Source organism: Leucopleurus acutus (assembly GCF_964270905.1).
Source record: "Leucopleurus acutus genome assembly, chromosome: 8".
NCBI lineage: Eukaryota > Metazoa > Chordata > Mammalia > Artiodactyla > Delphinidae > Leucopleurus > Leucopleurus acutus.
The window spans coordinates 32,191,368-32,479,725 of NC_139151.1; the positions used below are offsets into that span (position 1 = coordinate 32,191,368).

General features: G+C 37.3%; 3 protein-coding genes across 5 annotated transcripts; 1 reads left to right on the forward strand and 2 right to left on the reverse strand.

Moving 5' to 3' along the window:
* Positions 1-9,160: 9,160 nt before the first annotated feature.
* On the reverse strand, positions 9,161-37,059 carry CFAP300 (cilia and flagella associated protein 300; the record flags this gene model as incomplete). Of its 3 annotated transcripts, XM_082843910.1 has the most annotated exons (7): positions 9,161-9,289; positions 10,188-10,254; positions 15,990-16,162; positions 19,646-19,812; positions 25,087-25,162; positions 36,659-36,740; positions 36,950-37,059. In XM_082843910.1, the coding sequence occupies 7 exons, from the start codon at positions 37,057-37,059 to the stop codon at positions 9,161-9,163; spliced, it is 804 nt and encodes a 267-aa protein (XP_082700036.1). The 3 variants fall into 3 exon arrangements, with proteins under 3 accessions (XP_082700036.1, XP_082700037.1, XP_082700038.1); XM_082843911.1 differs by lacking the exon at positions 10,188-10,254 and having other exon boundaries at positions 15,995-16,162; XM_082843912.1 differs by lacking the exons at positions 9,161-9,289; positions 10,188-10,254; positions 19,646-19,812 and having other exon boundaries at positions 16,131-16,162.
* A 134-nt stretch (positions 37,060-37,193) lies between these two features.
* On the reverse strand, positions 37,194-216,356 carry CEP126 (centrosomal protein 126; the record flags this gene model as incomplete). The annotated part of the gene is made up of 12 exons (XM_082844103.1): positions 37,194-37,337; positions 56,756-56,873; positions 103,563-103,602; positions 116,369-116,578; positions 118,391-118,466; positions 121,345-121,457; positions 138,303-140,463; positions 144,079-144,274; positions 165,748-165,859; positions 172,957-173,102; positions 209,739-209,858; positions 216,229-216,356. 12 exons carry the CDS (start codon positions 216,354-216,356, stop codon positions 37,194-37,196), a joined length of 3,564 nt encoding a protein of 1,187 aa, XP_082700229.1.
* Positions 216,357-220,076: 3,720 nt separating this feature from the next.
* On the forward strand, positions 220,077-235,810 carry ANGPTL5 (angiopoietin like 5; the record flags this gene model as incomplete). The annotated part of the gene is made up of 8 exons (XM_082844416.1): positions 220,077-220,172; positions 222,377-222,521; positions 224,381-224,484; positions 225,374-225,467; positions 227,625-227,725; positions 229,361-229,481; positions 231,564-231,749; positions 235,491-235,810. The coding sequence occupies 8 exons, from the start codon at positions 220,077-220,079 to the stop codon at positions 235,808-235,810; spliced, it is 1,167 nt and encodes a 388-aa protein (XP_082700542.1).
* Positions 235,811-288,358: the final 52,548 nt, after the last annotated feature.

Genomic DNA, 288,358 nt, shown 5'->3' on the forward strand with positions numbered 1-288,358 from the left:
CTGTTTTGTGTTAGAGGACATGTCAGGCCTATTACAGAAGGACCACTCCTTTCAAAATATATATTATATATATATTTTTCATATTTCAGCACTATAGATGCATTTTGGTTAATAGGCTCCTTTTTTTTTAATGTAAAGTCATATATACTGTAGTAAAAAAATCATTTAAAATCAGATTTCTTTTTCTTCTAAAATCTCGCTAAAATTATCCATATGGGAGAAATTAAAGTTTGGTCTGAGATCTGGCTGTGAAGAATTTTGCAGTATGAAGCCCTTCAGACTTCGGGCAGAACTAAGTGGGGTGTGTAATGGAGGCCCCAAAGCACCTCTCCAGTGCTTTATGCAATACAGGTTATCAAATTCAGGCTTGTACTTTCCACATCTATGCTTGAACGTAAAGGTTACTAGTCTCCTCATTTACTATACTTTTCTGAATTATATTAAAAATGGAAAGGTGTCTTCTAAAAATACTAAATATATTCTCTATCAATTGTTCTCAAGGTGTGGTCCCCAAATCAGCAGCATCAGCATCACTGAAAACTTGTTAGAAATGTAAATGCTTAGACCATAACCCAGACCTACTGAATCAGAAACTCTGGAGGTAAACGGCAATCTGGGTTTTAACAAGCCTGCGCTAGGTGATTAACATTTGAGAACCACTACTCTATATGATATTCCACATTCTGTTTTTATTTTATAAATATTAAATATGTTTTGTAAACATTATGCTTCACCATTTATAGATAAGTATCCCTTTAATTTCATCATTTATTCTAGAAATATCTATATCTAGTATATAATATGTATTTGAGAATTGAAAAAATCTATTTATTTGGTAACATATTCATGGTGTAAAGGATCTCAAAAAGTGATGTCTTGATTCTTACCTGAAAGTTAACCACTAATCCTATTTTAAAAGCTCTGTTAAGCAGTGATTCCAACTTGTTTATAGTTTTAACATCTTGTGACTATTACTTTGACATATGCATACCTTCAACGATGTGGCACAAAATTGTTTTAAAACAATTTAAAATCTAAATGTCTTTTGAGAATTTGATATACCAAACTCTGAAAGTGCCTCTTCATTTATAACTTATTTCCTCTTTAACTTAATTTTCTAGTGTTCTATCTAATGGAAAATATCTGGATACCATCTCTAATAATTCTTCATATACCTGAATACATTTATTAAGTCTCCTGACAGTCTTTTTTTTCTAAACTATCCCAGTTACTTAACCTTTACTCAATGTCTTGTTTCTCAACACTTTTATTCTTCTCTTGTAGTCCTCTGACTCTTCTCCAAGTACCCCATGTTCTTCTTCAGTTAAGATACTATATACGCTACATAGTGTCCCAAACATCATTTATACACATTTGATTTAAATTTGTGAAGGTTATTATTTACATACTTTCTATGTGTAAAAGGGTATAATTTATTCTTTAGAAATATAGTTTTAGGGAGTCAAAATTTGAACCCTTATAACATGCACATGAATTTTTTATGCTGAATTAGAATGAGAGCATTTTAGAACTAAAAGGCAAAGGAGATCACTTAGCCCAACTTCCTTCTTTTACACAAGAACTTATGGTCTTGAAAAGTTATTCTGCACTGTCCAAAATGGTAGCCACTAGCTGCATATTAAATAGAAAATTCAGTTCCTTTGGTCACACTAGCCATGTTTTAAGTGCTCAGTAGCTACACATGTGGTTAGCAGCTCCAGTATCAGACAGAACAGATATAGAACATTCCCCTAACCTCAGAAAGTTCTACTGGCTAGCACTGGGTAAATGACTTGCCCAAAGCCATACAGCTTCTGTGTGACAGAGCCAGAGCTTCTAGTTCCTGGTCCCGAGATATCCCACCATACTACTACCTTTTTAAAAGGACAAAATATAATAGATTACTTATCCTATCTACAATGCTTATTAAGTTTTATAAAAAGCATTGTGGGAGGCATGGATCCTGACCCCAAGAAGGTTTGAAGGAAATTACTTTAGGTGGGCTTACTGCCTATATAGAAAACGGCAGGTGGTTTAGTTACATCTCCCTTCTGGCCTCCGGCTATTTAATGTCTACAGTTCACTCTTGAACAATGCTGGGGGAGGCGCAGTCCAAAAATCCACATATAACTTCACACTTGTCCCTTGATTTTGCATCTGAGGATTCAACTTATCTCAGATCATACGGTACCATGGTGTGTATTTAGTGAAAGATATCTGGGTGTGAGTGGACCCAAGCAGCTGAAACCTGTGTTGTTCAAGGGTCCACTGTATATGTATGCAAATGTGCATTCACTGAATGTTTACTGAAGTATCTTCAGTCCCTTTGATTTTCCCAGAGACATTGGACACTTCTCAGCTCACACCTTAGTTCCTGCAGCCCATTGCTGGCTGATCTCCTAGGCTCCATTTGTTCTTTCCTGCTTCAATCAATTTTCTATGATTCGAAACCCATTTCCCTCAAGTGCCATTTTCACCCTTGATCTCCTACTTAAAACTCTAGTAGAGGGCTTCCCTGGTGGCGCAGGGGTTGAGAGTCTGCCTGACGATGCAGAGGACATGGGTTCGTGCCCCGGTCCGGGAGGATCCCACATGCCGCGGAGCGGCTGGGCCCGTGAGCCATGGCCGCTGAGCCTGCACGTCCGGAGCCTGTGCTCCGCAACGGGAGAGGCCACGACAGTGAGAGCCCCGCGTACTGCAAAACAAAAAACAAAACAACAACAACAAAAAACTGTAGTAGATTCCTAGTGTGTATCATACACTAACAACTGTGATACAGTCAATGACTTACATTTGCATACACAAAAACTTCCCCACACATTATCCCATTTAATTTATTCCCATCTTTCTAGAATTCAAGCCCTTTTGTTTCAAAAGATTGTTTCTTGTTAAGTATTTTAAGTAGATTTTTTTCTAAAAGTTCTAAAACCAGGAACTTGAGAGTCAACCTTGACTTTTCCAATTCCCATTCCCCATCCCCCAGTTCAATCCATCTGCAAGTAATGTTGGTTCTGGGTCCAGAATAACATCTGGAATATATCCACTTCCCTCCATATATTAGTTTGCTAGGGCTGCCATAACAAAATATTCCAGACTGTATGGCTTAAACAACAGAAATTTATCTTCCCACAGTTCTGGAGGCTAGAAGTCTAACATCAAGGTGTCACCAGGGTTGGTTTCCTCTGAGGTTTCTCTCCTTGGCTTGTAGATGGCTGTCTTCTGGAGTCTTCACATGGTCTTCATTTGGTGTCCGTATCCTAATCTTCTCTTCCTGTAAGGATACTAGTCATATTGAATTAGGGCCCATCAATATGACCTCATTTTACCTTAACTACATCTTTAAAGGCCTTATCTCCAAATACAGTCATATTCTGAGGTACTGAGGGTTAGGACATCAACATATAAGCTTTGGGGAAGACACAGTTCAGACCATAACACTCCATATTCACCAAAACCATCCTTGCCCACACTGCTTCATTTCTCATCAGACAGTGGCGGTAGTTTCCCCAACTCTTATCAAATCCATTTACCATTCAATAGCCATGGTGATCTTTTGATCTTTTGAAACTATACATCACTCCCTTGCTTCAAAACTTATAGTAGTTTCCCATTGCACTACCGTTAAATTCCACACTCATTTTATTGGCTTATAAGATATGCATGATCTATTTTCCCAATTTCAACTCATGTCACTCTTTCTTGCCTGCTATGCTCTGTTCACAATGACTTCTGTCAATTCCTAGAACACACTAAACTCATTTCCATTCCAGGGCCTTCACATATGCTGTATTTTTCCTGAGAACATTCTCAGACTAACTACTCTTGATATATTCCCTAGAAAAACCATAATTTATAATTACTTTATGTATTTTATCATATTTTTTGTCACTAGATTGTATGTTTTTTGGAAGCAGCGATTTTGTGTTTTGTTTACACTGTGTCCACAGGCTTAGCATTGTGCCTGGTACACGGTGGACATTAGGTGAATAATCTACTTTTCTAAGCATATCTGCTGCTCTATTCAGGGAAGTTTGTAACCCCACATGTATTGATACTTTCTACCTCTATACCACAGACTGAAACATTTTCTCTGCCTAGAATTCTTTCCTCCCCTAAGCCAATCCATAATTGTCCTTTCTTTTTTTTAATTTTTATTGGGATATAGTTGATTTGCAATGTTGTGTTAGTTTCTGCCATACAGCAAAGTGAATCAGTTATACATATACATATATCCACGCTGTTTTTAGATTCTTTTCCCATATAGGTCATTACAGAGTATTGAGTAGAGTTCCCTGTGCCATACAGTAGGCCCTTATTATCTATTTTATATATAGTACTATGTATGTGTCAATCCCAATCTCCCAATTTATCCACCCTCCCAAACTCTTTCCCCCTTGGCAACCATAAGTTTGTTTTCTACATCTCTGATGCTTGTAAATAAGTTCATTTGTACCATTTTTTTAGACTCCACATATAAGCAATATCATATATTTGTCTTTCTCAGTCTGACATACTTCGTTCAGTATGACAATCTCTAGGTCCATCCATGTTGCTGCAAATGGCATTATTTCATTCTTTTTTATGGCTGAGTAAGATTCCATTGTATATATGTACATCTTCTTTATCCATTCACCTGTCAATGGATATTTAGGTTGCTTCCATGTCCTGGCTATTGTAAATAGTGCTGCAATGAACATTGGGGTGCATGTACCTTTCTGAATTATGGTTTTCTCTGGATATATGCCCAGGAGTGGGATTGCTGGATGTCCTTTCTTTTAAAATGTACCTCAATTCCCTTCTCAGGGAGGCCTTTCATTATGGATCATCCTTGGCTCTGATCTCTCTAGGTTCCCTCAGAACTTCAGTGGTTAAGTTTTATATTTTATATGTATGAAGTAAGCAGTTATTTTATATGTAGGAAGTAAGTAGCTTTAAGGAAAATAAGCGTTTTATTCTACATGTTAAAGAGATGAAAGGTGACACCTGATCAAAAATTTTGTTGAATAAAAGTTAATTTATATTGTCATAGGTGGTTTCTATTTTACTTTCTCTCACACACCCTTCTAGTAACAAAAATTTACAGATTCTTAGTGTTTGTTAAAGCCTAGTGACATTTTTTTTTCTTTTTACAGGCACAAAAAAAGAAGATAAACAGGAATGATAAGTTTCAACCTTATTGAAACCCAGTTCAGCCTGCCTATCCCAATGAACTTTAACATGTGTGCCAAGTCAGGAGATTGAAGACTTACATTAGAGGATATCAGGTATACCAGCTGCTAGAGTTTGCCAGTTGGACACTGCTAAATGTGTCTCTAAATGCGGCTTTTTAGTGCTAATTAATGCAGCTTTTACTGTAAGACACAACATACTTCCCTGTCTTTTATTCTTCCCTTTGTTCTTTTGTTTTCATCTATTCTTTCTTTCTCTCTCTTTTTTTTAAACTAGAGAAGTAGAGAGCAGAGCAGTTGTTCCCAACTGTGGAGTTGCCCACTAGAATTAATATATATGTTTGAGGAAATATGCAAAATAATGCTCTACCTCATAAAAAAGTCAGAACAATTAAAATAACAAATATCATTTCATACCCGTCAGACTGAAAAAAATTAAAAATTATAAGTGTTTCATTCTCCAACAAAACTTCAAGTTTCTTAAGAGTAATTGGGTACTTCTTTCTATCTTTCACTGCACCTAATAAGTGTTATGGGCTCTAGAATGTAAACTCCCCAATAAAGACATTTTTGTCTTTTATGTTCATCACTGTATCTGCAGTACCTAGAAAGTGCCCACCCAGCACATTCATAGTAGGTAATTAATAAATATTTGCGGAAAAATGAAGGATATTAGTTCTTAGCAATACTTGCTGATTAATTGGATGACTGAGAAGCCTTCAGTCAGTTTTCAGAAACTTCAGACCTAGGTTTTCAAAGCTGTAAGGATCAAAGTTGGTTGAGCATGGGCTGGGATAGGGATGAAAGGAAGAACGAGGGATTTCCCCTCTCTGACCACAGCTTCCTACCACAGTTCCCACTTCCCAGTTCTTAGTACCTCAAATGGCCAACACTTCATAATTTACCCAGTAGTTAACCATTTGGGGGGCCATATTTGATTTTTTCCTAATGAGCACTCCATTGTCACATACTTCATGATGCCCAGAAAGGTTTCCATTGTTATTAACTCAGATTACTCAATTTTGTGCTTTGACAATTACTCTAATCTTCTATTTAATCTCTGGACCTTGGTCTTTCTTCACTCCAATTTATCACTGCCAGTCTAATCTTTCCAGAATATCACTTTTATGATGCTACTACCCTGCTCAAAAGTTTTTGACTCCTATACATCATCTACTTAAAGATTTAAATATCTTAGCTTTGTACCTACAGCCCTCGGTAACCAGGACCCCATTCATCTGTCTTCCCTGTGTTATTACCCAGAACACTTGGACAGAACTCTTCAGTTCCAACTAGTCAGGTGTACTTATGTCTTCCCCAAGCCACCTTGTGTTTCTATGCCTCTGTATTTATTTTCTTGCTCATGGGTCCTAAAAGTTCCAAGTTCTCTGGTCTCCAGCCTAAGTCCCTTTTTTGGATGTCCAAATTATAATTCAGTGAGCCTTCTCTCCTTAAGTAACTATCAGAATTTCTGAAGAATGCTCTCAAATCCCATAAAACCATTCTGTTGTCACTTGTCACCATGGTTGATTTTTCACCCCAGAAAAATCCTCACCCTCAGTTGATCACAGCTTGCTCTTTCAAAGTTGGATTCACAGGCTGCTGCTGCTCTCCAGAGACAATTTTGTCCCAGGCATGTTCCCAGGCTGCATATCTTATCCCACACAGTACAGCTAAATTCAGATTACAGTATAATAGTTTGCAAAATTTTACACCAGGCTTAGGGATAGCTAGAGAAACTACTGCACTACTGATACTCTTGGACCTTAGTCGCCCACCCTTCCCCACTCCCTCTCTTTTTCTCCACACCTGCAGTCACACTTCAAGGGCTAGCTTTTTTCCAGCAAGTGGGCTCATTCAGTCAGGGAACAGATACTGAGTGTCAATTAAGTGCCAGGAAGTGTGCTAGGCACTGGGGATGAACCAAATACACACAGTTCCTGTTTTCCAGACAGACATAAAATAAATTACTACAAATAGTTGAGAAAATAATTCTAAGTATGCAAAATGCTGCCAAAGAAATACCTGGAGTACAATTTTAGGTCCTCTACATTCTCTGTGGCCCAGGGAGAGGGGGGAAAAACAGTGTTCCCATCTCTTACAGATATCTAACCACATTAATAATGGTATAATCTGTAGAAAAGCAATTTTGACCTTTAGGAAGACAGCATTTTACATTATTATGCAGACAGTTTAGCTCCTACGTTTTTTTTTTTTGTTTTTAATATTTCCTCCACAGAGAATGAAAAGAGCCAAAATGAATGAACACTTAAACTGTGTGCTTGACACCATTCTAAGCCCAATATACATATTAATTTATATAATTTTCACAATAACCTATGAAGGAGTCCTATTATTTTCCCCATTTCACAGATGAGGCAACTAAGGCACAGAAAGATTATAACTAGCTCAAAGTCACACAGAAAGTAATGGCAGAATTAAAAATCCAGGCAATCTGACTGCAACCCAAAGTCTTTGTTACTTGCCATTATACCTCTCAATACAGAGAATTGCATAATCTTTCTTCAAAGGTGCATTCCCATCTTTTGCCTCTGAACATTCATCCCAGGGCCAGGCTCAGAGCACTCTGCCACATCATGCTTCTCCATTCGGCTGGACTGCTTTCCTTCTTAGTTGTCGAAGAAACCCCACTAGTTCTTCTATAGAAGCCAGATGAAACCCTTCCTAGGCCTAGTTCACAGTGATCACTTCCATCTCTGAATTCATGTTACAATCACTGTCTATAAAAACTCGTACAGATTACGTTGTCTACTAGGTTTATAGGGAATGTATGTTTCCCCAAAGTAAATCACACAGTGCCTTGTACAGAACTGGTACTCAGAAAGAATTATTGATTAAGAGAGGGTCCCCAGCTTGTAGAGGTCTGTGTGGTAGGCGGCCAAACTGGTAGCAAATGAACATTTTAGTTTTTGATTTTATGTTTTTTATATGATTTAACAAAAAATCTATGTTATGACCATGTCTGGAAAATATTCATTCAATAAACAATTAATGTGCCAAAGCATTGTGCTAAGTATTAGAAGTAAAACAAACTCTCTTTCCTGAGCTGTATACCTAAATTTCCAGCCGCCTTCCAGATACAATCACAGGTTCAAATTCAAGATCATCATCCTTACCCCTGCAACTCAGAAACACATATTACAAACTTGCCCCTTCCTCAAGGTTTCAACATTTCTTTTAGGGTCTCCATCATCATTTTGGGCATACATGTCAATCACTTTTTCCATTAAAAAAATATAAGTTATATATTCATTTTACTAGGGTAACAAGGAGACAGTACTAAGGCACCCCGTACTTTACTCTTTTGCCAACTTAATAATACCATCAGGACAACCCTCTTTGCTTACATGTAGTTCTTGTATTAGCTGTGGAGGCAGCTCAGTTTTAATTTATTACGTGATAAAAGAGTTTACAATTATGTTCAGAACATTATTTTTTTATTGAGGATTTTAAGTGGGACAAATGAATTAAAGGAATTGTTATGTTTTCCACAGCTCCAGAGATGTAAACCTTTATGCAGTGAAGAAACGTAACTAAATGAAACTCAAATTTTAAAAGCTAATGATTCATATTAATGATCAGTGGTTAGAGATGTTTAGCTTTCTGTCACAATTTCAATCCAGAATTAATTTGGTTCTAAAATAAAATAAATGGAAAATTGAGGACTCACTCGAATCTTAACGCAACAAATATGAACTAGATTTTTAGTTCTTTGTAATTTTCTGTAAAAATTCCATAACTGTATTGGTGTAGATTATGCTGGGGATGAAATTTGGTTCCTGTGTTAGTATTCCAGATAAATTTAAAGAAAGGCATCTTGGTATTTGTTTTCTTTTGCTCTAAGCAGCTTCTTTACATTTTACTTGAATTAACTTGCAAAGTAAATGTTTATCCATAAATCAGTATTAAAATTAAAAACTGGTAAACAGGTAATAAAAAATTATCTAAATATAGATAATCTGAAAAAAACATTAAGACATTTCCCCCACGCCATAACAGTGGTATAAAACATGAACATGACGCATGATAGGATCCACAATAAAGTAAGAAAATGTTTGTTCGTGACTCTTTGTTGAAGGGTAGCACATACCAACAGAATCCTGAAAAAGATAAACCCAAATTATTTAGTATACAACTACATTTAAATAATAATCAACATATTTAGCTATTATATATTTTGTGGTAAAATGTCATGAAACATATATCAAATCTTTGACAATAAATTGGCAGTTAACTACTATTTTAAAATATTTGTGGGCAGCACAGTCTACTTACTATGCTAACAATACATATGTACTATGCAAACATGCATAATTCTTGACCTTAAGGAATTTATAGTCCAAAGTAAATTCTATCTTTGAAAAAAGTCCTAATGCAAAAATTTATTTTGCATTTTTCCTCTATCTTTGCTTTTTTCAGAACATGGTCTATACATACTATGCGGGCTGGGACTATGTTTCTTTTGTTTATCACTAGGCTCTAGTCCCGCACAGTAGCTGATACACAGTAGGTATTCAAAAGATAATTGTTAAATGATTGAATACAGATACTTAGGAACTGCTTCATATGTATTAACAATCTTTTGTGTGATACTAAAATTCAAGTATCAGATTCTGTGATATAAAGACATTTATGTCATTCTTACTTATTTGCCCCCAAATTATCATTTGACAGGCTAAAGAACTGTGTTCTACCTCATCTGAGCCACAGATTTAGCTCTAAAATAAGAAAGAACTATTATTAGACATGGATAACAGAAAAGAAGCCGGGGAAAAATGTTCATACTTTCTCCAAATAAAAGCATACCTTATCAACTTATAATTTTAACAGAAAACTATTTAGTTTATGTTAACTATGTTCTGTATATACAGGTATATGTTCTGTTAGCTATTCCTCTCTGAGGCATAACATCATCCTAGTTGCTATCTCCAGTTATTACAATCCTCTTAATAACAAATAATTAGATTGGTTGGTTGCACATTTCCCCTCAACACTTACATATGCTGTAACTTTAAAGACAGAAGAGGTAATTTGTATTTTCTTGGTTTGAGGATTCTTTCGAACACTAAAATAGGGAGGAAAAGGGAACATTTTAAAATATAACAAGCACTGGCATAATACATTTAAGATGTTGATCCCTTTTAGTATTCAGGTGTTCTTATCCATATATAACATGGAAGTACAGAATATCCAATTAAGTAGTTTGAAAAGAATGGCATCTGTGGTTTCACCAAAGGATAGGGCAACGTTAACTGAATTGAAATTGCAAAAAATTGAATTTTACAGTTAGAGGGTTTGAGGTCAGTTTGAGACTCAGATGATGAAAAGACTCCTAGGCCAGAGACAATTACTGGAAAAACGAGAATTGGTTAAAGTCAGACTGAAGTGTAAACAGCCGTAAGGGGTAGATAAAAACATACTAAACTTGAAGAATTATACAGGCTGAACATAAATGACAGTTCTGCTACTGATTTGTTATTTCACTTTAGGCAAGATTAACCTTTCTGAACCTCAACTTTCTCATATGCAGACTGGGTAGGATATGGTTCCCTTTAGGATTATATGAGAATTAGGTGGAGTAGTGTATATGAAAACTATTTATTAAATTATTTATTACTAAATTATATTCTATTAAAATCACTTTCTCTCATAGCTCTCTTTCAGTTACTCTCCCTACAAAAGATAATCTGTAGCAATATATAGTGAGGAAGCAAACTGAGGATTGAGGAAATAAGCTACAGATATATATTTATACATTAATTCATATATAAATATATGCACATATTTATAATGCTTTACAATTTGCAAAATACCTTTATATACTTTACCTCATGTAAAGATCACACAACTCAGTGAGGTAGGCATTATTTTGCCAATTTTACAGACAACAGAAATAGAGCAATTAAATGATACATTTCAGACATTCCAACTAAAAGTGGTATGTCTGGGAATAGAATTTAGGTGATATAGAGTCCAGTTTTCTTTCCCTACACCTCACCTGTTTATCTTATACCTACTCTAAATTCATATACATCAAAGGTATTGTCCATGTGTTACATGTGAAGGTTAAATTTAAAGGAAGATATCCCTCTTCTTCACTTTATCAGGTAAAAGTACTTCTTTCCCTTCACTACATATGTAAAGAAATGGGGAGAAAGAGAGAGGAGGAGGAAGAAGGGGGACTCTGTGGGAGGGTGTGCATGCATGTGTGTTTGAGCTTGTGCAACTGTTAGAGATGACCAGATGCAAGCCATTTCAGGGTTTAGGGTTCAAGATTCTTAGGCAGTTTTCATCTTTAAAACATTTCATTCAAATTTAAACCCAGGAATCATGCAATTAAATTGATTTCCATATATTTCTATAACACAAGTTGAGGTCATTTTCTTTTATTTCTCTAATGTGTAAGATACACTGCTGGAAAGTTGGAGACTACATTTAAAATTTCATGCTTATCTGAGAGAAGACTATCACCACTACATATAAAACGTTTGCATACACCTGTATGACCACCCAGATCAAAATACAGAACATATCTATGGTTATATCTAATTTTAAATACTGATCTGGAGGTGGTTATATGGGTGTAAACATATATAAAAATTCACTGAACTTATGTACACTACGATTTGTTCAGTTTACTGTATGTAAATTACTCCTCAGTTTAAAAAATAAGAGCCCCTGTAAAAGTTTGTGCTTATCAAATAAACTTAGAGGAAATTTAGTATTTGATACTTCACATAGTAATCACTTAACACATACAAACACATACCATAGGTGTATTATTTTTAAAAAGAAACTACATTTGTACATTATTAGGAGTTGGTTCCTAATGGAAATAAATCATATTATTCCATTTTATTACTGCTGATCCTGTATTACTGTTACTTTAAAATATCTCTAAGACAATTCGTCTAGTTTTTTATAGGTCAAGCAAAGTATATTATCACCTGTCCTATATCTCATAAGAAAAAAAGAAAAGGAAATGTGAAGTCATATTCATTTGTGCCCTAGGGTGTTCTGCTAATAATTGCATTATATCAGATTTTTGGCAGTCACTAATTCACTCTTCAGGTAACCATAGTTTTTAAGGATGCTAGAACATAATTTCCATGTAGTGCTTTTAAAAAGTATGATTGTATTAATGGTTTAGAAATAGTGTAATGATTGGTTTCTTATCAATATCATTTGTGCTAATTTCTGAGCATCAGTCCCATATTGACTCTAAACGTTATGGTGTACAGACCATTCTAACTAACTCTGCTCATTTTAAGACACAAGGGCCCCACCGTTTAATTAGCATCTGAAGGGCATAATCTAAGACTCTCAGTTCAAATCATAAAATCTGGGGCAGATATGTATTTTGGAGAACGTCTCCTAAAACTTTGGCAAGAGCATGTGTTTAATGTCTAAAGTAGGAAAGACACAGGCACCATTAGTAACTATAGAATTATTTTTGAGATGCAATGAAACAATTGATCATTTGCTCTCCAAGAAAATGGTTTTGAAGTATTGCCTATGTGATTTAAAGGGACCATAATCCTTGAAAATAAGGCATTTTCCAAAACCTTTAAAAGATGTCTTTTATAGGACTTGTAATAATGGATGAGGGAGAAAATATCTTAAGAATGTTTTTACCTTTTTGTTTGAGTCAGAGACCCCTAAAATCAGGCTCTGTAATGTGCCCTCAATATCTACAAATATAAGGTATGGACTTCTTTGCTAGAATGAATCAGGGACAATGTTTATCTGCAAGTGCAGGTTAGATAATGTAAGGTAGCTACTGCATGTTTAATTAGAAAGATAGCAAACGTTTTTCTAAAGCATGTAAAAACACCTAAAACTCAAGTAAAGGAACAGGAAAAAACATCCGTCTTGGTTAAGTTAGCTTGTACAAATGACTTGATTAGATACATGGCTCAGAATTCTGAGAAATTACTGATGATACTTCAAGTTCCACTTGTGCTTCCTCTACTTATACACCCCTTGATAAATGCTATGTTGAACCAACCTGTATCTTTACCTTAACCAACTGACACAGCATCTGACCCAAATCAGCACGACTAATATTAGAAAAGCCCCATGTAGTGCATATGATAAGCAAACCAACATAGCTCCTAAGGGATTTTGAGGTCATTTAACGCATTCAGTTGCTTTGTGTTGGCACCTAAGCCATCTCAAGCAAATATTTATTCTAATAATTTTCTACTGAAGTTGCTTTGGGAAGACAATTTCACATCCTCTCCTCATTCAGCAAGGAAATTCATAAGCATGCTTAACTTGGATCATCGAGAGAAATATTTAATGGGTCTCAGAGAAAAGTAATGCTGTAACTGGGCTGGTCTCCTTCCCAGTCTCCCCTAGAATGACAGACTTGTGATGCATCGTCCCTGAATTGGGAAAAGACTGCCCCTCTCTTTGCTGGCCCTTGTGGACTTGACTCCATCAAGACGTCCCTGATTGCTCACACCCACACTGACAATTTTTTCTTTTGAACTTCCAGGGTTTTTATTACAGTATAAAGAGCTGTAAATATTTGCCTATAATAACTGAACATTTGATTATATAAAAAAATGTTTACTTATAAAATATTTTAAACAATTACTTTACTATTATTTACTATGTTAACTTGTAATTTCCTTAAGGTCAGAGACTGCCTGATGCCTCCTCTTGCACTCTTTAGAGCTTGGTCGAGTTCAGTGCCCAATGTTAACACTTGCTGGTTGCCTGATTAAGTGATTCCATGGACACAATTCTTATCCTTTCTGTAAGATGTCATGAATTTTGGATTATAATTTTATGAGTGGTCATACTCTTTGAGTCATACTCTTTCTTAGCACCCAAAAAGTATAGAAGAGTATCACAAGTGAGAATTCAGGGAAGGGAATGTTGGAAAAAATAGCAGTTTCTTCAATGTTTAGGTTCTAAAGTTATTTCTATTTCAAATATCTCTAATAGAATCTCTTCCTCTACAGCACATGGTAGTGAGGAATTCCACAGGTTCATGTGGTTGATGAGGTACAACACACTGTGGTGGCTGTGGTGCGTGTGTTTGTGTGTGTGTGTGGGGTGTGTGTGTGTGTGTGGGGGGGGGGTGTGTGTGTGTGTTTAGGGTACACCGAGGAGTATCTAGCAGGAGTGCTAGAAGCAGTCTTATAAGTTTTCATGAGCTGCAAATGATAAGAACAGAATATGTTTGATGTAGGTATGTGCATGTTATTTCTGAAATTCTGTTTCTATAATTTCTCTTCCAACAATCTTTATGTATTGACACAATAACTTTTTCATAAATATCAGAGACAGATTATAGAAATACTTTTCTGTTTTTAAAACTATATCAAAAATAAACTCAGTAGAATAACTGAATCATGCAGTTTGTTGTATAGCTGTATGACACATGTAATGGATATGAGAATTGAGGTGTTGAGGATAAGTAAAGTAACAATCAAGAGTTTGATGAGAGGGGCTTCCCTGGTGGTGCAGTGGTTGAGGGTCCGCCTGCCGATGCAGGGGACATGGGTTCATGCCCCGGTCTGGGAGGATCCCACATGCCGCAGAGCGGCTGGGCCCGTGAGCCATGGCCACTGAGCCTGCGCGTCCGGAGCCTGTGCTCCGCAACGGGAGAGGTCACAACAGTGACAGGCCCCCGTACCGCAAAAAAAAAAAAAAAAAAAAAAGTGTTTGATGAGAATCTAATTCTGTTGTTTTCCTATTAAAGTAAAATTGTGGGGCTTCCCTGATGGCACAGCGGTTAAGAATCCGCCTGCCAATGCAGGGAACACAGGTTCAAGCCCTGGTCCAGGAAGATCCCACATGCCACGGAGCAACTAAGCCCATGAGCCACAACTACTGAGCCTGCTCTCTAGAGCCTGCATGCCGCAACTACTGAAGCCTGCGCACCTAGAGCCCGTGCTCCGCAACAAGAGAAGCCACCGCAATGAGAAGCCCGTGCACTGCAACAAAGAGTAGACCCCAGTTGCCGCAACTAGAGAAAGCCTGCACGCAGCAACGAAGACTCAACGCAGCCAAGAATAAAATAAATAAATAAATATTTTTAAAAAAGTAAAATTGTGTAATTAAACTCTGGGAACCTTTGCTTTTACTTGTTCCTATCCCCTTTGCCTATAAAGATGATCCAATATCTTCATCATTGAAAAACCCAACTAAAGAATGTTCACTCCAGTTAAAATAAAAGCATAAATAAAAGATTTGTAAAGTCTTTATCCTCACTTGGTCTTCAAAAAGAAAAAAAAAATAGCCCTAGTGGAATACCTAAAACAAATTTAGGATTAATTTTGAAAAGATAAAGATTAACACTTAGGTGAAAATTCTTCTACCTCTTTAGAACAAAGGTAATAATTTTTTTACTATTATATTCATCAGTATTAGTCAAGCAAATTCAAACACCCTGGGGGAGCTCATGTCCCCTTGAGATTTCAAAGAAGGCCTAGGGATAAAAGGGAGACCTGGAAGAAGGCAGTTGCTAGTAAGGGATGGAGTGGGTGACAGGTCTGGATGAGAAAACAAGGACAAGAGGCAGCTGAGAGGACTGAGGACTAAAATAGGGTCAGGGAAATCTAGAAATTTTGTAGCCTGGAAGAGAATAAGGAGGCTCTGACGAGGGGGTCAGGGTGGTGCTATTTTTACTCACTTTGGTTGTTAATAGATCCACAAATAAATAAATCCACAAATAAATTACAAATAGATCCACAAAAAAATGCTTGCTGGGTAATCCTACCAGAGTTAAATAAATAATTTGCTCTATTAACCAGAGATTTACATATTGTAATCAAGCAACATTACCTCACTAGATCCTTATAGATAAGCTTTGTTGTCTCCAGATATGGATTAAGCACATCTTCATATTGACAAAGGGCTCCACCAAGGCAAAGATGTTTGAAAAGACAAAACAGGAACTCTTCTCTATCTGGTTGGCTGAATACTTCATATTTTTCTGAGTCTTCCACTAGCAAAACCTATGTAAGATGATAAAATTCATCTCAATGTAACATAATTTGAGGTTCTAATTTTTATGTTTTCAAAAGTTCCAGTTTATATGTTTAAAAGTAATTTTAGACCTATTTTCAGAACCAATCCTGAAGCAATGGAGAAAATGATCTGCGAGACCTGTGCTTATTGTCCCTCCATTCTTTCATTTTATCAGGTACAGACAGTGAAAGGAATAAATCTAAACGTAAGCCTTCTCTTCTGCTTTCTTTGTTCTAGTTTATATCTTTAGTAATTGTTTCAGTGCTACTGAAATTTTAGAGTTGAGTCACTGTGAATCTCATTTGGAAACAATGGGCGTATAAATAAATGGAGAAACTTCTCCATCCCATAAGGTCCATAGTCTTTGCTTCCATCAAGAGGTTAAACACAAATGGTCATTTTCTAAGCCCTTTCATAGTGTTTGGATTACTATTTTCCTTATGCCCACAGTTACACCATTTTGAACTATTCCGGTAGCTGGAGCCTCATAATCACTTCTTCTGTTCTCCTCTAATAATATCACCTTACACATCACCAAGCTACATGGATGCTTGCTCTCTTGACACCTTGCTACCTCTTTCAGAAAATAGTTTGACTAGGTCTGATGTGGGGGATTTTCTTACACCATTGGGCATTACAGACAATTGCTTAATTTGTTGACTGTAGTGGACATGAACAGGTGATGAATGTATACTACAAAATATATTCCTTTTATTGAATTGCTTATAGCCCATTTACTTGAAAAAAGAATGTGAAATAGCTAATAATAAAATATGGATACAGTAAGATAAAAATAATAAAAGACAAGAGAATGTAACCAAGATATAAAGTGGGAAGAGAAAATAAAAACACATAAGGAACTCTACATGGAGAAAAGCTTTAAAAATTGTGCATGACATTTAACATTACCATATACTTAACACAAACATAAATACACATAAGAAACTCTAGATGGAAAAAAGCTATAAAAATTGTGCATAACACTTAATGCTATCACATAGGTAAAGGAAGGATATATGAGTCATATAACAATCACTGTCTAGCAGTAAGAAGTACACTGTTTATTAGGAAAATTGATTAAACTTAACATTTTATTTACCTCAATCTCAAATGAAAATCATTACAAGGTCATTATATAAGAGGCATTAAAAAGCAATAAACTTTATGGTGTTGTCTATATGTAGTTTACTTATAATGACTTGATGAAAGCTGAAGTTATATGTAGTAAAAGGTAAGAGGAAGTGGTCCACAGTTTATTGCTCTCTGTGTGCCACATATAAGACCTGTAACATCTCCTCTCCCTCCCTCCCTCTCTCTCTATAAGGAAATAATGTGATATTAAAACCCAAGTTTGCAGCCACCTAAAGATTTGGCTTAATACAAGGGTGACAAAAGCCCTTAGGGATGAATAGTTTACACATTCCTTACACAAGGACTCATATATTGAATTGATTAGGCTGTGCAATTAAAAAATTATAATTAAAAACATTTTTGGAGTGAATGTTAAAACAATAACATTTTATGTCTGATTTCCCTCTCTATTCACATACAGATCTGTTTAGTTGTGTAGCCCTCAGAGAGGAGATAGGCAATGGTTAATGAGTCCAACTTCTGAGCGGTGGTCAGGAAGGAGGCTATTATCAGAACTTAATTACACAGTGTGCCAACAGAATCTGTGTTGCTACACAATGGGAGGGCCCTTTCTAGTTCAGCCTAAAGCTAAAAGTTATTTATATTTTTTTCAGCCGGAAAGCAACCAAGTTAAAGCCCGCTCTGTTGCCACAGAGCGGCAAAGAACACAAAAGCAAAACATACAGGCAATCAGCAAAAAACACCGAGCCCCGGCCCTTCCTGAATAGAGGTGCTACTCATGGCAATAAATAAGCGGGAGGCAGTTTTGCAGGGTATTCTGGTGAAGAGCAAACCCTCCTTTTATTTTTATGTTTTGGCCGCGCCGCATCCTAGTTCCCCAACCAGGAATCGAAGTTGTGCCCCCTGCATTGGAAGCACGGAGTCTCAATCATTGGACAGCCAGGGAAGTCCCACAAATCCTTCTTTTAAAATGTCATTGCTGGGCTTCCCTGGTGGCGCAGTGGTTGAGAGTCTGTCTGCCGCTGTAGGGGACACGGGTTCGTGCCCCGGTCCAGGAAGATCCCACATTCCGCGGAGCGGCTGGGCCCGTGAGCCATGGCCGCTGAGCCTGCGCGTCCGGAGCCTGTGCTCCGCAATGGGAGAGGCCACAACAGTGAGAGGCCCCCGTAACGCAAAAAACAAACAAACAAACAAACCTCATTGCTGAGGCTCTCTCTGTAGAAGTGATGGTGTAGGAGTGAGTCCTTTTAGGTACTGTCCTAGTGAAGATCAATGTATGGACTGGCTGGATGCTCCCTCGTCCCCTACAGACAAAATTCCTGTGTCCAGAACGATATATCAGTAGCCTCCCTGTTTCATTTCTATCTGCATTTGTAATACATTAGACTTGTACATCTTCCTTCTCTCTTAATGTATAATAATAATAATAATAATAGTAATTAGTAGTAGTTCATATTATTGAAATCTTACTAAGTGCTGAGTATTCTGTAAAGCACTTTAAATGCATTATGTCACATAATTCTTACATTATTCCTATTTCATATATGAAGAAACTGAAGCTTAGAGAGGTTAAGTATGACAGTTATTAAAGTGACAGAGCCTAGATTTGAACCTACATCTATTTGATAGCCCTAATTTTTGACCGCTTTGTAAATACTCTTTCTCATCAATTAAAATAATAATAATGATGATATTTCATTTTAACAGCATTTCATAAAATGCTTTCTCAACAATTTTAGGAAGAAGGTAGAATGGGCATTTTAATTTCCATATTGTACAGATAAGATCTTGAGGCTCAAGATATTGAATGACTTGCCTAAGGTTATTATTATCTTGTAAATAATAAATCAGGAATTAGGAAAATAATCCATGTCTTCTGATGCCAAGTTCAGTATGCCTCTCATTAAAACAAAAGTTAACTTAGTTAATCAAATGCCTTTTTGATCTCAGCAATGAGATTAAAAGATTATTTCCCTCCAGGGATGTTTTTAAATATTCATTTGATATGTTAAGAGAAAATATTGAAGAAAAATAGTCATCAATTAAATCGGCCAGAGTTTCTTGACCTCAGCACTACATTCTGGGCCAGATAACTTTGTTGTAGGGACTGTCCTGTGCATGGCATGATGCTTAGCAGCATCGCTGGCCTCTACCCATTAGATGTCAGTAGAAGCCCACTGAGAACTAATGAAATACACACATAATCAAGTTGATAAGAAAAGTGCCATCCAAGAAGAAACCTACCCGGGTCATGATTATTACTGATCATTATTCATTGATAAGAGGTAATTTATGGGTTTCAGGCAGGCAAAAGTTTTTGACATTAAGCATTTCCTGAAATGAAATTCTATTGTGAAAATTAAAAATTCTGTACTTACTTTTCGTAATTCATCAGAAATAAGGAAGGGATCACAAAAAGAATCTAAACATTTAACAATATGTCCATTCTCTCGTACAATATCTTCATCATATAACGGATTAAAAAATGACATTGAAAGCTGTGTGCAAGGAACGTTTATAGCTTCAATTTTTTTCACTTCAGTTCCTGAATAAAGAGATATAAAAATTAATTTAGTACTCTCAATTATTGCCAAAACAAATATTACTCTGCAGAGATTCTAAGAAGTAATCAAATACAACATATGTTTTGATATATTTAAAAGACACATTAGTTTAGGGATTTTATTAAATTCTTATTTTGCAGGTTGTTTATTTTTATTAATTATTAAAAGTTTATAACAAAATTTTACCATTTCAGGCCTAGATGAAGGATATGTAGATTAGAAAATACTTGAAAATGAAATATTTATTGTGTAGTAGGAGGTTCTTAGATCAGTTTTAATGTATATATCAGAATTGCCTATAAAACATAGAAATTGCTTCATATGATTTTGGATTTGTATTATGCTTAATAATTCATATTACAAAAATTTTAATCAACATAAGTAAGGATGTTTCTAAAGTCACTGAGGGTATTTTGAAAATGTTTCTCTCCATTTAAAAATTTCTCCCTTGTGATCTCACTTATAGTGTTTATTACAAAAAAAAGGTTTTCCAAATCAAGGTAAATTTCAAACCAGGCCCTAATCAAGTTATTACAAGTGTTAGAGAAATTTGAAATCATGGTGTTCTGTCTATTTTTCTCTTGTAGCTCTAGTTCTTCCCATTTCCACACCAACATCCCCCCCCCCCCATTTATTTCCTGAATGTGTCTTTCAGGAATGGATTTTCTGTTACTAGAGGTTCTATTAAATTGCAAAAAGACATAAAGATTAAGGTGAATACTTTTATTATTGCCTCAGTGAGTCACTCAATCGGTTTCTCTCCTTTATGCACCTAGATACGCACACGCACTCACTCAGATATAAAGGGGTGGAGTTCTCCTTGTTCAAAGTTCTAGGACGATTGCAGACTTAGATATGGTGTGTCCTCTCCCCAATATATTTGCTGGATCTCTGACCTGAGAAGCAATTTGAGCTTGAGAAGAGTAATGTTGGTGATTATTTGCACTTCCTCCCTCTGGCTGTCCACCCAGAGTCTTGCTAGGACCTGTTGCTCTCATTCTGATCCTGAGCTGGGCTAGTGTGGAGGCAAGAAGAATGCCTGGAGCCAAGAACTGTGCATGCCTCAGTTATTGCAAAAGATATGCTGCTAAGAAAAGCTCCTTTTGTTCTAGAAGCAAAATCCTTTGGAAGATTAAAGTAAAAAGAAGACCCTAGAAAATGACAGAGTAGGTCTGAGTAATATTGGAAGACCAAAGAACAAGAGCCGTATAAAGCCAGACAATTTTCAAAGATGGGTTGGTGGCCATAGGATGAGGGACTGACATTGGGCAACATGCCATTTTAATAAATCTACCCTAGGTCTGATTTGGGGAGTGGCAGGAGGGTGTGGATGGTGAGAGAAGGTAATTGAATTTAAACCACTTAATCTGAAACATAGAAACAGAACTTGCTGTGGACTGAATTGTGTCCCTCCAAAATTCATATGTTAAAGCCCTAAACCCCAAAGTGATGGTATTTTGAGATGGAGTCTTTGGGGAAGTAATTAGGGTTAGATGAGGTCATGGGTGGGTTTAGGAGGACCTCAACATATGAATTTTGAAGGGACACAATCCAGTCCACAGCCTTCTGCTCCTGGACCCCTAAATTCATGTCCTTCTCACATGAAAAATACATTGATTCTATCCCAACAGCCCCAAAAGTCTTAACTCATTCCAGCATCAACCCTAAAGTCCAAAGTCTCATCTAAATATCATCTAAATCAGATATGGGTGAGAGTTGAGGTACAATTCATCCTGAGGCAAAATTCCTCTCCAGCTAAGAACCTGCAAAACAAGACAAGTTACATGCTTCCAAAATACAGTGGTGAGATAGGCATAGGATAGACGTTTACATTCCAAAAGGGAGAAATAGGAAAGAAGATAGGCGTGATGGTCCCAAGCAAGCCTAGAACTTGGCAAGGCAAATTCCATTAGACTTTACGCCTCAAGAATAATCCTCTTTGGTTCAATGTTCTGCTTTCCATACCTACTGGGGCGGTTCTTCCTCCAAGGAAGTGTGTTGTTGAAACTGAGGGGGTGACCCTGATGATCTCTAAATTGCCTTCTCAGTCCTTCTCTTTTCTTGAAGAATAGCATATGCTTACAGTTGAGTGGCTCCATGGTCTGGCCCTGTAGGATCTAAAAAGTCTGATAGCCTTCATTTTGTCTCATTTTTTTCTGTCCCCTTTAGTTCAAGCTGGCAGTGTCTTTGCTCGTACAATCCCATCTCTATATCTGGCTTCTGCTGAAATGGCTGATTAAGCCAATAAGTTGCACCCATGATCTCTTTATCAAATGGTTGCTCAAGGACACACTTAGTGTTCTCTTCAGAACAAGCTTTCTCATTTTCTGCAATATGGATATGCTGAAAATTTTCCAAATCTTCAAGTTCTGGTTCCGTTCCGCTTAACAATTCCTTCTTCAATTCATCTCTCTCCTTCCATATTTTACTATAACCATTCAGGAGGAAACAAGCCACTCCATCAATACTTTGCTTAGAAATCTCCTCAGCAAATATTAATTTTACCACTTACAAGTTCTATTTTCCACAAAAGCACTAGAACACAGTTCAGCCAAGTTCTCTGCCATTTTATAACAAGGACTGCTTTCCTTCCAGTTTCGAATGCCATGTTCCTCATTTCCATCTGAGACCTCACCAGAATCAACCTTAACATCCATATTCTAGCATGCACCTCAAGACTCTTACAGACTATAACCATTACGCAATTTCAATGCTACTTCCACATTTTTAGGTATTTTTACAGAAGCACTCCACTTGGTACCAAAATCTGTATTAGTCTGCTTGGGCTGCTATCACAAAATACTGTAGACTGGGTAGTTTAAACAACAGACATTTATTTTTCCACAGTTCTATAGGGTGGGAAGTCTAGAATCAAGATGTCAGCTGATTTAGTTCCTGGTGAGGACTCTCTTCCTGGCTTGCAAATGGCTGCCTTCTAGCTGTGTCCACATGTGACAGACTCTTATAAGAACACTAATCCCATCATGAGGGCCTCTCAAGACCTTATCTAAACCTGAAATCTCCCAAAGACCTCATCTCCAAATACTGTCACATCAGGAGTTAAGGCTTCAATATAAGAATTTGGGAGGGGACACAATCCAGTGCATAGCACACACTCTCTGTTATGTAGAAATTTGGTTAAATTATGTCTCCAGCATTTATAAGTTTTACAATGCATCACTAAGATCACACAGAAAGTTAAGAATGTATTGTTTTTTCCCCCTCAATACTAGCATTACAATACACTGGATAGCTCCTTTTTATTTAGTGTCCAAGTCGGTGCTTTTCTGGAAACCCCGTTAATGTGGAAGTGACAGAGGCAAGATGAGTTCTAGAGCCTGGATTTGAATCTCAACTCCACCTGGCCAGCTATGTAAAACTGCACAAGTTACTTAGCTCGTGCCTCTGACCCCTCATTTTTGAAATAGGAACATACAATAATACCTCTCTCAGAGTTGTTTTGAGAATTAAAGGAGGTAAATGTGCATAATGCCCTTAGCTGAGCACATAGGAAGCACCCATTACATGTCAGCCAAAGAAGGGCAAAGTATGTCTAAAAGAAGGGGGCCGTGGCAGCTGGCTGAGAGGATATATCAGCACCAACAATTGGCAACGTAGGCAGTGTAGCCAGTAGTGAAGGAGATTCCATCATCATTCTCTTTAAACCTGGTTCACTTGCTTGAAAAATGTCTTTTCTCTCATTAAACAAAAGCTATTTCTTATGCTTATAAAGGCCCCTAGAGTAAAATTAGAGAGAAGATGACCGATATATGAGAAAAAGAAGAAGAAAAGCAAATAGGAGGAGATTAAAAACAAGTTAATGGAAGAGTACAAGCAATCCACTAGAAACTTCTGTTTCTGAAATGGAGTGCTACCTCTTCTTCTATTTTTCAGAGTACTTCTAATTGGTTCTGTCAAGTACATGTGGAATTTTAGAACGTTTCTTTTTGCAGTGCCTTTTACAAAAATTAGAAAAAAGTCAGTGCTGTTTTGTGAAGTATGTACCAAAATGGGGGAAGGCAGAATGCCTATTTCAATGAACGTTCTTTTGTAAATGAGTTTACTGAAGTTATTGTAAACATGGTTTGTAAACACTATGATACATGACTCTGATTATTTCCTTTTGAAGATTTGGAAATGGTAAATATATTTGCTTAGGTACTCAGTTTAACTTTGTAAGTAGTCTGAAGATCACACTGTACTAACATTTTGTTCTATAAATTTTGCAGTGGTCTTTAGCCAAAATCAATAAAATTTGACCTACTAAGTCCAACATCATGAACTGTTTGTAAACTTGTGCTTGACTAATACTTCATGAAAAGTTATTTTTGTGTAAGGCCACTAGAGTTCCATGAAAATACGTTGTAAGAATTTACCAAAACAACCCCATCTAATTTAAAATCAACTTACATTTTCTTGAGCACATATTCACATTACCAACCAGATTCTTCTTCTAATTGGAATGATAACTTATTCTGTTAAGAGGGCTCAACCTAAATTTTCAAATACAGTGTTCATGTTTCTGTTTTCAAAATAGTCTTCTGTTAACTCTAATTTATTCCTTGACCTGAGAGTTATTTAAGAGATTTGAGTGTTATTAAGTGTTTAAATGTTTGGGTAATTTTCTTTAAAGATTTCTAGCTGTGTTTCAACGTACTATGAAAATATTATCTATATGAAGTTCTCCTTTTGAGAATTTAAGACTCTCTCCTCCATGATTTAATATATTATTTTTAAAGACTGTTCCATGGTGGCTGCCAGAAATTCATTCCCCTGACCCAGCTGAGATTTTGCCCACGTATCTGCACATCCGTGGAATCTTACCTGACCTTTTCCCACTGGGTAGAATTGACCAATCCCCTCCTTTTGCTCCCATTGCTATGTTAGCACCTTTGATACACTATTGCACATATTTTAAAATATATCAGTGAGTTCCTTGAGTACACGTTTTCTCTTACTCACCTTTATGTTCCCTGCATCTGTCAGAGTCCATGAAAGGTGCACAATAAATACTTTCCAAACAAATGTAAAGAGTGAAAAGTTGCTCTTAAGTGTTAAGCCAGGATAGCAGCAGTGCACTACCAGGAGAATGATGCAGGGCAGGCCTGGCACAGTTGATAATATTTGACTTTGATGTTGTCAAGCAAATGAGTCATTATTCACAATTTTTATTTTAATAATGAAAATTCCTGAGGTAAGATTTTGTTATAATAGTAAAATAGTAATCTGAAGAGATGAAAATAAATTTTGTTTACCTAATGTAATCCACTGTCCAGAAGAATCTGAAAGTAACTTCAAATTGGGAATAACATTTGGATCTTTAAAAAAAGCCTAAAATACAAATTTGAGGGGAACAAGTTAGATATATTATTATAAACAGTAATAAGAATTAACTTCTTAAATAACTATAGTAAAATCTCATTTAATTTAAATTGGGGAAGGATAATTTTAAATTGCTAAAATGTCTTAAGCAATAAATGTTTCATAAAGAAATGAAGTTCTGTTACCTTCAAGTTGGAACAGTATGAACAATACTGTTATGTCCAAGTAGATACCTTTGGGACTAATTTAATAAATAGAAAGTAATGATTTACAGTGAAAAGTAAGGTTATATAATGTTTGAAAATTTTGTTTTCTTTCAACCTTGTTCTCCCAATTAGCTGATGTACGTAATCACTGCTTCCACTCTCCCCAACTAAATCTAAATCTAATTGTCAATTTAATTCTATCCAAGGGGCACATAGAAAAGTGATAAATTTCACTTCTTTTTAAAAATTTTTTAATATTTTTACACAGCAGGTTCTTATAAGTCATCCATTTTATACACATCAGTGTATACATGTCAGTCCAATTCTCCCAATTCATCACACCACCACCCCAAACCCCCACTGCTTTCCCCGCTTGATGTCCATACGTTTGTTCTCTACATCTGTGTCTCTATTTCTGCCCTGCAAACCAGTTCATCTGTACCATTTTCTAAGGTCCACATATATGTGTTAATATATGATATTTGTTTTTCTCTTTCTGACTTACTTCACTCTGTATGACGGTCTCTAGATGCATCCACATCTCTACAAATGACCCAATTTCGTTCCTTTTCATGGCTGAGTAATATTCCATTGTATATATATACCACATCTTCTTTATCCATTCGTCTGTCAATAGGCATTTAGGTTGCTTCCATGACCTGACTATTGTAAATAGTGCTGCAATGAACATTGGGGAGCATGTGTCTTTTTGAATTATGGTTTTCTCTGGGTATATGCCCAGTAGTGGGATTGCTGGGTCATATGGTAATTCTATTTTTAGATTTTTAAGGAACCTTCATACTGTTCTCCATAGTGGCTGTATCAATTTACATTCCCACCAACAGTGCAAGAGGGTTCCCTTTTCTCCACACCTTCTCCAGCATTTGTTGTTTGTAGATTTTCTGATGATGCCCATTCTAACTGGTGTGAGGTGAGACCTCATTGTAGTTTTGATTTGCATTTCTCTAATAATTAATGATGTTGAGCAGCTTTTCATGTGCTTCTTGGTCATCTGTATATCTTCTTTGGAGAAATGTCTATTTAGGTCTTCTGCCCATTTTTGGATTGGGTTGTTTGTTTTTTTAATATTGAGTTGCATGAGCTGTTTCTATATTTTGGAGATTAATCCTTTGTCTGTTGATTCGTTTGCAAATATTTTCTCCCATTCTGAGGGTTGTTTTTTCGTCTTGTTTATGGTTTCCTTTACTGTGCAAAAGCTTTTAAGTTTCATTAGGTCACATTTGTTTATTTTTGTTTTTATTTCCATTACTATAGGAGGTGGATCAAAAAAGATCTTGCTGTGATTTATGTCAAAGTGTGTTCTCCCTATGTTTTCCTCTAAGAGTTTTATAGTGTCCAGTCTTACATCTAGGTCTGTAATGCATTTTGAGTTTATTTTTGTGTACGGTGTTAGGGAGTATTCTAATTTCATTCTTTTACATGTAGCTGTCCAGTTTTCCCAGCACCACTTAAGTAAGTAATCACTGCTTCCACTCTCCCCAACTAAATCTAAATCTAAACGTAATTGTCAATTTAATTCTATCCAAGGGGCACATAGAAAAGTGATAAATTTCACTTCTTAAAAAATGAAAACTTTCTGTATGGCAAAAGAAATAAAAGTAGCCAAGAATTTTATTTCCAGGCACCAGCAGTTGACTCTGGCTGAAAAGATCTGAAGAGAAACTTACTAAAAGTATCTTAGGCAGTCTACTGCCTAATTATCAGGAGATGTAGAGAATCAGGTTAAGTGGGTTAAGTGCTGGGCCCTCAGAATAACACAAAAACATATGTAGAACTGCCCTGATGAGGAAACAGTCATCCTTGCTATAGTCCCATCAAGCACTAAAAAGAGCTACCATGATCCTTTCCTCACCAAGGCTACTGCTGTTCCAGGACTGCCCTAACTGAAAGCTGGATGCCTTTGCCACCACCTTTGCCATAAAAATTCAGGATTCTGTGTGTACCTCTTTCCTTAAGTTGCTCACTTTTCAAAAACTGGTTTTGCACTGATAAATCTGGTTGGTAGCCCTAGATCCCAGGTTTGTGCTCTGAGTGCAAAAGAGGCAAGTATTACACAGTGAAGGAAACCATCAACAAAATGAAAAGGCAACCTACTGAACAGGCAAAATATTTGCAAATCATATATCTGATAAGGGGTTAATATCCAAAGTACATAAGGAACTCATACAGCTCAATAACAACAACAAAACTCCTAAAAATCTGTTTAAAAAATGGGCAGAGAATCTGAATAGACATTTTTCCAAAGAAGACAAACAGATGGTGAACAGGCACATGAAAAGATGCTCAACATTAATCATCAGGGAAATGCAAATCAAAACCACAATGAGGTATCACTTCATACCTGTTAGAATAGCTATCAACAAAAAGACAAGAAATAACAAGTGTTAGCAAGGATGTGAAGAAAAGGGAACCCTCATGCACTGTTGGTGGGAATGTGAATTTGTGCAGCTACTATGGAAAACAGTATGGAGGTTCCTCAAAAAATAAAAAAATAGAACTACCATATTATCCAGCAACTCCACTTCTGAGTATTTATCCAAAGAATACAAAACTCTAATTCAAAAAGCTATAGGGACTTCCCTGGCGGTCTAGTGGTTAAGACTTCACCTTCCAATGCAGGGGGTGTGGGTTCGATCCCTGGTCGGGGAACTAAGATACCACATGCCTCAGGGCCAAAAAACCAAAACATAAAACAGAAGCAATATGGTAACAAATTCAATAAAGACTTTAAAAATGGTCCACATCAAAAAAGCTATATGCATCCCTATTTCATTGCAGCATTATTCACAATAGCCAAGATATGGAAACAACCTAAATGACCTAAATGTCCATAGGTGAATGAATGGATAAAGAAGTTGTGGTGTACACACACACACACACACACACACACACACACACACACACACACACACACTGGAATACTACTTAGTCATAAAAAAGAATGAAAACTTGCCATTTGCAACAACATAGATGGACCTTGAGGGTATTATGTTAAATGAAATGTCAGACAGAGAAAGACAAATACTCCATCGTTTCACTTATATGTAGAATCTAAAAAAACAGAACAAACCAAACCAAACAAATAGATACAGAAAGCACACTGGTTGTTGCCAGAGAGAAGGGCTGGGAGGTGAATGAACCTGGTGAAGGGGTTGAAGAGGTACAAACTTCCAGTTACAAAATAAGTAAGTTATAGGTATGTAATGGACAGCATGGTGACTATAATTAATAATACTGTACTGCATATATATATATATATATATATTTTTTTTTTTTTTGGTGGTACGCGGGCCTCTCACTGTTGTGGCCTCTCCCATTGTGGAGCACAGGCTCCAGACGTGCAGGCTCAGCGGCCATGGCTCACGGGCCCAGCCACTCTGCGGCATGTGGGATCTTCTCGGACTGGGGCACGAACCCGTGTCCCCTGCATCGGCAGGCAGACTCTCAACCACTGCACCACCAGGGAAGCCCTGTACTGCATATTTGAAAATTGCTAAGAGAATAAAATTTAAAAGTTCTCATCACAAGAAATTTTGTAACTCTGTATGGTGACAGATGATAACTAGACTTACTGTGGTGATCATTTCGCAGTACATACTAATATCAAATCATTATGTTGTATACCTGAAACTAATATAATATCATGTCAATTATATCTAAAAACAGGCAAGTGTTTTGGATTCCACTTCGGACTTCCTAAAAAATGAAAGGTGGAAATCACTCCAAATCACATGTATGTTAAAGAAGTGTTGGGCAGTCAGAAAACATAATGATGTCCATGATGAGTAGTAAAGAAAAATAAAACAATAGACTGGGAGGACATATTTGCAACAAATATGATTTAAAAGGTTGGGGAGGGGACTTCCCTGGTGGTGCAATGGTTAAGAATCCACCTGCCAATGCAGGGGACACGGGTTCAAACCCTGGTCCAGGAAGATCCCACATGCAGTGAAGCAACTCAGCCCGTGCGCCACAACTACTGAGCCTGCACTTTAGAGCCCGCAAGCCACAACTACTGAGCCCACGTGCCACAACTACTGAAGCCTGCGTGCCTAGAGCCCGTGCTTTGCAACAAGAGAAACCACTGCAATGAGAAGCCAGCGTGCCACAACAAAGAGTAGCTCCTGCTTGCCACAACTAGAGAAAGCCCGTGCAGCAATGAAGACCCAACGCAGCCAAAAATAAATTAAAAAAAAAAAAAAAAGGTGGGGGAGGATGACATCAATGGCTTAAAAAAAGCCCAATATTTATAAGAAAAACTGACAGCCTGATTTAAACATAGCCAAAGGCTACAAAAAGTCATGTAAAAATTACAAATAGTCAATAAACTTATGAAAAGATGCTCAACTTCAAGAGCAGTGAGAGAAATGAAAATAAAAACCAGAAGATATCATTTTTACTCATTATATTGGCAAGATTTTAAAAGACTAGTAACAGACTTCCCTGGTGGTCAAGTGGTTAAGACTCCGTGCTTCCACTGCAGGGGACACGGGCTTGATCCCTGGTTGGGGAACTAAGATCCCACATGCTGCACAGTGCAGCCAAAAAGATAAAAAAAATAAAAAGAGTTTTGGTCAGAGTACCAGAAGATACGCACTCTTACATACTGCTGGTGGAAGTGTGAATTTTTACCACCTTTGGGGAAGTATTGGATACTATCTTGAACTTTAAAAACATGTATAGCTTATGAGCCAAGAAATTCCTCTTTTATGTATGTGTCATATAAAAATGAAACCACCAATAGATAAGATTTATGTGCAAGGAATTTTTTTAATAGTATTGTTTGTGGTGTCAAAACCTGGAAACTTCAGTGCCCATCAGTAGAATGACTGAATAAAATGGCTGAATAATAATAAAATAAAAGTAGTTGAACACAGTATATCTATGCTAGACGGTATGCAGTTATTGAAAAGAAAGTATTAGAATAGAATGTAAGCGCCATATCCTTTTTTTCTTATTCACTGCTATATCCCCAGGGCCTGGCATTTAGCAGTTACTCAATAAACGTTTACTGTATTGAATTTGAAGGAAAGCCGTAAGTATTTTGAGTAAAAAGAGTAGTTTAAAAGTAATATGTTTGAAAAAACAAAACAAAATAAAACCTCTATTTATATGAACATAAACAAAAGTATGGAAGTATATATACCAAACATTAACAAGTCACCTAAGAAGTGGTGGTTGTGTAGGCTTGTGGGTAAGAGAGGGGTTGAGAGGGTTGGATTTGATAAAGATTGTTGACTTTTTGTTCTTTGTTGTTTAGATTGCTGCAGTAAATATTTATCTTATTCTGACACTCCCTTTAAGCTGTCACTCTCTTTTCCTAAATAGCTTTTTGAAAGAGGAGTCTATCTTGTTTCACTTCTCTGTCTACCAGTTATTCTTCTGTATCTGGCTCTTGCTCCCATCACTCAATTGAAAGTACACTTGACATCACAATTCCAAAAATCAAATGGACGCAGTCCCTGCTCTCATAGAGTTTACAGACTAAAAGGGAAGATATTAAGTAACACGCTATGAGTGTTATGAAGAAATGCAGGGTGCTATAATGCGAGTACGTAATAGGTAGATCTACTCTACTGGTTTTGGGAAGAAAGGTTAATGCAGAAAGAACATTTAGGTTTAGATCTAAAAGGTGAGTAGGAGTCAGCTGGGCAAAAGGTATACTGGTAAATTCTTAACAAATTCTTAAATACCCCTTCCTCCCTGCCAAAAGCCCTGATTTGTAGCACTTGCTGATTTCCAGGGTGGATTTCAAGTTGCCAAAAGCTTAACAACCAGCAAAGCTTCCTGAAAATTTAGCAGTTAGGCTGTCCTGAGCTGGTTCCAGCATGACACTGGCAAGACTATTTTTCAAGATGAAGAGAATGTCAAGTCTGTAAGGGGAGAATGGAAGGGGGACTTCCCACTGAAGACAAGTAATGAGGTTCAGTGTGACCAGAGTTGATGGGCTGATGGTCTGATGAGGTTGGGGAGTTAAATAGGACCTTGTAGATCAAGTCAAAATTTTTTATCTTAATCTAATATTGATCTAGATTGATCAGTATTTTGAGCTTAAGGGCAGTTGGAAGACCCTGAAGAGATGTAAACAGAGGAAAGATGTGATTAGAGTCATATTTTTAAAAGCTCATTCCTGCTGCAGTGTGGAGATGAATTGAGGGGCTGTAAAGAGACTGATTAGGAGGGATGGTACTACTGTAATCTAGAAAGGTCTGATGTTCCCATGAGAATGCTATCATGTCAAAATGATAGCAAGTGGGGGGGAGAGAAGTGGATGGATTCAATGAATATTTAGAAGAAGGGACAAAGGGAGAAGGAGGAATCAAAGATGACTCTTAGAATTTTTGCCTGAATAATAAGGCAGAATGAATGTTGTTTAATGAGAGGCTAAAGTGGAGAGGACCAGGTATGTGGGTGAAAATTAGTACATTCAACAAATATTTGTGAATGTCTACATTATGCCAAGCAAGACAAAGTCTCTGTTCTCATGTCTCCACATTCTAATGGTGGAGGTTAAAGGTAAACAATTTACAGGTATCATATATGCCCAATTACAAAAGTCTTCCCCCAAATTATTCTTCAGAAAAAAGGGAAGTTGCCGTATAACTTTAAAAAGTCAAATAAAGAGTGTTTGTGCAATTATTTTAATTTATATAATACACATCTTGAAAAGATACACATATGCTGGAATTAACCCCAATTAATACCCGTTCTGAATGCTTTTTAGAGGTCTTCTGAAGAATCAGCAAAAGGGGGAATTTAATTCAGGTTTAGTAATTATCCCTGGGGGGTATCCACTTACAATTACATTTTAAATGTCATAATGAAAGGAAGTAGGTTAAGTGGCCTGCAGTGAATTGGCCTGGAGCCAATGGAAATAAGTCTTCATAAAGACCCCTCAAAGCAACAGTTGTTATTGAAATCACAATTATATACCTGAAGAATGAATTTTTTTAAAGAAAACAAAAACCCTGCCCTAATGTGTACAAATGGTATTTTGCGTTATAGAATTTCCAGTGAGACATTAGAAGGGATTCTCTGAATCTCAGATAGCTTTAGGAAAGCTGATATCCTTTGGAAAAATATTTGATTCACAAACTAGTTCCAGTGATAACAAAGATACTGATGTCAAATGCATGTGAAGATTTGCATAAACTCGTTTCATAAAATGTGAGAGTAGAAACATATTTCTGAACTAATATTTTATATAACACAGTTTAAATGTATATTATATGTCACAAATATGAAATATAAGTAGATGTTTGACTTTATCATCTATCTGGCAGACTGCTGATTTCTGATCCAATATCAAATCTCTCCTTCTTCCTTAAGGAATCCCAATTTTATTTGGGACAGCAATGTGCTCAGCTAAACATTTGCAGTTCCTAGCAGTCTCTGTGGTATGTGGTCCTGAGATGTAAGCAGAGTCTGGTCATGAGATATAATGTGTTGTGCGGATCTTCAGAAAACTCTGTAAATTAAGGAGGTCCCTTGTAGGACATATGGAAGATTCCTGTCATTATCCCTAGTCCATGGTGAGGATGCCAACACTATATACTAAGCCCAGAGCTTTCTCTTGAGACTCAAAGTGAGATAATATATTGAACTATCTAGGATATTTCCACTTGTATGCACCTCAAATTTAGCATGCCTGAAACTGAATTCATTTTCATTATATACTCTTTTCCACTTTCTGTGTATTTAAATTGGCCACTCTAATCAACCAAATCAAAAACTTGGTCATCCTACATGTTGCCCTTTGCCTAACTCTCAATTATCTTATCAGTCCTTGAGTACTACGTTTCTCATAAACGTCTCTCCAGGCTATCCCGGTGCCCCTGTCTTAATTCAGGGTATCACCATATACTGTCTGGAGGATAACAGTTTCCAATTTGTTCTCACTGCTTCCAGACTCAGTCCTAACAATCTACCTTCCATACTTCTACCAGGTGATCTCAGTACTTTAAATATTACTGTCTTGCTGAAAACCTTTCAGCAACTCCTCAGCAGCTAAAGTCTAAACTCCTTTGTATGGCACATAAAGTCTTATACAATATCGTCCCACCCGTCTGTCTAAAATAATCCCACTTTGTCTACCTGACAAAGTCCTACTCATCTTTCAGGCCCTAGCTCAAGTGCCCTGTCTTTTGGAAACCCTCCTTTAACCACCTCAGTCAAAAATGACCACTTTCTCTTTTGTGCCACTACAGTACCTTGTGCATGTTATGTTTTATATCACTTCTCATTCTGCAATGCAATTTTTGGTCTGTTTCCTTCTCTTTAACTGTGTATTGTTCATCTGTACAGACTTAGGAACTAAAGAAATATTTGCTGGATGAATATTTCCTTCCTTTCTTCCATCCACTTACTACCTCACAAATAAACTTTTGGAACATAATTTGTTTTTAAGTTGAAAGGGAAAATTCATAATCTGGAATCCTAGTTTAAGCAGTACCCTTTGTTCAGTTATAGTTTTTGTAGTAGAAATGAAATGCAAGTTGGAGTCAAAGGCCTGGGTTTTGCCATTTGCTGGGCAAGCTTGCACAAATTATTTAACCATTCTGAGCTTCAGTTTCCTCAGCTGTAAAACGGGGGTCAAAACACCAAATTTACCAGATTGTTGTAAAGATTAGTGATAAATGGATAAAAAGTGCTGAAAGCTAAATCTGGCACACAGGAGTCACTACTGCTTTGGGAAAACACTTTGTAAAGTAGTATACAAATGTTAATAACAATAACAGCACTTATTATGAGCCAGGCATTTTGCTAAATATTTTATATGATTCATTGAATCTTCATAATAATCCCATCAGATATTCAGCATTATTTTCATTTTCAAAAAGACAAGCACTGTGATCATTTTGCAGAAAAGTAAACAGAGGCTGAAGAAGGTTAAGTAACTTGCCCAATGTCATACAGCCAGCAAGTGGCAAGAGTTGGAATTTGAACAGAGACAGCTAACTTGAGGCCAAATGAGCGGGGGATCCAGATTTTGTAGGGCTCTAAGCATAAATGATTTTAGGAACTCTAAGAATACAAAACATCTGCTTTTGAAAAACTCCAAAAACATGTGAACATACTGCTGGAGTATCTCTGAGTTCCTTGGAAGGGGATTCTCTAAGTGAGGAGCTTTAGCTAGTGAGGGGCCCTGAAGATTCATTAGCTTCAAGGTAAATCTCCTTCTGGGCCATGCTCTTAGCCACAGTGCTTTATTTCCTCCAAATTAGTTACATGAGTAAAAATAATGATTGTATGAATACAGTTCTTTAAATTGAAATATGGGAATAATACTGTCTACCTCACAGGAAAAAATTAGGATAAATAAACATGAAGATATTAAAAATTAGTTTGAAAAAAATTGCCTGCTATTTGGAAATTTGTTGTGCTTTATGGATGAATTTTGATTTTGTTGAAGAACTTTGTGTCTATTAAAACTCAAATTAATTCTACACCCTTCTCTATGAAATTTTTCTGACACCAATGACCCTCCAATTGAGTGATCTTTTGTTTTCCTTGTGCCTAGGGCACCTTATATATCCTCCAGTATAGAAATTATTTTGTCTTGTAGAGAGTTCTTTACATTTCTAGCTTCCAAAACTGTACACATCACTTACAAGCTGGGATCAGGTCTCTTCATCTTTTTAATACCTCCCAGCAGGGATACAGTAAGTATCCAACAAATATTTATTGAGTAAATGGCTTATATTAAAAATTGTACAGCACTCTAAAATTCAGCAAATTAAAATCCTGATCATCTCCTTTTAAAAATATATTAATTTGAGAGCCAGTACTGGCATAAATGAAAAATATTAAAAACTATACAAATCTTACCATGAATATTTGAGAAATGTCACTAATGCCATCATCAGTGGCATATTATATTAACATTATAACACTAACTTAGGTAAAGGGAAATAGACATTTAACCAATTTACCCTCTGTTCAGGGTTGAAGAGTATTCCACCCTCAACCCTCTACCCAAAATTCATGTCCTTCTTGGAACCTCAGAAAGTGACCTTAGTTGGAAACAGGGTTGTTGCAGATAAAATTAGTTAAAATGAGGTTATACTGGAGTAGGGTGGGCTCTTAATTCGAAATGACTGGTGTTTTTATAAAAAGAGAAGAGACACAGTCATGGACACATGATGAGAGAGCGCTACGGGACTTTGACAGAGGTAGAGATTCAAGTTCTGCAGCTGCAAGCCAAGGAGTGCCAAGGACTGCTGGCAACCATGAGAAGCTAGGAAGAGGTAAGGAAGGATTTGTCCCTATAGATTTCAGAGAGAGCATAACCCTGCTTTTGGACTTCTAGCCTGCAAAACTGTAAGACAATACATTTCTGTTGTTTTAAGCCACCCAATTTGTGGTACTTTGCTACAGCAGCCCTGGGAAACTAATTTCCCTCACAGTAAATATTTTGGTTTCTTAACTAGGCTAATATTTTCTTCACTGCACTATCATTCTGTATGAGATGATCTGATTTTTTTATTTGTTGGCAGTCTTGCCACGGGTCTGTGAGATCCTTGAAAGCCAGGCTCCTGTCTGTCTTGTTCCTTCTAGCAACCCCACCACTTGACAGAATTCCTAGCACATGGTAGCTCTCAGGAAGTGTTTGTGAATGAGTAAATAAACTATGTCAACTATGCTACAGTCAATGCCTGAAGGGCATGAATGGCAAAAATAATATCACAAACCATAACAGTATTTTCCATTTAATTGAGGATTAAAAAACTTCAGGATTTTAAATAACGTGAATGAAATTTAACAAACACACCAGAATTTGCACCTTCAAATGAGTTTTTCCCTTTTCAAAGCAGCTACCTCTACCAGCTAAAGACTTATTCCAATAACTCTGCCACTGCTTAAGACTTTTTCTGGAATTCTTCATTGGAACTGCTAATAGAGCCTGTACTCACAGGGTAGACTTGATTTCGAGAAACAACCAGAAGTACTTTGAAGCTAACCCTAGTAAATAAAGCTGGTGATAAAGCTGGATAATATTAGGTGTACCTACTAAAAGAGAGACCCAATTTTCTAGCGAGAGATTGACTTTTCAAAATAGAAAAGTTCTATATGGCAGGATACTGAAGATGAGCTAATTTATGGTGATACGAAATATAAAAGTTCCTCTTAAAACTGATCATTTGAACCTTTTTATTATTCTCAAACTCCAAGAAAACGACGTCATTAAGTAATGGCGTCTTCACAAGAATTTATGCCGAAGTGGGAAAAAATGTAAAATCAGCAGTGGTCCAAGGGACTCTCCAACCCCCATACCAACCATAACGAAATCATCCTTCCGATAAACCTGAAACGTCTGGTCAAACCCGAACGCCTGCGCCTTGATTCTACCCAGCATGGACCTGGGGCAGAGAAGAGAAAGACAGTCGACTTGGGGTAGCATCCTCTGGGGGAGCACATTCAGCCCGTCCCACCCACGAAGTCCGCCCCTCGCCCCTGTTACTGCTGCCTCCCGGTTTCACTCAGGAAGGGGCCGCCTCGCCGCCCGACCCGCGTCTCCGCAGGCGCGAAGACCGAGGGGCTCTTCTCTTCCTGCCCCTCGGCCTCTCACCACTGGCGGAGCCGGCTGGTGGTCTCCGGCGTGCTCAGAGACTTGAAGGTTTTCTGAGGCAGGAATCTGAAGTAGTAGCCGCCCAAAGGCACCAGCTCCCCAGCCGCCATCTCTGTATTGGCTGCGCGGAGCGACGGTCGTTTCCATAGCAACGCGGGGGTGGTTTCCATAGCAACGCGGCGGCCGTCGGGTGGGCCCGACGCTTCGGGGGCGGGGGCAGAGTGGGGCGGGGCCACGGGTCTACCTAGGCCGAGGAGATTCGCCTCCCGGCCCGGCTGCAGCTAGCGGAGGAAGAATCCCCCTTGGGGTTTCGGGGCGCCGCTACCGCAGCTTCTGCCTCAATTACCGTCACTTTCGCTCCTTCACGCCATGTTAGCGGTGCTGGAAACTAGGGGTCGGGGGCGGAGAAAAATTGCCAGTACATACTTGTTGAAATTAACTCGATAATAATTACGCCGCGTGGGTTAATTTCTTAGTCTCAAACGGTGTAATCTTAGATTTATAGCTATCTAAGTTTAGTGACTCAAACATTTCTGAATAAAAAGTTATTCTGAATTACTTAGGTTAATTAATTAGGTTTAACTATCATGACTACTTGGGAAACTGTTCTTTTACCATCCGGCTTTTTTTTTTTTCTCCAAAAGTTACATCTGAAGGCTAAAGTAATTTTCCATATACACTACAGTACAACGTGCTGTTTAATAGAAACACATATTTCTTATTTCCTATTGAAAATGACCTTTCGTATCTATAGTTTTGTTGTCGTTTTGTTTTGTCTAATAGCTGTGTATCTGAGCTTCAGAAGGGGGAGAGAGGGATGTCGTTCTTTTCCACCTCCTTGCTAACTCCCTTTCCTTTTCCCCTAGTCCTCCAAAAACTGATCTTGATTATTCCATATTCAGCCAACAGCAGTAGGAGAAAGAGGGAGGGAAACGCAAACACACAGAATATTCGTTTTCGTTGTTGATTTTAGTTTTTCATCAAGCCTTGGTCTTCTAAGTAGATTTAGTCCTTTTATGTTATGGACATGGTTGGGTTTAAGCTTACCATCTTGTTTGTTGTTTTCTAATTCTGTTCTTTTTTCCTTTAATCCAAAAGTAGGCAAGAAAGGAATAATAGAGTATTTTTATTATTCCATTTTTCTCCTTTTTAGCTTTTTAGTTATACATTTTAGTATAATTTTTATTGGTTACTCAAGATAAAATATGACTCCTTGATTTATTACATAGCACCTTAACCCATCACTTACACTATGTTTCAAACAAGAACCTTACAACAGGTAAAATCTATTTATTCATTTTTCACCTTTCGGGTTTTTTTGGTCAATATTTTACTTCTACATAGGTCCAAAATACATTATTTTGTTACTGTTATTTTAAACAGCCAGTAATATTTCATATTTGCTAGTATATTTACCCTTTACATTTTTCTTATTCCTTCCAGCAGTTCTGAATTTATAATCTGGGATTATTTTCATTGAGTTTGAACATCTTCTGTTGGTATTTCCTATAATTCAGGTCTCCTGATGAGTAAGTTTCTCAGAGTTTGTTCTCTGAAAATGTCCTTTTCGTCATTTTTAAATGATATCTTACAACAGACTGTACAGAATTGTAAGTTGACAACTTTTTTTCCAGCACTTTAAAAATGTATTCTGTTGTCTTCTGGATTCCAAATTTTTGTTGAAAGGTCAAACATTAGTTTTAGTGTTGCTCTGTTCAAAGTCATATGTCTTTTTTTCCTCTTCCTGCTTAAAATTGTTTTCTTTGCCTTTGGTTTCAGTAGTTTGGCAATCCTCTTCCATCTGTCGTGTGTGTGTGTATGTATTCTTGTGTATGTGTCCTTTTGTGTGTGTCTTCTGTTTTCATCCTGTTTGGGATTTGCTGAGCTTCTTGAATTCTTTCACTGATGCCTTTTAACCAGTTTTTAAAAACTCAGCTATTATCTCTTCAAATAGTTCTTCCACTTTGTTCTCACTCTTCTCTTTTTCTTGGACTCCAATTACATGTATATTAGAACTTTTAACTATTTCCCATATTTCTCTGTTATATCTTTTTCAATTCTTTGTTTCTTCTTGTGCTTCATCTTTTCCATTCTTTATTGACCTGACTTTGAATTCACTAATCTTTTCTGCTTAACTCTTAATTTCAGATATTTTATTTTTTAGTTCTTGAATGTCCATCTTAATCTTGTTTAATATATTCTATTTAAATCTCCATTTTTTCATTCATTTAGTGTACATTTTTCTTTATTTAACAGGTTAAAGTTATTTTTAAATCTTTGAGTTCTTCAATAGGAGAATTATTTTTGGATCTGCTTCTTTTCCCTGTTTATTTCTTGATTATAAATCATGTTTCTCTGTCTTCTCACACATTTAACAACTTTTTGTTTTAGGTACAACATTGTGTGTTTGAAAAGTGTAAGAGATTCAGAAAACATTATCTTCCACTGGAAAGTATTCACTATTTGAAGGTGAATAGCCGACAAGTTTAGTACAATCAGGGATTCAATGGGTCAAGGCTGAGTTTTAGTTTTAGTAGGACTGAACCGCAGTCCATCTCTTTTCTCCTATAACTTGAGCAGGCCTGACTGAAAATCTAACAGATCTCTATCTTCTTGGGCCCCAAAGATGAGAAAATTCAGGTTTTCCTTTCAGAGGTATTGAGCTTGCTCTTTAGCTTCCCACATCCTACAGCATTGAAATCTAGCAAATGTCTTAATGGGGAGACTGAATGTGTGTTTGAGGCAGGCCCCATCCTTCCAGTAGGACTTTGTTTTCTAAGCACCATGACATTATGGAAGATCTCACTCTGTGCTTTAGAGGCCTTTGTAGAGCAACTCAGCATCCTACACGTAGCACCCAAACGCAGCAAATTTTCTTTGGAAGTGTAGCCATGTTTGACCCTTCAGACTTCCTTGCATGACCACCAAAAGTCATTCAATCTTCACTTTGCATATCAGCCAGTAAATGAGACTATTGAAAGAAAGGTCTTGTAAACATCAGCTCATCTTGGAAGGATTTTCTGAGGGAAGTATTAGAATGCAGATTCCTTGATTTCAGAGATTGAGATTGAGAGATTTCAGAGACCAGAGATTGAGATTCCACAGGTCTTGGATGGTGCCTAGGAACTTGTATTTTTAATATGCTCTTTAGATGAATTCGATGCAGGTTTTCTACACTATTCATTGAGAAAAACTTTCCCACACTTTCTTTACAATTTATCTTAAATCCCATCTCATGAAGAAATTTATTCCAATACTTCTGTCTGACTTTGTATACATTTAGTTTTTGCTAGACAATCAAATATTTGGTCATATACTATACTGTACTTTTATTTTTCTGATTTTTTGTGAACATCTTTCCAAATAGATTACATACTGTTCAACATGGGGGAATTTGCTTGACATTTTATAAAAACATTTTCCACATGACCTAAGCACATAGTATTTGTTTAGTTAATTTTTTTCTAGGTTTTTCTGGCTTTATTGTGGTATAAACAACATACAATAAACTGCACATATTTAAAGTGTACAATGTCATGAGATTTGCTATATGTGATATTTGTGGGGTTTTTTTTCTTATTAGTCATACATTTTATACACATCAGTGTATACATGTCAATCCCAATCGCCCAATTCATCATACCACCAACCCCACCCCCCACCGCTTTCCCCCCTTGGTGTCCATATGTATGTTTTCTACATCTGTGTCTCAATTTCTGCCTTGCAAACTGGTTCATCTGTACCATTTTTCTAGGTTCCACATATATGCATTAATATACGATATTTGTTTTTCTCTTTCTGACTTACTTCACTCTGTATGACAGTCTCTAGGTCCATCCACATCTCTACAAATGACCCAGTTTTGTTCCTTTTTATGGCTGAGTAATATTCCATTGTATATATGTACAACATCTTCTTTATCCATTCATCTGTCGATGGGCATTTAGGTTGCTTCCATGACCTGGCTATTGTAAATATTACTACAATGAACATTGGGTGCATGTGTCATTTTGAATTATGGTTTTCTCTGGGTATATGCCCAGTAGTGGGATGTTGGGTCATATGTTAATTCTATTTTTAGTTTTTAAAGGAACCTCTATAGTGTTCCTTTAATTAAAAAAAAAATCCCCCATTAAAAATAAAGATATAATTATACTTATTTTGGACTTAGGATGCTAATTTAAATTAGGAATTTTTTGCTTATGTTTTGCATTACTCAAAAGTAATCATTTTTATTGTGTTGTTGATGAAATTCATCCTCTTTTTTTCAACCCTATAATCAGTGATTATACTTTGACTATATAGTCTTAAGTTCAATATTTACTTGGAAATTGATAGTTTTCTAGTTGTTGTCACTTAAATATGCATGATTGGCATATGTTCTATACAACCTTTATTAATTCAGTCCTAAAAATAGTTTTTTATTTTTATCTCCCAATTATCTTTAAGTATTTCTTTTTTTAAAAAAATTGCATAAGTAACACATGTTTAACACAGGAAAGAAACAAGTAAGCAAAAAGAATAAAAATACCCATAATCTCAGAACTATGATTTTTCAACTTCTTGGAGCAAAGAAGAACATTTTCCATAGGGAGATTTTCCAGAAAAAAGATGTTTTCAGTCTAACTTTCATTGACTCACACTTTAAGGAGTCTTGGCCAGACAAGTATATGTGGAAAAAAGCCCTCCCACATTTACAAAACAGTTCTCATATTGTGTTTAATTTTATGCATGTTTATGTTGTTTTTAATCTTTATTTTTATGGTCAGTTTCAGTATTTTCACAGTACAGTATTGTTATTGATCAGGGTCCTTGGACTCTTTTATTAAAAAATTTATTTATTTATTTTTGGCTGTGTTGGGTCTTTGCTGCTGCGCGCGGACTTCCTCTAGTTGCGGCGAGCGGGAGCTACTCTTCCTTGCGGTGTGCGGGCTCCTCATTGCGGTGGCTTCTCTTGTTGCGGAGCACAGGCTCTAGGGCACATGTGGGCTTCAGTAGTTGTGGTGCGTGGGCTTAGTTGCTCCGCGGCACGTGGGATCTTCCTGGACTAGGGCTTGAACCCGTGCCCCTTGCATTGGCAGGCAGATTCTTAAACACTGCACCACCAGGGAAGTCCCCTTGGACTCTTTAATCAAAAGAAATTGGTAAGAGGCCAGATGAGGAATTCAGACAAGGCTTTACTGGGATTCGTGCTGCAGCAACGAGGGAGCAAAAACAAGTAACAGGTTCCCTTGCTCACCCCCTGAGGGGCTGCTAGCTGATCCCTTAAAAGGGGTGAGGGTGGGGGTCGATTGGTGGATTGGGCTGGAAGGGTGGCTTAGATGGTCTGCATACCCCCTTGGTGGTGCTGTGTGCAGGGATGATGTGCAGTACCGTGCTATTGCTCCCTGCACCTCAGAAGTGGCATGTGGTTTTTGGCCTCTTTGTATCTTGCTGTTCATAATTTGTCACAACAGGGCAGTTACAGTTTCTTTATATTCTATTGCTCTAGGAGATGCATGTCCACATGAAAGCACTGCAGCAAACGGTCCCAGGCCCCAGGTCCCCAGCCTGTCTCAGTACAGCTATGTTTAACAGCATGGACAGTGAAGTCAGATCAGAAATCCAACTCTAGCTCTAGTGTCTAGGTTTCCTCATCTGTAAATAGAACATAATTTTTTTTTTTTACTTTATAGGGTTATCATAAAAATTAAATTCGTTAAGTTGTGTGAAGTGCTTATCACAATGATTGACACTTAAAATTCTAATGTATGGTAGTTCTTAATATTAATGGCTATTTTCATGTGGGCTTCTAGGAACAGAATCTCAATATATAGTTTGTGTATACAGGAAATAAGGTTTGACTTGACATATTTTAATTTATGGCTCTCTCCTAGAGACTCGCTGGGTTAGAAATTATTGTTTTCTCTCCTTTAGCTTCTTCTAGTTTTTCATCACCTAATTGCTATGAATCTCAATTTTACATCCTTAAAATATGGACTTTGCCTCATTGGATTGTAAGTTGTTGCTACAAGATGAAGGTGTTAATTATTACTACTGGCTCCCATTCGCTTCATTTAACTGTAAAAGTTTACCAAGTGATACATTACCGTTGTTCTAATATTTGGTCATTAACTGTTACTATTCTTTCAGGTTTTACATTCCTTTCATTTGGCTAGTTAGCACCCTGCATGTCGCTAGGCACTGTGGGAATTCCAAAATGTATAAAATATCGATTCTGCCTTCAAAGCCCTTACAAATTATTTGGAAATTATTGAACAATACTTGTCATCTTGCTGTTTCATGTATTTAAACTCTACTTGCTTCCTCTCATCCTTCTAAAATTCAATCTAATCTTATTGACCATTTAATTGCTCTCTAGTCACTGTTTAAAGTTGCCAAACTACCAGCTTTTATCTGATAATTTACAATACACATATATTTTACCTAAAGTAAGTCTGATTAAAAACATTCAATAAAGTGAGGAGGGAGCTAATTCTAATATTGACTTATATCAGTGTGTCAAAATAGCACTTATTTTCTTTCTGTGGTTCTACTTCGTATAAATTTTCTATGATTCTAATGATTTGAAAAAGATTTACTGAACACAGTTAGAAGCCAAGAACAATATTAAGCTGATTCTAGTGGTTGTGTGTTCCTGATAGATAAGAATAGGATTTTTACTTTATGGAGGATTGAAATAGTAGCTGTGATCACAAGTAGTTGAAATTTGAAAAATGTTGTTCATCAATAAGTTATTTTGTTTAGATCAGTGGCTATTCAAAGTCAGTTCATAATAAAAATTTCATTTCATCTGTGGCCAAATGGACAAACTAAGGGTGGTGTACTTTTTCATAAAATTAAATCACTTCGTATTAAAGAACTTTATTTTTAAATTATGCTCTTTTTTGTAATTAAAATCTCCTTTCCTTAGGAAATCATCATAATTAAATAAAAATTTTATAACCCTATGTTGGGTTGGTAGAGTAGAGCCTTGCTACTCGAAGTGTGGTCGATGGACAAACAGTATTGACATCATTTGAGAGCTTGTAGAAATGCAGTATCTCTGACCCCACCCCAGACCTACTGAATCAGATTCTGCAGGTGATTCATATATACCTTAAATTAGAGACGCTGGTCTAGATGATACCCATCTACCAGCCCTACCCCCTTTTACTCTTATTTTCAAGTTATTCTATACTTCCATCTACCCAATTGCTCAATTCAGAAACCTGGGACTTATCTTTGACCCTACCTTATCTCACTCCTCCCTTATCCTCTCCCATATAAAACTCATCATTAAATCTTATAATCTTCTAAATGTATATACTACAAACTGTTTACAACTCTTCAGGTTCCAGTGTTGACACTTTAGTCCAAGCCACCACCAATCTTTTTTTTTTTTTTTTCTTTTCTTGCGGTACGCGGGCCTCTCACTGTTGTGGCCTCTCCTGTTGCGGAGCACAGGCTCCGGACGCGCAGGCCCAGCGGCCATGGCTCACGGGCCCAGCTGCTCTGCGGCATGTGGGATCCTCCCGGACCGGGTCACGAACCTGTGTCCCCTGCATCGGCAGGAGGACTCTCAACCACTGCGCCACCAGGGAAGCCCCAATCTTTTTGCTTGGAAGACTGTAAGCAAGACTTCCTACCTCATCTCCCTCTTTCACTTTTGCCCTCCTGACATCCATTTTGTACACAGCAGCCAGATTTGAGCTTTTAAAAATAATAAATCAGATTCTAAAACTATCCTGTTGAGAATCCTTTAATGGGTTTCTGTTGCACTTAGGGTAAAATCCAACTCCTGATGGTCTATATTCTTCATTTTCAGCCTCATTTCCTACCTTCATCCTGGGATCCCTACTCAGGGATCCCTAGTCTGGAAAGAGCCAAGCTCTTTTCTTGCTCAGGGCCTTGGTAAAAGTATATCCTTTGCCTGGAACACCTTCCTTCCTTTTACTTTAGCCGAACTACTTTCTATGCATCCTTCACATTTCAAATTATTAATTGCTTCCCCAGAGGGACCTTTCTGACAGCCCAGTTAATACTGGTTTTCCTGGTTATCCTCTCATAACACATACTTGTCCCTCACAACGCTTATAACAATGTAGTTATTTAAATATTTGTGTGCTTCCGTAGTTAATGTTTGTCTCCCTCACTAGCCAGTAAAATTCAAGAGGTCAGAGACTGTTCAACACGTGTTCTTGGTCACTGGCGCACAGAAGGAAATTCCAAAAAATCTGTTGAGTAAATGAATCAATGATTCTGATTTTTCTGAGCTATATCATATTATATATGAAAAAGGCAAATAATTTGAGTTGTATTTTTGTCCTAAGCATTAAATTTAGCCACAGGCAGACTTGCTGCCCGGCTATATTTATTTAATTTAAAACAATTTTGAGTACTTAAGGATTAAGAAGTCTATTTAAAGATAACATTTTATAAATTTAATTTATAGGTAGTGTAGTACTGTGGGTAAAGCATAGATTTTTTTTTTTTAAGAGTGCTCACAGCGAGGTTTTTTTTTTTTTTAGTTTGTTAATTTATTTTAATTTTTATTTATTTATTTTTTTGCGGTATGTGGGCCTCTCACTGTTGCGGCCTCTCCCGTTGCGGAGCACAGACTCCGGACGCGCAGGCTCAGCGGCCATGGCTCACGGACCCAGCCACTCCGCAGCATGTGGGATCTTCCCAGACCGGGGCACGAACCCGTGTCCCCTGCATCGGCAGGCGGACTCTCAACCACTGCGCCACCAGGGAAGCCCTGTTAATTTATTTTTATTTATTTTTGCTTTGTTGGGTCTTCGTTTCTGTGCGAGGGCTTTCTCTAGTTGTGGCAAGCGGGGGCCACTCTTCATCACGGTGCGCGGGCCTCTCACTATCGCAGCCTCTCTTGTTGCGGAGCACAGGCTCCAGACGCGCACGCTAAGTAGTTGTGGCTCACGGGCCTAGTCGCTCCACGGCATGTGGGATCCTCCCAGACCAGGGCTCAAACCCGTGTCCCCTGCATTAGCAGGCAGATTCTCAACCACTGTGCCACCAGGGAAGCCCAAGCATAGATTTTTTAGATCAAGCAATCTGCTCTTTATTCTGCCAGGTGCTAAGCCTCAGTTTCCTCGTCTGGATTGCTGCAATAATATATACGCTTAACACTGTGCCTGTATGTGCTAACAGAACGTTATCGTTAGTTGCTTATGTATTGATTTTGACTACGTTTAGCACAGCTGAAGCCTGTAGTTCATCAAGTCATATGTCTCCGGGCAGTTAAAAGGCCCTGTGGTAAAGGAAAGGGTTAAACCTGACGCCTTCTGTTTCTGTAAGACCTCTTGGAGTGGGGTGGGCTAGGGTGGAGTTAGGGCCTCAGGAAGATATAAACAAGTAGGGGGTAGAACTTGTCTCTCTGTTCTGTGACAGGGCTCCTGTCTTTGACATTAAAGCTTTTCAGGGCTGTCAAAAAAAAGCAGTTCCTCTGTCTTTCTAATGGCTGTTAGTCTTGTTTGGTTTCTATAAAAAATACTTTTTATTGCAAAATCCTGGTTTTGGTTTGCACTTGTTTAAACAAAATTTATGAAATGTTATAAAGTTAAGGTGTCTTGATTTCCTACTCAGATCAGTCCGCCATGCCTGCAGCACTGCGAGAGGGACAAGGGCCAGCGAGGGGCTGAAACTCTTGCCTGCAATGGAGAAAAACGCTAAAGAAGTCAAGCAGGAGATCCAATCTTCGGGAAATTGGCACACAGAAATAAAGCTCCAATCGGGGAGGGTGTGGCTCTTGATTATTATTTATACATTCTTTACGGGTAAATCTACAGATAAACCTACATAGATAAACCTACACTTAATCCAAGAACTCGGGATTGCTTGAAGGAAAGGACCGCTGAACTGTTTCACATTTGTTTTGTATGTGAATGGAATTCTGGTCAAAGATCCTCCTGTAAACCTATTAAACGTGACCACCCTTCACCACACAACTGTATCCTCCCACCTGAATTGCCTTTCCTCATCTTCTGAGATATCCTGGCTCGTTGTGTTGTTTCCTATTTGGAAATAGGAACATACTTGTGAGGCTCTGTTCCTGGGTGCCTCTTCGTAAGGGTAATATTTATCTAGCTTTTCAGGCAGGCAGGTGCATCCCCTCTTCCAAGGCTACAGGAGATGCTTTCATTTTGTGTGTTGCAATGTCAGGGAACTCCAGGGATGGGGGTGGGTGGGTAGGGGTCTCCCAATCAGGGCATGTCTCCCAGTCAGGGCAGGTCTCTTTGCAGACCCCAGGAGACAAATTTAAATTAATTGACAAATTTAAATCTCCCCAGGAGATTTTAAAAAAAAAAATTAAACTTTTTTACAAGAGGGATGGGCTACTGTTGATGCTTTAAGAGATTATCATGATTTGTAAAAAACGCCTCCTCAGAAAGCACAATAATTTTGTTAAACCAGTTTATCATGTTCTTTAGACACGCATTTAAACAGTTATTAATACACAGGATACGATGAGGGTCCTAGAGATGTGCCAGTGTGTACACCAGTCTTTCTTGGCCGTAAGATCATGCTGTTTTCTTGTCCACGTATTCTTATCTTTGTAGTTCACTGTGAATGTTTTAAAATGATTTGGTTTGAATAAGATGCTAAGGCGTATGGAGCTGTGCATGTGGCATTTTGACTTTTTTTCTCCTCTGTCACTTCCTTCTCCCCTTACCTTGCACATATCTGTAGATTTTCAGGTGTATCCATGTTCCAGTGTTGCAAAGGAATAAGCATACCTCCTCTCATTCAGCCAGTCAGCTGAGATGGTGGATTGTGAGGATTAATGATTTAACACATGGTATGTGCTTAGACCAGTCTCGTGCACACAGAAAGCACTCAAGTGTTAGTTATTGTTATTGTTTATTAGGTGCCCATTATTTACAAAGGGGCTTTATGTGCTTCTTAGAGAGCAGTCTTCTAAAAGCTTTCAGTATAGTAGGAGAGACAGGACATGTACATAGCAGCTAGAGTTATTGTTTTTTAAAAAATCTGACCATATCCTATGGTATAAATATTTTCAAATTCTTATCAGCCTTCTAGTAGTCTGTCTCTACCTACCAATACAGTCAGATCTTGCACCTCTCGTACCACTTTCTCCTTTGTTCTCTGAACTCTAGCTATATTGGATTATTTCATTTCTTAGAATGCAAAGTCCATGAGAGGAAGGAATTTTCTTCTGTTTTGTTTAGTGATGGAACTCCAGCACCTAAAATGATGTCTGGCACACAGGAAGATATATATATATATTTGTTGAATAAATGTCAGTGTTAGCATTTGCGACTCTCTCTTACTTGAATACAACCCACTTCTTATCCCCATCACCTTCTTTCACTAAACTACTCTCTCCTTATGCTTTTGCCCTGTGTTTAACATCACTTCTTTAGAGAGTCATTCCCTGACACCCTTGTTTGAATTGTTTTGTGCTACATGCTCTTTTACTACTGTGAACTTTAAAACTTCTAATTATTTGTTTAAAGTATGGAGAGAATCATATCTGTTTTATTCACGTTATATCCCCAGGTCCTAGTTTATTGCCTGGATCGTTGAAAGTTCTTAATTAATTGAAGTAAAAATTGGCTCTAATGGAAGGTAGACTAAGATAAATGCTATAGTGCCAGAAGAGGAATATAGATAAAGTGCTTGAAACTTAGAGGAGAAAAATATTATTAACAATGACAAGAATCAGGGAATGTTCAATGGAGGCTATAGAGCCAGGCTTAATGGATAGGTAGGATTTGGAGGTGGTTAGAAATGTCACCCTTGACAAAATAGCCTGAGCCAGTGCATGGAAATGGTGTAGACGTGTATACCGCCCAGAAACCCTTGCAGAACTGAGGCACTCATTCCCCCAACTGGTGGAATTGTGGTCTGTGGGTGGCTAATATCTGAGTCTTTCTCCAGGAAAGGCCCACAACCCAAGAGAGTTCTTCACCCAAGTTTACTTCCTCAGGGCAGCCACAATCCAACGGCTGGACAACACTGCCCCTTACCTCAATTTGGGACATCTCATTCAAGCTTCAGAGGTCCTCCTAGCTTTGTCTGGAATCTCTATTGTAACTGTTTCAGAGTTCTAACATCTCTTTCTATTTCATCCTACTTCCTTCACTCCTTTACAGGAGATCACTCCTCGATAAAACTCTTGTGCACAGATCTCTGCCTCAAAGTCTGTTTCCTGGGGATTTTGATCTATAAGAAGCAGATATTGTGAGGCTCACACAGGAGGATCAGTTGGTTTAGAGAGTGGGTTTTTTGGTTTTTTATTTTTCCTTTAAGCAATTAAATATCTTCAATAAAATTCTTGTCTGGAAGCATCATCATGTAAATCTGGTGAAAGGGGAGTTTCTGTACTTGAAGTGGGAGTGAGTGATACTGTCTTTGTCTGTTTTGACTTCCTTATTCTAAGCCAAAATGTTTCTCAGAGGGCTTTACACACCCACTGGGTCTCGTCTCTGTACAGTTCAAAAAGCAGTAAGAAAATCACAGAATCCATGAAACAGGGTAGGAAAGAAAACAGGGCCAGGCCATTGAGTGCTTTGGATGTCAGGACAGGAAATCTGAACATTATTCTGGAGGTGAGAGTAGGAGGGTATGGAGAGTTTTGACAGTATCTAATTAAGGGGCTAACATGATCAGAACTGCATTGAGGCAAATGGCTAAACATAAGGGGAAGAAAAGAAATCTCTACCTCACGTTATATAACAATTCCCAGGTGGAATAAATACATACATGTAATGAAGTCATAAAGTTCCTATAAAATATATAAATATTTACACAATCTTGGGGTTTTCCTTAAAAACATGATACCACAGGAATTACCTGGGGGCAGTCTTTTCTTTTTTTTTTTACATTTAATTTTATTTATTTTTTTATACAGCACGTTCTTATTAGTTATCTATTTTATACATATTAATGTATATATGTCAATCCCAATCTGCCAATTCATCCCACCCCCCTTACCCCCTTGGTGTCCATAACTTTGTTCTCTACAACTGTGTCTCAATTTCTGCCCTGCCAACCAGTTCATCTGTACCATTTTCTAGGTTCCACATATATGCGTTAATATACGATATTTGTTTTTCTCCTTCTGACTTACTTCACGCTGTATGACAGTCTTTAGGTCCATTCACATCTCTACAAATGACCCAATTTCATTCCTTTTTATGGCTGTGTAATATTCCATTGTATATATGTACCACATCTTCTTTATCCATTCATCTGTTGATGGGCATTTAGGTTGCTTCCATGACCTGGCTATTGTAAATAGTGCTGCAATGAACACTGGGGTGCATGTCTCTTTTTGAATTATGGTTTTCTCTGGGTATATGCCCAGTAGTGGGATTGCTGAGTCATATGATAAGTCTATTTTTAGTTTTTTAAGGAACCTCCATAATGTTCTCCATAGTGGCTGTATCAATTTACATTCCCACCAAAAGTGCAAGAGGGTTCCTTTTTCTCCACACCTTCTCCAGCATTTGTTGTTTGTAGATTTTCTGATGATGTCCATTCTAACTGGTGTGAGGTGATACCTCATTGTAGTTTTGAGTTGCATTTCTCTAATAATTAGTGATGTTGAGCAGCTTTTCATGTACTTCTTGGCCATCTGTATGTCTTCTTTGGAGAAATGTCTATTTAGGTCTTCTGCCCATTTTTGGATTGGGTTTTTTGTTTTTTTAATATTGAGCTGTGTGAGCTGTTTATATATTTTGGAGATTAATCCTTTGTCCGTTGATTCATTTGCATATATTTTCTCCTATTCTGAAGGTTGTCCTTTCGTCTTGTTTACAGTTTCCTTTGCTGTGCAAAATCTTTTAAGTTTCATTAGGTCCCAGTTGTTTATTTTTGTTTTTATTTCCATTACTCTGGGAGGTGGGTCGAAAAAGATCGTGCTGTGATTTATGTCAAAGAGTGTTCTTCCTATGTTTTCCTCTAAGAGTTTTATAATGTCTGGTCTTACATTTAGGTCTCTAATCCATTTTGAGTTTATTTTTGTGTATGGTGTTAGGAAGTGTTCTATTTCATTCTTTTACATGTAGTTGTCCAGTTGTCCCAGCAGCACTTATTGAAGACACTGTTTTTTCTCCATTGTATATCCTTGCCTCCTTTGTCAAAGATTAGTTGACCAAAGGTGCATGGGTTTATCTCTGGGCTTTCTGTCCTGTTCCATTGATCTATATTTCTGTTTTTGTGCCAATACCATATTGTCTTGATTACTGTAGCTTTGTAGTATAGTCTGAAGTCAGGGAGTCTGATTCATCCAGCCCTGTTTTTTTTTCCCCTCTCAAGGTTGCTTTGGTTATTCAGGATCTTCTGTGTCTCCATACAAATTTTAAGATTTTTTTGTTTGAGTTCTGTAAAAATACCACTGGTAATTTGATAGGAATTGCATTGAATCTGTAGATTGCTTTGGGTAGAAAAGGCATTTTCACAATATTGAGTCTTCCAGCCCAAGAACATGGTATATCTCTCCATCTCTGTGTCATTTATGATTTCTTTCATCAGTTTCTTATAGTTTTCTGAGTACAGATCTTTTACGTCCTTAGGTAGGTTTATTCCTAGGTATTTTATTCTTTTTGTTGCAATGGTGAATGGGATTGTTTCCTTAATTTCTCTTTCTAATCTTTCATTGTTGGTGTATAGGAATTCAAGAGATTTCTATGCATTAATTTTGTATCCTACAACTTTACCAAATTCATTGATTAGCTCTGGTACATTTCTGGTGGCATCTTTAGGATTTTCTATGTATAGTATCATGTCATCTGTGAACAGTGAAAGTTTCACTTCTTCTTTTCAAACTTGTATACTTTTATTTCTTTTTCTTCTCTGACTGCCATGGCTAGGACTTCCAAAACTATGTTGAATAATAGTGGCGAGAGTGGACATCCTTGCTTTCTTCCTGATCTTAGATGAAATGCTTGCAGTTTTTTCACCATTGAGAATGATGTTTGCTGTGGGTTTGTCATATATGGCCTTTATTACGTTGAGGTAGGATCCCTGTATGCTAACTTTCTGGAGAGGTTTTATCATAAGTGGGTGTTGAATTTTGTCAAAAGCTTTTTCTGCATCTATAGAGATGACCATATCGTTTTTATCCTTCAGTTTGTTAATATGGTGTATCACACTGATTGATTTGTGTATATTGAAGAATCCTTGCATCCCTGGGATAAATCCCATGTGATCATGGTGTATAATCCTTTTAATGTGTTGTTGGATTCTGTTTGCTAGTGTTTAGTTGAGGATTTTTTAATCTATATTCATCAGTGATATTGGTCTGTAATTTTTTTTTTTTGTAGTATCTTTGTCTGGTTTTGGTATCAGGGTGATGGTGTCCTCATAGAATGAGTTTGGGAGTGTTCCTTCTTCTGCAGTTTTTTGGAAGAGTTTGAGAATAGGTGTTAGCTCTTCACTAACTGTTTGATAGAATTCACCTGTGAAGCCATCTGGTCCTGGACTTTCGTTTGTTGAAAGATTTTTAATCACAGTTTCGATTTCATTACTTGTGATTGGTCTGTTCATATTTTCTATTTCTTCCTGGTTCAGTCTTGGAAGGTTATGCCTTTCAAGAATTTGTCCATTTCTTCCAGGTTGTTCATTTTATTGGCATAGAGTTGCTTGTAGTAGTCTCTTAAGATGCTTTGTATTTCTGCGGTGTCCATTGTAACTTCTTTTTAATTTCTAACTTTATTAATTTGAGGCTTCTCCCTCTTTTTCTTGATGAGTCTGGCTAAAGTTTTATGAAGCTTGTTTATCTTCTCAGAGAACCACCTTTTAGTTTTATTGATCTTTGCTATTGTTTTCTTAGTTTCTATTTCATTTATTTCTGCTCTGATCTTTATGATTTCTTTCCTTCTACTAACTTTGGGTTTTGTTTGTTCTTCTTTCTCTGGTTCCTTTAGGTGTAAGGTTAGATTGTTTATTTGAGATTTTTCTTGTTTCTTGAGGTAAGATTGTATTGTTATAAACTTCCCTCTTAGAGCTGCTTTTGCTGCCTCCCAAAGGTTTTGGATTGTTGTGTTTTCATTGTCATTTGTCTCTAGGTATATTTTGATTTCCTCTTTGATTTCTTCAGTGATCTCTTGGTTATTTAGTAACGTATTGTTTAGTGTCCATGTGTTTGTGTTTTTTACATTTTTTTCCCTGTAACTTATTGTTAATCTCATAGCGTTCAGGTTGGAAAATATGCTTGATATGATTTCAATTTTCTTAAATTTACCAAGGCTTGATTTGTGACCCAAGATGTGATCTATCCTGGAGAATGTTCCATGTGTACTTGAGAAGAAAGTGTAATCTGCTGTTTTGGATGGAATGTCCTATAGATATCAATTAATTTCATCTGGTTTAATGTGTCATTTAAAGCTTGTGTTTCCTTATTAATTTTCTGGATGGATGATCCGTCCGTTGGTGTAAGTGAGGTTTTAAAGTCCCCCACTATTATTGTGTTACTGTCAATTTCCTTTCTTATAGCTGTTAGCATTTGCCTTATGTATTGAGGTGCTCCTATGTTGGGTGCATATATATTTATAATTGTTCTATCTTCTTTTTGGATTGATCCCTTGATCATTATGTAGTGTGCTTCCTTGTCTCTGGCAACAGTCTTTATTTTAAAGTCCATTTTATCTGATATGAGTATTGCTCCTCCAGCTTTCTTTTGATTTCCATTTGCATGGAATATCTTTTTCCATCCCCTCATTTTCAGTCTGTATGTGTCCCTAGGTCTGAAGCAGGTGTCTTGTAGACAGCGTACATATGGATCTTGTTTTTGTATCCTGTCACAGAGCCTGTGACTTTTGGTTGGAGTATTTAATCCATTTACATTTAAGGTAATTATCGATATGTATGTTCCTATTACCATTTTCTTAATTGTTTTATGTTTGTTTTTGTAGGTCCTTTTCTTCTCTTGTGTTTCCCACTTAGAGAAGTTCCTTTAGCACTTGTTGTAGAGCTGGTTTGGTGGTGCTGAATTCTCTCAGCTTTTGCTTGTCTGTAAAGCTTTTGATTTCTCCATCAAATCTGAATGAGACCTTTGCCTGGTAGAGTAATCTTGGTTGTCGGTTCTTCCCTTTCATCACTGTAAGTATATCATGCCACTCCCTTCTGGCTTGTAGAGTTTCTGCTGAGAAATCAGCTGTTAACCTTATGGGAGTTCCTTTGTATGTTATTTATCATTTTTCCCTTCTTGTTTTTAATAACTTTTCTTTGTCTTTAATTTTTGTCAATTTGATTACTATGTGTCTTGCTGTGTTTCTCCTTGGGTTCATCCTGCCTCGGACTCTCTGCATTTCCTGGACTTGGGTGGCTATTTCCTTTCCCATGTTAGGGAAATTTTTGACTATAATCTCTTCAAATACTTTCTCGGGTCCTTTCTCTCTCTGTTCTCCTGCTGGGACCCCTGCAATGTGAATGTTGGTGCATTTAATGTTGTCCCAGAGGTCTCTTAGGCTGTCTTCATTTCTTTTCATTCTTTTTTCTTTATTGTGTTCCACAGCAGTGAATTCCACCATTCTGTCTTCCAGGTCACTTATCCATTCTTCTGCCTCAGTTATTATGCTGTTGATTCCTTCTAGTGTATTTTTCATTTCAGTTATTGTATTGTTCATCTCTGTTTGTTTTTTCTTTAAATCTTCTAGGTGTTTGTTCTTTAATTCTTCTAGGTCTTTGTTAAACATTTCTTGCACATTCTCCATCTTTGCCTCCATTCTTTTTCCAAGGTCTGGATCATCTTCACTATCATTCTGAATTCTTTTTCTGGATGGTTGCCTATGTCCACTTCATTTAGTTGTTTTTCTGGGGTTTTATCTTGTTCCTTCATCTGGTACACAGTCCTCTGCCTTTTCATCTTGTCTACGTTTCTGTGAATGTGGTTTTCATTCCACAGGATGCAGGATTGTAGTTTTTCTTGCTTCTGTTGTCTGCCCTCTGGTGGGTGAGGCTATCTAAGAGGCTTGTGCAAGCTTCCTGATGGGAGGGGCTGATGGTGAGTAGAGCTGGGTGTTGACTGGTGGGCAGAGCTCAGTAAAACTTTAATCCACTTGTCTGCTGATGGGTGGGGCTGAGTTCCTTCCCTGTTGGTTGTTTGTCCTGAGGCAAACCAGCACTGGAGCCTACAGGCCCTTTGGTGAGGCTATTGGCTGACTCTGTGAGGGCCCCCCCCAGCCAAGGAGTACTTCCTGGAACTTCTGCTTCCTGTGTCCTTGGCCCTGCCGTGGGCCACAGCTGCGCCCCACCTCTTTAGGAAACCCTCCAACACTAGCACGTAGGTCTGGTCCACTCTCCTACGGGGTCACTGCTCCTTCCCCCAGGTCCTGATGTGCACACTACTTTGTGTGTGCCCTTCAAGAGTGGAATCTCTGTTTCCCCCAGACCTGTCAAAGTTGTGCAATCAAATCCCGGTAGCCTTCAATGTCTGATTCTCTGGGAATTCCTCCTCCCCTTGCCAGACCCCCAGGTTGGGAAGCCTGATGTGGGGCTCAGAACCTTCACTCCAGTTGTTGGACTTCTGTGATATAATTGTTCTCTAGTTTGTGAGTCACCCACCCAGCAGCTATGGGATTTGATTTTATTGTGGAAGCTCCTCCCATCTCACTGTGGCTTCTCCTTTGTCTTTGGATGTGGGGTATCTTTTTTGGTGATTACCAGTGTCTTCCTGTCGATGACTGTTCAGCAGTTAGTTGTGATTCCGGTCCTCTCACAAGAGGGAGTGATCACACGTCCTTCTACTCTGCCATGTTGAACCAATGTGGGGGCATTCTTTTTAAGTATGATACTCAAGAAAGAAAGAAAAAGATTGACAGATTTATATGAAAAATTAGAAACATCTGTACATGTAAGAAAGAAAGCCAAATGACAATTGGAAAATATATTTTGAAATAAATAAAATAGATTATGGATTACTATCCTTAATACATAAAAGGCTCATGGGACTTCTCTGGTGGTCCAGTGGTTAAAGCTTCACTTTCCAATGCAGGGGGTGCGGGTTCGATCCCTGGTTGGAGAGCTAAGATCCCACATGCCTTGTGGCCAAAAAACCAAAGGATAAAACAGAAGCAATATCATAAAAAATTTAATAAAGACTTTAAAAAAATGGTCCACATGAAAAAATGTTTTAAAAAATACATAAAATGCTCATAAAGATCAACTTAAATATAGAAAAATTGGGTAAATTATATGAACAACTAATTCACAAAAGAAAAAATATTAAATGACCAACCAAAATTAAAAAAATTTCTAATAATCAAAGAAATAAGTATAAATTAAAACAATGATGTCCTTTTTTTTCACTTATCAACCTGGCAATGTATGGCAGATACTGTTTGTTGCTTACCCCAAAGTCACCACCCTGCCTTCTTATTTGCTAACAGAATCATAGCTATGTTTTCAAATTGGGTAGAGGTTTAACGTTTTCAATTAAGGCATTTCCAGTCCCTAGTTTAAGGGTAAATCTGAAGTCTATTTATGTTGTTGAAATAGAAGGGTAAGTCAGCTAGAAGACTTCCAGGAAAAACTCCTCCCTGGACTTTCAACATTGCTGAGCATTCCTATGAAATTTCTCCAGTATGTTCACTTTCCCACTTTCTAAGACAATTATACCACACCTTCCCCGATAGCCCCTAAATTCTACATTTGCATTCCCACATGAGCTGGTGACCTTGCCTTGTATTTGAATGAGAAAAAAAGAATCAATCAGAGAGAATCTCTTCATTTTCACACCATCAACTCTGTCAACCTAATAGAAGCAACATTGCCTTGTCCCCCATCAAACTTCAAACTCTTCACTTGGATTCTACCCCTTCAACTTCCTCAAGGACTTACCTCCTGCATTTGTTTCCTTCTCTCCTGTATTAGCTCTTTCACTCTACTTGATTCTTTTTTTTTTCTACTTGATTCTTTACTTGATCTTCCACACAAATATACACCATTATCTCCCATCCTAAAAACAACACAAAAACAAACCCATAAAAACTTCTTTGGACTCCATATGACCTTCTGGCTACCACCCCATTTCTTAGCTCCCCTTCAGAGCAAAACATCTTGAAAACTTGTCTTAGTCACTGTTTAACTTCACATTTTCTCCTCCAGCTGCTCTAGTTAATCTTGGGTCTGCACTAATCCATTAAGACTGTCTTGTCAATGTTATTAGTGACTGCCAGTGTTTCTAAATCTTACTGTTTCTTTTTTATTGTTTACTTGATCTTTTAGTAGCTGTGTATTCCTGGTGTCTCTTCCTTTCCTTATAAATACACCAGTCCTGTGAGTTAGAGTTCCACACTTATGACCTCATTTAACCTTAATTACTTCCGTAAAGGCTCTATCTCCAATTACAATCTCATTGTGGGTTAGGGCTTCAACCTATGAAATTTGGAGTGGGACACACAATTTTGTACATAAGAGTTATTTTAGTTTTAAATACCATCTACAGGCCATAAAAAAAAAAATTCCCTGACTCTGATCTCTCTCTGAAATTCCGGACTTTTATCTCCAAATGCCTCCTTAACATCTTGCATGGATATCTAAAAGCACCTACATTTAACATGGCCAAAACAGGCCCCCTCCCTCTCCTGCTTCTTCCACCACTTTCTAATGTTTTCCATCTTAGTCAATAGCCTCTCCATCTTCTTTGTAGTTCAAGCCCCAAATATAAGAATTCCTGTCTTTCCCCCATCTTCCACAGCCAATGTACCAGCAGTTTCTATCAATTCTACTTCTAAAACTTTCCAAATCTGTCCATTTCTCTTCTTGTCTCCTATTCTCAGGCCAGTACAAGTCTCCCTTTTTTCTCCCTTGGACAATAGCTTCCTAATTGATCTTTCTGATTCTACTTTTGCTTCATTATAATCCATTCTCATAGTAGCTAAATGATCTTGTAAAAAGATCTTGTCACTCTTCTGTTTTAAAATCCTCCAATGTTGTGACTCAGAAGTCTGCACGCCACAGCTAAAAGATCCCACATTCTACAACGAAGATCCCGCGTGCCACAACTAAGACCCAGCAAGTCAAATAAATAAATACTATAAATAAATAAATAAATAAAATCCTCCAATGGATCATAGACTTAAATGTAAAAGCAAAATAGACAAAAGATTTGAATGGGCACTTCACCAAAGATGTTAAATGGATGGCAAAGAAATGCTTGACATCATTAGATATTAGGGAAATGCCAACTAAAACTACAATGAGATCTTGTCACTCCTCTGCTTAAAACCCTGTAGTGAGTATTGGACCTAAAGGTAAACCAACAACAAAAACAAAATGGTAAATGGCTTAAATGGACACTCACCGAAGATGGTTAATAAATGGCAAATAAGCCCATGAAAAATGCTCAGTATCATTAGCCATTAGGGAAATGACAACAAAAACCAGAGTGAGATCTTGTCATTTCACTGCTCAAAACCAGTCCCAGCTTCCATCATTTCTCACTTGTACTATAGTCTTCCAGCTGATCGCTCTGCTTCCACTTTTGCTTCCATTATACCTTGTTTTACTTCACTTCATTTTATTGCACTTCACGGATACTGCATTTTTTACAAATTGAAGGTTTGTGGTTGCCCTGCATCAAGTAAGTCTATCGGTGCCATTTTCCAACAGCATTTGCTCACTTCATGACTCTGTGTCTCATTTTGGAAATTCTTACAATATTTCAACCTTTTAAATTATTCTTGTATTTGTTGTGGTGATCTGTTATCAGTGATCTTTGATGTTACTATTGTAATTATTTTGGAGAACCATAAACCGCACCCACATAAGACTTCGAACTTAACTGATAAATGTTGTGTGTGTTCTGACTGCTCCAGGGACCAGCCATTCCCCCATCGCTCTCCCTCTCCTTGGGCCTCCTTATTTCCTGAGACACAACAATATTGAAATTAGGCCAATTAATAACCCTACAATGACGTCCAAGAGTTCAAGTGATAGGAATTCTTACTTTAAATCAAAAGCTAGAAATGATTAAGCTTAGTGAGGAAGGCATGTCAAAAGCTGAGATAGGCTCAAAGCTAGGCCTCTAGCCAAGTTGTGAATACAAAGGAAAAGTTCCTGAAGGAAATTAAAAGTGCTACTCCAGTGAACACAGGAATGATAAGAAAGCCAAATAGCCTTATTGCTGATATGGAAAAAGTTTTAGTGGTTGGGATAAAAGATCAAGCCAAACACAACATTCCTTTAAGGCGAAGCCTAATCCACACCAAGGTCCTAACTCTCTTCAATTCTCTGAAGGCTGACAGAGGTGAAGAAGCTACAGAAGAAAAGTTTGAAGCTAGCAGAGATTGGTTCATGAGCTTTAAGGAAAGAAGCCATCTCTATAACCTAAAAGTGTGAGGTGAAGCAGCAAGTGCTGATAGAGAAGCTGCAGCAAGTTATCAAGAAGATCTAGCTAAGATAATTAATGAAGGTGGTTCCACTAAACAACAGATTTTCAATGTAGACATAACAGCCTTCTATTGGAAGAAGATGTCATCTTGGGCTTTCATAGCTAGAGAGGAGAAGGCAATGCCTGACTTCAAAAGCTTTGAAGGACAGGTTGACTCTCTTGTTAGCGTCTAGTGCAGCTGGTGACTAAAAGTTGAAGCCAATCCCCATTTACCATTCTGAAAATCCTAGGGTCCTTAAGAATTATGCTAAATCTACTCTGCCTGTGCTCTAGAAATGGAACAACAAAGCCTGGGTGTCAGAACATCTATTTACAACATGGTTTACTGGATATTTTAAGCCCACTGTTGAGAACTACAGCTCAAAAAAAAAAAAAAATTGCGGCTCATTGACAATGTACTTGGCCACCCAAGAGTTTTGATGGATTTGTGGACTTGTACAATGAGATTAATGTTGTTTTCATGCCTGCTAACACAACATCCATTCTGCAGCTCATAGATCAAGAAGTAATTTTGAATGTCAAGTCTTGTTATTTAAGAAATACATTTCATAAGGCTACAGCCACCACAGAAAGTGATTTCTCTGATGGATCTGGGCAAGGTAAACTGAAAACCTTCTGGAAAGGATTCACCATTCTAGATACCATTAAGAACATTCATGATTCATGGGAAGAGGTAAAAATAGCAATATTAACAGGAGTTTGGAAGAAGTTGAATCCAACCCTCATGGATGACTTTGAGGGACTTAGAGCACTTCAGTGGAGGAAGTAACTGCAGACATGGTGGAAATAGCAAAAGAACTAGAATTAGAGGTGGAGACAATTCAAATGTAACTGAATTGCTGCAATCTCATGATAAAACTTTAGTGGGTGAGTAGTTACTTCTTATGGATGAGCAAAGAAAGTGGTTTCTTAAGATGGAATCTACTCCTAGGGAAGAAGTTATGACGATTGTTGAAATGACAACAAAGCACTGAGAATACTACATTCACCTAGTTGCTAAAGCAGTGGCAGGGTTTGAGAGGATTGAATCCAATTTTGAAAGAAGTTTTACTGTGGGTAAAATGCTATCTAACAACATTGCATTTCACAGAGAAATTATTTGTGAAAGAATCAGTCTATGTGGCAAACTTTATTGTTGTCTAATTGTAAGAAATTGCTACAGCCACGTCAACCTTCAGCAAAACATATAGATAACTTACACAACTCAATATCAAAAAGCAAACAATCCTATTCAAAAATGGGCAATAGATCTGAATGGAGATTTTTCCAAAGAAGACATGCAGATATCTAACAGGTACATGAAAAGATGCAAATCAGGAAATCATCATCAGGAAAATGCAAATCAAAACAGCAATGAGATATCACCTTATACCTGTTAAAATGGTGAGTATAAGAAAAGATACAAAAGAAGTAGTGTTGGCAAGGATGTGGAGAAAAGGAAACACTTGTGCACTGTTGGTGGGGGTGTAAACTGTTGTAGTCACTATGGAAAACAGTATAGATGTTTCTCAAAAAATGAAAAATGAAAATGCAAGGGCATTATGCTAAGTGAAATAAGTTAGAAAGAGAAAGACAAATACTGTATGATCTCATATATGTGGAATCTTAAAAAAAAAAAAAACAAAAAAACCCCAAGCTCATAGATGCAGAGAACAGTTGACAAGAGGTGGGGGATGAAGCGGGTGGGAGAAATGGGTGAACTGTTTTTGTTTTGTTTTAGTTTAAATAAATTGAAAGAAAAAAGCCAATAAAAGAAAAAACAGCTAACCAAATTTAGGACTCCAAGGATATTTGCAAATTGTTAGTTCCTTTCTCATAGCTAGCCAATAAATCAATTAAATTTTTTAAAAAAGGACTTTGAATCATACTTTGCACCACATACAAAACTAACTCAAAATGGAGCATAGACCTAAATTTAAAATCTAAAATTGTGAAACTTCTGAAAGAAGTTGGGAGAACATCTTTGTTATCTTGGGTTAGGTAAATATTTCTTAGATTGGGGATAGAAAGTATGAATCATAAAAGAAAAAGGTTCACAATTTAGACTTCATTAAAATTAAAAACTTCTCTTCAAAAGACTTCACATAAATACTTGTATTTAAATGTTTATAGCAGTTTAAACTGGAAACAGTACAAATGTTCTTTCATTGGTAGATAAATAAATTGTGGCATGCTCAAGCAATGGAATACTACTCAGCAACAGAAAGGGATAAACCACAGGTCCATGCAACAACATGAATTAATCTCAGTGCTAAGTGAAAGGAGCCAGACACCAAAAAATTACACAGTGAATGTAGGGCAGGCTTCAGGGGTGTTTGACCTGTGTAGTCACATGGGCTCCATGCTCAGAAGGGCCCTGTGCTTGGTTTAATGCTCTGTTTTTGCTGCCTTGAAATTCTTAATAATTTTTTTAATGAGGGCCCTGCAAATTATGTAATTGTCTTCATTGCATGATTCCTTTGATATGAGATTCTAGGGAAGTTAAAATTCTGGTGACAGCAGATCAGTGGTTGTTAGGAGAGAGGGGATTGACTGCAAAGAGACAGAAGAAACCTTTAGGAGTGATGAAAAGGTTTTATATCACATTGGGTTGATGAAAAATTTAATTTGGGTTTTTCAGTAATATGTTATGGGAAAACCTGAACGAAATTTTGGCTAACCCAGTAGATTGTGGTATTGATTATACAACTGTATATATTTATGAAAAGTAGTCAAGTTGTAGATTTAAAATTGGGAAATTCTATTGTAAGTAAATTATACCTCAGAAAAGCTGATACACACACACACACACACACACACACACACACACACACACACACACATTTTGTATAAAATAATCTCCAATGGCTTCCCTTCACATTTGGAATAGAACTCCAAACCCCTCTCACTTCTGTCGGGAGATCTAGGCCTTCCTAACTGCTGTGACCTCGCCTCTCTTCCCCACTACACTCAGTCACTGGCCTTCTTGCTGTTTCTTACATGGTCTGAGCTTCTTTATGCCTTAAGCCTTTGCACTAGCTTTCCATTTGTCTGTGATTCCTTACCCTCGTTTTGCATAGCTGGCTCTTGTTATTCTCAGTGTAAGACCTCTTCACTGAGGCCTTCTCTAACCATCCAATGGAAAGTAGACTCAGACACTCAATCACATCACTCTGCTGAATTCTTTATGTAACTCCTATCAAGCCCTGCCATTCTCAGTCTCCCTTTATCATTTATTTATTTTCTCCTCCGCCAGGCTGAAATCTCCTGAGACTGAGGACTTAATCTGTCATAGTCACCACTGTATCCTTGGTGCCAAGGACAGCACCTGACACGTAGTATGTGCTCAGTAAACATTTGCTGAATGAAAGAGTTGATAAAGCATTATTTGAAAAGAGCTTCTTGTTATATTTTTAGGCAAAAAAGAGCAGATAAAAAAAGCTGTGTAATGATGAGCCCATTATTTACAAAACATATACATACATAAGAAAAAAAGGTTAGAATATACTTCAAGTCTTGGTCCAACTGCTCATCAAACCAAAATCTTCTCTGGAAGAGGTAGCCTTTGTGGTGGACACTTTCTACTAGGCATCATGGTGATCTGTAAAACTGTCCCATGAATTACACCTGCGGTTGGATTCTGCGGACCGATAGTTTTGCTCATGTGTTACATGTGTTTCTCTCTAGCTCTCTGTCTCTTTTGCCTGGAAACCCACACTCTGCAACTTCCTTTACCTCTGAATTCTGTCATACCATTATCTATGACCTCCACAAAGTCCTTCCATACAAAACCTCCTTCCTCCCAGCTTCCTGTCCCACATGGGTCTTTTTTTTTTTTTTTAACATCTTTATTGGGGTATAATTGCTTTACAATGGTGTGTTAGTTTCTGCTTTATAACAAAGTGAATCAGTCATACATAAACATATGTTCCCATATGTCTTCCCTGTTGCGTCTCCCTCCCTCCCACCCTCCCTATCCCACCCCTCCAGGCTGTCACAAAGCACCAAGCCAATATCCCTGTGCCATGTGGCTGCTTCCCACTAGCTATCTACCTTACTACGTTTGTTAGTGTGTATATGCCCATGACTCTCTCTCGCCCTGTCACAGCTCACCCTTCCCCCTCCCCATAACCTCAAGTCCGTTCTCTAGGAGGTCTGCGTCTTTATTCCTGCTTTACCCCTAGGTTCTTCATGACATTTTTTTCCCTTAAATTCCATATATATGTGTTAGCATACGGTATTTGTCTTTTTCTTTCTGACTTACTTCACTCTGTATGACAGACTCTAGGTCTATCCACCTCATTACAAATAGCTCAATTTCGTTTCTTTTTATGGCTGAGTAATATTCCATTGTATATATGTGCCACATCTTCTTTATCCATTCATCCGATGACGGGCACTTAGGTTGTTTCCATCTCCGGGCTATTGTAAATAGAGCTGCAATGAACATTTTGGTACATGACTCTTTTTGAATTTTGGTTTTCTCAGGGTATATGCCCAGTAGTGGGATTGCTGGGTCATATGGTAGTTCTATTTGTAGTTTTTTAAGGAACCTCCATACTGTTCTCCACAGTGGCTGAACCAATTCACATTCCCACCAGCAGTGCAAGAGTGTTCCCTTTTCTCCACACCCTCTCCAGCATTTATTGTTTCTAGATTTTTTGATGATGGCCATTCTGACTGGTGTGAGATGATATCTCATTGTAGTTTTGATTTGCATTTCTCTAATTATTAATGATGTTGAGCATTCTTTCATGTGTTTGTTGGCAGTCTGTATATCTTCTTTGGAGAAATGTCTATTTAGGTCTTCTGCCCATTTTTGGATTGGGTTGTTTGTTTTCTTGTTATTGAGCTGCATGAGCTGCTTGTAAATTTTGGAGATTAATCCTTTGTCGGTTGCTTCATTTGCAAATATTTTCTCCCATTCTGAGGGTTGTCTTTTGGTCCTGTTTATGGTTTCCTTTGCTGTGCAAAAGCTTTGAAGTTTCATTAGGTCCCATTTGTTTATTTTTGTTTTTATTTCCATTACTCTAGGAGGTGGGTCAGAAAGGATCTTGCTGTGATTTATGTCATAGAGTGTTCTGCCTATGTTTTCCTCTAAGAGTTTGATAGTTTCTGGCCTTACATTTAGGTCTTTAATCCATTTTGAGCTTATTTTTGTGTATGGTGTTAGGGAGTGATCTAATCTCATACTTTTACATGTACCTGTCCAGTTTTCCCAGCACCACTTATTGAAGAGGCTGTCCTTTCTCCATTGTACATTACTGCCACCCTTATCAAAGATAAGGTGTCCATATGTGCATGGGTTTATCTCTGGGCTTTCTATCCTGTTCCATTGATCTATCTTTCTGTTTTTGTGCCAGTACCATACCGTCTTGATAACTGTAGCTTTGTAGTATAGTCTGAAGTCAGGGAGCCTGATTCCTCCAGTTGCTTCTTTCGTTCTCAAGATTGCTTTGGCTATTCGGGGTCTTTTGTGTTTCCATACAAATTGTGAAATTTTTTGTTCTAGTTCTGTGAAAAATGCCAGTGGTAGTTTGATAGGGATTGCATTGAATCTATAGATTGCTTTGGGTAGTAGAGTCATTTTCACAATGTTGATTCTTCCAATCCAAGAACATGGTATATCTCTCCATCTATTTGTATCATCTTTAATTTCTTTCATCAGTGTCTTATAATTTTCTGCATACAGGTCTTTTGTCTCCTTAGGTAGGTTTATTCCTAGATATTTTATTCTTTTTGTTGCAATGGTAAATGGGAGTGTTTTCTTGATTTCACTTTCAGATTTTTCATCATTAGTATATAGGAATGCCAGAGATTTCTGTGCATTAATTTTGTATCCTGCCACTTTACCAAATTCATTGATTAGCTCTAGTAGTTTTCTGGTAGCATCTTTAGGGTTCTCTATGTATAGGATCATGTCATCTGCAAACAGTGACAGCTTTACTTCTTCTTTTCCGATTTGGATTCCTTTTATTTCCTTTTCTTCTCTGATTGCTGTGGCTAAAACTTCCAAAACTATGTTGAATAAGAGTGGTGAGAGTGGGCAACCTTGTCTTGTTCCTGATCTTAGTGGAAATGCTTTCAGTTTTTCACCATTGAGGATGATGTTTGCTGTGGGCTTGTCATATATGGCCTTTATTATGTTGAGGAAAGTTCCCTCTATGCCTACTTTCTGCAGGGTTTTTATCATAAATGGGTGTTGAATTTTGTCAAAAGCTTTCTCTGCATCTATTGAGATGATCATATGGTTTTTCTCCTTCAATTTGTTAATATGGTTTATCACATTAATAGATTTGCGTATATTGAAGAATCCTTGCATTCCTGGAATAAACCCCACTTGATCATGGTGTATGATCCTTTTAATGTGCTGTTGGATTCTGTTTGCTAGTATTTTGTTGAGGATTTTTGCATCTATGTTCATCAGTGATATTGGCCTGTAGTTTTCTTTCTTTGTGACATCCTTGTCTGGTTTTGGTATCAAGGTGATGGTGGCCTCGTAGAAGGAGTTTGGGAGTGGTCCTCCCTCTGCTATATTTTGGAAGAGTTTGAGAAGGATAGGTGTTAGCTCTTCTCTAAATGTTTGATAGAATTCGCCTGTAAAGCCATCTGGTCCTGGGCTTTTCTTTGTTGGAAGGTTTTTAATCACAGTTTCAATTTCAGTGCTTGTGATTGGTCTGTTCATATTTTCTATTTCTTCCTGATTCAGTCTTGGCAGGTTGTGCATTTCTAAGAATTTGTCCATTTCTTCCAGATTGTCCATTTTATTGGCATAGAGTTGCTTGTAGTAATCTCTCATGATCTCTTTTATCTCTGCAGTGTCAGTTGTTACCTCTCCTTTTTCATTTCTAATTCTATTGATTTGAGTCTTCTCCCTTTTTTTCTTGATGAGTCTGGCTAGTGGTTTATCAATTTTGTTTATCTTCTCAAAGAACCAGCTTTTAGTTTTATTGATCTTTGCTATTGTTTCCTTCATTTCTTTTTCATTTATTTCTGATCTGATTTTTATGATTTCTTTCCTTCTGCTAGCTTTGGGGTTTTTTTGTTCTTCTTTCTCTAATTGCTTGAGGTGCAAGGTTAGGTTGTTTATTCGAGATGTTTCCTGCTTCTTAAGGTGGGCTTGTATTGCTATAAACTTCCCCCTTAGAACTGCTTTTGCTGCATCCCACAGGTTTTGGGTCGTTGTGTCTCCATTGTCATTTGTTTCTAGGTATTTTTTGATTTCCTCTTTGATTTCTTCAGTGATATCTTCATTATTAAGTAGTGTATTGTTTAGCCTCCATGTGTTTGTATTTTTTACAGATCTTTTCCTGTAATTGATATCTAGTCTCATGGCGTTGTGGTCAGAAAAGATACTTGATACAATTTCAATTTTCTTAAATTTACCAAGGCTTGATTTGTGACCTAAGATATGATCTATCCTGGAGAATGTTCCATGAGCACTTGAGAAAAATGTGTATTCTGTTGTTTTTGGATGGAGTGTCCTATAAATATCAATTAAGTCCATCTTGTTTAATGTATCATTTAAAGCTTGTGTTTCCTTATTTATTTTCATTTTGGATGATCTGTCCATGGGTGAAAGTGGGGTGTTTAAGTCCCCTACTATGAATGTGTTACTGTCGATTTCCTCTTTTATGGCTGTTAGTATTTGCCTTATGTATTGAGGTGCTCCTATGTTGGGTGCATAAATATTTACAATTGTTATATCTTCTTCTTGGATCGATCCTTTGATCATTATGTAGTGTCCTTCTTTGTCTCTTTTAATAGTCCTTATTTTAAAGTCTATTTTGTCTGATATGAGAATTGCTACTCCAGCTTTCTTTTGGCTTCCATTTGCATGGAATATCTTTTTCCATCCCCTTACTTTCAGTCTGTATGTGTCTCTAGGTCTGAAGTGGGTCTCTTGTAGACAGCATATATAAGGGTCTTGTTTTTGTATCCATTCAGCTAATCTGTGTCTTTTGGTGGGAGCATTTAGTCCATTTACATTTAAGGTAATTATCGATATGTATGTTCCTATTCCCATTTTCTTAATTGTTTTGGGTTCGTTATTATAGGTCTTTTCCTTCTCTTGTGTTTCTTGCCTAGAAAAGATCCTTTAGCATTTGTTGTAAAGCTGGTTTGGTGGTGCTGAACTCTCTCAGCTTTTGCTTGTCTGTAAAGGTTTTAATTTCTCCATCAAATCTGAATGAGATCCTTGCTGGGTAGAGTAGTCTTGGCTGCATGTTTTTCTCCTTCATCACTTTCAGTATGTCCTGCCACTCCCTTCTGGCTTGTAGGGTTTCTGCTGAGAGATCAGCTGTTAACCTTATGGGGATTCCCTTATGTGTTATTTGTTGTTTTTCCCTTGCTGCTTTTAATATGCTTTCTTTGTATTTAATTTTTGACAGTTTGATTAATATGTGTCTTGGCGTATTTCTCCTTGTATTTATCTTGTATGGGACTCTCTGTGCTTCCTGGACTTGATTAACTATTTCCTTTCCCATGTTAGGGAAGTTTTCAACTATAATCTCTTCAAATATTTTCTCAGTCCCTTTCTTTTTCTCTTCTTCTTCTGGAACCCCTATAATTCGAATGTTGGTGTGTTTAATGTTGTCCCAGAGGTCTCTGAGACTGTCCTCAGTTCTTTTCATTCTTTTTTCTTTATTCTGCTCTGCAGTAGTTATTTCCACTATTTTATCATCCAGGTCACTTATCCGTTCTTCTGCCTCAGTTATTCTGCTATTGATCCCATCTAGAGTACTTTTAATTTCATTTATTGTGTTGTTCATCGTTGCTTGTTTCATCTTTAGTTCTTCTAGGTCCTTGTTAACTGATTCTTGCATTTTGTCCAATCTATTGTCCATTCTATCTCCAAGATTTCGGATCAACCTTACTATCATTATTCTGAATTCTCTTTCAGGTAGACTGCCTATTTCCTCTTCATTTGTTAGGTCTGGTGCATTTTTATCTTGCTCCTTTATCTGCTGTGTGTTTTTCTGTCTTCTCATTTTGCTTATCTTACTGTGTTTGGGGACTCCTTTTTGCAGGCTGCAGGTTCGTAGTTCCTCCTGTTTTTGATGTCTGTCTCCAGTGGCTAAGGTTGGTTCAGTGGGTTGTGTAGGCTTCCTGGTGGAGGGGACTAGTGCCTGTGTTGTGGTGGATGAGGCTGGATCTTGTCTCTCTAGTGGGCAGGTTCACGTCTGGTGGTGTGTTTGGGGGTGTCTGTGGCCTTATTATGATTTTAGGCAGCCTCTCTGCTAATGGGTGAGGTTGTGTTCCTGTTTTGCTAGTTGTTTGGCATAGGTTTTCCAGCACTGTGGCTTGCTGGTCGTTGAGTGAAGCTGGGTGCTGGTGTTAAGATGGAGGTCTCTGGGAGATTTTCGCTGTTTGATATTATGTGGAGCTGGGAGGTCTCTTGTTGATCAGTGTCCTGAAGTTGGCTCTCCTACCTCAGAGGCAGAGCCCTGCCTCCTGGCTGGAGCACCAAAAGCTTTTCATCCACACGGCTCAGGATAAAAGGGAGAAAAAGTAGAGGGAATTAGTAGAAGTATGAGGAAAGAAAGAAGGAAAGGAGGGTAGGAAGGAAGGAAGAAAGAAAGAAATAAGCAAAGAAGGAAAGAAGGCAAGAAGGAAAGAAAGGAGGGAGGGAGGGAGGGAGGAAGGAAGGAAGGAGGGAAAGCAGGAAAAAAGACAGAAAGAAAGAAGATACAGTAAAAATAAAATAAAGTATAATAAAGTTATTGAATTAAAAAATTCTTATTTAGAAAAAAAAAAAAAGGGACGGAAAGAACCTTAGGACAAATGTTGGCAGCAAAGCTATACAGACAAAATCTTACACAGAAGCATACACATACACCCTCACTAAAAGAGGTAAATGGGGAAAAATCCTAAATCTTGCTGTCAGAGACCACCTCCTCAATTTGGGATGATTCGTTCTCTAAAGGAGGGAAGGAAGGACGGAAAGAAAGAAAGAAAGAACGAAGGTAAAGTATAATATTGTTATTAAAATTAATTATTAAGAAAAAAAATTAAAAAAAAACATGGACGGATAGAACCCTAGGACAAATGGTGGAAGCAAGACTATACAGACAAGATCTCACACAGAAGCATACACATACACATTCACAAAAAGAGGAAAGGGGAAAAAATCATAGATCTTGCTCCTAAAGTCCACTTCCTTAATTTGGGATGATTGGTTGTCTATTCAGGTATTCCACAGATGCAGGGTATATCAAGTTGATTGTGGAGCTTTAATCCGCTGCTCCTGAGGCTGCTGGGAGAGATTTCCCTTTCTCTTCTTTGTTCTCACAGCTCCCAGGGCTAAGCTTTGGATTTGGCCCTGCCACTGCGTGTAGATCGCTGGAGGGCGTCTGTTTTTTGCTCAGACAGGATGGGGTTAAAAGAGCCGCTGATTGGGGGCTCTGGCGCACTCAGGCCGGCGGGGACGGAGGGGCACAGAGTGCGGGGCGGGCCTGCGGTGGCAAAGGCCGGCGTGACTTTGCACCAGCCTGAGGCGCGCTGTGCGCTGTCCCGGGGAAGTTGTCCCTGGATCCCGGGAACCTGGCAGTGGCGGGCTGCACAGGCTCCGCGGAAGAGGGGTGTGGAGAGTGACCTGTGCTCGCACACAGGCCCCTCGATGGCGGCAGCAGCAGCCTTAACGTCTCCCGCCCGCCTCTGGGGTCCGCGCTTTTAGCCGCGGCTTGCGCCCGTCTCTGGATTCCGCGCTTTCAGCCGCGGCTCGCGCCCGTCTCTGGATTCCGCGCTTTCAGCCGCGGCTCGCGCCCGTCTCTGGATTCCGCGCTTTCAGCTGCGGCTCGCGCCCGTCTCTGGGGTCCGCGCTTTCAGCCGCGGCTCGCGCCCGTCTCTGGGGTTCGCGCTTTTAGCCGCGGCTCGCGCCCGGCTCTGGAGTTCCTTTAAGCAGCGTTCTTAAACCCCTCTCCTCACGCCCCAGGAAACAAAGAGGGAAGGAAAAGTCTCCTGCCTCTTCGGCAGGTGCAGGCTTTTCCCCGGACTCCCTCCCGGCTAGCTGTGGTGCACTAACCCCTTCAGGCTATGTTCAAGCCGCCAACCCCAGTCCTCTCCCTGCGCTCCGGCCTCAGCTCGCAGCCCCGCCCGCCCCGGCGGGTGAGCAGACAAGCCTCTCGGGCTGGTGAGTGCCGGTCGGCACCGATCCTCTGTGCGGGAATCTCCCCGCTTTGCCCTCCGCACCCGTTGCTGTGCAGTCCTCCGCAGCTTCGAAGCTCCCCCCTCCGCCTCCCGCAGTCTCCGCCCGCGAAGGGGCTTCCTAGTGTGTGGAAACTTTTCCTCCTTCACAGCTCCCTCCCACTGGTGCAGGTGCCGTCCCTATTCTTTTGTCTCTATTTTTTCTTTTGCCCTACCCATGTACGTGGGGAGTTTCTTGCCTTTTGGGAGGTCTGAGGTCTTCTGCCAGCCTTCAGTAGGTGTTCTGTAGGAGTTGTTCCACGTGTATATGTATTTCTGGTGTATCTGTGGGGAGGAAGGTGATCTCCGCGTCTTACTCTTCCGCCATCTTCCGCCTTCTCCCAGTAAAATTTTAAAAGCAGGTAAGTATATAAAATGCCACAGTTACTTTGGAAAATAGTCGGCAGTTCCTCAAAAAGTTAAGCATAGAGTTATCCGCGCTCTTCTAGTCCCCGCTTCGCCGCGCATTTAAGATTCCTCTGGAAGCCGAAGCTGCGCTTTCTGCGTGGCCCCTCCGGCCAGCCGGGCCCCTCAGGTGATATGTGACCTTTTTTGACTGGCTTCTTTCACTTAGCATAATCCGTGTTGTAGCTTGCATCAGTACTTCATTCTTTTTTTAACTGCAGAATAATACTCTGTTATTTGGATATATCACATTTGATTTATCCATCAGCTGATGGACATTTGGGTCCATCAACTTTTTTTTTTTAGCTATTATGAATAAGGCTGATACAAATATTTGTGTACATGTTTTTATGTGGACATATGCTTTACATTCTCTTGGGTATAAATCTAGAAGTCATTTCATAAGCTTTGTTAAACTTTAATTAATTAAATTAATTCTTAAATAAAATGTTTTTACATTTAATTCACATTTTCAGTTTTTTTATGAATCACTTGTTTATTCACATAGTGGTGCTTGCCTTTTGTTGATTTCTAATAACTCTTTATATATTCCACATATAATTGTCAAATTGTTGATTTTTAATAATTATTTTTAATTTAAACTTTACCAAAGCTACACATAGCTTAAAAATCTACAAGTGTTATTATGAAATAATTACCAGCACCCATCTCCATTCTTTCTTCCCAGTGATAATCACTTTTAATTCTTTTAGCTCTTTCTTTCAGTATTTACCTCAATATTTCTAAGCCACATGTCTATACTGTCATTCTTGATATTTCAGTTTATATATGATATATTCACTTCCTACGGTAGTTCTTATCGCATTCTCTACCCTTCTCCCCATACCACCTTTCCTTTCAGCCTGTAAAGTACTTACCAATATATTATAATTTTTTATATTAATATTTAATAAATTACTATGTAAATACAATTTGCTGCTGTTATGTAGCATACTATGAACATATTTATTTCTTATTCAACTTTTTGTTTTGGTTGTTATTAAAAAATCATGACTTTCTGTTCAGTTTTTAATGTAATTTATTGCTAATTCTAACTCTGCCAGAGTGAAGAGTAATAAATAACATCAAACATAGTAGCTTTTCGATTCTGTTTATGTTTTTGCAGCCATCTCTTTTGCATTTGTCTTAATGGTTGCTTTCTATGCTTGGTGCACAGCTGGAATCTTCCTTTACCATCATCCTAGGGTTTTTTTTTTTAGACTTTTCCTGTATTGGCACTGGGTCTTCCAAGAACTAAATGCCAAGATGGGGTTAAATAAGCAATAATTTGGGGCTTCCCTGGTGGCGCAGTGGTTGAGAATCTGCCTGCTAATGCAGGGGACACAGGTTCGTGTCCTGGTCTGGGAGGACCCCACATGCCACGGAGCGACTAGGCCCGTGACCCACAACTACTGAGACTGTGCGTCTGGAGCCTGTGCTCCGCAACAAGAGGCCGCCATAGTGAGAGGCCTGCACACTGCGATGAAGAGTGGCCCCCACTTGCCACAACTAGAGAAAGCCCTCGCACAGAAATGAAGACCCAACACAGCCTAAAATAAATAAATAAATAAGCAATAATTTATTAATGAAATGCCTGTGAGCAAAAACAGAGAGGGAACTGGGAGAGGCTGAGGGAATCCATCAAAACAGAAGACAAGTCTGACCCTCAGGGAAGGATGGGTAGATGGAAGGAAGGTTAAACCACTTCAAGTGGCCCATCAGAAGAGTCCTGTGTCTCCCAGGAATAAGCCTGCCTTAGTAATGGAGTCATTCACTGGGACCACCGCATGGAAAGTGTGGGCTGGGCTGGATTTCCGAGCACAGCACCTAGGGCCCTTGGTCAATATCCTCCTATAGTTGGAGGGCTGTCAGGTGCATTCTCATGGCCACCATAGCCACCTGTTTCTTAGATTTAATATCTTTTTTTCTTTCGTTTACTCCTTTGTTTTAGTAGATCATATACTCTAGTAGCTTAAGATCATGGTACAATCATATCCTGTGCAATATTCCTTAATATTTGGTTTATTCCCCTTTTCTCAGTATATATTCACTGAAATAGTCCCTTTAGGCAAGGACTGAGGGAATCTTTACAGTATATTTACAGTATATTTGTTGAATGTATTGCAGGGTCCTTCTTCCTGGGGACCTGGCCGTCTTTTCACTTAGTGGTTCCAGATCTGAAAATTGGCTCAGGTCTGGGAACTGAGCAAGGCATTGTGACTTTTTATTGGGACCACTGTCCTCAGCCTCCTGCTCCTGCATTCTTACCCCTAGTTGAAGATGTTAAGTAGTACCCTTGAAGGGTGCCTGGGTATTTTGTCCTTAGGAACTCCAAATTTCTATTAATTCTCTCTCTGCCAGTTAAGTTCTCTCAGCTGCCTTTTTAACCTTGCTGGTTTCATGGTAACTGTGGTCCCCTGACTTCTGACAGTTAAGTGCTGCTACCTGGTTTCTCTTACTTTGGGGGCTCATCATGTCCATCACTATTAATGAGCCCTGCTCTGTGACATCCTCTTCCACATTTAGGCCTGGACTACAGAGGAGAACTGGCATTGAAGTTCTTAGTGATAGCACCTGCCTCTGTAAGAGCTAGCACTTACCCCTTGTAAGACCCTACTGAGGTCTCTCCACCACAAAGCAATGAATATGCCTCAGAGTTTCCCCACTTCCTCTTCTGGCTGCCAGGCAGATAACTCTTACAAAATCCCAGCACAATATTGCTAGGGAAGTGCTAGGCCTGAAGGATATGCCAGAAGAATCTGTCTGGTGAGAGAGGGACCAGCATCACTAAGAACTTCAGTGCTGGTTCCCCTCTGTAGTCTGGGGCTGATGGTAAGAGAATGGGCACAGAGCTGGGTGTCTGTTGAGCCTCAATACTGGGGGACATCTACCCAGATGTCCCCCATCCCATGTTTCACTAAATGCTCTGATACCTTAGTGTAACATAGCATTTAATCACCTCTGCAGCTCCCCATTCTACATATTAAGCCCTGTGATTGCTCCTTAGCTGTGTCTTCTTCCACTGCAGGAAGAGAAGGACCTCTTTGAAAGAAGTACCACAACAAGCACACGTTGGTTCTCACACTTAGCCTTTAACTGTTTGCCAACTGCCCTAAGTTTTGCATTAACCCTCTGAAGGGCTTCCATTCACTTAGTAAAAACTAGTCACTGTCCTTGCAGGTATGGTCCCTCCTGTGCCTTTTAAAGGCCTGAATTATTGCATTGGTAAGCCTGTTTTTCTCCACTGGGTATGTTTCCCCAGGCCATTATCTGTGAAATATTCAGCAGTTAAGCCACCATCTTGTGCCAGGAATGATCTGCGGCCAACATTCCACTCAGGTTGGGGTTTTCCTTGCCAACCAGTGAGTGATCTGGCCTTCCCTCTACAGGCTGCTTTCTTGGACCATTTCTCAGTACCAACTATTCAGTTCAGTTCCTCTGAGAAGCAGATACCATGATGGAATTGGAGACGTATGAGATTTATTAGGATGAAACACCTGTGAAGGCTAATGTGGGGTAAGAGCAGGGGTTAGCTAGGAAAGTTTTGATATTATCATGTGGAAAGAAGGAAGGAAGAAGCAGCTTTAAGAAAGTCTTGCCCACGCTAATGAGTCACTTGTCAGCAAAGACTGCCCACTGGACGAGTCCCCATTGGGCCAGAACAGTCCTCTTTTAGTCCACTCACTACTCAGTCACAGGGAAGAGCCTGGGGGAGTGAGGCATTGGTTTGAACACTGTGGGGATGCTGAAGCTACCCCAGGTAGAGGCTTCAGCCAATATCCTCCCTGGGTCAAAGGTGTCAACTTAAAGAAAAACAAGTTGTGAGTTAAGTTTTATTCAGGGATCTTACTGAGAACTATAGCCCGGGAAACAGCCTCTCAGTAGGTCTGAGGGGACTGCTCCAAAGAGGTAGGGGAGGAGCCAGTTAGTATACGCATGAATTTTTTGGCTGGAAAGTACATGTAGTCATGCATACATCTTGATAAAACATTACTGCTATTCACAAATACAGACATCTCAAGTTAATGATTTTAGTGCTTTTCTACTGTAGGATGATGCAAGAATCTGGGGTCATTGAAATTCTCCCTTAGATATGCACCTTAACTATCTAGGGGTCCAAATATCCAAAGCACAGAACTTTCATCTTGATTTTCCCATCCTGAATTCCCCTCGGGTGCACTGTTGCTGTGTTGCATCTTAACCCTTTGTATGATGATGAGCGACAGTCTTTGTTCTTTTTACTTACAAAGGGAAATCTAAGCACTGCACACCCATGATTGTCATTTCTATCCTTCCCCCACTGATCTGCAATGCCTGCTTTGTCATAAATCAGGCCTCTTTGTTTGCATGGGTTTATTTTGGGGCTCTCTATTCTGTTACACTGATTTTATATGTATCCCTGTGCCAATACCATATTGTCTTAATTATAAGAACTTTCTATTACATCTTGTTATTTGTAAAGCAAGTATCTCCATGTTTTTCCACTTATACAGGTGTATCTGAGCTATTCTTGTGTCTTTCCTCATTCACATAAATTTTCCGATCAGCTTGTCAAGTTCCAGAAGCAGCCCTTTAGTGTTTTGACTGGAATTGCATTGAATATTTAAGATCATTGGGAAGAACTGACATCTGTATGGTAGTGTGTTTTCAAATCCAATGACACGGTATATCCTTCTGTTTATTTCTTTTTAAATGTCTTTCAATATTATACATATATATTTTTCCAGAAAAGGCTTGCATATCTTTTTATTTGTTTGTTTGTTTGTTTGTTTTGCGGTACGCGGGCCTCTCACTGTTGTGGCCTCTCCCGTTGCCGAGCACAGGCTCCGGACGCGCAGGCTCAGTGGCCATGGCTCACGGGCCTAGCCGCTCCGCGGCATGTGGGATCTTCCCAGACCGGGGCACGAACCCGTGTCCCCTGCATGGGCAGGTGGACTCTCAACCACTGCGCCACCAGGGAAGCCCCATTGCATATCTTTTTAAAGATTCATCATTGGTACTTTAAATTTTTGTCGTTGTTGTAAATGGCATCTTTTCTTCAAAAAAGTTATATTTTCTGTTTCTTGCTGGAGTATAGTCATGCCTTTCAGAATTGTCCTACTTTGAGGCAAAGAGGCCTGGCCTTTATATCCCACATCTACCAGTTACTGGCTAAGGGCTGCCCTCAGGGACTGGGTGTGACCCTATGTGAGGAGTCTCTTGGCCTGAGGCCATTGTCTGGAGAATGGCTCAAATGAGAGCTGCCAGCTGTCGACACTCCCACCAGCTAGGAAATACTACTTAGGCCTGAAGGGGGAGTCTCAGCCGAGTATCAGAGCAACTATTAAATGTCCTTTAACAGATTGAAGAGCTCTCTTCTATATCCTTAGTTTTGTTAAATGCTCCTGCTTTTGCAAAGGGAGAGGAGGTGCCTACCTGTACGGTGTGGGGAATTGGATGTGGGGTCTGACTGCTTCTTTTTTTTTTTTTTGCGGTACGCGGGCCCTCACTGTCGTGGCCTCTCCCGTTGCGGAGCACAGGCTCCGGACGTGCAGGCTCAGCGGCCATGGCTCACTGGCCTAGCCGCTCCGTGGCTTGTGGGATCCTCCCGGACCGGGGCACGAACCCGTGTCCCCTGCATCGGCAGGCGGACTGTCAACCACTGCGCCACCAGGGAAGCCCTGACTGCTTCTTAAACAGACTTTCAACTCATCCTGCATCCGCCTCACCTTTACCCCAGGTAACCCGAGCTTTTTCTGTGGTTTTGCAGGACAGACTGGCTTGCTCTTAGGCTTCTCCCACTGCAGCATAGGTTTTAGCTTTCTTTGGTCATCCAAGTCAGTTACCACTTGACTACCTGCTTTCTGACCTTCAAAGGTCTGATGCTGTCTTCTCCCCTGGTCTCTCTCTTTTTTATCCCTTAATTGTCATTTAAGTTGGGTTCAGGAAGGAACAGAGGTAAATTGTGTGTTCAATTGTTCTTGCCTGGAAGCTCTCTCAGTATCTGGATTTGGAGATTTATGAAACAAAGGTAAAGTGGGCGGAGTTTGACATAGGCTGTTTCTCAAGAAGGCCCGAATTACCCCTTCTTTCTTCTTCATCTTTGCTTGCCTAACCCACCCTTCAGGTTTCAAAGTAGTAGTCACATTCTCCAGGATGCCTGCCTTCACAGCCCAAGTTTGGGTTAGATACTCCTATGTGATTGCAGTATAAACTTTGTTCCTCTTATTGTAACATTTATCACACTTTATGCTAAATCCTTGTTTACCAGCTTTTAACATCTCATAGGCTACACATTTATTGACGGAGATTGTATTTGATCTCTATTGGAGTCCCCAGTCCTAAGCACAGAGGTGATTTAAGAGGTATTCAACAAAGTTGTACTGAGTGAATATATATTGATACATAAATAAATCACACAGCTTTGAGTTGATTTCCAATAAATGCAGTAACTTACAAAGCTCTCACTTTTCTGTAGATAAATATTTTTTCTTTTCTTTATTTGCTGGACTCTAGAAACCAAAAAGGCAATACTAGTTTTATTTTGATGGTTATTAGACTCATAGATGTTAATGTCTTAACCAATGCCATTTTAAAGGTACTTGAGTTTATCACTAATATGGGTTAGGAGTAGAGGATGTGTAAAGTTCTCTCTCTCTTTCTTTTAAGTTCTTTAAATGTTTACTACTCAAACTTCTAATTTTAGTATCTAGGCATTATAAAAATCTCTAGAAGAAAGGCATTATGACAACTACTACATAAGCAATAAAGTATAAGGATAAAATATTAAAAATGGAGAAGAGATTTAAAAACTATTTTAAGTGTTTAATAAGTATTTTTTGGCTCATAACCCAACTTTTAGGAAATATAAGCAATAACAATCATTAAGGCAACCCTTCAATATTGTATTTTTGCTTACATAGTTTACCACTCTGTAGTACAGTATTAATAGTGCTTTACTATACTTTGTTTTCAAAAGCACCAACCACAGAACAAAAGTTATTCTAATGTAATCTTTTCAAGGAAGTCCTTGCAGAGTTTATTTCATTGATGCTCATAAACAGGAAGAAATAAAGTAAGTTTATGATTAGTTACTCCTCTTCTGATTCTGAAGCTACAGGAATATTTGTTTAAAGAATGCCCTGGAAGTTGCTTATGTGACAAGCAAACTCAGTCTCCAATGTGGAAAAACTGTTATAGGATCTATAATTCAGCTTCATCGGAACTCTGGAAAGGCAGACTTTAAGGGGCATTCTTTAGCCTCTCATGTGTACACTTTTATCAAAGAAGACATTCTCATTTGCTCTTAATTTTTTGGCTTATCTGATAAAAAAATAAATGTACAAAGTAGATAGTGTGAAAAATATAGTGTGAAAAATATACTACTGAGAAACCACCACTGCTAATATTCTGTTGCATAGATTTCCTGGTTTTTCTTTCTCTATATAAAGCAATATATTAACATAAAACAAGTGTTGTCAGAAATCACTGATCTTCAAACTAGGTTGCAAGTTATCAGTGAGTGAAGATATTTTATTGGTTGTAACCAGCATTGTTTTGTTTTTTTAATTGAGATATAATTTACATAGACATATAACATTGTATTAGTTTTAGGTGTACAAAATAATGTATATATTGCAAAATAATTACCACAATAAATTTAGTTAACTTCCAAGCAACTGTTAAATTCCTCAAAAAATAAAAAGTAGAACTACCAAACAATCTGGCAATTCTACTTCTGGGTATTTATGTGAAGGAAATGAAATCACTATCTCAAAACAATATCTGCACCCGCATGTTCACTGCAGCATTATTTACAATAGCCAAGACATGAAAACAACCAGCACCCGATTTTAAAGGGTAAAAGCTACTGGCATTCATTGTGATAGAAAGCCCATTGTCTCCTAACCACTAGAGGGCAGTATATTACATTAGTTTTAAAAAAAAATCTCAGACAGTACAACTTAATACAACTCGACCTAGTTTTACAACTGATTATGATAAACATAAAATTACATGTAATTTTATGTTGGACTGTTAGTTTAATGGTATGTGAGGACCTATCACATGGCATACACTGAGTTAGGGATATACTGACGAATAAGACATGTTCTATAATTTAGTAAGAAGACAAGGGTGATAACACAAGGCAGTCAGTTATTCACTTCGGTTTGGCTTGTGTCTGCCTTTCCAGCCTCATATCCTGCCACTCCCCAGATTTCAAGCTGAGCTGTGGTCATGCTGACTACTCCTAATTGTCTTGGACATGCTGTTCTCTCTTCCTGGGATATTGTTTGTGCTTCTCTCTGCCTGGTGAGCCCCAATTTACACCTCAAACTCCAAAATCCTGACTTTCCCAGGCAAAGTTAAGTGCAAGCATGTGCTTTCTCCGTTCCACTCCTTTGGAACCAAGTCTAGTCCTCGTAGAGTTGATGACTTATGTCTCTTTTCCCTAGGAAACTGAGCTGCTGGAAGGCAAAGGATGTGTTGTTCATTTTTGTTTCTCTTGCTGTGGTTGTGATTATCACATAGACAGTGCCTAAAATGCATATTTAATAAATGAGCAAATAAAAGTGCTTTGAATAGATGCTGTAATGAGATAATTTCCTCTATAGTCTCTCCATTGATCCTTCTATGCTCTCCTGTACATGCCACTAAAAAGCATCTAAACGAAAGACAGGATGCTTTGACTTGCTGATGGTGAGGGAGAGTTAGGCTTTGCCAAATAAGAAAAGGAAAGGGTAATGAATTTTGGAGGATAATTTAGTTTTCCCTGATATTTCCCCCATGACACCTTGGGGAATGATCTTCACTTTAGCAATACACAGCTGAGACTAAATAATCTTTGTTCTTCTGTCCCTATCTTACAGTAGCCAAGTAGGCAAAGTGGTTATGTTTGGCTAGCAGTTAACAACCCTGACACCTTTAGCATTAAGAAGACAGGATGCCTAGTACATTCCATTGTGATCTACAAAAGCTAAAGAAATCAGTCAAGTTTCAACATGCCCCAAGTACTCATGTGGCAAATTAAACAATTCTCCATCCAAGCGGTATACGTAGTTTTTTATAAAAGTTTTTGTTATATGTTCACTTTAGATATGCTTGCAAAAAAATTAAAAAGTATTTTTAGCTTGTTTTAAATCTTATAGATGTGCCCATACTCATAGTCATCTAGGAAATTCTGCTCTGTAAAGAGACCTGGTTGTACATTACAAGGGTTAAGTAAGGTCTAAAATCAAATAGACTTTGGTTTGAGTCCTGGGTATGTCTTTTTCTGGCTTTGTGACCTTGGGCACATTACTCAACCTCACTTCACTTCAGTTCCCTCATTTGAAATATGGACACAGCAACAGTACTTCCCTCACTGGGTTGCTAGGAGGATTAGATGAGGTCCTGCATGTAAAGAGCTTTGCACAAGATTTGGCATATTATTACTAGATAAAGATCTTTACTGCAAGATAAAAGCATTTTTTTCTTGGCGTGTAGACTTTTCTTTTTCTTTCAAATAACCAGCGCTTAATGGATTTTTTCCCCCCACTATGGCTGTAAGAAGTTTATTCTTGCCATTTTGATAAGACATATGGCATAAGCAAATGGGGGCTTGAGAGCATGAGGACCTTGGTGAAGGTAAAGTGAAGCCCCTGCTGTGCGATGCGATAGCCTGGGCTGGTGGGGATCAGACTCCATGGGCCTCAAAAAGTCTCTCACAGGGCTTCCCTGGTGGTGCAGTGGTTGGGAGTCCGCCTGCCGATGCAGGGGACGCGGGTTCGTGCCCCGGTCCGGGAGGGTCCCGCATGCCGCGGAGCTGCTGGGCCCGTGGGCCGTGGCCGCTGGGCCTGCACGTCCGGAGCCTGTGCTCCGCGGCGGGAGGGGCCGCAGCGGTGAGAGGCCCGCGTACCGAAAAAAAAAAAAAGCCTCTCACAGTATTTCCCATCCAAAGAGTTCTTACCTTTGTTGCCCCTGCAGATGCAGTGGGGAATACAGCCTTGTTATTAAGCACCTTGAGCGTCTTCTACTACTTTGGCAAGAGTGAGATTTTTCTTCTACAGCGTCACTGATGTTGGGCTTGTAATATGGCTTTCAAACAGATTATCTAAATGATCAGTTCCTATGGGTAGGAATGTTACTCTGTATAATCCATATCCAAATGGCATACATACGTGATTAATATATTTTTAAGCAAACTATTAAACATATGTTTTACTGTTTTATATAATTATAGTGACATTTGTTCTGAACCAAAAATTGGGATGTATGGTACAACAAAAATTTTTAAACGTTTTAAGAGTTTAAAACATTTTAACTTTTAATTTTGAGATCATTTTAGACTTACAGAAAAGTGGTCATGACAGTACAGAGAGTTCCTACATACCCATTACTCAGCTTTCCCTAATGTTAACATCTCATATCACCATGGTAGAGTTGTTAAAACTTAGAAACAAACATTTGTAAAATTCTATTAACTAAACCACAGATTTTATTAGGATTTCAACAGTTTTTTCCTTAATTTTTCCTTTCGTTAATGTCCTTATTCTGTTTCAGGGTCCAACCCAAGATAATAATGTTACATTTTGTTCTGTCCTTTAGTCTCTTCTAATCTGTCACAGTTCCTTTGTTTTTCCTTTCCTTTCACGACCTTGATAATTTTGTAAAGTACTGGTCAGGCATTTTGCAGAATGTCCTCAATTTGTCTGAGTTTGTGTGATGTGTTTCTCCAGATTATTGAGTTTATAGATTTTGGGGAAGGGGGCCACAGAAGTAATGTACCCTTCTCAGTGTGATATATTAGGGGGTACAACATATTGACATATTCTCTTACTAGTAATTTTAATCTTCATCATGTGGTTCAAGTGATAGCAGCCAGGGTCTCCTTTCCTATAAGATTACTTTTTTCCCTTTGAGATGAATAAATACTTTGGGTGAGATACTTTGAGGCTATGTAAATATTCTGCTTCTCCTTAAACTTTCCAGCTGATTTTAGCATTCATTTGTGGATCTTGCTTGTAACAATTTTCTAATGGTGATATTTCTATTTCCCTCATTTCTTCTACGTTTATTAATTGGAATTCTTTTGTAAAGAAGAGTTGTTTCTTCCCTCTCATCTATTTATTCAATCATTTATGTCAGTATGGACTTACAGATATTTGTCTTATTCTTTGGGTTATAATACAATATTATCATTATTTTTTTGGTCAAATTGTTCCAGTTTTGGCTACTGGAAGCACTTTTAGGTTAGTTCCTGTGTCCTTTTAAAATACTTCCATTTTTATTTACTCCAGGCTTATCTTGTATTTTCCCTGTACCAGTTCTAGAATCAATTACTTCCCCCAAAGCCCTGGTTCCTTCTATTAGAGAACAGTTTTTTCGTTTTCTTTCTTTTTTTTTTTTTTTTTGCGGTACGCAGGCCTCTCACTGTTGTGGCATCTCCCGTTGCGGAGCACAGGCTCCGGACGCGGAGGTCCAGCGGCCATGGCTCACGGGCCCAGCCGCTCCACGGCATGTGGGATCTTCCCAGACCGGGGCACGAACCCATGTCTTCTGCATCAGCAGGCGGACTCCCAACCACTGTGCCACCAGGGGAGCCCAGAGAATAGTTGTTGGAAACCAAGATCTGAGTGCCAGTTTCTCTAAGCAGACAGAGCAAGGAAATATGCATATGTGTGCTGACCGATGTACACATACATATCTATATTTTTGTATCCATCTATCTGTATATATATTTTAAAACAGCATGAATTCATGCTGACTCTGACTCCCACCCAGCACCAGAGGTTTTATTCTAGCTTTCCCCTTTTCTGGAAAAGGCAAAACCATAAGAACAAAAAATGGGTCAGCGGTTGCTCAAGGCTGTACAAGGGAAATTTTGGCTTGACAAATCTTCATGGTTCAGTGGTGGTAGATGCACAACTCTCTGCATTTGTCAACATTCATAGAATTGTATACCATAAAAAGTGAATTTTACTGTGTGCAAATTAGAAAAAACTTTAGCCAGAACATTGTAAGAACTCAACATGGAATGCAGATCATGACGAATAAATCTAACTATTAAAATTAACGACATAACCACACTGAAGGGGATGTGGAAGAAAGGAGCTGACCTACAAAACTTTGGAAAACAGTATATTGAGTGAATCAGTAAGACTAAAGTCAAAAGGAATGGTATAAACACTGAACTTTAGTTGGTAAATTTGTTTCTCATAGGTATATGGGTTAGCAGTTATGAAACTACTTTTCATTGTGTACCAGGGTTAAACAAATTAATGCACTCATTGTGGATAATGAGAGCCAGGTTTCTTAATGCCAAAGAAAGAAGAAAGAAATAAGCATTTTTGAATAAATAAAAGAATAAACATTTTTGGAATTTTTATATAAAATGTTTATAGAGATATAAAAACTGTCATATTTAGTTACACATTTAAAGAATTTTTTTAATTGAAAAGGATAAAATTACATGAAATTGAGAAAATCTGGTACATGTTACAAGCTATTAAAATATATGCAAGTGTGTGTGTATTTATATATGTATACAATGTAGTTTTCTCTAAAAGCATCAACATTTGTAGGAACACAGGCATTGCCATTCTGACTCAAACTAATGAGGTTTCGTTCTTATTAGAAACAAAAATTTACCTCTATGTTTCTTGAATTGAGTGGTGTTGGTGTATTTTATTGCCAATGTGATTTATCTATTTTTAAAATTTTACTGGAGTATAGTTGATTTATAATGTTGTGTTAGTTTCTGCTGTATAGCAAAGCGAATCAGTTATACATATACATATATCATTCTTTTTTAGATTCTTTTCCCATATAGGTCATCACAGGGTATTGAGTAGAGTTCCCTGTGCTATACAGTAGTTCCTTATTAGTTATCTATTTTATATATAATAGCATGTATATGTCAATCCCAATCTCCCAATTTATCCCTCCCCCGCTTTCCCCTCTGGTAACCACAAGATTGCTTCTACATCTGTGACTCTATTTCTGTTTTGTAAATAAGTTCATTTGTGCCATTTTTTTTAGATTCCACATATAAGTGATATATATTTGTCTTTCTCTGTCTGACTTTTAACTTTGCTCAGTATGACAATCTCTAGGTCCATCCATGTTGCTGCAAATAGCATTTTCCTTCTTTTTTATGGCTGAGTAATATTCCATTTTGTGTGTGTGTGTGTGTGTGTGTGTGTGTGTGTGTGTGTGTGTGTATATACACCACATCTTCTTTATCTATTCTTCTGTTGATGGACATTAAGGTTGCTTTTATGTCCTGGCTATTGTAAGTAGTGTTGAAATGAACATTGGGGTGCATGTATATATATATATTTTAAATATCTTTATTGGAGTATAATTGCTTTACAATGGTGTGTCAGTTTCTGCTTTATAACAAAGTGAATCAGCTATACATATACATGTATCCCCATATCTCCTCCCTCTTGTATCTCCCTTCCACCCTCCCTACCCCACCCCTCTAGGTGGTCAAGCATGTATTTTTTGAATTATGATTTTCTCCAGGAATGGGATTGCTGGATCATTTGGTAGTTCTATTTTTAGTTTTTTAAGGAACCTCCATACTGTTCTCCATAATGGCTGTACCAATTTACATTCTCACCAACAGTGTAGGAGGGTCCCACTTTCTCCAAACTCTCTTCAGCATTTATTGTTTGTAGATTTTTTGATGATGGCCATTCTGACCAGTGTGAGGTGATACCTCATTGTAGTTTTGATTTGCATTTCTCTAATAATTAGTGATGTTGAGCATCTCTTCATGTGCTTTGCCAGCATGGATTTAAAATGAGGTTATGGTAATCCTCTTTGATGCCAATTTTATTTTAATATTACATATATATACTTCAGTATGATTTTATTTATATAAATGCCCAAAATGGACTAATTAAATCTCTGGTGACAGAAGTCAGAATAGCAATTATTTTTGAGGGGTAATGTGTAATACTTCTGGGGTGCTAGTAATGTTCCATATCTTAATCTAGGTGGTGGTTACTTCATAAAATTTTATCAAGATATATGTGATATATACATGATTTGTTCCCCCTTTATATATGTGTTATATTTTAATTAAAACATTTGCTTAAAATATTTCCAGACTTATGCTTGGACAGTTCAAATATCCAAATGTGTTTCCATGCTATTGTAAGCAAGTGATCCTCTCTGACAGTGATTTTAGATAAACCTGTCTAAATTTCCCTTATCAGTTATTAGAAGCTCTGCCTCCTACAAGTGTGTCTAAATTTTCTTTTGATTATTTTTTTCAAATCCCTTTATTTATTTAAATTTATTTATTTATTTGGCTGCATTGGGTCTTCTTTGCTGCATGCAGGCGTTCTCTAGTTGTGGCGAGCAGGGGCTACTCTTCGTTGCGGTGTGTAGGCTTCTCATTGCGGTGGCTTCTCTTGTTGTGGAGCATGGGCTCTAGACACGCAGGCTTCAGTAGTTACAGCATGCAGGCTCAGTAGTTGTGGTGCACAGGCTTAGTTGCTCCACAGCATGTGGGATCTTCCTGGACCAGGGATCACAACTGTGTCCCCTGCACTGGCAGGCGGATTCTTAACCACTGCACCACTAAGGAAGTTCCTCTTTTTTCTTTTTATAATTTTTTTCTATTTCTTTAATTAATTAATTAATTTAGTTATTTAAAAATTATTTGGCTGTGTTGGGTCTTTGTTGCTGCACGCAGGCTTTCTCTAGTTGCGGGGAGCGGGCTGCTCTTCGATGCGGTGCATGGGCTTCTCATCATGGTGGCTTCTCTTGTTGTGGAGCACGGGCTCTAGGCCTGTGGGCTTCAGTAGTTGCAGCATACAGGCTCAGTAGTTGTGGCACACAGGCTTAGTTGCTCCATGGCATGTGGGATCTTCCTGGACCAGGGCTCAAACCCGTGTCCTCTGCATTGGCAGGCGGAGTCTTAACCACTGTGCCACCAGGGAAGCCCGGAAGTCCCTCTTCTGATTTTTTTGATATCCTTTGCCTAAGAGATTACCATATCTTGTAGTGAGTTTTATTAGTTTATTCATTGAGGAAAGTGATGCTTTCTTTGATTCTCCTAAATTTACTTTCTCAATTCGAAAGAGAATCCTTTTTCCCTAAAACTTAAAACTCAGTGTGATAAGGCATTTTTCTTTCTTACATTATTTAAAAATATATATACTATCACATTCTCACTTAGTCTTCACTTTTGTAGCATGCAAAATGCTATTCTCTTTCACTTTAATTCAAAAGGAACCTCTACTCTTTGTCTTTCTACTTTTCTCACTTTTAATGAACCCCCTCTGGATCTAAAATTCTAACATTTATTTTTGGGGGAGTTATGGGCAATATTGCACAGTGATTCTAGTAGTGGACAATGTCATAATGTATTAGTAAAGTACAAATCTTATCCTGCTTTACCAGCTTACTAGTGAGGCTGTTTTGGCCTAGGCTGACTTTGGATTTTAACTATTTTTAACTATCCTTGTTTGTAGAGGCATTCTTAGATGCACAAATGAAAGGAATTAAAGTTAGGGATTATTAAATGTGGAGCTGGTCTGGCATGTAGGATGCTGTTGAATACATCTACAGTAGCATATAAATATAAATCTTTGTCTTTAAAAAAACCCACAAATTTTCATTTGAGATGTTTGGAATACTTCACAAACATCATGGCACACCCATTTGGCCTGCTTACCCCATTGGAATATCATTATTTATTTATTTGTTTATTTATTTATTTATTTACTGTAGAACAGCCTTTATAGTTTGCAATGCAATGTGGAAGAGGAGGGGATACCACAACTCTGGCTCCTAGGGCAGCTCCACAGGCCTGAAATCAAAGAAGGCGTGAGTACCAGGAAGGAGCCTGCTGAACCCTGGTTTTGCCCTGCTCCTTGGAGCCCAGTGTCTGGGCACTTGAGGTTAGAACCTATGGAATGGAAGCCTTCCGTGCCGAAGATGTGACACTGGGAAGGCCAGAGCCCTTTCTCTCGACCTCCATACATTACTGGGACCGAGAGGAATGTCATTTAATAAATGACATCAAAATTCACAAAATTGTATTGATGGCATAAAAAAATGTCCCAAAATATTTACTAGTAGAGGCATACAACTTTCTATTTTTTAAAATCTAAGCTCTAAATTTACTCTTGCCTTCCTAAATTCTGCTCTTATACACCCCAAATAAGATGGTACAAAATGCTTCTTCTTTCAGTTGGTCATGAACTTGGGTGGGTTTAACTGTCTCTGGATTATGGTAACAGAATAATGGTTCACCAAAAACAGTCACATTCTGGGCTTCCCTGGTGGCGCAGTGGTTGAGAGTCCGCCTGCCGATGCAGGGGACACGGGTTTGTGCCCCGGTGTGGGAAGATCCCACATGCCGCGGAGCGGCTGGGCCCATGAGCCATGGCCGCTGAGCCTGCGTGTCCGGAGCCTGTGCTCCACCAACGGCAGAGGCCACAACAATGAGGCCTGCGTACCGCCAAAAAAAAAAAAAAAAAAAAAAAAAAGTCACATTCTAATCCCCATAACCCATGACTATGTTATGTAAAATGGTGTATTAGTTTCCTATTGTGATGTAACAAAATACCACAAACTTAGTGTCTTAAGACAATATAAATTTGTTACTTAAAGATCAGAAATCTAAAATGGGTTTCTGTGGGCTAGAATCAAGGTGTTGATAGGACTGTTACTTCTGTAGGCTCTAGGGCAGAATTTGTTTCCTTACCTTTTCTTGCTTTTAGAGGCCACCTGTATCCCTAAGGGTGTGGTCCCCTCCTCCATCTTCAAAACCTGCAGTTTAGCATAATATGCATATCTCTCTCTGACTTTAACACTGACGCTCCTGCCTTCCTCTTTTACTTATCTGGACCCTTATGATTACACTGAATCCACCCAGATAACCCAGGATAACATCCCCATCTTAATATCCTTAACTTAGTCATATCTGCAAAGTTCCTTTTGACATCTAAGGTCATATCTTCACGTGTCCTGAAGAGGAGGATGTGAACATTTTGGGGGACCATAATTCTGCTAACCAGTTCCATTTTGCCTAACTTTTAAGTTTATTCCTATAAAATTTCTGGTAATACCTTATTATTATCTTTTTTTTTTTTACTCCCTCTTGAACCCATTCCAATTAGATTTTTGTTCCAAAACTCTGCTGAATCATTTTTGTCAAAACCACCAGTGAGGGGCTTCCCTGGTGGCGCAGTGGTTGACAGTCCGCCTGCCGATGCAGGGAACATGGGTTCATGCCCCGGTCTGGGAAGATCCCACATGCTGCGGAGCGGCTGGGCCCATGAGCCATGGCCGCTGAGCCTGCGCGTCCGGAGCCTGTGCTCCGCAACGGGAGAGGCCACAGCAGTGAGAGGCCCGCGTACCGCAAAAAAAAAAACACAAAAAAGCCCCACCAGTGACCTCCAGAGCCAAATCCAGTGGGAGTTTTTCAGTCTTAATTTAACCCAAACTTATTACCAGCTTTGACACAGTTGATTCCTCCCTCCTTCTTGAGACAATTTCTTTCTTCTCTGCTCAGATCTCTTCTCTAGCTATATTCTCTCTGCAGGTGATTTCAACTAATTTCATGGCTGTAAATATCATCTGCACACTGGCAATTCCCAAATTACATGTTGACTCAGGGCCACACACCCAAATTCCAGACTTGTGTATTTAACTGCCTATTTAGTATCACCACTTGGATAGATAATAAGCATCTTAAACCTAAAAATGGATTTTCAGCCAAAACCTGCTTCTCCTTCTGTATTCTTCATCTCAGGAAATGGTTCCATCATTCACACAGGTACTCAGGCCCAAAAACATTGGAATCATCCTTGATTGCTCCTTTTCTTTATTTCACATCCATTCCATCATAAAATATTTCAAAATATATTCTTTATCTGACCGCTTATTACTGCCACCATTGTTAACCTGATCCAAGCCATAAACTTCTCTCACTTAGGCTATTGCAAAAGTTCTTTAATTGGTCCCCTCCTTAAATACTTGCTACCTTCTTCCCTCTCCTAAATATATGTTCCAGACACCGGGGTGATCCTTTAAAACGATCATGTTCCTCCCTTACCCTAAACCCTGAAAAGGATTCATTCACATGAATCTAGACTGAAATCCCATGGCCTACAAGCCCTAGATGGTCCTGCCTGTGGCTACCTCTCTTACATTATTTCCCAGTAATTCTGCCTTGCTTGCCACTCAATAGCCATGCTAGCCTTTCTATTCCTTAAACATTTTAAGCACACTCTTGTGGAAGGTCCCCTCTATGTAGAATTCTATTCTACTACCACCAAGGTTAGCTCTCCTACTCACTCATATATTTGCTCAAATGTCACCTTCTCAGACCCCTTCTCTGAGCACTCTACCTCTGTCTCTAAAATAGTACTCCCATCATTCTCTGTCCCTTACCATGCTCTGGTTTTCATTTGGTATACTGTATAACTATCTGATGTTATAGTTTTATGTTTTAAAATCTGTAATCCTCAGTAAAATTTAAGTTCCATAATGGCAAATAATAAGTTTTGTCTTTTATTGTATCTCTAACACACAGAGCAGTACCTAGCACATAGTAGGGGCTCGATAAGTTGAACAATTGAATATTTTTTCCTTTATTTGTTATTTTGATCTGCCACTATGTACCCTATTTTAATTCCTAAGGGCACAAACGAATGACAATCTTTAGTTTCCAGGAGCTCTTGATTTAGAAGGAGACATTTATACACACAAATAATTACAGTTTGGGGTACAAAGTACCTAATTTATATACAGGAGGCAGTAGAGATGATTATTAGGAAAAATTGGAGAAAATTCAACCTAAGCAGAATTTAAAAGAATGAATTAAATTTTATTATGCAGATGTAAGTAGAGTGAAAGGGAAGGCATTCCAAGATAGTAGTATATGTACAAGCAGAGATGCATGAAATAGCAGGTTGTATTTGGGAGTCTATAAAGAGTTCAGTATATTGGAATAAGTGGTGTGGTGAGAAAGGTGTTAAAGATGATGTAGGTAAGGAGGGAGGACTCATAATATGAAGAGCCTTACATGCCACAGTCAGGAGTGTAAATTTTCTTTAGTAGCCAGAGAGGAAGCTCTAAAAACATTTAAGATTGGATTGATATAATTTTCATTCTGGTCATTTCACTCACACTTTAGAAATGCCATTCTAGCAGCCTTATTGGTGCCAGAGGTAAGAAATTCATCTTGAGATAGTCCAGATGAGAGGTGATGAGAACACGAAGTAGAAATAGTTGATGGAAAATAAAAGGATGTATGAGACTGTCATAATTCTATGAAAAAAAATTTTTATGATCATACAACTTTTGGTTTTGTTTCTATACTGAAAAAAACAAACTTCTAATATATATCTGGTTTCTCCAGCAGACATTCTTATTGAGAAAAGAACATACCGATCAGGAAATTCAAGTAATCCAGTTGAGATTGCAGTTTATTTTTTATATTTACCATTTACTTTCTGAGCTTTGCTAGTAAAGTCAGTTTTTTAGAGACCCATCAGCCCTGGATAAAGTGATAACTTTAATTTCTGAGCCTGCATAATTGAGAACAAGACCCCTTGGTAACATCTCCGAAGTACAGAGATCCTTCAAAGTCTTAAATAAATAGCATTACTATTTATGAGAGGAATTATTAATCATAAACTTTTTACACCGCTGTACAAAAATTTTGTAGAATTTATTAGGAATTTCAGAAAAACAAGCTTCAGTACTATAGCTAATACATAATTTGAATAATAAAATGCCTTATTTTATTTTTAAATACAATGACTTTATTTCCAGTAGCATACTCATTAAAAACAATGAAGTATTTTCATTTATTAAAAATGTATTTATCAATAAAAACAATAAAGTATAATTTGTAGCATTAATGTAAACTAGTCAATTTATCTCCATTGCCCATGTTATGATTTACCTTTATTTTATGGTTATAGTGTTTTAATAATTAACAAATGCATAAATATATGATATATTTACAGGAGATTCTCAAAAATAATGATGTTACTGTTATACTCCATCAGTGTTTTCTCTGTGATCCAGATCCAACATCAGGATGGATTGGTCCTTGGCTGGCTGTTCTGTAACATAATTTCAGAATATTCTTTAACTGTAGTATTCATAGACTTTAAGGTAAAATCTGTAAGGTGGATCTCCTTACAAAATACAGACTTTAATAAAACTAAACTCACAATTCAATTTCTCAAATGCTACATATACATCAGTCTCAACATAGTGACTACCACTTTACATAAGGCATCATACTAATCATAATAGTCCATAATCTTTACTCTTTGGTAAGATTTGCTTAAGAGGTGCTTTTTAAAATCATAATCTGCTGTGTAAATGGTCAAAACTTAATAATTTCATTTTCTACAGGAGACACTTGGAGCCGATATAATACCCTAGGAATAGTTTAACAACATATTGGGCTAAAGAAGTTGCTTGGGAAGGTAACTGTTAAAAATTCATTAAATTTATTTCATTTAAAAAAGTAAATACAATATTCCAAACTAAAAATTCTGCTTCTAAGATTCCTAGTTTTTACATTGAAAAATCATGGTAGGTGTCTTGAGGATGCCCAGCAGTAACCCTATTATCCTATGTTGTTTGCATTTTGTCTCTATTATAATGCACACTACTTCAGGAAAGGAAAGTGTTTTCCTCTTTCTAGTCCCAGCCTGGCACATGGTAAGAACTCAGGTAATATCTGTTCAACAAATAAAAAGAGACAAATACCATAGGTTTTACAAAAAGAAAAAAAAAATCAGGCTGCTATGGTTTGCCAAAAAGAAGAAATTCTAAATTTTGGATGGGACAAACTTTGGGCTGAATAAGCCCATCTAAAGGGGATGACACTGAAGTCAAGTCTTAAAGAAGAGTAGGAGAGAGACATTTACGAGCAAGTCCTGTGAGGCAGTGGGAGCAGTGTGGGCCTTGGAAGCTGCAAGAAGTTCCAGGGAGACCTGCCTGTTATTCAAGAGTGTGTAAATTATGAGCTGTGGAGCAACTGGAGATGAGGGTGAAAAGGTCTTGAATGTAGTTCTCTGGAGATATAATTTTATCTTTTAGGTGATGTGTAACTACTGAGGTTGGGTTTTAAGAGAGAGAGTGATATGTTCACATTTGTGCTTTAAAAAGATTACTCTGGTGGTGGTGTGAAAGAGGCAGTGGAGTGAGCAAACAGGGAGGCTGCTGAAATGGTCTAGATGAGACGTGATGAATTCTTAAACTAAGATACTACCAGTAGAAATGGAGAGGAGTGAATGGATTTGAGATGCACTTTATTATTAACAGGATTTATTGACTAGGGGTAAGGGAGAATGAGAAGCCTGGATGAGATACAAATTTCTCTCTGGGAAATTTGGTATATGATGATGTCATTAATTGAAATAAAAATTGTAAAAGGAACAGATTTTGGGGGGAAGATGGGAAACTGTAAACCCTAGTTCGCCACTGAACAGTTCTGAGACTTGAGAAAATTACTTGATGTCTTTAGCTGAGAAGATTAAACAGAAGAATATGTGTGACACCATTTGGCATAGTGCTTTTCAAGGATAGGAACCCAGTAAGTGTGAGTTTCCTTTCTTCTAATTATATCTCAACAATATTCAGTTGTCACAAAGAATATTAATTGATTAAATATTAACACTCAGTAAAGGGCTTTGGAAGAACTCTAGAAACAGTTGTACTTTTATGGAGTATAAAATGGTCAGAATATTAAAAAAAAGTTTCAGTTTCAAATAAATCTCTGCATTTTATTGCAGTCTGAAAAATGTGGATAATTTATATTTTCAAAGCCCATGTATAAAAAATCATAAAATCTCAACCAATATTTTCAAGTATTTAGTATGTGCAAGTTTCTGTGAAGTAGGCAGATAAGTGAAAAATAGCTTCTCAGATTATAGTTCTAAAGATTATTCACATATAAAGACAACTAACAAAAGTGCATATGGAGAGGGCAGAGTCAAGATGGCATACCAGGAGGATGCAGAATTTGCATCTCCTCACAACTAGGGAACCTACCAGGCACCGATGGGGGACCATGGACACCTAAGGGGATGGGAGGAACCCCCAGTGACTGGTTGTTTCAATTATAGTTTAATTTCTCCTAATATATTTTTTATCTTTCTAATTTTATTTTGTTTTTTATTCTTTGATATTGTACTGCTCTTTTTCTTTCTTTCTTTCTTTCTTTTTTTTTTTTTACTGCTCTACGAAGCTTGAGGGATCTTGGTTCCCAGGCCAGAGGTCGAGCCCGAACTCCTGTGGTGGGAACTCCAAGTCCAAACTGCTGGACTAACAGAGAACCTCAGACCCCAGAGAATATCAATCAGAGTGAGGCCTCCCGGAGGTCCTCAACTCAGCACCAAGACCTGGCTCTATCCAACTGCCTGCAAACTCCAGTGCTAGACGTCACAGGCCAAACAAACAATAAGAAAGGAATACAGCACCACCCATCAAAACAAAACTAAACAAAACAAAAGAAACAACAAAAAATATGTTACAGATGAAGGAGCAAGGTAAAAACCTACAATACCAAATAAATGAAGATGAAAGAAGCAACCTACTTGAAAAAGAATTCAGAGTAATGATAGTAAAGTAAAGATGATCCAAAATCTCAGAAACGGAATAGAGAAAATAAAAGAAAAATTTAACAAGGATCTAGGAGAACTAAAGAACAAACAAACAAACAGTGATGAACAACACAATTACTGAAATTAAAAATACTCTAGAAGGAATCAATAGCAGAATAACAGAGGCAGAAGAATGGATAAGTGACCTGGAAGAAAAAATGGTAGAAATAACTGCCAGAGAGCAGAATAAAGAAAAAAGAATGAAAAGAATTGAGGACACTCTCAGAGACTTCTGGGACAACATTAAATGCACCAACATTCGAATTACAGGGGTCCCAGGAGAAGAGGAGAAAAAGAAAGGGTCTGAGAACATATTTGAAGAGATTATAGTCGAAAACTTCCCTAACATGGGAAAGGAAATAATCAGTCAAGTCCAGGAAGTGCAGAGAGTCCTATACAGGATAAACCCAAAGAGAAACATGCCAAGACACATAGTAATCAAACTATCAAAAATTAAATACAAGGAAAAAATATTAAAAGCAACAAGGGAAAGCAACAAATAACATACAAGGGAATCCCCATAAGGTTAACAGCTGATTTTTCAGCAGAAACTCTGCAAGCCAGAAGGGAGTGGCAGGACATATTTAAAGTGATGAAGGGGGAAAACCTACAAGCAAGATTACTCTACCCAGCAAGGATCTCATTCAGATTCAATGGAGAAATTGAAACTTTTACAGATAAGCAAAAGTTAAGAGAATTAGGCACCACCAAACCAGCTTTACAACAAATGCTAAAGGAACTTCTTTAGGCAGGAAACACAAGAGAAGGAAAAGACCCACAACAACAACCCCAAACAATTAAGAAAATGGTAATAGGAACCTACATACCAATGATTACCTTAAATGTAAATGGATTACATGCTCCAACCAAAAGAGATAGACTGGCTGAATGGATACAAAAACAAGACCCATACATATGCTGTCTACAAGAGACCACTTCAGAGCTAGGGACACATACAGACTGAAAATGAGGGGATGGAAAAAGATATTCCATGCAAATGGAAATCAAAAGAAAACTGGAGTAGCAATTCTCATATCAGACAAAGTACACTTTAAAATAAAGACTATTACAAGAGACAAAGAAGGACACTACATAATGATCAAGGGATCAATCCAAGAAGAAGATAAAACAGTTGTAAATATTTATGCACCCAACATAGGAGCACCTCCATACATAAGGCAAATGCTAACAGCCATAAAAGGGGAAATTGACAGTAACACAATCATAGTAGGGGACTTTAACACCCCCTTTCACCAATGGACAGATCAACCAAAATGAAAATAAATAAGGAAACACAAACTTTAAATGACACATTAAACCAGATGGACTTAATTGATATTTATAGGACATTCCATCCAAAAAACCAGAATACACTTTCTTTTCAAGTGCTCATGGACATTCTCTGGGGTAGACCATAACTTCGGTCACAAATCAAGCCTTGGAAAATTTAAGAAAATTGAAATCATATCAAGTAACTTTTCTTACCACATGCTATGAGACTAGATATCAATTAAAAGTAAAAATCTGTAAAAAAAATACAAACACATGGAGGCTAAACAATACACTACTTAATAACCAAGAGATCATTGAAGAAATCAAAGAGGAAATCAAAAAATACCTAGAAACAAATGACAGTGAAAACACAATGACCCAAAACCTGTGGGATGCAGCAAAAGCAGTACTAAGAGGGAAATTTATAGCAATACAGTCCTACCTCAAGAAACAAGAAACATCTCAAATAAACAACATAACATTACACCTAAAGCAATTAGGGAAAGAAGAACAAAAAAGACACCAAAATTAGAAGAATGAAAGGAATTATAAATATCAGATCAGAAATAAACGAAAAAGAAATGAAGGAAAAAATAGCAAAGATCAATGAAACTAAAACCTGGTTCATTGAGAAGATAAACAATGTTGGTAAACCATTAGCCAGACTCATCAAGAAAAAAACGGAAATATTCAAATCAATAGAATTAGAAATGAAAAAGGAGAAGTTACAACTGACACTGCAGAAATACAAAGGATCATGAGAGATTACTATAAGCAACTCTATGACAATAAAATGGACAACCTGGAAGAAATGGACAAATTCTTAGAAAAGCACAACCTTCTGAGACTGAACCAGGAAGAAAGAGAAAATATGAACAGACCAATCACAAGCACTGAAATTGAGACTGTGATTAAAAATCTTCCAGAAAACTAAAGCCCAGGACCAGATGGCTTCCCAGGCGAATTCTATCAAACATTTAGAAAAGAGCTAACACCTATCCTTCTCAAACTCTTCCAAAATATAACGGAGGGAGGAACACTCCCAAACACATTCTACGAGGCCACCATCACCCTGATACCAAAATCAGACAAAGATGTCACAAAGAAAGAAAACTACAGGCCAATATCACTGATGAACATAGATGCAAAAATCCTCAACACAATACTAGCAAACAGAATCCAATGGCACATTAAAAGGATCATACACCATGATCAAGTGGGGTTTATCCCAGGAATGCAAGGATTCTTCAATATGCACAAATCAATCAATGTGATAAACCATATTAACAAAATGAAGGATCATGTGATCATGTCAATAGATATAGAAAAATCTTTTGACAAAATTCAACACCCATGTATGATAAAAACCCTACTGGAAGTAGGCATAGAGGGAACTTATGTCTACATAATAAAGGCCATATATGACAGACACACAGCCAACATCATTCTCAATGGTGAAAAACTGAAACCATTTCTACTAAGATCAGGAACAAGACCAGGTTGTCCATTCTCACCATTATTATTCAACATAGTTTTCGGAAGTTTTAGCCACAGCAATCAGAGAAAAAAAAGAAATAAAAAGAATCCAAATTAGAAAAGAGGAAGTAAAGCTGTCACTGTTCACAGATGACATGGTATTACACATAGAGAATCCTAACAATGCTAGCAGAAAACTACTAGAGCTAATTAGTGAATTTGTTAAAGTAGCAGGATAGAAAATTAATGCACAGAAATCTCTTGCATTCCTATGCACTAAGTATGAAAAATCTGAAAGAGAAATTATGGAAACACTCCCATTTACTATTTCAACAGAAAGAATAAAATACCTAGGAATAAACCTACCTAAGGAGACAAAAGACCTGTATGCAGAAAACTATGACACTGATGAAAGAAATTAAAGATGATACAAACACATGGAGATATATACCATGTTCTTGGATTGGAAGAGTCAACATTGTGAAAATGATGATACTACCCAAAGTAATCTACAGATTCAATGCAATTCCTATCAAACTATGAATGGCACTTTTCACAGAACTAGAACAAAACATTTCTCAATTTGTATGGAAACACAAAAGACCCCGAATAGCCAAAGCAATCTTGAGAAAGAAAAACGGAGCTGGAGGAATCAGGCTCCCTGGCTTCAGACTATACTACAAAGCTACTGTAACCAAGACAGTATGGTACTGGCACAAAAACAGAAATATAGATCAATGGAACAGCATAGAAAGTCCAGAGATAAACCCACGCACATATGGTCACCTTATCTTTGATTAAGGAGACAAGAATATACAGTGGAGAAAAGACAGCCTCTTCAATAAGTGGTTCTGGGAAAACTGGACAGCTACATGTAAAAGAATGAAATTAAAACACTCCCTAACACCATACACAAAAATAAACTCAAAATGGATTAAAGACTTAATGTAAAGGCAGACACTCTAAAACTCTTAGAGGAAAACATAGGCAGAACACTCTATGACATAAATGACAACAAGATCCTTTTTGACCCACCTCCTAGAGAAATGGAAATAAAAACAAAAATAAACAAATGGGACCTAATGAAACTTCAAAGCTTTTGCACAGCAAAGGAAACCATAAACAAGACCAAAAGCCATCTCTCAGAATGGGAGAAAATATTTGCAAATGAAGCAACTGACAAAGGATTAACGTTCCAAATTTACAAGCAGCTCATGCAACTCAGTATCAAAAAAACAAACAACCCAATCTGGAAAGGGGCAGAAGATCTAAATAGACATTTCTCCAAAGAAGATATACAGATTGCCAACAAGCACATGAAAGAATGCTCAACATCACTAATCATTACACAAATGCAAATCAAAACTGCAATGAGGTATCACCTCATACCAGTCAGAATGGCCATCATCAAAAAATCTACAAACATTAAATGCTGGAGAGGGTGTGGAGAAAAGGGAATCCCCTTGCACTGTTGGTGGGAATGTAAATTGATACAGCCACTATGGAGAACAGTATGGAGGTTCCTTAAGTAACTAAAAATAGAACTACCATATGACCCAGCAATCCCACTACTGGGCATATACACTGAGAAAACCATAATTCAAAAAGAGTCATGTACCACAATGTTCATTGCAGCTCTGTTTATGATAGCCAGGACAGGGAAGCAACTAAGTGTCCATTGACAGATGAATGGATAAAGAAGTGGTACATATATACAATGGAATATTACTCAGCCATAAAAAGAAATGAAATTGAGGGCTTCCCTGGTGGCGCAGTGGTTGAGAGTCTGCCTGCTGATGCAGGGGACACGGGTTTGTGCCCCGGTCCGGGAAGTTCCCACATGCCGCGGAGCGGCTAGGCCCGTGAGCCATGGCCGCTGAGCCTGCGCGTCTGGAGCCTGTGCTCCACAACGGGAGAGGCCACAACAGTTAGAAGCCCGTGTACTGCAAAAAGAAAAAAAGAAAAGAAAAGAAAAAAGAAATGAAATTGAGTTATTTGTAATGAGGTGGATGGCCCTAGAGTCTGTCATACAGAGTGAAGTGAGTCAGAAAGAGAAAAGCAAATACCATATGCTAACACATATATATGGAATCTAAAAAAAAAAATGGTTGTGATGAACCTAAGAGCCAGGACAGGAATAAAGACACAGATGTTGAGAATGGACTTGAGGACACGGGGAGGGGGAAGAGTAATTTGGGACAAAATTAGAGAGTAACATTGACACATATACACTGCCACGTGTAAAATAGATAGCTAGTGGGAAGTAGCTGCATAGCACAGGGATATCAGCTCCGTGCTTTGTGACTGAGCTTTGTAAACTTATCCCACCTAGAGGGGTGGGATAGGGAAGCTGGGAGGGAGACGCTAGTGGGAGGAGATATGGGGATATATGTTTACATACAGCTGATTCACTTTGTTATACAGCAGAAACTAACACAACATTGTAAAGCAATTATACTCCAATAACGATGTTTAAAAAAAGTGCATATGGAGTATATGTATAAAAACAGAAATACTACAGTAATAAGTTCAGAGGAGGGTGAGAATATCATAGCTGGATCGGTCACAGACTTCATGGGAGAACTAACATTAAGTTGGAGCTTTGATGGTTGTACCTGAAGAGCAGAGCAAAAATATAATGTAGATAGGAATTGGGCATGAACATAAGTGAAGAGGGCATGAACCTAAGTGAAACACTCTAAATGTGTTTGGCTGGAATGGAAGATTGACACTGTAAGAGGAAAGGCAAGTGGGACTACAAATTGTTAGAATAATTCTTATTTTTTTGAAGGGAAAGTTATAATTTGCATGTAAATTTCATGTAAGTACTTTCTGGAATGTTACTTTTTTTTGAGACAATTTAAACTTATTAAGATAATCATTATGGTGGCAATAATACTAATAATTTAGCTTAACATGTATTTAGCATATATTATGTTACAGGCTCTGTTTTAAATGTTTTACACGGGTGATTATCTCACATAATCCTCACAGGTGCTCCATGGGGATAGATACTATAATTATTAAGTTGATTATGAGTGTTCAGTGAAGGGATACAGGAAAGAGTGGGTTGAATACTTTTCTTCTGGAAATCTCAGAACTGCACTTGCTCTAAGAAATAGCAGAAGATTGCCTGTGCTATGAAAGATACTGAGAAGGCTTCCTGCTCAAAATTATTCCTCTCACTCAAGTGTTAAAGTGCCTGAAATCCCACTATTAGAAATTCATTATTGTTCTTTCCATATAATGGTTTTAAATGATTGAAATTGTTTTAGATTTTTTTTTTTTTTTTTTTTTTTTTTTTTTTTTTTGGTACGCGGGCCTACTCACTGTTGTGGCCTCTCCCGTTGCGGAGCACAGGCTCCGGACGTGCAGGCTCAGCGGCCATGGCTCACGGGCCCAGCCGCTCCGCGGCATGTGGGATCCTCCCGGACCGGGGCACGAACCCGTGTCCCCTGCATCGGCACGCGGACTCGCAACCACTGCGCCACCAGGGAAGCCCCTGTTTTAGATCTTTTAAAATGATTTTTTGAAATGGTAAAGTGTCTTTTAAGATTCATGCTAAACACCTTAACAAGAATGAATACATCAGCTTACTTCTATGCCTGAGATAAACCCAAATCAACACCATCAATCACTCGTGTGGGGGAACAAACCCCAAAGGGCAATAGAAGGGGTAAATACACAAACAGCAACAACAACAAAACCACGCATGTGTGGGGTGGGGAGTAGTGGATTAATATATAAACTTCACCCAAGTTGTGAATTTTCCAGAGATAGATACAATTTCTGGGAATTAAGCATCAATTCTCAAATCTTTTTTCTCTTTTAGTGTATTTACTTATTTATTTTTATTTTCGGCTGTATTGGGTCTTCGTTGCTGCGTGCGGGCTTTCTCTAGTTGTGGTGAGTGGGGGCTACTCTTTGTTGTGGTGTGCAGTCTTCTCACTGAGGTGGCTTCTCTTGTTGCGAAGTATGGGCTCTAAGTGTATGGGCTTCAGTAGTTGTGACAGGTGGGCTCAGTAGTTGTGGCTCATGGGCTCTAGAGCACAGGCTCAGTAGTTGTGATGCATGGGCTGAGTTGCTTCGCGGCATGTGGGATCTTCTCGGAACAGGGCTCAAACCCGTGTCCCCTTGCATTGGCAGGCAGATTCTTAACCACTGCGCCACCAGGGAAGCCCAATTCTCAAATCTTAAACCAAGGACATTTGGGTTTTCAGTATTGGGGCACCTGATATTATATAATTAATGTTGCTAGGCTGAGAAATTCAGTTTCTGAATTAACTACATAATACTTGTACATTGTAAAGTTGTTATATAAGACAGTATAATTTAAAAACAAAATTCTTGTTAAGTTCATGCGGGTATGAAAACATTGGAACTGAAATGTATAATAAAAAACATTGATAAAAAGCTTACCTGCAACATCTCCAAAATAACAAATACTCCTCAGTAGATATTTTTGCCATTGTTTGAAGAGATGGAAATCTTTTTTAGAAAAATCTCTATTGACTAGAAATAGGCTATACCACAGTTGTCCTGGTAAATACAATACAGTTTTAATGGTCTCTTGTGTCATACATACAGAAAGTGTAAGGATATGGTTATATATTGCCTTTCTAGAACTTGCATATTAAATAATTTTATGTATATAAAATACAATGGAGATCCAGGAACAAATTTTGAAATCTTTTAGAAGACCAAAGTATATCTAAAGCTCATGCACTTTATTCCCAGGGGAGGCAATAAGTACCTATTTATTTGCTTTAACATAACTCGAAAAGCTTGCATATCTGTTTTCTGGACTCTAAATAACAAGCAGTTAAATACAAGACTTGAAGGCAATATATAGGTAGGAGTAAGTCCAGGTGATTAAAAGAAAACAAACAGGCCATAAAAGCATAAACTTTGAAACTCTGCATTTACCATAAATATTAAACTGAATCTAATAATGAGAAACAATCAGACAAATTCAGATTACAGGATATTCAACAAGATAACTGGTCTGGATTCTTTGAAAGTGTCAATGTGTATGAAAGATTGAAAAAGAGCAAAGAGACTTTTCTAGGTTAAAAGACATGACAACTAATTGCAATGTATAATCCTGGGTTTGATCCTGGATCAGAGAAATAAAATAGCCACAGAAGACTTTTTTATAGACAACTGAAGAACTCTGAATATGGAATGGGTATCAGATAAGATCATATCTGATATTAAATTTCTTGGGTGTGATGATAGTATTGTGGTTATGTAGGAGAATATCTGTTCTTAGGACAAGATGTATGCTGAAGTATTTAGAGAGGAAGTATCATCATGTCTGTTATTTAGTTTTAAGCAGTTCATTAAAATGTATGTTTGTGTGTGTGTAAGTATGTCTTATCCTTTCCTATTCTATGTATTTTTTTCTACTCTTTCATCCATCCATCCATCCATACATCCATCCATCCATCCCTCTATCAGATAAATCAAGTGTGGCAAAATGTCAACAATTGGTGAATCTAAGTAAAGAGTAAAGTAACATAAAATAAAAATAGCAGACAAAAGGGCAAACAAGAATAAAATGTTCAAATCCCTATGCAGAATATGACAAATGAAGCAGTATTGATGGAGGAGGGGGATGAAGTAATTTTGATGCCAGCTGCTTAAACAGGGAGTTAATAATTCTGTGAATTTATACCATTTTCCCTGAAAAAAAAGAAGGTTCCTGACCTATGTTAGTGATGTTAAAATACGGAAGAGTAACATGTTGGAGATAAAGAGGCTAAGAAAGCTAATGGTTACCACCTGTCAAAAAGAATGAAAAAGATATGAGATAAAAATGATTTCAATCCTACCAGACCCTAATCCACACCATTAACTTTTCAGTTAGTAGATACTCTAGCAACATGACACAGTGCACCAATGTGCACAAGATAGTAATTTGCTGAGTAGGTAACTTTCTCTTCCTGTTGAGTAGTATTTACAATTCATGCTCAGTCATTTGTGTTTAGTGAACTGTTTTCAACTTAATTTGAAGTGTATAGAAGAGTGATCTCATTCACTGTAGGTATTATCTCACTTAAGTGAAGTAAGAATCATAAATATCATAAATGACAAAAAATTGTCATAATCAAAATTCAGACCCAGAAAAATTAACACTGCAAAAATTACTTAAATTGCTGGAGATGAAAAATTGAGCAAAAACCACAACTAGGATGTAAAAAGTAACCATGAAAAAATACATCAGGAATTGAAATGACCTTTGCCAAGAGTTCCATCTAAAAATCGTAGCATTAAAAATGCCACACCGAAAAGGTCACTTCTAAGAACCATGTGCTCAGAGGTAAATAATAAACTGCATGAGAGCAGGGACAGCCTCCTTCTTACTTACTATTATTCACTACTATACCCAGAGCATAGCAAAAATATGAAACGTAAGTAAGACAAGTATAACTTTATTTATGTAAAACCAAATAACAAGAAATGAAGTGTATTTGCATAAACTTACTTTCTCCTGTCGAGATTTCATAACTGAGGGCACACGATGAAAATCAATTGAACAAGCATCCAATTAATTCTCTAAAATAACATTTCTTTGTTGAACATTTAAATTGAGGATTGTGAGAGTACAGATAATATCTTAATTTGAGGATGCCCTTTCCATAGACCTGAATGTCTCCTGATCACATCTGGCCAGATATGATTTTTTCCTTTTGTGATTTCCTAAGATTGTGCATCACATAGTCTTATCTTACCTTACATTACAGCTATTTGTTTATACTATGCATTTATGTCTTTATCCCTGTTGGACTGAAAATTCCTGAATGCAATGACTGTTTTTCATTTATATGTATATCTCTGCCAGAATCCAGAGTCAAGGCAAAACTTAAAAAAAAAAAAAATCAAACTAGTAATGTCCAGTTTTGAAATCTGAAGACATGGAAGGGATATGAGCAAGGATGCGCTCATTATAAATGTAAACTCCTTAACAATCTTCTAATTAGGCTACATATCTAAAATTATTTGAAGAATAGTGCACTGATGCTTGTTTCTGTTCCCATGACTGATGAAATACTCTCAATGTAGAAATCTTTATATTATGATTTTTTATTTCTATTTTTACTTATTTTTATTTTCTTTTTGCGGTACGCGGACCTCTCACTGTTGTGGCCTCTCCCGTTGCGGAGCACACGCTCCGGACGCGCAGGCTCAGTGGCCACGGCTCACGGGCCCAGCCGCTCTGCGGCATGTGGGATCTTCCCGGACCCAGGCACGAACCCGTGTCCCCTGCATCGGCAGGCGGACTCTCAACCACTGCGCCACAAGGGAAGCCCTAAAGTACTTTTTGATGGATGGATTTTTGCAAATGGTTTCTTGTACATCTGAAATAATTATACCATGATATACAAATAATTTAGTTATGTATATTGAAAGAGAAGAATGACTAAAGAATCAAATATTAAATTCTGATATGTCAAAATATTCAAAATCGAGTAAGAGACTTATTTTCCTGTTGTCCCCAGAAACAGTCTTTATACTTATATTAGGTGAGGAAATAGAGTTAATTTGATTAAAAACAATTACATAAAATTTAGTTGCTAAAAAGGCATTCCTAGTACCTTGACTATTCTAAACCAATCTTTGTTCAAATGCTAGGTTATCTTTTCTGTTAAATTTTTCTTTCTTCTTTTTAAACCAAAAGTGAATTTCATTCTTGGAGCATCTCAGGAAAAAGTAGGAGATGTTTATTTAATTAATGAGGCACGAAAAAGTTTAGTAATTTGATCAGCTCTTGCCTTTTTGGCTTTTGGCTTTTGTCCATATAATAACAAGGGTCTGGGCAAAAGAAAAAAATTCAGGTGGAATCTTTTACATGAAGCATTTAAGATATGTGGAAATATCTAATGGAAAAAAGAACCCTCCAAAAAAACTGACTTGAGGTTTTTACTCTTTATCTTCATAGTTTTACATCTTAAACTTATAGCTTTAGTTCTGTATTGCTTTGTGTTTTAGCACCCTGCCTTTTATTAATATATTATTTAAACATTTTAATTTTGAAATTAACACAGAGTATATAAAACATATATGCATATTTTAATTAATAATAATAAAGCTAACGTCTTGTGTAACCACCTAGGCTAAGACATTTGAATATTATCACCACTTCGGAGGCATCCTGGATCTCCTTACCTCAACACTGCCCTGTGGATTGTACTCCCTTCCCTTCTCCACAGAGGTAACTCTCTAAACTGACTTTGTTTCTCTATAGGTTTAATACATATGTGTATATCCCCCAAACAACATTGTTTAGTTTTGCATGTTTCTGATTTTACATAAATAGTATTGAACTGTTTTATTCTCCTGTGATTTTTCTTATTTTGCTCAAAATTATATGTTATTTGGATTCATCCATGATGTTATGTGTAGCCATAGTTTATTCATTTTCCTTGCTGATTAGTATTCCAGCACATGAATATACCACATTTACATATTTTTAATTTTTGGATTTTGTAACAATGATGATCTCTATATACTTATACATGTCTCCTGATACACATGTGCAGGGTTTTCACTAGGTATGCATGTAGAAGTAAAATTGCTGGATTGTAGGGTATGTCCATGTTCAACTTATTAGGTGGTGGCAAAAAATTTCCTAAAAGATTGCCTCAGTTTACATTCCCACCAGCATTATAAGAGAGCTCTAATAGCTGTACGTCTTTGCCAACCCTGAGCATTGCCAGGCTTTTAAAGTCATGTCTTGGGACTTCTTACCTAGCAGTCCAGTGGTTAAGACTCCATGCTTCCACTGCAGGAGGCCCGGGTTCGATCCCTGGTTGGAGAATTAAGATCCCACATGCCACATGGTGACGAAAAAAAAAAAAAATAAAGTCATGTATTTCTGATGTGTATATAACTATATCGCATTGTTTTATTTTGCATTACTAATAATGTTGAATATCTATCAATGTTTATTGTCATTTTCATTTCCTTTGTTGTGAAGTTCCTGTTCAAGTCTTGCCCCCGCCCCTCAGTTTTTCTGCTAAGTTGCCTTTTCTCTTATTGATTTGTAGTTTTTTTTTTAACATCTTTATTGGAGTATAATTGCTTTACAATGGTGTATTAGTTTCTGCTTTATAACAAAGTGAATCAGTTATACATGTACATATGTTCCCATGTCTCTTGCCTCTTGCATCTACCTCCCTCCCACCCTCCCTATCCCACCCCTCAAGATGGTCACAAAGTACCAAGCTGATCTCCCTGTGCTATGCAGCTGCTTCCCACTAGCTATCTATTTTACGTTTGGTAGTGTATATAGGTCCATGCCACTCTCTCACTTTGTCCCAGCTTACCCTTTCCCCTCCCCATATCCTCAAGTCCATTCTCTAGTAGGACTGTGTCTTTATTCCCGTCTTACCCCAAGGTTCTTCATGACATTTTTTCCCCTTAAATTACATATATATGTGTTAGCATACAGTATTTGTTTTTCTTTCTCACTTACTTCACTCTGTATGACAGACTCTAGGTCCATCCACCTCACTACAAATAACTCAATTTCGTTTCTCTTTATGGCTGAGTAATATTCCATTGTATATATGTGCCACATCTTCTTTATCTATTCATCCAATGATGGACACTTAGGTTGCTTCCATCTCCTGGCTCTTGTAAATAGAGCTGCAATGAACATTTTGGTACATGACTCTTTTTGAATTATGGTTTCCTCAGGGTATACGCCCAGTAGTGGGATTGCTGGGTCATATGGTAGTTCTATTTGTAGTTTTTTAAGGAACCTCCATACTGTTCTCCATAGTGGCTGTATCAAGTTACATTCCCACCAGCAGTGCAAGAGTGTTCCCTTTTCTCCACACACTCTCCAGCTTTTATTTTTTCTAGATTTTTTGATATTGGCCATTCTGACCAGTGTGAGATGATATCTCCTTGTAGTTTTGATTTGCATTTCTCTAATGATTAATGATGTTGAGCATTCTTTCATGTGTTTGTTGGCAGTCTGTATATCTTCTTTGGAGAAATGTCTATTTAGATATTCTGCCCATTTTTGGATTGGGTTGTTTATTGTTTTGTTATTGAGCTGCATGTGCTGCTTGTAAACTTTGGAGATTAATCCTTTGTCCGTTGCTTCCTTTGCAAATATTTTCTCCCATTCTGAGGGTTGGCTTTTGGTGTTATTGTTTCCTTTGCTGTGCAAAAGCTTTGAATTTTCATTAGGTCCCATTTGTTTATTTTTGTTTTTATTTCCATTTCTCTAGGAGGTGGATCAAAAAGGATCTTGCTGTGATTTATGTCATAGAGTGTTCTATGTTTTCCTCTAAGAGTTTGACAGTGTCTGGCCTTACATTAGGTCTTTAATCCATTTTGATTTCATTTTTGTGTATGGTGTTAGGGAGTGTTCAAATCTCATACTTTTACATGTACCTGACCATTTATCCCAGCACCACTTATTGCAGAGGCTGTCTTTTCTCCATTGTATATTCTTGTCTCCTTTATCAAAGATAAGGGGACCATAAGTGTGTGGGTTTATCTCTGGACTTTCTATCTTGTTCCATTGATCTATATTTCTGTTTTTGTGCCAGTACCATACTGTCTTGATTACTGTAGCTTTGTAGTATAGTCTGAAGTCAGGGAGCCTGATTCCTCCAGCTCCATTTTTCATTCTCAAGATTGCTTTGGCTATTCGGGGTCTTTTGTGTTTCCATACAAATTGTGATTTTTTTTTTGTTCTAGTTCTATGAAAAATGCCAGTGGTAGTTTGATAGGGATTGCATTGAATCTGTAGATTGTTTTGGGTAGTAGATTCATTTTCACAATGTTGATTCTTCCAATCCAAGAACATGGTATATCTCTCCATCTATTTGTATCATCTTAATTTCCTTCATCAGTGTCTTATAATTTTCTGCATACACGTCTTTTGTCTCCTTAGGTAGGTTTATTCCTAGATATTTAATTCTTTTTGTTGCAATGGTAAATGAGAGTGTTTTCTTGATTTCACCTTCAGATTATTCATCATTATCGTATAGGAATGCCAGAGATTTCTGTGCATTAATTTTGTATCCTGCTACTTTACCAAATTCATTGATTAGCTCTAGTAGTTTTCTGGTAGCATCTTTGGGATTCTCTATGTATAGTATCTTGTTATCTGCAAACAGTGACAGCTTTACTTCTTTTCTGATTTGGATTCTTTTAATTTCTTTTTCTTCTCCGATTGCTGTGGCTAAAACTTCCAAAACTATGTTGAATAAGAGTGGTGAGAGTGGGCAACATTGTCTTATTCCTGATTTTAGTGGAAATGCTTTCAGTTTTTCACCATTGAGGACGATGTTGTCTGTGGGTTTGTCATATATGGCCTTTATTATGTTGAGGAAAGTTCCCTCTATGCCTACTTTCTGCAGGGTTTGTATCATAAATGGGTGTTGAATTTTGTCGAATGCTTTCTCTGCATCTATTGAGATGACCATATGGTTTTTCTCCTTCAATTTGTTAATATGGTGTATCACGTTGATTGATTTGCGTATATTGAAGAATCCTTGCATTCTTGGAATAAACCCCACTTGATCATGGTGTATGATCCTTTTAATGTGCTGTTGGATTCTGTTTGCTAGTATTTTGTTGAGGATTTTTGCGTCTATGTTCATCAGTGATATTGGCCTGTAGTTTTCTTTCTTTGTGACATCCTTGTCTGATTTTGGTATCAGGGTGATGGTGGTCTCGTAGAATGTGTTTGGGAGTGTTCCTCCCTCTGCTATATTTTGGAAGAGTTTGAGAAAGATAGGTATTAGCTCTTCTCTGAATGTTTGAAAGAATTTGCCTGTGAAGCAATTTGGTCCCGGGCTTTTGTTTTCTGGAAGATTTTTAATCACAGTCTCAATTTCAGTGCTTGTGATTGGTCTGTTCATATTTTCTATTTCTTCCTGGTTCAGTCTTGTCAAGTTGTGCATATCTAAGAATTTGTCCATTTCTTCCCGTTTGTCCATTTTATTGGCATAGAGTTGCTTGTAATAATCTCTCATGATCTTTTGTATTTCTGCAGTGTCAGGTGTTACTTCTCCTTTTTCATTTCTATTTCTATTGATTTGAGTCTTTTCCCTTTTTTTCTTGATGAGTGTGGCTAATGGTTTATCAATTTTGTTTATCTTCTCAAAGAACCAGCTTTTATTTTTATTGATCTTTGCTATCGTTTCCTTCATTTCTTTATCATTTATTTCTGATCTGATCTTTATGATTTCTTTCCTTCTGCTAACTTTGCAGTTTTTTTGTTCTTCTTTCTCTAATTGCTTTAGGTGCAAGGTTAGGTTGTTTATTTGAGATGCTTCCTGTTTCTAAGGTAGGATTGTATTGCTATAAACTTCCCTCTTAGAACTGCTTTTGCAGCATCCCATAGGTTTTTGGTCATCGTGTCTCCATTGTCATTTGTTTCTAGGTATTTTTGGTTTTTTGTGGTACGCGGGCCTCTCACTGTTGTAGCCTCTCCCATTGCGGAGCAAAGGCTCTGGACGCACAGGCTAAGCGGCCATGGCTCACGGGCCCAGCTGCTCCGTGGCACATGGGATCTTCCCGGACCAAGGCATGAACCTGTGTCCCCTGCATCAGCAGGCAGACTCTCAACCACTGCGCCACCAGGGAAGCCCTGTTTCTAGGTATTTTTTGATTTCCTCTTTGATTTCTTCAGTGATCACTTCGTTATTAAGTAGTATATTGTTTAGCCTCTGTGTGTTTGTAATATTTACAGATCTTTTCCTGTAATTGATATCTAGTCTAATGGCATTGTGGTCGGAAAAGGTACGTGATACAGTTTCAATTTTCTTAAATTTACCAAGGCTTGATTTGTGACCCAAGATATGGTCTATCCTGGAGAATGTTCCATGAGTACTTGAGAAAAATGTGTATTCTGTTGTTTTTGGATGGAATGTCCAATAAATATCAATTAATTTCATCTTGTTTAATGTATCATTTAAAGCTTGTGTTTCCTTATTTATTTTCATTTTGGATGATCTGTCCATGGGTGAAAGTGGGGTGTTCAATTCCCCTACTATGAATGTGTTACTGTCGATTTCCTCTTTTATGGCTGTTAGTATTTGCCTTATGTATTGAGGTGCTCCTATGTTGGGCGCATAAATATTTACAATTGTTATATCTTCTTCTTGGATCGATCCCTTGATCATTATGTAGTGTCCTTCTTTGTCTCTTGTAATAGTCTTTATTTTAATGTCTATTTTGTCTGATATGAGAATTGCTACTCCAGCTTTCTTTTGATTTCCATTTGCATGGAATATTTTCTCCATCCCCTCACTTTCAGTCTGTATGTGTCCCTAGGTCTGAAGTGGGTCTCTTGTAGACAGCATATATACAGGTCCTATTTTTGTATCCATTCAGCCAGTCTGTGTCTTTTGGTGGGAGCATTTAATCCATTTACATTTAAGGTAATTATCGATATGTATGTTCCTATTCCCATTTTCTTAATTGTTTTGGGTTGGTTATTGTAGGTCTTTTCCTTCTCTTGTGTTTCTTGCCTAGAGAAGTTCCTTTAGCATTTGTTGTAAAGCTGGTTGTTGGTGCTGAACTCTCTCAGCTTTTGCTTGTATTACAGGTTTTAATTTCTCCATCAAATCTGAATGAGATCCTTGCTGGGTAGAGTAATCTTGGTTGTAGGTTTTTCTCCTTCGTTCCTTTAAATATGTCCTGCCAGTCCCTTCTGGCTTGCAGAGTTTCTGCTGAAAGATTAGCTATTAACCTTATGGGGATTCCCTTGTGTGTTATTTGTTGTTTTTCCCTTGCTGCTTTTAATATGTTTTCTTTGTATTTAATTTTTGACAGTTTGATTAATATGTGTCTTGGTATGTTTCTCCTTGGATTTATCCTGTACGAGACTCTCTGTGCTTCTTGGACTTCATTAACTATTTCCTTTCCCATATTAGAGAAGTTTTCAACTCTAATCTCTTCAAATATTTTCTCAGTCTCTTTCTTTTTCTCTTCTTCTTCTGGGACCCCTATAATTCGAATGTTGGTGCATTTAATGTTGTCCCAGAGGCCTCTGAGACTGTCCTCAATTCTTTTCATTCTTTTTTCTTTATTCTGCTCTGCAGTAGTTATTTCCACTATTTTATCTTCCAGGTCACTTATCCGTTCTTCTGCCTCAGTTATTCTGCTATTGATCCCTTCTAGATTAATTTTAATTTCATTTATTGTGTTGTTCATTGTTGCTTGTTTCCTCTTTAGTTCTTCTAGTTCCTTGTTAAATGTTTCTTGCATTTTCTCTATTCTATTTCCAAGACTTTGGATCATCTTTACTATCATTATTCTGAATTCTTTTTCAGGTAGACTGCCTATTTCCTCTTCATTTGTTAGGTCTGGTGGGTTTTTATCTTGCTCCTTCATCTGCTATGTGTTTTTCTGTCTTCTCATTTTGCTTATCTTACTGTGTTTGGGGTCTCCTTTTTGCAGGCTGCAGGTTCGTAGTTACTGTTGTTTTTGGTGTCTGTCCCCAGTGGCTAAGGTTGGTTCAGTGGGTTGTGTAGGTTTCCTGGTGGAGGGGACTAGTGCTTGTGTTCTGGTGGTTGAGGCTGGATCTTGTCTTTCTGGTGGGCAGGTCCACGTCTGGTGGTGTGTTCTGTGGTGTCTGTAGCCTTATTATGATTTCACACAGCCTGTCTGCTGATGGGTGGGGTTGTGTTCCTGTCTTGCTAGTTGTTTGGCATAGGGTGTCCAGCACTGTAACTTGCTGGTCTTTGAGTGAAGCCGGGTCTTGGTGTTTAGATGGAGATCTTCACCGTTTGATATTATGTAGAGGTTGGAGGTCTCTTGTGGACCGGTGTCCTGAAGTTGGCTCTCCCACCTCAGAGGCACAGCAGTGACTCCTGGCTGGAGCATCAAGAGCCTTTCATCCACATGGCTCAGAATAAAAGGGAGAAAAAGTAGAAAGAAAGGGGATAAAATAAAATAAAGATAAAATAAAATGTATTAAAATAAAAAATAAGTTAGAAAAATTTTTTTTAAAAAAGTGCTTCCCTCGTGGTGCGGTGGTTGAGAGCCCACCTGCCGATGCAGGGGACACTGGTTCGTGCCCCTGTCTGGGAAGATCCCACATGCTGCGGAGAGGCTGGGCCCGTGAGCCATGGCTGCTGAGCCTGCACATCCGGAGCCTGTGCTCCGCAACGGGAGAGGCCACAACAGTGAGACGCCCGCGTACCGCAAAAGAAACAAAAAACAAAACGGGCAGACAGAACCCTAGGACAAATGGTGAAAGCAAAGCTATACAGATAAAATCTCACACAGAAGCATACACATACACACTCACAAAAAGGGGAAAAGGGGAAAAAATCATAAATCTTGCTCTCAAAGTCCACCTCCTCAATTTGGGTTGATTCGTTGTCTATTCAGGTGTTCCACCCATGCAGGGTATATCAAGTTGTTTGTGGAGATTTAATCTGCTGCTCTTGAGGCTGCTGGGAGAAATTTCCTTTTCTCTTCTTTGTTCGCTCAGCTCCTGGAGTTCAGCTTTGGATGTGGCCCCGCCTCTGCGTGTAGGTCGCTTTAGGGTGTCTGTTCTTCGCCCAGACAGGACAGGGTTAAAGGAGCAGCTGATTTGGTGGCTCTGGATCACTCAGGCCGGGGGGAGGGAGGGGTACGGATGCAGGGTGAGCCTGCTGGCAGAGGACGGTGTGATGTTGCATCAGCCTGAGGCGTGCCGTGCATTCTCCCCGGGGAAGTTGTCCCTGGATCACAGGACCCTGGCAGTGGCGGGCTGCACAGGCTCCCCGGAAGGGAGGTGTGGATAGTGACCTGTGCTTGCACACAGGCTTCTTGTTGGCTGCAGCAGCAGCCTTAGCATCCAATGCCCTTCTCTGTGGTCCACACTGTTAGCCGCAGCTCGCGCCCATCTCTGGAGCTCCTTTAAGCAGTGCTCTTAATCCTCACGCACCAGGAAACAAAGGGGGAAGAAAATGTCTCTTGCCTCTTCAGCAGGTCCAGACTTTTTCCCGAACTCCCTCCCTGCTAGCCGTGGTGCACTAACCCCTTCAGGCTGTGTTCACGCAGCCAACCCCAGTCCTCTCCCTGCACTCAGACTGAAGCCCGAGCCTCATCAACTCCCAGCCCCCTCCTACCCCAGCGGGTGAGCAGACAATCCTCTGGGGCTGAGTGCTGGTTGGCACCGATCCTCTGTGCGGGAATCTCTCCGCTTTGTCCTCTGCACTCCTGTTGCTGCGCTCTCCTCCACGGCTCTGAAGCCTCCCCCTCCGCCACCCGCAGTCTCTGCCCGTGAAGGGGCTTCCCAGTATGTGGAAACCTTTCCTCCTTCACAGCTCCCTCTCACTGGTGCAGGTCCCGTCCGTATTCTTTTGTCTCTGTTTATTCTTTTTTCTTTTGCCCTACCTAGGTACATGGGGAGTTTCTTGCCTTTTGGGAGGTCTGAGGTCTTCTGCCAGCATTCAGTGGGTGTTCTGTAGGAGTTGTTCCACGTGTAGATGTATTTCTGATGTATCTGTGGGGAGGAAGCTGATCTCCGCGTCTTACTCTTCCGCCATCTTCCCCCTCTCCCCCTGTAGGAGTTCTTTATATATTTTGGACAAGGGTCTTTTTCCTATGTATTATAGATATATTCTCTTATTTTGTGGCCTGTTTTCTCATTATTTTAATAATGTTTTGATATGAAGAAAAGTTTGTAATTTTAATATAGTTAAATTTATTATTTTTCTCCTCTACGGATTTTGATCCTTGTACTCTACTTAAGAAATCCTACCTTACCCTGAGGCTAGAAAATACTTTCTTATAGTATCTCCTAAAAGCTTTATATATTTTCTTTCACATTTAATCTTTAATCACCTTGTAACTGACTTTTATGTATGTTATTTGGTAGGGGTTCAATTTAATTTGTTTCTATCTGGTATCCAATTGTTACAATATGAAGTCTCAAAATGACCCCAGAAGTTCTTCATAGTTACCTGGGACCCACAAACATGTTCTCACCTCATGTCAGAGGGGCTTTACCTATACCCAATCAGTAGCTCCTTCTCCCAGCAGAAAAAGGCTGCAATTTCTCACTTTGGGATCCCAATCACATATTTGTGAGACTGATTTATATTGTCCCACAGCTCTTAGATCCTCAGTTCTTGTATTTTCCCTCAATCTTTTTTTTCTCTTGGTGTTTCAGTTTGGAAATTTTCTCTCACCTGTTCTGAAATTCATTGATTCTTTCCTCATCTCTGTTGAATCTGACAAGCCCATAGAATACATCATTCATTTCTGTTACAGTGTTCTTATTTTTCATATTTCTATTTGAGTCTTTTGTATGGGTTCCATCTGTCTGCTGAAATTCTGTATCTGTCCATTTTTGTAGACTCTTTCCCATGTTGTCCAGGTTTTCCACTATAACCTTTTAACATATTAGTCATAGTTATTTAAAATTACCTATCTGATAGTTCCAACATCTGGGTCATCTTTGTGTCTCAATCTGTTAATTGCTTTGTCCCTTGACAGAGATTTTTTCCTTGCTTCTTTGTGTCTTGTAAGTTTTGACTGAATGTTGGACTTCTTATTTAGAATAGTGGATACTGAGGTAAATAGTGTTTGTGCCTGGAAATGGGCATGTCTTTTCTGTTAGGCAATTGATGTGTGTATGTATGTGTATGTGTGTGTGTATATGTGTCTCTGTGTGTCTGTGTCTGTGTGTAGTTAATCAACTTAGGAATTGAGCTAGGTTTGGGTTTTATTGTTGCTATGGTGACCTTCAGTACACCAATGGTTTCAAAATCCTCTGGTGTTATTTTGTGCTTTTGCAGGAGTCATGGAGGTTTTTTCCTTCAATTTTCCTGCTCTACTTTCAGCTTTTGGCCTTCCTGTGTGTCTGCACAATATCACTAGATTCTCTCTATGCCCTTGCCTTTCTCCAGCTGATTTCTATTGCTTGTGTTTTGGTACTTGCTGGCCTTGTGGTCGGGGAGTAGGGATATTTTTCTGTTGTCCTGGTCGAGGCTGTCTTAGGCATGTCCTCTATTCCTTCTTAGTCATCCTGCTCCTCCTTCCCATGGCAGTCAACTTTGCCTTGTATCTTTGGCAGGTTTTGCGCAAGACAATTTTGCGTCCCTCCTCCTATAGCAGGATACCTCTAATAATCTGGGCCCATGCCTCTTTCTTGCCCCTTCTCCAGAAGTAGAAGCTTACTTCTTTTACCTTTCCCCTATCCGGAGTAAGTCTTCATTTGTGCCCTGGGGGCAATCAACGAAGTTTGCTGCCTCTGTCCCAGTACTTTATGACCTTTATTCTGTAGGAGAGAAGGTTCTGCATGGGGCTTCATACCATTCCTACAGTGGTGGCTGCTCCCCTTTTCCAAGCCTGCACCACTGAGAGAGGATTTCTCTGGATTCTTGTTCTGCCCCCTCTTTTTCTCATGAACACACAGTGTAGGTTCATAAAGAAGAATCTGTGAGTGGTGTGAACAAGAAGAGTGTCTAGGCTCCTGGGGATTTTATGTTCTCACAATAGTTCACATTTATCCTTGAGCAATTTGCTAAAAATATATGCATAATTCCTAATATCAACTTGTATGGAGCCTGGCATTTTTTTTTTCTCCCTTATTCAGCCACAGTTGAGCCAATTGTCATGTCATGTCTCTCCTTGGAAGTTCCTGTCTTTCCTTGGATGTCAGGCTACTTGGTTGTGCTGGAACCTCAGCTCTCTAATGGGTTTAAGAAAATCTATACTTGTGTTGTTTATCTGCTTTTTCTTATTCTTAGTGTGCGATTGCTATATTCCAATTTTCTACATTTTAGGCAGAAGTGGAATATATACACACACACAGTAAATACACATTTATATATATGCATTATATATGAATACTGTATATATGAAAATACACATATATTTTTACATTTATTATATACATTTGTATACACCATCTTATAGTATAGGATTTGTATTTGTCCTTTTGTCCTATCTCTTCTATGATTATTTTTATCTCCTTTCTTGTGTTAACTTGGTTTGATTTGATTTTTTTCTTTTGCATGTCACTTTCTTTCTCTAAGAGTCTGGAATTTGTATACTCTATTTCTGACTCTTTAGTTGTGACCTTAGTAATTACCATAGACATGCTTCATTTATCAACATCTAAAGTTAACCTGTATCTTTACTCAATTCCTTAATAATACAAGAATCCTAGCACACTTTAACACCATTTATGTTCTCCAACTTATGTATTATTTTTGATAGGTATTTAAATTCTGTTTTCTCTTTGAACCACATACAACTTTTAAATTACATTTATTGTTTTATACAATGTTCAAATTTACCCTCTCAGACTGTCCATCTGAGATTACTTTTGGTTTGCTGAAGTACATTCTTTAGAATTTCCTTTAGTAAGAGACTGCTGTTGACAAAACCTCTTAAAGAGTTACATCCTACACAGACATACATGCAGAGAGGTGAAAAAACCTTGCATGTCTTCTCCCCTCATCTGCTTAATACTGAAACTTAAGTTATGTAAGCTTTCTTTTTTTCTTTTTACCCCTCTCTCTGTTTCTCTGGCAGTGTAAGTCTGTATAAGATGTAGCTCTTTGGGAGGCCCAACTTTAGGGTGGGAGGATCTTCTACGAGGCTACTCATCTTAAGTAGGCCATGGATTTTGTCTTCTGTTCCCATTTTTCTGTGAGGCCATGAAAAGCAAAGCTCTATTTCACTCTATGGGTTAAATGTTCTCAAGAGAAAAGCTAGCAGCAGCACTCTCCTTATCATTCTAGGTTCTTATTTATATTTACTTCCTGGCCTTAAGAATTTCTTATATTCTTACCAGCTCATTGCTATATTTAAGATATTTAAAGTACTTAATCCTGAATTTATGGTTGTTTTTGATGGATGATCAGTACAGATAGCCTGTCACACTGCTGAAATGAAGTCTATTCAAACATTCCCAAAAGACTGTTAAGCCTGCCAATGAAATTGGCATCAGCATAAATGAAATGAGTACAGTATACCCGAAATAGTATGGTATATTCAAATAAATTTTTGTTATATACTTGATTCAAGTAGGTGATAATCTGGATACATTTTGTATTTTTATTTTCAATTTTTAAATTAAATTTTAAATTAAAACTGTTTAAGTATAAAATTCAACATTTCTTACAAAAGGTGTTCTTCCATACTTACAGTGTAACCTTGCATTGAGATGATTAAGGGACTGTAGGATCTTTTGTTCTTCAGCTGATAGTGCACAGATGTTAAATTGCTGGGTTTTATTTAAAGTCAGATTTGATTTCTGTAGCTGCTTGCTATTCATGACAGTTAGAATTTCATCCTCAGGCACTGAAGCTTTCACTAGGTTTTCAGCCATCAAAAATTCAGAAGTACTGCCTGAAACTATAGAAACTTTACATTAACTATTCTTTGATCCCTTTTTGTCTTTGGGATTAGCCCTTATACATACTTAACTGACATATGTCTGTATGTATTCATTTCACAAACAGAAACCTAGTAAATCTTTTGTTACTTTGCATTTTATTTACCAGGATCTTCTATAGCTACCATTTTCCCATCTCTAATTTAAAAAAAATACTCAAAATGATGGCAGTGAGGTAATAATTTCTAGAGTGTTACCTGAACTAAGGAAAAAAAACACATTATGTATATGTAGATTATTTCTGTTTTGCTTTTCTTATTCATTGGTAGTTCAAGGAGAAGGTGAAGTAGATTGTCTTTATAATAGCAATTATGATGAGTTATAAATAAAAGTAAGAAAAAAGGAACTTATGGAAATTTTAGAAAATTAGATGATCAGCTGAACAGAATTGAAAGCCTAGAAACTGACCAATTCAATAAAAGAATATATGATCAAAGATGTATCAAAGACTTGAGAGAAGGGAAAGATGACACAATAAATTAGTTTGTTGTTTATAAAATAATCAATTTGGAGTATCACTTCACATCATCTATTTAAACAAATTCCAAAGACATTAAAGAATTAAATTTAATGAATCAAACCATTAAAATAATCTAGAGGAAAAGAAACATTTCTAATTTTCTGCATTGGGAAATTTCTTTGAGTAATGGACAAATCACTAAGAAAAGACTAAAAACATGTTTATTTAAGGTCAGACTTCCCTAATAGATTTTAAATTCTGAAGGCCAAGAATTTTGTATGTTTTGTTAATTATTGAATATCCAAAATATTTAGTTGCAGGCAGGAGATTGGCTCTCAATAATTATTTATTGAATGAAAAAATGTAAAGTAAGACTTCTATATGTAAAAATAAAACATTAAGTGGAATAAAATGCACATAGTAAAGTGGTAAAAACATTTGTAACTAACATAAGGATCAGAATCCTTGATATTTAGAGTTCTCAGAAATGATTAAGAAAACACTAAAACTCCAGTATTTACAGGGAAAAATAATATGAAGAAATAATTCATCAAAATAAATATACAGGGCTTCCCTGGTGGCACAGTGGTTGAGAGTCCACCTGCCGATGCAGGGGACATGGGTTCGTGCCCTGGTCCAGGAAGATCCCACATGCTGCAGAGCGGCTGGGCCTGTGCGCCATGGCCGCTGAGCCTGCGTGTCCGGAGCTTGTGCTCTGCAACGGGAGAGGCCACAACAGTGAGAGGCCCGCGTACCGCAAAAAAACCAAAAAACAAACAAAAAAAACAATTAAGCCTATTATTAATAAAAGATGTACAAATAAAAACTAATAATATATCATTTCTTTGTCTGTCTTATAAGTAAATAATAGAAGTGATTCTACCTCAAGTTGGCATACACCCCAGAAGAATTTTGAATGATAATACTTTTCAGGAAAATACTATAGGAATATGTATAATAACCTCTAACAATGTTTATTTCCTTTGATCCAGTACTCATTTAATACAGAGTTTCATTCAACAAATATTAATTGGGTGCCAATTAATGCCAAGTACTGTAATTTTAATTCTGGGAATCTAAATATGGAAATAATTGAAAAGTCTGAAAAAACAATGTAGATAGATGTTCAATACATTACTATTTAGAATAAATAAAAAAACTGGCAACAATCTAAATGTGGAGAACTCAGGTCCCCAAATGGTCATTTAACAGTCATGTAATATGTAAGTACTTGGGAAAATATGTATAAGAACAACAAAAAAGAAATCATTGGGAACAAAGCTAAGAGGAAAATGTTTAAACTAAAACATACCTTCTTCAATATTAGAAGTAGCCCTTGTGGTTTGTTTTGGCTCACTTGAACTTAGTTGGACACTTTGTCCAAAATTCTATAAAAATAGAATATTGAATCAGAATATAATTCCATATTTAAAATTAATGATATATTGACTTAGCAGACTTTTACTTGCTGTTTATATTTTCAGCTATCTCTGTTCATATAATATATCTTTTCTTTTTTTTTGGAGCAGAAATCAAGAATTATGGGAATAAGACCTTTCTATGATGCCTAAAGATTAGAAAAATGTTTTACGTAGAGTTTGGTAAATTTTCAGTTTGCAATATTGTCTTGGACATTTGAAAGAAGGAAGTAAATTGGGTGGCAATCAGAAGTGCTAACTAAAGGAAAGGTAAAAAATTACCTTAAGGCTGGTTTATCCTTGTAAGGGTAAGTCACAATTATTGATAGTAGCCAAAAGCCTCTGATTATGGCTAATGCAAAGGACAGGTAAGTGTCTTAGGTGACAAAACTTAAAACAGAAATAGCTGCCTCGATGTTGCACAGTACTGGGAAATGAAAAATATCAGAGCACTGGCAATTAGCACTCCCATTCAATACTATGAGTGATACCAACTCTCCTTCCTTGGATATGGTCTACTTTGATTCTTTACCCCCATTCTGTTCCACTCTTAAGAACTGACTGTTTCTCTTAGATAAAATTGCCTGGCTATGACTATACCTAGCTTTTGTTCAGTCTAATTTGAAGAGTAACCGATGCAGGTTTCTTCAACAGCCCTGCTTCGATAGCTCTCATAGCCTCGCCTAAACTCCATTATAGACTTGAGACAACCTGGACTGAGACCCTGGCACAAAGTGGCAATTGTGCTTTATCTATCTTTCACTAACCTCTTTTAGATTCTCTCCATGTAGAAGTAGTGGCTGGGAAAATATCCACTGTGATAAAATATATTTCCTAATACAAGGTGACAGGACCGGTGCTATAGTAATTGAATGCTTGTTTAAGCTCTTGAGTAAAACCAAAATCAAACCCAACCCAAAACCAAATATCAAAACAAAACAAGGATGAAAAACAAATAAACTTCAAAACTTTGTTTTGATTCAGGAACACTGACCTATTTTAAAGCTAACAAGACTTTGGTAGATGTATAAGTGGTGTGTGAGTGAAAGATGTGTATTATGTGAAAGTGGAAGTGAAGCTTCTGGAAAGAATATAAATGGACTCTAAAGACAGCAAGATAGAATGCAAAGGAGCAAGATACAGAAGAACAGAATAAGACACAGAAAAATAAAGATGAATTTAGAAAGGGCACTAATAATGGCATTTAAAATTTAATTTGTTCTATTTTTGTTATAACAACTACACATTACTTTTAAATTTAATGTATATTAATAAAGAAAAAATAAAGATAAAATTTGTTCACTTTATAGATTTTGAGATGTTTGATGTGGACAACATGGAAATTAAAAGGAAGGACTTAGGCATTATTCTATTTGTAATCAGGAAGTTATGTTTGTAATTAAGTTTGTTATTAAACAATAAAAATATATTGGTAATGAGACAATATTTACATAAATAAAAACTAAATGACTTGTTTTGCTGATAAAATTAAATCACTGTTGATAATTCTTCATATTAATAATCATCTATATAAAAATCAATAGTTTCTACAGTATGCAAATAATAGGACCCTCAACCTTTGACGTGGAGTATAAATTCCTCATAAAACACTCTATTTCCAGTTCTATTAAAAATCAGAAGTGGTATTTAAGGTAGAAACTTCAAGTGAAATGCTATTCACTTATCCATCTAGATTTTTTAATATTTGTAAAATTTATTTATTTATTTATGGCTGCATTGGGTCTTCATTGTTGCATGCAGGCTTTCTCTAGTTGCATCGAGCCGGGGCTTTTCTTCATTGCAGTGAGTGGGCTTCTCATTGCAGTGGCTTCTCTTGCTGCACAGCATGGGATCTAGGTGTGGGGGCTTCAGTAGTTGCAGCACTCAGCCTCAGTAGTTGTGGCTCGCAGGCTCTAGAGTGGAGGCTCAGTAGTTGTGGCGCACGGGCTGAGTGGCTCTGTGGCATGTGGGATCTTCCCAGACCAGGGCTCGAACTCGTGTCCCCTGCACTGGGAGAAGGATTCTTAACTACTGCACCACCAGGGAAGTCCCCAAGATTTTTAAGTATTTTAAATTCAACCCTTGGATCATGCTAGACCTCTAGAAAATGTTATATTTAGGTCACATTTACTTAGCTCTTACAGAATTACATCCACTAATTTTTAAATCAACATTATTATGCTATGGACCTTTATTGAAGATCTCTATTTGAAACAGCACATGAAACTCCTTATTTATTTGTTGTTGACTGTTAATAGGGATATATCTATTATGAACTTCAAGGTTCCCTATAGAGGATTCTCAATGGAAAATGGCTTTTAATACAGTATACCTCATATGAAATCATTGTTGATATTCCCTGATAACTATGCAACACCTTATTTTCCTTCTTGCCATGTCTTCCAGGAAGCTTAGATACCAATAGGATATTTAAACACATGGAACTATATTAGTCTTCATGATAAGCATACTTGCTTCCTGTTTCCATGGCTCTAATTTACTTTTCCTTTTTTTTTTCATTTTTTAATATATATTTAAATAACTGTTGCGAATAACCTGTTTTTTCCCAGAGTGGAGTATAAATAATAACAAGTAAAATAATGTGATTTCTTAAAGTTAGTTTAAAATATTCATTAGTAACTGATCATTTAGGCTAATTAGAATATAGTGTATTAGTACAGTGCAGTAAGCCCCTAGCATAGAGTCTGCACTGCTTCACAATGGCTTTGGCTATATCATTTATGTTGTGGTGCACAGTTTACAGGAAAAGCACAATCCTGTAAGAATATTCTGTTTTCCAAGCAATTTTTCACTACTGAATAAAGATTTTTACTAACACTGTACTTACATTCATCTGCTCACTGTACTTCTGTCCTACAGATCCAGGGTTTTGTCTTTTTTGCTCTAAAAGACTTCTGTGCTTATTTTCAACAATTTGTTTTCTTCTTGTAACAGTAGAATCTTAAACAAATGCCAGGACAATGTCAAAATTTACACAAGTTGAGTAGACAGTATATACCCACTGTAAACTTCCAAGTTACCTTCAAACATCACAGAAAACCCTGTTTCTTTCATTCAGTTGGCAAACTTCTATTGAGCTTCTCTTTTATGTACTGTGCATGGCAGAGTTACAATAAAGAATTGAACAAAATCTCTGTTTTTGAGGGGTTTATAGTTTAGAGCAGTGACCTCTAAAGGTGGTGGTAGAGCACCAGAATAAATCACTGCTGCACAGGAAGAACATGTTAAAATTTCAGTTTAAATTTATTATTTAAAAATTAGAAATTTAAACTTTACTATGGTAATATATGATTGACACTGGCACCTTTGTCAGTTTGCAAGGTAGATGGTCATACACTGCATACAGTAAACAAAGTTATCTTGGAGGAACAGTAGAGGTTCTAAGTGTATAAGGTTGGCAGTGTTATCATTCATTAGTGTTCTTTTGTGTCCTTCAGTGCACTAAATTTTATGTGTGCCCTCGATTTATGGATAACTCGTAGTATCTGAATGAGTCCTCACAAAATGGAAAAGAGAATAAAAATGACGTTTGTAGGGCTTCCATTGTACGTGCAATGTTTTATTATTTAAGCTGAGTGGTGGGTACATGGATAATTATATTATTTCCTATGCTTTCTCTATGACTAACCAAAAACACAGTCTTGCAAAATCATAAAGATAATACTAATAATGCAAGCACAGGTAAATAAGAAAAAGACAGAGCTGACACACATCTTATTCTCATTACAAACTCTTTGCCACATAATAACAATGACAGTATAGTTATATTGTAACAAAGAATCACAAATTTAAAAATTAAAAAAAATAACAATAAACCTCACCCTAAATGCATATTGTTCCTTGAGATATTATCTAAGGATGGTATATGGAACGAAGTCATCAAAATTGATAAGACATTTGAAACTAAGCAATCAGAAAATTACTTATAATACATGAGATTTTTTTGTATATTAATACATAAAATTATTTTTATAATTATCTTAAAATGTATGATTTATAAAATACAAAATTTAAAAATTATTTAAAAAGCTTGTACTTCATCTTTACCTCATTAAAAAAAATTTCTAATTCTGGCTAAGGTCCTTAATGTATGTATTAGTACAGTAATACTGTACCACTATATGGCATATACATTATATATATGCCATACATATATGTGTATATATACATATATGTACATATATGGCATATATATGATATTTGCTTTTAATAGTTTATTGTACCACTTTTAACAGTGGTACAATAAAAACTCTTGGAGTCCAGTTGTTCAGAAGAATGGATATAAATTTAAATGATTACAGTAAGGTGAATAAATTCTATGTGGAGCAATAAACAGAATTAAGCGAAAGCACAGAGGCCACAGTGTATTTGTAAGAATCAAGAAAGGCTTCACACTGAACCAGGAAGAATAGAAAATATGAACAAATCAGTCACAAGCATTGAAATTGAAACTGTGATTAAAAATCTTCCAACAAACAAAATCCCAGGACCAGATGGCTTCAGAGGCAAATTCTATAAAGCATTTAGAGAAGAGCTAACACCTATCCTTCTCAAACTCTTCCAAAATATAGCAGAGGGAGGAACACTCCCAAACTCATTCTATGAGGCCACCATCACCCTGATACCAAAATCAGACAAAGATGTCACAAAGAAAGAAAACTACAGGCCAATATCACTGATGAACATAGATGCAAAAATCCTCAACAAAATACTAGCAAACAGAATCCAACAGCACATTAAGAGGATCATACAGCATGAACAAGTGGGGTTTGTCCAAGGAATGCAAGGATTCTTCAATATACGCAAATCAATCAGTGTGATACACAATATTAACAAATTGAAGGAGAAGAACCATATGATAATCTCAATCGATGCAGAGAAAGCTTTTGAGAAAATTGAACACCCATTTATGATAAAAAGTAGGCAGAAAGTAGGCATAGAGGGAACTTTCCTCAACATAATAAAGGCCATATATGACAAACCCACAGCAAACATCATCCTCAATGGTGAAACACTGAAAGCATTTCCACTAAGATTAGGAACAAGACAAGGTTGTGCTCTCTCACCACTCTTATTCAACATAGTTTTGGAAGTTTTAGCTACAGCTAAAAAGAGTAAAAAAGAAATAAAAGGAATCCAAATCGGAAAAGAAGAAGTAAAGCTGTCACTGTTTGCAGATGACATGATACTATATAGAGAGAATCCTAAAGATGCTACCAGAAAACTACTAGAGCTAATCAATGAATTTGGCAAAGTAGCAGGATAGAAAATTAATGCACAGAAATCTCTGGCATTCCTATACATGATGAAAAATCTGAAGTGAAATTAAGAAAACACTACCATTTACCACTGCAACAAAAAGAATAAAACATCTAGGAATAAACCTACCTAAGGAGACAAAAGAACTGTATGCAGAAAATTATAAGACACTGATGAAAGAAATTAAAGATGATACAAATAGATGGAGAGATATACCATGTTCTTGGATTGGAAGAATCAACATTGTGAAAATGACTCTACTACCCAAAACAATCTACAGATTTAATGCAATCTCTATCAAACTACCACTGGCATTTATCACAGAATTGAACAAAAAATTTCACAATTTGTATGGAGACACAAAAGACCCCGAATAGCCAAAGCAATCTTGAGAACAAAAAATGGAGCTGGAGGAATCAGGCTCCCTGACTTCAGATTATACTACAAAGCTACAGTAATCAAGACAGTATGGTACTGGCACAAAAACAGAAATATAGATCAATGGAACAGGATAGAAAGCCCAGAGATAAACCCACACACATATGGTCCCCTTATTTTTGATAAAGGAGACAAGAATATAAGTGGGGAAAAGACAGCCTCTTCAATAAGTGGTGCTGGGAAAACTGGACAGGTACATGTAAAAGTATGAGATTAGATCACTCCCTAACACCATACACAAAAATAAGCTAAGAATGGATTAAAGACCTAAATGTAAGGCCAGAAACTATAAAACTCTTAGAGGAAAATATAGGCAGAACACTCTATGACATAAATGACAGCAAGATCCTTTCTGACCCACCTCCTAGAGAAATGGAAATAAAAACAAAAATAAACAAATGGGACCTAATGAAACTTCAAAGCTTTTGCACATCAAAGGAAACCATAAACAAGACCAAAAGACATCCCTCAGAATGGGAGAAAATATTTGCAAATGAAGCAATGCACAAAGGATTAATCTCCAAAATTTACAAGCAGCTCATGCAGCTCAATAACAAAAAAAACAAACAACCCAATCCAAAAATGCGCAGAAGACCTAAACAGACATTTCTCTAAATAAGATATACAGATTGCCAACAAACATATGAAAGAATGCTCAACATTATTAATCATTAGAGAAATGCAAATCAAAACTACAATGAGATATAGTCTCACACTGGTCAGAATGGCCATCATCAAAAAATCTAGAAACAATAAATGCTGGAGAGGGTGTGGAGAAAAGGGAACCCTCTTGAATTGTTGGTGGGAATGTAAATTGATAGAGCCACTATGGAGAACAGTATGAAGCTTCCTTAAAAAACTAAAAATAGAACTATCATACGATGTTCTTTCTTTTTACTACTCCTTGGCAGTACCCTAGGTGCTTATTTGTTACAACCTACAACTAAAAACTTATGTCCCTTAAAAGTAACTTTCCTTTGAAGTGGTAACTTGGGAATAACTAACTGTGGCTCTGATTTAACAAGCCTTCAACCCATACCCATATCTCTATCAATCTTGACTAGGCCAAGAGGGATGGAGATGGGCACTTGCTATAACCTATTAGACACCACTCTCTTGGAACGGATTAAGAAACCAAGCTCCAGAGTCATTCCTGCTGTGTTCAGATCCTATCTCTACCACTTCTTGGCTTGTGATACTCAACAGTTCTTTTAAGTTCTCTGAAGTATAGCTTCCTCATCTGAAAAAAAGGAATAATAACAGCTTTTGTGTTGGTTATAAACTAGCAGTACTCAAAATGTCTTCAAGATCAAAAGTGTTTTCATAATAACAAGATATTATTTGTCTTTCTTACCATGTTTACTTTTGCACTGATGGTGCAAAAGCAATGGTGGGTAAAACTGTTGGTGCCTTAGAATAAAACAAGGCAGTGGTACCAAAGTGGACTGGTAATCATTGGATTCTTTACTAAACATATATTCACAACAGAAACAAAGAAATGTCAGTTTTACTTAAGAATTATCTTTGATGAAGCAGTGAAGATTATTAATTTTATAAAATCATTACTTTCGAGTCCATAACATTATAGTATTCTGTTTGATGAAATGAGAGGTATGCCTAAAGTACTTTTGTATATTGCATGTGGTTTTCCCAAGGAAAAAAAAGTGCAATCATTTGAGTTGCAAGCTAAACTAACCACATTTTCATTGATCGTCAGTTTTACTTGAGAAAAAATGACTGAAATACAAACTTCAATTATTCAGTCTTGGGTATTTGGCAAAAACTTTCTGGAAAATTGATGAAGTGAGTTTGTTTTTTCAAGGAAACAGCTGATAGTATTTGTCAATTGTAAAGTTTGAGTTTTCAAGTATCCACCACCATGAGCATGACAGCTTCCCAAGACACAGAAGACTTTCTGATGAGATGGGTCATAATACTGACAAATAGGATTTTTTGGTATTGTATAATGAAATAAGTCAACATTTGAGTGATCTCTATAATTCAGTGAACCATTATTTTCCATTTAACTAATACATGATTTTACAAGCCCACACACACATGAGTAAAAGGTCCATTTAAAGCTTAAGATAGATAATTTTTTTAGAACATAGTACAAAAAGTTCATTGATATGGTTTCAGATTCTACCTTGAAACTAATCTTTAAAAAACTACGATATGTCAAGCTTTGATGTAGTATCAAAGAACACCCACAGTTACCTGAAAAGATTATAGAAACATTTCACCTTTCTGCATTCATATCAGTGAAGTAACCACATTTTCCTCATTAACTTTGACTAAAACAACTTGCACAACAGATTAAATATAGATGAAGATAAGAGAATTCAGATTTATTATATTAAGCCAGAGTTAAGAGATTTGAAAAATATAAAATAATGCCAGTCTTCTTGCTAATCTTTCTTTGCTTTGAAAAATATTGTTATTTTTAATAAAAAGTTACTTGTGTTAGCATGTAATGAATTTATTATTGTTACTTATAAATTAATGAATAAATACTTTTAAGTGCTCAGTTTTAATCTTTAATATAATATATACTGACAGATAAAACACATATAAACAATATAGGAGTGCTCAATAATTTTGAGTGAAAAGGGGTCCTGAGGCCAAAATGTTTAAGAAATGCAGTCATAAATAGTCTATGAGATAATTCTTACAAAGCACTTAACGTGGAGTAATCCAAAAATGGGCAGAAGACCTAGATAGACATTTCTCCAAAGAAGATATACAGATTGCCAACAAACACATGAAAGGATGCTCAACATCACTAATCATTACACAAATGCAAATCAAAACTGCAATGAGGTATCACCTCATACCAGTCAGAATGGCCATCATCAAAAAATCTACAAACATTAAATGCTGGAGAGGGTGTGGAGAAAAGGGAACCCTCTTGCACTGCTGGTGGGAATGTAAATTGATACAGCCACTATGGAGAACAGTATGGAGGTTCCTTAAAAAACTAAAAATAGAACTACCATACGACCCAGCAATCCCACTACTGGGCATATACCCTAAGAAAACCATAATTCAAAAAGTGTCATGTACCACAATGTTCATTGCAGCACTATTTACAATAACCAGGACATGGAATCAACCCAAGTATCCATTGACAGATGAATGGATAAAGAAGATGTGGCACATATATACAATGGAATATTACTCAGCCATAAAAAGAAACGAAATCGAGTTATTTGTAGTGAGGTGGATGGTCTTAGAGTCTGTCATACAGAGCGAAGTAAGTCAGCAAGAGAAAAACAAATACCGTATGCTAACACATATATATGGAATCTAAGAAAAAAAACAAAAAACGTCATGAAGAACCTAGGGGCAAGAAGGGAATAAAGACACAGACCTACTAGAGAATGGACTTGAGGATATGGGGAGGGGGAAGGGTAAGCTGTGACAAAGCGAGAGAGTGGCATCGACATATATACACTACCAAATGTAAAATAGATAGCTAGTGGGAAGCAGCCGCATACCACAGGGAGATCAGCTCAGTGCTTTGTGACCACCTAGAGGGGTGGGATAGGGAGGATGGGAGAGAGGGAGATGCAAGAGGGAAGAGATATGGGGACATATGCATATGTACAACTGATTCACTTTGTTATAAAGCAGAAACGAACACACCATTGTAAAGCAATTATACTCCAATAAAGATGTTAAAAAAAAAAAAGGCTTCATAGAGGTTATGTTTAAGCTTGGTCTTAAAGGAGTAATAGGTCCCAAATAAAAGGATCTTTGAGTCAAAAGGAACACTATGTTCTAAAGCACAAAGTAACAGTGACACATAGTTTAAGATTCTTGGGGCTGAAATGTGGAAAATTCAATTAGTCTGGGACATAGAATATGAATATGCATGTAAGGACACAAATGTCTTGGGAATTACATGAGAGTGTGTATATGTGCTTTTGTGGTATGAGTTCAGGTAGGAAAAAATGATACAAATATTTTTAGCCCTGAAATTAAGTACTGAAAGAACATGAGTACTGTATCTAATTTATGTTACCATAGCTAATATACATGTATATTTTCTCTACATAACTATACATATATAGCTATACACATATACTATAATTAAATATTTATGTCTATATAACAACAAAGACACAAAGGCTTCCAACTTTCAAGAAAGTTGGCTAGTAATTGAACACCTGACCTTTTAGAATAAGAAATAATAACATAATTCTAGCTAATGTGTTGAGCACTTGTAATTGCCCAGGCATTGTTCTAAACTATAGGCACTATTATCATCACCATATTTACAGATAAAGAAATTAAGGCACAGGAGACAGTAAGTAACTTGCCCAAGGGCAAAGAGCCAGTAAAGAGCAAAGCTGGGATTTAGCTCCAAACAGTCTTTAAAATCTAAAATTCTAGCTCTTACCCTCTATGTTAGTAACTTTCATTCTGATTTGACTGTGTCTCATAGAAAGATATTTTGCATTGTGAATTAGGATGTATACATAGTTTTGTGAAACATACTTACTCTTATATAATGCCCTCTGGTAGTTTCTATTCTAGAACATTCTACAATTATATTTCATTAAAAAATCCTGGTCACTACTCATTAAATCAATTTTATAATCCGCTAATGAATCATGACCAGTAGTTTAAAAAGTACTGTATTATGTTTATTCTCACCTATATGGGAATGCTAAATATGTTAAATGATAGATATGCTAAATGTTATAGTTTATAGTGAGATCATTTGGGCAGTATAAAGTTTTTATACCGTTTTGTATGCTTGGAATTGTCTTCCCCTAAACCTTATAAAGTCTCTATCTTTTTATTTTTGAACAGCTTTAAAAATATATTAAATAAATGAAAATTAACTTGGCCACATGAGTGCTGTATCAATAATTTTTCCCTTCCTTTAGCCCTGTTCATAAATCTTCTGGAGGCAAGATCTACCAATAATTTTGTACTTTCTTTATTTGTAGCATAATTATTTTTGATTGTTCTTTGTGTAGATGTTCAGTTTTGTGGATTATAGACTGATCCCAGGAACAGATGAAGGGGAAGAACCTACAACCAAGATTACTCTACCAGCAAGAATCTCAGTCAGATTCGATAGAAAAATGAAAAGCTTTACAGACAAGCAAAAGCTAAGGTACAAGTTTATGCTTAAAACTGTTCCACTCACATACATGCACTTAAATACTATTTACTAATTAATATAATAGCTGACAACCTTGGTATTTTTGCAAAAATAATATAGCTTGTAATGGCATCTCTGGCCAAATTTCTAGTCTCAATGAAAATTCTAAATATGGTAGTTTTACTACCAAAACTCAAAATAATGCTACTAATCTTTAGTAAAGTATTACATTTTTTTTTTTTGGTGGTACGCAGGCCTCTCCCGTTGTGGAGCACAGGCTCCAGACGCGCAGGCTCAGTGGCCATGGCTCACGGGCCCAGCCACTCCGCGGCATGTGGGATCTTCCCAGACCGGGGCACGGACCCGTGTCCCCTGCATTGGCAGGCGGACTCTCAACCACTGCACCACCAGGGAAGCCCAAGTATTACATATTTTAAAATTTGCAATATTCTTAATTATAAACGAGGGAAAAATCTGGAGACATTCACGGAATTATATATTCAGATGAGATCTTAGACATTAACTAGTTCAACCACTTACAGATCTAAATCACTCAGAGGTGAACTTGAATGCTTAGTGATGGGGAGCCATTACCCCACGTGGTGCCCTCCTCAGTTGTTGATGGTTTAAGCTCAAACCCTTACTTATGCTGAGCTGAAAACATCCTTGCACTTTTTACCACTTCATCTTTTTCTGTTTTCTCCTTCTTTTACATAATAAACCTTCAAACATTTGTACAGAGCTATCATGTCTCTTAGGCTTGAGCTCCTTTAATTGGTCATCAGACCGAACCCCTCCTTCCAGAGTCGTGGCTCACCCCAATTTTTTATATGCAGCCCTTAAAATATATAGCCTAAAATAATGTAGAGTATAACAGTACTTCCAAAGATCTGGTTATTATAGCCTAAAATTATATTAAGTTTTTAACATATATAGTAAACTTTTTTTTTTGGTTTAGTTTTGTGTGAATTTTTTCTTTTTTTTAAAGAACAGTTGTCAAGATGGATATCTTTCTTCTTTTGTAAAATTAAAAGAAAAAAAACCCCCAACTAAATAGATACAAGCAAAATGCAAAATGCAAAAAAAAAAACCCCCCAAAACACATTAAAATGTGTGAGTTTTGGGCTTCCCTGGTGGTGCAGTGTTTGAGAGTCCGCCTGCCGATGCAGGGGACATGGGTTCGTGCCCCGGTCCGGGAAGATCCTACATGCCGCGGAGCGGCTGGGCCCGTGATCCATGGTTGCTAAGCCTGTGCGTCCGGAGCCTGTGCTCCACAACGGGAGAGGCCATAGCAATAAGAGGCCCGCGTACCACAAAAAAAAAAAAAAAAAAAGTGTGAGTTTTATTTACCAAGAAGAGAGAAACTACAAATCACAAATTGGCAGAAAATATATGCAACACATATAACTGATGCAGAATCCTAGAGTATACAAGGAACTTATATCAATAAAGGAAACACCTTCCCGCCCCAGAATCCAAGAGCAGACATTTCACAAAAGAGGAAATGCAAATAGTGCATAAACATATGAAAAATGCTCAGTTCATTAGTAACCAGGGCAATGCAAATCGTTATAATTAGACACCATTTCTCACCCATATGATTGAAAACATTAAAAAGTCTGATTATCAGAGTTTTGGTGAGCATGTAGTAAATGGGACTTTCATATATTGCTCTGGAAAATAATTTGGCATTACCTATTGAAATACACTTAACCTACTTAAAAATACACATACTCTATGACCCAGCAACATGTTTATCAGTAGATGTGCAAAACTGTTCCCAGAAGCATTATTCATAAAAGCAAGAAACTGAAAGCAACCCAATGTCCAGTAATAGGAGAATGAAAAATTTTTGTAGAATACAGCAATTTTAATGAAATGTAATACAAAAATGAATACAAATGAAGTACAGCTAAACTAATGAATAATGGATCCAAAAAACAAATCTATTGAGAAAAGCAAATCATAGAGGTATATAGATGAAATGGCTCCATTTATATGAGTTACAAAACTAGGCAAAACTAAACAATATATTGTTTGAGATACATTTACACATGGTAAAATTATAAAGAAAAGCATAGAATAATTAACACAATTCTATATAGTGTCATTTTGTAAGATAGGAGGGGGATGCAATTAAGGAGAGGCATGTGAGATTTCAACAATACTAGTGATTTTCTATTTCTGAAACTGGGCATTGGGCACAGGGTTCTTTTATTATTAGTCTTTAACTTGTTCTTGTACATTATGTACATTATTTGTATGTAAGACATATTTCTCAATTGAGAAACTTTAAAAAGTATATTGAGTGCAAATACATGACTATAGTTATCTCTGCTAAACCAAACTTTATTAGTTTTTGTTTATCATTTCAGTTAGTAAAGACGATTTTAAATCTTCATGCCATTCTTCATTTTATTAATGACTTCCTTTGTTACTCTGTACTTTCCACAAACTGTATAGATGAATGTACTATTTTTAAAATGTGTACCACTGAAAAATCTAGTTATTCAGCATTTTAAAAATTAAATTAATTTATATTCTCCAGCTTTATTGAAATATTGACAATACAACATATTTTGTTTACAAGTTATATAATGTGATTAGTAGATACACATATATATTTCAAAATAATCACCACAATAAGGTTATCTCCATCTCCTCACAGAGAGAGTTTTTTTTTTAAACAAGCATAATAGCTAAGTAATTAAGAGAACAGATGCTAGAGAAAGAATGCCTGCATTTTAGTCCTGGCTCTGCCATTTATACTAGTTATGTGACTTACACAAGTTATTAGCCCTCTCACTGTTTCAGTTTCCTCATTTATGAAATGGGGGTAATATTATTTACTCACAGAGTTATTGAGAGAATTAAATTTGTTTCCATATGTAAAGTGCTCAGAATAGTGATTGGCACACAGTAGATGCTATCTAATTTTTACCTAAAATAATTTGCTTCAGTGTCTCTGATTACATTTCTGATTCCATGAAAACTAGATTTATTCTAAGGTAAGAACACTGGAGCTGCAATACAAAATCCTGGCTTTGTTTTGAACTACCTGTGTCATCTTGAGCTATATAATCTCACTGTTACATGTGTCAATTTCCTCATCCATAAAATATGGGAGTTAAGCTCAACTGCATCTTTGATCTTTTCTAGCAATCAAATTTTTGATTCCTTGAAGGTATTTTTAATACTTCCTAGAAAAGAAAAAAAATACATTCTTTGTGAGATCAGGTTTCGAAGTATTTGATATGCCAACATCATTTGGCTTTTTAAAACAGTGAAGTATAACCACCTATAGAAACATGTGCAAATTATAAGTATACAGGTTATGTAGACACACCCAGATTGCACAGACACCCACTGAAAAAGCTTTCCTTATAACCTGTTTCCATATACCCCCATCCATAGTTGTACCTATTCTTCAACATGATAGAAATGGAATATAATATGCATTTTAATGACTGGCTTCTTTTGCACAATATCATGGTGATTCATCCATGTTACTGTTTCTTAGCAGTGGCCGATTCATTTTTTATTACTGTATTTCTCTGAATGAATAAATTTCACTTTATATATTGTAGTGTTGAAGAACATTTGAGATCATTCTAGATTATGGCTATAAAGCTGCTAAAGTTTTAGAATTTTAGAAAGTTCTTGTACATGTCTTCTGTTTTACATATGAATGAATTTCTGACACACACACACACACACACACACACACACACACACACACACACATCTCTTGGTCTGGAATTGCCAGGTCGAAGGATATGCGTATATTCAAATTTAGTAGACATTGAGTTTCCAGGTGTTACACATCTTTGTTAATACTTAGTATTGTATTTTAAAAATTTTAGCCATTCTGATAACGTGTGTGTAGTTGTATCTAATTGTTTTAATGTGAATTTTTCTGAGGACTGAAGCTGAGATCCTTCCATGTTTATTGACCATTTGGCTATCCTCCTTTATGAGAAGCTAATTCAAATATTTTGCCTTTAAAATAAATCGGTGTGATGGTCTTTTGGATGTGTCATCTGTCTACTGTCCCCAGTTATTCAATCAAACACTAATGTGTTGCTGTGAAGGTATTTTGTAGATGTTATTAAAGTCTATAATCAGTTTGCTTTAAGTAAAGGGGATTATCCTAGATAATCTTAGTGTACCTGAGTCAATCAATTCAAAGGCCTCAGAAGCAAGATTTCTTGAGAGAATACAAAATTCTGCCTGTGAATGGCAACATTTGTCTATTCCTATGAGTTCCTGCTTTTCCTCTTGGCCTGCCCTAAAAATTTCAGACATGCCTAGATACCCTCCTCCCCCGACTCCACACACATTTATGTAAGCCAACCTATTGAACTAAATCTTAATATATCTTACTGGTTCTGTTTCTCTGGTTCAAACCTGACTGATATAATTAGGTTGTCTTTTTCTTATTGATTGTAGGAGTTCTTTATAGATTCTGGATATGAGCTCTTTGTTGGTATTATGCATTATAACTATCTTCTTTCACTCTATAGTGTGCTTTTTTAATATCTTAATGGTGTTTTGGATGAAAAAGTTTCAATCTTCTCCTTAATGGTTAGTGCTTTTATGTCTGTGTAAAAAATCCCTGCCCGTCCCAAAGTCATAAGCATATTCCCTATGTTATCTTCTAGAAGCATTTCTTTTTCACTTTCCATATTCATATATACAGTTCACTTGGAATTGATTTTTGTGTATGGTGTGAGGTAAGGGTCATTTTACTAATTCCATATAATCATTCAATTGACCCAGCACCATTTAATAAAATGACAAATATTGGGCTTCCCTGGTGGCGCAGTGGTTGAGAGTCCACCTGCCGTTGCAGGGGACACGGGTTCGTGACCCGGTCCAGGAAGATCCCACATGACGTGCAGTGGCTAGGCCCGTGAGCCATGGCCGCTGAGCCTGCACGTCCGGAGCCTGTGCTCCGCAACGGGAGAGGCCACAACAGTGAGAAACCCGTGTACTGCAAAAAAAAAAAAAAAAAAAAAAAAAAAAAAGACAAATCTTTTCTCCCTGCTATGCAGTACCATCTTTGCCAAAAATCAAGCATTCAAATATGTGGGTCTGTTTCTAGACTCTATTCTGTTCCATTGGTGTAAATATCCTGGTGCAAAAAGCATATTGTAGTCAGAGAGAAGGATGTAAATAATTACTGATTTTAGAAATAAGTTATTGATGTTGACCTGGTCCAGAGTATGACAAAAGGAATGGGTACTTGAGGCAGAATGGTAGAGAAATTCATTAGAGGTGAGAAAGGATTGAGAGAGATCAGGGCATTGGATTGTTCATTCACATCAATACTGAATCAACAGTATATTGGCAAAGACTTTTCCAATAAAGAATGACTGTGAACCAGATGCCAAAGTCCTCTTTCAGGGGAAAAATTACTTGAGAGATCAGGAGTTGGCATAGTTGAATGATTTGGGTCTCATGGAAATAGAGTTTTTACTGAGAGTTTTGCTGGAGAGTTCTGGATATGCTAATGGAGAGCATGATGCCCTCCACAATTGTCAACTCTGGGTACACTGTGAGAATAAAAGTGACCTGGCAAATAGGAGAGTAGAAAAAAAATGAATAGATGCTCACTGAACTATAATCCAGTATTAGCAAAGGGTTCATTTGAAATGTTTAATATTTAAATAGTTTTGAAAAAAAAAAGCTTGAATGACTGAACATACAAAGATGTTCAGTAATGTAATACTGAACAGATGTAATCCTGTTAGTATTAGATTTTCCAAGTATAATTACAGTATTAAGAAGTATAGACATATACAACAAAACACAGTGCTATTGGCACAAAAACAGACACATAGAACAATGGAACAGAATAGAGAGCTCAGAAATAAACCCATGCACTTATAGTCTATTAACCTACTTCAAAGGAGGCAAGAATGTACAATGGAGAAAAGACAGTCTCTTCCATAAGTGGTGCTGGGAAAACTGGACTACTACATGTTAAAGAATGAAATTAGAACATTCTCTAATACCGTATACAAAAATAAAATCAAAATGGATTAAAGACCTAAATGTAAGATTGAAAACCAAAATGGATTAAAGACCTAAATGTAAGACTGGAAACTCCTAGAAGAAAACATAGGTATAATACTCTTTGACAGAAATCATTGCAATATTTTTTTGGCTTTGTCTCCTAAAGCAAAGGAAATAAGAGCAAAAATAAACAAATGGAATCTAATTAAACTTAAAAGCTTTTGCACAGCAAAGGAAACCATCAACAAAATGAAAAGACAACCTCATGAATGGGAGAAAATACTTGTAAATGATATGACCAATAAGGGATTAATATCTAAAATATATAAATAGCTCATACAACTCAACAGCAAAAAACCCAATCAAAAAAAAAAAAAAAAAAACAAGCAGAAGACCTGCACAGATATTTTTCCAAAGAAGACATATGGATGGCCAACAGGCATATGAAAAGATGCTCAACATCACTTTAGAATTAGTAGAGAAATGCACATCAAAACCACAATGAAGTATGACCTCACACCTGTCAGAATGGCTATCACCGAAAAGTCTACAAATAACAAATGTTGGAGAGGATGTGGAGAAAAGGGAACCCTCATACACTGTTGGTGGGAATGTAAATTGCTGCAGTCACTATGGAAAACAGCATGAAGTTTCCTCAAAAAACTAAAAATAGAACTACTTTCACTCCTCGATATATGTCTGATGAAAGCGAAAACACGAATTTGAAAAGCTACTTGCACCCCAATGTTCATAGCAGCATTATTTACAATAGCCAGGATATGGAAGCAGTGCATAATGGAATATTACTCAGCCACAAAAAAGAATGAGATTCTGTCATTTGCAATAACATGAATGGACCTAGAGAGTATTATACTTAGTGAAATAAGCCAGACAGAGAAAGTCAAATACTCTGTTATCATTTATATGCGGAATCTAAAAAATAAAACAAATGAATCTATATAACAAAACAGACTCACAGATGTAGAGAACAAACTAGTGGTTTGAGGGAAGAGGGAATGGGGGAGAGGCAAGACAGGGGTATGGAATTAAGAGATACAAACTACTATGTATAAAATAGATAAGCAACAGGATATATTGTACAGCACAGGAAAATATAGCCATCATATCCAATAACTTTAAAGTATAATCAATAAAAATATTGAATCACTATGATGTACACCTGAAACTAATATATTGTAAATCAACTATACTTCAATAAAAGCAAAACAATGAACAAAAAAATAAGTATAGACATATATAACAATTTCAATATTTCTATCTCTTTAAAAACATGGCAAAAAATGTTAAAATTCATTACATTTTCCAGTGTTCATCATACAAAGACCCCTAAGAACTATTACCTACTTTGGTTAAATGTTAGAAAAATATTGGTGTTTTAGATTATATATATATATCTTTTAGCAGAGAAGGAGATCATAATTTTCATATGTTACCCTTTTATGCTTGAGCTATTGGGAAACTATATTTCCTAATATTTTTCCTGATCAGCTCAGACTCTAATACATGTTCACTTAATAATTATACTTATTACATAGTTTTAGTAGAAAAACTATGGGACTTGGAGCCATAGATATTTGAATGAAAGTACCATTTTTGCTATTTCCTAGCTCATGACCTTGGGCAATTCTATTTCCTTCTTTGCAAAATGGGGTTTTAAAAAATACTTATTTGTCAGGGTTGCTGTGAGGTTTAAATGAGACAATAATTGTAAAGCACTTAGCACTATAACTGGCACAGAGTAGGAATTCAAGAAAGGCAACCATTATAATTTATTTACCATAATTTCCTTTAAAATATCAAATCTACATGATGCTTTCATTTTCTGGAAGGAGTGTGAAAACTGAAGTTACATTGTGAAGTGGCTGGATAAAAAGAAAATGAAACCTTTTAGTGAGAGAAATAATAGTTAAAAATCTAGGTTTAGATTAAGGTCTTTGCATTTAGCTTCCCATCTGCTAATCTGGCTTGTGTCCATTCAATTCAAGAAAAGACTGGATGCCTACTAAGTGCCAGGCAGTGTTAAAACCTGGGGATAAGGTGAAGAATTATAAAAATAGTCCCTTGTCCTTAAAATCTCATGGTCTAATTGAAGAAGGCTTTAAATAGTTTAAATTTAAACTAACTACCTCATTATATCCTCTTTATATTTATTCATACCTTTGGGAGAAGAAAAGGGTTGCTTTTCTGATGTTTCCCAAGTCTTATCTATTTCTGAATAGGCAATTGATTTCTACTGGTAGGAAAATTTATGGGCCTATAGTCCATTCGCTTAGAGGAAAGTAGCTTCATGAGGCATCAACCAGCTACTAAGGGCAAAGGCATAATATAGAGAATTAATTTTCAAAAATGTTTAAAGGAATGCTATCATTTTTTCTCCATATGAAACCCTACATACATAACAGATAAAAGTAAAGTTGCCGCTCTTTTGGAAAGAGAATGAGAGGGGTAGGCACACCTATTATTAGCTTATAACAATTAAATTTAACAAACATTTTAAAGAAGAATAAAGAAAAGTATTATAATCACATTTATTCACCTATTTAGAATATTTTAAACAACATTTTTCACTGTGCTTACTTGACAGAAATTTTGACTGTAATATTGGGATAATAACAGAATGATATGGGACAAGAATAAAACTGCATTCTTTGTCTTCCCTCTTTTAAACTAACAAGAAAAGTCATGGAAAAAATGGAGGTTGGCAAAAGTTTCTAGTTTTAGTTGAGCAAAGGTTGGGTCATTCGCTTAAAAGCAATAGCTACTAGATAGACAAGGGTACAATATTAAGGGTGATAAGTTATTTCTATAAAGCTGTTATTATTTAATATTAATATCTTATAAGGTGCATATTGCCATACCTCAAGAAGAGAAAGTTCACATGAATTTAAAAACTTGTACTTTTTACCTATAAAAATATGTAAATTTATTCTTACCAGCGGCCTTTTCATTTTGACCCAGAATATTATGCTGTATTTTCCACAAGGGAACAAATTCTTCTTTAGTAGTTTTAAGAGTCACAGAGGAATGACTTTCTTCATATGTTGGACATCTTTGGGTGTAATATAATGTCCCATCTTGCTGGGCAACCATTTGATTGCCATTTGAATGATTTATTTTTGCTAAAGTTTGGCACTCAGAAGAACAATATGGTAGAGGTGGCATCGCAGTGACTAAGTCAGGACAAACATGTGAGAGTGGAAGACTACTTTCTTGATTCCACTGATTTAACTTGTGTTCTGTTGGAAGCACATGTTTTGAATTAACATAGTCACATGTACTGATGTTTTGAGAATTTTCAGGCATTACAGTTTGATACTGAGATACTTGTATATTTTTACAACTTCTAATATTTAATTGAGATTTAGGAGGAGGATGAGGCACAATTAATTTACCCTGAGCTTGTAAAAATGTGTTGGCTTTGCTCTCAGACTGTGGTCGAATAACAGCGCCTTTTCTGTTCGTATATATAAAGCCTGATTGAACTTTAGCAGATCTTGTTCTTCTAATTACTTTTGCTCCACCCTTTTGTGGATTAGTTTTCTGAGTTTTAGAACCACCACTATTTACAGGGGATTTACTTTCCTCTTCTTTTGAGTCTGGCCAGGCTTGTTTAGCAATGTTATAACCTGAAGGTATAAAGCAGTTCAAAGGCACATGGTCTATTCCAGATCCTCCTAAAGCAGTGACATTTTCAGAGATAAAATCATCCTTGGGCTTTTTCTTATCAGCAGAATTCACAGAAGCAGCAGGAATAATACTAGTAATGTTGCTGGCAGCAACACTTTTAGTTTGAATGTGGAATTGTTGAGACCACTGTTGAGTTATTCCTATTCTATTTTTCAGTGAATGATTATCTTCAACATGTTTTTCTGTATCTTCAGTTTCATCAATCCATCTCAGTTTTTTAATAATCTTTGGAATTTCTGCACTTTTCCCTTTTTCTTTTGTTAATTCAATACTATCTCTGATATCTGCTGCCTTTTGATTTCCTAACTTAAAGCTTTGGTTTGTAACCAGTGCCTTAAAATAATCATGTTCGTATTTAGATTCTTTCTTTAAAATACTTTTAAGAAACCTCACACCATTTCTCTCATGAATATTGCATTTCATTTTCTTGTGCTGACCAACTAAGTCACAATTAGAAATTATACTATACAATGATGTTGATGCTTCAGCTATTTTCTGTTTTTTATCTTTTGAGTCAGAGTTGTAAGGTATACAGCCAGCTTGAAAATTATCTGAAAATAAAGACAACTCTTCCTCATCACAGTTAGAATATCTTATCTTTTCATCTTTAATGTCTTTCATTTCCCCTAACTTATCAGAACACTGCACTGGGTCAATTTCTTTTATATGTATACTTTTTTTTGGTAAAGGCCTAGCTGATTGTGTATTCGATGGCAAAACTAAAGGTTTTGCCACAGGTACAAATGAAGTGGGAACTGAAGTAGTTCTATTTTCTTGAGTCAATTCAGAATATTTCTCTTGGTCTGAAATTGTTGCCATTTCCTGGGTTGGAGAATCTGGATTGGCCTGGGCTTTGCTGAATTTAAATGTTGGGCTCTCAGTAACTAATGGTTTCTCCCTTTTGAATGATCCAGGAGTGGTGTCAGTTGTCCTCATAGCACTAGTTTCAGAGGTCTTTTTGCTTTTTTTATCTTTTACAAATATGGGTGGACAATATACAAAGGCTACTGAATTGTTAGCAGTATTTGTGGCTCTTTCCACAGTTCTACTCAGAGCAGATGAATTTTGTTCTTCACTATTAAGACATTTACGTGAAGGTAGAACATTAGGTTTACTTAAAATATCTGAGAAAGGTGTGACAGTCTGAGTGTTTGGATCATCTAAATTTATAAGCCAATTATTTATATATTGAGTTTTAGAGAATGACAGCTTATCTTCATCAAAGCAGCTTAGATTAGTTGATTGAAGATTTGCGGATTTGAGGGAAATAGAATTCTGCTGCTGGATTGATGTAGAAGGCTCCTTATTAAGTTTTAAATATATTTCTTCACATTCCCTAGCCTCAAGACTGTCTATACTTGAGAGGGTTTCAGAATTTGTTATATGATTAACTTCATCACAAAATTTCTGAAAGAAAAAAAAGAACATTGTTTTATAGCTTAGAAAATTTTAAGTGCCAAAATTAATGATTCAACACACCATTGTTACTGAGCCCAATTCTATTTGGCATATAAAATAGAGTAGTACGACTACAAACCGTATAGGTATATAAATAATCTATATCCCTGGAGTAGTCCTCAGAGTGAAAAAGAGGGAGCCAACAAAGACTTACAATAAAGTGTGTGTGCCTTAATTTCTTCACCTTAAAGTATTGATAATTACTTAATTATCCTAGCCATAGTTATAGCTTAAAAAATAATTTTGCTATTGCTATTCCATTCAGAGAATGGAGTTTCTTGAAGATTTCATAATGGCATGTGAAATTCTGAAAAATAGTAATTTACAAATGGTATTTTTTTCCTGAAACCTTCACTGGACGTGAACGAGGCTCCTAAAGGCCCTATGACTCTAATATGAGCTTCCTATTGGTAAGGCTACATCTTTTTATAAAAGTTAATCTCATGGTCTGTATAATAGAGTTCTCAACTCTGGCTGCATATTAGAACCACATAAGAAGCTTTGTAAAAACATGCCAGGTCCTGCTGATTGAATACTTGGATGGGGTCCAGGTACTGGTGGTATTATTATTATTTTTAAATTCCCCAGGTAACTCTAATGTGGATTTAAGATTGATTTTAATGACTCGTTTTTGGAGATTTAGCACAGTAATAATTTCTATGAATTCCTTACATGTTCTTATCACTACTTCAATGAAATTTCATGGAAATTATCAGTTTTTAATAAAATTTCATGATCACTTCAAAGTATAGTCAATGTTTAAAACTATTTCTAATTTCTCACATATATAACACATGTTTAGAATGCATTAATCTGTATCACATATGTAGAAATAAATTCAAGAAGACTTTAAATTGTTAATCTAGTCAAGAAGTTAACTGGACTCAAAGAAAATTAGTTCCCTTAAAATTTTAGAAAATTTAAATATTTTGGTATTAAACAAAAATTTATTATTTTTATAGCCCCCCAAATAAACTGAGAAACCAAAGAAATCAGTTACAGATAAAATATTTTACTTTGTATAGTTCATGCTTATTGATATACTATTGTGAAATGTTTTGAAAATGATTCATAAGAGTTTGTTATTACTAGCATTTACTCCCTGCCTGTCACATCCTTCAGTACTGTGATATCTTTTTAAAGAGATGGTCACTTTACCTAACTAGAACAAATCAAAGCACAGCTTCTTCAGTGCCTGTTTTTGGAATTGAGTTATATTAATTGATAATGAGGCTCCTAAAACCTCTATGACTCTAATATGAATTTCTTTGAGATTGCATCTAATGAGATATAGAAATCTGGGTTAGAAGGTCCTTCTAGCTGTAAGTGTGATGTTCATGGCTTTAAGATTTCTCTTCGCATAGGTCTGTGATGGCTTCATTTCCCAAAGCACCTCAGAAGAAATTCATCAACTTCTGATTTCACTAAATTATACTATTTTTTCCCTCAGAAATTTTCTTATACTAAAAAATGAAACATTATGATCAGCTTCAAGTTTTGCTTGTAAGTTACTGATATAAACTGTACTAGACTTAACATGCCTTGTGTTTTAGTCTTTAAATCAACTTTATTGAGATATACTTATCTACAATAAAATGCACTCATTTAAAATGTATAGTTCGATAGGCTTTGAAAAATTATTTATCCATAACCATCATACTGAAATATTTTAGAACCTTTCCATCTGTTGAAATTTCCATCATGCTACTTTGTAGTCAATACTTACCCATTAACAACCACTAATCTGTTTTCTGTCACTATAGATCTGAGTTTTCATCTGTTATCATTTTCATTCTGCCTGAAAAATTTCTGGGAGCATTTCTTATAGTGCAGATACTGGTGGTGGTGTTCAGCTGATGTTTGTTTGAAAATGCCTATTTTGCCTTCATTTTAGAAGGACATTTAGAAGGACATTTTAGTTAGATATAGATTATAAGTTGGTCATATTTTTTTTTCTCAGAACATTAAAAATATTGTTTCACTGTCTTCTGGCTTGAAATTAGTATGGTCCATCTTATCTTTGTTCAGCTGCACGTAATACATCTTTCCCCCCCTCTAGCTTAATCTAATTTTCATGTGCTTTTATGAGGGGTGTGTGTGCACATGCACATGGGTGCACACTTATCCTTCTTGGAGTTTGTTGAGCTTCTTTGATTTGTGGATTCATAGTTTCATCAAGTTTGAAACATTTTCAGCCACTGTTTTCTTTAAAGATTCCTTCTACCCCTTGTGAGATTTAAATTAAATGTATGTTAGATTTAGATATTGTTCCTCAGGTCACTAACATTTTGTTATATATTTTTTCCGTCTTTTTTCTCCCAATGCTTCAGTTTGGATGATTTCGGTCCACTGATCTTTTTGTCCGTAATGCCTGCTCTGTTAAGTCCATCCAGTGTAATTTTAATCTCAGATAATATGTTTTCAGATCTAGAAGTTCTATTTGGTTCTTCCCAAAATTCCATTTTCATTATGTTCATTTTTCTTTAATTCCTTGAAAATATTTAAAAAGTTATTTTAAATTCTTGCCTAATAATTCTGTTATCTCTGTCATTTATGTGTCTGATTATATTGGCTAATTTTTCTCCTGGTTATGGGCCATACAGGTTTCTGCTTTTTCATATGTCTAGTAAGTTCTGATTGAGTGTTGGACGTTGTGAACATTATGCTGAATGTTTAGATGTCAATCTTCTTTAGAAAGGGTTGGTTTTTTTTTTGACAGGTAGTTGGAATACCTGTGGAATTTTTTTAGGCTTTTCCAGAGGACATGTACAGGTAAAAAGCTTATGTAATCATAGGGCTTACCTCATTTGTTTCCCTTATTTTTCGTGATCATATCTTATACTACCTGTTCTATACTGTCTAAAAATAATTGTTTCATATTATTTATTCAGAATTATAGTTGTTTATGGCAGGAAGGCACTTCATCATAGCCAGAAGTCTCCTGCTTCGCTTTTCTAGTCTTGCCATAATTGCTCAGTTATTGGATAAATTAGGCCAAGGTTATGAATTTAATCTTGATATCAGCCTACTAAGAATCTCATAACTGTGTGTAATTACTCATAAAAAATAAAGTGCATGAATATTTCAGGAAATGTAGTATGAACTCCATGCTCATTTGTGGGAAAAACCAAAGTAAATACCATATTAGAGTCAGAATAGAGACACCATTTCTAGCTAATTGTGCCATATTTTCATTAAGAACCTTATGTCCATATGTATTATAATTTTCAAGTTGCTTTTTATAGTCCAGTCTTTAATAATGTTACTTATATTACATTATACTTTCAAATAGCTTTCATGTTTTTCAGAAAATAGCATCCATAAAGCATATTTTTCTAAATATGAGAGATGGAAAAATAAGAATAAAAGCAGAGAGAAAAATGGAGTAAAAGGTTAAAAAATATTAAAAACTTATTTCATTAGTATCTGTGATGAATTTGTGCTGATTCATCCAAACACACCCTTGGCTAGTGGTATACATTTCTTTAGTGGAGAACACTGCAAAAATGGGACAGAATTATTGCTAGATATTAAAATATTAATAATGTATTTAGAGTTTCATACTTGCAAACTGCTTAGATGCTGATCTTCTAGGAGTTTCTGAGTTTCCTCCAGTTTAAGCTGGAATGCATCTTTGTTAGTAGTCAAGTTTGCCTTGCTGTTTTCCTTCATTTCTTTATCAGAATTGATTTTGGATAGATGTTTCTGATGCTTGTGATCATTTTTTGACAATGATGAAGGCAAGGAATTATCTATGACTCTGTGAACCATACATAAAAAATGTTTAGTACATTTAAATAAAGTTAGCATACATATGATATATTCATATGTATGTGTGTGTGTGTCCAGATAATCACATATAAGGATATTGGAGAAATATATAGACATATTAGAATGGGAATTTCAAGGAGTCAGCAGTAGAATAAAAGTGGATGTGAGATTACAGTGCCAATAAAGCACTCCGTCTTCATGTAGGAATATCCAATTATTCATGGCTCTGATTATTAAATCCTATTCCTCTATCTACTGTTTGGGATAGATATAGAAGTAATTCCTGTAGATGTATAGAGTTAGTCCTCAGCTCTTTAAGAGAATTCCTATCTGGATAATGATATGCTGCATACCCTTAGTTCTGAGTTGATGTCATGGATGGTAGGTATCCCTATAACCCTAATAGAGTTGGTTGAAGATTCAAGCAGATAGAAAATAAAATTTCTTGTTAGGGTAGACAGGAATTTCCATCTAACTTTACTAGTTTTGGAAGCTTGGATTTTATTGCATGGAGAAGAGTGTACATATTTATTTTCAGTTGTACCACAAATATAAGCATGGTTTTCATGCCACAGAGGGGGCTACCTTTATTTTTAGTGTGTTAAAGTGCCATCCGCAAATTATTAGTGGATGACATCATCTTCTTTTAGAATTTCACATCTTCTGGAAACTTATAGCATGTAACATTTCAATATATGTACAAAGTGAAAAGAAAAGAACAAAGGAATAATTTCTTTTTGGGGGGTGAAGTATATCAAATAGCTGACTGCTGTTGCATTAGGGGCAGTAGTGAGAACCCCAAGGGTATCTATTCCCAATTCATTGGAATTATTCCCAGTTCAATGAGGATTCAAATGTTTTGGAAGGTGACACATGGTCACATGTGACATATATCTATCTCCAATACCCATATATATCTTTATTTGGACAGACTGGAATAGTCAAAGTCAATGATTACTAGATTCCTGACTATCATTTTGTGACCACAGAGGGATCAACAAGAGCAAAAAGGTACCTAACACAAGTTCCTGAACACTGAGAATATGTTTCTCTCTCTTGCTTTTAGGTTTCCTACTCTTATACTCTTACATATTCCTTCCTCTTCAGTCACCCTTCCCAAATGAAGTATTGCTAAATCTACAAAATACCTAATAAACTAAATTTATTTACCTTTAAAGTTGTCATCTGTCAAATTTTTCTTCTCTATTTCTTTCTTCTCTACTCCACTTGCTTCTCTTCTCTTCTCTACTTTCAATTCGTGAGGAGGATTGAAGGAATGGATAGGAATAAAAGGAGATGGGGAGGTAGAAAGAGAGGAAGAGTGAAGCATGGGAAGAAGAAATCATAAAGGAAGAAGAAACAGGAGGAATTAGAGGCGGGAAATCTAAATTTGTTGGAGGCAAATACAGAGAGGGAGATGAATGCAAAGGAGAGGAAAAAAGAGGGATAAATGAAAGCGGTAAGAATGGAGAGGTAGAAGTGGAAGGTGAAGGAGAGGAAAAAACAGATGAGGAGGAAGGAAACTGTATAGAGGATGAAGAAGAGGATATGGAAGTAGAAGATGAAGACAAAGAAGAGGATGGAGAATGACAGGGAGGTGGATGGGAGAAAACTGATGTAGGTGGATGATGATCTACGAAGGCCTGGGGCAGATTTGATAATGTTATGGTTTGTGGAACAGATTGCTGGACTGACTGAAAATGATCTAAGCTAGCAGGATGTTCAGGCAATGGAGTGATAGAAGAAAGAGTGGGGATAGGTTGATGAGGGGGATAACTGGACAAACAGGAAGGCTTCAAAACAGGGAGACCTTCCAAAGGGTTTGGGGAAACAATCAGTTGAGCTGGAAGGGAATGATGAACAAGGGCCGGCATTAGAGTGGTTGGGGTAGAATGTTGTGCTGGAAGGAAATGTTTGGGTCTGAAAGTTTTGTAAAATAACTTACTCTGTGAGTCAGAATCAGGAATGACTGGTAAACCTCGGGGTGGGTGGGGTAAATGGGAATTGGGCCAGAAGGAATTGGGGCTGGTAGACGAGGGAAACTGCTAGAAAAGCTGGAAGTAACTGGGGCTGGAGGGCGAGGAAGATATTTGATTGGGTAGGACAGTAATGGGGCTGGTAAGAAGTTCTTTGGAAGAGTAGAGGGGACAGATGGACAGATAGGCAGGGTATGGGGCTGGTGGGTGGGAGAAACAGTTGGATAGCTAGGAAGAATTTGGGAATGGTGGGATAGCAATGGGGCTCTTAAAGGAGACAGCTGATTAGGTAAGAGGGGATCAGGTATGGAGACAGCTGGACAGGCAGGAATGGATCTGCACAGGTGGAAAAGCATTTGAACAGGAAGTAGAGAGACAGCCTTATTAAGATGGTTTTTTGATTTATTGGGCTGCCTCGAGGCTTTCAATTCATATTATGTTTTGTTCTGAGGGTCCATGCATGATGTTCTTCTGATCACCCAGTGTCCTCTCATGAGCTGAGAAATGTACATAGCCTACTTATTCAGGTTCCTCTTTCTCATTCCTTGCTTTTAGAGTATTTTCACCTCTCAGAAGTCTGATAGTCATACAGATAATGAATATGGGCTAGAAAATCTGGTTTAAAGTACTGGTACAAAGGGCAAAAAGAGGTCAAATAGATTACTGCTTAGCTCTGGTCAGATTTCTCAGGGTAGCCTGTGGTTCAGGATCAACTGTCTCACCACAAATACATGGATATTGGAGATAGATATCTAATAACATCATTTTAAAGTATAAAAATATGGGGAAAATATAGCTTATTTTACCCTACATCTACCAGAAGAACGGTCAAGTACATTATCTTTGTGAAAAGGATTTGGTTGTGATGGAAGGCTTTTATTTTATTAGTCATTTATTAATATTCTTATATCTCATTATTTCCTAAGTAGATTTATTTTCATATGGACATAAGTCTCTGATTTTTCTTGAGGCTTAAGCATTGAATGCCCTCCATTTTTTTCATACAACTTTTTTTCTCCTTTAGATTATCACATTACAACATCTTAAATTATTTTAATCTACAACTAATATTTTCTACATTAGAACAATCATTTGTGAGTACTGATATACCTCCCCTTCTTTGGAAGCTCCCTGTTTCTTGACATTACTTTATTCTCTAACACATTTTAGGCTTATATTGTACAGAAAATGTATTTTTAATGTGACAATAGCTTATAAGTATTTGTAGTTTAATTATATTTTCAATATATATTGAAATATTCAATAAATATTTCTATTAACCTAATACTTGATCTTTAATATTCCAAGCTGTCATATTTATAGTATAGCATTTTATAGTTTACAAAGCATTTTCACATACATGATTTAATACTGTTAGTTATCTGTGGAGAGGAGTTCAACTTTTAAATAAGTAAACAATAGTGTTCTCTCTATAAATTGTATACATTTGTTTTCCAAACACATAAAATTTATGTGTGTGTATGTATAGGTAGATATAAATATCATGAAGTCATAGTCATAATAGTATATTACAATAATAACTGAAAACTATGTATTCTAATTTAGAATGGAGATAATTTCTCATAAAACAAAGTTGATATAATGGTCCTAGCAAGATTTGGTATAATAACTATATGTTTGTTTGCTACAGGGAAATCAAAATTGTCTGACGCGTTATCTCTTCTAAGACTTTAAGGAAGTCTTAGAAGAGACATTGTTGAACAAAAAAGTCTATCTTTTCATTCATAATGCAAAAGAGCTTTTTTAATTGAAAATGTCTGATAACACAAAGGGTAATAATGCACAGAAAAAGAAATCTAATAGTGAAGAAAACCCGTATACAAAAACGCACATTACTTCTATACTAAATGATTTGGAATTTTTTATCACTCTAAATTCCCCTTGACCCTAACCCCCCATCCCCACTAATTGTCTGTCATCTTCCTTTTCAGATAAAACTTTCCACAGAGTACTCTAAAATTATACTGTGTTCACTGCCACAACTTCCATTTGTTCCTTAACTTACTGCTATCTGGCTTCTACCTCTACTGTTCCAATGTACTGCTTTTGCTAGCGATTAACTAATTGACCTAATTGCAGACCTAGACACTTCTTGACCACTATCTTTCCTGACTTTAGTTCCCTTTATTTCCATATCACCATACATTTCTGGTTATTTTCTGACTTCTCTGGTTGTTTCTTCTCAGGGTCTTTTTGAGCTCTTCTTTCTTTGCTTGGATATGCTGGAATTTTTGAGAGTTATGTCATCCTCTTCTTTGCTTATATATCCATACTCTGTGTAATCTTATTTATACTGTCTGTGTGATCTTATCTGTATCTGTATGTGAGTGAAGGGTTAACAAAATCCATCCTCTGTGGACCAATTCAACTTTGGATTAATTTTCTAACTCTGTTCCCTGGATTACTAGCAGGACTTGAACTGTGTTTCAGGCACATTGACTATGTAAAAAATGACCCTTTATTGGTAAACTCTGTACTGGGACAACTGTGAATAAATCATAGATACCTGGTAGGAAGCTATAGCTTTAGGTTTCCCTGAGTGTGGTAATTCTTATAACTGGACATATCTCTTGCATGGAAACTATTCATATAGAGCCATTATAAGAAATATTGGCTTCTGTTTGGAACATGGGATTTCTAACCCAGGGTGGCTGTCTGCTCATTGTGATGTCATCACTTGTGGGAATAGGGGCACAGCAAAGATCAGCACTTTGACTGTTTTGTGGCATGCCATGAGAAGTCCTCCTGTTGAAGAATGTTGCCTATCGACATGCAATGTTTTATGTCTTCTAATTGAGGCCAAACCTGCTCTATTGTAGTCATGGGAGTTTGATCGTTTAGCTGAACCAAGACCCCCACTGGTGGGTATTGAACCATGGCTTTAACTTCATCCATTCATTGACAGCTATCATATCTATATTCACAGCCCAGACATGTTACAAATGAGAAATTGACTCCAGAGTAGCCCATAAGTATCTCAAACTCACAGTTTATCATCATCCTTCCAGTTACTCTCTCACTTAAACCTCTTTGTACTGAATGGTCCTTATTTTGATACATGGTTTCACTATCCATTAACTGACCAAACTCCATCTCCAGAGTCATCCTTGATTCCTCCCATTCACTTTTCAGTTCTTAAAAAATTACCAAATCACATTGATTCTACCTCCTAAACAGGTCTTAAGAAGCCATTGTTTTCATTAAATAAAGTACCTTTTTATCTGATTTTCCCACTTTTAGTCTTACCTTACTCTTTCTCATTCTGGCAATATTTCTAAAATGTAAATGTTATATGCTTTCTTCAGATTTTTCAGCAATTGTTTTTAGGACAAACTCCTTAACAAGGCTCTTCATGATTTAACTCATGGTTTCCTTTCTAAACAACCTAACTGCCTACAATTTCTCACTGTACACACTAGTCAAAATGAACTACCTATGAACTTATGGTTACCAGCGGGGAAGGGTGGGGTGGAGGGATAGACTTGGGATTGACATTTATGCACTACTTTATTTAAAATAGATAACCAACAAGGACCTACTGTATAGCACAGGGAACACTGCTCAATATTCTGTAATAACCTAAATGGGAAAATAAATTGCAAAAGAATAGATACATGTATATGCATGACTGAATCACTTTGCTGTACATCTGAAACTAACACAACAATGTTAATCAACTATGCTCCAATATAAAATAAAATAAAATTAAAAACAAAAAGCCCCACAAAATGAACCACCTACTTTCAGCTCCCTTAATACAACATGTCCTTTCATACCTTCTTTCCTTTTCATGCACTACTTGTTCCCTCTTTCTGGAGTTCCCTCTTTCTGGAGTTCCCTCTCAATGTCTCTGATGAATATCTTTCTCATCTATTAAACTTCAGGTCAAGTTTATATCCTCTGAGAAGTTTTCATTATGCCAGTGATGTTTCTCTATTCAAAGTATTTATTGAATACCTCCAACGTGCATAGCACTGAGCTAAGCACCATAGGGAATATCTGCATGTGTAAGATTTAGCCATTGTTCTCTACAATACTACAATCTGGTTGGGGAGACATAAGTACACATAAAAATTGAGCAACATACACAATCAGGACTTTAAAATTTATTTCCATAGCCTTGACCTCTTGTTTCATCTTAGGTCATACTGGTTTTATACATTTCTACTTGGATATTTACTCCCTAAACTCAGAAGGCTCAAATGACGTTTAATAATATCATGCCAAACCTGTACGTTTTCATTACATTCTTTTTAATTTTTAAAGTCATCAAGTTCCCTCAATTATCAAAGACTCAAAATTTCAGGTTCTTTTGATTTTTCTGTTTTTTTCATTTTCATTATTCCACCATACACCAAAGTCATAATCTAGTCTTTCCATGAAATACCTTTTCCTTCTGTCTTTCTTTTCTATTTCAGTACCACCCTTTTAACATAGGTCCTTTTATACTCATGGCTGGATACCTCTTGATTTTCCTGCACTGTTTTATCCAAACTCCAGTTTTCTTTTTTTACTATCAAGGGACATTTTATTCTATATGAAACCTATCACATTACTCTTATTTTTTAAAATTAATTTATTTTTTGTTGATCTATAATATTGTGTTAAATTCAGGTATATGGCAACTGATTCAGTATTTTTGCAGATTATGCTCCATTACAGGTAAGATAATGGGCACAATTTCCTATGCTATACAGTATATTCTTGTTGTTTATCTATTTTATATATAGTAGTTTGTATCAGTTAATCTCATATCCCTAACTTGTCCTTCCCCCCTCTCCTCTGGCAACCACAAGTTTGTTTCTCTATCTGTGTGTCTTTATGTTTTGCATGTACATCCATATGTATTATTATTTAGATTTCACATATAGGTAATATCATACAGTATTTGTCTTTGTCTAACTTACTTCATTAAGCATTGTATCCTCTAGGTCCATCCATGTTGCTGCAAATGGCAGAATTTCATTCTTTTTTATGGCTGAGTAATATTCCACCACATATATAAAACACATCTTCTTAATCCAATCATCTGGGAACCTGGGATGCTTCCATGTCTTGGCTATTGTAAACGGTGCTGCTATGAACATTGGGGTGCGTGTATGTTTTTGAATTAGTGATTTCATTTTTTCCAGATATATACCCATGAGTGGAATTACTGGATCATACGGTAGTTCTATTTTTAGTTTTTTGAGGAATCTCCATAATGTTTCCCATGGTGGTTGCACCAGCTTACATTCCCACCAATAGTGTACTAGGGTTCCCTTTTCTCCACATCCTCTTCAATATTTGTTATTTGTATACATTTTGATGATGGCCATTCTGACAGGTGTAAGGTGATACGTCATTGTGGTTTTGATTTGCATTTCTCTACTAAGTCGAAAGTGATGTTGAGCATCTTTTCATATGCCTGTTGGCCATCTGTATGTCTTCTTTGGAAAAACATCCATTCAGGTCTTCTGTCTGTTTTTTGATTGGGTTGTTTCTTTTTGCTGTATTGAGTTGAGTTGTATGAGCTGTTTATATATTTTTGCTATTAACCCCTTATCCCTTGTAAAAAATATTTACAAATATTTTCTCCCATTGAGTAGGTTGTCTTTTTGCTTTGTCTATGGTCTCCTTTGTTGTGCAAAGGGTTTTATGTTTAATTAGATCCAATTTGTTTATTTTTGCTCTTATTTCCTTTGCTTTAGGAAACAGATCCAAAAAAATATTGCTATAATTTACATCAAAGAGCATTACCCTTACATTTTCTTCTAGGAGTTTTATGGTTTCCAGTCTTACATTTAGGTCTTTAATCCATTAAGAGTTTATTTTTGCATACAGTATTAGAGAATGTTTTAATTTCATTCTTTTACATGTAGTTGTCCAGTTTTCCCTGGACTATGTGTCTTTTCTCCGTTGTATATTCTTGCCTCCTTTGTCATTGGTTAATTGACCATAAGTGTGTGGGTTTATTTCTGGGCTCTCTGTTCTGTTCCATTCCATTAATCTATGTGTCTGTTGTTGTGCCAATACCACATTGTTTTGATTACTGTAGCTTTGTAGTATAGTCTGAAGTCTGGAAGGGTTATGCCTCTAGCTTTGTTCTTTTTACTCAGGATTGCTTTGGCAATTCAGCATCTTTTGTGATTCTATATAAGTTTTAGGATTATTTGTTCTAGTTCTATGAAAAATGTCATGGCTATTTTGATAGAGAGTGCTTAAATCTGTAGATTGCTTTGGGTAGTATGTCTATTTTAATAATATCACTCCCTCCAACCCAAGAGCATGGGATATCTTTCCATTTTTTTGGATCGTCTTCAGTTTCCTTTATCAGTGTTTTATAGTTTTCAGAGTACAGGTCTCTCACCTCCTTGGTTAAGTTTATTCCTAAGTATTTTATTTTCTTATGTGATTATAAACAGGATTGTTTACTTTCTCTTTCTGATATTTCATTACTAGTGTATAGAAAGACAACAGATTTCTGTATATTATTCTTGTATCCTGCAACCTTTCTGAATACATCAGTTCTAATAGTTCTTGGGTGGAGACTTTAGGGTTCTCTATATAGTGTCATGTCATCTGCAAATAGTGACAGTTTTACCTCTTCCTCTTAAAATCTGCATATATTTTATTACTTTTTCTTGTCTGATTGCTGTGGTTAGGACTTCCAACACTATGTTAAACAGAAGCAGCAAAAGTGGGCATTCTTGTCTTGTTCCTGATTTTAAAGAAAAACTTTCATTTTTCATAATTGAGTATGATTTGGCTGTGGGTTTGTCATAAATGAACTTTATTATGTTGAGCTATGTTCCCTCTATACAAACTGATGAGAGTTTTTATGATAAATATTGAATTTTGTTAAATATTTTTTCTGTATCTATAGAGACAATCATAATTTTTATCTTTCCTTTTCTTAATGTGGTGGATCCTAGTGATTGATTTGTGAATGTGAACAACTCTTGTGACCCTGGAATAAATCCAAATTGATCATGATATATGATCCTTTTTATGTATTGTTGGATTCAGTTTGTGAATATTTTGTTGAAGATTTCTGCATCTATATTCATCAAAAATACTGGCCTGTAATTTAATTTCTTTGTAGTGTCTTTGCATGGTTTTGGTATCCCAGTAAGTGTGGCCTTGTAGAATGAATCTGGGAGTGTTCTATCCTCTTAAAGTTTTGGAATAGTTTGATTAGGGCAGTTATTAGTTCTTCTTTATACATTTGATAGAATTCCCCTGTGGAGCTGTCCCATCCTGGAATTTTGATTGCTGGGAGTCTTTTTTTAATTGCAAATTTTATTTCACATCTAGTGACTGGTCTGTTCAAATTGTCTGTTTCTTTGACTCAGTTTTGGTAAGCTCTATGTTTGTAGAAATTTGTCCATTTCTTCTAGGTTGTCCAGTTTGTTGGCTATAACTGATCATAGTAATCTCTTATGGTTTTATTTTTTTTAACACCTTTATTGAAGTATAATTGCTCTACAATTGTGTGTTACTTTCTGCTTTATAACAAAGTGAATCAGTTATACATATACATTATGTTCCCATATCTCTTCCCTCTTGCATCCCTCTCTCTCTCACCCTCCCTATCCCAACACTCTAGGTGGTCACAAAGCACCGAGCTGATCTCCCTGTGCTATGCGGCTGCTTCCCACTAGCTATCTATTTTACGTTTGGTAGTGTATATATGTCCATGCCACTCTCTTTGGCACAGCTTACCCTTGCCCATCTGCATATCCTCAAGTCCATTCTCTAGTAGATCTGCGTCTTTATTCCCTTCTTGCCCCTAGGTTCTTCATGACCTTTTAAAATTTTTTTCTTAGATTCCATAATGTGTTAGCATACGGTATTTCTTTTTCTCTTTCTGACTTACTTCACTCTGTATGACAGACTCTAGGTCCATCCACCTCACTACAAATAACAATTTCGTTTCTTTTTATGGCTGAGCAATATTCCATTGTATATATGTGTCACATCTTCTTTATACATTCATCCGATGATGGGCACTTAGGTTGTTTCCATCTCTGGGCTATTGTAAATAGAGCTGCAATGAACATTTTGGTACATGACTCTTTTTGAATTTTGGTTTTCTCAGGGTATATGCCCAGTAGTGGGATTGCTGGGTCATATGGTAGTTCTATTTGTAGTTTTTTAAGGAACCTCCATACTGTTCTCCATAGTGGCTGAACCAATTCACATTCCCATCAGCAGTGCAAGAGTGTTCCCTTTTCTCCACACCCTCTCCAGCATTCATTGTTTCTAGATTTTTTGATGATGGCCATTCTGACTGGTGTGAGATGATATCTCATTGTAGTTTTGATTTGCATTTCTCTAATGATTAATGATGTTGAGCATTCTTTCATGTGTTTGTTGGCAGTCTGTATATCTTCTTTGGAGAAATGTCTATTTAGGTCTTCTGCCCATTTTTGGATTGGGTTGTTTGTTTTTTTGTTATTGAGCTGCATGAGCTGCTTGTAAATTTTGGAGATTAATCCTTTGTCAGTTGCTTCATTTGCAAATATTTTCTCCCATTCTGAGGGTTGTCTTTTGGTCTTATTTATGGTTTCCTTTGCTGTGAAAAAGCTTTGAAGTTTCATTAGGTCCCATTTGTTTATTTTTGTTTTTATTTCCATTACTCTAGGAGGTGGGTCAGAAAGGATCTTGCTGTGATTTATGTCATAGAGTGCTCTGCCTATGTTTTCCTCTAAGAGTTTGATAGTTTCTGGCCTTACATATAGGTCTTTAATCCATTTTGAGCTTATTTTTGTGTATGGTGTTAGGGAGTGATCTAATCTCATACTTTTACATGTAGCTGTCCTGTTTTCCCAGCACCACTTATTGAAGAGGCTGTCCTTTCTCCACTGTACATTCCTGCCTCCTTTATCAAAGATAAGGTGACCATATGTGCATGGGTTTATCTCTCGTCTTTCTATCCTGTTCCATTGATCTATATTTCTGTTTTTGTGCCAGTACCATATTGTCTTGATTACTGTAGCTTTGTAGTATAGTATGAAGTCAGGGAGTCTGATTCCTCCAGCTCCAGTGTTTTTCCTCAAGGCTGCTTTGGCTATTCGGGGTCTTTTGTGTCTTCAAACAAATTTTAAGATTTTTTGTTCTAGTTCTGTAATAAATGCCATTGGTAATTTGGTAGGGATTGCGTTCAATCTGTAGATGGCTTTGGGTAGTATAGTCATTTTCACGATGTTGATTCTTCCAATCCAAGAGCATGGTTTATCTCTCCATCTGTTTTTATCATCTTTAATTTCTTTCATGAGTGTCTTATAGTTTTCTGCATACAGGTCTTTTACCTCCTTAGGTAGGTTTATTCCTAGGTATTTTATTCTTTGTGTTGCAATGGTAAATGTGAGTGTTTCCTTAATTTCTCTTTCAGATTTTTCATCGTTAGTGTATAGGAATGCAAGAGATTTCTGTGCATTAATTTTGTATCCTGCAACTTTACCAAATTCATTGATTAGCTCTAGTAGTTTTCTGGTGGCATCTTTAGGATGCTGTGTATACTATTACATCATCTGCAAACAGTGACACTTTTACTTCTTCTTTTCCAATTTGTATTCCTTTTATTTCTTTTTCCTCTCTGATTGCCGTGGCTAGGACTTCCAAAACTATGTTGAATAATAGTGGCAAGAGTGGACATTCTTGTCTTATTCCTGATCTTAGAGGAAATGCTTACAGTTTTCACCATTGAGAATGATGTTTTCTGTGGGTTTGTCATATATGGCCTTTATTATGCTGTGGTAGGTCCCCTGTATGCCTACTTTCTGGAGAGTTTTTTTTATTATAAATCGGTGTTGAATTTTGTCAAAAGCTTTTTCTGCATCTACTGAGATGATCATATGGTTTTTATTCTTCAATTTGTTAATATGGTGTATCACATTGATTGATTTGTATATATTGAAGAATCCTTGCATCCCTGGGATAAATCCCACATGATCATGGTGTATGATCCTTTTAATGTGTTGTTGGATTCTGTTTGCTAGTGTTTAGTTGAGGATTTTTGTGTCTATATTCATCAGTGATATTGGTCTGTAATTTTTTTTTTTTTGGTAGTATCTTTGTCTGTTTTTGGTATCAGGGTGATGATGTTCTCGTAGAATGAGTTTGGGAGTATTCCTTCTTCTGCAAGTTTTGTGAAGAGTTTGAGAAGAATAGGGGTTAGCTCTTCTCAAACTGTTTGACAGAATTCACCTGTGAAGTCATCTGGGTCCTGGACTGTTGTTTGTTGGAAGATTTTTAATCACAGTTTCAATTTCATTACTAGTGATTGGTCTGTTCATATTTTCTATTTCTTCCTGGTTCAGTCTTGGGAGGTTGTACCTTTCTAAGAATTTGTCCATTTCCTCCACGTTGTCCATTTTACTGGCATAGAGTTGCTTGTAGCAGTCTCTTAGGATGCTTTATATTTCTGCAGTGTCTGTTGTAACTTCACCTTTTCCATTTCTAATTTTATTGATTTGAGTCCTCTCCCTCTTTTTCTTGATGAGTGTGGCTAATGGTTTATCAATTTTGTTTATCTCCTCAAAGAATCAGCTTTTAGTTTTATTGATCTTTGTTATTGTTTTCTTTGTTTCTATTTCATTTATTTCTGCTCTGATCTTTAGGATTTCTTTCCTTTTACTAACTATGGGTTTTGTTTGTTCTTCTTTCTCTAGTTCCTTTAGGTGTAAGGTTAGATTGTTTATTTGAGATTTTTCTTGTTTCTTGAGGTAGGCTTTTATTGCTATAAACTTCCCTCTTAGAACTGCTTTTGCTGCATCCCATAGGTTTTGAATCATCATGTTTTTGTTGTAATTTGTCACTAGATATTTTTTAATTTCCTCTTTGATTTCTTCAGTGATCTCTTGGTTATTTAGTAACGTATTGTTTAGCTTCCATGTGTTTGTGTTTTTTACAGTTTTTCCCATGAAATTGATTTGTAATCTCATAACGTTGTGGTCAGAAAAGATGCTTGATATGATTTCAGTTTTCTCAAATTTACTGAGGCTTGATATGTTACCCAAGATGTGATCTATCTTCGAGAATATTCCATGTGCATTTGAGAAGAAAGTGTAATATTTTTTTTTGGATGGAATGTCATATAAATAGCAATTAAATCTATCTGGTCTATTGTATCATTTAAAGCTTGTGTTTCCTTATTAATTGTCTGTCTGGATGATCTCTCCATTGGTGTAAATGAGGTGTTAACGTCCCCCACTATTATTGTGGTACTGTTGTTTTCCTCTTTTATAGCTGTTAGCAGTTGCCTTATGTATTGAGGTGCTTCTATGTTGGGTGCATATATATTTACAATTGTTCTATCTTCTTGGATTCATCACTTGAACATTATGTAGTGTCCTTCATTGTCTCTTGTAACATTCTTTATTTTAAAGGCTATTTTATCTGAAATGAGTATTGCTACTACAGCTTTCTTTTGACTTCCATTTGCATGCAATATCTTTTTCCATCCCTTCACTTTCAATCTGTATGTGTCCCTAGGTCTGAAGTGGGTCTCTTTTAGACAGCATATATATGGGTCTTGTTTTTGTATCCATTCAGCGAGCCTGTGTCTTTTGGTTGCAGCATTAATCCATTCACGTTAAAGGTAATTATCCATACGTATGTTCATATTACCATTTTCTTAATTGTTATGGGTTTGTTTTTGTAGGTCCTTTTCTTCTTTTGTGTTTCCCACTTAGAGAATTTCCTTTAGCATTTGTTTCAAAGCTCGTCTGGTGGTGCTGAATTGCCTTAGCTTTTGCCTGTCTGTAAAGCTTTTGATTTCTCCTTTGAATCTCAATGAGATCCTTGCTGGGGAGAGTAATCTTGGTTTTAGATTTTTCCCTTTCATCACTTTAAGTGTATCATGCCACTCCCTTCTGGCTTGTAGAGTTTCTGCTGAGAAATCAGCTGTTAACCTTATGGGAGTTCCCTTGTATGTTATTTGTCATTTTTTCCCTTGTTGCTTTCAATAAGTTTTCTTTGTCTTTAATTTTTTGTAAATTTGATTACTATGTGTCTTTGCATGTTTCTCCTTGGGTTTATCCTCCCTGGGACTCTCAGTGCTTCCTGGACTTGGGTGGTTACTTCCTTTCTCATGTTAGGGAAGTTTTTGACTATAATCTCTTCAAATATTTTCCCGGGTCCTTTCTCTCTCTCTTCTCCTTCTTGGACCCCTGTAATTAGAATGGTGGTGTATTTAATGTTGTCCCAAAAGTCTCTTAGGCTGTCTTCATTTCTTTTCATTCTTTTTTCTTTATTCTGCTCTGCGGTAGTTATTTCCACTATTCTATCTTCCAGGTCACTCACCCATACTTCTGCCTCAGTTATTCTGCTATTGATTCCTTCTAGTGTATTTTTCATTTCAGTTATTGCATTGTTCATCTCTGTTTGTTTGTTCTTTAATTCTTGTAGGTGTTTTTTCTTTAATTTTTCTAGGTCTTTGTTAAACATTTCTTGCATCTTCTCGATCTTTGCCTCCATTCTTTTTCCGAGGTCCTTGATCATCTTCACTATCATTTTTCTGCATTCTTTTTCTGGAAGGTTGCCTATCTCCACTTCATTTTTTTTTTGTTTTTCTGGGGTTTTATATTGTTCCTTTATCTGGTACATAGCTCTCTGCCTTTTCATCTTGTCTATCTTTCTGTGAATGTGGTTTTTGTTCCATAGCCTGCAGGACTGTAGTTCTTCTTGCTTCTGCTGTCTGCTCTCTAGTGGATGAGGCTATCGAAGAGGCTTGTGTAAGTTTCCTGATGGGAGGGACTGATGGTGGGTAGAGCTGGGGGTTGCTGTGCTGGGCAGAGCTCAGGAAAACTTTAATCAGCTTGTCTGCTGATGGGTGGGGCTGGGTTCCCTCCCTGTTGGTTGTTTGGCCTGAGGCGATCCAACACTGGAGCCTACCTGGCTCTTTGGTGGGGATAATGGTGGACTCTGGGAGGGCTCACGCGAAGGAGTACTTCCCAGAACTTCTACTGCCAGTGTCCTTTTCCTCACGGTGAGCCACAGCCACCCCTCACCTCTGCAGAAGACCCTCCAACAGTAGCAGGTCTCGTTCAGTCTCCTATGCGGTCACTGCTCCTTCCCCTTGGTCCCAGTGTGCACACTACTTTGTGTGTGCCCTCCATGAGAGGAGTCTCTGTTTCCCCCAGTCCTGTCAAAATCCTGCAATCAAATCTCTCTAGCTGTCAAAGTCTGATTCTCTAGGAATTCCTCCTCCCATTGCCAGACCCCCAGGTCGGGAAGCTTGACGTTGGGCTTAGAACCTTCATTCCAGTGGGTGGACCTCTGTGGTATAAGTGTTCTCCAGTTTGTGGGTCACCCGCCCAGCAGTTATGGGATTTGATTTTATTGTGATTACGCCCCTCCTACTGTCTCATTGTGGCTTCTCCTTTGACTTTCAATGTGGGGTATTTTTTCGGTGAGTTCCAATGTCTTCCTGTCAATGATTGTTCAGCAGTTAGCTGTGATTCCGGTGCTCTCACAAGAAGGAGTGAGCACACGTCCTTCTACTCCGCCATCTTGAACCAATCTTTCTGTCAGTTTCTTTTTTGTATGTAGATTCATTTGCATTATTTTTTAGATTCCATGTGTATGTGATATCATTATTTCCTTCCTTCTGCTGACTTTGGGCCTTGTTTGTTCTTTGTCTAATTCTTTTACATGGTAGGTTAGGTTGTTTGAGATTTTCCTTATTTCTCGAGGAAGGCCTGTTTTGCTATGAATTTCCTTCTTAGAACTGCTTTTGCTGTATCCCCCAAATTTTGGAAAGTTGTTTTCTACTTTCATTTGTTTTGAGGTATTTTCTGATTTACTCTTTGATTTCATCATTGACCCTTGGTATTTAGTTGCATGTTGTTTAGTCTCCATGTGTTTGTTCTTTTCTGTTTTTCTTTCTGTAGTTGATTTCTAATTGATACCACTGAGGTTGAAAGAAATGCTTGATATAATGTCTATCCTCTTAAATTTGTTGAGGCTTGTTTTGTGACCTAGTATGTGATATATCCTGGAGAACATTGCATGTGCACTTGAAAAGAATGTGTATTCTGCTGGTTTTGGATGAAATGTCCTGAAGATATCAGTTAAGTCCAACTAGTCATGCTGTGTCATTTAGGACCACTATTGCCTTATTGATTTTCTTTCTAGATGATTTGTCCATTGATATCCATGGGGTGTTAAAGTCTCCTACAATTATTGTACTATTGTCAATTTCTCCCTTTATGTCTGTTAGTATTTTCTTTATACATTTAGTTGCTCCTGTATTGGGTGTGTATATGTTAAAGTGTATATATCCTCTTCTTGTATTGATCCCTTTTAATCATTATATAATGCTCTTTTTGTCTTTCATTATAGCCTCTGTTTTATTTTGTCTGATAAGAGTATTGCTAGCCCTGCTTTCTTGTCATTTCCATTTGCATGAAATATCCTTTTCTATCCCCTTACTTTCAGTTTGTTTGTGTCTTTTGCCCTGAAGTGAGTCTCTTGTAGGCAGCATATTGAAGGGTCTTGTTCTTTTTTTTTTTTAACCAATCAGCTATCCTATGTCTTTTGATTAAAGCATTAATCCATTGATATTTAGAGTAATTTATTGATAGGTATGTACTTATTGCCATTTTATTACTTGTTTTCCAGTTGTTTTGTATTTTTTCCTCTGTTGATTTCTTCTTTTTGTTTCTCCCATTATGGTTTGATGATATTCTTTTGTAGTATGCTTGAGTTTCTTTCTTTTTGGTTGTTGTGTATCTATTGTAGGTTTTTGCTTTGTGGTTACCATGGGGTTCATATATGTTAACTCATGATTATATCTACTTGCTTTGAACTCATAGTCATTTAACTTTGAACACATTCTAAAAGATCTACGTTGTTTACTCCCCTCCCCCATATTTTGTTTTTGATGTATTTTTTACAGCTTCATGTTTATCCCATAAGTATTTATCGTAGTAGGAGTTGCTTTTACAACTTTTTGTCTTTTAATCTATGTACTGGCTTATTTAAGTGATCTTCAATCCCCATACATATGTCTTTCCTATTGGGATTTTTCCCTTTCTGATAGATTCTTACTTCTTTTCCATTTTGAGAAGACCCATCAACATTTCTTTTAGGGTAGGTTTAGTATTGCTGAATTCTTTTAGTTTTTGCTTGTCTGAGAAGTTCTTTATCTCACCTTCTATTCTAAATGATAATCTTGCTGGGTAGACAATCTTAGGTTGCAGGTTCCTCTGCCTTTTTACTGTATTTAACTTTCTGTATCTCTATGATTTTGGGTGAAACAGTTACCTATTGTGGTCTTGAAGGGGTGTTCTTATGTGGGTGTGTCCCTATGCAGACTGTGTGTGCCCAGTGCATTTGGTGGATTTGATGTGGATGCCAGTCATATCTTTCCTCATGGTATGCTGGCCTCTATCACCTTGGTAGGGAATGTGGCTAGTAATGGAGGAGTTAGAGCCTGTGTGGGGCGTGAGATGTACTTCCACTCTGCTTAGTGGCCATTACTGCCCTGTCAGGGGTGAGATCTGCTCTGAAGTTGCTGGAGCAGAGGCCCTGAGATTTCGGCTCAAGCTGGTTCTGCTTCCTTTAAGTGTGTGTTTTTCCTTCTTCTTGCACTGGGCCTTTGACCCAAAGGTGGGGAGTGCTGAAGCAAATGGGGCTCAGGTGCTTATAGAGGGCTGATATGCTGCCCTGTAGGCATCTGTGACTCCACTCAGATGTAGCCTAAGTTTGCATCTTTTCCCCTGTTGTGATTGTCCCAGATCTAGTGTAAGGCTATGGCATGGAGTGGGAGGGGTTGGAGCGTTTGCTTGTCTGGAACTGGGGAGCATGGAATGGTGGTCATGGGAGTTCAAGCACCTGCACTGCCATCAGAAGTCTGGGCTGCTTCTGGGGTGCTGTTTAAGTAACTGCCAACAATGGACACTGTTCCACTTAGACCACACCCCAGGCCCTAGGTAGCCTCTGCATCTTTAGATTGAGTCTTTTCCCAGGTCCTGTCTGGCCTAGATCCAGGGCCAAGCTGTGGCTTGGAGTGAGCAGGGCTTGACATTCACTCGGCTCAGACTGGGGGTTGTTGCAAGGCAGCAGCCATGAGGGCACACCTCTCTCTGCCCTGTCTGGTGGTAAGCTAACACTTGCACACTCCTCATGAGTGGAGTCTAGGCTTCTCTAGCCTTTCAGTGGTTCTCCAAGCAGCCAAAGGGGCTTGTCTCCTATATGTAGGACCCCAGGAGGGGGACGTCCAGCCTGTGGCTTGACCCACTCACTTCCCAGGGTGAATGTCTGCCTGTGTGATCTCCCTTTTCCTCTTAGTCCTCTCCCAGAGGCACAGGCCTCTTACCTGATGCTTTTCTTGCCATCCTAGCCAATTACATGTGTATCTTTCTTACAGCCTTGGTTGTATAGGAGTCCTTCTACATGTTTCCAGTTAGTTTTCCATTAGAATTTTTCCACATGTGGATGTATTTTTGAATTCTTTGTCAGGGGAGGTAAGCTCACATCCTCTTCATCTCCCACCTTCCCTACTCCAATTCTTACACTTCTATTTGATCAATATTCTTAAACTCTTATTTATGTCTCTTCTCTGCTGTGAAAAGGCATTTTCATTTTTTCTTCTCTCATCTTTTCCTTCTAACCACTGAAAATATTTTTATTCTTTGTCAGATTTATCCTTTTCTCACTATACAAAATAGTACTATTTTAGTTTAGGCAGTAATGATCTATCCCTTGGATTAGCCCATTAAGTTTTTTTAGTCTCCTTGCTTCCAATTTCTTTCCACTCTTTTCATTCTCCAACATTCATACCAATTATCTTTCAATAATAATAAAGAGGATTATTCACTTCATGCTTAAAAACCTCCACTGATTCTCTACTAGTTATAGGATAGAAATTAAAAGTTCCTTGACATAAAAGCATTTCATATCTGATCTCAATCTACATTTCTACATAATCTCCTGTCCTACCAGCAACACATACTACAGTCCTGTCACTCTGAACAAGTTCTATTTCCTTAGATGTCTTTGTCTTTTACAACAATGTAGGCCTGAACATGCCTAAAATCAACCTATGCTACTTTAGAAGACAACTGGTACTCATCCTTTAAGTCTCCTCTCCAACGTCAAATTTCATAATTCTTTATCATTTTGCTAGTATTTCTGTAACTGTAACTACCATTAAAGAGTATTATAATGTAACTGCAAACCCTTCTTGGGCAGAGGACCATATCTCTTTCATATGTATAACCCTTGTTAATCAATGTCCAAATAATAGGTACTTAAGACACTTAACATTTTTATTCTCTACTTTTCTAGACTGCAATTCTGTTACTCATCAGTTTGACATCCATATTTAAACATGATAACATCTCTTCCATCTTAAGGGAAAAAGCCATATCTTGGCCCTATATCCCCTCTGGCTATTGTTCTACAGTTCTTTTCCTTTCACAGCCAAGCTACACTTGGTATTTTTTCTTTCTTGCTCTCCATTTCTTTCCAACTCATCACAATCTCTTTTCTGTCCCTATCCCTCCACTGAAATTTCTCTGACAAAAGTTGCCAGTGTGACTTTTTTGTTGTGAAGTATAGTGGACACATTGCCTCTAAGCTGGATATTTTTTCTTTGCCCCTCCTGATTCACTTCCCATACTTCTCAACTTGTCTCTGCTAGGCAGAGACCAAATGATCCCTTGCCTTTTGATTTATGGCTGACTTTGTTCCTCTGGCTTCCTCTCTTCTGGGCTTGGTTTAGTAGTGGCAATGTTACTCTACCTAGCAGCCCTCTCGTATAGCTATAGCTCTTTTCAGTTCAGGTCTGTGCTGGTAATACTGACTTTGTTGTCAGTTCTAGGGTTGCTTCATCATCCACTGTTGGCTTCCCAGTCTCCTTACTAACCTTTTTTCATTACCCCTTTTAAACATTACATGTTTTCTGCTAGTATCCTGATACAAACTTTTTATTTTACTGATTCCCTAGAAGCCATTTGATCTCTGTAAACTGCTTTTTTCCCCATGAAAGTCTGTATTTCCTTAGTTCTACCTTCTCTCACTATATAGTCCTGTATCAACCATTCTGTTCCTATCTGTAGGCTTCTCTTTTTTTCACTTCCTTAAATGTTACTGTTCTTTAGTGTTCTAACCTAGTTCTGTTGTCATAGTATATAATCTCCACAGGTGATCTCATCCATTGTTTTGGCTTCAAATGTCTTAAGCCTAGATCTTTCTCTTGAGCTCTAGACCCATATAATTTCAATTACATATATTGAAATAGCCTCCTGTTTTGTCCTCTTTCAATCAGTTATCAACACTTGTTCAAAATAGATTGGAAAGATATGTTAAAAAAGAAAAGTTGATCTTATCTCCCATCTGCTCAAATCCTTAACTTCTCCTAAATGCTCAGGATAAAGTTTATATTCCTTAGCATGTAGGTCATTTACCTCTTCAATCTCACATCTAGTGAGCTATTGGTATTCTGCATTCTATTATTCAGCCATCTTTGACTCCTAGAACACACCATTCCTTCTGTTACTCTTGACCTTTCCACATGCTCATCCCTCTGTCTGGAATACCAACTATCCACTTGTTTCATGATTAACTCCTATTTTCTTCAAAGGTTTGCTGAAGAGTTTTTATTCCATGAAGTCTTTCTTGAACTATAATAAAGACTGAATGAATTTAATTGTTCTTAGATCTGATCAAGGGAACTATTTGCCACAGGTATTCTAAAAATGGAAGTACTTTAGTAAATAACATTATAAACAGGTAAAATATTAACATAAATTACATATGAATTGTAGACATCATTACATAAATTAATATTAAATATTATTATCATTACCCATTTGGTACTGTTCTATACTTTTTGAAGCATTATTTTACTTCTCTCCTAGATTATACTCTTGGGATTATATTTTTGAATATTACACTTCTCCATATCCCCTTCTCAATGCCTGATATAATGCTATGTACATAGTAGGTTCAAGAAACATTTATAATAAATAAATGGAAAATACAGGATGTCAGAGGGTACTCTCTGGTTGGCTGGTCCATCCTATTGCTTCAAGATAATTCATTTAAACTAACCTGGAGAGGAACCAGGAGGGACTGTAGCTTTTTAAAGATATCCAGGAAAGATTTTCAGTGAGGAAAAACTCATTTCTACCATAAAGTTACTCCTCTTACCTAAATTTATATCATTACAACTCAAATTTTTTTTCTCTCAGTAAAACCAATATCAATATTTTTAAATGGGTTTTATGATAATTCCCATAGAAAAGTACTAACATAGGCAGCATTGTAATACCAAAGACAACAAATTAAAATTCCTTACTCTTGAAGCAGCTTATATTGTACTCTACCTCAATTCAATGTGTGAAAATAAAATAGTAAACTCTAAAACAGAGGTAAGGAGTAACTGATGAAAAGGCCTACAAACTCAGCAACTAGAGAACTATTTAATTATTATATATTAGTAAATTACACATGATAATCATAAATTACTTACCTCCAGTCTATTATTGGTCTGTGGGAAGAGGGAAGGTTTACCTCTGATTTTAAGTTGGATTCCTGAATTTGTTTGAGGGCCTCTTCTAATGGAGGAACTGGTTTTTGAAAAACTAAGGGGATAATAAAGGTCAAATAGTACAGAAGCACTTCATCTTCAACACTCTCTTTATATATAACTTAATTGGTCAATGATAAAATACTACCTTAAAATTTTTGTAAAAAATATTTTTTAGAATAGTGTAAATATTTTAAATGTAGACACCCAATTCCCCAATAAGAAACAGTTACCTCAAAATTATCATCACCAATTTTAAGAATATTTATTTGGAAAAATGAAACATTGAGAAATGTCCAGCCTTTTTAGTGTGGCATGCAAACTCCATGATATCTGATTTCATAGTTCCATAAACTTCTGACAAAATTTACAAATATTCTTATGAAGAAAAGGGGAAGATATAAAAACACCATTTAACATTTATTGAGTATTTACTGTTAAAGACATTATTTTTAAGCACTGTATAAGTATTAACTAATTTAATTCTTACAAAGGCCTTTGAGGCAAATGCTATTTGAATCTCCATTTTGCATCTGAGGAAACTGAAGCCTAGAGAAGCTAAGTAACTTGTTCAAGGTCATACATTATATGGACACTCCTCCACATACCACTCTGCACAACCTCTAATCCAACCCTAGATCCCATAAGTATCCACTTTCCCAAGAATTTCCATTGTGCACTTTGGTACACACCTTCTTGTTTCAGTTGAAACATAGCTTCTTTTTAAAGGATATTGCTTTTCCTTCAGCCCTCTTATGGGGAGGCACAAATAACTAAAAATAACTCAACGTCTGAAGGTAGAATAGGTGACTTTCTAGCTCTCCAGTGACACTACCAAACTGTTTCCTCCTTTCTTCTTTAAAAAACCCATGTCTTCAGACTTTTCCACTATTGTAATGTTTGTTATTTACCTTAAAATGTTTAAGCAAAACCAGTATATTTTTATGAATGGGTTAGTTCAAACTTGAACTCTAGAGTCAAGGGGTGATTGCATAAAATACCAGTGAAAAATGCACAGTTACAAGATGGTTTGCTGGATATTCTAATCATAAAGGGCCAATTCTCTTGAGGCAGAAACTATCAAGCTTTAGATTTTGATTGTTTTTCTAATTAGCATAATCAATGTCTCAAATGGTTCCTTATTGGAAAAACTAATGGCCAGTTGCACAGCCTGATGAATGTTAAAAATGGATGTTCTTTGTTGAAATTTAAGATATTTAAGTGGACTTTCCTAAAATATTTTAATCACTCTCTACCCTTGCATGAACAGAGAATAAGAATCTAGGGAGGTCTATACCCTATACCCTTACAGATGGTATTGAGGTTTGATCTCTGATTAGTCTTGGCTCCAGCTATTAAACAGGAACATTTCTGATGGTCCAATACCAGAAGGCACGTAAATTTTGTCTCTGGAATGTGACTGTGTAAGTCTGAGTGGACCTTTCATATAAAGTGTAATCAAAGCACCTAAAAGGACAGAGAACTGGGACTTTATTGAGCTTAGCGAACAAGTAGTACCAATCGTTTTTTGTCTGCTTTGCTAAAAAATGTTTAGTTGTGCTAGACTATAGTCTGAGACTTTGCTTTTATTAACACTCACCATTTATTTTCTATCAAAGAGAACTTAAAAACTACCTTTAAAACTAAGGTAGTTTTACAAACAGTTTACAAACACCCATTACTCTTTCTTGTTGCTGTTGTCTAATGACCTTCTAGTCACTACCTCATACTCACTGATGAAAATTTAAGCTTACATTTTTTGTGTACTTATGGTGTATTCGGGCTTTATTATTTCATTTAAACCACTAGGCTCCTCCTTCCAGTTCTTTTGCTCTAATATTCTAACTCCAACATTCTCTGACTCCAAAAATTTTCTGACCTCATCGGAACTCCCAATCCCTTTTTCGAAGCAAGGGGAAGCATCAGCTATCATGCACATAGGGTGAACCTTTGGTTTAACTCTCATAATTTGGGAATAAACTAAACCAATAGACAATTAAATAAACAGTTATTTATCATAGCTTTGTTGTTGCTCTTCACTCATGGCATTACATTTTCTTAGAATTTTAATCTAATATTTTGTACAGGTAATATATTCATGTTCAGAAATCAAAAAAATAAAATACACATTTGGAAGTCTTGCTCTTATTGGTCATTTGTGTATTCTATCACTGTTTATGCGAATACAAACATACATAAGTATATATTCTATTTTAAAAAGTTGAAATATAGTTCATTTACAACACTATATTAGTTTCAGGTGTACAACACAGATATTCAATATTTTTATAGATTATACTCCATTTAACATTATTAAAAAATAATGGCTATATTTCCCTGTGCTGTACAGTATATCCTTGCTGCTTGTCTATTTTATACATAGTAGTTTGTGTCTTTTAACCCAGCAGTCCCCAACCTTTTTGGCAACAGGGACTGGTTTCGTGGAAGACAATTTTTCCACAGATGGGGTTGGGGGTATGGTTCAGGCAGTAATGCGAGTGATGGGGAGCAATGGGGAGTGGCAGATGAAGCTTCACTCACTTGCCCACTGCTCACCTCCTCCTGTGCGGCCCTGTTCCTAACAGGCTACAAACCAGTAGTGGTCCGCGGTCCAGGGGTTGGGGACCCCTGTTTTAACCCATACCCCTATTTGTTCCACCCTTTCACCCTCCACACTGGTAACCACTAGTTTGTTCTTTGTATCTGTAAGGTTATTTCTGTTTTTAAATATACATTCATTTGTTTTCTTTTTTTGATTTTGCATAAGTGATAACAGAGCTTGTCTTTCTCTGACATTGCAATAAGGATAATACTCTATAGGTCCATCCACATTGTTGCAAATGGCAGAATTTCATTCTTTTTTGCGGCTAATAGTCCATTGTATATATTTTCCCTAATTCAGTTAGAATTCTTATTACTATTGCTTTGAGTTCTTTATCTGGTAAATTATTTCTGTTTCATTATTTGTTTTTTTCTCTTGCTCTTTCAATGGAGACAAATTCTTCTGTCTTCTCATTTTGCTTAGCAGTCTCTGTCTCTATGAAATTAGGTGAAACAGCTACCTATTACTGTCTTGAAGGGGTGTCCTTATGTGGGAGCATCCCTATACAGCCTGTGTGTCCAGTGGCTTTGGTGGGAGAGCTGGATTTGACATGAACACAAGTCATGTATTTCCTCAGGGTGTGCTGGCAGCTATCACTTTGGAAGGATGTGGGGCTGAAGAAGGGGGTGGGGGAGGGCCAGAGCCAGGAGTGAGCTGGGGCTTCCTCTCTGCTCAGGGGCTGTCACCGCCTTATTGGGGCCAGTGTCGGGTCCCAAGTTGCTGGAGCAGAAGCCCAGAAGGATTGGGTCTGAGCTAGCTCTGTTCCATTTAAGTGTGAGCTTCCCCTCTCCCAGCACCAGCACTCTTGCCCCTGATGTAAGCAGTGCTGAAACAAGAGGGGCCAGTATGAGCTCTTGGTGTGTGACCAGGGGCAGGCTGCAACAGTTTGGCCACATACAGAGTTTGGGCTGCTTTTGATGTACTGCCTGTGCAAGTGTCCATAATGGCTGCCCTCACCCAAAGGATACCACTTTGGTTCTGAATTGCCTCTGTGTCTCATGGCTGAGCTGTTTCTTTGGTTGTGGCAGCCCTAGTTCCAGTGTGGAGCTGTGACATGAAGTAAGCAGGGATTGAGCATTCACTTGGCTCAGGCTGCGGTGTGCTCCAGAGCAGTTTCAGGAAACCAGTCAGCCACCTGCGCAGTTTCAATATGCCTCTCTGCCCTCTTTTGGGAGTAAGCAAGTGTGCGCGTACTCCCCCCAAGCTCGAGTACAGGCTTCCCACAGCCCTCCTGTTAGTCCCACCAGCCCTCCAACCAGCCGAGGGGCTCATCTTCCCTGTGTTGGAGCCCAGGACTGGGGTACCCAATATGTGGCTGGAACAGAATCACTCACTCCCCAGGGAGGATTTCTGCCTGTGTAATCTCCCTTTTCCTCTGAGTACCCTTCCTGGAGCACAGGTCCCAACCTGATAGCTTCTCTTTCTTTCCTACCCTATTCCATGTGGATCTTTCTTTCAGCCTTGGCTGCACAGGAGTCTTTCTACCAGTTTCCAGTGAGAACTGTTTCACATGTAGATGTATTTTTGATGTGTTTGTTGGGGGAGGTGAGTTCTATGTCCTCCTACTCCACCATCTTGATCTCCTCCCTTAATATATATTCTAATTTCCCTCTTGTCTTACACAGAAGGTAGAATATTATGTATACTGATATGAATCTATGCAATTTGGGGGGCTTCATTAAGAAAAAATACTGCAAAACTGCTAATATAAAATTAGATGTAGAGGCCATGACAGTGAAACTGAAACCTTATTGGCTTTATGGTAAATCTATCTCTGCTGGAGTTTGTTCCATATAAGTCCATAAAGAATTTCCCAGTTTTTTAATAGCTGCATTATATTCCATTGAGTGAATGTGTACGTCATTTGTTTTTACTAAAACTCCTCACTTTCTATACGTAGGCCCTTGGGTAGTCAGCACCCACTCTGGGGCAAATGATACTCATGAGTGGTGAGTACTCTGAGGCATTTAATACAACTGACCACATCCGTTTTCTTAAAACTACCTTTTCTTTTGTCTCTTATAACAATTTTCTTTGTTTGATTTGTTTCCCATCCTACTTTCTTGATAACTACTTTTCAAAATCCATTTTTAGTTTTCATTTCTCTACTTACAATAAATGCTAGTGTGCACTAAGGTTCTATTTTAGGCCCTATCTTCAATCTGCATCTATATCCAATATTTACCTTACCTTTCCATGTGGCTTCCTTTACCAACTATATATCTATTCATCAGTGACTCTTAAATATAATTTCTGTTCCATATCTTTTTCTTAAGTTTCAGATACATATTTCTAGTTGTTGATTTGATTTCCCTATTTGCATGAGTCATGGGAAGCTCAAAATCAATGCATTTAAAACTTAATAATCTTTATCTCTAACCTGATTCTTCTTCTTTACTTGCAACCTTGATTAATATCATCATCCACCAAAATAATTGATTCATTAATCAAGTCCTTACTGAGTGCTAAAAATTTGTGAGGCTATGCGCTAGTTCCTAGGGGCACTGTTCTCCTAGTCTTTCTTCCAGCCATCTTGATAAATTAGTAACTGAATCTATTGATTATATCTCTTGAATATATTACCTCCTCTCTCTATATCCAGTGCAGTGCTTTAATTTAGCAGCTTAACACTTCTTGCCACAAATACTGAAATAGTCTACTACTAGTCTACCTACTTTAATATGTCTCTACTTCAATTCACCTTCCATGTTGTATGGATAATTACCTTTCCAACAAATCTAATTTTAGCACAGACTCTTAGTTTCCTACCTAATATCCATTTTCCCTTTGTTCCTTGGTGACACACCCTATATTGTTAGGGGTGGCAATACAGCCACATTAAAAAAAAACAACAACTATATTTTCCAGTCTCCCTTGCAGATGGAGTTGCCAATTAGATATAAGCAGATAGATGGAGGCTTCTAGGAAAACAATTTAAAGGGAGCTCAGAGGTATACCCTTCTGTCCTTTCCATTTCTTCCTTCTTCCTGTCTACAACACTGACATTATGTCTGGAGTTTCAGCCGCTACCATATGAACATGAGGGTAAAGCTATGTAAATCACATACTGAGGGCAGCTGAGCTGAGAGACAGAAGGAGTCTGTGTTCCCAGTGACTTTGCATAATCATCAAACCAGCTCCTGACTGCCGAACTGAGGACTTCATATTACACTAGAGAAAAATAAACCCCTATGATGTTTAAGATATTATTATTTTTAGCAGTGTTACTAGCTGCCCTTACTTTCAGTAAGATCTTTTATTGACCCAGTTAACTGGCTTCTTTCCAGTTAAAAAACTTTAAGTGGACTGCATATTGGATAAAGACAAAGTTCCTAGCATGGGATACAAAGTTCTTAGAGAATTGTTCCAACTCATTTTTCTAGCCTTATATCCATTTTTTTTCCCCATCCTATGCTTTGGATACACTTTGTATTTGCAATGTATAATTTACTTGTAAAAGCTGTTCCTTATGTCTGGGATGTTTTTAAATTGTCTCTTTGCTTGGCAAAATGCTTATTCTTTAAGATTCAAAATTTTCCAGGGATGATATCCCTCATATCCCTGTATAAGTTTAGTGTTCTTTCCTCTGTGCTCTCATAGTACTTTACACATTCTGCTACCATAGCAATTATATTTATTGACATTAATTGTTTATATCACTCTCATCTCCAAAATAAACTGTGAGGTCTTTAATGGTAGAGTACAATTAGATTTCTCTGTATCTCAGCATCTCAGCTTAGCCCAGGGCTGTGTACCATGGAGCACAACATATGTTTGCTGAATACATAAAGGTTCTGCTTCTCCTATTTTTTTGAAGCTTTGACATTTTGTTGCTAATTCTGTGTTACTATGTAAGACATAAAAAATATAGATGTGATATTGAAGAATCAAACATAATCATTTAAAAATTCTGAATTGGTTTCAGTCTTAGATTGTTGGATTATGTCACTCTGTACTTTTGTTTTATTTTGCCAGTCTCTCAAATATGAATTTGAGCAAAAATGTGGACAAAACGCCAAAATGAATCTGACATTAATTTACTAAACCTAACGACTTCTCTGCTGGTCCAGTGGTTAAGACTTCATGCTTCCACTGCAGGGGGCATGGGCTTGATCCCTGGTCAGGGAATTAAGATTCCACATGCCGTGTGGTGCAGCCAAAAAAAAAAAAAGGATATGTATATATATATATATATGTATATATATATAAATTTACTAAACCTAAATGCTAAATTTTCTTTTTATGTTAAGCTATTTATTAAATCAGTTTTAAAAAGACAAAACACTGTAAGCCAGTATTAAGTAGAATCAAACTTGTGTGCTTTCCAAATTTACAAATAGAGCCAACAAAATATTAATTCTCCAAATTAAACCTATATCAAATTGCAATTTTTCATTTCATTTCACTTTAGTCCTGTTATTCAAAAGGCATAGTAGCCTTTTTAGTCTGAATTTCCACTTTGTTTCTTAATTTATTTTATTGTCTACTCAAGCTGAATGTGATTATAACTTTAATTTTTTGTTTTTATATTGTTCTAGAAATTAAGGCACCTGTTCTCTTCCGCTGTGAAAGAGGAATATGGGCCCGCTGGAATTTTTCAGTAACTTCTTCAAACTTTTTTTTTCGTTGTTGAAGTATTTGTTCTCTGATTTGGTGTTCTCTTTCTTCTTGTTGTTTTCGTTTCTCTTCAAAAGCTCTGTATTTAAAACACAAGGTAGACAACAGAACTGACAATAAGTTTATAAAATCGCAACACAGAAAATAGTTCCAAAACAATACATTTATTATATAAGAGTGTTTTCATATTTCAAAAGTTTAATTACTTAGAAAAAACAAGTTTTAAATAAAAAAAGGCCCTTTGCTAAGAATTTAAATACCTTTGCAAATAGTAATTTCAGAACCTTATCTAGGTCTTTTGCAACTAAGAGAAGACCTTTAATGAAGCTCTTTCTAATTTTGGGCAGGCCTGCACACACGTCCCCCTTCCACTTCCCAAGCCCTGCTGTGGAAAAAGTCTTTTCTAAAAAGCTACACTATTTTCTATAATGTGAAGAACTAACTCATTAGTAAAAAAATCAGTCTTGCAAATTATGGAGTAACCAGGAAAATATTGTATATTTCTCTTTTTCTTTTAGCCAAAAGTTCAAAATTGGCAGTCATGTTGAGTCTGAACTGTGCTAAAAATCTGGACAATTTACATAAAAATCTTGATTCTCGACTTCTCTTGAAAATATGAAAGATTTGGCAACCCTGGACTCTTATTCACACATGTTTATAAACACCTGCCCATAATTCTTACCATCTTTATTTTTCTTAACTTTCCTGTTTCATTTATTTCTGATTGTCCCTAGGCATTTGAGTTTATATTCAAAGAATTAATTTCAAAGAATTAATTATGTTCATAAGAATGTGTGTGTTTGAGTGATTCAATAATTATCTTCTGGATAATGAGAAAAATGAAGAAGCAAGTTTACAACTCACTGGTAGAGAAACCTCCAAGTACCTCTTTGGAATACATGGGGTTGGGAGGTGGTTGGTAAGAACTCTTTAAATTTTTCAGTGCCATAGGTTACTATTAACCATCCTTCCGAAGACCTCCACTGGCTGGAGCATTATTCTAGTTCAATAACTCAGATTTTAGGAACTATAATTCTGGGCAGTAGGGCCATAGATCTTCAAGTGGTTCAATCTCTGTGGTAGGTATGAGGTAGTGGTGTGGTGCCACAGGTGGGAGAGGATATTTTTACTTCTCAAAACAATATCCTTCAAGAATTACCCCAGAATCCATCAGTGGGTACTTGAACCGGCCCTGCTGTCCCAGGAGTGCACGGAAACCTTTCACTACTAGGAAATCCGCCAGTGGCTTCCAGGACCAGCCAGGTGTCCTGGGAGTGTGTGGATAACGCCTCCCACTAGGAAATTTGCTAGTGGGTGCCAGGACTTTCCATGGTGTCCCAGGAGGGCGCAGATAGCTCCCTGCACTAGGAAATTCACCCAGAGGAGGGGCTGAAACCACAGCTGAGCCCCAGGGGCTATGTGACTAAGAAATAAGAGCTTAAATCTCTCCTCGTGGCTGCACAAACTGTGGACTTACACCTCGGTTGACAGCTTCCTAAATTCAGTGTCTGCAAAACATCTGAAAGGACAAGTGCTCTTGCATCTGGGATGGGTTTGGCTTTACCAGCTGTGGGCTCTGTGGGCATGTACATGTGGGAGTAGGGCCAGACCGAGTTTGAGCTGCCTCCATAGTCCCCACAGTGGGTCCAGGTGCATGATTACTGCAGTACTGGGACCTAACCTCAGTAGACCTGCACTGGTGGCTGGACGAAAAGAATGTCCGAGAGTTACCAGGGCCAATTACCAGCATACCCACAGTTAAGGTGGGACTGAGAGCAGTGCCAACAACAGATACTTTCTGACCCCACACAGTGGGTGAAAGGGGACACAACAGAGCATATACACAGGTGAACAGCTCTAAAGGAGGAAAACTCAATGGCTTCTCTCCTAGTGGGAATGCTCTAATTCTTCCTACCTTGCACCATAGATCAGAATCACAGTGAAGAAACAGATCTGGGGGCCTCTACTCCAACAACTAGGGAGCAGACTCCACCCCTGACAGGGCAGTGACAACCACAGAGCAAAGGGGAGCCCCTGCTCAATATCTAGGGCAATATCTGATCACCACAACACAAATCAAAGCCCCTATCAAGGGGATAACAGCACAAGCCTCTGGACCAACCTCTCCCAACAGGGGGCAGACACCAGAAACAAGAGGAACTACAACACTGTAGCCTGCAGAAAGGAGACCACAAACACAGAAAGTTAGACAAAATGAGATGACAGAAAAATAAGTTACAGATGAAGGAGCAAGGTAAAAATAGACAAGACCAAATAAATGAAGAGGAAATAGGCAATCTACCTGAAAAAGAATTCAGAGTAATGATAGTAAAGATGATGCAAGATCTAAGAAATAGAATACAAGCATAAATCGAGAAAAGACAAGAAATGTTTAACAAGGACCTAGAAGAACTAAAGAACAAATAAACAGAGATGAACAATACAATAACTTAAATGAAACATACACTAGAAGGAATCAATAGCAGAATAACTGACACAGAAGAATGGATACATGTGCTGGAATATAGAATGGTGGAAATAACTGCCACAGAACAAAATAAAGAAAAAAGAGTGAAAAGAAATGAGGGCAGTCTCAGAACTTCTGGGGCAACATTAAACGTGGCAATATTTGAATTATAGGGGTCCTTGAAGAAGAAGAAAAAGAGAAAGGGTCTGAGAAAATATGTGAAGAGATTATAGTCCAAAACTTTCTTAACATGGGAAAAGAAAGAGTCACCCAGGTCCAGGAAGCCCAGAGAGTCCCATACAGGATAAATCCAAGGAGGAACACACCAAGACACATATTAATCAAACTAACAAAAACTAAACACAAAGAAAAAATATTAAAAGCAGCAAGGGAAATGGAACAAATAACACACAGGGTAATCCCCATAAGGTTAACAGCTGATCTTTCAGCAGACACTCTGCAGGCCAGAAGGCAGTGGCAGGATATATTTAAAGTTATGAAAGGGAAAAACCTACAACCAAGATTAGTCTACCCGGCAAGGATCTCATTCAGATTCTACAGAGACATCAAAAGCTTTACAGACAAGCAAACGTTAAGAGAATTCAGCATGACAAAACCAGCTTTACAATAAATGCTAATGGAACTTCTCTAGGCAAGAAACACAAGAGAAGGAAAAGACCTACAAAAACAAACCCAAAACAATTAAGAAAATGGGAATAGGAACATACACATTGATAATTACCTTAAATGTAAATGGATTAAATGCTCCAACCAAAAGACACAGACTGGCTGAATGGATACAAAAACTGGACCCATATATATGCTGTCTACAAGAGACCCACTTCAGACCTAGGGACACATACAGACTGAAACTGAGGGGTTGGAAAAAGATATTCTATGCAAATGGAAATCAAAAGAAAGCTGGAGTAGCAATACTCACATCAGATAAAATAGACCTTAAAATAAAGACTGTTGCAAGAGACTAGGAAGGACACTACATAATGATCAAGGGATCAATCCAAGAAGAAAACATAACAATTGTAAATATATATGCACTCAACATAGGTGCTCCACAATATATAAGGCAAATGTAACAGCCATAAAAGGGGAAATTGACAGTAACATAATAATAGTGGGGGACTTTAACACCCCACTTACAGCAATGGACAGATCATTCAGACAGAAAATTAATAAGGAAACACAAGCCTTAAATGACACATTAGACCAGGTAGACTTAATTGATATTTATAGGACATTCCATCCAAAAGCAACAGAATACACTTTCTTCTCAAATGTACATAGAAATTCTCCAGGATGGATCATATGGTCAGTCAAAAATAAAGCCTTGGTAAATTTAAGAAAACTGAAATCGTATCAAGCGTCTTTTCCAACCACAACGCTATGAGACTAGAAATCAATTATAGAAAATACACCATAAAAAATACAAACACTTGGAGGTTAAACAATATGTTACTAAATAAACAATGGCTCACTGAAGAAATCAAAGAGAAAATTTTAAAAAGTACCTGGAGACAAATGACAATGAAAATATGACAATCCAAAACCTATGGGACTCAGCAAAAGTAGTTCTAAGAGGGAAATTTATACCAATACAATCCCAGCTCAAGAAACAAGAAAAATCTCAAATAAACAACTTAACCTTACACCTAAATCAATTAGAGAAAGAACAAACAGAACCCAAAGTTAGCAGAACAAAAGAAATCATAAAGATCAGACTAGAAATAAATGAAATAGAGGTGAAGAAAATAGAAAAGATCAATAAAACTAAAGCTGGTTCTTTGAAAAGATAAACAAAATTGATAAACCTTTAGCCAGACTCATCAAGAAAAAAAGGGAGTGGAATCAAATCAAGAAAATTAGAAATGAAAAAGGAGAAGTTACAACTGACACCACAGAAATACAAAGTATCATAAGAGACTACTACAAGCAACTACATGCCGAAACATGGTCAACCTGGAACAAATGGACAACTTCTTAGAAAGGTACAACCTTCCAAGATTGAACCAGGAAGAAACAGAAAATATGAACAGACAAATCACCAGTAATGAAATTGAAACTATGATAAAAAATCTTCCAACAATCAAAAGTCCAGGACCAGATAGCTTCACAGGCGAATTCGATCAAATGTTTAGAGAAGAGCTAACACCTATTCTTCTAAAACTCTTCCAAAAATTTGCAGAGGAAGAAAAACTCCCAAACTCATTCTATGAGGTCCCCATCACCCTGATACCAAAACCAGACAGATTGGAAAAATCAATATTGTAAAAATGACTATACTACCCAAAGCAATCTACAGATTCAATGCAATCCCTATCTAATTACCAATGGCATTTTTCACAGAATTAGAACAAAAAATTTTATAATTTGTATGAAAACACAGAATACCCCTAATAGCCAAAGTAATCTTGAGAAAGAAAAACAGAGCTGGAGGAATCTGGCTCCCTGACTTCACACTATACCACAAAGCTACAGCCACCAAAACAGTATGATACTGGTTCAAAAACAGAAATATAGATCAGTGGAACAGGATAGAAACCCTAGAGGTAAACCCACACACTTATGGTCACCTAATCTATGACAAAGGAGGGAAGAATATACAATGGAGAAAAGACAGTCTCTTCAATAAGTGGTGCTGGGAAAACTGGACAACTACATGTAAAAGAATGAAATTAGAACACTCCCTAACACCATACACAAAAATAAACTCCAAATGGATTAAAGACCTAAATGTAAGGCCAGATACCATAAAACTCTTAGAGGAAAACATAGGCAGAACACTTTCTGACATAAATCACAGCAAGATATTTTGACCCACTTCTTAGAGTAATGAAAATAAAAACAAAAATAAACAAATGGAACCTAATTAAACTTAAAAGCTTTTGCATGACAAAGGAAACCACAAACAAAACGAAAAAACAACCCTCAGAATGGGAGAAAATATTTGCAAATGAAGCAACTGACAAGGGATTAATCTCCAAAATATACTAACAGCTCATGCAGCTCAATTTAAAAAAAAAAACAATCAAAAAATAGGTGGACGATCTAACTAGACATTTCTCCAAAGAAGACATACAGATGGTTAATAAACACATGAAAAGATGCTCAACATCACTAATTATTAGAGAAACGCAGGTCAAAACTACAATGAGGTATCACCTCACACTGGTCAGAATGGTCATCATCAAAAAGCCTACAAATAACAAATGCTGGAGAGGGTGTGGAGAAAAGGGAACCCTCCTACATTGTTGGTGGGAATGTAAATTGGTACAGCTATTATGAACAGTATGGCAGTTCCTTAAAAAACTAAAAATAGAGCTACCATATGATCCTGCAATCCCACTCTGGGGCATATGTCCAGAGAAAACATAATTTGAAAAGTTATATGCACCCCAATGTTCATTGCAGCACTATTTACAATAGCCAAGACATGGAAGCAAGCTAAATGTTCATCAACAGAGGAATGGATAAAGAAGATGTGGTGCAAATATACAATGGAATATTACTCAGCCATAAAAAGAATGAAATAATGCCATTTGCAGCAGCATGGACGGACCTAGAGATTATCATACTAAGTGAAGTAAGACAGACAGATAAAGACAAATATCATATATATCACTTATATGTGGAATCTTCAAAAATGGTACAAATGAACTTATTTACAAAACAGAAACAGACTCACAGACTTTGTAAACAAACTTATGTTTACTAAAGGGGAAAGGTGCAGGGGAGGGATAAATTAGGAGTTTGGGTTTAACACAACTACTATATATAAGACAGATAATCAACAAGGACCTACTGCATAACACAGGGAACTCTATTCAACATTCTGTAACATCTGCTATGGGAAAAGAATCTGAAAAAGAATGGATATATGTTTATAATGGATTCACTTTGCTGTAGACCTGAATCTATCACATCATTGTAGATAAATTATACTCTAATATAAAAGTTAAATTAAAAAAATTTCTATATTAAACATATATTACTTGCATGATTTAAAAAAATCTTAAAGGTAGTTACAGAAAAAAGACACATTACATATAGGGGAGCAACAATATGAATGACAGCTAATTCTCAGTGAGAAACATGAAGGTCAGAAGGCAAGAGAGTGGCATTTTTATAGTGCTAAAAGAAAATAGCTCTTAACTCAGAATTGTGTATTCAGTGCAACTCTCTTTCAAAAATGAAAGCAAACTAAAGTTATCTTCAGATAAACAAAAGCTGAGAGTGTTTGTTGCCAGATGTCCTCCACTACAAGAAATGCCAAAGGAAGTTCTTCAGGCTAAAGGGAAATTACACCAGATGGAAACATGGATCTCCACAAAGGAATGAAGAACACTGGAAAAATAAATTTGTGGGTAAATGGAAAATAGTATGTTAATTCTCTCTTCCCTAACTGTTAAAAAGACTACTGAGGGTTTAATACAAAAAAATACAACATTGTATTTTGGGTTTATAACATGTAAAGATGTAAAAGAAATGACAATAATAGCACAAACGATGCCAGAGTTGGGGTGGGGTAGACAGAATTATAATGTTAAAAGATCCTCATATTTTATGTGAAATGATCCAATATTAACTTTAAATAGTTAAGAATGGATTTTTTAATTCCTAGAGTGCCACTGAATAAAGGAAAATTGAAAAAAATTTTTTTTTACTAAGCCAAAGTAAGACAGGGAAGGAGGAAAAGACAAACAGTAGAAAAAATACAGAATTAATAGAAAACGAAGTTAAATGATAGACCTAAATCAAACCATTTCAATAATTATTAAATGGAAATGGATGAAACACTCCATTTAAAAGGCAGAGTCTTGGTTTTGGGAGATAATTCTCTATGAATATTTCATGTTTCCACACAGTCCGGGTCCTCTGTGTGAAGGCATTTACAGCCCAGTTCAAAATGTTTGTATAAGGAGACATTCCAGGATAGTAAAGCTTAGAGAGGTTTCTCTTCCTGGAGACAACCTGGGGTAGTAAAGATAGAGATCTCTCCTTGCTTACATTCCAGAGTAAAGATAGGATGCCTCTCTCTCCCTCTCTGGAGGGGAGGATGGGCAGTAGCCATGCATAAGATCAGTTTCCCAATTCTGTGGTTCCGACTCTGTAATGAACGCCACTGCATGTATAACTGCTGTCTGGCCTTCAGTACACTGCCCTTTGGGGACTGGAGGTTGGGGAATTGACACAAGATATTGCTTTGGCTACTGCTTTTCCTGTGGAAACTCTTTGTCTTTGAATTAGGGGATTTATGTTTATGATATGAAGAAATTGTATCCAGAATACATTAAAAAACTTACAAGAAGAAAATGACAACCCAATTAAAAAATGAACAAAATATTAGAACAGAGACTTCACAAAAACCATACAGGAATGGCTAGTCAAGGAAGTGCAAAATATAACCATTTAAAACCTATTATATGGCTAAAATGAAACAGATTGGATTGGAAGGTTATAAAAGCCACTGGGGCTCATGTACATTGCTGGTGGGTGTGTAAATGGTTAGCCCTTTTGTAAAACTGTTTCACAGCTTCATATATGGATAAACACACACATACCCTAAGACCCAGCAATTCTACTTTTAGGTATTTATTGGGAGAAATGAAACACACGTCCACAAAAAAATTTTCTTAATTATTGATTCTTTCATGTGAATTATCTTTCAGTCAGCAGCTTTATTAATAGTCATAAATTGAAAAAACATAATGTCCATCAATAGGAAAATGGATAAACAAATTATGGTATTTTCTTACAATGTAATGCCACTCAGCAATAAAAAAGAATGAACTACTGATATATGTAATGACATGAATGACTCTCAACATTAAGAAAAAGAAGCCAGAAACAAAAGTGCAAAAACAGGCAAAACGAATTCTGATGACAGAAATCAGAGCAGTGGTTGTTATAAAGGTAGAAATTAACTACAAGGGATTTGAGGGTATATGCAAGGGAATGATAATGACAGATCATGGAGTGAGAAGCTCAGTTTGAATAAAAGTGCAGATATGAGGCATGGAATGAACAGAGAAAGGGTGATAGGATAAGTGGACTGGGGTGTAGTCTTAGAATTGCTGAATTCAGAGTACTAGGAGGAGGTGATATGGAAAGATAGGAGGTATAGATTAGAGACTGAGATGCTTGAAATTTAGGTTTTGGAGGTGGAGGAGTAATTGGTAATAGCTGAGGTGAGGTGCCATTGACTGGGTGAAGTTCAAGAAAATAACAGGTCACCAGGTTGGATGGGTGGTCTAGGCAAATATTAAAATTACAAAGAACAATCACTGTATTAGTGGTAGGGAGACAAAAAGAGCCAGGTGCTAAAACTTTCAAGGGATGACACAGAGGATCTATAAGTGGCTACAATCAGAGAGGAAGTGGTGAGCAACATAGTTTGATGGGATTTGCTTCAGAAGAACTGGGGAATTTTAAAGAAAAGAGAGAGAAATTATTAGAAGTGATAATGAGTAGCAATAATGATTCCTTATACCTCATCCTCAACAATTTTTATATTGTTCCACAGTGGCCCTGTTCTCTGGGATAAAACATATATAGATAGTAATAATAATTTCACACAGCCCTTTCTTGGACCATAGGAAATAAAGCCTGTGATAGACTGAATCAAATTAAACAAGAGATGGAATGTGATCAAAAAGCAGACATTTCCACTCCTAAACTAATAGGCCCAATAATAAAAAGTTTTGATAAGCAATTGTAGTGATGATTACTGTAGTTCCTTCGTTATTCAGTTAATGACTAGTTACTGATTTTCTTTTATGCTAATAAGTGCCAGGCACTGTGGTAAGTGCTGTGGGAATAGAAGGATCTGGTGATAAAAATGAGAAAGATAGCTTCTCTACCATTGTAGAATGCAGAGTTGGAAGAGTATGTTGCTGCATCCCATTAACCCTGGGATTAGCCTTTTTCACAGAAGAAACATGGTCTGTCTTGGCAACAGAAAAACATTTTTTTTGATAAATAAAAAGTATATATATTAAAGGTTTACAACATATTTTGATATATATGTATACATTATGAAATGATTACAACAATCAAAATAATTAACATATCGATCACCTCTCATAGTTACTTCTTTTGTGTGTGTGGTGAGATCACTTGAGCTCTACTCTCTTAGCAAATTTCCAATATATAATACATTATTACTAACTACAGTCACTGTGCATTAGATTTCCAGAACTTACTCATCTTATAAATGAAAGTCTGTATCCTTTAATCAATCTCTTTCCTTTTAGCCCACACCCTCCCACCAGCCTCCATAAACCACAATTCCACTCTGTTACTATGAAGTCAACTTTTTTTTTTAGAGTCTACATATAAGTGAAAGATCATGTAATACTTGTCTTTCTGTGTCTGGCTTATTTCACTTAGTATAATGTCCTCCAGATTCATTCATGTTGTTGCAAATGACAGGATTTCCTTTTTTTTTAAGGCTGAGTAATATTCCATGGTATATATATTCCACATTTTCTTTATCCATTCATCCATTAACAGACTTTTAGATTGTGTATTGTGAATAATGTGCCTTAGAAACATTAAAAGGGTCTATTTAACATGTACAATTTGCCTCATGAAAGATGTAGACCACCTTGGCTCAAAGCGAGACACCTCATAAAATGATGGCCATATACTAAACTGTTTGTTCTGGTTTCCTGGGAATTTACAGCTATGACATATAATTTTCTTCTGTTGGAAATATTCTTAAGAAGAGAACAAATAACCACCATTGCAATAACTTTCTTTAACAATAGAACCCAAGCTGTAGTAATTAAGAGTAACTGAGGGGGAGATCTTCAAGATGGTGGAAGAGTAAGACGTGGAGATGACCTTCCTCTCCAGAAATACATCAGAAATACATCTACATTTGGAACAACTCCTACAGAACACCTACTGAATGCTGGCAGAAGACCTCAGACTTCCCAAAAGGCAAGAAACTCCCCACATACATGGGTAGGAAAAGAGAAAAAAGAAAAAACAGAGACAAAAGAATAGGGACAGGACCTGCACTTCTGGGAGGGAGCTGTGAAGGAGGAAATGTTTCCACACACTAGGAAGGCCCTTCACTGGTGGAGACGGCGTGTGGTCGGGGGGAAGCTTCAGAGCCATGGAGGACAGTGCAGCAACAGGGGTGCAGATGGCAAAGCACAGAGATTCCCGCACAGAGGATCAATGCTGACCAGCACTCACCAGCCCGAGAGGCTTGTCTACTCACTCACCGGGACTGGAGGGGGTTGGGATCTAAGGCTCTGGTTTCAGAGTTCAGATCCCGGGGATAGGACTGGGGTTGGCTGTATGAACACAGCCTGAAGGGGGCTAGTGTGCCACAGCTAGCTGGAGGGAGTCCAGGAAAAAGTCTGGAACTGCCTAAGAGGCAAGAGACCATTGTTTTGGGGTGCGCAAGGAGAGGGGATTCAGAGCACCTCCTAAATGAGCTCCAGAGATGGGTGCAAGCTGCGGCTATCAGCACAGACACCAGAGATGGGCATGAAATGCTAAGGCTGCTGCTGCAGCCACCAAGAAGCCTGTGTGCAAGCACAGGTCACTATCCACAACTCCCCTCCCGGGAGCCTGGCAAACCCACCACTGCCAGGGTCCCATGAACCAAGGACAACTTTGCCGGGAGAACACACAGCACACCTCAGGCTGTTGCAACATCACGCCAGCCTCTGCCACCGCAGGCTTGCCCTGCATTCTGTACCCCTCCCTCTCCCTGGCCTGAGTGAGCCAGAGCCCCCTAATAAGATGCTCCTTTAACCCCATCCTGTCTGAGGGAAGAACACATGCCCCCAGGCGAGCTACATGCAGTGGCAGGGCCAAATGCAAAGCTGAACCCCAGGAGCTGTGCAAACAAAGAAGAGAAAGGAAAATTTCTCTCAGCAGCCTCAGGAGCAGTGGATTAAATGTCAACAATCAACTTGATGTACCCTGCATCTCCGGAATACCTGAATAGACAACAAATCATCCAAAAATTGAGGTGTTGGACTTTGGGAGCAACAGTAGACTTGGGGTTTGCTTTCTGCATCTAATTTGTTTCTGGTTTTATGTTTATCTCAGTTTAGTATTTAGAGTTTATTATCATTGGTAGATTTGTTTATTGATTTGGTTGCTCTTTTCCTTTTTTTAAAAATATATACATATATATATTTTTCCTTTTTCTCTTTTTGTGAGTGTGTATGCTTCTTTGTGTGATTTTGTCTGTATAGCTTTGCCTTTACAATTTGTCCCAAGGTTCTGTCTGTCTTTTATTAAATTACTTTTAAATATTTTAAAATTTTTAATATATTTTTAAAATTTTAATAACTTTATTTTGTTGTCTTTTTTCTTTCTTTGTTTGTTTCTCCCATTTCTTCTGAGCCATGTGGTTGACAGGGTCTTGGTGCTCTGGCTGGGTGTCAGGCCTATGCCTCTGAGGTGGGAGAGCCAAGTTCAGGACATTGGTCCACCAGAGACCTCCCACTTCCCCATAATATCAAGTGGCAAAAGAAGCTCTCCCAGAGATCTCCATCTCAAGGCTAAGACCCAGCTTACACAACCCAATGAAACAACCTTACCCACTGGGGGCAGACACCAAAAACAATGGAACTACAAACTTTCAGCCTGAGAAAAGGAGACCCCAAACACAATAAGTTAAGCAAAATAAGAAGACAGAGAAACACACAGCAGATGAAGGAGCAAGGTAGAAACCCACTAGACCAAACAAAGGAAGAGGAAATAGGCGGTCTACCTGAAAAAGAATTCAGAGTAATGATAGTAAAGCTGATCCAAAATCTTGGAAATAGAATGGAGAAAATACAAGAAACGTTTAACAAGGACCTAGAAGAACTAAAGAGTAAACAAACAATGATGAACAACAAAATAAATTGAAATTAAAAATTCTCTACAAGGAACCAATAGCACAATAACTGAGGCAGAAGAACAGGTAAGTGACCAGGAAGATAAAATTGTGGAAATAACTACCAGAGAGCAGGATAAAGATAAAAGAATGAAAAGAATTGAGGACAGTCTCAGAGACCTCTGGGACAACATTAAATGCAGCAACATTCGAATTATAGGGTTCCCAGAAGAAGAAGACAAAAAGAAAGGGACTGAGAAATATTTGAAGAGATTATAGTTGAAAACTCCACTAATAAGGGAGAAGAAATAGTCAATCAAGTCCAGGAATCCCAGAGAGTCCCATACAGGATAAATCCAAGAAGAAACATGCCAAGGCACATATTAATCAAAACATCAAAAATTAAATACAAAGAAAAAGTATTAAAAGCAGCAAGGGACAAACAACAAATAACATACAAGGGAATCCCCATCAGGCTAACAGCTGATATCTCAGCAGAAACTCTGCAAGCCAGAAAGGAGTGGCAGGACATATTTAAAGGGATGAAAAGGAAAAACCTACAATCAAGATTACTCTACCTGGCAAGGACGTCTTTCAGATTTGATGGAGAAATCAAAACCTATACAGACAAGCAAGCTATGAGAATTCAGCACCACAAAACCAGCTTTACCACAAATTCTAAAGGAACTTCTCTAGGCAGGAAACTCAGGAGTAGGAAAATACTTACAATAACAAAACCCCCATAAATTAATAAAATAGTAATAGGAACATACATATTGATAATTACCTTAAATGTAAATGGATTAAATACTCCAGCAAAAAGACATAGACTGGCTGAATGGTTACAAAGACAAGACCCTTATATATGCTGTCTACAAGAGTCCCACTTCAGACCTAGGGACACATACAGACTGAAAGTGAGGGGATGGAAAAAGATATTACATGCAAATGGAAATCAAAAGAAAGCTGGAGTAGCAATTCTGATATCAGACAAAAATAGACTTTAAAATAAAAAGACTATAACAAGAGACAAAGAAGGACACTACATAATAATCAAGGGATCAATCAAAGAAGAAGATATAACAAGTGTAAATATTTATGCACTCAACATAGGAGCACCTCAATACATAAGGCAAATGCTAACACCCATAAAAGGGGAAATTGACAGTAACACAATCATAGTAGGGGACTTTAACACTGCACTTTCACCAATGGACAGATCATCCAAAATGAAAATAAATAAGGAAACACAAACTTTAAATGATACATTAAACAAGATGGATGTAATTGATATTTATAGGACATACCATCCCAAAACAAAAGAATACACTTTCTTCTCAAGTGTTTATGGAACATTCTCCAGGTCAGATCATATCCTGGGTCACAAATCAAGCCTTGGTAAATTTAAGAAAATTGAAATCATATCAAGTGTCTTTTCTGACCACCACACTATGAGACTAGATATCAGTTACAGGAAAAAATCTGTAAAAAATACAAACACATGGAGGCTAAACAATACACTATTAAGTAACCAAGAGATCACTGAAGAAACCAAAGGGGTGATCAAAAAATACCTAGAAACAAATGACAATGAAAACATGACAACCCAAAAACCCATGGGATGCAGCAAAAGCAGTTCTAAGAGGGAAGTTTAGAGCAATACAATCCTACCTGAAGAAATCAGAAACATCTCAAATAACCTAATCTTGCACCTAAAGCAATTAGAGAAAGAAGAATAACAAAAAACCCCAAAGTTAGCAGAAGAAAAGAAATCATAAAGATCAGATCAGAAATAAATGAAAAAGAAAAGAAGGAAACAAGAACAAAGATCAATAAAACTAAAAGCTGGTTCTTTGAGAAGATAAACAAAATTGATAAACCATTAGCCAGACACATCAAGAAAAAAAGGGAGCAGACTCAAATCAACAGAACTAGAAATGAAAAAGAACAACTGACAGTGCAGAAATACAAAGGATCATGGGAGATTACTACAAGCAACTACATGCCAATAAAATGGACAACGTGGAAGAAATGGACAAATTCGTGGAAAAGCACAACCTTCTGAGACTGAACCAGGAAGAAATAGAAACTATAAACAGACCAATCACAAGCACTGAAGTTGAAACTGTGATTAAAATTCTTCTAACAAACAAAACTGCAGGACCAGAGGGCTTCACAGGCGAATTCGATCAAACATTTAGAAAAGAGTTAACATCGATCGTTTTGAAACTTTTCCAAAATATAGCAGAGGGAGGAACACTCCCAAACTCATTCTATGAGGCCACCATCACCCTGATACCAAAACCAGACAAAGATGTCACAAAGAAAGAAGACTACAGGCCAGTATGCCTGATGAACATAGATGCAAAAATCCTCAATAAAATACTAGCAAACGGAATCCAACAGCACATTTAAAGGATGATACACCATGATCAAGTGGGGTTTATCCCAGGAATGCAAGGATTCTTCAATATAGGCAAATCAATCAGTGTAATAAAACATATTAACAAACTGAAGGAGAAAAACCATATGGTCATCTGAATAGATGCAGAAAAAGCTTTCAACAATATTCAACACCCATTTATGATAGAAACCCACCAGAAATTAGGCATAGAGGGAAGTCACCTCAATATAATAAAGGCCATATATGACAAACCCACAGCCAATATAGTTCTTAATGGTGAAAAACTTCAACCATTTCCTCTAACATCAGGAAAAAGACAAAGTTGTCCACTCTCACCACTATTATTAAACAAAGTTTTGGAAGTTTTAGCTGCAGCAATCAGAGAAGAAAAAGAAATAAAAGTAATCCAAATCAGAAAAGAAGAAGTAAAGCTGTCACTGTTTGCAGATGACATGATACTATATATAGAGAATCCTAAAGATGCTACCAGAAAACTACTAGAGATAATCAATGAATTTGGTAAAGTAGCAGGATACAAAATTAATGCACATAAATCTCTTGCATTCCTATACACTAATGATGAAAAATCTGAAAGCAAAATTAAGGAAACACTCCCATTTACCATTGCAACAAAAACAATAAAATACCTAGGAATAAACCTACCTAAGGAGGTGAAAGACCTCTATGCAGAAAACTATAAGACACTCATGAAAGAAATTAAAGATGATACAAACAGATGGAGAGATATACGACATCCTTGGATTGGAAGAATCAATATTGTGAAAATGACTATACTACCCAAAGCAATCTACAGATTCAATGCAATCCCAATTAAATTACAAATGACATTTTTTACAGAACTAGAACGAAACATTTCACAATTTGTATGGAAACTCGAAAGACCCTGAATAACCAAAGCAATCTTGAGAAAGATAAATGGAGCTGGAGGAAATCAAGCTCCCTGACTTCAGACTATACTAGAAAGCTACAGTAATTAAGACAGTATGGTACTGGCACAAAAACAGAAATATATCAATGGAACAGGTTAGAAAGCCGAGAGATAAGCCCATGCACATATGGCCACCTTATTTTTCATAAAGGAGGAAAGAATATAAAATGGAATAAAGACAGCCTCTTCAATAAGTGGGGCTGGGAAAATTGGATAGCTACCTAGAAAAGAGTGAAATTAGAACACTCCCTAACACCATACACAAAAATAAACTCAAAATGGATTAAAGACCAAAATGTAAGGCCACACAGTATAAAACTCTTAGAGGAAAACATAGGCAGAACACTCTATGACATAAATCACAGCAAGATTCTTTTTGACCCACCTCCTAGAAAAATGGAAACAAAAATGAAAATAAACGAATGGGACCTAATGAAACTTAAAAGCTTTTGCACAGCAAAGGAAACCATAAACAAGATGAGAAGACAACCCTCAGAATGGGAGAAAATATTTGCAAATGAAGCAATGCACAAAGGATTAATCTCCAAAATTTACAAGGAGCTCATGTAGCTCAATATCAATAAAACAAGCAACCCAATCCAAAAATGGGCGGAAGACCTAAATAGCCATTTCTCCAAAGAAGACATACAGATGGCCAACAAACACATGAAAAGATGCTAAACATCACTAATTATGAGAAAAATGCAAATGAAAAGTACAGTGAGGTATCACCTCTCACCAGTCAGAATGGCCAACATCAAAAAATCTACAAACAATAAATGCTGGAGAGGGTGTGGAGAAAAGGGAACCCTCTTGCACTGTTGGTGGGAATGTAAATTGATACAGGCACTATGGAGAACAGTATGGAGGTTCCTTAGAAAACTAAAAATAGAAGTACCATATGACCCAGCAATCCCACTACTGTGCATATAGGCAGAGAAACCCATAATTCAGAAACAGTCATGCACCATAATGTTCATTGTAATTCTATTTACAATAGCTAGGACATGGAAGCAACCTATGTGTCCATCAACAGATGAATGAATAAAGAAGAGGTGGCACATATATACAATGGAATATTACTCAGCCATTAAAAGAAACGAAATTGAGTTTTTTGTAGTGAGATGGATGGACCTATAGTCTGTCATACAGAGTGAAGTAAGTCAGAAAGAGAAAAATACCATATGCTAACACATATATATGGAATCTAAAAAAAAAAAGGTTCTCAAGAAGCTAGGGGCAGGACAGGAGTAAAGACGCAGACGTAGAGAATGGACGTGAGGACACGGGTAGGGGGAAGGGTAAACTGGGACGAAGTGAGAGAGTGGTATGGACATATATACACTACCAAATGTAAAATAGATAGCTAGTGGGAAGCAGCTGCATAGTACAGGAGAATCAGCTCGGTGCTTTCTGACCACCTAGAAGGGTGGGATAGGGAGGGAGGGAGGGAAATGCAAGAGGGAGGGGATATGGAGATATATGTATATGCATAGCTGATTCACTTTGTTATAAAGCAGAAACTAACACACTATTGTAAAGCAATTATACTCCAATAAAGATGTTAATAAAAAGAAGAAAGAGTAACTGAGGTCACAAGGGATACTACTAGAACTGGAGACCAGCCATTTGTGATGTATTTCTTTTTCCTGTTTGGAACCATAATTCAGACTTATGTAAATATAACTTTCTAGAGATATGATCACATTTAAGTTTAAAACTCAGCACTATTTTAGATAGATAGAAATTAAAGACATTTAAAATAGGATAAAATATTATTCTTTTAAATTAAAAAATGCAATTGGAGAAATATAGTTTTTAAAAATAAAGAATAACATTTTAAACAAACAATAATGTCAACATCCTATAAGAAATAAAACAACTGAAGAATATACTGTCAGTTTTCACTGCTTGGCAAAGAAACACATATGTGCCAGTGGTTATTAATCCTGTACTTGCCAAGACTTAAACTTATTTGAAATCCCCCAATCTATGTTGAATATCATATTTCCAACTTATTGTCTGTCACTTTGCTGGAAAAGAAAACAAATAAAAAATTAAAAATGACCCTTAACAAACTATTGGAATGGAAAATACCCAAACAACAAAGATCCATATTCTGATTTAACACAGAGAATTAGTAATGTACATACTACAAAGGCAAAATATAATAGCACCTCATTTCTCTAAAAGTTGATAGCAAAATATAATAGCACCTTATTTCTCTAAAATAAACATGTCAATATCAATTAACTGAAGCTCATAAATTTTAATCATAAGAGTCTCTTAGGTCCTTATTCACATGAATTCTTATTAGATTCAGTTCCAACAAAATCCTTTGTTTACTTAGGTAATAATGTATTCGAAATATAAAAGAAGAAAGGTGAGGGAACTTCTAGAAAGAGAAAGACTAAAATCAAAAAGGAATAAATTTGGTGGGGAGGAGTCAGATGGCAGAATAGGAGGATTCGGAATTTGCCTCTCCTCACAAGTACATTAAGAATACATCTACAAATGGATCAATTCTCACAGAGCATCTGCTGAACACTAGTGGAAGCCCCTGGACACCTAAAAGGACAAGATAAATCCCCACACAACCAGGACAGATGAAAGAAAGAAAGAAAAAAAAAGGAAACAGGAAGGAACCATCACCCCTGGCAGGGAACTGAAGGTGAGGAGAGGTTCCCACACTCACAAAAACCCATTCATGGCAGGGAAATCAGCTGGGGCAGAAAGGGACCTTCAGGGGTTTGAAGGGAAATGCAGCAACTGGTCTGTGGAAGGCAGGACAAAGTAAGAACTGTGTGTATGGCCCATGCTGCTGCTCTGCACACCCCAGCCTGAGTTGTGTGTCTCCAGGTGTGGAGGGAGGCTGGGTGCTGGAAAGTGGGGTTTGGAGAGTGGACCCAGGGAGGGGACAGCTGCTGGCTGTGAAGAGACAGCCTGAAGGGACTGGAGTAAGGAGCTTCACAACCTGGAAAGTTTTCTGAAGAATCCTGGAGCACTATAGAAACAAGTCGCCATTGTTGAGTGGCATGCAAGGGGTGGGGCCGCCACTGCAACTCCCTTCCCCACCTGCCAGCCCCCTGCCTCTGTGGGCACTGGGAGGGGCACCCGTCTGAGCAGGCCCACCTGCTCCTTAAGCCAAGGTCTCTTTGGTGCACAGGCTCCAGAGTCCTGAGCTCCACCACTGCCAAAGCCTCCTTTGAGTGCACATGGGGCCTGCTCACGATGCCCATGCCAAAGCCTCATCCAGAATCAGCCCTGGGCACCCCAGACTGAGACAGAAAGACGCCAATGCTGGCAGAAGCTGAGTGCTAAAGTGTGGTGTTAGAAGAGTGGATGTGGGGAGAGGACTGCTGTTGGCTGTGCAGAGACAACTTGAGGAGATGGGAGTGAGGGGCTCCATGGCTGGAAATGCTGCTAGAGGAAGCATGGTCTGCCTTGGAAACAAGGTGCCATTGTTGAGTGGTGCACAAGGGGCAGGGTCACCACTGCAAAACCCTTCCCCACCTGCTGACCCCTGCCTCCATGGGTACTGGGAGGGACTCCCACCAGACACGTCCCAGTCTGTTGCATCTTCCTGCTGGTCTCTGCCACAAGCACTTTGCATGTGCCACAGTTGTGGTCTCCTTCTCCCTCCCTGGCCTGAGCGAATAAGTGCCCCAATCAGACTGAGGGACCCAACTGGCCACTGCTTTTGCCTCTCTCTTACCTGGATGGCAAACAGAAACCTGAGGGTGGCCCACATGCAGAGGTGGGGCCAAAACCAAAGCTGAGCCCCAGGGCCTGTCTGACTAAGGAAGAGGAACGGAAATCTCTCTGTGCAGCTGCACAAGCCACAGATTAAATCCCAGTGATCTTCTTGGTAAACCCTGCACCTGTGGAATATCTGAATGGACACTGAGTACTCCCACAACTTAGACCGGTCTAACTTTGGCAGCTGTGGACTTTGGGGGCAAGTGCATGTGGGAGTTGGGCCAGGTCAGAGTCTGAGCTGCCCCCACAGTGCCCATGGCAGGTCCAGAGACCTACCTAGAGGTACAGGAGGGCCTCCTGGGGAGGTGGGGGTTGACTGTGGCTTGCTGTCAGTGGGGGGCAAGGACACTGACAGTGAAGGACTCAGGAAAATATTATTACTAGTATTATTTTTTCTCTCTTTTTCCTTTTTGTTTCATTTTGTTCTGTTGTTGTTTTCTGTTTTTTAATTATATTTTATTTGTTACTTACTTTTTCTTTACTTATTTCTTTTTTTGCTTTAAAAATTTTCAAAATATATTTTTAAATTTAAAATTTTTACTTTATTGTTTTGTGATTTTTCTTGTTTTGTTTTTATCATTTTTGTGTGTTTAATGTTTTCTTTTTTTCAGCTTGTTTTCTGTTTTTGTTCTGTTCTTGGTTTTTGTTAGTTTTGTTTTTATTGTTTTTTTTTTTTTTTTTTTAACATCTTTATTGGAGTATAATTGCTTTACAATGGTATGTTAGCTTCAGCTTCACAACAAAATGAATCAGTTATATATATACATATATTCCCATATCTCTTCCCGCTTGCGTCTCCCTCCCTCCCACCCTCCCTATCCCACCCCTCCAGGCGGTCACAAAGCACCGAGCTGATCTCCCTGTGCTCTGCGGCTGCTTCCCACTAGCTATCTACCTTACGTTTGGTAGTGTATATATGTCCATGTCTCTTTATCGCTTTGTCACCGTTTACCCTTCCCCCTCCCCATAGCCTCAAGTCCATTCTCTAGTAAGTCTGTGTCTTTATTCCTGTTTCACCCCTAGGTTTTTCATGACATTTTTTTTTTAAATTCCATATATATGTGTTAGCATACGGTATTTGTCTCTCTCTTTCTGACTTACTTCACTCTGTATGACAGACTCTAGGTCTATCCACCTCATTACAAATAGCTCAATTTCGTCTCTTTTTATGGCTGAGTAATATTCCATTGTATATATGTGCCACATCTTCTTTATCCATTCATCCGATGATGGACACTTAGGTTGTTTCCATCTCTGGGCTATTGTAAATAGAGCTGCAATGAACATTTTGGTACATGACTCTTTTTGAATTATGGTTTTCTCAGGGTATATGCCCAGTAGTGGGATCGCTGGGTCATATGGTAGTTCTATTTGTAGCTTTTTAAGGAACCTCCATACTGTTCTCCACAGTGGCTGTATCAATTTACATTCCCACCAACAGTGTAAGAGGGTTCCCTTTTCTCCACACCCTCTCCAGCATTTATTGTTTCTAGATTTTTTGATGATGGCCATTCTGACTGGTGTGAGATGATATCTCATTGTAGTTTTGATTTGCATTTCTCTCATGATTAGTGATGTTGAGCATTCTTTCATGTGTTTGTTGGCACTCTGTATATCTTCTTTGGAGAAATGTCTATTTAGGTCTTCTGCCCATTTTTGGATTGGGTTGTTTGTTTTTTTGTTATTAAGCTGCATGAGCTGCTTATAAATTTTGGAGATCAATCCTTTGTCAGTTGCTTCATTTGCAAATATTTTCTCCCATTCTGAGGGTTGTCTTTTGGTCTTCTTTATGGTTTCCTTTGCTGCGCAAAAGCTTTTAAGTTTCATTAGGTCCCATTTGTTTACTCTTCTTTTTATTTCCATTTCTCTAGGAGGTGGGTCAAAAAGGACCTTGCTGTGATTTATGTCATAGAGTGTTCTGCCTATGTTTTCCTCTAAGAGTTTGATAGTTTCTGGCCTTACATTTAGGTCTTTAATCCATTTTGAGCTTATTTTTGTGTACGGTGTTAGGGAGTGATCTAATTTCATACTTTTACATGTAGCTGTCCAGTTTTCCCAGCACCACTTATTGAATAGGCTGTCCTTTCTCCACTGTACATTTCTGCCTCCTTTGTCAAAGATAAGGTGACCATATGTGCGTGGGTTTATCTCTGGGCTTTCTATCCTGTTCCATTGATCTATCTTTCTGTTTTTGTGCCAGTACCATACCGTCTTGATAACTGTAGCTTTGTAGTATAGTCTGAAGTCTGGGAGCCTGATTCCTCCAGTTCCTTCTTTCGTTCTCAAGATTACTTTGGCTATTCGGGGTCTTTTGTGTTTCCATACAAATTGCAAAATTTTTTGTTCTAGTTCTGTGAAAAATGCCAGTGGTAGTTTGATAGGGATTGCATTGAATCTATAGATTGCTTTCGGTAGTAGAGTCATTTTCACAATGTTGATTCTTCCAATCCAAGAACATGGTATATCTCTCCATCTATTTGTATCATCTTTAATTTCTTTCATCAGTGTCTTATAATTTTCTGCATACAGATCTTTTGTCTCCTTAGGTAGGTTTATTCCTAGATATTTTATTCTTTTTGTTGCAATGGTAAATGGGAGTGTTTTCTTGATTTCACTTTCAGATTTTTCATCATTAGTATATAGGAATGCCAGAGATTTCTGTGCATTAACTTTGTATCCTGCCACTTTACCAAATTCATTGATTAGCTCTAGTAGTTTTCTGGTAGCATCTTTAGGGTTCTCTATGTATAGGATCATGTCATCTGCAAACAGTGACAGCTTTACTTCTTCTTTTCCGATTTGGATTCCTTTTATTTCCTTTTCTTCTCTGATTGCTGTGGCTAAAACTTCCAAAACTATGTTGAATAAGAGTGGTGAGAGTGGGCAACCTTGTCTTGTTCCTGATCTTAGTGGAAATGCTTTCAGTTTTTCACCATTGAGGATGATGTTGGCTGTGGGTTTGTCATATATGGCCTTTATTATGTTGAGGAAAGTTCCCTCTATGCCTACTTTCTGCAGGGTTTTTATCATAAATGGGTGTTGAATTTTGTCAAAAGCTTTCTCTGCATCTATTGAGATGATCATATGGTTTTTCTCCTTCAGTTTGTTAATATGGTTTATCACGTTGATAGATTTGCGTATATTGAAGAATCCTTGCATTCCTGGAATAAACCCCACTTGATCATGGTGTATGATCTTTTTAATGTGCTGTTGGATTCTGTTTGCTAGTATTTTGTTGAGGATTTTTGCATCTATGTTCATCAGTGATATTGGCCTGTAGTTTTCTTTCTTTGTGACATCCTTGTCTGGTTTTGGTATCAAGGTGATGGTGGCCTCGTAGAAGGAGTTTGGGAGTGTTCCTCCCTCTGCTATATTTTGGAAGAGTTTGAGAAGGATAGGTGTTAGCTCTTCTCTAAATGTTTGATAGAATTCGCCTGTGAAGCCATCTGGTCCTGGGCTTTTCTTTGTTGGAAGATTTTTAATCACAGTTTCAATTTCAGTGCTTGTGATTGGTCTGTTCATATTTTCTATTTCTTCCTGATTCAGTCTTGGCAGGTTGTGCCTCTCTAAGAATTTGTCCATTTCTTCCAGATTGTCCATTTTATTGGCATAGAGTTGCTTGTAGTAATCTCTCATGATCTCTTTTATTTCTGCAGTGTCAGTTGTTACCTCTCCTTTTTCATTTCTAATTCTATTGATTTGGGTCTTCTCCCTTTTTTTCTTGATGAGTCTGGCTAGTGGTTTATCTATTTTGTTTATCTTCTCAAAGAACCAGCTTTTAGTTTTATTGATCTTTGCTATTGTTTCCTTCATTTCTTTTTCATTTATTTCTGATCTGATTTTTATGATTTCTTTCCTTCTGCTAGCTTTGGGGTTTTTTTGTTCTTCTTTCTCTAATTGCTTGAGGTGCAAGGTTAGGTTGTTTATTCGAGATGCTTCCTGCTTCTTAAGGTGGGCTTGTATTGCTATAAACTTCCCCCTTAGAACTGCTTTTGCTGCATCCCACAGGTTTTGGGTCGTTGTGTCTCCATTGTCATTTGTTTCTAGGTATTTTTTGATTTCCTCTTTGATTTCTTCAGTGATATCTTCATTATTAAGTAGTGTATTGTTTAGCCTCCATGTGTTTGTATTTTTTACAGATCTTTTCCTGTAATTGATATCTAGTCTCATGGCGTTGTGGTCAGAAAAGATACTTGATACAATTTCAATTTTCTTAAATTTACCAAGGCTTGATTTGTGACCCAAGATATGATCTATCCTGGAGAATGTTCCATGAGCACTTGAGAAAAATGTGTATTCTGTTGTTTTTGGATGGAATGTCCTATAAATATCAATTAACTCCATCTCATTTAATGTATCATTTAAAGCTTGTGTTTCCTTATTTATTTTCATTTTGGATGATCTGTCCATTGGTGAAAGTGGGGTGTTAAAGTCCCCTACTATGAATGTGTTACTGTCGATTTCCCCTTTTATGGTTGTCAGTATTTGCCTTATGTATTGAGGTGCACCTATGTTGGGTGCATAAATATTTACAATTGTTATATCTTCCTCTTGGAATGATCCATTGATCATTATGTAGTGTCCTTCTTTGTCTCTTCTAATAGTCTTTGTTTTAAAGTCTATTTTGTCTGATATGAGAATTGCTACTCCAGCTTTCTTTTGGTTTCCACTTGCATGAAATACCTTTTTCCATCCCCTTACTTTCAGTCTGTATGTGTCTCTAGGTCTGAAGTGGGTCTCTTGTAGACAGCAAATATATGGGTCTTGTTTTTGTATCCATTCAGCCAATCTGTGTCTTTTGGTGGGAGCATTTAGTCCATTTACATTTAAGGTAATTATCGATATGTGTGTTCCTATTCCCATTTTCTTCATTGTTTTGGGTTTGTTATTGTAGGTCCTTTCCTTCTTTTGTGTTTCTTGCCTAGAGAAGTTCCTTTAGCAGTTGTTGTAGAGCTGGTTTGGTGGTGCTGAACTCTCTCAGCTTTTGCTTGTCTGTAAAGGTTTTAATTTCTCCATCAAATCTGAATGAGATCCTTGCTGGGTAGAGTAATCTTGGTTGCAGGTTTTTCTCCTTCAACACTTTCAATATGTCCTGCCACTCCCTTCTGGCTTGCAGAGTTTCTGCTGAAAGATCAGCTGTTAACCTTATGGGGATTCCCTTGTGTGTTATTTGTTGTTTTTCCCTTGCTGCTTTTAATATGTTTTCTTTGTATTTAAGTTTTGACAGTTTGATTAATATGTGTCTTGGCGTATTTCTCCTTGGATTTATCCTGTATGGGACTCTCTGTGCTTCCTGGACTTGATTAACTATTTCCTTTCCCATATTAGGGAAGTTTTCAACTATAATCTCTTCAAATATTTTCTCAGTCCCTTTCTTTTTCTCTTCTTCTTCTGGAACCCCTATAATTCGAATGTTGGTGCGTTTAATGTTGTCCCAGAGGTCTCTGAGACTGTCCTCAGTTCTTTTCATTCTTTTTTCTTTATTCTGCTCTGCAGTAGTTATTTCCACTATTTTATCTTCCAGGTCACTTATCCGTTCTTCTGCCTCAGTTATTCTGCTATTGATCCCATCTAGAGTACTTTTAATTTCATTTATTGTGTTGTTCATCGTTGCTTGTTTCATCTTTAGTTCTTCTAGGTCCTTGTTAACTGATTCTTGCAATTTGTCCATTCTATTGTCCATTCTATCTCCAAGATTTCGGATCAACCTTACTATCATTATTCTGAATTCTTTTTCAGGTAGACTGCCTATTTCCTCTTCATTTCTTAGGTCTGGTGGGTTTTTATCTTGCTCCTTCATCTGCTGTGTGTTTTTCTGTCTTCTCATTTTGCTTATCTTACTGTGTTTGGGGTCTCCTTTTTTTTTTTTTTTTTTTTTTTTGCAGGCTGAAGGTTCGTAGTTCCTGTTGTTTTTTGAGTCTGTCCCCAGTGGCTAAGGTTGGTTCAGTGGGTTGTGTAGGCTTCCTGGTGGAGGGTACTATTGCCTGTGTTCTGGTGTATGAGGCTGGATCTTGTCTTTCTGGTGGGCAGGTCCACGTCTGGTGGTGTGTTTTGGGGTGTCTGTAGACTTATTATGATTTTGGGCAGCCTCTCTGCTAATGGGTGGGGTTGTGTTCCTGTCTTGCTAGTTGTTTGGCATAGGATGTCCAGCACTGTAGCTTGCTGGTCGTTGAGTGAAGCTGGGTGCTGGCGTTGAGATGGAGATCTCTTGGAGATTTTTGCTGTTTGATATTATGTGCAGCTGGGAGGCCTCTTGTGGACCAGTGTCCTGAAGTTGGCTCTCCCACCTCAGAGGCACAGCACTGAGTCCTGGCTGCAGCACCAAGAGCCTTTCATCCACAGGGCTCCTTAATTTGGGATGATTCGTTGTCTATTCAGGTATTCCACAGATGCAGGGTATATCAAGTTGATTGTGGAGCTTTAATCCGCTGCTTCTGAGGCTGCTGGAAGAGATTTCCCTTTCTCTTCTTTGTTCTCACAGCTCCCAGGGGCTCAGCTTTGGATTTGGCCCCGCCTGTGCGTGTAGGTCGCAGGAGGGCGTCTGTTCTTTGCTCAGACAGGACGGGGTTAAAGGAGCCGCTGATTCGGAGGCTCTGGCTCACCCAGGCCGGGGGGTAGGGAGGGTCACGGAGTGCAGGGCGGGCCTGCAGCGGCAGAGGCCGGCGTGACGCTGCAGCCTGAGGCGCGCCGTGCGCTCTCCCGGGGGAGCCGTCCCCGGATCCCGGGACCCCAGCAGCGGCGGGCTGCACAGGCTCCCCGGAAGGGCGTGTGGCTAGTGACCTGCGCTCGCACACAGGCCTCCTGGCGGCGGCAGCAGCGGCCTTAGCGTCCCATGTCCGTCTCTGGGCTCCGCACTCTTAGCCGCGGCTCGCGCCCGTCTCCGGAGCTCTCCCAAGCAGCGTTCCCAATCCCCCCTCCTCGTGCACCAGGAAACAAAGAGGGACGTAAAAGTCTCTTGCCTCTTCGGCAGGTCCAGACCCCTCCCCAGACTCTCTCCCGGCCAGCTGCGGCGCACCAACGCCCTGCAGGCTGTGTTCACGCCGCCAACCTCAGTCCTCTCCCGGCGCTCCGACAAAAGCCGGAGCCTCAGCTCCCAGTCCCGCCCGCCCCGGCGGGCGAGCAGACAAGCCTCTCGGCTGGTGAGTGCCGGTCGGCCCGATCCTCTGCGCTGGAATCTGTCCGCTTTGCCCTCGCACCCCTGTTGCTGTGCTCTCCTCCGCGGCTCCCAAGCTCCCCCACTCCGCCTCCCGAAGTCTCCACCCGCGAAGGGGCTTCCTAGTGTGTGGACACTTTTCCTCCTTCACAGCTCTCTCCCGCTGGTGCAGGACCCGTCCCTATTCTTTTGTCTCTGTTTAGTTTTTTCTTTTGCCCTAACCAGGTACGTGGGGGGTTCCTTGCCTTTTGGGAGGTCTGAGGTCTTCTGCCAGCGTTCAGTAGGTGCTCCGTAGGAGTTGTTCCACGCGTAGATGTATTTCTGGTGTATCTGTGGAGAGGAAGGTGATCTCCGCGTCTTACTCTTCCGCCATCTTCCCGGAACTCCTGTTTTTATTGTTAATTTTGTTTTTATTGTTTGTTTTTGTTTTTGGGTTCTTTTGTTTGTTAGGTTGTTCTCTGGATTTTTGTTTTCTTTTTTTGGCTTTCTTTTCTATCTTTCTTTCCTTGTTTCTTTCATTTTGTTTTTATCATTTGTCTTGGGTTTTGTTGGTCTTCTTTTCTTTTTCCTGGCTGTGCCACACAGCTTGCAGGGTCATGGTTCCCTAACGAGGGGTCAGGTCTGAGACTCACGGGTAAGAGCACCAAGTCCAAGATGCTGGAATGCCAGAGAATTTCCGGCCCCAGGGAATATTAAACGATGTGAGCTCTCCTGGAGGTCTTCATCTCGACAGCAAGACCTGGCTCCACCCAACTGCCTGCAGGCACCAGTGTTGGACACCCCACACCAAACAACCAGCAAGACAATAACACAGCCACATCCATTAGCAGACAGGCTGCCTAAAGTTGTACTAAACTCACAGACACCACAAAACACACTACCTGATGAGGCCCTACCGATCAGAGGGACAAGACTCAGCTCCAGCCACCAGTTCAGGCACCAGTCCCTTCCAACAGGAAACCTACAAAAGCCCCTGGACCAACTTCACCCACCAGGGGGCAGCCACCAGAAACAAGAGGAACTACAACACTGCAGCCTGTGGAAAGGAGACCACAAACACAATAAATTAGATAAAATGAGACGACAGAGAAATAGGTTTCGGATGAAGAAGCAAGGTAAAAATCCACAAGACTAAATACATGAAGAGGAAATAGGCAATTTACCTGAAAAAGGATTCAGAGTAATGATAGTTAAGATGATTCAAGATCTCAGAAATAGAATGCAGGCATCATGGATTGAGAAGATACAAGAAATGTTTAACAAGGATCTAGAAAAACTAAAGAACAAACAGTGATGAACAACACAATAACTTAAATGAAAAATACACAAGAAGAAATCAATAGCAGAATAACTGAGGCAGAAGAATGGATAAGTGAACTGGAATATAGAATAGTGGAAATAAATGCCACAGAACAGAATAAAGAAAAAAAAAGGATGAAAAGAAATAAGATCAGTCTCAGAGACCTCTGGGACAACATTAACCCCACCAATATCCAAATTACAGGGGTCCCAGAAGAAGAAGAGAAAGAGAAAGGGTCTGAGAAAATATTTGAAGAGATTAAAGTGGAAAACTTCCCAAACATGGGAAAGGAAATAGTCACCCAAGTCCAAGAAGCCCAGAGAGTCCCATACAGGATAAACCCTAGGAGGAACACACCAAGACACATATTAATCAAACTAACAAAAATTAAATACAAAGAAAAAAATTAAAAGCAGCAAACGAAAAGCAAAAATAACATACAAGGGAATCCCCATAAGGTTATCAGCTGATTTTGCAGCAGAAACTCTACAGGCCAGAAGGCAATGGCAGGATATATTTAAAGTGATGAAAAGGAAAAACCTACAGCCAAGAACACTGTACCCAGTAACGTTCTCATTCAGATTCTACAGAGACATCAAAAGCTTTATAGACAAGCAAAAGCTAAGAGAATTCAGAACCACCAAACAGCTTTACAACATATGCTAAAGAAACTTCTCTAGGCAGGAAACACAGGAGAAGAAAAACACCTACAAAAACAAAACCAGAACAATAAAGAAAATGGTAATAGGAACATATATATTGATAGTTACCTTAAATGTAAATGGATTAAATGTTCCAACCAAAAGACACAGACTGGCTGAATAAATACAAAAACAACATCCATATATATGCTGTCTATAAGAGATGCACTTCAGACCTAGGAAAACATACAGACTGAAAGTGAGGGGAAGGAAAAAGATATTCTATGCAAATGGAAATCAAAAGAAAGCTTGAGTAGCAATACTCACATCAGAAAAAATAGACTTTAAAATAAAGACTGTTATAAGAGACAAGGAAGGACACTACATAAGAATAAAGGGATCAATCCAAGAAGAAGATATAACAATTGTAAATATTTATACACCCACATAGGAGCACTTCAATACATAAGGCAAATGCTAACAGCCATAAAAGCAATTGACAGTAATACAATAATAGTGGGAGACGTTAACACTCTACTCACACCAATGGAGAGATCATCCAAACAGAAAATTAATAAGGAAACACAAGCCTTAAATCACACATTAGACCAGATAGACTTAATTGATATCTATAAGACATTCCATCCGAAAGCAGCAGATACACTTTCTTCTCAAGTGCACATGGATCATCCTCCAGGATAGGTCACATCTTGGGTCACAAATCAAGCCTTGGTAAACTGAAGAAAATCGAAATCATATCAAGCATCTTTTCTGACCACAATGCAATGAAATTAGAAATCAATTACAGAAAATAAACTATAAAAATCACAAACACATGGAGGCTAAACAATATGCTACTAAATAACCAATGGATCACTGAAGAAATCAAAGAGAAAATAAAAAAATACCTATAAACAAATGACAACAAAAAGATGATGACCCAAATGCCATGGGACTCAGCAAAAGCAGTTCTGAGAGGGAAGCTTGTAGCAATACAATCCTACCTCAAGCAACAAAAAAAAATCTCAAATAAACAACCTAACATTACACTTGAAACAACTAGAGAAAGAACAAACAAAACCCAAAGTTAGTAGAAGGAGAGAAATAATAAAGATCAGAGCAGAAATAAATGAAATAGAAACAAAGAAAACAATAGCAAAGATCAATGAAACTAAACGCTGGTTCTTTGAGATGATAAACAAAACTGATAAACCTTTAGCCAAACTCATCAAGAAAAAAAGGGAGCAGACTCAAATCAACAGAATTAGAAATGAAAAAGGAGAAGTAACAACTGACAGTGCAGAAATACAGAGGATCATGAGAGATTACTACAAGCAACTATATGCCAATAAAATGGACAATGTGGAAGAAATGGACAAATTCTTAGAAAAGCACAACCTTCTGAGACTGAACCAGGAAGAAATAGAAACTATAAACACACCAATCACAAGTAATGAAATTCAAACTGTGATTAAAATCTTCCAACAGACAAAAGTCCAGGACCAGATGGCTTCACAGGTGAATTCTATCAAACTTTTAGAGAAGAGATAACAGCTATCCTTCTCAAACTCTTCCAAAAAATTGCAGATGGAGGACCACCACCAACTTCATTCTATGAGGCCACCATCACCCTGATAACCAAAGGTGACAAAGATAACACAAAAAAGAAAATTACAGACCAATATCACTGATAAAAATAGAAGCAAAAATCCTCAACAAAATACTAGCAAGCAGAATCCAACAATACATTAAAAGGATCATACACCACGGTCAAGAGGGATTTATCCCTGGGATGCAAGGATCCTTCAATATATGCAAATCAATCAATGTGATACACCATATTAACAAATAGAGAAATAAAAGCCATATGATCATCTCAATAGATGCAGAAAAAGCTTTTGACAAAATTCAACACCCATTTATGATTAAAAAACTCTCCAGAAAATGGGCATAGAGGGAACCAGCCTCAACATAATAAAGGCCATATATGACAAACCCACAGCAAACATCACTCTCAATGGTAAAAAACTGAGAGCATTTTCCCTAAATTCAGGAAAAAGGCAAGGATGACCACTCTCACCACTTTTATTCAACATTGTTTTGGAAGTCCTAGCCACAACAATCAGAGAAGGAAAAGATATAAAAGGATTCCAAATTGGAAAGAAGTAAAACTGTCACTGTTTGCAGATGACATGATACTTTGCATAGAAAATCCTAAAGATGCCGCCTGAAAACTACTAGAGCTAATCAATGAATTCGGTAAAGTTGCAGGATACAAAATTAATACACAGCAATCTCTTGCATTCCTATACACTAATAACAAAAAATCAGAAAGAGAAATTAAGAAAACTATCCTATTTACCATTGCAACAAAAAGAGTAAAATACCTAGGGATAAACCTACCTAGGAGGCAAAAGACCTGTAATCAGAAAGCTATGAGCTACTGATGAAAGAATCAAAGACGACACAAACAGATGGAGAGATATACCATGTTCCTGGATTGGAAGAATCAATATTGTGAAAATGACTATACTACCCAAAGCAATCTACAGATTCACTGTAATCCTTATCAAATTACCAATGGCATTTTATAAAGAATTAGAATAAAAAAATTTACAATTTGTATGGAAATACAAAAGACCCCGAATAGCCCAAACAATCTTGAAAAAGAAAAACAGAGCTGGAGGAATCAGGCTCCCGGACTTCAGACTATACTACTAAGTCATTAAAACAGTATGGTACTCGCACAAAAACAGAAATATAGATCAAGGTAACAGGATGGAAAGCCCAGAGATAAACCCAGGCACCTATGGTCACCTAATCTCTGATAAAGGAGGCAAGAATATACAATGGAGAAAAGATGCTCTCTTCTGTAAGTGGTGCTGGGAAAGCTGGACGACTACATGTAAAAGAATGAAATTAGAACACTCCCTAACACCATACACAAAAATAAACTCAAAATGGGCTAAAGACCTAAATGTAAGGCTGGACACTATAAAAGTCTTAGAGGAAAACATAGGCAAAACACTCTTTGACATAAATTGCAGCAAGATCTTTTTTGACCCACCTCCTAGAGTAATGAAAATAAAAACAAAAATAAACAAATGGGATCTAATTAAACTTATTAGCTTTTGCACAGCAAAGGAAACCATAAACAAGATGAAAAGACAACCCTCAGAATGGGAGAAAATATTTGCAAACGAAGCAACTGACAAGGTATTAATCTCCAATATACACAAATAGCTCATGCAGCTCAATGTCAAAAAAAAACCCCAGAAAACAACAACCCAATCAAAAAATGGGCAGAAGACCTATACAGACATTTCTCCAAAGAAGACATACTGATGGCCAACAAACACATGAAAAGATGCTCAACATCACTAATTATGAGAGAAATGCAAATCACAAGTACAGTGAGGTATCACTTCTCATCAGTCAGAATGGCCATCATCAAAAAAATCTACAAATAATAAATGCTGAAGAGGGTGTAGAGAAAAGGGAATCCTGTTACACTGTTGTTGGGAATGTAGATTGGTACAGCCACTATGGAGAACAGTATGGAGGTTCTTTAAAAAACTAAAAACAGAGCTACCATATGACCCAGTGATCCCACTACTGGGCATATACCCAGAGAAAAACATAACTAAAAAAGACACATGTGCCCCAATGTTCATTGCTGCACCATTTACAATAGCCAGGATATGGAAGCAAGTTAAATGTCCATCAACAGAGGACTGGTTAAAGAAGATCTGGTACATATATACAACGGGATATTACTCAGCCATAAAAAAGAATGAAATTGGGTCAGTTGTAGAATTGTGGATGGACCTAGAGAGTCATACACAGTGAAGTAAGTCAGAAAGAGAAAAAAAAATATCGTATATTAACGCATATATGTGGAATCTAGAAAACTGGTATAGATGATCTTATTTACAAAGCAGAAATAGAGACACAGATGTAGAGAACAAACGTATGGATACCAAGGTGGAAAGCGGGGGGTGGGGGGGATGAATTGGGAGATTGGGATTGATTATATACAGTATTGATACTACATATAAAATAGATAACTAATAAGAACCTACTGTATAGCACGGAGAACTCTACTAAATGCTCTGTGGTGACCTAAATGGGAAGGAAATCCAAAAAGAGGAGATATATGTATACATATAGCTGATTCACTTTGCTGTACAGTAGAAACTAATACAACATTGTAAAACAGTTATACTTCAATAAAAATTAAATTAAAAAAAATTCACCAAGCTTACCAGTTGAGGCTAGTACTGTAAACTAAATAAAGCTTAATAGCTCAAGGACAATACACTAATATAACAGAATAGAATATTTGATGCCCATAATAATGATTCTAAGGCATAAAGAATAGATCAAACTGCATTTATCATAATTTGTATAAAAGATTACAGAAATATGCATTGCAATTTAGAAGGATTTATATTAATAATGTCAATAACATTTGCATAATTGATAAGTATTCCATTTCTGACAATGCTCTTAATGCACCACACATAACTGACCTTTGACTCCTATTGACCCTACCTACTCAATCCCGACTTCATACTCTACCTTATACCTTCTCTGGCTTAGATCACTATAACAGCTTTCTACCTGTCTTTGCCTCCAGCCTGTGCTTTCAATTCATCCTCTACCCCTCTGCTACAATGAGATAAAATATAAACATAATCATGATACTTTTATGATTTCACTCTTTCAACAACCTCTCAGAGTCCTAAGGATAGGGTTTAATTTCTTCAGATTGACACAAAAGTTATTTTATGAAATGACTCCTATCATCTCTATAGCTTCCTTTCCTGATACCCTTCCACATTTTCCTGTGCCTAAATCACATAAAACTTTTGTCTTTTATTTCATAACATTAAGCTTTTTCACCTATTGTTCTCCTTTATCTCTCAAGTACCCTAACTCCTGGTTATCTAATAAGACTTTACTCTTCCAGGAGTTCTTCCTTGTCCTGCAGTATATGAGATGTACTTCTACAGCACCTTGTAGGTGACTCAATCATAGTATTTATTGCATAGCATTGCCATCCTTTATTACTTCACTATTAGTAAATTGAGGGCAAGAATCATGCATTTTATTTTTATCCTCTAGTATATGAAACCCAGTAAATGTTAGTTGAATGAATAAATGCTGTCCTGTATGACATTTTAAATGGTCAAAGATAACTTCTAAATATACTAAATTCCTTTAATTTTCCTTTAATACATTATGAATATATTATGGATAATATACCCATGGATAATTAAACCTACTGATACCTGGATTTATTTGAATCTGTTTATATTTTTTAGCTTATACCAAACTTCTATATGTGCAGGTTTGATTAATATGACTTATTGCTTAAAGTATAATTCCTTCTTATTTATTCTAAGGTACATTTTTCCTGCTTCATGGGGAACTCCAAACTCCATCATTCTCACGAATAGATAATGCAGCTACCCCATACTTCATGTTCACCAAGTAATTCATTCCGTGATTCTCTAGGTAATTTTTTTTTCTGCCTATAGGATATGTAAGGAATCTTTTTTAATTATAGATTTTAGTGATTCTTCCTAAGTGCTTGTTTCTCACCACTTGGTAGTGTTTCCCCTTCTCTTTTTTTGGGCAGTTTTCCCCATTCTGTCCTTTTCTTTCTTATTCTGCCAGTTAGTTATATAGTCTGATCATGTGAACTTTTAAGCCTACATGCTTATATTGTTTTAAAACTATCTGAAGGTTCCTTTTGAGTTCTTTACTTCCTAAAATTTATTTCAATTTATTTTCCTCATGAAGTCACGTTAAATCAGATTATTGACATTTCTAATGTTTAGGTTAACCAAAATTATTTTTTTCTCCCAATATGATGTTTAATAATTGGTACTCAATTAGTTATGCTTGCTAATGAATAAATGCTTATTCACTAATTTATCAAAAGATAGTTCTAAAGTTGAAAATTAAAAACAATGTAGGAAATAATTTAATTTTCTTTATGTGTGTATATATTAAAATTACTTGGTCCACAAAGCAGCCTACTAGAAAGTTACCTGAGGATGTGATCCAGCAATCTAACGTTATAAAACAAAACAAAAAAAGGGATGCTATGAGGCAAGAAACTGTGGCTCCAGTTCCTGAGACCAATAAAGGGAAGTCTCAGATGCCCGTTGTGCATTAGGTCTAAAAGGTAACCTGTATCTGTTGTAGCAGTACCTAGTGATGAAAGGAGGAGGACTTGGAGGGAAACAAAGGGGACTCCACTGTATGGACACTGAGTGACAGAATGGAAAACTTAAGAATGTGATAAAAACATACAAGAAAAATACTGGCAATAGAAATGCAAAAAATAATACATAACAAGAAAATTAAAATGTGTGTGATTTTAAGTGATTAATGCAAGTAAACAAAGAGCACTTGGTGCTATGAACATCTTTTGAGTACTATTGGGGAAACAGTACTGACAATGTCAAAGGATAAATTTGTCTCTTTTTGTAGAAAAAAACAGTGTTAGGAGAATATCTCTACTTGTAGGAAAAATATTTTTTTCTAAATTCTATGACCATAATATGAATAGACAGCATAAACTTAGATGAGGTTAAGCATAGATAGATAGGCCAAAAAATCCATAATGATAGACATATTCTGAAATTCAGAAGTGTACAAATAATTTGGTCCCCTTTTAAAAGGTGAAATATAGAAAAGATTAGTGTTTTAAAATAAATTTTTATGTGGCTTTACAAAAACAAAAAGCATTTGTTTTTTTTTTACACCTCTGTAGGGTGACAGAAAAATAAAATATAATCAAATTGTATTGGAAAATGTTCTGCCTCTTAGAATTTTAAACCAAAAATTTTCTTCTATATTTTCTACATCAGAATTCTTATGGGTGTTTGATGAGAGAAGACAGGTTGGAACTTTATGAATCAAATTCCACATGTAAAGCCTGCTATTTCATAGAGCAAGACAATTATTAGAAAATATACAACTGACAAATATTAATTTATTAATCAATAAAATAAGCTTAATGAAGAGCACTATGTGACAGACAAATACTTCTACATGCGTTCTCAACTATTCATCTCTAATATTACCTTTTTTGCTCTATGTAACAATTCCTTGAAAAATATTGTATTAATTCCAATCATAAATAAGAAACTGAAGCTCAAAGAGATTAAATAACTTGCTCTAACTCATGGAGCTAGGATTTAAACCTAGATCTCTGATTCCAAAGCCCATGACCCTTTCAACATATGATTATTCATTTTTATTGAACTCCTATCATGTGCCTCTTATAAGCTTCAGGAGCTGAAAGGTAGGAGAAAAACAGAAATACACAAATACAAAACAAAAACAAAACCAAGCTTCATTAAATACTTTCAACTACGCCAGGCAATATAGAGTTAGTCTAAAGATAATTCAGCGCCAGAAAGAAATTACAGATAAACAATTTTGTATTCCCCAAATGGGATTTGCAACATATGCCCAATGATGTAGTAATAAATTCTAGGGCTTTTCTACTATTCACCTATTGTAGAACTATGAACAAGGTAGCAAAAACAACAATAAAAATGGCATAACCACTCTGTATTAAAAAAATCTAATAATTCAAACACTCTTGAAAAATGTCAAGCAGGGATAGGATGGTTTGCATTTTTACTTTAGTTTCCAGTTTATATTAGAAAGCATCTTTTTTCATGGCAATCATTTATAAATTTTTTTTATCATATTTCCACAATTATTCATATTTTCCCCATTTTTCTGACTGGATGAATGAGGGTAGCACATATAGAAAAATTATATATAAGTGAATAATGAGTTAAAATGAAATATGTTCTATTAGAGCCTAAATGCTAATTGGTAACCTTTTATCATAAAATGTTACAAAAAATGAAGAATACTTTTTATAGTCATTTTAAGAAGTGAATATGACACTAATAAGTTCTATGACAAGAAAAGACTGCTACAGTCATGGTCAGTAAACTAGATGATACATCACTATCTTTGTGCTGTGGCAGAAAAACAATAAAATTTAAAAGCCACAAAAATCTTGATCAATTTTATAGATAAAACACTGTCATGACTTAGGTTCATAAAATGCTACAAAGTAGAGAAATGATTAATTTATGACTTTGAGTTTCTATGCTTCTGAATAAAATACAGTTACTTACTTTTTTCTCCGGTTTGACTCCACAAAATATTTACGTGCTTGATTTCGACATATTTTTTGTTGCTGCAGTAAGATTTGGCGCTCTTCTTCTAAATTTTTCTCAAAATGGATTTTCATATCTCTAATGGTAGCATAAAGTTAAGGACAGTGGTTTATGTCTTTACTGGATGAGTATCAGTGCTATCTGATAAGTACAATTACAGCCTCATACTAATGATGTAATGATTTTTTGTGGAACAATTAGTATGTGTACACATCAGTGTTAGTGTATGACCGGCACATGTTTTATACAAAAAAAACTCTTGGCTTGGTATTAGAACTGAAGATACATTTTACTTTCTTTGGGGAAAAAAATTAATTACTTTTAGACATCATGAGCCCAGATAAGGAGACTACATATCTTTTCATTCATTATACAGATATTTGAGTACTTATTAACAAGTTACTATCTTAGGCATGTATATAGAAAAATGAAAGAAGGTTATATCTCATTAATAGAAAGCCGATGAATTAAACGTTTCAGTAGATCCTTTAATCCATAGCATGAAAGTCATATTCAAATATTAAAACTCAAATAGCAATATAACTGGGAAGTTTGGGAATATAGTTTACTTAGTGATTTACTCATAAGTTAAAAAACAAACCATTAGGAAAACCATACACAGTAATGTTTACTCAGAATTTTGCCAAATATGGAGTATTTTAGTTATCCTAATTATCCATTCATTTGAAATTTACTGTATAAAATTAAACTTTCTTTAAATAAGTTGAATTGATATGGTTAATTGATGTCTGAGCTTATTTAGTTACATTTCAACTGGCATTAATGAATGCCTTTACCAAATTTATCACAGTATTTTTCTGTTTTTAATGATTTTGAAGTTTTAAAAAGTGGTCATTCAATTACCATTTTCAGTACCTCATCATTAGATGTAGATGCGTACAAGATTGTACTGAAGTTATTTATTGCAGGGCATGCCTATTTGTCTTTTTAGAATAAACAGTGTGTTTAAATTTTCTCCCCTCAAAATAAAGGTATGAAATGCTCTTTAAGAGTTCTATTTAATCAAGATTTTTTTATATGTCATAAATATTAATGGTAAAACAGAATATAAGAAATACATTAAATAATAAATTATGCTATACATAAGTTGTTAATTCAAAATGTGTTAATTTTAGGATCCTGCAGTGCTTCAGCATCAACATAGTAAAAAAAACCTTATATATTTCAAAACAAGCACATCTATTTGAACTTTTTGGTCATTTGAAACTTTGCTAATGGGGGCTTTCAATTATGTTGCTATTTAACCATTTTTATGCCATTGCTCATAATTAATTTACCTGTATTAAAAATTTTGCACTACCTCACCATAAACAAATACATGCACTCACACACAATAATTTTACTTAAAGTTTCTTTTGAAGGATTTATAAAAATGAAACAGAAAGGGAAGCAACCTATTTTTTGTTTTTGTTTTTTGTTATCATAGAAACAGCTAAAGATTTAGCTTGTTCTTTTCTAATAGAGTACTTTATTAGAAGGAGTCAGACTTTAACAAGATGGCTAACTACGAAGTCACAACATGGCAGTGGAGGAAAGTGCAACTTCCTTTCAGGGTACCCAAGAGCAACATTGTCGGGAGAAAAGGGAGACGTTGCTTTGGCTCAGGTGAGAAATATGCAGGACTATGATGCATGTGGAGATAATTCTGTTCTCTGTTTAACATGCTTGAAGTCTCACCACAGGAACATAAAGAAAATCACAAATGTAACGTCTGTAATAATGTTCTGACAACTATATATTGTTAGATTTAATTAAATGTCTCTTACTCTATATAATATACACATGTATTATATATAATATATGTATAATATTGCCTGCTGAGTTGTAAAAAATACTGCTGCCTTTTCATCTCTTCGAAGTATGGTATCCAAATTTAAAAAATATTAGATGGTTGGTTAAACTTTTATTTTTCATACCAGCTGTGTTGTAAAGGTAAGATATTTCCATAAGAATCACTGTTAAATACTTGTCCAAAGGAAGGTAATTTTTATATATTTAACAGTAAAATAACCAACCAACAACAAACCCAAGAATACTACGGGCACGTAATACATAACGATTATAATTTAAAAGCATAGCCTAATCTACCCCACCTCATCCTCATCTCTTCTTCTCCCAATTTAGTCTTTTTCTAATTGTAGCTCATTTAGGTTGTTTTAAATATGTTACCATCACTAATAACTATGAATCATATAACCCATACTCTTGTCAAGTTTATTAGAGCCATCCAGATTCTTTTTCTTCTTCTCTGTACCTCTCCACAGACTTGGCTCAGATGTTCTAAATCCCTTGCCTGGACTACTTCAGTAGTCTTCTAACTCATCTTATTACAGTACTCCTAAACTTGCCGTCCTCCATTTGAACCTCCACAAAACCAGCCAAACAGAAATCTAATTGGGTTTCTCATTCTTTGCTATTCTCTAAAATCTCCCTATCACCTTCATGATGCATTAAAAATTTCTTGGAATATACAGCATTTTTTAATCTGGTCTGTTTTTTCAACTTCATTTTTCAACATTTCCCTGCATGTCTCCGATGCTCAGCCACACTAAGATACTTATTAACAGAACAAGCCATGATGTAGTATGCCATTATCTTTTGGCACTTGCTGGCTAATTCTACTCATCCTTTCAGGGACACCTCAAGAAGTTCCTCCCTGTGAAGCTTTTTCTAACCCTCACTGGATGACTTGACACCCTCATGGTATGTCATATGTGTCTCCTCTGTATTTCTTTAACTCCAATGCCTGGCATGGTGCTTAGAATATGGTAATGGCTTAATAAAAGCTTACTGAATGACTTCCTTGGAGAAAATTCTCAGTAGATAAACTAGGACAAAAGGTATACACATTTTTATAGCTTTTAGTGCCTCACAGACAAATTGGTTTCTAAAAGGGTTCTATAAATCTACATGTCATTAGAAATATATGAACATGAGTTTCTACACCTCACAAGCATAAGGTAGTACTTTTTTTATAGAAAGACCAAATGGAAAGTCATGTTTTATTATGTATGTATTAGCAAAATAGAATAATTGCCATGTTGGGCAACTAATTTTTATTTTCCTCTTTGGTGAATCGTTAGTTCAGAGTCACTGGACATTTATCTATTGAGAATGTCATTTAAAAAATCAATTTCAGTAAATTCAATAGAGATAGAATAGTGTAAATATTAACCCTCTATCATAGTTACTACAAGTATTTTCCCCAGATAATTTGTTTTATTTAATTATACAATTTCTCCTTACACTGAAGTTTTAAATTAATGTTATCTTTGAGATATTTTTCACTTGAAATTGATTCTTTCTTTTCAAAAGGTAAAGTTACTATACCTTCAAACCATGAAAGTGTTGAAGTTCTATTTTCTGTCAGTTTTCCTTTATGATTTTGTATTTATTTTTATATTTACCCTTTTTATCAGTTCAAGCATATTTTGGAATTTAGTGTAAAATGTGACTCAAGATAGAGATGGTGAATTTAGACTATGCTTTTTTAGAGGTTTGACTAAGGAGACAGGAGATATTAGAACACAGTTAAAAGGGTTTGATTGTTAGTTTTAAGGATAGTTAAGACCAGAGCATGTTTACAGGCTGTAGGGAAAGAAGGCTATTTGACAAAAGTTGTAAGTAAATTGTAAGAGAGAGTTAGGATAATTTACAATCCAGGGTTACTGAGAAGAGAGGTGATGAAAACAGGGCACAAGTGAATGGATTCACCTTCTACAGTAAAAGTGATATCCCATCAGTGAGCCTGGAATAAAAACAGGGTAGGGGATTGAGGGTGGTGATGGGAGTAAGAAGGTTTGTGTTGTTTGTTGGGAGGGACCTGAGGGAGTTCATGGCATCCATTCTCTTATGAAGTATTGTAGTAAGACAGTCTACTGTGAGTGACGGGAGGTGATCAAGATCCGGCACAGAAACTAATTAAGAGGAACAAGAAAGAACCCTGTTCTTGTTCTGGTGAAGCTGGAAACCATCAAGCTGTAGCGGTTTTGTGATTTTTTCTCTGACAGCATTTTTATTGTTGAGTGAAGGAGTAGAGAAATAGGGTTGTAGTCGTTACTGGGTGGTTGAGGAAGAATAGGAGTGCAAAGAACCAAGGATGTTGGTGAGAGAATATGTGTAGATAATTAAGAATAGGGTGTAAACTGGGTAGGGAATAAAGAGAGGCAAAGTGGGGGCTAGGATAAAATGGAAGGGGAAAAGACTGGAGATATTTATGAGAAAATAAGAGGCATAGTGTGAAGGGGACATGAAAGAACTTCACTTTTTTATTCTATTTCTATATATATTTGAATTATTTTAAGAAATTGAAATTATAGAACTTCAGCTAATTTTAATTAGATGAACTTCATAAGGTTTTGTTCTTTGCCTTTAGAGTCAGGGAATTCTAACTTGAGTGAGAGAACTTCAACAGAAAGCTGGATGGCCTCTGAGTATTGAATTCATATTTGGAAATCACATGTAGAAATTTTACTAAGCCACTTGCTTATTTTAAGTCTGCAGTTTATTTTTTAAATTTAGTCATTAATTCAATAAATTTGCATACCTACTTTGTACCAGGTATCCAATATGAAACATTACAGATACTAAGAACATCCAAAATAATACAAAAGGTGCTTAAGTGTTTCTCCAACTAGTAACATAATGATATTTTTGATTTAGTGTCATAGTCTTTATTATGTTCAAAAGAATTCCTCTATCCCAATTTAAATATATATACTAATTTTATGTATACTAGCAAATAAATATATATATATAAACTAGCAAAAAGTATATATACTTATATATACATACAGATGCATATATATACACACATACTAGCAAAAGTTGTTGGATTTTAGCAAAGCTCTGGGCATCTATTGAAATGATCATCTACAACTTTCTTAATTTTAACTATATATTTATAATTCAAGTATATTTTTAGAAATACATTTCTTTATAGGAAACCAACATAATTCTGGAATTATGTCTATTTGGTTTTGTTCATTTGACGTACTGCTGAATTTATTTACAAATATTTCCTTTGTTGTATCAATATTCATACCTCATAAATTTAAAAATATTAAGTTTATGACCATTTCACTAATGAAAATGATGGAAAGATACACTTTGTCAATGAGCCACTTACAGTGCTTCCCTATTTTCTGATTTAGCTATAAATCAGGGTCGGTGTAATAGGAGTTCAGGGTCCAAGAAAATACAATGTCAAGGGGACACAATCAAATCCATACAGAAAGCAATACAGTTTATTTCAGATTACTTCTTGAGCGAGGACAGTTTTGAGGAGTAGTAAGGGCAAAAGCCAAAGTGAATGGAGTTAATAATGAATAGATGAAAAGAATTAGAAGCTGCTATTGCGGTTACGGTTTCTGAGAAGTTGACTAAAGAAAGAAAAGACAGAAGGGTTAAAACCTTGAGGAAAGCATGATCAGAGGGGGGGATATTTTACCATCAGTTAAGCTTTGTACATATCTGTCTTCCTCACTAGAGTTGTATCCCAAGCACCTAGTTAAAGAGCAGGCACTAAATGAAAATTGATTGACTTGATTTTAAAAGTGCAACATCCCAGAAGTGGAAGACAATAAGGATAAGAAAATGGGGTTTAACTTGAAAAGTGAAGACACTCCATTCTCTGACAAGAATGAAGATGATTATACAGCACCATCACTACCAACCAAGTCCTTTGAGAATACAAAGGTTACACTCTAATTATCATAACATTCTCTGAAGGAATAAACATGGTTTACATATTTTGAAAACAAAACTCTTTCACTCTTTCAATTTTCTACAATGCAACCAACAGCAATCTCAAAGGTGGGCTAGACCAATTCTTAGGGACAGGTCAGAGATAATCCAGTGTGAAGCCTCCGAGTCCTTTGCTTCTAATTTTCTGTCTGTTGTCTCTCTGACAACAGCCTGGGCAGAGGATGGAAAACAAAACAAATTAACCAACTGTGTTAGGCTTTAGCAGCTCTGGTAAATAAATTAGGGAAGTGCTAGGTTAACTGTTAAAACGGACTGTTTCAGGAGAGCAAAACATTTTACCTGTTTGTGGAATTCTTTTCTCCAAGCAGCATGATTAATCAGGATGTGGATAATATGAAGTAAAGAGCATAATGGCATAACTCTAGAAGACAAAACAATCCCCACAGAACACACGGTTGATCTATTTGAAAACTCACAAAAAATTTACACCAAAGTTGAATGGGGGTGAGATAACAAGGTGGACGGGAAAGCGGTCCTAGAATAGGATAAAATGGTATTTCAGGTTTAAGGGGAGCAACGACAGTTACTGAATCAAATATCCGCACTAAGATGACTAGCTAGTTTCTATCACCTTGCATCTGTGATAATGGGAATCTAATGGGAAAAAAGATGGGCCCCGCTTCCAACATCGCTACGCCGGCAGCCACGGCTGGAAGGATACAGGTAAGCGCCAGGTCGGTGACGCCCGTCGCTCAACCGAGGGCTGAGGGGGGCTCTGACGCGGGTGTCCGAGGATTCAGTGCCCTGTCTCGAGACCGCGCTCCGGGCTCCGGGCCTCCCGGTCATCATCCTTCATTCACCTTAGCGTCGCATCTCGGCTTGTCCCCACAGCCTCCCTCATGGCAGCTCCGGCTTCCTCCTCCTCCGCCCCTCCCTGCACTCCGTCTCTCAGGCCCCGCGTCACTGCGGCGGGAAGGTTGGCCGCGGCAGCTCCGGTTCCCGCACAGTGGCGCTCTTGGCTGTGGTGGCGACGGCAGCTGCAGCAGCGGCGACCTTGCCTGGCAATGGCAGAGGTGGCGGCCGCGACCCCAACGCCTCCGCCATGTTGACAGCCAACCGACACCGCGTCCTTCGCGACGGCTACCAGGGTGTGGGGGCGGGGCGCCAGAGGCAGCCAATAGGAGGAGCGGACTGCCGCCTACTCCCCCCACCCCTCTGAGCTGACTGCGGGCGGCGGCCTGGAAGCCTAGCATCCTCAGGGACGCAAGTCTTCGCAGGAATGCGAAGCTGACTTGTTCCTCGGAGCCTGACTCCGTTCTACCTCCCTTTTTATGATGATGTTTTCGTGAGGGTATTGAGAGTGATGAAAGACAGTGAGACGCAGAATCTTCAGATACAGGCAAACGCCACCGTGGGGATTCTGAAATGATTGCCTCGGGGATAATTCAGGGTAGGATTTTTTGTTTAACTACCGAGTCCTGCTGTGGGATTTGAGTTGTGTCTTTCTGGAGCATCAGTATCCCCAAACACCATCTCTTTTAAAAGGCTTTGTGGAGTGGAAATTTCCTTTCTCTACATTCTCTCACCCACTCCCTGACGCTTCTGCCATTCCGTCTGCAAGTCGTCCTCCTTGCCATTTCCCTACTTATAACGTCGCATTTCAAAGGCTTTTAATGGTGCCAGCCTTGCTGCCAGATTCTGGAAATAGATCATCGGCGGCCAGGAAAGTAGTGCAGATTTAATTCAGTAATCTCCTGGGAAGATATGCCAAAAGAGATCATCATATTGAAATTGTTTCAAGCTCTTATGGAAAATTGGATATTTTAGCCACCAGGTTTAGTGGTTTTGCAAGTAAAAATTTGAAAAAAGGCTGAAACTCCTTGTTGGAGTTCATTTTAAAAGTACATATAAATTCTGACTGTATTTCAGCCAGGTTTTTTTTTTTTTCTTTCTTTCTTTCTTTTTGTGTGGAAAAAACTCCCAGATTGGAAGCAGAATGTACAAACAGAATAAAAATCACTCGCCCACCATTCAAATGCCTCTGTCTTTGTGAATCAATTTGTTCATTTTTAGAGTTCAAATAATAAACTTTTCCAGTTGAAGCTATTTAAAACAGAGTTTTTGCAAAGTTGGATACAATGACTCAAATTGGAATGTGTTCTGGTGACTGAGATTCAAAAGTGCCACAACAAATCCAGTTTTGAGTTAAAACACAAAACACATAAGCCCCCTTCAGGACCATGCCAAGAGGGTAGAATAGATGATCTTGACAAAGAAAGGCTAAATGTGTGTACTGGGACGATTAGCTATCTTTGCAAATTTTTAACTGGCCTAGTCACAGGAATTTAAGTTGATTCTATTCCCACTGCTATCATCACAAGTCTGTTTCTCCAGGGCCAATATGAGAGAGAGTAAGCAAAGTAGGGCAGTGTAAAGTGCAAATAAAAATGAGAAGGTTGTGCTTACTGTTTGAAGTATTTGGGCATGGTTAGCCTTCCTGAAAGTCTAGTTTTTTCTATATTATTAGTTTGATATCTCATCACTCATAGGCACCTTGTTGCTTTGTCACATGGTGTATTAGCATTAAGAAGCATAACTTGGTTTCTTAGTTGCTTACAGATGTTTACTCTTATAATCATTCTTCATTCAAATGTTGCTTTACAATGATACCCAAGAAAAAAGAAAATTTAAACACAATGTTACCAACTTTTTAAAAAATTACAGATCTATTTTTTCACCTTTAAATTATTTATTTCTTTCTTCAAAATTTTAAGCAGGTTTTTCATGTTTTATTTAAGTTGTACAGTCCTTTATTAAGTTGTATTGATTCTAAAAAAAGGCTTTAAGATTAGATATTTGGATAATAGAAAGATAATTTGAGACATTTATAAGTTTTTTCTCTTGGCAGGAAAGATAAGTATGATTTAAGCAATAAAAAAGAGTATTACATTAAAGTCTCTCTATTTTGTAAAAAGAGACATATGAATTAAATATAATGGTTAACTTTTCACACTTCAAAAACCATAAAATAATTCATTCTTTTATGAAGGAAATAAATATTGAGCACCTACTATGTGCCAAGCACTTTCTAGGTGCTGGGATACAGTAGTGAGCAAAACTTCAAAGTCCCTATGCTCATTAAGCTTACATTTATTTTTCTTTCCTACTAGTTCTAATATAGATTTTAAAGGTCATCAATATTGCCAGCAATGTTAGAACTGTATTTTAGAGCAAGTCAAATAATAATGATGATAATAATAAAAAAAATAATAATTATACCACCTAACACTTGAGTACTTGTCGTGTCTCTTGGACTGTGCTAAGTGCTTACATATATTAAATAACTGAATCCACACAACAATCCTCATTCTACAAAGAAAGTAAGCTATAGTGATATTAGGTAATTTTGCCCAAGTTTCCAGAGCAAGGGAGTGGTGAGTCAAGATTCACCCAGGCATTCTGGTACCAGAGCCAGCACTCCCAACCCCCCCTCCAAGCTGCCTCACTGGAGAAACTGAGAAATTTTCAGTAGAATAAGAGATAAGAGTGTTTGCATTTAAATAGTGCGTGAGGATGTAAAGTCAGAAAATAGATAATTTGTTTAAGATATTACTTCATTAATTGATATCCTAGTGCCTATACCATACCAATCACTATGCAAGTACCATAAAAACTATGATCTCTGCCCTGTTGTTCTTGGGCTAGGAGAGGAAATGGATAAAATAATACCTTGAATAGGAAGCAAGACTCAGGAAAATCTTAATTTTAGGATAGTGAAGACTTAGGCATGCTCAAGTGATGAAAAACAGGAGCCACTATCATGGAGAATTTGAAAATTCATCACAATTCATCTATCAACTTTCAGAGAGTGGTAATTTTCAATAACAATAGTCCCCTTATAGTCACAATTTTTGAAGTTTTGACACTATTGATGTAAAACATATAAATCAATTAGAGTCCTAGAAATTTGACATTATGTGGTTAATGTGACCATCACTGATAGCTAAATTCAGTTGCAAACATATTTTAAGTCTGAATTATCTGCTCTGGGTGTCTACACTGATTAAATTTCTACTTAGTATTTTGTAGAAATAGTTCCAATGTAATATTCTTCCCTCTACATCACTCATTTCTACTTTCTTACTATTTTTATGCAAACTGGTTCGCAATTATAGAGTTATACCTTATCAAAGGCATTTTTTCCTAAGGGCAAAAAAAAAAAATCTGACATAAAAACTAGATGATGCTATAAATTCTTGCTTGCTTACTTGATTTAGCTACCTAGCTGACTGGCTACTGCCTGTATTCCAAAAGCGTGGATTTACAATGCAGGCATGTAGTGATAAAAAAGGTTTGTATAACTTAAAATGACTGGATCTCTAGAGGCTACCTTGTTTCTCATATGAAGGGTGTTTCAAATGAGGGCATGGAAACTAGTAAGTACTGGCTTCTGTTTTTGTTGTACACCTTCCAGAAATTTTTGACTGAAGACTCTGTGTACTAGAATTCTTTCCACACAGAGCTGACTGATATTTGAAGAAAATTTTCATTTCTCCAACCAAGAAAAATATGATTTATCTTTTCCAAGCTTCACTCTTGTTTTTAAATCTATGTATTTTTACTTGTGGAGAAGTTATACAATGTAACTGTGTTCATCATTCTACGGTAAGAATTTCAGCAATATTATTTCAGCTAGGAAAGCATGATTATATAGTTTTCAAGATATATATTAGATGTTTGAAAAGATTAATTACAGTACTCAATATAATTTATGGGAAAATTAAAGTGTTTATTTAGAAATGCTGAGACTTATGCTTAAATAATATTACTTTTAAACTTAGGAAACCATAAACTGAAGATTGACTCAATACATTTCTTGTGAAAAATTGTTAAAGAAATTGCAGGCCTTGGTTAAAAACTAGCCAACAACTTTCCAGTTAACTTTAATAATGAAATATCTGGTAGGTAGTAAAAAAATTCACTTTGCTTAAAAAAACTATTCTAGAAACTTTCATACTTCAAATATAGTTTTGTGACTGGTTACCTAGGAAATGTTAAAATTTAGAATTAGAAAATTTTATTCAAAACAATGTCAGAGTGATTGATAGCTAAGATAGTGTATGCAATACTATGAGTAGATTGTGATTTGAATCTCTATACATTTAAATGTTGGCTTATAATTTTTAAATGTTATAAAATGTATTTACCACTGTATCAATACTAAATTCCAAAGTTGAAGCAAGAATAAATTCTAAAAAAGCTACAGAAATATTAATAACAGTTCTCTATACTAAAAATTTAAGAATCTTATTTAGATCTAAAAAATATAGTTGTAACCTAAGTTTTTGAAAACATCTACTATGTCAATTATTATAGGAGTTTAGGGGAAAGAGCAAAAAGTTAAAAGTAGATCTATGTAACAAAATGTAAGCATCTTTTTGGGCAAATATCTTTTATATTGTGATTAGCTCTTTACCTTTCTCTCAATATCCAGGTCAAAGAGGACAAAGCTTGCTATTATTTTCTTTAAATTACAGAGTTATTCTAAATCACATAACTTATACCAAAGGATGTTTTAACATTAAAAAAACCAGTAGTGTGCCAACAAGAATAGATACCTTTGGAATGACATCTGTAATTGGCTTTCTTTCTTTTTTCTTTTTGAATAGTAGTTAGTACTTTTTAATCTCCTACCCCATCTTGCACCTTTCTCCTTCCTTCTCCCCACTAGCAATCACAAGTTTGTAGTTGGTTGTTGGCTTTTTATTTTAAGTTAAATTTAATTTTTTAAAAATTTATTTTATTGAAGTGTAGTTGATTTACAATGTTGTGTTAATTTCTGCTGTATAGCAAAGTTATTCAGTTATACATATGTAACCGAATATATATATATATATATATCTTTTTTCATATTCTTTTCCATTATGGTTTATTACAGGATATTGAATATAGTTCCCTGTGCTACACAGTAGGACCTTGTTGTTTATCCATTCTATATATAAGGTTGCTGGCTTTTAAAAATGATATCTGTTGTTGATTTTGCAAAGCAAAATTCCGTGCTTTTTTTCTGTTATCACTGCTACCTTTTTAAAAAATTTTTTTTAACTTTTTATTTTATATTGGAGTATAGCCGATTAACAATATTGTGATAGTTTCAGTTGCACAGCAAAGTGACTCAGCCATACATATACACGTATCCATTCTCCCTCAGACTCCCCTCCCATCCAGTCTGCCACATAACATTGAACAGAGTTCTCTGTGCTATACAGTAGGTCCTTGTTGGGTATCCTTTTTAAATATTCAGTGGTACCTTTTAAATCTATGCATACTTTACCTTTCAAATCTGTAAATACTTTAGCTTATACAAGAGCGACAATTCTCCTGCACATTTTCCCCAAACTACGATTCCTAATAACTAGTGGCAGAAAGTGTTTTTGGCATAGAAATGTTGTAGGCATCTCAGGGAACCTTCTTAGTACCCATTCAAAGAACTTCAAATTGCACAATTTCTGGAAGAGGGATGGTCAGAACTATATCGCACATGGAATTGTGTAAAAGTTAAAGGTCAAGGCCATAGAGCCACCACACTAGAACGTAGACCCTAAATGATTCCTTTTAGAATTGGAGAAGAAAAAAAGAGAGCAAAAATAATGAATTAACATATATTTATTGTTCATACCTAGAATTTACCCATAAGGTTTATTTGTGGAAGTTTGAACTAACCAGTTAATTATGTTTTTTTCTAATGATCATCCTTGTATATGTCCTGAAATCTCATCTTTTTTTCTACACTCTTCTTATTTATGACATATTAGGTAATATAACATATTTCATATATTTTTTCTTATTTCTATTTTTTTAATATAAAGGATTCTCCAGTAGTTAACATTGTAGAAGATGAATCTAATGCAAAAGGTGAAAGTAAAAGTAATGCTACTGTTTATAAAGAAGATTGTGAGGAATCATGTGATGTTAAAACTAAAATTACACGAGAAGAAAAACATTTCATGTGTAGTAAGTATTAAAAATAACCACAATTGGGCTTCCCTGGTGGCGCAGTGGTTGAGAGTCCGCCTGCCGATGCAGGGGACACGGGTTCGTGCCCCGGTCCGGGAAGATCCCACATGCCGCGGAGTGGCTGGGCCCGTGAGCCATGGCTGCTGGACCTGTGCGTCCGGAGCCTGTGCTCCGCAACGGGAGAGGCCACAACAGTGAGAGGCCCGCGTACCGCAAACAAAACAAAACAAACCCCCACCCACAATTATACAGGTATATGATTTATTATTTCTAGGGTAGAGATGGAAAAATATACCTTAGCATTTGTGTGGGTCATTTTATATATATCCTGATCATCCTAGGTCAGGAGTTTTATGTGTCTGGCACATAGTAGGTGCTTCGTAAGTGTTTGGTAAATGAACAAATCCTTCTTCTGTATAATATGGCCCAGTGACACCAACTAGCCACAGAGGGAAGGGGCGAGCCACAATGCACTGATGGTATCAATTCGCCTAGCACTATTTTCTTACTTCCGTCTGAACAAATGGCAAATTTCACCTGAGTTCTGAGAAGGAATTCACTAATATTGAGTAAATGCTACAATAGATATAATACAAATTCACAGCGAATTTATGTAGCAAAGCATAAAAAATAAAAAGTTTTTAAATCTCCATTTTTGTTTAAAACTAGTAATAGTGCAGTAATTTTCATGATCTATTTATATGTACATAGGCGGTGAAATGAGACAGGGGATCAGAAAGGGAGGAGGTTCTGATCCAGTTCTTATAGGACTGTAACTCCTAGGTCAGAAAGTATAAAAAGCTCACTTTATTGTGTTTAATTCTATGTGTAACACAGGTATCTCAGGCTTCTCAAACCTATGAGTGTGGCTTTAGATCCATTAAGACAGATGTCTAAATCCAGGGAGTATCTAATAGAAAGTGAGAGACTGAAAGTAAAAATGAGAGATGAAGCTGGGTGAGGTAGATTTTAAAATATCATGAATTATTAATGTGATTCTACTGCTAGAGTAAAAGTTAGGAACATAGAAATAAATAATTTTTAAAAGAAGAATGTATGCCATAATGTGTGACTCCTTTTGTTGTAAAGGACATCATCAGTATAACTGAATAAACTTGGATAAAATCTGAGACGTGCATGGTAGTCAATGTTTATTTCCTGACTTTTATGGCTGTGTTGGGGAGAATGTCTTTGGTGTAAGAAAAACACACTGAAGTATCCAGGGGCATCATGGTGGCATGCTGAAAAGAATTAAGAAAAAGTTCTTCATACTGTTCTTGAAACTATTCTATAAGTAAGATTGTTTTAAAATAAAAACAAAAGTACATAGTAAAAGTTTAACCAGAAACCAACCAGCTAAAACTTTTGACTAAGATTTATTATGAGTATATATGTATGTGTGTTTGTAATTTGTTTATATAAAAATATAGCATTAATAGAAAAAAGTTAAAGAAAGATTTACTTTTAAAATTAACTTACATGATATGGAATTATTGCCTTTTACTTTCTTATGTAGTAAGAATTGATGAGTCTTGGACCTCCTGCTTCTGTACCTCTCATCTTATAAAGTGAGAATTGATATTCAGAATGTTGTCTCGCATTTATATCAGATTAACTTATTTGGGGGTAATCTAAATTATTAGGAAGCATACTTTCATTGCGAGGTATTGAAATAATTGTTTTCTTGGATAATCCTGAGTTAAACAAAAAAGTACTAACTAGAATATGCAATTCTATGTATTAGATTGAGCTTTATTGTTACATATTTATCCAAAATCATTTTGAAATTATTTTTCACTGTAATTGTTTTCTATAACAAAATAATATTTAGCAAACACATTTTGTTATGATTTAAGGAAATTTGCAAAATTCTATTGTTTCTTATACACGAAGTACCAAAAAACTACTAAGAAATATGATGGATGAGCAGCAAGCTTCCTTGGATTATTTATCTAATCAGGTATGGATTTTTTAGAATTGTGTTGTTATTGTATGTGTACATTGATATACTTAGCTAGAGGTATAATTGTTTAATTTTTTAATGCATTAAAGTCCATACATCTATTTAGTGCCTACTATGTTAGAGGCACCATAGTAAGCCTCAGGCAAACAGAAAGCAATAACAACAAAAAAAGATCTTCACTTAAAGCTTATACAGTCTAAGAGAGCAGAAAAATGTATTGAAAATGTTGTGACTGCTGTCAGAAAGATGCACCAAAGAAATTTAATATCTGAGCTATGAGAAGTGTTCCCAGATGACAGAGATTATGAACTGAATCATGAAAGATGGATAAATGCTTCAAAGGTCACAAATGTAGGGTAAGAAGAGTAGGACCTTCCATTCTGGGGAACTGCTTGAAGTGGTGCAGGAGTGGAGTGGCTGGTGAAGTTGAGGTGTATAAGGAAAACTGACTTAAAGAAATAGGAGCTAACTCATGCCACACCAAGGAGTCATCGAAGTGTCTGAGCAGGGAAATGCGATGATTAGATTGACAGCTAGTGAGGAAGATGACTTGAGGAAGAGCAGAGGGAGGAGACAGGGAGATCAGATAAGAAACTACAGCAAAGGAGCAGGCAAGATACAAAGAACAGATCTGCAAGAGCAGTCAAATGCAGAACTGGGCAGATGAAAGCAATGTGTAGGAGGAAAACAGTACTCAATTTAATGATTGCTATTTAGTAATGCCTGTCTTTACTGCTTAGAGCAGTAAGGAATTCAAAAGAAAAATGGACATTATATATATTTCAAAGCTGGATTTATAAGAAGCTTAGAGATATCACTTGTAAAATTCAGCTAAGAGAGTTTTGTTCAAATATAAATTTGCTTAAATGTATGCATGTGTGTTTAGGTTAATGAGCTCATGAATCGAGTTCTCATTTTGACTACGGAAGTTTTTAGAAAACAGCTGGACACTTTTCCTCACAGACCAGTTCAGTCACATGGTGAGAACTTTGGTATTTCACCCTTGTCTTTTATTGCTTAAAAATTTCCTGGACAGGTTGGAGCATTTAGAACTTTTGTTTAAAAAATACAGCTCATTATCATCTAACAGACTGGAGGAGTAATACCTGCCAAATTTCAACCCAGACAATGTGTACTTTCCTGAATTGGGAAGCTTTTCTGACCATTTGAAAGCTATGGCTGTATACAGATATTCTGAATCTGTTGAAAATAGCATAGTTTTATGTAACTGAATTCAGGCTCTCCTTTTACATTTTAATGTTAATAATCAATCTTCAGCTAGAAGAAAAGAAGGTCTCAGAATTCCTCCCACCTGTAAAAACTATTTTTAACATGTTTGAGATGTTTCAAATTGGGACACAAAATTTGAAAAGAAAAAGAAACTTAAGACAAAAGAAAGTGGAATTTAGCACTGTTTATACTAAAACAATATATAGTAATTCCTAAAGTCATGGGTTTCTAAGAAAAGTGCCCTATATATCTTACAGTTGTGAATTAATAACAAAAAGTTCCAAGCAAGTAAATATTTATTGACAGCCTAGTGAATGATCTTTCTTTTTTCCTTACAAAGAGAAGGAAATAAACTGTTACTGAGAATCACCTATGTGTCAGGTACTATGACAGGCACTTTCACATGTTATTTTTTGTTGTTCTATTATATCTCATTTATTTCCCATAAGTGAGTAGTGTAGGTAGGTAGTGTAACATCGTGGTTATGAGCATGGACTCTGGTGTCAGATCACCTGTCTTCAAATCCCTCATCCACTGTTTCCTTGATATCAGTTTCCTCATCAGTAAACTGATAGTACCTACCTCATATGGTTCTTATGAGAATTAAATGAATAAATACACCAAAAGCTCCTAAAATATTGCTTGATGCATAGTAAGACAGTATAAGCATTCGCTATGATGATCTTCATCATCAGATAAGGAATACGGAGCCCAGAAACATCTGAATAACCTGTTCATATTTATTTGGATGGTGATGGCAAAGCAGATATTCCAACTCAGATTAGTCCTTCATTGTAAACTTCTATTATCATATCTCTGAGCATAAAGTTATTATGAAAATGTCTCTTAGCAATTCAGAAGAAGGCAACAAAATACTGTGCGCTAGGCACTGTGCGAAGTGCTTTATATTGATAATGTCTTACTATGTATATCGTCAGAATAACACTATGAAGTAGATAGTATTATTATTATAACAATATTGCACATGAAGAAAAGTAGTTAAGTAACTTAGTTAATGGTTCTGGCTAGTAAATAGTAGTACTAGGAATCTAACCCAAGCTTCTGGCTCTGAAGTATCAGGCTTTCATGTGTTTTTTCTCTTGGTAACTGATGCTGTAAGGGTTGAATTTGTTTTATCACATTTATAAAAGATAACACAAAGTAAAGTAATCTATAACATCATATCTACATACATATCTACATATCTACATAAAAGATAACACAAAGTGTAAACTATAATATCATATCTACATAATATATTTACAATCCCCTAGAAAGGGGAGTGCTTAAGAGAAGGTGATTATAGACTGCTACAGTTCTAGCTATTGTCAACAGAGCAGGCTCTAGCCTCAGCATCATTTTCTCTGGTGAAGAAAGTGATTTCCCCCTCCTCTCCCTTTGCCTGTTTGTAATGGTGGGCCCCAAAACACCAGAAGCTCTGAAATTTCAAATAGTGGAGAAAGGATGTGTCAATAGTAATTAATCTACTTATTCCTTTGGATTTTCTCCTCCTCATTCACACAGATTTCTGTTACATATTATGTTCCCAAAATAAGCCTAGGTTTCTGAAAGGGCATTATTTATTGGACAAGAGAATGCATAATCATAAAATATATTAAATAAATGTTGATACCAAATGGAATACTAATCAATAACAGTGAGTTAGTTATTAGTGAAGGTTTATTGCAGCATAACTTATTCAATCCCAGTTCCTTCACCTATCTATCTAGTTTCTTCTTATTTCTAAAGTTGAGATAATTTTTCATTTTCAAAAAGTTAAAATCATCATCATTACAGAACATTTTAATAATAATAATTTCAGATAGCACTGTCAATTCTCTTTTATAAAATGATTGTCTTAAATGTATATGTGGAAATATCCTAAATAACTAATTTTACTTTTCTAGGTTTAGATTGTACTGATATTAAAGATACCATTGGTTCTGTCACTAAAACACCAAGTGGTTTGTATATAATCCACCCAGAAGGATCTAGTTACCCATTTGAGGTAAAGTTTTCCCTTATTATATGGAATAGGATAGGCATCTAATTTATTTAAATAATATTAGAATCTTAATTGTTTTAATATTTTATTTTTTCTTAACAATTTAAAAATAAATCAGTGTAAGTTCCAGTTTCAAAAGTTTTGTTTTCTGGAATTCTTTGCCCAAACCACAAACCAATAAAAGAACTAGAGGGTCTTTCACTTTTCTATTTGAGTGTTCATGGTTACATTCTTTAAAGTAAATCCATTTGGTGCAAGATCTTATATTATCCTTACAGTAGGCAGAACTATGCAAAATAAATACTTGCTTGAATTAGCTTATGGATATTAAAAGATAATTGTGTGCTTTGCCTTGGGGCTTGCTAAAAATACTTTAGTTTCTCTTCCTACACTTGGTTATACTTTCTTTGGATGATAAGTGATTTTTTGTGATTGTATAAAAAATTAATAATTAAAAAATCCTTTCACTGAATTGTGAGACAGATTGAGAAGCTGATCCATTTCTTAAATCAAATAAATTACTCATATTTATCCTTAGTAGTTCTATACCATGATTTCTAGAAGAAATTTCTACTAGAAATTGTGTTATTAAAATTAGTATTATAATATTATATATTACATACAGTATATATAATATATAAACATTATATATATATATAATTTTCTGGTTACTTTTTTGTGCATAAGAAATTTATAATACCAATATCATACCTTATTGATAGTCTTTATTAAAATATTAAAATATTTTTTCTAAACCAGTTTCTCATCTCAGAGTTACTAACATTATTTTTTGACATCTATTGACAGGATGTCAAAAATTGGGAATTAAGTGGGAAATAATTTTAAATTACCTAAATTACTTCACCTACAGATTCAAAAATGGACCTGAACAGATGTGAAAAGGGAAGGCTTCTAATTTTGTGAAGAGTGGGATGCATAATTACCTCTTTTGTGGGAAAGTGTTGGTTCCCTAACTTCCTCCACACTGCCTTTTTCTGTCTGTGTGTGGGAAGTTTCTGATGGGGAGGATTGGTCTGATTTTCTCTCTGTGTCACTTCTATGGGTCCCCTACGGTTGTCCTCTTAGAGGCATTTAACAGAGCACCACAGATGCACCTATGAGTGCCTGCTGAGATGGGGCACAAATCATGCCTTTCCGTCTGAAAATCCCAGTCTGAACACAGGCCTTCCAGGCTTTTGGAGGAAAGAAGCAATCAAAGACAGGCACACAGGCACATTTAACACTGTTTGTTTTTTTTAAAAAATCAGTATTTTAATTAAAAGGAAGAGTTAATTTATAAAGAAATACATTACTCTGCCATATCAGATTGGTACAGTTATTACTCAACTGAAAAATATTTATGGAGTTGAGGAATAAGAGGGTAACCTTAAAATGCTACAAACACATATGTTAAAAAAATGACTGATACAGGAACCACAATTAGGTTTGTTTTATAATAAACAGTATTATTTCTAGAGATTTTTAAAAAATCTGAATACATTAATGACATACAGTTGCATTGAAGCTTTCAGTGGAAGTATCTTCTCTTTCTCTAGGCTTTAAGGGTGAAGTATGAGTTTTATATAAAAGAATGAAAATAATATTATATTATTTTTGTCTTTTCTGGGTTTATTTTAGGTAATGTGTGACATGGATTACAGAGGAGGTGGATGGACTGTGATACAGAAAAGGATCGATGGGATAATTGACTTCCAAAGGTTATGGTGTGACTATCTGGATGGATTTGGTGACCTTTTAGGTCAAATTTTATTTATTTCTCCTCTTTTTTCTTCTTTTTGATAATATGCCTATGGACTCTGTCTCTATTGGTCAAATAGTAAAAATAGCAAATCCTTGTGAATATAAAAATATGACAAATTACCCTCTGGTTATATGACAAATTACTTAAAATAAATAGGTCTTCAGTTGAGATATGAAAATCTTTATTTTTAGTTGAAATGTGATTTGAGTGAAAATTCTAAATTGTGTTATTTATTAAGTATTGACTATGCTCTCAGCAGAATTCTGACAGATACTCAATAACTATTTGTAGAATGAAAACCTGAATGAGCAGGGACCTTGAAATTCTTGAGATTTGTGCTGTGTCTACATAAGCAAATGAAATAGAGAATTGAGGTCCATAGCTGTAGGAATTCAAATTATGTAAATGTCAATAAAAATCACTATGCTCAAAACTTGGAAAATGTAAACCCCAGGTGAACTGTAAAATCTGTTCACGTTATTACCAAATGACAACATCAACTTTTGCTGGTGAATAGAAGCACCAGTATTTCTGAACCCTGAAGAATTTTACATTAATTGGAACATTTGCAGGTGACTTTGATCATTTTCATGCTATTATTTTAAGTTACTGTTGTTATAATTTAGAGTCTTTAACATCCCATAATAATGTCATCCAAGGATTTAATAAGTGGTGGTGTTTGTCCTACTGCTAAAAACCCTACAGCATGCCAATGATGTTAGAAGGGACATGAAATGTAATAAAATGTCATAAGTAAGGCCAAATAGCTGCCATGCTATGGAATGCCTTTGAAATACTTGTGTTTTCTCAGCATTACCTCCAATTTTCCAGTAAGGGCTGCCTTCTGAATTGAGCTGTCATAGATCTGCAGGCTCTAAGTTGTTATCTTCCTTACTTAATGCTTATTTCCATGGGAAAATTACCTGAGTTTCGACAAAAAATGTCTTCAGGAAGGTATACTTCACATAAGCAGACTGCTTTGTACTTGGCCTATTTAAAAAAATAAACTTGGGATTAAGGAAAATGTATTGTTCAGTTAAATCTGAGGTTGGGGTAGAGGGGAAAGATGGCAAGGACACTTAAATAGTAGTGTCAGACTGTGAGAAACTAAGCAGGCCCACCTTCCTTCTTGTACTTATTTTTTACTTCCTATACTCCCTTTCTTCCAGTATTTCTTCAGAATACTTTTCAGTTCTAAGTGGGTATGTAGCTAAAATGCCCCTGTAAGGCCTGGAGAGTGACTTAGTATCTTAGCTATAGTTTTAAGATTTGAATTCTGTCACATTGTCTCCCAGCTCTTGAAGTTTGTTTTGACTAGAACCTTACTTCCTTCAGTAATTTCATGATTCAAGCAGAGGGATATACTTCAGAGCAGGAGTGTCTACATTTAGGTTATGCCACAGTGGGTAGAGGGAGGTAGAAAGTCATTGGCTAGAACATGCAAAAAGAATGCAGTCTGAATTAGGGAGTTCAATAATCCATCTTGGATCTATAATCATCTTGAAAATATTGACCCTTAACCTGAGTATGCTCCAGTGTTGCTACATTATGTCTTCATTCATAGGTAACTGACGAGCTTCATTACAACAAAGAAATATTTGTTCACAAAACATTATTCTCAAAGACAGAAAAAATAATTTCTACTGAGCATTTTCAGAAAATAGTTCTTTAGGAGTTGCTGATTTGGAGGCTAAACCTCTTATATTTACTGGTACACATCATTTTGTTACCTGTCATAATATTTGAACTCATTTTTTATTGACATGCCTTAAGGTAAAACTAGACTTTCTACGTGATCTTTAAATGAATTTTTGAATTTAATTTGGGGAGATAAAAAAATGAAACAGAGACTAGTTATCCCAAGTCTAGTAAAGTAGAAGTGGGAAGATACACATATATATATGTTTTGGTAAATTAGGCAAACACTGACAATTTGAACCAGGGCAATCTAGTCTCTCAGATAATTTATGTGTGCCATCTTGGAGTTATTGAAACACTAAGCAAAACCAAAGACTTAATAACAAAGGGTTATTCTAACTTGTATTAAAATATATTTAAAAAAGCATTTTTTTTAAACAGGTGAATTTTGGCTAGGGCTGAAAAAGATTTTTTACATAGTGAATCAGAAGAATACCAGTTTTATGCTGTATGTGGCACTGGAATCTGAAGATGACACATTCGCTTATGCATCATATGATAATTTTTGGCTAGAGGATGAAACAAGATTTTTTAAAATGCACTTAGGACGATATTCGGGAAATGCTGGTAAGTTTTTTATTCCTAAATTTACCCAAAAGATTTAAATATAGCTGACTCAATATTAGATGAAGATAAAAGTAATGCATTTCTTTTGGTATATGACACATAACTGATAACAGAATAGGTTAGGAATGAGAAAACTGGCTAAGTCTTGAGTTATGAGACTCTGCTATGATGGTTGCATCACCTTGTGACTTTGAAGTGCTTTATACACTTTAAAACAATTTTGCCATATGAAATCACAATTGATTATTTAGATAGCAAATCTGTGGGGCAGGCTGGGAAGGCATTATTTACATTTTCATGTACTGAGAGGCTGGTGTTTAGAAGTCATAGAATGTTAGAGCTGATCTTCACTCTTCTCACTCTGCAGGTTAAGAAACCTGAAAGATTAAGTGACTTGCCCAAGAGTCCCAGCTCATCACGTCTGAGCAAGGGCAAGGACCCAGGTTGATAGAACAACTAGTTTAGTGAGGTTTTTTCTTTTTTTTGGCTATATCTCGGTACATCTACTCATTTCTAAATAAGTTAAATTTTTAGAACTTCAAAATACTTGATATTAAATTCATATTTTGATGCTGATATTTTTAACTTGAGTTAATACTAAATTCAGCTCTCCTGTTCATTGCTCATCATTGTACTTGTTCATTAGGTATGTTTAGTGTTAGAAATCCAAAAATGAATGAGTTATGTTCCCAGTTCTTTAACTGATCACAATATAGAGAGGGAGATTAAATAAAACTGAAAACACAGAATACCGATAGAGCTTTGAGGGCTAAAGAGAAAGAATGATTCCAATGGATTACATCCAGGGAAGGGTAGTTTTCAACAAAGAATTAATGGTAGAGTCAACCTGGGATGCTTTGTGAAAGTACATACTCATGTAGAATCTGATTCAGTAAGTTTGGGCCCAGGTATTTGTATTCACTAGATGGATATGTTGGCATCCTTATAGTTGAGAATCACTTATCTGTACTTGGAGGAATGGATAGGCTTTTGGCAAATGAATGTTGGCAAACAGAGCAGCTTGAGTCAAGGCACAGAGGGAGGAAAATTACTGGGCATGAGAAATTGTCTGGTATGGATGGAATCTCTGATATCTGAGGGGGTTTAGACTTAGGATATTAAGCAAAAGTCTGAAATTTAAATATTGACATATAGAGACAATTTTAAGGAGTTATATAATTTTTGAGGCTTCATCTCTAAAAGAGTAAAGAACTATCTAAATATGGAACATACAATGTTAGGAAAAGTTTATGTGGGATTTCTCCAGAAGATGACTAGGATCTCATTAGAGGATACAATTTATAATGGCAAGAATTTTTTCATTTTGGAAGCTTCAAATTTTGTCATGCCTTATTCTGCCTTTTCCCAATAAAGTTGTTAAGTAACTTTCAAATGTTGACCACATAATATAATCAAGATAAAGAAAAAGATGTCAAAAGAATGTAAAGATAGCAGTATAGTTAAGTATGATCAGGTATTTGGTAGAGGTGAGCCAGACATTTGACTTTGAGTTCAGAACAAAAATAGAAATATGAAATTTGAACATTTGAGGAGCACAGTTGTTCCATGAGGACACATTGCCCTGGTTCTAAAACTTGAGAGACATTTCTCTGGGTTCTTAGCGAAAACAAAGTGTCATGTTTTCTAGTTACACTCGGACAGAAAATGTAACAGTGAGTTTTAATGGGCCATTTCTTTAAAAATAGACCTATGCATTATATTTTTAGAGTAAATTATTAAATATAATCCAGTGAGGAGCTCATATAATGTATGATCCTTCTGATGGTTGGACTTAACCAGGGAGAGTATCTGTGGAGGGATCATATAATTTAGGTAATGCTCCTTAAGTGTTGTCTTTCTCATTTGAACTTCTGAAAGGTTTTGCACCATGTGGTATTGAAAATGATATTCTCCCTGCAAATATGTGCAATTTTGGCATTTTGTTCCTATGAAGTGTATGGTCAGAGAAAGGGCTGGGGTACAGGATAGGCCACTACCATTAGTGAAGTTCTCCAGGTTCCTCAAAGACATCTCAAAAGACGCCAAACATTTGGAACATAATGAAACAAACGTGGGCTTTGAATTCTTCAAAGATTTTACATAGCTTCACTTTTTTTTTTAACATCTTTATTGGGGTATAATTGCTTTACAATGGTGTGTTAGTTTCTGCTTTATAACAAAGTGAATCAGTCATACATAAACATATGTTCCCATATGTCTTCCCTGTTGCGTCTCCCTCCCTCCCACCCTCCCTATCCCACCCCTCCAGGCTGTCACAAAGCACCGAGCCAATATCCCTCTGCCATGCGGCTGCTTCCCACTAGCTATCTACCTTACTACGTTTGTTAGTGTGTATATGCCCATGACTCTCTCTCGCCCTGTCACAGCTCACCCTTCCCCCTCCCCATAACCTCAAGTCCGTTCTCTAGGAGGTCTGCGTCTTTATTCCTGCTTTACCCCTAGGTTCTTCATGACATTTTTTTTCTTAAATTCCATATATATGTGTTAGCATACGGTATTTGTCTTTTTCTTTCTGACTTACTTCACTCTGTATGACAGACTCTAGGTCTATCCACCTCATTACAAATAGCTCAATTTCATTTCTTTTTCATAGCTTCACTTTTACTTAGTGTTTCAAACATCTTAGCAAATTTTATCTATAAGTGAAATCTAAGTACAATGGGACTAATTAGAATCTTTTATTTATATGGTTTAAAAGAAACAAACAAACATGACTTCTACCCCTGCTACTTAGTTAGCCAGGTTGCCTTGGCCAAGATACTTAATCTTTGAAGATTACTGTGACTATCAGGGATACCATACATAGAATATCCAATGTAAGTCTTTAAAATATGGTGGTGTTTTAACTACTATCCAATTAGGATGCGTATCATATGGAGAGCCATGAAGAAAAGGCATACCTCAGTGTTATAGCTGATTTTTTTCTTCAGGGCATTGGGCATATAATATAAACTTGGTGGCCACTAAATAAAATCAAACAAATTTTGCTGTTATAAATTTGTTCCTGAAAGGTAGAGGTTTCACTTTCATCCATACCTCTCTATCTAAAGTGATGTAAAATGGTACTGGTATAAAAATTTGTGTGTAAATTATTTTCTTTTCCTAAATTACCAATTACCATATTATTCTTCCCCAAAGTATGACAGGTTTATACACCATATTTTTGACCTAAATTATCTGCTTCTGTCTACACAGCCAAGCTTCCATTTTGTGATTTTATATCGAATGTCCACTTATTCATGTTTACATATTCTGAGCCTATTTATATGAAATAATTGGAATGACAAAATTGTAGAAATGGAGAGCACATTACCCCTGGTTACCAGGGGTAAGGGATGGGATTTAGTTTTTAAAGCATACGAAGGAAACTATCATTCAATTTATACTGCTACTGTTTGGTCCTTTCATACAATTATGCAACGATTTAATAGTTTTCAATTTATTAACTGATAATATGCAAAGTTTTCCTAGGCCATCACAGACCACCATAATTTGTTCCAACAAATGTCTACTTAAACATGCCTATCATGTTGAAGAATTTATTACGAGATTTTGGCATATTGCACCCGGAGGAGAGATTTTAATATAACACCTATTAAAATATAATTTAAACCTTAGTTCTGGGATGTAATGCTTTTGCATAATGGGTTGGTAAAGGTTGATTAAAATTACAAAAAAATGCCTTTAAATTTCATCATCAAAAAAATCTATTTTACCTAGGTGATGCATTCCGGGGTTTCAGAAAAGAAGATAATCAAAACGCAATGCCTTTTAGCACATCAGATGTTGATAATGATGGATGTCGCCCTGTATGCTTCATCAATGGTCAGCCTGTGAAGAGCTGCAGCCACCTCAGTAACAATACCGGCTGGTGGTTCAACCAGTGTGGTCTCGCAAATCTGAATGGCATTCATTACTTCCCTGGAAAATTGCTTGCAACTGGAATTCGATGGGGCACATGGACCAAAAACAACTCACCTGTCAAGATTAAATCTGTTTCAATGAAAATTAGAAGAATTTACAATCCATATTTTAAGTAATCTCATTTTAAATTGTAATGAGTGTTCCACAGTTATTTTTAATAATATATAAACAATTTTACATAGTTTCTCTTTTTACTGAGTGTTTCAAGCATATTAGCCAAAATTTAACCATAGGTGACATCTAGGTATTATGAGTCTAAATAGAAATCTTTAATTTTGTAGAGTTTTATAAAGGAAAACATGGTTCAATGTATGCTTCTACTACTAATTATATTAACAATATGTAATAAAATTTGTTTTGAGTGTATTGCAACCTGTCTACCTGGAATCTGTTGTCCTTTTAAAAAATTTTCCCTTTTCTTTAAAACATATAAACCATAGTGCATTATTAGGAAAATTAAAGAAAGTGTTATATTTATTTCTATATTTATTTGAAATGGCTAAATATATAATCTACAGATAATTTCTGTTGAAGACAATTACAAGGAATAATTTTGTGCAGATTAATATATAAGCTTCACATAGTTTAAAAACCTTACTATTTCCAGGTGATTCCATAATATTTTACAGGTAATAAGAGTTTGCTGCAAAAATAAAGTCCTTCTTGTTTTCCTATTTTATTGTGGTTAATAAGTTTATTCTTATTTGTAATGAACTTACTGTACATTTGCATACTGATCAGTTGCATTCTAAAACACATTTATATCCTAACTCTCTTTAAGGCAATAGGAATGGTATGAGCTTTAAGTGAAGGAGAAAGAACAATGAATCACTGGTCTAGAGGTGGCTCTAGGAGCAAGCTTTTTTTAGGAAGTTGGAAGGAGTTGGAGTGGTAAGGCTTCCATGGGAAAACACAGCAAGGAATGTGCTAGACCACATTCAGTTAATTAAGAAAATTAGGGTTGAGTGGAAAAGTACTTTGTCCAGAGTTAGGGCTATACAGTGGGTAGAAGTAGCTGAAAAGTGAGGTGGGAGGAGGTCTGAATTAAAAATACATATGAGGGTATAGAGATCACGGTGAGTTATCTGAGTACAGCAGAGGGCTTAGTTTGATCAGAACATAGAACCTCATCTGAGTTCAGGGATGAGCAAAAATGACATGGTCACCTTTCAAGATTGCTTTCACTTTGATCTCCTCACCAAGCAGTGAATAAACCGTGTACAGATTATAGACGGGATACAGTTGCAAATGGTTGAACATGGTTCCCCATGGCTTCCTGTCCATCTCATAGAAGCACAGTTGAGGTTCTGTGTCTTTACATTGGAGTAAGATGTCTACTAGGTTGCAGGAGCAGAGAACTGTAGGTTCACTGCCTGCAGTGATATGAGTACTAGAAACAAATTTATATACAGTTAAGGAAATAATTTTGCTACTCAGCAAGCTACGTCTAATGTGTGGATTCTGGACCTTGAAATTCTTGGTCCTATACAGGGGAATCTCCTTTATTGTACTGCAAGGTCTAAGGGCTTCACATTTTTACCCTACCATAAAGGTTACGGAGATACTGAGGGTAAAAGCAGAGTGGGAATAAATGTTGGGATGTTAAGGGAATGACAGACCCAGACAAAAGCAAGAAATTTTAATTTCTCTGGGTTTGGGAATAAGAAGATGTATTTGACTTTGAATGGGTAAGAGACAATGGCCCCCAGGATGCCTTATGAGAAGGTGTGAAAGTACTAAGAGGCCTTAACCCACACTGCAAACGAGAAGCTATATTTTGGTTAATAATCCTGAGCTTCAGACTTCCAGAAATGAAGTGACCTTAACCTTGGGAGAAGTTATGGTATCAAGACAACGGTTCCTTTTTTTGCTCTCTATTATCCCAACACCATGCCCACATCTCTTAGAAGTAAGCATAAAAGATTGGAGTATCATACCCAAGGTCTACATGACATCATTGTAGATTCATTCTTTCAGAATCTGAGGACTTTTCTGGATAAATGGTCCCATTTAAAAATACAAATAATTTATTATTTTGTCAATTTAATTATCAGTAAAATTGAAACTGTGTCCAGTTAAAAATCAAAAGGAAACTATACAGATCCAAAATCTTCTCTCTATACCAGCATATATTAGTTATAAATAAAAAGGTTAACATTCATAATAGCTTTGAGAGCTATAGAAGTAGGCTAATAATCTATTTAAAAATAATTATAAAACGTTACCAAGAAACATAAATGACTCTAAATAGCAGCACAATCATGTTCTTTGAATAGAGGACTTGGTGCAAATATCCCCAGATGTATGAATGGAGTAGTGGGTTTGAGAACCAAGAGCAGTTTGGAGTTGCAAGAACAATATGTGAGGAGGACTTAGGTCATGCCAAGGAGATCACTGACACACTGCTTCACTGGCATATATGAAATAGGGTTTATTGGGGAAAAATGTACAGGCTGGCAGGTAGGAGAGCCTACTTATGCTAATGAATAGTGCATTCCGGGAGGGCATTTTTGTAACAGTACAATTTCATGGTTGAGAAAGTGGCTTTGTTTGAAAGGGGAGCTCACTCACTCAGCAGCTGGTACCAGCTTGTTCTTTCCATTGACCCACTGCAGATCCTCTGAGCCTGTTCCTTTATACCAAAGGGAGGGAGACTATTTGGATCTGTCACCAAAGTAGTCCATAAATTTAACATAAGGACACCATGAATTGTCAGTACGATGTTTTTTACTTGAGAAAATTTGAAGCGCTTCTTGAAGTGTAATGAATGAGAACAGATAATGTTTGAAAAAGAATTGATATTGTAAATATATTAGTTTTTAAAAATTATTATGGGACAACTTACCACAAACTTAGTGACTTTAAATTAAATGACACTCATTTACCAGCTCACTGTTCTGCTCAGGGTATTATGATGCTCAAATCAAGATGTCATCCAGGCTGAGCTCTCCTCTGGGTTCAGGAACCTCTTCCAAACTCATTGGTTGTTGGTAGAATTTATTTCACTGTGGTTGTAGGATTGAGGCCTCAGTTGTCCATCTAGTTGTGAGCTGGGACCACTCTCAGCTCATAGAGGCTGCCTGTGGTTCCTTGCCATGTGGTCCGATGTGCAGTTTATAGGGTGGATATTTGTTTTCTTCCAAGGCAGTCAGAACAGCTCTCTAACTTCCGATTCTGCAGCCAGCTAGACCAGCCACAGAAAGCTCACTGCTTTAAAAAGAGCTCATGTGATTAGGTCAGATGCACCTGAATAATTTTATCTTCAGGTTAACTGATTTGAGACCTTAATTATGTCTGCAAAATCTTTTTGAAGCCGTACATAAATTAGTGTTTAACTGAATAACTAGGAGAAGGTATATATAAAACGGAGTCTGGAAATCTTGGGGCCATCTTAGAACTCTGCCTACTGCAATAAAGTGACAAAATAATTATGAGAAAAGCAGAAAGGTCAGTAGAGTACAAATTCTACAATTATTAAAAAATATATAATGTAGTATACAGGAAAAGTAGAGTTTTATATTAGTGGGGGAGGAGACAGATTGAAAAATGGCAAAGAGGGAAAATTACTAACAACTTGAAAATAAAAAGGAACATCTAATTGTACAAAAATAGATTACAGATTCATTAAACATATTAAAAAGTCCAAATTATTGGATAAATATGAGGCAAACGTTAACAGTAAATCTTTTATTTCAAAAGCATAGTTTTCTTTTAAAATATCTTTATTGGAGTATAATTGCTTTACAATGATGTGTCAGTTTCTGCTTTATAAAAAAGTGAATCATGTATACATATACATATAGCCCCACATGCCCTCCTTCTTGTGTCTCCCTCCCACCCTCCCTATCCCACCACTCTGGGTGGTCACAAAGCACCGAGCTGATCTCCCTGGGCAATGTGGCTGATTCCCACTAGCTCTCTATTTTATATTTGGTAGTATATACAAGTCCATGTCACTCTCTCACTTCGTCCCAGCTTATCCTTACCCCTCCCCGTGTCCTCAAGTCCATTCTCTACATCTGCGTCTTTATTCCTGCCCTGCCCCTAGGTCCTTCAGAACTTTTTTTTTAGATACCATATATATGTGTTAGCATAAGGAATTTGTTTTTCTCTTTCTGACTTACTTTGCTCTGTATGAGAGACTCTAGGTCCATCCACCTCACTACAAATAACTCAATTTTGTTTCTTTTTATGGTTGAGTAATATTCCATTGTATATACGTGCCACATTTTCTTTATCCATTCATCTGTCGATGGACACTTAGGTTGCTTCCATGTCCTGTTACATGTTACTGTAAGTAACATGTCCTGTTACATGTTACTGTAAGTAGAGCTGCAATGAACATTGTGGTACACGACTCCTCTTTTTGAATTATGGTTTTCTCAGCCCAGTAGTGGGACTGCTGGGTCATATGGTAGTTTTATTTTTAGTTTCTTAAGGAACCTCCATACTGTTCTCCATAGTGGCTGTATCAATTTGCATTCCCACCAACAGTGCAAGAGGGTTCCTGTTTCTCCACACCCTCTCCAGCATTTATTGTTTCTAGATTTTTTGATGATGGCCATTCTGACTGGTGTGAGGGATACCTCATTGTAGTTTTGATTTGCATTTCTCTAATGATTAGTGATGTTGAGCATCCTTTCAAGTGTTTGTTGGCAATCTGTATATCTTCTTTGGAGAAATGTCTGTTTAGGTCTTCTGCCCATTTTTGGATTGGGTTGCTTGTTTTTTTGATATTGCGCTGCATGTGTTACTTGTAAATTTTGGAGATTAATCCTTTGTCAGTTGCTTCATTTGCAAATATTTTCTCCCAATCTGATGGTTGTCTTTTCATCTAGTTTATGCTTTTCTTTGCTATGCAAAAGCTTTTGTTTCATTAGGTCCCATTTGTTTACTTTTGTTTTTATTTCCATTTCTCTAGGAGGTGGATCAAAAAGGATCTTGCTGTGATCTATGTCATAGAGTGTGCTGCCTAAATTTTCCTCTAAGAGTTTTATAGTGTCTAGCCTTACTTTTAGGTCTTTAATCCATTACGAGTTTACTTTTGTGTATGGTGTTAGGAGTGTTCTAATTTCATTCTTTCACATGTAGCTGTCCAGTTTTCCCAGCACCACTTATTGAAGAGGCCATCTTTTCTCCACTCTATATTCTTGCCTCCTTTATCAAAGTTAAGGTGACCATATGTGCATGGGTTTATCTCTGGGCTTTCTATCCTCTTCCATTGATGTATATTTCTGTTTTTGTGCCAGTACCATGCTGTCTTGATTACTGTAGCTTTATAGTATAGTCTGAGGTACAGGAGCCTGACTCCTCCAGCTCCATATTTCTTTCTCAAGATTGCTTTGACTATTCGGGGTCTTTTGTGTTTCCATACAAATTGTGAAATGTTTTGTTCTAGTTCTGTGAAAAATGCCGTTGGTAGTTTGATAGGGTTTGCATTGTATCTGTAGATTGCTTTGGGTAGTATAGTCATTTTCACAATGTTGATTCTTCCAATACAAGAACATGGCATATCTCCCCATCTGTTTGTATCATTTTTAATTTCTTTCATCAGTGTATTATAGTTTTCTGCATACAGGTCTCTTGTCTGCTTAGGTAAGTTTATTCCTAGGTATTTTATTCTTTTTGTTGCAATGGTAAATGGGAGTGTTTCCTTAATTTCTCTTTAAGATGTTTCATAGTTAGTGTACAGAAATGCAAGAGATTTCTGTGCATTAATTTTGTATCCTGCTACTATGACAAACTCATTGATTAACTCTAGGAGTTTTCTGGTAGCATCTTTAGGATTCTCTATGTATAGTATCATGTCATCTGCAAACAACGATAGTTTTCCTTCTTCTTTTCCAATTTGGATTCTTTTATTTCTTTTTCTTCTTTGATTGCTGTGGTTGAAACTTCCAAAACTATGTTGAATAATAGTGGTGAGAGTGGACAACCTTGTCTTTTTCATGATCTTACAGGAAATGGTTTCAGTTTTTCACCATTGAGGATGAAGTTGGCTGTGAGTTTGTCATATATGGCCTTTATTATGTTGAGATAAGTTCCATCTATGCCTACTTTCTGGAGGGTTTTTAAGATAAATGGGAGTTGAATTATGTCAAAAGATATTTCTGCATCTATTGAGATCATCATATGGTTTTACTCCTTCAATTTGTTAATATGGTATATCACGTTGTTTGATTTGCATATAGTGAAGAATCCTTGCATTCCTGGGAGAAACCCCACTTGATCATGGTGTAGGATCCTTTTAATGTGCTGTTGGATTCTGTTTGCTAGTATTTTGTTGAGGATATTTGCATCTATGTTCATCAGTGATATTAGCCGGTAGTTTTCTTTCTTTGTGACATCTTTGTCTGGTTTTGGTATCAGGGTGATGGTGGCCTCATAGAATGAGTTGGGAGTGTTCCTCCCTCTGCTCTATTTTGGAAGAGTTTGAGAAGGATAGGTGTTAGCTCTTCTCTAAATGTTTGATAGAATTCGTCTGTGAAGCCATCTGGTCCCGAACGTTGGTTTGCTGGAAGAGTTTTAATCACAGTTTCAATTTCAGTGTTTGTGATTGGTCTGTTTTTATTTTCTGTTTCTTCCTGGTTCAATCTCAGAAGGTCGTACTTTTCTAAGAATTTTTCCATTTCTTCCAGGTTGTCTGTTTTATTGGCATAGAGTTGCTTGTAGTAATCTCTCATGATGTTTTGTATTTCTGCAGTGTCAGTTGTTCCTTCCCCTTTTGCATTTCTAATTCTATTGATTTGAGTCTTCTCCCTTTTTTTCTGGATGAGTCTGGTGAATGGTTTATCAATTTTATTTATCTTCTCAAAGAAGCAAATTTAGTTTTATTGATCATTTCCTTAATTTCTTTTTCATTTATTTCTGATCTGATCTTTTTGATTTCTTTCCTTCTGCTAACTTTGGGGTTTTTCTTCTTCTTCTTTCTCTAATTGCTTTAGGTGTAATTTTAGCTCATTTATTTGAGATGTTTCTTGTTTCTTGAGCTGAGATTGTATTGCATTAAGCTTCCCTCTTAGAACTGCTTTCACTGCATCCCAGAGGTTTTGGGTGGTCATGTTTTCATTGTCACTTGCTTCTAGGTATTTTTTTGATTTCTTCTTTGATTTCTTCAATGATCTCTTGGTTATTAAGTAGTGTATTGTTTAGCCTCCATGTGTTGTATATTTTACAGATTTTTGCTGTAATTGGTATCTAGTCTTATAGCAATGTGGTTGGAAAAGATAGTTGGTACAACTTCAATTTTCTTAAATTTACCAAGGTTTGATTTGTGACCCAAGATATGAGCTATCCTGGAGAATGTTCCATGTGCACTTGAGAAGAAAGTGTAATCTGCTGTTTTTGGACAAAATGTCCTATAAGTATCAATTAAATCTATCTGGTCTATTGTGTCATTTAAAGCTTATGTTTCCTTATTAACTTTCTGTCTGGATAATCTGTCCATTGGTGTAAGTGGGGTGTTAAAATCCCCCACTATTATTGTGTTACTCTCGATTTCCTCTTTCATAGCTGTTAGCAGTTGCCTTATGTATTGAAATGCTCCTATGTTGGGTGCATATGTATTTATAATTGTTATATATTCTTCTTCGATTGATCCCTTGGTCATTATGTAGTGTCCTTTCTTGTCTCTTGTAATAATCTTTATTTTAAAGTCTATTTATCTGATATGAGTATTGCTACTCCAGCTTTCTTTTGATTTCCATTTGCATGGAATATCTTTTTCATCCCCTCACTTTCAGTCTGTATGTGTCCCTAGGTCTGAAGTTGGTCTCTTGTAGACAGCATATGTACAGGTCTTGTTTTTTATCTATTCAGCCAGTCTATGTCTTTTGCTTGGAGCATTTAATCCATTTATATTTAAGGTAATTATTGATATGTATATTCCTATTCCCATTTTCTTAATTGTTTTGTGTTTGTTATTGTAGGTCTTTTCCTTCTCTTGTGTTTCCCGCCTAGCAAATTTCCTTTAGCATTTGTTATAAAGCTGCTTTGGTGGTGCTGAATTCTCTTAGCTTTTGCTTCTCTGTAAAGGTTTTAATTTCTCTGTCAAATCTGAATGAGTTCCTTGCTGGGTAGAGTAATCTTGGTTGTCAGTTTTTCCCTTTCATCACTTTAAATATGTCCTGCCAATCCCTTCTGGCTTGCAGAGTCTCTGCTGAAAGATTAGCTGTTAACCTTATGGGGATTCCCTTGTATGTTATTTGTTGTTTTTCCCTTGCTGTTTTTAATATTTTTTCTTTGTATTTAATTTTTGATAGTTTGATTAATGTTTGTCTTGGTGTGTTTCTCCTTGGATTTATCCTGTATCAGACTCTCTGTGCTTCCTGGCCTTGATTGACTATTTCCTTTCCCATATTAGGGAAGTGTTCAACTATAATCTCTTCAAATATTTTCTCAGTCCCTTTCTTTTTCTCTTCTTCTTCCTGGACACCTATAATTCGAATGTTGGTGCATTTAATGTTGTTGCAGAGGTCTCTAAGACAGTCCTCAATTCTTTTCATTCTTTTTTTCTTTACTCTGCTCTGCAGTAGTTATTTCCAGTATTTTATCTTACTGGTCACATATCCGTTCTTCTGCCTCAGTTATTCTGCTATTGATTCCTTCTAGAGAATTTTTAATTTCATTTATTGTGTTGTTCATCATTGTTTGTTTGCTCTTTAGTTCTTCTAGGTCCTTGTTAATTGTTTGTTGTATTTTCTCCATTCTTTTTCCAAGATTTTGGATCATCTTTACTATCATTACTCTGAATTCTTTTTCAGGTAGACTGCCTATTTCCTCCTCATTTGTTTGGTCAGTGGGTTTTTACCTTGCTCCTTCATCTGTTGTGTGTTTCTCTGTCTTCTCATTTTGCTTAAATTAGTGTGTTTGGAGTCTCCTTTTCACAGGCTGCAGATTCACAGTTTCCCTTGTTTTTGTGTCTTCTCCCAGTGGCTAAGGTTGGTTCAGTGGGTTGTGTAGGCTTCCTGGTGCTTGGGACTGGTACCTGTGTTCTGTTGGATGAAGCTAGATCTTGTCTTTCTGGTGGGCAGGACCTTGTCTGGTGGTGTGTTTTGGGGTTTCCCTGACCTTGTTATGATTTTAGGCAGCCTCTCTGTTAATGGTTGTGGTTGTGTTCCTATCTTGCTAGTTTGGCATAGGGTGTCCAACACTGTAGCTTACTGGTCTTTGAGTGGAGCTGGGTTTTAGCATTCAGATGGAGATCTCTGTGAGAGCTTTTGCCATTTGATATTATTTGGAACCAGGGGGTCGCTGATGGACCAATCTCCTGAACTCGGCTCTTCCACCTCAGAGGCACAGGCCTGAAACCCAGCCATAGCACCAAGACCCTGTCAGCCACACGGCTCAAAAGAAAAGGGAGAAAAAAAGAGAGAAAGAAAAAATAAAATAAAGTTATTAAAATAAAAAATAATTAAAAATAAAAAATGTAAAAAATTAATTTTAAAAAAAGGAGAGAGACAACCTTGGGACAAATGGTAAAAGCAAAGCTATACAGACAAAATCACACAAAGATGCATACACATACACACTCACAAAAAGAGAAAAAGGAAAAAATATGTATCTATATATAAAAAAAAGTATGAGAGCAACCAAATCAGTAAATAAATCTACCAATGATAATAAACTCTAAATATTAAACTAAAGTAAACATAAAACTGGAAACAAATTAGATTTGCAGAAAGCAAACCCCAAGTCTACAGTTGCTCCCAAAGTCCACCCCCTCAATTTGGGGATGATTCGTTGTCTATTCAGGTATTCCTGAGATGCAGGGGACATCAAGTTGATTGTGGAGATTTAATCCACTGCTCCTGAGTCTGCTGGGAGAAATTTCCCTTTCTCTTTTTTGTTCACACAGCTCCTGAGGTTAACTTTGGATTTGGCCCCACCTCTACATGTTGGTTGCCTGAGAGTATCTGTTCCAGCTTACAAAAAAAGGGTTAAAGGAAAAGCTGATTAGGGGGCTCTGGCTCACTCAGACCCAGGGGAGAGTGGGGTATGGAATGTGGGGCAAGGCTGCAGCGGTAGAGGCCAGTGTGACATTGCAACAGCCTGAGGTGTGCCATGTGTTCTTCTGGGGAAGTTGTCCCTGGATCATGGGACCCTGGCAGTGGTGTGCTGCACAAGCTCCCGGGAGAGGAGTTGTGGGTAGTGACCTGTGCTTGCACACAGTCTTCTTGGTAGCTGCAGCAGCAACCTTAGTGTTTCATGCCCGTCTCTGATGTCTGTGCTGATAGCTACGGCTTGCGCCTGTCTCTGGAGCTTGTTTAGGTGGTGCTCTGAATCCCCTTTCGTCACGCACCCTGAAACAATGGTGTCTTGCCTATTAGGCAGTTCCAGACTTTTTCCTGGACTCTCTCCTGGCTAGCTGTGGTGCACTAGCTCCCTTCAGGGTGTGTTCATACAGCCAACCCCAGTCCTTTACCTGGGGTCTGACCTCTGAATCCCATGCCTCAGTCCCAGGCCCCACCTACCCTGGTGGGTGAGCAGCCAAGCCTCTCAGGCTGGTGAGTGCTAGTCAGCACCGATCCTCTGTGCAGGAATCTCTCTGCTTTGCCCTCTGCATCCCTGTTGCTGTGCTCTCCTCCATAGCTTGGAAGCTTCCCGCCCCCCCCCCCCACCGCCACCACCCAACTCCGCCAATGAAAGGCCTTCCTAGTGTGTAGAAACTTTTCCTCCTTCACAGCTGCCTCCCAGAGGTGCCATCCCTATACTTTTATCTCTGTTTTTTCTTTTGCCCTACCCAGTTATGTGGGGAGTTCCTTGACTTTTGGGAAGTCTGAGGTATTCTGCCAGTGTTCAGTTGGTGTTCTGTAGGAGTTGTTCCACATGTAGGTGTATTTCTGATATATTTGTGGGGAGGAAGGTGAGCTCCACATCTTACTCCTCTGCCATCTTGAAGGTCTCTCTATAGGCTTGGCATAAATATTTCATTTGATTAGTTGAATGTTCCATATACCCCCAACAACAGAAGCAAAATTAGAGACAAGTGAAAAACTAGAAAAAGTATTTTAGCAAATGAAAAATTCTATTTCTTATGTATGATGCATTCTAAAATAACAGAAATCTTTATAGAATAGGCAAATGACATGAACAGCAATTCACAGAATATAAATGGTCAATAAACATGGAATTATGTCATGAATCATCATGAAAGTTAAGACCTAATGTTGGACCTGTCAGCATTTATGAGGTAGCACTACTCAATGTTTGTACGGAAGTTGGGAAATGGGCTTAACCATATGTTTTGTTTTAGTGTAAATTGACATAAACTTGTTGGAGCATACCTTTGATAATTCTCATCTAGAGCTGAGGAATAGTCAGAAGGATCCAGATTTTCCCAATTCCATAACATATCTACATACACAGTTATGAATATTCAGTCATAGCTAACATTTAGTATCTACTCACTTATTAAATATTTACTTATCCTATGAGTTACTGATGAAGAAATTTAAATCCTGCATATACCTCCCATAACTATAACACTTATGTGTAAGTGAACTGGAATTTGAATGCAGGTCTTTTTCTGGGTGAGGGGTTTCTTTTTTTTCTTCCAGTTTTATTGAGATATAATTGACCTACAGCACTGTATAGGTTTAAGGTATACAGCATAATGATTTGACTTACATACATCATGAAATGATTATTACAATAAGATTAGTGGACATTCATCATCTCATATAGGTACAAAATTGAAGAAATAGAAAAAAAATTTATCCTTGTGATGAGAACTCTTAAGATTTACTCTTAACAACTTTCATATATAACATACAGCAGTGTTAATTATCTTTATCATGTTGTACATTACATCTCTACTCATTTGTCTTATAAGTGGTAATTTGTACCTTTTGACTGACTTCATCCAATTCTCTCTCCCTCCAACCTCCTCCTCTGATAACCACAAATTTTATCTCTTTTTCTGTGAGTTTGTTTGCTTGTTTGTGAAGTATAATTTTTGCTTGTTTTTGGAGTATAATTGGTCAACAACACTATGTTAGTTTCTGTTACACAACATAGTGATTCAATATTTCTATACCATGATTGTCTATTTATAGCACCATACAAAGATATTACATGGTTATAGACTATATTCCCCACACTGTACATTTCTTACCTGTGACTCATTTATTTTGTAACTGTAAGTTTGTACCTTTTAATCTCCCTCACTTATTTCTTTCCTTCCCCCACCTCCCTCCCCTCTGGCAATCACCTGTTTGTTCTCTCTATCTATAATTGTGTTTCTGTATTGTTATGTTTGTTCATTTGTTTGTTTTTTAGATTCCACATATAAGTGAAATTACACAGTATATGTCTTTCTCTGTCTGATGTTTCACTTAGCATAATGCCCTCTAAGTTCACTCATGTTGTCCCAAATAGCAAGATTTCATTTTTTTATGATTGAGTATAAATTTCATTACATATATATCTTTATCCATTCACCTATTGATGGGCACTTAAGTTGTTTCCATACCTTGGCTACTGTAAATAATACTGCAATGAACATTGGGGTGCATATATCTTTTCCAGTTAGTGTTTTTGTTTTTCTCAGATAAATACCCAGAAGTGGCACTGCTAGATCATATGGTAGTTCTATTTTCAAATTTTGAGAAATCTTCATACTCTTTTCCATAGTGGCTGCACCAATTTACATTCCCACTAACAGTGCATGAGGGTTCCCTTTTCTCCGCATCCTTGTCAACACTTCTTATTTGTTGTCTTCTTGATAACAGCCATTCTGACAGGTGGGAGGTGATATCTCATTGTGGTTTTGATTTGCATTTTCCTGATGATTAGTGATGTTGAGCATCTTTTCATGTGTTTGTTGGCCATCTGTATGTCTTCTTTAGAAAAATGTCTATTCAGATCCTCTGCCCAGTTTTTAATTATGTTGTTTGTGTTTTGATGTTGAGTTGTATGAGTTCTTTGTGTAGTTTTGGTATTAACTCCTTATCAGACATATCATTTGCAAATATCTTCTCCCATTCATTAGGTTGCCTTTTCGTTTTGTTGATAGTTTCCCTTGCTGTGCAACAGCTTTTTCATTTGATGTAGTCCTATTTGTTTATTTTTGCTTTTGTTTCCCTTGCCTGAGGAACAATATCCAAAAAATATTAACAAGACCAATGTCAAAAAGCTATTGTCTATGTTTTCTTCTAGAAATCTTATGGTTTCAGGTCTTACGTTTAAGTCTTTAAACCATTTTTAATTTACTTTTGTGCATGGTGTGAGAGAGTAGTTCAGTTTGATTGTTTTGCATGTAGCTGTCCAGTTTTCAACACTATTTATTGAAGAAGCTCTGTTTTTCCCATTGTTTATTCTTGCCTTCTTTGTCATAGATTAATTGCCCATGTAAGTGTGGGTTCATTTCTGAGCTTTCTATTCTGTTCTATTGATCTATGTGTCTGATTTTGTACCAGTACTATACTATTGATTACTGTAGTTCTGTAGTATAGTTTGAAATCAGGGAGTATGATACCTCCAGCTTTTTCTTCTTTATCAAGATTGTTTTGGTTATTTGGGGTCTTTTGTATTTCCATACGTATTTTAGAATTATTTATTCGAGTTCTGTGAAAAAATATCGTTGGTATTTTCATAGAGATTGCATTGAATCTGTAGATTGCTTTGGGTAGTATGGTCATTTTAACAATATTTATTCTTCCAGTTAATGAAAAAGATATATTTTTCCATCCATTTGTGTCTTCTTCAATTCATTTAATCAATGTCTTATGGTTTTCCAAGTACAGGTCTTTTACCTCAGTTAGAATTATTCCTAGGTATTTCTTTCTTTTTGATGTGATTGTAAATGGGATTGTTTTCTTAATTTATCTTTCTGATTGTTAGTGTATAGGAATTCAACAAATTTCTGTATATTAACTTTGTATCCTGCAACTTTAACGAATTCATTGATGAATTTTAATAGTTTTTTGGTGGCATCTTTAGGATTTTCTATGTATACTATGTTATCTACAAACAGTGACAGTTTTACTTCTTCCTTTCCAATTTGGATTCTTTTAATTCTTTTTATTTTCTGATTGCTGTGGCTAGGACTATGCTATGTTGACTAAATTGGTGAGAATGAGCATTCTTGTCTTGTTCCTAATCTTAGAGTAAATGCTTTCAGCTACACTGCTTTCAGCTGATATGATATTAGCTGTGGGCTTGTCATATATGATCTTGATTATGTTGAGGTATGTTACTTCTATATCCATTTAATTGAGAGATTTTTTAAATCATAAATGAGTATTAAATTTAATCAAAACCTTTTTAAAACATTTATTGAGATGGTCATATAATTTTTATTCTTCAATTTACTAATGTGGTGTATCACATTGATTGATATGTGGATATTGAATCATCCTTGCTTCACTGGGATAAATCCCTCTTCCTCATGGTGTATGATTCTTCTAATGTGTTGTTGAATTTGGTTTGCAAATATTTTGTTGAGGATTTTTTCATCCATACACATCATATTCATCACTGATACTGGCATGTAATTTTCTTTTTTTGTGATATCTTTGTTGTTGTTGTTTTTTGTATCAGGGTGATCCTGTCTTGGCAGAATGAATGTGTAAGTGTTACTTCATCTGCCATTTTTTGGGAATTGTTTGAAAAGGATTGATGTTAAGTCTTTTTTTTTGAATTTTATTTTATTTATTTTTTATACAGCAGAGCCTTATTAGTTATCTATTTTATACATATTAGTGTATATATGTCAATCCCAATCTCCCAATTCATCCCACCACCCCACCACCCCTCCACTTTCCCCCCTTGGTGTCCATATGTTTGTTCTCTACAACTGTGTCTCTATTTCTGCCCTGCAAACTGGTTCATCTGTACCATATTTCTAGGTTCCATATATATGTGTTAATATACGATATTTGTTTTACTCTTTCTGACTTACTTCACTCTGTCTAGATCAATCCACATCTCTACAAATGACCCTATTTCATTCTTTTTATGGCTGAGTAATATTCTACTGTATATATGTACCACATCTTCTTTATCCATTCATCTGTCGATGGGCACTTAGGTTGTTTCCATGACCTGGCTATTGTAAATAGTGCTTCAGTGAACATTGGGGTGCATGACTCTTTTAAAATTATGGTTTTCTTAGGGTATATGACCAGTAGTGGGATTGCTGGGTCATATGGTAATTCTAATTTTAGTTTTTTAAGGCACCACCATACTGTCAACATAGTGGTTGTATCAATTTACATTCCCACCTAACAGTGAAAGAGGGTTCCCTTTTCTACACACCTTATTCAGCATTTGTTGTTAGTAGATTTTCTGATGATGCTTATTGTAACTAGTGTGAGGTGATACCTCACTGTAGTTTTGATTTCATTTCTCTAATAATTAGTGATATTGAGCAGCTTTTCATGTGCTTCTTGGCCATCAGTATGTCTTCTTTGGAGAAATGTCTATTTAGGTCTTCTTCCCATTTTTTTTTTTCTTGTGGTACGCGGGCCTCTCACTGCTGTGGTCTCTCCCACCACGGAGCACAGGCTCCGGACGCGCAGGCCCAGCGGCCATGGCTCATGGGCCCAGCCGCTCCGTGGCACATGGGATCCTCCCGGACTGGGGCATGAACCCATGTCCCCTGCATCGGCAGGCGGACTCTCAACCACTGTGCCACCAGGGAAGCCCTTCTTCCCATTTTTTGATTGGGTTGTTTGTTTTTTTAATTTGAGCTGCATGAGCTGTTTGTATATTTTGGAGATTAATCCTTTGTCCGTTGATCTGTTTACAAATATTTTATCCCATTCTGAGGGTTGTCTTTTCATCTTGATTGTAGTTTATTTTTGCTTTGCAAAGCTTTTACATTTCATTAGGTCCCATTTGTTTATTTTTGTTTTTATTTCCATTACTCTGGGAGGTGGATCAAAAACGATCTTCCTGTGGTTTATGTCATAGGGTGTTCTGCCTATGTTTTCCTCTAAGAGTTTTATAGTGTCTGGTCTTACATTTAGGTCTCTAATCCATTTTGAGTTTATTTTTGTGTATGGTGTTAGGGAGTATTATAATTTCATTCTTTTACATGTAGCTGTCCAGTTTGCCCAGCACCACTTATTGAAGAGACTGTCTTTTCTCCATTGTATATCCTTGCATCCGTTGTCATAGATTAGTTGACCACAGCTGCATGGGTTTATCGCTGAGCTTTCTATCCTGTTCCATTGATCTATATTTCCACTTTTGCACCAGTACCATATTGTCTTGATTAATGTAGCTTTGTAGTATAGTCTGAAGCCAGGGAGTCTGATTCCTCCACTCCATTTTTTCCCCTCAAGACTGCTTTGGCTATTCGGGGTCTTTTGCGTCTCCATGTAAATTTTAAGGTTTTTTGTTCTAGTACTGTAAAAAATGCCATTGGAAATTTGATAGGGATTGCATTGAATCTGTAGATTACTTTGGGCAGTGTAGTCATTTTCACAATATTGATTCTTCCAATCCAAGAACATGGTACACCTCTCCACCTGTTTGTGTCATCTTTGATTTCTTTCATTACTGTCTTATAGTTCTTTTTCTGAGTACAGTTCTTTTACCTCCTTAGGTAGGTTTATTCCTAGGTATTTTATTCTTTTTGTTGCAATGGTGAATGAGATTGTTTCCTTAATTTCTCTTTCTGATCTTTCGTTTTTAGTGTATAGGAATGTAAGAGATTTGTGTGCATTAGTTTTGTAACCTGCAAATCTACCAGTTTCATTGATTAGCTCTAGTAGTTTTCTGGTGGCATCTTTAGGATTCTCTATATACAGTATCATGTCATCTGCAAACAGTGATAGTTTTACTTCTTTTTTCCAATTTGGATTCCTTTTATTTCTTTTTCTTCTCTGTTACCATGGCTAGGACTTCCAGAACTATTTTGAATAACAGTGGTGAGAGTGGACATCCTTGTCTTGTTCCTGATCTTAGAGCAAATGCTTTCACCATTGAGTTTTTCACCATTGAGAATGATGTTTCCTGTGGGTTTGTCATATATGGCCTTTATTATGTTGAGGTAGGTTCCCGCTATGCCCACTTTCTGGAGAGGTTTTCTTTTTTTATCATAAATGGATGCTGAATTTTGGAAAAGCTTTTTCTGCATTTATTGAGATGATCGTATAGTTTTTATTCTTCAATATGTTAATATGGTGTATCACATTGACTGATTTGTGTATATTGAAGAATCCTTGCATACCTGGGATAAATCTCACTTGATCATGGTGTATGATTCTTTTAATGTGTTGTTGGATTCTGTTTGGTAGAATTTTGTTGAGGATTTTTGCATTTATGTCAGTGATATTGGTCTGTAATTTTCTTTTTTTGTGGTGTCTTTGTCTGGTTTTTGTATCAGGGTGATGGTGACCTCATAGAATGAGTTTGGGAGTGCTCCTTCCTCTGCAATTTTTTGGAAAAGTTTGAGAAGGACGGGTATTAGCTCTTCTCTAAATGTTTGATAGAATTCACCTGTGAAACCATCTGGTCCTGGACTTTTGTCTGTTGGAAGATTTTAAGTCACACTTTCAATTTCATTACTTGTGATTGGTCTGTTCATATTTTCTATTTCTTCCTCGTTCAGTTTTGGAAGGTTATAACTTTCTAAGAATTTGTCCATTTCTTCCAGGTTGTCCATTTTATTAATTTTTTAATTATTATTATTATTTTTGCAGTACGCGGGCCTCTCACTGTTGTGGCCTCTCCCGTTGTGGAGCACAGGCTCCAGACGTGCAGGCTCAGCGGCCATGGCTCATGGGCCTAGCTGCTCCACAGCATGTGGGATCTTTCTGAACTGGGGCATGAACCCGTGTCCCCTGCATTGGCAGGTGGACTCTCAACCACTGTGCCATGAGGAAAGCCCTATCCATTTTATTGATATAGAGTTGAGTGTTAATTCTTCTCTACTAGTTTAGTAGAATTCATCTGTGAAGCCATCTGATCCTGGACTTCTGTTTGTTGGGAGTTTTTTTTTAATTACTGTTTCAATTTCACTACTGGTAATTGGTCTGTTCATATTTTTTATTTCTTCCTGGTTTTCTTGGGAGTTTGTACATATCTAGGAATTTGTCCATTTCTTCTAGGTTATCCATTTTATGAGTATATAATTGTTCATAGTCATACTATATGATACTTTTTATTTCTGGGCTATTGGTTGTTATTTCTCCCTTTTTTTTTTCTTTAGCTTACAAAGTTGTCTTTATTGGTTTCTTACTGCCTCACAGAGTTTCAGTGTCTATCCCTCCCAGGAATATGGCATTTGAGGAGATAAATACTTATTTTGCTCCCTACTCATCAGTAGGGGGAGGTTTAATAAAAATAGTAATATAATAACAATAATAATGACTGCAATCAATAATAAAATGCCCCTATGATCCCCTAATATGCAGTTGGTTGAAGCTTTGAGAAAAAAGACACCCCTCCACCCCAGCCTTTCTGTGAAGGGCCAGAGTGTGCCTGGAAACCCATAGGGTGCCCATCTCCAACCAAGTAGCCCTTATAAATACCTCCCCATCCCTTCCCTGGCTCAGACTTATCTTCCTCCTGGACAGATTAGATGACAATGTCAGTTGGCTCACGGAGCCCCTCCCTCTTCCTACCCCCACTGGCTCCCCCCAGACAGAAAGCACCTGTGCGTGTGCTCTCCCAGCTCCCTCTCCCTCCACCCCTCTCCTCTAGACTCTCTCTTCTCCATCGCTCCTCCTTTATCCTTCTCTCCTTCTCCTCTGGATGGCTTTCACCTCCTTCCAATCACTATCCCCTCCTCTTGTGCTTCCTTTCCTTCCTCTTGCCTCTCTCACCTCTTTCACTGACATCCTCTCCCTCCATCTCTACTTCTTCCTCTGGATTAAAGCCTGTCTTTCCTGCCCTGAACCTGAGCAGAGACTGGGATATGCCCCAACTTAACCTCCTTGGGGGTTAGACAGTCCACAGCCTAGACCCCAGACTGCTCCCAGGAACCCGGCCCCTCTCTGTCCCTCTTCTGGACTCTTGCTCACAGGACTCCTGAGGCTTGGCCCTGGAAGTGACAGCTTTGGAAAAATCACCCCTGGACACTGGTGCAGGGGTCCTCCAGGGCAGAAGGGGGCCAACCAACCTATTCCCCATGACTAGTACAGGCTGGGGCTGGGAGCAGAACGAAGGGTGGGATGAGAGCTGGGATTCAGACCCCACCCCCAGCCCTGTCCTAGCAACCCAGGCCATGGCTGCCCAGCCCAGGCCCTCCCTGAGTCCGAATTTCCACACGTCCTGGACCAGCTGGAATATGATGTTCCTCAAGCTCTTTGCTCTCTCGCATCTCTCAGTCCTGGGATTGGGGGTTGGGCCCTGCTGGAGGGTGTCAAGGGGAGCTATCAGATTCAGGGGCCGGTAGGAGGCTCTGGGGCTGTTCTGAGACTGTGGTCTGTGTCTCCAGTGAGGCTGTCACTGCCCATGGAAGCTGGGTGCCGTGAGGCCTCAGAGAAGCTGTGGGACTGCTGCAGGCACCTTGGTCTTTCTCTTCTGAGCCTGTTGGGGACAGTGTGGAAGGCTGGAACCAGGTCAAATGAACTGCATATGGCCTGGATGCCCTGAGGTCCCAGGTCTCAAGTAAGCAGAGGCCGGTGATTGACTCAGCCTCACCAGGGAGGCTTGGGATTGGCTCCAGAGGACTCACACTCACCAGGGACAGGTCTCTGGCACTGGGCCTTCCATCTGCAGGGCCCACATGCACCAGGTGGTTGAAGTTGATAGGCATTGAGATAAGCTTGGAGCGCACAAAACAGTCCTTCAGCATCTCCCTACAGCAGGGAAGGGGTGAAGGGAGGAAGGCGGCAAAGATGACACCTTCCTGCCCTCTCTGGGATGGGGAGGCACGTCTACTTCTCCCTTTTCATTTCTGATTTTATTTACTTGGGCTCTCTTTTTTGTTCATGATGAGTCTGGCTAAATTTTTATCAATTTTATTTTTCTTTTCAAAGAACCAGAACCTGAGTTTCATTGATCTTTTCTATTGTTTTTTAAGTCTCTTTTTAATTTATTTCTGCTCTGATTTTCATGATTTCTTTCCTTCTACTAACTTTGGTTTTTGTTTGTTCTTATTTTCTAGTTGTTTTATGTGTAAGATTAGGTTGTTTATTTGAGATTTTTCTTGTTTCCTGCAGTGGGCTTGTATCACTATAAACTACCTTCTTAGAACTATTTTGTTGTGCCTTATAGATTTTGGAGCATGTGTTTCTGTTTTCTTTTACCTCCAGGAATTTTAAAATTTTCTCTTGATTTCTTCAGTGACCCATTAGTTGTTCAGTAGCATATTGTTTAGCCTCCATGTTTTTGTGGTTTTTGAAGTTTTAATATTGTAGTTGATTTCTTGTCTCATACCATGTTTTTTGGAATAGTTCCTTGACATGATTTCAATATTCTTAAATTTACTGAGACTTATTTTGTGGTCTGGCATGTGATCTATCTTGGAGGATGTTCCATGAACACCTGAAGAGAATGTGTATGCTGCGTTTGATGGGGTGTTCTATATATATTTCTATTAAACTTGTTTGAACTAATGTGTTGTTTAATGTCAGTGTTTCCTTATTGGTTTTCCACCTGGATGATCTGTCCATTGAAGTAAGTGAGGTGTTAAAGGCTCCTATTATTATCATTTTACTGTCAATTTCTCCCTTTATGTCTGTTAATGTTTGCTTTATGTATTTAGGTGTTTTTATGATAGGTACATATATTTACTATTATATCTTCTTTTTGGATTGATCGCTTGATCATTATGTAATGTCCTTCTTTGTCTCTTGTTATAGTCTTTGTTTTTAAATCTATTTTGTTTGATATAAGTGTTGCTACCCTGGCTTGCTTTTCATTGGCATTTGCATTGTATACATTTTTCCAACTCCTCACTTTCAATCAGACTTTGTCTCATATATGTGAAGTGAGTCTCTTGTAAGCAGCATTTATATGGATCTTGTTTTTGTTTCCATTCAGCCAGTCTATGTCTTATGATCGGAACATTTCATCCATTTACATTTAAAATAATTATTGATAGTTGTGTACTTATTGCCATTTTATTAATTTGGGGGGATTGTTTTGGTAGTTCTTTTTGTTCTTTTCTTTTCTTGCTTTTATCCATTGTGATTTGAGGACTATCTTTAGTTTTGTGTTTGGATTTCTTTCTCTTTTGTGTGTGTATATCTGTTATAGAGTTTTGGTTGGTGGTTACCATGAGGTCTATGTATCAATATCATATCTGTATCTATAGATATAGACATACTATATATGATTATTTTTAGTTGTTGATTTCTTTAGTTTGAATGCATTTTAACAACCCAGCATTTTTACTCCTCCCACCCCGTTTACTATTTGTGACATCATATTTTATAACCTTTTGTTTTGTGTATCCCTTACCTACTTATTGTGGATATATACTTTTTTTTTTTACTACTTTTGTCTTTTAACCTTCATACTAGCTTTATATATGGTTGATTTACTAACTTGAATTTATATTTGCTTTTACTAATGAGTTTTTTTCCTTTTGTAATTTTAAAATTTATAATTATAATTTCTTTTTTGCTTAGACAAGTCCCTTTAACATATCTTGTAAAGCTGGTTTGGTGGTGCCAAACTCCTGTTGCTTTTGCTTATCTATAAAACTTTTGATTTCTCCTTCAAATTTGAATGAAAGCCTTGTCAGGTAGAGTATTCTTGGTTGTAGGTTTTCCCCTTTCATCATTTTAAATATATGTGCCACTCCTTTCTGACCTGCAGAGTTTCTGCTGAAAAGTCAGTTGATAACCTTATGGGAATTCCCTGGTATGTAACTCTCATGTCTTTAATTTTTTGCCATTTTAATTACAGCATGTCTTGGTGTGGTCTTTTTTGGGTTAATCCTGTTTTGTACTCTCTGTACTTCCTTGACCTATATGTTTGTTTCTTTTTCCAGGTTAGGGAAGTTTTCAGCTATTATGTCTTCAAATATGTTCTCTGCCCCATTTTCTCTCTCTTCTCTTTCTTGGACCTCTATAATATGACTTAGTATGCTTGATGTTGTCCCAGAAGTCTCTTAAACTGTCCTCACTTCTTTTCATTCTCTTTTCTTTTTTCTATTCAGCTTCAATGATTTCCACTACTCTGTCTTCCAGCACTGATCTGTTCCTCTGTATTATCTAATCTACTGTTTATTCCCTTTATTGTATATTCTTTTTATTTCAGTGATTATATTCTTCATTTCTTATTGTTTCTTCTTTATATATTCTGTTAACAAACTCTAAGTTCTCGCTGTGTTCATTCATTCATTCTTCTGAGATCTTTGAGTGTCTTTATGATCATTACCTTAAACTGTTTATCACATAGATTGTTATCTTTACTTCACTTAGTCCTTCTTCTTGGGTTTTATCTTGTTCCTTTGTTTGGAACATATTCCTCTGCAATTTTACGTAATTTGCTGTTTTTATTCTAATGTATTTGGTATGTTGGTTGGGTTTCTTGACCTTGGAGAAGTGGCCATTTGTAGGAGACATCCTGCAAATGTGTCCCAGCAGCATACTCTCCTCTAGTCACCAGAGCTAGATGCTCCAGAGGTGCCCCTAATGTGGGCTGTGTGTTTTCTTCTGTTGTGGCATGCTTACTTCTTACTGTGTGTGGTCTGGTAGGCATGGCTAGCCTCCAGTCTGGTTGGTTGCCAGGGCTTGCCCTGTGTGAAGGCTGTCAGCCACTGATATGTCAAGCTGGGTCATGAGGCAGCTGGCTGCAGAGCCCTGGAGGGGCTGTCCCAGGGCTAGAGCTGGCCAACTAGTTGGAGGAGCCTGCTTCTGGGGTGAATATTGTGAGGCCAGGGGTCTTGGACCTAGTGTTGGCCTGCTGGTGGGTGGGGCCAGTTTCTGACATGGCTGGCTATAGTGTCTGGGGTTTTCCAAAGCTTATGTTGGCCCACTGTTGAGTGGAGCTGGATTTTGCGGCAGCAGGCTGAGGGGCCAAGGCAGCTGGGAGCTATTGTTGGCCTGTTTGTGGGTGGGGTCAGGGAAAACTGGGGTTCTAGGTCTGGTAGCAACCCATTGGTGGGCATAGTCAGGTCCTGGGATCTCTGGTTATAGGGCCCTCATGGTCCTAGAGTTGGTGTGTCAGCCCACTCATGCATGGGGCTGGATTCCTGTGCTTCTGGTTGGGGGGCCTATGGTGTCCCAGAACTGGTGTTGGCTTGTTAGTGGGTGGGCTGCATCCTAACATTGCAGTCTGTGAGGCTGCAGTGATCCTGGGGCTGATGTCTGCCCACTCTTGGGCAGGACTGATGCTCAAGGAATCTCAGGGCTGGGGCTGCCCACTGGTGAGTGAAGCTGGGGTCTGAGGATAGTGCTGGTCTATTTGTGGGCAGAGCCGTGTCCCAAGGTCTCTGGCTGTGGGGCCTTGGGGGGGTCCCACAGTTGGTATGTCAGCATGCTGGTGGGTGGGGCTGGCGCCCTGTGTGTCTTGGGGCAGGTGTATGCCTACTGGTGAATAAAGCTTGTCTCAGAGCTAGTGCTGGCCCACTGGTGAGTGGATCTGGGTCCCGGAGTCTCTGGCCGCAGGGCCCTGGAGGTCCTGGGGCTAGTGCTGATGCACTGATGTGCAGGGCTGGGTCCTGGGGCTGCTGTGGCCTTAGGGGGTCTTAAGGAAGTGGGCCTGCTGGTGGATGGGGCTCTCTTGTGGCTAGCTGCTTGGCCTGAAGTATCCCAGTACTGATGCTGATAGGCTTGTTGGTAGGGCCGGGTTCTGGTGCTAATAAACTAGAGGGAGGATTCCAAAATGGCACTTGTCAGTGCCAGTGTCCTTGTGGTAGAACAAGCTCCCCCAGATGGCTGTCTCCAGTGTTTATGTCCCCAGGGTGATCTCCAGTTTTTTCTTACCTATGCTGAAAAGTCTCTAAGATCAGCAGATGGGTTTGACCCAGGCTCCTTTCAAATTACTGCTTCTGCTCTGGATCCCAAAGCATGTGAAATTTTTGTGTGCACATTTTAAGAGTGGAGTCTCTATTTCACACAGCACTCGGGATCTCCCTAAAGTAAGCCCTGCTGATCTTCAAATCCAAATGTTCTGGGGGCTTGCCTTCCCAGTGCAGGAGTCCTGGGTTACAGAGCCCAATGTGGGGCTCAGAGCCAACTCTTTGGGGAAAGCCTCTGCAATTGTAATTATCTTTCAGTTTGTGGGCTGCCCACCTGGGGATATAGGTCTTGACTATTCTGTGTCTTTACCCCTCCTAACCATCTAGTTGTTGTTTCTTCTTTATATCTTTATGTATAGAAGATTTTTCTGCTAGTCTTCCAGGCTTTCTCATCAATAGTTCCTTTTAAATAGTTGTAATTTTGATGTGTCCATCAAAATTACAAAATTACAAAATCACAAAATTATTTGTGTAGGAGGAGGTGAGCTCAGGGTCTTTCTACTCCACCATCTTGGCCACTCCCCGCTGAACACAGGTCTTCTGAACCCCTTCCACCATGATGAAACAGCTGGATGTAGTGACATATGGAGGCTTACATACGTCTGGCCCTGCCCCCAATATATTTCTTGTCCACATTGTACTACTGTGCAGTGAATGTTCTTATAACTAAGGACAAGTCAATCCCTTTGCTAGTCTGAAATAAATTTTCAGTGATTTATAAAGAAAAGCTTGGAAAGCCATTTGTTGATGTAATAGGAGATATGAAGGTAGATAGGAGAAAACAAAAACAGAACTATATTTTCTATTGAAATCAGCCACAACCAGGCTTGCCATCAGTCTCATAGTGGTTGCTTACAATCCAAGAAATGATGTAAGAGCTTCACAGGACCTGTGCTTTCAATTCAAATAAACAAGCATAACTAGAAATGTTGAGAAACAGAAATGAGAAAAATTGGTAATATTGAAGCATATAAAAGGCTATTTTCATTTTATGGTTCCTAGTATTATAATTAATATAGTCATGCTTTTTGTTTTCTATAAAAGCAGAGTTTAAGAAATCGAATACTTGTTACGTGGCATTTAAGAATCTAATGCATTAAACAGCCCAGAATAAGACAAAGTATTTCATTTTCCACTAATGCCCAAGGCATTTTGTATTTCAGGAAGGCTAGTCTTTTGAAACTGAAACAAATGGTTTAAGGAGAACTTTGATTTCTTATAAGTTATACAGATTTCTTAGAAACACGTTTGAAAACACAATTAATTTATATCTTAACAATACTATAATTTCACACTTGGAGTATTTTGATTCAAAAATACATTTTTTGGGGTGGTAAAACTTCATAAATATCTCAAATAAGACACCTAAAATCTGCCAGATATGCAAGAAGTAAACAGACTTAGTATCCTAAATTAAAAATGTTAAAACAGCTGATAATCTGACAAGTCTATCATCTGGACAGCAGTGCTTAAATTTAACTATTAATTCTAAATGAGTATGAATATAAACAGTTATAAATTTCTTTATAGTGCAACTGTTGTATATGTGAACCATTGTCTTGTCTCAGGTCAAATGTTTCCAATTCTGTCAGTTCCCTGCTAGGTGTCTGTGTCCCATGGGTGTTTATAAGTGTTCTGGGCACTGAGGGCAGACACTTATAAGAGCAGCCAGATGACACCTCATGGCTTAGGCTGCACATTGTTCTTTTTAGGTGCTCAGCTGGTGATGTACTGGACTAACAGAGCCAACACTGAGCTTAAAATGGAAACAGTTTAGACAGAATAATGATTTACGTTTGCCTTAAGCAAATGTGTGAGGAACAATAAAGTCAGCAGTTTGTAGTGTGTGTGTGTGTGTGTGTGTGTTTAAAAAAAGTCCTTCAGTGTTTTTCAATTTGCCTTGGGAGGTAGAGTCATTCTCCTTGGAACTAGGACTAAGATCAGAGCCTTCTCCTGGGAGAGTCTTTAGAGAATTGTTCCTCAGTGTTCACTCTCTCCCCTAGGAAATAGGTGGTCCTGAAGGAAAGGTTAACTGGCTTCCTTCACACCCCCAAATTAACAAACAAAAACAACCCATTTCCTCCCTGTGCTGTCAGCTTTCAAAGAAATACTCAAAGGTATCTCAAAGAGGACAAGTGAATCCATGGCTCAGAGGGGTTTACACTGGCCTTGATTATTCCCTGGAAGGAATTCCTGCATTAGGGCTCTTGCAGGCCATAGGAGTCCTTTTTATCACCTAAGTAAGTGGGAAGAACTGGCTGCTGGGGCCAGAGTTCTGTCTGAATGTATGGATCTTAGAGCCATATGGTTCCAGATGGTGAGGTCTAGGATATGACCATGAGAGTGAGTGACAAATGCAAGCCAGTATCTTGAGAATCAGCATATTGTTGAAATCCTCTGGGGTGGCAGCAAGTCAGGCTGTACACTCGTTCGTTACACTTTGGTTGAAAAGGATGACAGGTCATCATGATAGAATTAATGAGAGTGGTTAAATAGCAACCCAAAGGGTGTGGGTCTGGTAATTAGAATCGGTGAGTCAGGCCTTTCCCTGGGTACTTTCTTGACAGTGTGAACTCAGGAAAAGCAGAGGGAAGCATCTAAAGCTTACTCCAAAGCTGTGAGGATAAGGAACCATGTGCCTCTGATACTTTATCAATGGTGGAATTTGGAGAAATTTGAACACCTGTGCCAGAGAGATAGGATTGTATGTGAGGAAGGCTCTGGTGGGTCTAGAGGACCTGACAGTGAATTGTGTGTGGGATTTTTGGGGATCTTGTCCTCCTGAACTGGATGTTTGGGTTCCAGGATTGTTCCGGTAAATTTTAACCCCAACCCTTTTCCAACCTAGACATGATCAGAGGATGTTTGTAATAAGTTTGCTGAAGTACTCTGGAAGGTTATGAGAGTCTTTGACTTAGACCATGTTTTAGATGCTAGATGATATGATGTGGGTTGGTACTTAAACATAGATTCTTAGATTCGGGGGTTGGTTGCCTGACCCTTAGATCTTTGACTCACTGAGAAAGTTCTTCAGAAGCATAAGTTCCTCTTTCACATATATAACTCCGGTACTGGTGCCTATCAAATGCACCAATTTTGGTGGTTTGAATTCGGCAACCAGGTTTGAGTTTTGAGGTATGGAAGGAGCTAAATTCTCTTTGGCATCTCTTTTCATGAACAACTGCTGGATATGTTGGCACTGCCCTAAGAATGGGACTACAGTCTACTTATATTTGTTCACACTGTAAGAGCTTCACTGGAATAGAATTTCTGAAGCTTGCACTCCTTTACTTTTTATAAAAAAGATTTGCCTTATGGAATGCATTATTAGTACAGAGTATATTAGGTTGGATAATTGAAAGACTTACAAGGCCTCACAGATCATGATCAATAAAGGCAAAAGATATAGAACAGCAGGAGAAAGAGAATGCAAGCAAGCATCTGGAGCCCAAGAAACATCCCAGTGTAGCTCCCCAGTGTTCTTATTTGCACAAGGATGTTTTTTGTCTCCAGATTGAATTACCAAGAATTGTGTGATGATAGATTTTTGTTTTGGGAGAGGTTTCCATCTTGGACTTTTATGAGTCTCTTGGTCACATAGCCAAACCAGGCTGTCCAACTGGTTACACTGGGTACAAGCAATCAATAAAAAAGCTGGTCCTGGCTGACACCAGGAGAGTTCAAACTTTAAATAGCACATCATAAATCATTAGCTCACTACCCTTATCTTGGCTAAGAGTCAGTGCCAGAATCCCAGGCATTCCCAGAGATAAGCAGTGTTGTTCTGGTCCAGGTGTGACATAAGTATCCTATATAATCTACACTCTGACTACTGGTCATGCCTTTTATTTTTTATTTTTTTTTTTTTTTAACATCTTTATTGGAGTATAATTGCTTTACAATGGTATGTTAGTTTCAGCTTCACAACAAAATGAATCAGTTATATATATACATATATTCCCATATCTCTTCCCGCTTGCATCTCCCTCCCTCCCACCCTCCCTATCCCACCCCTCCAGGCGGTCACAAAGCACCGAGCTGATCTCCCTGTGCTATGCGGCTGCTTCCCACTAGCTATCTACCTTACGTTTGGTAGTGTATATATGTCCATGCCTCTTTATCGCTTTGTCACTGTTTACCCTTCCCCCTCCCCATAGCCTCAAGTCCATTCTCTAGTAAGTCTGTGTCTTTATTCCTGTTTCACCCCTAGGTTTTTCATGACATTTTTTTTTTTAAATTCCATATATATGTGTTAGCATACGGTATTTGTCTCTCTCTTTCTGACTTACTTCACTCTGTATGACAGACTCTAGGTCTATCCACCTCATTACAAATAGCTCAATTTCGTCTCTTTTTATGGCTGAGTAATATTCCATTGTATATATGTGCCACATCTTCTTTATCCATTCATCCGATGATGGACACTTAGGTTGTTTCCATCTCTGGGCTATTGTAAATAGAGCTGCAATGAACATTTTGGTACATGACTCTTTTTGAATTATGGTTTTCTCAGGGTATATGCCCAGTAGTGGGATTGCTGGGTCATATGGTAGTTCTATTTGTAGCTTTTTAAGGAACCTCCATACTGTTCTCCACAGTGGCTGTATCAATTTACATTCCCACCAACAGTGTAAGAGGGTTCCCTTTTCTCCACACCCTCTCCAGAATTTATTGTTTCTAGATTTTTTGATGATGGCCATTCTGACTGGTGTGAGATGATATCTCATTGTAGTTTTGATTTGCATTTCTCTCATGATTAGTGATGTTGAGCATTCTTTCATGTGTTTGTTGGCACTCTGTATATCTTCTTTGGAGAAATGTCTATTTAGGTCTTCTGCCCATTTTTGGATTGGGTTGTTTGTTTTTTTGTTATTAAGCTGCATGAGCTGCTTATAAATTTTGGAGATCAATCCTTTGTCAGTTGCTTCATTTGCAAATATTTTCTCCCATTCTGAGGGTTGTCTTTTGGTCTTCTTTATGGTTTCCTTTGCTGCGCAAAAGCTTTTAAGTTTCATTAGGTCCCATTTGTTTACTCTTCTTTTTATTTCCATTTCTCTAGGAGGTGGGTCAAAAAGGACCTTGCTGTGATTTATGTCATAGAGTGTTCTGCCTATGTTTTCCTCTAAGAGTTTGATAGTTTCTGGCCTTACATTTAGGTCTTTAATCCATTTTGAGCTTATTTTTGTGTACGGTGTTAGGGAGTGATCTAATTTCATACTTTTACATGTAGCTGTCCAGTTTTCCCAGCACCACTTATTGAATAGGCTGTCCTTTCTCCACTGTACATTTCTGCCTCCTTTGTCAAAGATAAGGTGACCATATGTGCGTGGGTTTATCTCTGGGCTTTCTATCCTGTTCCATTGATCTATCTTTCTGTTTTTGTGCCAGTACCATACCGTCTTGATAACTGTAGCTTTGTAGTATAGTCTGAAGTCTGGGAGCCTGATTCCTCCAGTTCCTTCTTTCGTTCTCAAGATTGCTTTGGCTATTCGGGGTCTTTTGTGTTTCCATACAAATTGCAAAATTTTTTGTTCTAGTTCTGTGAAAAATGCCAGTGGTAGTTTGATAGGGATTGCATTGAATCTATAGATTGCTTTCGGTAGTAGAGTCATTTTCACAATGTTGATTCTTCCAATCCAAGAACATGGTATATCTCTCCATCTATTTGTATCATCTTTAATTTCTTTCATCAGTGTCTTATAATTTTCTGCATACAGATCTTTTGTCTCCTTAGGTAGGTTTATTCCTAGATATTTTATTCTTTTTGTTGCAATGGTAAATGGGAGTGTTTTCTTGATTTCACTTTCAGATTTTTCATCATTAGTATATAGGAATGCCAGAGATTTCTGTGCATTAATTTTGTATCCTGCCACTTTACCAAATTCATTGATTAGCTCTAGTAGTTTTCTGGTAGCATCTTTAGGGTTCTCTATGTATAGGATCATGTCATCTGCAAACAGTGACAGCTTTACTTCTTCTTTTCCGATTTGGATTCCTTTTATTTCCTTTTCTTCTCTGATTGCTGTGGCTAAAACTTCCAAAACTATGTTGAATAAGAGTGGTGAGAGTGGGCAACCTTGTCTTGTTCCTGATCTTAGTGGAAATGCTTTCAGTTTTTCACCATTGAGGATGATGTTTGCTGTGGGCTTGTCATATATGGCCTTTATTATGTTGAGGAAAGTTCCCTCTATGCCTACTTTCTGCAGGGTTTTTATCATAAATGGGTGTTGAATTTTGTCAAAAGCTTTCTCTGCATCTATTGAGATGATCATATGGTTTTTCTCCTTCAGTTTGTTAATATGGTTTATCACATTGATAGATTTGCGTATATTGAAGAATCCTTGCATTCCTGGAATAAACCCCACTTGATCATGGTGTATGATCTTTTTAATGTGCTGTTGGATTCTGTTTGCTAGTATTTTGTTGAGGATTTTTGCATCTATGTTCATCAGTGATATTGGCCTGTAGTTTTCTTTCTTTGTGACATCCTTGTCTGGTTTTGGTATCAAGGTGATGGTGGCCTCGTAGAAGGAGTTTGGGAGTGTTCCTCCCTCTGCTATATTTTGGAAGAGTTTGAGAAGGATAGGTGTTAGCTCTTCTCTAAATGTTTGATAGAATTCGCCTGTGAAGCCATCTGGTCCTGGGCTTTTCTTTGTTGGAAGATTTTTAATCACAGTTTCAATTTCAGTGCTTGTGATTGGTCTGTTCATATTTTCTATTTCTTCCTGATTCAGTCTTGGCAGGTTGTGCCTCTCTAAGAATTTGTCCATTTCTTCCAGATTGTCCATTTTATTGGCATAGAGTTGCTTGTAGTAATCTCTCATGATCTCTTTTATTTCTGCAGTGTCAGTTGTTACCTCTCCTTTTTCATTTCTAATTCTATTGATTTGGGTCTTCTCCCTTTTTTTCTTGATGAGTCTGGCTAGTGGTTTATCTATTTTGTTTATCTTCTCAAAGAACCAGCTTTTAGTTTTATTGATCTTTGCTATTGTTTCCTTCATTTCTTTTTCATTTATTTCTGATCTGATTTTTATGATTTCTTTCCTTCTGCTAGCTTTGGGGTTTTTTTGTTCTTCTTTCTCTAATTGCTTGAGGTGCAAGGTTAGGTTGTTTATTCGAGATGCTTCCTGCTTCTTAAGGTGGGCTTGTATTGCTATAAACTTCCCCCTTAGAACTGCTTTTGCTGCATCCCACAGGTTTTGGGTCGTTGTGTCTCCATTGTCATTTGTTTCTAGGTATTTTTTGATTTCCTCTTTGATTTCTTCAGTGATATCTTCATTATTAAGTAGTGTATTGTTTAGCCTCCATGTGTTTGTATTTTTTACAGATCTTTTCCTGTAATTGATATCTAGTCTCATGGCGTTGTGGTCAGAAAAGATACTTGATACAATTTCAATTTTCTTAAATTTACCAAGGCTTGATTTGTGACCCAAGATATGATCTATCCTGGAGAATGTTCCATGAGCACTTGAGAAAAATGTGTATTCTGTTGTTTTTGGATGGAATGTCCTATAAATATCAATTAACTCCATCTCGTTTAATGTATCATTTAAAGCTTGTGTTTCCTTATTTATTTTCATTTTGGATGATCTGTCCATTGGTGAAAGTGGGGTGTTAAAGTCCCCTACTATGAATGTGTTACTGTCGATTTCCCCTTTTATGGTTGTCAGTATTTGCCTTATGTATTGAGGTGCACCTATGTTGGGTGCATAAATATTTACAATTGTTATATCTTCCTCTTGGATTGATCCCTTGATCATTATGTAGTGTCCTTCTTTGTCTCTTCTAATAGTCTTTGTTTTAAAGTCTATTTTGTCTGATATGAGAATTGCTACTCCAGCTTTCTTTTGGTTTCCACTTGCATGAAATACCTTTTTCCATCCCCTTACTTTCAGTCTGTATGTGTCTCTAGGTCTGAAGTGGGTCTCTTGTAGACAGCAAATATATGGGTCTTGTTTTTGTATCCATTCAGCCAATCTGTGTCTTTTGGTGGGAGCATTTAGTCCATTTACATTTAAGGTAATTATCGATATGTGTGTTCCTATTCCCATTTTCTTCATTGTTTTGGGTTTGTTATTGTAGGTCCTTTCCTTCTTTTGTGTTTCTTGCCTAGAGAAGTTCCTTTAGCAGTTGTTGTAGAGCTGGTTTGGTGGTGCTGAACTCTCTCAGCTTTTGCTTGTCTGTAAAGGTTTTAATTTCTCCATCAAATCTGAATGAGATCCTTGCTGGGAAGAGTAATCTTGGTTGCAGGTTTTTCTCCTTCAACACTTTCAATATGTCCTGCCACTCCCTTCTGGCTTGCAGAGTTTCTGCTGAAAGATCAGCTGTTAACCTTATGGGGATTCCCTTGTGTGTTATTTGTTGTTTTTCCCTTGCTGCTTTTAATATGTTTTCTTTGTATTTAAGTTTTGACAGTTTGATTAATATGTGTCTTGGCGTATTTCTCCTTGGATTTATCCTGTATGGGACTCTCTGTGCTTCCTGGACTTGATTAACTATTTCCTTTCCCATATTAGGGAAGTTTTCAACTATAATCTCTTCAAATATTTTCTCAGTCCCTTTCTTTTTCTCTTCTTCTTCTGGAACCCCTATAATTCGAATGTTGGTGCGTTTAATGTTGTCCCAGAGGTCTCTGAGACTGTCCTCAGTTCTTTTCATTCTTTTTTCTTTATTCTGCTCTGCAGTAGTTATTTCCACTATTTTATCTTCCAGGTCACTTATCCGTTCTTCTGCCTCAGTTATTCTGCTATTGATCCCATCTAGAGTACTTTTAATTTCATTTATTGTGTTGTTCATCGTTGCTTGTTTCATCTTTAGTTCTTCTAGGTCCTTGTTAACTGATTCTTGCAATTTGTCCATTCTATTGTCCATTCTATCTCCAAGATTTCGGATCAACCTTACTATCATTACTCTGAATTCTTTCTCAGGCAGACTGCCTATTTCCTCTTCATTTGTTAGGTCTGGTGGGTTTTTATCTTGCTCCTTCATCTGCTGTGTGTTTTTCTGTCTTCTCATTTTGCTTATCTTACTGTGTTTGGGGTCTCCTTTTTTTTTTTTTGCAGGCTGAAGGTTCGTAGTTCCTGTTGTTTTTTGAGTCTGTCCCCAGTGGCTAAGGTTGGTTCAGTGGGTTGTGTAGGCTTCCTGGTGGAGGGTACTAGTGCCTGTGTTCTGGTGTATGAGGCTGGATCTTGTCTTTCTGGTGGGCAGGTCCACGTCTGGTGGTGTGTTTTGGGGTGTCTGTAGACTTATTATGATTTTGGGCAGCCTCTCTGCTAATGGGTGGGGTTGTGTTCCTGTCTTGCTAGTTGTTTGGCATAGGATGTCCAGCACTGTAGCTTGCTGGTCGTTGAGTGAAGCTGGGTGCTGGCGTTGAGATGGAGATCTCTCGGAGATTTTTGCTGTTTGATATTATGTGCAGCTGGGAGGCCTCTTGTGGACCAGTGTCCTGAAGTTGGCTCTCCCACCTCAGAGGCACAGCACTGAGTCCTGGCTGCAGCACCAAGAGCCTTTCATCCACAGGGCTCCTTAATTTGGGATGATTCGTTGTCTATTCAGGTATTCCACAGATGCAGGGTATATCAAGTTGATTGTGGAGCTTTAATCCGCTGCTTCTGAGGCTGCTGGAAGAGATTTCCCTTTCTCTTCTTTGTTCTCACAGCTCCCAGGGGCTCAGCTTTGGATTTGGCCCCGCCTGTGCGTGTAGGTCGCCGGAGGGCGTCTGTTCTTTGCTCAGACAGGACGGGGTTAAAGGAGCCGCTGATTCGGAGGCTCTGGCTCACCCAGGCCGGGGGGTAGGGAGGGTCACGGAGTGCAGGGCGGGCCTGCAGCGGCAGAGGCCGGCGTGACGCTGCAGCCCAGGCGCGCCGTGCGCTCTCCCGGGGGAGCCGTCCCCGGATCCCGGGACCCCGGCAGCGGCGGGCTGCACAGGCTCCCCGGAAGGGCGTGTGGCTAGTGACCTGCGCTCGCACACAGGCCTCCTGGCGGCGGCAGCAGCGGCCTTAGCGTCCCATGTCCGTCTCTGGGCTCCGCACTCTTAGCCGCGGCTCGCGCCCGTCTCCAGAGCTCTCTCAAGCAGCGTTCTTAATCCCCCCTCCTCGTGCACCAGGAAACAAAGAGGGACGTAAAAGTCTCTTGCCTCTTCGGCAGGTCCAGACCCCTCCCCGGACTCTCTCCCGGCCAGCCGCGGTGCACCAACGCCCTGCAGGCTGTGTTCACGCCGCCAACCTCAGTCCTCTCCCGGCGCTCCGACAAAAGCCGGAGCCTCAGCTCCCAGTCCCGCCCGCCCCGGCGGGCGAGCAGACAAGCCTCTCGGCTGGTGAGTGCCGGTCGGCCCGATCCTCTGCGCTGGAATCTCTCCGCTTTGCCCTCCGCACCCCTGTTGCTGTGCTCTCCTCCGCGGCTCCCAAGCTCCCCCACTCCGCCTCCCGAAGTCTCCACCCGCGAAGGGGCTCCTAGTGTGTGGACACTTTTCCTCCTTCACAGCTCTCTCCCGCTGGTGCAGGACCCGTCCCTATTCTTTTGTCTCTGTTTAGTTTTTTCTTTTGCCCTAACCAGGTACGTGGGGGGTTCCTTGCCTTTTGGGAGGTCTGAGGTCTTCTGCCAGCGTTCAGTAGGTGCTCCGTAGGAGTTGTTCCACGCGTAGATGTATTTCTGGTGTATCTGTGGAGAGGAAGGTGATCTCCGCGTCTTACTCTTCCGCCATCTTCCCGGAACTCCCCTTTTTCTTATTCTAATCCTTGGTGGTATGGCTCATTTCACCAGCCTTCTCCAGGAGACAGTCCTTTGGAGGTTGAAGGAACAATTGGCCATTGCACTTCACAGTACCAGCTGCGTGTTAAGTAGGACTAGATTGTTAGGGAACCTTGGACCAAAACCGCCCGCCACGGCCAGGAGAGATAATAACCGCTTGCACGAGTTGTTTCTCAACAGGAGGCTCCGGTAAGGAAGGCTGTGCTGACCAGCTGGCGCCAAACCGCCATGCCTTTTAAATTGTATATTGCGTATTATTCTCTTCCCTGAAACTTGGGCTATTTACAGAACATAAAACAAAAAAGGACATTTTCCAAAATAATAACTGTTTCCCAATGAATATTGTTTTAAATAGGTATTGCTTAAATGCCTTTTCAAACCAAGTTTGCTAAATTTCCAGCATAATCATGTACAAACTTAACAATAATTTTATCTCCTTCCACCACTGAAATATTTGGAGGAGAGGGAGCTGCTTTTTTAAGAATTGAGACATAATTTACAAACCACAAATGTCACCCCTTAGAAGTATATAGTTCAGCGATTTTTAGTATATTCACAAGATTGTGTAACCATTTCCTCTATGTAATTGAAGAAAATTTTCATCATTCCCAAAAGAAATCCTGTATGCATTAGCAGTCATTCTTCATTTGCCTTCTCCCCAAGCCCCTGCAAAACCACGAATCTACTTTCTCTCTCTATGGAACTGCTTATTATGAACATTTCATATAAATGTGACAATACGTGACTTTTTGTAACTGGCTTCTTTCACTTAGCATGATATTTTCAAGTTTCATCTACATTGTAACATGTATCAGTACCTTATTTAAAAAACAGCTTTATTGAGACTATAATTCACATACTACCCAAATTCACACATTTAAAGAGTACAATTCAGTGACATTTAGTATGCTCAGAGTTGTACAACCTTCACCACAATCAATGGTAGAACATTTTTATCCAGTCTTTGAGTGTATCTTATTTAGAGTTTCTTAAGATCCTTGAATATGTAAATTAATGATTTTCATCAAATTTGGGAAGTTTTTGGTCATTATTTCTTCAGATTTTTTAATGCTTCTTTCTTTCTCTCCTCTCCTTCTTGGATTCACACTATGCAATATGTTGGTACAGTTGATAGTGTCCCACAGGACTCTGAGGCTCTATTCATTTTTCTTTATTCCCTTTTCTTTCTATCCTCAGACTAGGTAATCTCAGTTGACCTATATTCAAGTTCTCTAGTTCTTTCTTCTGCCTGCTCAAATCTGCTGTTGGGTTCCTCAAATGAGTTTTTTACTCCAGTTATTATATTCTTTAGCTCCAGAATTTATATTTGGTTCTTTTAAATAATTTCTATTTTTAAATTGATAATCTCTATTTGATGAGACATCATTCTTATACTATGAGTCTTTAGATATGGTTATTTTTCTTTATTTAAACAGTGAATTTAAAGTCTTTGTTTACTAAGTCCAATAGCTGGGCTTCCTCAGGGCCAGTTTCTATTGATTGTTTTTTTTTATTTGTTGGTTTTATTCAGTTTTTGTCCTGTGTGTTGGCCATACTATTTTGTTTCTTTGCATGTCTTATAATATTTTGTGGAAAACTGGATATTTAAAATAATATAATGTGGCAGCTCTGGAATTCAGATTCTTCTCCATTCTTCAGGGCTTTCTGTTTTTGATGCTTCTATTGTTATTTGCATTTTTGTTTAGTGAGTTTTCAGAACGAATTTTGTAAAGTCCTTATTCTTTTTCCTGGGTGGCCACTGAAGTGTCTACTTGGTTAGCTTAGCGGTCAATTAATGATTGGACACAGATTTCCTTAACTGCCTGGAATCAATAAGGCTTCCAGTCTCTACTAAGTGCCTCTGTATGTGTGTTGGGGACATGCCTTCAACACTCAGTCAGGCATTTGACAACACTGGCTTAGCCTTCACTTTCTCCTTGTGCAGAAACTTAAGGTCAGCCAGAGGCAAGAGTTTAGGGCCTTCTTAGGTCTTTCCTGAGCATGCACATAGTCCTGTGAGTTCACACAGCTCTACACATGCAAATGGCCTTCTTGATTCTCAGGAATCTAGAAAAATCCCAGGAAGATGCCTATGCTTTATACTAAAAGATATGCAGCTTTTTAAAACCTCTATTGACATTTTATTTGCCAGCTTTTCCTTTTAAGTTTTCTGATTAATCTATTGTTTTTCCCAATTCTTATCTATTACTTTAGACAGCTGCAATGTTAAACAATTGCTTCTAATTGTTTTCAACAAATGCCCCTCCTTCTTCTTCCATCTGGAAGAACATGCTTACTCGTCCATCTTGGGTCAGTGTGAGGCTATCTCTATCTATCTATCTCTTTCTCTCTATCTGTTGAGCCTCCGATTTGCTTCTGAAAATCTGTACTACCTGTCCAGGCTCCTTTCACTCTTTCCGTTCCTCCTGAAATAACATCTCTGCTAAGCATAAAACATGGGCCAATAAGTGTTTTCCTCAGTATGATTCTCTTCTTTAAATATAAATTTGGCTTGTTCTATGACTACTAGACCATTTGAACCCAGGGCTCTTATACGGTGTTTTGACCAATGTTGGTTTAGTCACCCAAAGTGTTGGTACCATAGAGTACTTATTTCTTGGGTAGTTTTGACTGTATAGTTTGGACTCCAAAATGTTCAGTTCCACAGAACAATGCCACATGGGTAGCAGTGGGCCAAAATATAGTGTGATTATGCCAAGAGCTTCCCATAGATGTTTTTGGCAGACAATGGGTTATTGGTAGTAGTTATATAAGCCCACCAAGTCACCTCAACTGACACTGGTTTGTTTGCCTATCATTCTTTACCTTGATTATTGTCCTTCATCCACAAAAACATGGTCTACAGGCATTAGGGCACATGATACAATGATAAATTGGGCATGTAGCCAAGCCATTATATCTGGACACTTTTCTATATAATTCATCAAATAAGGTAATACTTATACAGTGACCTGTGGTTCTGTTATTGAACAAAGTCTTTCTTTGGCATTTGAGGGGCAGTAGTTCCCCCTTGTCACCTCTGAAAGGGTCTTCTGTAATAAATTAATTGAGGGCAATACTTGTGAAAGGTAAAGGGAATGGGAGCAGAGCAGGAATAAAAATGGAATAAGAGGGCTTCCCTGGTGGTGCAGTGGTTGAGAGTCCGCCTGCCGATGCAAGGGACACGGGTTCATGCCCCGGTCCGGGAGGATCCCACATGCCGCAGAGCGGCTGTGTCCATGAGCCATGGCTGCTGAGCCTGTGTGTCTGGAGCCTGTGCTCTGCAACAGGAGAGGCCACAACAGTGAGAGGCCCACATACCGCAAAAATAAATAAATAAATAAATAAAAAATGGAATAAGAATGTGATATATGTCTGACACCCATGAAAGGAAAAGAAGGAAGGTTAGATAAAAAGAACCTCAGATTGTGGTTCAGATTTCTTAGGTTTGAGAAAGATTTGGCTAGCTTATCAGGGAACTCTAGAGCAAAGATTCTCTATTAGAAGTGTCCAATATTGGGCAGAAATTACCAGGCCTTATTATTCCCCACGTGGTCAATCACTGGCAGGAGCTTCCCAGGAAGACTGTGGCTTCAAGTCAAACATTGAAGGATCCTGAAAGAATTAGCATTGAAGCCTCTTGGTTTCCTGACTGTGCTCCCTGCAGCAGGCTCTCTCTCTCTTCCCAACTGCTAGTCTGCTCTCCACACCTTTAATTACGTTATTTAAAGAATGTTGTATAAATGAAACACTACAGTGTATTCTTTTGAAATTTTGAAGTTGGCTTTTTTCTCTCATCATAATTTCCTTGAGTTTCATCCAAATTTTTGTGTATATCAGTCATTTCTTACTCTTTCTTGCTAAGTGGTATTCCATGGTTGGATCTACCACCATTTCTTTTACCATTCTAAAATTGATTTTCGTATTGATCTTGTTTCCTGTAACTTTGATAAACTTACTTATTAGTTCTAGTAATTTTAAATATATTTGATTAGATTTCCTACATCAATTATCACATTGTTTATGAATAAAGATAATTTTATTTCTTCCCAATTTGGAGCCTTAGGCAATAATCTTAGGGAAAGCCTTCAATCTTTCACCATTAAGTATGATGTTTGCTGTAAGTTTTTGTGGATTCCCTTTATAAGGTTGAAAATATTCCCTTCTATTTATATTTTGCTGAGATAATTTATGAACTAGATTATTAGGCAGATAAAGGCTTATGTCCTTTGATAAATTAACTACTCTATTATAAAAAATGGACCCTCTTTATTTCTGAAAATACTCTTTTCTCTGAAGGGTACTGTGTTGGTTATTAAGGTAGCCACTCCAGCTTTTGCTTGATTAGTGTTGGAATGGAAAAAGATATACCATGCTTAAAATATGTATTTTTATATTTAAAATGTGTTTATTGTAGGTAGTGTATAGTTCAGTTTTGCTTTCTTATCCAATCTTAAAATCTCCACCTTTAAATTGAGAATTTTCAACCATATACACTTAATGTAATTATTGATATGATTAGTTAGTTAGTTTGCTCTTTGTTTGTATTTGTCTCATTTGTTCTTTGTTTTTTCTACCTCTCCATTTTTGGATTAATTGACTCCTTTTTATAATTCAGTTTTTTTAAAAAATATATATAATTCAGTTTTATATCAATTTTTTTGGCTTATTACTCCATCATTTTGCTGATGTCACTCTAGCCATTGATTTTTTTCTCCAGTTTTTGAGAAAAAATTGAAATATAATGTGCAAACTTAAGGTGTACAACATAATTATGTGATAAATATATGCATTGCAAAATGATTACCACCATGAAGTTAGTTAGCACATCCTTCTCCTCATGTAATTATCTTTTTTTCTGGTTATTGTGAGAAATTTAAGATCTAATCTTTTAGCAACTTTCAAGTATACAATACACTATTGTTAACTATAGTCATGATGCTTTGCATTAGATTCCCAGAACTTATTTATATTCTAACTGGAAGTTTGTACCTTTGACCAACATGTCCTCACTTCCCCCAGTCCCCATCCCCTGTCAATCACTATTCTACTTTATGTTTCCATGAGCTTGGCTTCTTTTGTTTGTTTGTTTGGTTTTTTTTTTAGGTTCCACAGTGAGATCATACAGTATTTGGTTTTCTCTGACTTATTTCACTTAGTGTAATGCCCTCAAGGTTCATCTATGTTGTTCCAAGTGGCAGTTTTTCCTTCTTTTCTTTTATGGATGAATATTATTCCATTATGTACATTTCTTTTCTTTCTCTTTATCCATTCATCTGTCAATGGACATTTAGGTTGCTGTAGTGAACATGGGGTGCCGATATCTCTTTGAAATAGTGATTTCATTTCCTTTTGATATATACCCAGAAGTGGGATTGCTGGACCATATGATCTATTTTTAACTTTTTGAGGAACCTCCATGCTGTTTTCCATAGTGGCTCTACCAATTTACATTCTCATCAATAGAGCAAAAGAGTTCCATTTTGTCTACATCCTCATCAGCATTTATTATTTGTAGAGTCTTTAATGATGGTCATTCCTAGCCATTTATTTTTTATTTCAAAACCATTCCTGGGGGCTTCCCTGGTGGCGCAGTGGTTGGAAGTCCGCCTGCCAATGCGGGGGGCACGGGTTTGTGCCCTGGTCCGGGAGGATCCCACGTGCCGCAGAGCGGCTGGGCCCGTGAGCTATGGCCGCTGGGCCTGCGCGTCCGGAGCCTTTGCTCCGCAACGGGAAGAGGCCGTGGCAGTGAGAGGCCCGCGTACCGCAAAAAAAACCCCCAAAAAACAACAACAAAACATTCCTGGGACTTCCAAGTCTTATTTACTTGAAGATAGACTCCCTGATCCTCCCTGATGAATGGTGCATGTCTCATTCCCTCAATCAAATATTCTTACAGAACAGGAAATCAAACAGTAATGAACTCTGGAACCCATGCCTCGTTGTATTGAAGCAATATTCTGCTACTGTAGAGAGGGAAAGAGCTCTGATCCCCAGTTATTGCTAGGACTCTTCTTTTCTGTTCTTTATTATTATTCCTGAGTTTCCATTATGATGGTTCTATGTAAGCACTCTTTTCCTGGAGGCCAAGGTACCTTGGGCTCAGTTCCCTTCAGGCTGGATCCTGTGTCACATCTGCCTCTGACAGTCTAAATTTTCCCCAGAGCCTGTTTAGTAGTCCCTGTCCATAGGTGGTTTGGCCTGGAATTGCATCACAGGCTGGAGAATGCTTATTTTCTTTTCTCTTGCAGCTTCCAGCTAGCCTTGTGTCCTTCCTCATCACCATGTTTTCCCTAGGAAATTGTTCAGGTAATAGAAATACATCCTGAATTTGGAGTTTTAGAGAAAAAGGTTGAGGTTAATGAGAAGATCTCCTTGTGCTCAAAGGGTTGTTTCTAATACTTGTCTAGGCTTTATTGTCTTCACTCCTTGTAAGAGGGCTGCTTTATCAGTTGGGTGGAGTTATGATGACATAGTTACAAACATTAAAGTGCAAGCTTGTAATGGAGAGTCCATTTTAATATGTCATTAAGGGCCAGGGACAGATTTGTATCTCTTTGTAATGAACCCATCCTCTTTGATAGGACTGCACTGCTGAAGTCTGACCTTCAGGAGCATGTGTATGTAAAGACCATAGGCTTTCAGTTTTCCTCTTGAAGATGGGCAGCAGAAATTTCAATTATCACAAGATTCTTGATCTCCCTTCAGAGCTCATAGAAACTATCATTAAAATAAATGCCCCATTTAGCTTAGATGAGTTTGAGTTTTTATTACTTTTAAATAAGAATTCAAGTTTCACCCCTCATGTTGGTGATCTCTAAGCCTCTTACTATAGTTGGACAAGGTTATTTAACACTCCCCCAATATCACTGTACCATGCTCCTGCGCCCTGGTAGAGCCGAGAGCAAGCATTTAATTTGTCCAGATAGTAGATGCTGATGAAATGCAGTCGCCATTCTTAACATCCCATTAAAGCTAATCCATGTTGCAGTTTAATTTTTGCTTCCTCTATTAGTTGCTCAGGGCCTATATACATTATGTCCATCTCCCTGCCCTATAAGGAAGTGGATATAAGGGTTTTCCTAGACTTTCAGATTATCTTCAATATCAGAGCATCTAGCTTCCCCAAATTGGTCAATGAAATTTGGGCCTGTTATGGAGTGACTAGTGTCATAAGATGTCTGGGTTTGAACAGAGGAGAAGCAGATGTGATTAAGGGGAAGAGACAGAAAGGGTCACATAGTACTTTGGTAGAAGTCAACCTTTGGGGTGTGTCAGCATTTTTGTCCAGGAAGGGAAGCTGACAGAAAGAATAGTCCTGTAAGAACCTGAGATCAGCTGGGAACAAGGTTCAGATACTGTGGACCCCAGAGGCCATGGTAGCACTGATAAGTTCTGGGAGGATTGGAAGCTGAAAACAGTCCTAAGACTACAAATTGGGAATGAGGGTTCACAAACTGAGGATATCTTCCTATGTTTTTTTCCTTGATGTCAGTATTTTTGGATTTCTGTCACAGACTGATTTTGTAAATGAAATCTTGAGGGTTTTCCTGAGTGTTCTCCCTCTAAATAAAGTTTCCTTTAATTATAACAGAACTAACTTACAATCCATTGTTCCTGACATAGATTTATCTTACACTGGGTTCCCTCAGAAGAAAACCCTGAGACCAGGACTTGCACATAAATGGTTATTTAGAAGATAATCTCAGAAAGCACCAATAAAGGAGTAGAGATGTGAATGGTACAGGAAGAGAATGGAAGCCAAATGGGATGTGTTTTTAAGTAGGTTACTTCTACAATCAACTGAGTCTTAATCCTTCTGGGAAACTCTGGGAAGCAGTGAAGAAATCCTCTAAGACTTAACCCAACCAAGGGCTCCCATAAGTCATTGATTGGTGGCTACTTCTTGGTACTTCTGGCCTGTTCTGTACTCAGTCAAGAAAGGCCTTAGACAAAGAGTTGCAGTTCAATCAGATTTTCATGCACAGGAATGGTAAAGGGAGTCTCAACCTGATTAAGCTTAAAATATTTCTCCCTCATTTTCTAAGAATTATCTACATTCAGCAGTGGCCAAACTAGGAAACGAGGTAGGGATGTGGTATGAATCCTCACCCTGAATTTCTTCAAGATTTTAGAGGTGCTAATATGGATGAAGCATTGCTTTTGATTTATTCTTGATAGAGTTGGAGAGCTAAATGGGCTTCTATTTGGCTTTTCCTACTAAATTATTGTGCAGATTCTACTAGCTGCTGAAGATATCTATTCAATAAAACATTAGCGAACTGGGGAAATAACCATGTGGTGCCTTTGGGTCCCAGTGGGCTTATAATAGAGCAGGCTCCGGACGTGCAGGCCCAGTCAAATATCCACTTATATTTTTATCCCTATAAGTCTCCATTATGGAAAGAAGACCATAGTAGCATTTTGGTTTCCCAGGAAGTAATCATCAGGGCTAATGTCCAATAATTGCTCAAAGGTTTGGGTATTTTCCTTTCTCCAATGCAATTTAGTCTTGAAAATTTCAGCAGTTTCCATTGGAGAGAGCTAGGAGGATGCAATATCATATCTGTTTATGATGTTGAGATAGAATTTGCCATCAGGCATATCTCTCTTTCAGTACTGACTTTGGATAGGTTGGAAAACAACACTTAGTCCTCAAGATACCTTATTGTCTTATGCTGCAAAATCATTATAACTGTGAATGGTATCCTCTAAAGTTGTGCAATGCACAATTTGTCTGAATGTATGTGGTGGTTCCTGCTGGCCTGCCTTGTATTCGAAAGGTTCTTGGTCTGTGAACTAACAGTTCTAGGAATTTGGTGAAGGCCCATGGCTCTCCACATTGAAGGCTTAAATTAGACCCTTGTTCTCAAGACATAGAATTTTTGTTAAAAGAATTTTTGTTATACAAATAAAGTTGAACATTACTAGGCTGCCCATATATTTTGATCCTAGTGATCTCATGTTTAAATAACAATTAGCAGAGTCAAAATAGCATAATTTTTATAAAAGAAAGCTGAGTTTTCTGATACAGAATGGTTTGCAATATAGGGCTGTCTGGTGAAGTATTTTTACCTGATTTTGCCACTTCAGAATGACTTTCTTAACATTGAAATTAGGGAGGTCATTTAATTTACAGCATCTTCCATCAGCATATCTGATCTACAGAGAACCACCACTCTAGAACTTTAAAGATGCTGGCATGCTCCTTTCCTAAGTCTTGATGGAGAGGGTATGCCTTCTGCATCCTTTAGTAGGATATAATTGAATAGACAGTGATTCTCTACTTCATATATTATAAACCACACAGGATTTCTATCTTGTGAAGTCCTTAACTGACAGAAATTCTTTGTTTACAATATAGAAGCCAGAACCTAGCTAGGACCACCTTTGAGTTCAAATTTCTATCAGTTAGTTCAGAAGCAAGAGAGCAACTCCTGGCTACTTCAGCTTTTATAGTTAAATCCATAATCTGGTAATTATATCCATATCACTAAATAAACCCCAAGGTAAAATTTAGAACTTGCTTGGTCTACCAGCTTCACATTTTCCAAACCAGTCTGTTACGTGTTCCACATATTTAGCCAACTTTAGGCAGCAATATTTTGCAATTGTTTTGGCAGATAAGCTTTCCTTTCATAATCTCAGCCCAGTTCTTCCTCTACTGCCACCATGTGGTAGATGTAGAGATGTGCTGCCCAGATCACTTGATGTAGGGGTTTCCAGCCCCAGTGTGGGGAGTTCAGGGCACAGACAGCTTCTAGCTGCCAGATACTTCAGGGTCTGCCTCAGTGATCACCTTCCTCACTCAATGTCACTCTCTTGTTGGGGAAACTCATGTCCAGTGACTGAATCGGGCAGGGTAAAAAGGCTGGGAATTGTAGCTTGAAGCAGGACAACTCTGGTGAGCAGTACTCACTCTTGAGCTTCCCTCCTGTTTTGTTAGAAAATTTGCTGGGCTTGCACCCTATATTCAGTCTCAGATTTCGCTTCTGGAAAATACAACCTGCAACAATTGGTACCAGAAGTGGTATGGACTGAAAAATAGGTGATAAGATGGGGTTTTGGATCTGGGTTACTCACTGCCCCACAGGTAAAGAGGACCCCATCACTGTTGGTAGGAGGAGCACATGCAAACTTTCACTGATGGTGTATGGTGATGGTCTACCATGTGGAAGGATAACACTAGTGGGTGCAATGTGTCAGGTGTTTGAGACATGGAAGAAATAGAAGCTATATGAATGAATGAATTGGATGGTTATTGCTAAACATCTTCATGCTTCAGAAAGATAATAAATGGGCAATTGAAATGATGTGTGAAAGCCAGAGGGCCTATTTAATTGTATATGAAGAAATTCCTATTTCCTGCATCAGGAAGGCAGAAAAAGATGACCCAAAACAGAATCCAATTGTCTGAGTAATAGAATGTGAAAGATGGTTAAAGAGCCCAATCAAAGTAGATCTGTTATATCAAGTTGAGGGCCCTGGGTGAGAGAATCTGGACCCTAACACTTGAGATGGGGCTATCTGGGTAGATGTCGCCTAAATTTTGGCTTCCCAGAATTTTCTGAATCTGCAGAAATGGCCCATGTCTTCTTATTATGAGCTAGTGGTTTCTTGTGTTGAAAAACAATACATAGGCATTTCTGCTGCAAAGTAACATCCCCTCAGAACCTGCTCCCAAACCCTTGTCCTGGCCAGTAGGCCTATCATTATTAAATCACAGAATAATCAAGTTGGAGAGGTGCTGGACTGGAAAAGGTGTTTCTTTCAGGCCAGCTGGAGAATCTCTCCAGTTTGCTGATTCTGAGTCTTATATAATTTAAGCTAATCAAGAGAGTGACTTCCCAACACCTTTGCCATATTCTATTGGTATAAGAGTGAGTCATGAGATAGTCTCATCTACCAGAAGGCGGACAGCAGAAGCAAGAAGAACTACAGTCCTGCAGATTGTGGAACAAAAACCACATTCACAGAAAGATAGACAAAATGAAAAGGCAGGCGACTATGTACCAGATGAAGGAACAAGATAAAACCCTAGAAAAAAACATTAAATGAAGTGGAGATAAGCAACCTTACAGAAAAAGAATTCAGAATAATGATAGTAAAGATGATCCAGGACCTTGGAAAGAGAATGGAGGCAAAGATCGAGAAGATGTAAGAAATGCTTAACAAAGACCTAGAAGAATTAAAGAACAAACAAACAGAGATGAACAATACAATAACTTAAATGAAAACCACACTAGAAGGAATCAATAGCAGAATAACTGAGGCAGAAGAACGGTAAGTGATCTGGAAGATAGAATGGTGGAATTCACTGCTGTGGAACAGAATAAAGAAAAAAGAATGAAAAGAAATGAAGACAGCCTAACAGACCTCTGGGACAACATTAAATGCACCACCATTTGCATTATAGGGGTCTGAGAAGGAGACGAGAAAGAGAAAGGATCAGAGAAATGATTTGAAGAGATTAGAGTCGAAAACTTCACTAACATGGGAAAGGAAAGAGCCACCCAAGTCCAGGAAGCACAGAGAGTCCCAGGTAGGATAAACCCAAGGAGAAACATGGCAAGACACACAGTAATCAAACTGACAAAAATTAGAGACAAAGAAAAATTATTGAAAGCAGCAAGGGAAAAACAACAAATAATGTATAAAGGAACTCTCATAAGGTTAACAGCTGATTTCTCAGCAGAAACTCTACAAGCCAGAAGGGAGTGGCATGATATATTTAAAGTGATGAAAAGGAAGAAACTACAACCAAGATTACTCTACCTGGCAAGGATCTCACTCAGTTCAATGGAGAAATCAAAAGATTTACAGACAAGCAAAAGCTAAGAGAATTCAGCACCACCAAACCAGCTCTACAATAAATGCTAAAGGAACTTCTCTAAGTGGGAAACACAAGAGAAGAAAAGGACCTACAAAAACGAACCCAAAACAATTAAGAAAATGGCAATAGGAACATACATATCGGCAATTACCTTAAATGTAAATGGATTAAACGCTCCAACCAAAAGATACAGGCTCGCTGAATGGACACAAAAACAAGACTCATATATATGCTGTCTACAAGAGACCCACTTCAGACTAGGGACACATACAGACTGAAAGTGAGGGGATGGAGAAAGATATTCCATGCAAATGGAAATCAAAGACAGCTGGAGGGGCATTACCCATATTAGATAAAATAGACTTTTGAAAAAGAATGTTACAAGAGACAAGGAAGGACACTACATAATGATCAAGGGATCAATCCAAGAAGAAGATATAACAATTATAAATCTATATTCACCCAACATAGGAGTACCACAATATATAAGGAACTGCTAACAGCTATAAAAGAGGAAATTGACAGTAACACAAAAATAGTGGGGGACTTTAACACCTCACTTACAACAATGGACAGGTCATCCAGACAGAAAATTAATTAGGAAACACAAGCTTTAATGACACAATAGACCAGATAGATTTAATTGATATTTATAGGACGTTCATCTGGAAGCAACAGATTACACTTTTTTCTCAAGTGCACATGGAACATTCTTCAGGATAGCTCACATCTTGGGTCACAAACCAAGCCTTAGTAAAGTTAAGAGAGTTGAAATCATATCAAGCATCTTTTCAGACCACAACACTATGGGATTATAAATCAATTACAGGGAAAGTAATGTAAAAAACACAAACACATGGAGGCTAAACAGTACGTTACTAAATAACCGAGGGATCACTGAAGAAATGAGAGAAGAAATAAAAAAAAATCTAGAGACAAATGACAATGAAAACATGACAATCCAAAACCTATGGGATACAGCAAAAGCAGTTCTAAGAGGGAAGTTTATAGCAATACAACCCCAGCTCAAGAAACAAGAAAAATCTCAAATAAGCAATCTAACCTTACACCTAAAGGAACTAGAGAGAGAAGAACAAACAAAACTCAAAGTTAGAAGAAGGAAAGAAATCATAAAGATCAGAGCAGAAATAAATGAAATAGAAACAAAGAAAACAATAGTAAAGATCAATAAAACTAAAAGCTGGTTCTTTGAGAAGACAAACAAAATTGATAAACATTTAGCCAGACTCATCAAGAAAAAGAGGGAGAGGACTCAAATCAATACAATTAGAAATGTAAAGGAGAAGCTACAATGGACAACACAGAAATACAAAGGATCATAAAAGACTACTACAAGCAACACTGTGCCAATAAAATGGACTACCTGGAAGAAATGGACAAGTTCTTAGAAAGGTATAAGCTTCCAAGACTGAACCAGGAAAAAATACAAACTATGAACAGACCAGTCACAAGTAATGAAATTGAAACTGTGATTAAAAATCTTCCAACAAACAAAAGTCCAGGTCCAGATGGCTTCCCAGGTGAATTCTATCAAATATTTAGAGAAGAACTAACACCCATCTTTCTCAAACTCTTCCAAAAAATTGCAGGGGAAGGAACACTCCCAAACTCATTCTACGAGGCCACCATCACCCTGATACCAAAATTAGACAGGCTAATATCACTGATGAACATAGAAGCAAAGTTCCTCAACAAAATACTAGCAAACAGAATCCAACAACAGATTAAAAAGATCATACCATGATCAAGTGGGATTTATCCCAGGGATGCAAGGATTCTTCAATATATGCAAATCAATCAATGTGACACACCATATTAACATATTGAAGAATAAAAACCATATGATCTTCTCAATAGATGCAGAAAAAGCTTTTGACAAAATTCAACACCCATTTATGATAAAAACTCTCCAGAAAGTGAGCATAGAGGGAACCTACCTCAACATAATAAAGGCCATGTATTACAGCCCCACAGCCAACATCATTCTCAATGGTGAAAAACTGAAAGCATTTCTTCTAAGATCAGAACAAGACAAGGGTGTCAGTCTCACCACTATTTTTCAACATAGTTTTGGAGGTTTTAGCCAAGGCAATCAGAGAAGAAAAAGAAATAAAGGAATACAAATTGGAAAAGAAGAAGTAAAACTGTCACTGTTTGTAGATGACAAGGTCACATGCATAGAAAAGGTTAAAGATGCCACCAGAAAACTACTAGAACTAATCAATGAATTTGGTAAAGTTGCAGGATAGAAAATTAGTGCATAGAAACCCCTTGCATTCCTATACACTAACAACAAAAGATCAGAAAGAAAAATTAAGGAAACTATAAACAAGATGAAAAGACAACCCTCAGAATGGGAGTAAATATTTACAAATGAATCAACAGACAAAGGATTGATCTCCAAAATATACAAACAGCTCATGCAGCTCAATATTAAAAAAAAAAACCCAATCAAAAAATGGGCAGAAGACCTAAATAGACATTTCTACAAAGAAGACATACAGATGGCCAAGAAGCACATGAAAATCTTCTCAACCTCACTAATTATTAGAGAAATGCAAATCAAAACTACAATGAGGTATCACCTCACACCAATTAGAATGGGCATCATCAGAAAATCTACAAACAACAAATACTGGAGAGGGTGTGGAGAAAAGGGAACCCTCTTGCACTGTTGGTGGGAATGTAAACTGATAACAGCCACTATGGAGAACAGTATGGAGGTTCCTTAAAAAACTAAAAATAGAATTACCATATGACCCAGCAATCCTACTACTGGGCATATAACCAGAGAAAACCATAATTCAAAAAGGCACATGCACTCCAATGTTCATTGCAGCACCATTTGCAATAGCCAGGTCATGGAATCAACCTAAATGTCCACTGACAGACAAATGGATAAAGAAGATGTGGTACATATAGACAGTGGAATATTAACCATAAAAAGGAACGAAATTGGGTCATTTGTAGAGATGTGGATAGACCTAGAGATCATCATATAAAGTGAAGTAAGTCAGAAAGAGAAAAACAAATATCATATATTAAGGCATATATGTGGAATCTAGAAAAATGTTACAGATGTACCAGTTTGCAAGGCAGAAATAGAGGCACAGATGTAGAGAACAAATGTATGGACACCAAGGGGGGAAAGCGGGGGGCAGTGGTGGTGGTGGGATGAGTTGAGAGTTTGGGATTGGCATATATACACTAATAAGTTTAAAATAGATAACTCATAAGAATCTGCTGTACAAAAAGAATAAAATAAAATTTTTTAAAAAAGTGTGAGTCACGACTACCCTCAGCTGGTGAAGACTATAGCAGGGCTACAAGAATGTGACTTTTAGGGTGACTTTTAGGGTTCTTGGCCACAACCTCCCAGATGCTGATCAAGTAACAAAAGAAGGGCAAATGTGTACTATATAGCAGAATAACTTCAGCATAATATCAAGTGCCAAGAATATTTTATTCTTCAAAGCCATCAATCTACCTTTCTGATGACTAATTTGGCTTGCCATTTCCCCTTGATGGGGGAATAGTATTAAGGAATAATATGTCTCATTTTAACCTATAAATGAACATTCTGTATAACCTAAGTTAAAATAAATCCATTACCATGTGTATTACTCAGGGTTCCCCAGAGAAACAGAGCCATTAGGAGACCTCCCTCGCTTTCTATTAAGGCCTTCAACTGATTGGATGAGGCCCACCCACATTATGGAGGGTAATGAGCTTTACCCAAAATGTTTGAATGATCTAAATGTTAATATCATCTAAAAAATACCTTCACACAAATATCTAGGATAAAGTTTGACCAAATATTTGGGTACTGTGACCTAGCCAAGTTGACACATAAAATTAACCATCACACCATGAAACCTAGTTGCCTTTCTTAGTCTGGTCAACTCCTTAATTTTATAGAGAGAAAACAGATGAAGTGACTTGCATCAGACTATATTGCATACTATTGGTATAAAAACTGGTCATAAACACTAGAAGATGCCTATGCTTTGTTTCTAAAGAAAATTCGTTATTCATAACGTTACACTGGTGCCATTTGGTATGCAATATAGTCTATGTAGGTGTCTCTGTACCACTAGCAATGCTGGAACTGCCTTGTCTAAGAGATAAGTGGAGGTCTAAAAGAATGATCCTATTTTTAGGAAGCTGAGACACATGTTGGCCCCTTCTTTGGGTTCCACATACAGTTTTTTTTTTTTTTGGTCAGGAAGGAAGAGGCAGGTAAAGGAGAAGGCATAGAGTGTACAGCGCTTTCTCGATGCAGTATGGAGAGGGAGAGAGAGGCAGCAGTGTCCCCTCTGCAGGCAACCATCTTCTGGTACAGAAGGGCCATCACCCAGCTGGAGCCCAGCACCCCTGCCCTGAGCCTAAAGCCTTGGCTAAGGTTCTCTCTCCTCTGTGGGTTAGGGCAGAAACTGGAGAAACACCCAAGGTGTTCTCCAGGGAGAAAAGTCAGAGCACACCCCCAAAGCCATTCCCATTTCAAGAATTAGGTTGCTCTTCACCAGAGCCACAATGGACTGGAAGGGATTCCACATACTTATTTCTTTAGGAGCAGAAGTCCAACCACATCCAGAGGGGTAGAATGACCTATATTTTTCTCTACACGTCTTAACATTCCTCTTAATATAGGTGTATCATATGTGTAATCACATGCCTTTTCTCTCTGCCTTCTTTCTGTTTTGCCACCAGTTATAATTATGTGCGCATTGCACTTTCAAGATTCCCAAGAATTCTGGACACGTCTGCTTTCTCTGATTTTAATGCCTTTGCCAAATAACACATCTCTATTCCTGGTTGTTCATAACCTAACCTTGGCTTTAGTGGCATGCTTAAGTATCCTGAAGTCTTTTCTTTTTTTTTTTTTTTCAAATTTCAGAGCGAGGTTTAATGCTGTGTGCATTCACAAACCAAAGCTATTGTCAAAAACCTCGAAAGTCTAAGTCGTGCTGTGGGTTTCATCAAGGTCCATCCTGAGAGGTTGGGCTGTTCCAGAGGCAGATGGAAAGAGGCAGCACCACCAGATACCAGAAGGGCTTCAGGGGGATTGATTTAATTAATCATCCTTAAACTTGCCGTTGATGTAGAACACCCAGTCCAGGATCAGCTGCCAGGCGGTGGCCCACACCACCCCATGGTGCCCAGGGGCTCCATGTGCCCACCATGGGAATTCAGTTTCTGACCAGCTTGCAGTAGTGTGGGCCCAGGAACCTGCTCAGGGTGACCCTGGCCCCACGGCCCAGGCGCACTCTATCCTGCAGTCTTAGAACCGAGGATGACAATGGACAAAACCCTGCATGTAAATCAATACTCCTCACAAATCCTCAGTTTGTGAATTTTCCCAAAGCGTATTTTGTAATATGCCTTAACTATGTTCCGGTTTATATGATGGTTCAAAGATTTTCTCTTATGAAGTTTTAAATTTTAATGTGAAACATACATTCACTGAAAACAATAGCAAAAAGTCAAGTTTACTTTAAAACATCATTATAGGATAAGCTTAAATTATTCACCAGCAGATGGCAATATAATCATAAATATTACTGGTCATAGGTGATTAAATAATTTATAAAAGATGGAAATAGCATATTAAACCCATAGATTAAATTCAATTTCACCCATATAATTTTCTTGCACCAAGACATTTTTTTTGGTCTTTTTATGTCTGTTTCAGAGCTATAAAAAGTCATTAATTTTATGACTTTTATTTTATTTTTAAATAAAATTTAAAATTTTATTTAAATACATTAAAAAACCCTAAACTGTTAGAAACCATGTTAATCAATGATGGACTCAATATTGTAATGATAAGTCTTATGACTTTTAAAGTATATGGTATCATTAGAATGAGTCTTTAATTGTAGAATCAAACTAAACTATATGTGCTAGTTCTAATTTTATGACAATTTAGACATGGTCTATACGCAAGTATTATTGACTTCTAAGGTTCAAAATACTGTCTTTTAAATGTCAGAACCTTATTAGTTAGGGGAGCCCTTCTATTTTTTCCCCCAATATCCCCAACTAATTAAGCAACAGAAACTTTTGCAATGAGCTGCTGAATTTTGGACCTGAAGACTTCTATAACTTGAAGAGCTTCCATTTATGATACATGGTTGTATTCTATTGCTTCCTTCTATAACATATAAACTAAGCATGTGTATGTATTCGTAA